Source organism: Schistocerca piceifrons, chromosome 10 (assembly GCF_021461385.2).
Source record: "Schistocerca piceifrons isolate TAMUIC-IGC-003096 chromosome 10, iqSchPice1.1, whole genome shotgun sequence".
Lineage (NCBI taxonomy): Eukaryota > Metazoa > Arthropoda > Insecta > Orthoptera > Acrididae > Schistocerca > Schistocerca piceifrons.
The window spans coordinates 5,086,022-5,352,143 of NC_060147.1; the positions used below are offsets into that span (position 1 = coordinate 5,086,022).

General features: G+C 44.2%; 1 protein-coding gene and 2 non-coding genes across 3 annotated transcripts; 1 reads left to right on the plus strand and 2 right to left on the minus strand.

Annotated features, from left to right (window-relative positions):
• The first annotated feature begins 53,397 nt into the window (after positions 1–53,397).
• LOC124719017 (transcriptional activator cubitus interruptus) lies at positions 53,398–243,450 on the plus strand. Its single transcript, XM_047244683.1, has 17 exons — positions 53,398–53,643; positions 106,138–106,288; positions 165,453–165,551; positions 170,309–170,503; positions 175,221–175,513; positions 187,672–188,007; positions 194,967–195,116; positions 203,846–204,010; positions 207,683–207,937; positions 208,047–208,223; positions 214,248–214,413; positions 215,127–215,374; positions 217,538–217,732; positions 222,608–222,949; positions 235,906–236,433; positions 237,861–238,328; positions 241,379–243,450. Exons 1-17 carry the CDS (start codon positions 53,398–53,400, stop codon positions 241,850–241,852), a joined length of 4,488 nt encoding a protein of 1,495 aa, XP_047100639.1. The 3' UTR covers positions 241,853–243,450.
• Trnat-ugu lies at positions 152,874–152,947 on the minus strand. Its single transcript has one exon. It is a non-coding gene; the product is annotated as a tRNA-Thr (tRNA).
• Positions 161,302–161,376, minus strand: Trnas-cga. Its single transcript has one exon. It is a non-coding gene; the product is annotated as a tRNA-Ser (tRNA).
• Positions 243,451–266,122: the final 22,672 nt, after the last annotated feature.

Below are 266,122 nucleotides of genomic sequence, written 5' to 3' on the forward strand. Positions count from 1 at the left end.
CGACCACAGTCGCTTTTTGATGAGAAGTACGTTGGGAAAAATACCATACTTCTACAAGGTTAACTAGCGGGAAAAACTTTGGTGTTGCAATTTGTGAGCAACATAAAAATTTGATTAAAGAAAAACAAGAAATGTGCAGAACACGCAGAATATGCGATGGAAGCAGCGGACGGTGAGGTAATTTTCTTTTATATTTACGGTATGTGAAGTTCACAACTCTAATATCAATATGAAAACCAGTTGAATGATGCCGTCAAAAATTCTCGAAATTATGTGGAACGAGACAGTTTTCAGGATATGTATACATGATTCGAGAACATTAATGAACACACTGCATTTTTTTTAGTCCTACACGTGTATCTGCAGTTAAAAACAGGCTGGTTTTTCCCCCCTAAGCATAAGCATAAATTCGTCAATGGAATAGCAGCTGTCTAGGAGAAATGATTTCAACATATATTTAAAACTTGCTTCGTTACCTGGCAGACATTTTATGTTACTGGACAAACGAATAAACTTTTTCTCCCATCTTGAACTCTTTTCTGAGCCACTCGCAGATTTAACAGTGGGTAGAAAATGTCATTTTTCTCTCAAGTGTTGTAGGCATAGACATCATAGTTCTCCTCAAATTTTAATGAGCTTCTTATGACGAATTTCATTAACGAAAATATACCGGGTGATCAAAATGTCAGTATAGATTTGAAAACTGAATAAATCACGGAATAATGTAGATAGAGAGGTACAAGTTGACACGCATGCTTGGAATGACGGGCTTTATTAGAACCAAAAAAAAAAAAAAAATACAAAATTTCTAAAAACGTCCGACAGATGGCGCTTCATCTGATCAGAATAGCAATAATTAGCATAACAAAGTAAGACAAAGCAAAGGTGATGTTCATTACAGGAAGTGCTCAATATGTCCACCATCATTCCTCAACAATAGCTGTAACCGAGGAATAATGTTGTGAACAGCACTGTAAAGCATGTCCGGAGTTATGGTGAGGCATTGGCGTCGGATGCTGTCTTTCAGCATCCCCAGAGATGTCGGTCGATCACAATACACTTGCGACTTCAGGTAACCCCAAAGCCAATAATCGCACGGACTTTTACGCGTCTAGCAATATGGGGTGTTTTTTTTTTTTTTTTTTTTTTTTTGTTCTAATAAAACCCCATGTCATTCCAAGCATGTGTGTCAACTTTTACCTCTCTATCTATATTATTCCGTGGTTTATTAAGTTTTCAAATTTATACTGACTTTTTGATCAACCGGTATATTTTTACGGCACAGTTAAAGTGCCTAGCTACTTGGACAAGTATCTACATGGCGCCCATGCGCGAATACCACACCGTATTCTCATTGCTCGCTTTTGTGCAATGAATACTTTGTAAGTGATGAGCTACCCCAGAAAATTATTCCGTGCGACCGTATTGGGAGGAAATTTGCAAATGTGTCGGGAGGTTGATATGTCTGTTTCCAATATTAGTAATTGTACGAAGAGAAGAAGGAGCTCAACTTAAATGTTTGAGAAGCTAGGGTAATACGGTTCACCGAGTTCAAGTTTTCGTCAGTATGTACACTTGAAAAATCTGGAGCATTCTACCCTACACCTTGACTCCTGCTCAACTGCTATAACAGTTGTTGGTATGACTCTGTTTGTGCTACAGAACTGAATGTAGTGTCTTTCTTTCTTTCTTTCTTTCTTTTTTCAGAAATTAGGGTAAGTCTATTTTCAGTGAACCGCTAAATAATTATTGGGAAAATATCGTTTACCGGCTCTTCTGTTGCTTTCTCTCTAATGGAATGTGCACCTGTTAAAAATGGTTCAAATGGCTCTGACCACTATGCGACTTAACTTCTGAAGTCATCAGTCGCCTAGAACTTATAACTAATTAAACCTAAGGACATCACTCACATCCATGCCCGAGGCAGGATTCGAACCTGCGACCGTAGCGGTCGCTCGGCTCCAGACTGTAGCGCCTAGAACCGCACGGCCACTCCGGCCGGCTGCACATGTTATAACGTGCTGCCAGCGAACACAATCCTTGAGAGTGGTGCATTTTTTTTTCCCCCGACACTTTATGTGCTTGTATTGGAAATACCTTGAAAGGCTTCTGAAGTACTGTCGCTCACCTTGTGGGTGATGTGTATCAGCGCGCAGGAGAACCCTAGCTGTTTTAAGGCGGGGGGTAGCACATGAAACGGGCCGACTTGGAGCAGGAGAGGCACCAAAGGACATTTTAATTTCCACTGTCTATACTTTTACAAGTAAATTCATAAAACTTTGTCAACATGACCAGAAGGAATACACACTCGTAGCAGCGGAAGTTCAAAAACGTAACAAAATAACTTTTTTTCTTTACATGTGAAATTTCATCATTTTTTCACTTACTATTGGCTGCATTTGTTACTATAGGTACACTTTTCTTCGTAAGTAAGAGAAACTGTTCGATGAATTTTGCACAGCATACCAACCATACTCGCAGGTGTCTCAAACTCTAGAATCTATTTAATTTATGAAAAAATGAATGAGCTCTTACGTTTTAAACTTTAGGTTTCGAAAAAAAAATTTTTGTAGCTAATTATCTCAATTTTTACCACAGTTTTTAATAGATTTTGAAAATTCTAGTGTCATATTGTGGTGTGCGTACTGTAAGACCTTCGGTACACACACCATCAGATTATTTGACTTGTCGCTCTAACGAAGTAGGCGAGTGTCAGCAATATGTGTCGTGGTCTTATCGTGGCGTGTTTATCTTCTGCCGTTAGGTCAGACGATAGAAATGCCACTTGCACGCTTAGAGTAGCAGATTGACGGTGACGAACTTTAAACAAAACTTGATTAATTTTCACACACATTTATTAAAATAATAACAAGCATATAAATAACTTAACTTGGTTCTGGATGCTATTTGCAATTGGCAATCTCAAGTTCCTTTGGTCTTGGTACGTTAATCTTATTCTCACATATCTCTGATACTTGACAAAGTGTCTATACATTTCTCTCCATGGCTATGTACAGAATATGATAATTTTATTAGGCGTAAACTCAAACTTGACTATAGACTAATTCAGACTAATCGGAGGTCTATACACTCATTATAATACCTCGCTCATTCAGGTATCACTGCGCGAGTGTGATCCGCGAGGAGAAAAGGTTCTACGTTAGTAGCAATCTCATTGGCTACGTTACATATTAATACGCGGATCGGCCGAAGCAGAATTTGGCCCGTCTCTAAGGCAGCGCCATCTCGTAGTGTGGAGACGGACGAGCGCTGCGCCTGCACTGTTGTGCTTAGCGGGGCGCGCTCTAGTGGGAAAGTTGTGTACGCGCTGACTACGTGGAACTATCTACACAACACATACACCTGTAATTATGGTTTGTATGCTGTGCAAAATTCATCAAAGAATCTCTCTTACTTGTGAACAAAAATGTACCTATAGCAATAAATGCAGCCAACAGCAAGTGAAGAAAATAATGAAATTTCATATCTAAAAAAAAAGTATTTTGTTATGTTTTTGCACTTCCACTACTATGAGTGTGAATCATGAAACCTTCCTGGTCATGGCGACAAAGTTTTATGACTTTATTTGTAAAAGTATAGACAGTAGACAATAGAATGTCCTGTGGTGCCTCTCCTGGTCCAAGTCGGCCCGTTTGACGTTCTACCCCCCCCCCCCCCCCCCAAAAAAACAGCTAGGGTCCTCTTGCGCGCTGATATACATCATCCACAAGGTGGGCGACAGTACTTCAGAAGCCTTTCAAGGTATTTCCAATACAAGCACATAAAGTGCCGGGGGAAAAAAAAAAATGCACCACTCTCAAGGATTGTGTTCGCTGGCAAGATGGTATAACATGTGCATATTCCATTACGGAGAAAGCATCAGAAAAGGCGGTAAACGATATTTTCCCGATAATTATTTGGCGGTTCACTGAAAATGGACTTATCCTCATTTATGAAAAAAGAAAAAAAGAAAGAAAGACACTACATTCAGTTCCGTACCACAAACAGGGTCATACCTACAACTGTTATAGCAGTTGAGCAGGAGTCAAGGTGTGGGGTAGAGTGCCCCAGATTTTTCAAGTGTACATACTGACGAAAACTTGAACTTGGTGAACCGTATTACCCTAGCTTCTCAAACAATTAAGTTGAGCTCCTTCTTCTCTTCGTACAATTGCTAATCTTGGAATCAGACGTATCAACCTCCTGACACATTTGCAAATTTCCTCCCAATACGGTTGCACGGAATAATTTTCTGGGGTAGCTCATCACTTACAAAGTATTCATTGCACAAAAGCGAGCAATGAGAAATCCCATGGACGCCATGTAGATACCTGTCCAAGGAGCTAGGCACCTTAACTGTGCCGTCACAATATACTGGGTGATCAAAAAGCCAGTATAAATTTGAAAACTTAATAAACCACGGAATAATATAGATAGAGAGGTAAAAGTTGACGCACATGCTTGGAATGACATGGGGTTTTATTAGAACAAAAAAAAAAAATACCCTATATTGCTAGACGCGTAAAAGTACAGACAGTGGAAATTAAAATGTCCTGTGGTGCCTCTCCTGCTCCAAGTCGGCCCGTCTGATGCCCTACCCCTCTTAATGGCGGTGGACCCCGTCGCGGCATCTGCTGCTGGTTGAGCGCGGTGAGGTGAGGTGAGGTGCTGAGTCCTCTGAGGGGCCCGTGGCGGCTGCCGCTGCCGGCTGTTAAATATTTATGGCCCAGGTCTCGCCCCAGATCCCGCACTCTGCCGCCGCCTGCCTCCATGACAGCTCTGTCCGCCGTCATCCCGCGCGCCTGCTACAGACCTGAACCCGGGGCTGCTAGGTGGCAGGCGCACCCCCCTCCTGTACGACCAACACTTTCCACAATACGGCCTAAAACAGGGAATAGATGACCGGGACTTTTTCAAATGCCACTGTTGTTGTTGTGGTGGTCTTCAGTCCTGAGACTGGTTTGATGCAGCTCTCCATGCTACTCTATCCTGTGCAAGCTTCTTCATCTCCCAGTACCTACTGCAGCCTACATCCTTCTGAATCTGCTGAGTGTATTCATCTCTTGGTCTCCCTCTACGATTTTTACCCTCCACGCTGCCCTCCAATACTAAATTGGTGATCTCTTGATGCGTCCACACATGTCCTACCAACCGATCCCTTCTTCTAGTCAAGTTGTGCCACAAACTCCTCCCCAGTCCTATTCAACACCTCCTCATTAGTTATGTGATCAACCCACCCAATCTTCAGCATTCTTCTGTAGCACCACATTTCGAAAGCTTCTATTCTCTTCTTGTCCAAACTATTTATCGTCCACATTTCACTTCTATACATGGCTACACTCCATACAAATACTTTCAGAAACGACTTCCTGACACTTAAATCTATACTCGATGTTAACAAATTCCTCTTCTTCAGAAACGCTTTCCTCATCATCATTTAACCAAACAGTAAAGCTGCATGCCATCGGGAAAAATTACGGCCGTAGTTTCCCCTTGCTTTCAGCCGTTCGCAGTACCAGCACAGCAAGGCCGTTTTGGTTATTGTTACAAGGCCAGATCAGTCAATCATCCAGACTGTTGCCCTTGCAACTACTGAAAAGGCGGCTGCCCCTCTTCAGGAACCACACGTTTGTCTGGCCTCTCAACAGATACCCCTCCGTTGTGGTTGCACCTACTGTACGGCCATCTGTATCGCTGAGGCACGCAAGCCTCCCCACCAACGGCAAGGTCCATGGTTCACGGGGGGCAAATGCCACTATCAGTTCCTAATTCAGACATTGCTTTATACGCTGAAGCGCCAAAAAAACTGGTATTGCGAGAGTGTGGGTGCTATTCTGTCATTCTGCACAACGGATTAATCTGAGATGTACCCTTTACCCTGTGGCTCCTGCAAGATGCAATTTCCAACCCCACACTACTACAGAAGTCAGACAGACGCTCCTAACGTTCTAAAGAAAAATGCCTGAAAAACTTTCAGCAATAAATATCTTCTGGAGTCGTCCGATGTAACGAGAAGACACAAAAATTCACAAAATTTCTTACGTAACCAGTGCGACACTTGCATACTGGAGTAGTGCTAGTTAGTGTAAGAAAAATGTGAAACTAACGAAAATTATTTCTTTTTTTTTACAAAAATTCTGAGAAATCACAATGGCACTTTAAGTTATGAACTGAACAAGTTATTTTCAGGTTCTTTCCGAAATGTGAAGTTACCTCTCAAGGATAGGATTCGCTAATGAAATTTCTAAACAAAGTTTAAGATTGTTATTGACCTGGCAGAATGGTTGAGAGCCGCGCCTACTTGACTCGAATGCCCTTCCAATCCTAAAATGAGGGCACGTGTTATTCGGGTGTTGCCGGACATAAAGATCAAAGTGGGCTGGTTAACTGTCTTGTTGAAACGACACTCTTTCGCGGACAACGAAGCGTACAGTCTCCAAGGACTGCGGCAGCTCGTCTCGCAGGGACCCGGGTAACATGGACCAGTCAAACGGGCAAGCACGAAACGAGGTCCTACCAGCTGGTCTTAGGTCAGTGCACGCCCGTACGTTGACTGAGAACCGATGTCAGTGACGAGGGGATTAGCTTCACTCCAGACGTGGGTGTTTCCGCAGCTGAAAACATCGCCGAGGGTGAATGGGGCCTAGACACTGACTGTACGAAGATCGGCAGCCAAACACTGCGGTGGATGATCCACCCACAGAAGTGGACTGGGGGCTCAAAATGCTTCAGAGGAAGACTGCACTGTAGTTCCTTCTCTAGATTGTCGAACAGATGACACAATGGTAGATATCGAAATAGACGACAGAGGGATAGAGAAAAAATTAAAATCGCTCAAAAGAGGAAAGGCCGCTGCACCTGATGGGATACCAGTTCGATTTTACACAGAGTACGCGAAGGAAATTGCCCCCCTTCTTGCAGCGGTGTACCGTAGGTCTCTAGAAGAGCGTAGCGTTCCAAAGGGTTGGAAAAGGGCACAGGTCATCCCCGTTTTCAAGAACGGACGTCGAACAGATGTGCAGAACTATACACCTATATCTCTAACGTCGATCAATTGTAGAATTTTGGAACACGTATTATGTTCGAGTATAACGACTTTTCTGGAAACTAGATTTCTACTCTGTGGAAATCAGCATGGGATTCGAAAAAGACGGTCGTGTGAAACCCAGCGCGCGCTATTCGTCCACGAGACTCAGAGGGCCATAGACACGGGTTCCCAGGTAGATGCCGTGTTTCTTGATTTCCGCAAGGCGTTCGATACAGTTCCCCACAGTCGTTTAATCAACAAAGTAAGAGCATATGGAATATCAGACCAATTGTCTGATTGGATTGAAGAGTGCCTAGATAACAGAACGCAGCATGTCATTCTCAATGGAGAGAAGTCTTCCGAAGTAAGAGTGATTTCAGGTGTGCCGCAGGGGAGTGTCATAGGACCGTTGCTATTCACAATATACATAAATGACCTTGTGGATTACATCGGAAGTTCACTGACACTTTTTGCCGATGATGCTGTGGTGTATGGAGAGGTTGTAACAATGGAAAATTGTACTGAAATGCAGGAGGATCTGCAGCGAATTGACGCACGGTGCAGGGAATGGCAATTGAATCTCAATGTAGACAAGTGTAATGCGCTGCGAATACATAGAAAGAAAGATCCCTTATGATTTAGCAACAATATAGCAGGTCAGCAACCGGAAGCAGTTAATTCCATAAATTATCTGGGAGTACTCATTAGGAGTGATTTAAAATGGAATGATGATATAAAGTTGATCGTCGGTAAAGCAGATGCCAGACTGAGATTCATTGGAAGAATCCTAAGGAAATGCAATCCGAAAACAATGGAAGTAGGTTACAGTACGCTTGTTCGCCCACTGCTTGAATACTACTCAGCAGTGTGGGGTCCGTTCCAGATAGGGTTGATAGAAGAGATAGAGAAGATCCAACGGACAGCAGCGTTCTTCGTTACAGGATCATTTAGTAATCGCGAAAGCGTTACGGAGATGATAGATAAACTCCAGTTGAAGACTCTGCAGGAGAGACGCTCAGTAGCTCGGTACGGGCTTTTGTTAAAGTTTCGAGAACATACCTTCACCGAGGAGTCAAGCAGTATATTGCTCCCTCCTACGTATATCTCGCGAAGAGACCGTGAGGATAAAATCAGAGAGATTAGAGCCCACACAGAGGCATACCGACAATCCTTCTTTCCGCGAACAATACGAGACTGGAATAGAAGGGAGAACTGATAGAGGTAGTCATGGTACCCTCGGCCACACACCGTCAGGTGGCTTGCAGAGTATGGATGTAGATGTAGATGTAGATGTAGATCGTCGCAAAACGTGCACTCAGACTGGCGGTCGTCGCTTTCAACAGTTGTTGCGATTACGTTGTTGTTGTGCAGAGTGCGCTGTGCATATCGACAACGCAATACGTGTTCATTTCCGATCATTTATGATTCTCCGTCTCCGTATAATCGGTTGTGAGCCCTGTATCACCTGTCTCAGTTTGACATAAAAGGCTTTGGGACACCTCGTATAGCCACACTGACCTCGTAACAACACTGAACACCAACAACAATGCTTTTCTACCTCTTACAGAGAACCGCAACCCTAATCATTTATGTACCGGGCGAATTAGTGCAAGTGTGTGAAGTTGCTTTGACATCCCACCGTGTCTGGTGGGCGCCACAACACGCAGAGGGCGCACACGGAGCTGAGCTGGTAATGAAGGCGGCCAGCACCGTGTCACGTGTCTCTGCATATGCCGCCCCCCCCCCCCCCCCCCTTCTCACACACACACGCACGCATTGCTCTATTGCCGTAATCCGCTTTGCCGCCTTTTTGGACACAAACCCGCAAGTTGAATCTTCGCCCGTGATATAGCCTTCTGCTTTTCGCCCCCAAACCACTGCCCCCCTCCGCCCCCCTCCCCCCCCCCCCCCACACACACCCAACCACAGAGGGGAGAGGATAAAAAGAAGCTCGGTCAGAGACGCGCGGGGGACGAACGAAAAGAATGAAAGCGAAAAAAAAAAACAGAAGGAATTGTAGTCGGGCGGCAGAGCCGGTGTCTGCTTAGCATCGCCGCCCACACACACACACACACACACACACACACACACACACACACATGCGCGGGGGCCAGAACCTGAGCACTAAATTTCCCTGGCGTGACTTGGGCGGCAGGGACATTTCTGGCGGCTAAGTTGGCACCGGCGGGCATTGTGTTTTATCGGAGTGCGCTGCGCCCGTGTGTGTCCTTGTTTCTGCCCCCCTGCCTCCCTCCCTCCCTCCCTCCCTCCCTCCCCCCTGGGACCCCTGACTAAGCCTGGGCGGGGAATTAATTTCTCAAAGTCAGCGCAGCCTGCCCTTCCCTGGGCTGTTGGTCCCCGTTATATTTATGTGATGTTTTTATCCCCCTGACACCCTTCCGCCCCTTTCTGTCCTTGCCGCAGGCGGGTTGCCGTCCCACCACCTGTACTTAAAAAGTATGATATACTTAGAAGCAGCCACACACACACACACACACACACACACACTCACTCACTCACTCACTCAGCTGCCTCTCCCGTAGCGGGTCCACTGTCGGCCTTGCGTCCACAGGCTTAACAAGTCAGAAAGTGGAGTTAGGCGCGGGTGTGCAATCGCGTTGTCTTGAGGAACACCCACTTCCATAACTTTCTCCAACAAACTTTACAAGTTTCGAAGAATGGCTCTAAGTTCTGCCTGCCCTTTTCTATTCGTTTACAAATAATTCATTTGAGTAGACAATGAGACAGTGTAGTGCACAAGTTTTGCTATTTGGGGAGCAAAACGACTGACGATGGTCGAAGTAGAGAGGATATCAAATGTAGACTGGCAGTGGCAAGGAAAGCCTTTCTGAAGAACACAAATTTGTTAACATCGAGTATAGGAAGTCCCTCCTGGAAGTATTTGTGCGGAGTGTAACCATGAATGGAAGTGAAACATGTACGATAAATAGTTTCGCCAAAAAGAGAATAGAAGCTTTCGAAATTTGGTGCTACAGAAGAATGCTGAAAATTAGACGGATAGATCACATAACTAATGAGGAGGTACTCAATAGGACTGGGGAGAAGAGGAATTTGTGGCGCAACTTGACTAGAAGAAGCGATCACAAATTTAGTACTGGAGGGAAGCGTGGGCGGTAGAAATCGTAGAGGCAGAGGAAGAGATGAATACATTAAGGAGATTCAGAAGGATGTAGGTTGCAGCAGTTACTCGGACATGAAGAACTGGAGAGCTGCATGAAACCAGTCTCTGGACTGAAGACCACAACAACAGCAATACAAAGAACACTTTCAGTTTCAGCTATAAATTTATGGCCATTTTTAGCGGTTTCGTACGAAAGGAACTCTTGCAGGATCACTTCGATGCTTCGTTGTCTGCCCGTGCGTCTCTTAAGACCCCTTTTTTTCTTTTTTTTCAGGAGTGGTTAGAGGTATCAACTAGCTCATATTCAAGGGCTTACGATCCCTTGGCGGTGTAAAAAATTTAAGTTCAGTCCTAGTGTCCGATTCCACGTGTCAGCTTTGAGCAATGACTACATGTCTAAGGTAAACGTAGACGCAATGTTTTAAAATAACTGATCATATTCGTAAACGAATCTAGCGTACCATAAAATTAGAATCACAAGTCACGTGATTAATTAATTAGCCGAGAATTATGTCGAAAAGAATTGCAGGTAACGAAAATAAACAAGAGCAAAAGAAATATACATGTCTAACATAAATTAATTCCGTAATTTATGTGAGTTAGAAGAGCACACATAAGCTTCAAACGTATTGCGTGGTGAAATCTTGATAAAATAGCGTTAATATATACTAATAATTATTATTATTCAATCTAAAGGGGATTTTGGACAGCGAGAAACTAAAATGTAACACAGCAACGGGAAAATTAAATAAATGGCAACATATATGAAACATAACAAGAACAGTCGCATGAAACGCGTAGAAACCGCCACAGAAATCCTGAAAGAGGAGCCAGTATACAAGCAACGAAAATTCACGTAAAGTAACAAAAAGTGCAATCGGTCACTAGCGTTAAGCTAATCAGATCATTTTTAGTTACGGACTCCACTCATTTCATGGTTCGTTATTTAGATCATTTTTCCAGCAGGTTTGTACACTGAAATGTAACAGGGCTCCACCATTAGTAATGACTCTCTGAACTACTGCGAAAAAGTAACAAATATTGGAATCTGTAACTAGAGTCGACCTGTGTAGGTTAATCTTAGTTACCGTTTCTATTCATCCCGCGGTTCGTTATTTGGACCGTTTTTGCAGCACGTGAATGCACTACAATGCTACAGGATTTTTACATTTGGTATTACTTTCTTCACTACTTTGAAAAAAAACTTGGAATCGATAAGTACAATATTTGTCAATTTCTCGGAGTAATTCATAGATCTACAAGAACTCTAGAAATCCTACGAAAACAGGGTCCACACACTTACAGCAAACATGTCCAACATTATGAACTATCGAATGGTTGGAATCGCTAGCTAGAACTGATTACCTGCATAGATAAATTGTCGTTTACGATTCCAACTAATACACTGCATGGCTCATTATTTAGACCGGTTTCCCGACAGGTGTGATTACTGCAGAGTAATGCAAGGTCTGCACTAGTAACTGCTCTATTTTTGTTGTTGTGGTCTTCAGTCCTGAGACTGGTTTGATGCAGCTCTCCATGCTACTCTATCCTGTGCAATCTCCTTCATCTCCCAGTACCTACTGCAACCTACAGCCTTCTGAATCTGCTTAATGTATTCATCTCTTGGCCTCCCTCTATGATTTTTACCCTCCACGCTGCCCTCCCATGCTAAATTTGTCATCCCTCGATGCCTCAGGACATGTCCTACCAACCGATCCCTTCTTCTTGTCAAGTTGTGCCACAAAATCCTTTCCAATTCTATTCCATACCTCCTCATTAGTTATGTGATCTACCCACCTAATCTTCAACATTCTTCTGTAGCACCACATTTCGAAAGCTTCTATTCTCTTCTTGTCCAAACTATTTATTGTCCATGTTTCACTTCCATAGATGGCTACACTCCATACAAATACTTGCAGAAACGACTTCCAGACACTTAAATCTATACTCGATGTTAACAAATTTCTCTTCTTCAGAAACGCTTGCCAGTCTACATTTTATATCCTCTCTACTTCGACCATCATCAGTTATTTTGCTCCCCAAATAGCAAAACTCCTTTACTACTTTAAGTGTCTCATTTCCTAACCTAATTCCCTCAGCATCACCAGACTTCATTCGATTACATTCCATTATTCTCGTTTTGCTTTCGTTGATTTTCATCTTATATCCTCCTTTCAAGACACTGTCCATTCCGTTCAACTGCTCTTCGAAGTCCTTTGCTGTCTCTGACAGAATTACAATGTCATCGGCGAACCTCAAAGTTTTTATTTCTTCTCCCTGGATTTTAATACCTACTCCAAATTCTTCTTTTCTTTCTTTTACTGCTTGCTCAATATACATATTGAATAACATCGGGGAGAGGCTACAACCCTGTCTCACTCCCTTCCCAACCACTGCTTCCGTTTCATGTCCCTCGACTCTTATAACTGCCATCTGGTTTCTGTACAAACTGTAAATAGCCTTTCGCTCTCTGTGTTTTACCACTGCCACCTTCAGAATTTGAAAGAGAGTATTCCAGTCAACATTGTCAAAAGCTTTCTCTAAGTCTACAAATGCTAGAAACGTAGGTTTGCCTTTCGTTAATCTTTCTTCTAAGATAAGTCGTAAGGTCAGTATTGCCTCAGGTCTTCCAACATTTCTACGGAATCCAAACTGATCTTCCGCGAGGTCAGCTTCTACCAGTTTTTCCATTCGTCTGTAAAGAATTCCCGTTAGTATTTTCCAGCTCTGACTTATTAAATTCATAGTTCGGTAATTTTCACATCTTTCACCACCTGCTTTCTTTGGGACTGGAATTATTATATTTATTAGGTATAGCTAAAAAGTAACTAATATTGGAATCGGTAGCTAGGTCAATTCTAGTTATTGATTCCGATATTTGTTATTTTTGTGAATTTTCTTTTTCTGGGTACTATTTTTTTATTATTATTAGAATTTCTATGTCGTTTTTCCTACACTTCCTGCCACTGTTTGTGATAAATAGTTGTTTATCTCATTTTCCCGTCGCTGTGCTACATTTCAGTTTCTCCTCGCCCAAAACCCCCACTTTTCCGCGGTAGTCCCATTACGTTCAGTAATTTCTCGTATAATTGCTCATTAACGCTATTTCGTAACATTACTTCACCACTCGCTGTACTGTAGTGGAATTTAAACGTTCGCTATGCTTATCTTACTCGCATAAATTACGGCATTAATTTATTTCACATGCACACACACACACACACACACACACACACACACACACATATATATATATATATATATATATATATATATATATATATATATATATATACTTATCGCGAATGGACCCAGAAGGATCACGCAAAGCTTTCTGACGTCGTTTCTTCCATACTTCTTTCATTCGTTCTCCATGTTTTCTTTTTCTTTCTTCTGTCCATTTTGTTCCTGGTCTCTTTAGTGCTTCCTTCTCCGACAATACAATCCACTTTTCCACCTTATTTCTAAAAGTTTTTCTATCTTTGACATCTTTAAGTTCAATATTTGCTTTTTGTAAATCTAATTTTACTTGGCTAATCCATGGTGTTGTTGATTTGACTTTTTCTATGTAAGTGAGAATTCTGTTGGTGAATCGTGTGGGGGGATGTCTAGTGATATGTCCATAAAATTTTAATCTTCGCCTTCTTATGTCTGCTGCCAGGTTTGATATAGTTTCTGTGGTTCTTCTTGATTGTATCCGGTATCCTTCTTCTGTTAATTTTGGACCTAAAATCTTTCTCGTAATTTTGCGTTCTTCTTTTAGTATTTTTTCTAAATCACATTTTGTGTGGAGTGTGAGCGTTTCACTAGCATATAGTGCTGCTGGCTTAATTACTGCGCAGTAGTGTCTGATTTTTGTGTTCGAGGAGATGCATTTTTATTGTATATTTCATGTGTCATACCATATGCTCTCTTCATTTTCTGTTGTCTGATCTTATGTGCAACTTTCTCTCCTCCGGTTGGCTCCAAAATTTCACCTAGGTATTTAAAATGTTTTACTCTATTTATTTTTCCATATTTTGTGTTCAAACTGTGTATATGGAATTTCGTACAGAAAAATTCTGTCTTTTGAAACGAAATTTGTAAACCTACTTTATCCGCGCATTCCTTAAGGATCTCTATTTGTTTGGTGGCGATTTCTTCATCATCTGCAAGTATGTATATATATTGTTTTGTTATTATTTATTTCCTTTGTGTTCAGTTCGTTTCGATATAATTCGTAGCTAAATAAATAATCGCGCGAATTGTGATTGTAATTTTATTGTAAACTACATTCGCTTGTTTGCGAATATCATCCGGTGTTTGCAACGATTACTCTATGTACTGTCCTTGCCTCTGGTGTGAACTCATGGCTCAGAGCCGAGTGGAATCGGACTCTAGAATTTATCCAAAATTTGAGCTTCTAAGTCAGTGCAATAAAAATAACGGCCATTTTTTCATTCTCGCAAACTCACTCATCAAATCCTGTACGATATTGCCGTTGACCTAGAATTATGAAATTTGACAAGAGGCAAGCTGTCATGCTACGAGTAAAGGAAAAAAAGTCGAAAGCTGTTAATGTGTAATTATATCATGTGAAAAAATATTTTTTTTTTTGCGATTACGAACTTACATTTCACTCGTAATCTGTCGAAAGTCTTGGGATATACCGCAGGGATTTTGATCTGCTTTTCGGTAACAGGTAGAGTGACTCACGAGGAGGCTTTGTGTATATAATCTACAGATTTTTCGTGCTAACTGTCTGAGCTATGATGAAGCGAAGTCCTGCGCCGCTTTGAAAACACCGTCGCCTTGGCCATCTAACGATGACAGCCCAGGCCGGCGCATTCTGCTTTTGCAGCATTCCCTGACAGTCTGTCCGTGCTTACGACACGTACAGCATCTGAAATGGTTCAGAGCAAAGTAATACTCGTAACTGATCTACGATAGCACTTCCAACGTTTGTAATGCGGTTCCAATATCCCGCAGAATATTCATTGAAGCGTTCCACAGAACAATTCCACACTTGCCTAAAACAAAAGCACCACGGCAACCTGTACCGTTTCCCTGTCCGGATGCCCCAGTCAAATTTTGTCAGTAATCACAATAGGGACGAGAGCGGACGAAGTCAACTCATCTGCAATTGTCAATTAGCAGAGTATGTTAATATAACTCTAAAATTACTAAAACAAATTAAAAGAATTCCTCTTAGATCATGTTGCGATAAAGCGGGAATTTCATAAGGAAATCCATAATGTTCTCAGAGGGGCCAACCTCGACTCTGACCACTAACTATCTAAAGTGAAACTGAAGATGATCCCCAAGAGTAACTTTCATAGGAAAAACCTTGCACAAAGGAGATATGATCCAGAGAAAATAAAGGAGAAGAAGGAATGGGGCAAGTTCACCAGCTACCTAGAAGGCCAGGACTGGAAGCGAGTGGATAAGTCTTAGGCAGAGCAGCTTGGTCTTGTTGCCAGGATGAAGAAGCGCAGGTGATGGAACGATGAAGAAGGCGTGGCACATCTGGCAAACCAGAAGAGGACGAGAGAGCCCGGCAGCACTTTGTGGAAACTATACAGGTGGTGTCCAAGGAGATCAAGAAAGTTAAGCAGTCGCAAGAAGCCCAACTGCTCAGGAAGATAAATGACGACTTTGCTAAGAACAACATGAGAAACTATTATCGGTTCTTCAGGGAGAAGCTAAACAGATATGACTCCCAACTTTCCAACTTCAGGACGAAAAAAGGAACACGACGTATAGTAATAGTGGCAATTGTAAGATTCTAGCGGAATACGTCAAGGAACTTCTAAACTGCGAGCAACCACACCAAAAGATGGCGTTCGATGGTGGACAGAAGTCATCCCCCAACCCAGACTCCAAATTCCCATCTGTAAGTGAGATCCAGGCAATACTAAATCATATGGGAAATTTCAAGGCATCAGGGGAAAGTTAGATATTAGATAGCCGAATTATGGAAGTATGCTAGCAAAAGTGCAATTGTCTTACTCCAGAAACGTTTTGGGGGGATATGGAAGAAAGGAAGCATTCCAGAGGAATGGAAACTGGCCCTGATACACCCTCTTCACAGAAAAGGTCCTAAGTCTTATCCCAACAACTATAGAGGGATTTCCCTAGTGGTTGTGCCCTACAAGATATTAGCCACAGCTTTACTAGAAAGAGCAGAATATCAATTGGATTGCCAAATTGGGGAGTATCAAGCAGGGTTTAGGAAAGGAAGGTGTTACCCTGAACAGATCTTAAACCTCAGAAAAATTTTAGCATATCAGAAGCAGAGGGCGAAACCGTATACAGCGACTTTTGCAGACTTCCAAAAAGCTTACGATTCCATTGACAGAGAGTCGTTGTGCAATTTTTTGGAGGAGTTTAGCTTGGACCGGAAAACTCTAAGCATCATCAAGGAGACGCTCACGAATACGTTCTCTAAAAGTCAGATTCATGGGTGTACTTTTGAGATCAGAACAGGGGTCGGATAAGGGGATGGTCTCTCTCCCCTGCTGTTTAACTGTGCACTCGAGAAAGTTGTGAGGGAATGGAATGCAAGATCGAGAGGGGGAATGAGACTTGGAACAAAAAACAAAGGAGTCACGATTAAGTGTTTGGCATTTGCTGACGACATGGCGCTGCTTGCGGAGGCATGGGAGGAGCCTAAAGAACAAATCACCGAGTTACAAGAGCAGACAGGGAAGATAAGAGTTCTTATCAAGAAACGAAGATTATGTCGAATATACTCGATACTGCTAATAGAATTAAAGTAGAAGCTCAAAAAATAGAGGTAGTTAGGAGTTTCAAGCACCTAGGGGAATGGATTGAGTGGAACAACCTTGAAAGGAAAGCAATGGAAACAAGAAGGACCAAAATGGAACTAGCTTTCTAGAAAACCAAAAGCACACCCAATAAGAATGCCCTCTCTTGAAATACCAAAATAAGGCATTAGAACACATTAATTAAGCCGGAAGCTCTCTATGCAGCAGAGACACTAGTCATGGGGAGGAAAGGGCAAATGGAGAAATTGGAAACCAAGGAGAGGAAAATTTTGAGAAAGATTATGGGTGCCAAATTCCAAAATAACAAGTTTTCTATAAAAGCGAAGCACTCTATGCAAAGTCGGAATGAGCCTCCGAAACCGTGAGGAAAAGGAGGATTGATTTCTATGGACACATACTCCGAATGAATGCCGACAGACTAACTAAACAAATTTTTCTCTTCCTTTACAAAAAAAGGAATAACACAATTGGGTTAAGGAAGTGGAAAAGTATTTGAGAGAACTGTAGATTACTGAAGTCATGTTAAAGAATGGTACAATCAAGACCGTGACCAAAGACAAAACTGGGATGTTCCAGGAAACTGATTCAGGTATCAGAGGAGAAAAGAAAGAAGAGAGCAGATAGAATGAAGAACTATTGGAAGAAAAACAGAGCACAAACATCTAAGAAGTGATTGATCTGACGTACCCCAAAGATGATTCATTCGAAGTGAAAAAAAAATGAAAAGTTACAAAAGCGAATGCGAAAGGAAAGAAAAAATTTAAACTTAGATCTCTCTAAAGTCGTGGAATTTCCCACAGCGTTATCTTGCCTGTGTCGAAATCGACAACTGGCAAAAATCGTCGAGGACGAGCTTCGAGTTGAAGGTCAACATCGAGATCGCGGCTCTCGCTGTCGCCGCAAACCCAAGGTGATGGGAGAGCGTGACTGGAGGAGGCGTTTGCGCGAACCACACCGTCAAACCAGCGTGTTTGAAAGAGGGCGCATTTCCCCATCAGGGAAATTCCTGCTCGCGTGCGACCGAGTCCTTCGGCACAGCGCCGGCCTAAGTGGCCGAGCGGTTCTAGGCGCTACAGTCTGGAACCGAGCGACCGCTCCGATCGCAGGTTCGAATCCTATCTCGGGCATCGATGTGTGTGATGTCCTTAGGGTAGTTAGGTTTAATTAGTTCTAGGCGACTAATGACCTCAGAAGTTAAGTCGCGTAGTGCTCAGAGCCATTGAACCATTTGAACCTCATTTCCTCGTGTTTTGTGAGCTTTCCCCACAGACTACATTACATCTGTGTGGTGAAAAACTGACTCATGTTGGGAGTCCTGCCAGGAACGGCAGAAGCAAGCAGTGCTGGAGTGTGGGAAACGTGTTAGCTGTACAAAAGGTCTGATTACGGCCGAATTCCAGAAATCTGATGACTCAAATACTAGGAGGGGAGAACACAAAAATTCACTCGGCTCGAAGTGAACACGCTCTGCTCGCAATGGCGCCGAGGAAGCGAAATGGAGATTACGGCTCGCTCCAGCTCCAGCTCCAGGCAGGGTCGGCAACGCTGAGGCTGGCCGCGGTCCTGTTGCTGCAGCTGGAGCGCCTAATTCCAGGCGAGCCTACCTGGCCGCTGTCTGGAGGACGGTCGCTCGTAAATTTTCCAGCGCCGGTCGGGCTCCAGCAGCGCTGCGCTGGAGAGGGTCTGCCTTCCCCGGCACACTGAGACCTAACCTCACCTCTCACTGTGCGAGTGGTTCCAGGTACCACGCACGTCCACACACGCCCCCCCCCCCCCCCCCCCACACACACACACACTAATGGCTGTACAGCGTTTTGCACGGAGACCTAGGGCGCCCACATCTATTTCAGAATGCCGGCGCTATGAAGCATACCGCTTTTCACTACAGCTATAGGACGTTAAGCCACGCATTATGGATATATTTACTGACACAAAGGTATGGATGACCTTTTTAGAAAATAAAAGCATCTGCTTGAATAACCAGAGTTCAGATGGCACGAATATGTACAGGGTGTTACAAAAAGGTACGGCCAAACTTTCAGCAAACATTCCTCACACACAAATAAAGAGAAGATGTTATGTGGACATGTGCCCGGAAACGCTTAATTGCCATGTTAGAGCTCATTTTAGGTTTCGTCAGTATGTACTGTACTTCCTCGATTCACCGCCAGTTGGCCCAATTGAAGGAAGGTAATGTTGACTTCGGTGCTTGTGTTGACACGCGACTCATTGCTCTACAGTACTAGCATCTAGCACATCAGTACGTAGCATCGACAGGTTAGTGTTCATCACGAACGTGGTTTTGCAGTCAGTGCAATGTTTACAAATGCGGAGTTGGCAGATGCCCATTTGATGTATGGATTAGCACGGGGCAATAGCCGTGGCGCGGTACGTTTGTATCGACACAGATTTCCAGAAAGAAGGTGTCCCGACAGGAAGACGTTCGAAGCAATTGATCGGCGTCTTAGGGAGCACGGAACATTCCAGCCTATGACTCGCGACTGGGGAAGACCTAGAACGACTAGGACACCTGCAATGGACGAGGCAATTCTTCGTGCAGTTGACGATAATCCTAATGTCAGCGTCAGAGAAGTTGCTGCTGTACAAGGTAACGTTGACCACGTCACTGTATGGAGAGTGCTACGGGAGAACCAGTTGTTTCCGTACCATGTACAGCGTGTGCAGGCACTATCATCAGCTGATTGGCCTCCACGGGTACACTTCTGAGAATGGTTCATCCAACAATGTGTCGATCGTCATGTTGTGTGTTCGATTCCATGATTAATATGATTTGAAGAGATGTAATAAAATGAGCTCTAACATGGAAAGTAAGCGTTTCCGGACATATGTCCACATAACATATTTTCTTTCTTTGTGTGTGAGGAATGTTTCCTGAAAGTTTGGCCGTACCTTTTTGTAACACCCTGTATATGCTCTTTAAATACACCTTGTAATTTATGTTACATTGGGCCTGCAGGATAGAAGATATTATGTAATAAAATACACACCGGCGGTATAGTAGTTCAATGATGGATTTACATGGCGGTATCGGGCGAGTGAATTCTGCCCGAGGAACAGGAGCGGCGCCCAGCGAGACGTCTAATTATCCTCCGCCTCCCTCCCTGCTGGTCTCGCCGTGCTCCTCGCACCCGCAGACACGGGGTTACGCGTCCGCCGACAGCTCTCCGGCGCTCCTTTCTGTCTCCTTGTCCTGCTGTCCCGACGTGTTGCTCTGCCGCGGCATTCCACTGCCAGCCAGAGCCGCGCAGCGCGCCAGCCTGTCGCATTGTCATGCAAATGCGACCGGACCCGCAGCCGGCGGGGCGCGCTTCGACGCCCGACGCCTGTTCCCCCGCGTCTTACTTAGCGCCTTCTCACCCACTGTCCTCTCGCACCTCCTGTCCTCCCTGCTAGCATAGGCTAGGCTGGGCTAGCTTGGACTAGAACTGACTAGCCTAGGCGAGGCGGCTGCTGCTGCTGCTACGTTCCACAGGGCTCCGTTCTCTGCTTGCTCCTGTTTCAGGGCAGCTCCTACATCTACATACATACTCCGCAATCCACCATACGCTGCGTGGTGGAGGGTACCTCGTACCACAACTAGCATCTTCTCTCCCTGTTCCACTCCCACTCCCACACAACCAGGGGAAAATGACTGCCTATATGTCTCTGTACGACCCCGAATCTCTCTTATCTTTGTGGTCTTTCCGCGAAATATAAGTTGGCGGCAGTAAAGTTGTACTGCAGTCAGCCTCAAATGCTGGTTCTCTACATTTCCTCAGTAGCGATTCACGAAAAGAACGCCTTCTTTCCTCTAGAGACTCCCACCCGAATTCCTGAAGCATTTCCGTAACACTCGCGTGATGATCCAACCTTGATGTTGTTGTTGTTGTTGTGGTCTTCAGTCCTGAGACTGGTTTGATGCAGCTTTCCATGCTACTCTATCCTGTGCAAGCTTCTTCATCTCCCAGTCCTTACTGCAGCCTACATCTTTCTGAATCTGCTTAGTGTATTCATCTCTTGGTCTCCCTCTACGATTTTTACCCTCCACGCTGCCCTCCAATACTAAATTGGTGATCCCTCGATGTCTCAGAACATGTTCTACCAACCGGTCCCTTCTTCAGGTCAAGTTGTGCCACAAGCTCCTCTTCTCCCCAATTCTATTCAATACCTCCTCATTCGTTATGCCATCTACCCATCTAGTCTTCAGCATTCTTCTGTAGCACCAAATTTCGAAAGCTTCTATTCTTGTCTAAACTATTTATTGTCCACGTTTCACTTCCATACATGGCTACACTCCATACAAATACTTTCAGAAATGACTTCCTGACACTTAAATCTATACTCGATGTTAACAAATTTTTCTTCTTCAGAAACCCTTTCCCTGCCATTGCCAGTCTACATTTTATATCCTCTCCGACCAGCATCAGTTATTTTGCTCCCCAAATAGCAAAACTCGTTTACTACTTTAAGTGGCTCATTTCCTAATCTAATTCCCCCAGCATCACGCGACTTAATTCGACTATATTCCATTATCCTCGTTTTGCTTTTGTTGATGTTCATCTTATACCCTCCTATCAAGACACTGTCCATTCCGTTCAACTGCTCTTCCAAGTCCTTTGCTGTCTCTGACAGAATTACAATGTCATCAGCGAACCTCAAAGTTTTTATTTCTTCTCCATGGATTTTAATACCTATTTCGAACTTTTCTATTGTTTCCTTTATTGCTTGCTCAATATACAGATTGAATAACATCGGGGAGAGGCTACAACCCTGTCTCACTCCCTTCCCAATCCCTGCTTCCCTTTCATGTCCCTCGACTCTTATAACTGCCATCTCCTTTCTGTACAAATTATAAATAGCCTTTCGCTCCCTGTATTTTACCCCTGCCACCTTCAGAATTTGAAAGAGAGTATTCCAATCAACATTGTCAAAAGCTTTCTCCAAGTCTACAAATGCTAGAAACGTAGGTTTGCCTTTCCTTAATCTTTCTTCTAAGATAAGTCGTAGGGTCAGTATTGCCTCGCGTGTTCCAACATTTCTACGAAATCGAAACTGATCCTCCCCGAGGTCGGCTTCTATCAGTTTTTCCATTCGTCTGTAAAGAATTCGCGTTAGTATTTTGCAGCTGTGACTTATTAAACTGATCGTTCGGTAATTTTCACATCTGTCAACACCTGCTTTCTTTGGGATTGGAATTATTATATTCTTCTTGAAGTCTGAGGGTATTTCGCCTTTCTCATACATCTTGCTCACCAGATGGTAGAGTTTTGTCAGGACTGGCTCTCCCAAGGTTGTCAGTAGTTCTAATGGAATGTTGTCTACTCCGGGGGCCTTGTTTCGACTCAGGTCTTTCAGTGCTCTGTCAAACTCTTTACGCAGTATCATATCTCCCATTTCATCTTCATCTACCTCCTCTTCCATTTCCATAATATTGTCCTCAAGTACGTCGCCCTTGTGTAGACCCTCTATATACTCCTTCCACCTTTGTGCTTTCCCTTCTTTGCTTAGAACTGGGTTTCCATCAAAGCTGTTGATATTCGTGCAAGTGGTTCTCCTTTTTCCAAAGGTCTCTAATTTTCCTGTAAGCAGTATCTGTCTTACCACTAGTGAGATAAGCCTCTACATCCTTACATTTGTCCTCTAGCCATCGCTGCTTAGCCATTTTGCACTTCCTGTCGATCTCATTTTTGAGACGTTTGTATTACTTTTTGCTGCTTCATTTACTGCATTTTTATATTTTCTCCTTTCATCAATTAAATTCAATATTTCTTCTGTTACCCAAGGGTTTCTACTAGCCCTCGTCTTTTTACCTATTTGATCCTCTGCTGCCTTCACTATTTCATCCCTCAAAGCTACACATTCTTCTTCTACTGTATTTCTTTCCCCCATTCCTGTCAGTTGTTCCCTTATGCTCTCCCTGAAACTCTGTACAACGTCTGGTTCTTTCAGTTTATCTAGGTCCCATCTCCTTAAATTCCCACCTTTTTGCAGTTTCTTCAGTTTTAATCTACAGTTGATAACCAATACATTGTGGTCAGAGTCCACATCTGCCCCTGGAAATGACTTACAATTTAAAATCTGGTTCCTAAATCTCTGTCTTACCATTATATAATCTATCTGATACCTTTTAGTATGTCCAGGGTTCTTCGATGTATACAGCCTTCTTTCATGATTCTTGAACGAAGTGTTGGCTATGATTAAATTATGGTCTGCGCAAAATTCAACCAGGCGGCTTACTCTTTCATTTCTTAGCCCCAATCCATATTCACCTATTATGTTTCCTTCTCTCTCTTTTCCTACTGACGAATTCCAGTCACCCATGACTATTAAATTTTCGTCTCCCTTCTGTACCTGAATAATTTATTTTATCTCATCATACATTTCATCAATTTCTTCGTCATCTGCAGAGCTAGTTGGCATATAAACTTGTACTACTGTAGTAGGCGTGGGCTTCGTGTCTATCTTGGCGACAATAATGCGTTCACTATGCTTTTTGTAGTAGCTTACCCGTACTCCTATTTTTTATTCATTATTAAACCTACTCCTGCATTACCCCTACTTGATTTTGTATTTATAACCCTGTATTCGCCTGACCAAAAAAGTCTTGTTCCTCCTGCCACCGAACTTCACTAATTGCCACTATATCTAACTTTAACCTATCCATTTCCCTTTTTAAATTTTCTAACCTACCTGCCTGATTAAGGGAACTTTACATTCCACGCTCCGATCCGTAGAACGCCAGTTTTCTTTCTCATGATAACGACGTCCTCTTGAGTAGTCCCCGCCCGGAGATCCGAATGGGGGACTATTTTAGCTCTGGAATATTTTACCCAAGAGGACGCCATCATCATTTAATCATACAGTAAAGCTGCATGCCCCCGGGAAAAATTACGGCCGTAGTTTCACCTTGCTTTCAGCCGTTCGCAGTACCAGCACAGCAAGGCCGTTTTGGTTATTGTTACAAGGCCAGATCAGTCAATCATCCAGACTGTTGCCCCTGCAACTACTGAAAAGGCTGCTGCCCCTCTTCAGGAACCACACGTTTGTCTGGCCTCTTAACAGATACCGCTCCGTTGTGGTTGCACCTACGGTACGGCCATCTGTATGACTGAGGCATACAAGCCTCCCCACCAACGGAAAGGTCCATGGTTCATGGTTACCTACCAGTAACCAATAACCATGGTTACCTACCAGTAACAAACCTAGCAGCCCGCCTCTGAATTGCTTCTATGTCCTCCCTCAATCCGAGCTGATAGGGATCCCAAACGCTGGAGCAGTACTCAAGAATAGGTCGTATTGGTGTTTTATAAGCGGTCTCCTTTACAAATGAACCACATCTTCCCAAAAGTCTACCAATGAAGCGAAGACGACACTCCGCCTTCCCCACAACTGCCATTACATGCTTGTCCCACTTCATATCGCTCTGCAATGTTACGCCCAAATATTTGATCGACGTGAGTGTGTCGAGCGCTACACTACTAATGGAGTATTCAAACATTAGGGGCTTCTTTTTTCCTATTCATCTGCATTAGTTTTCATTTATCTATATTTAGAGTTAGCTGCCATTCTTTACACACAAGTAAATCCTGTCCAAGTCATCTTGTATCCTCCTACAGTCACTCAACGACGACACCTTCCCGTACACCACAGCATCATCAGCAAACAGACGTACACTGCTATCCACCCTATCCAAAAGATCATTTATGTAGATAGAAAACAACAGCGGACCTACCACACTTCCCTGGGGCACTCCAGATGATACCCTCACCTCCGATGAACACTCACCATCGAGGACAACGTACTGGGTTCTCGGTCGCTAGGTGAAGTCCTTCTGTGATGGGAGGTAAAGTCTGAAATGAGGTATTATCGCCACACTCTTGACACTTTGGATCTCGGATTACTGGATTCCCTCACGATTTCCGGAATGCGATGTCGTGTGGGTCTAGCTGCAACTATCATTCTGCGTCCAAACTCTGTTAATTACCGCCGTACGGCCAGGAAATTTTCGGAAAGCTGTGCAGAGGAAGCGTATCAGTGCAAATGACACCTCCGCAAACATGCTGCCTTTCTGTACGTTGTGTACGCGACATTACAGACATCTGTGTACGTGTGCACGTCGCTATCCCGTGACTTCTGTCGACCCAGTGCGTACTGTAAGACCTTCGGTACACACACCATCAGATTATTTGAGATGTCGCTCTAACGAAGTAGGCGAGTGTTGTAAGTAGGCTGTTTATGTTTTCTTATTGACAACGTTACGTAGCGCTCTGTATGAAAATCACTGGCTGTGCTGTGTGCAGTCTGTGGCTAGTTTGCATTGTTGTCTGCCATTGTAGTGTTGGGCAGCTGGATGTGAACAGCGGGTAGCGTTGCGCAGTTGGAGGTGAGCCGCCAGCAGTGGTGGATGTGGGGAGAGAGATGGCGGAGTTTTGATATTTGCAAGAATGGATGCTATGAACTCCCATATATATATTATGACTTTTGATGATATTAAGGTAAATATATTGTTTGTTCTCTATTAATATCTTTCATTTGCTAACTATGCCTAGTTAGTGCCTTCAGTAGTTTGAATCTTTTATTTAGCTGGCAGTAGTGGCGCTCGCTGTACTATAGTAGTTCGTGTAACCAAGATTTTTGTGAGGTAAGTGATTTGTGAAACGTATAGGTTAATGTTAGTCAGGGCCATTCTTTTGTAGGGATTTTTGAAAGTCAGATTGCGTTGCGCTAAAAATATCGTGTGTCAGTTAAAGCACAGTCATGTATAATTGTTCAAAAGGGGACGTTTCAGTGTCAGCAATATGTGTCGTGGTCTTATCGTGGCGTGTTTATCTTCTGCCGTTAGGTCAGACGATAGAAATGCCACTTGCACGCTTAGAGTAACAGATTGAAGGTGACCAACTTTAAACAGAACTTGATTAATTTTCACACACATTTATTAAAATAATAACAAGCACACAAATTACTTAACTTCATTCTGGATGCTATTTACAACTGACAATCTGAAGTTCCTTAGGTCTTGGTACGTTAATCTTATTCTCACATATCTCTGATACTTGACAAAGTGTCTATACATTTCTCTTCATGGCTATGTACAGGAATATGATAATCTTATTATGCGCAGACTGAAACTTGACTACAGACAAATGCTGACTAGTACAGACAAATGCAGACTGACTAATCAGAGGTCTGCACACTCGTTACAATACCTCGCGTGTTCAGGTATCACTGCGCGAGTGTGATCCGCGAGGAGAAAAGGTTCTACGTTAGCAGCGATCTCATTGGCTGCGTTACACATTAACACACGGATCGGCGGAAGCAGAATATGTCCGTCTCTTATTTTTTATTTATTCGTTCGGCATATACAAGGCAAATATTACAGTGTCATTACAATGCACCAGGAAATTACAACACTACACAATGCTACTTATAGTTTTGAGCCAATCTATGGCTAGGTCAGGCAGGTAATGCATGTCCTTCAGTTCGCCACTATATCTTACCACTTCACACACCGGTAGGTCTACCATTGTCTGGATTTCACCACATTCACACACGGGACTCTCCGCAAGTCCCCACTTACTCATTAGATGTTTTCATCTTCCCACGCTGGTTCTAAGGCGATTTAAGGCAACCCAGAGCTTCCGAGGGAGATCAAAACCATTTATCTTCTTGCTAGGGTCATCGATAAGCTTTTGGTTCTTGTGTGTCCCTTTGCGCCATGATTCCCCCCAGGCTAGCTTTGGGTCGAAGTCCTGTAATTCCCTGCCAATCTTCCAAAAGGGGGACCTAGATTTTAGCCTGTTGATGGGTGATAAGTCTCGGTGTATAGGGAGTTCTGGATTGTGTACGATCTTCCTATATATTCTTGAGGTCGCATGGAGCGCCTTATATCAGGGGGTTCTATGTTGGCAAGGACTGGGAGCCAGTCACATGCGGTAGCCCTAAGTGAGCCTGAGATAATTCTCATCGTCTCTTTCAATTGGGTGTCTACTCTATTTACATGCGCACTTTTCGCCCAGACTGGTGAACAATATTCAGCCACGCTGTACACGAGGGCTACTGCTGATGTCCTTAGTGTATTAGCTCCGCACCCCCATGATGTTCCCGGCCAGTTTAGACATAATGGCATTTCGAGATTTTAATTTCTGTTTGGTGTCTTCCAGATGGGAGCTAAACGTTAGTGTGCGGTCTAATTTTACTCCCAGATATTTGGGCTTATCTTCATGTCTGATATGCCGGTTATTCAGGGAAAGCTGTAGTTTCCTGCTTGAAGCTCTGTTATTAAGGTGCATTTACTGGTCGTTTTATTGGGGTTGCGATGCAAATGCCACTTAAGGTAGTGGGTGTTCAGCGCTTCAAGGTCCGCATTCAATGTTTTTTCAAGATCTTCGAAATTTTTGCTTTGGTATGCGATGGCCAGATCATCCGCATACGCAAATTTACGCGACCTGCTCGGCATATCAGATATGTATAAATTAAAAAGGGTCTGCCCCAGGGCTGACCCCTGCGGCAGGCCATTGTTTATGACCATGCTTTTGCTGCTCTTTCCATGGAGATAGACCTTGATCTTCCTGCCTGTCAGCATATTTTTTAGTAATGCGTACGTCTGATTGCATTTGATAATTCGAGTAAGCTTGAGCAGTAGTCCTTTGGTCCAGACAGTGTCATAGGCTGATGTAAGATCTATTAATACCAGGCCCGTTTTCAGCTTGTTCTGATAGCCTTTCTCTATATATGTTGTAAGGGACAAAACTTGTTCACAGCAGTTCCTTCCCACACAGAACCCTGCTTGATAGTCCGGGAGGTTCGCCTCAATGTATGGTGCTAGTGTGGCCAGTAATATTCTCTCAAATAGTTTGTAAGAGGTACAGAGCAGTGAGATCGGTCTATAGTTCTTTGGATTATGTCCATCTTTCCCTGGTTTCAGTACCGCTATTACCTTAGCTTCTTTCCATAACTTTGGGAGTGCACCTGATTTAATGCATTCCGTGCAGAGGTTGGCCATCCATTTCCTCTCCATGGGTCGCAGCTCCCTCAGAAATTCTGGGAGGATTTCGTCAGGTCCAGCTGCTTTCCCTGTTTCCATTAGTGGGCCTGGGTAATCTCGTCGACGTCTACTGTTTTGACAATATCTAGATTGTCCGTCTCTAAGGCAGCGCCATCTCGTAGTGCGGAGACGGACGAGCGCTGCGCCTGCGCTGTTGTGCTTAGCGGGGCGCGCTCTAGTGGGAAAGTTGTGTACGCGCTGAGTACGTGGAACTATGTTCGCAACACCATCACTGCACAGTTTTTCCACTGCCGGTTCAGCCACTGCTATTTGCTGACGGCTGCGCCGGCGCCGTTCTGCCCATGTGGGCAATTGCTGACGGTCCGCCACATTTTAACGTCCTGTCCGAATTTTAATACACTGCGCATTGATCTCGGCCTGCCGTGTTCTGTGGATGACATTTCAGCGGATGACCCAGGAGCAGCTGCTCGCGTTCTTCGTTTTGTCAAGTGGATAAACCTGTCTAAGGACATTTGATTATAAAAGGCAAAGTACACTCCTGGAAATTGAAATAAGAACACCGTGAATTCATTGTCCCAGGAAGGGGAAACTTTATTGACACATTCCTGGGGTCAGATACATCACATGATCACACTGACAGAACCACAGGCACATAGACACAGGCAACAGAGCATGCACAATGTCGGCACAAGTACAGTGTATATCCACCTTTCGCAGCAATGCAGGCTGCTATTCTCCCATGGAGACGATCGTAGAGATGCTGGATGTAGTCCTGTGGAACGGCTTGCCATGCCATTTCCACCTGGCGCCTCAGTTGGACCAGCGTTCGTGCTGGGCGTGCAGACCGCGTGAGACGACGCTTCATCCAGTCCCAAACATGCTCAATGGGGGACAGATCCGGAGATCTTGCTGGTCAGGGTAGTTGACTTACACCTTCTAGAGCACGTTGGGTGGCACGGGATACATGCGGACGTGCATTGTCCTGTTGGAACAGCAAGTTCCCTTGCCGGTCTAGGAATGGTAGAACGATGGGTTCGATGACGGTTTGGATGTACCGTGCACTATTCAGTGTCCCCTCGACGATCACCAGTGGTGTACGGCCAGTGTAGGAGATCGCTCCCCACACCATGATGCCGGGTGTTGGCCCTGTGTGCCTCGGTCGTATGCAGTCCTGATTGTGGCGCTCACCTGCACGGCGCCAAACACGCATACGACCATCATTGGCACCAAGGCAGAAGCGACTCTCATCGCTGAAGACGACACGTCTCCATTCGTCCCTCAATTCACGCCTGTCGCGACACCACTGGAGGCGGGCTGCACGATGCTGGGGCGTGAGCGGAAGACGGCCTAACGGTGTGCGGGACCGTAGCCCAGCTTCATGGAGACGGTTGCGAATGGTCCTCGCCGATACCCCAGGAGCAACAGTGTCCCTAATTTGCTGGGAAGTGGCGGTGCGGTCCCCTACGGCACTGCGTAGGATCCTACGGTCTTGGCGTGCATCCGTGCGTCGCTGCGGTCCGGTCCCAGGTCGACGGGCACGTGCACCTTCCGCCGACCACTGGCGACAACATCGATGTACTGTGGAGACCTCACGCCCCACGTGTTGAGCAATTCGGCGGTACGTCCACCCGGCCTCCCGCATGCCCACTATATGCCCTCGCTCAAAGTCCGTCAACTGCACATACGGTTCACGTCCACGCTGTCGCGGCATGCTACCAGTGTTAAAGACTGCGATGGAGCTCCGTATGCCACGGCAAACTGGCTGACACTGACGGCGGCGGTGCACAAATGCTGCGCAGCTAGCGCCATTCGACGGCCAACACCGCGGTTCCTGGTGTGTCCGCTGTGCCGTGCGTGTGATCATTGCTTGTACAGCCCTCTCGCAGTGTCCGGAGCAAGTATGGTGGGTCTGACACACCGGTGTCAATGTGTTCTTTTTTCCATTTCCAGGAGTGTATTAAAAGAAAACAGTATAGTGTTGTGATTTTTAGTTGCTGTTTTAACCTTGTGCCTCGCAGTGCATTCATAATTTAGTCTGGGCGCTAATGACCACTGTAGTTGTGCGCCCTAAAACCACAAAAAAGCGGAGTCTTTCCGCTTTTCGAGGGAGTCGTGGGTTGTCGCCGGACGGTGTCAGAGGTGACGCGTCTGTTCCTGCTGGTCCGCGCGCCGTTCCGACCAGCCTGTGTGGCGACGCGCGGTGCGAATGAATCGGGCGCTTGGCTGTGCACGCAGTCAGGCTGTGAGGTGGGAGAAGGGAGGGAGGGAGGACAAGGCCGCGCCGCGCGCTTTGGCGAGCTGACGCCAGCCGGGGCCGTGACGGATGGCCGGAAGCGGCCGCCGACAGCACAAAGCGGCCGTAAACGCGGCCGGCGCCGCCGCATCGCAAGCAGCGGGCAGAGGCAGCCTCCTGTCCCCCACCTGCTGCGGCTGCCAGCGCCTCCGTCCCGTGCCCAATCTTCCTCGCCCTGCTGCTTCATCGTAGCAGCGGCCTCGCCACGGTATTAGGTACACTGGCTCCCCACCGACCGACCAAGTCAAACGCCGTCGGCTGCGGTCCGTACCTGGATGGGTGACCGCCTCGAAGGCTGACACAGACGCAAGTCGCCGAAGCAGCGTCCAGTTGTCAGATCGGTTACTGCTGCTACAATAGCAGGTTAGGCCGGTATTACACTACCAAATGTCTTTGTGAAAGATTTGATCAAACGTGTGATAAAAAATTCCGTCAAATATATTTGACAAAGATCTTTGACGTAGCGCTAGAAGGAGTATTACTCTGTCGTCATATTTTTTGTCAAAGCTCAAGATGGCAGACAACAACAACTTCTTATTAACCGCAACAGTTGCATGTACCACAATTGCACTGTGTGCAGATGCGGTAGAGAAGGGGGCGGTGGGGGTGTGGGGCGGGGAGGGGGCAAGGAAACATACCTGGGTGAAGCTGCGGGTTTTACGACGACACGATAAAATCATTCAACAAAACTTGTCACGTGAGCTTATAGTGAAGGTCGTCTATTACTTAAAAATGGATGATCTTTGACGCAGAAATTTGACTTATAAAACTACTGACAGCCTTGGGAGAGCCAGTCCTGACAAAACTCTACCATCTGGTGAGCAAGATGTATGAGACAGGCGAAATTCCCTCAGACTTCAAGAAGAACATAACAATTCCAGTCACATAGAAAACAGGTATTGACAGATGTCAAAATTAAGGTACTATCATTTTAATAAGTCACACCTGGAAAATACTAACGCGAATTCTTTACAGACGAATGGAAAAACTAGTAGAAGCCGACCTCGGGGAAGATCAGTTTGGATTCCGTAGAATTGTTGGAACACGTGAGGCAATACTGACCCTACAGCTTATCTTAGAAGAAAGATTACGCAAAGGCAAACCTACGTTTCTAGCATTTGTAGACTTAGAGAAAGCTTTTGACAATGTTGACTGGAATACTCTCTTTCAAATTTTGAAGGCGGCAGGGGTAAAATACAGGGAGCGAAAGGTTATTTACAATTTGTACAGAAACCAGATGACAGTTATAAGAGTCGAGGGACATCAAAGGGAAGCAGTGGTTGGGAAGGGAGTGAGACAGGGTTGTAGCCTATCGGCGATGTTACTCAATCTCTATATTGAGCGAGCAGTAAAGTAAACAAAAGAAAACTTCAGAGTAGGTATTAAAATCCATGGAGAAGAAATAAAAACTTTGAGGTTCTCCGATGACATTGTAATTCTGTCAGAGACAGCAAAGGACTTGGAAGAGCAGTTGAACGGAATGCACAGTGTAATGAAAGGAGGGTATAAGATGAACATCAACAAAAGCAAAACGAGGATAATGGAATGTAGTCGAATTAAGTCGGGTGATGGTGATGGAATTAGATTAGGAAATGTGACACTTAAAGTAGTAAAGGAGTTTTGCTATTTGGGGAGCAAAATAACTGATGATGGTCGAAGTACAGACGATATAAAATGTAGACTGGCAATGCCAAGGAAAGCATTTCGAAACAAGAAAATCGGGTATAGATTTAAGTCACAGGAAGTCGTTTCTGAAAGTATTTGTATGTAAGGAAGTGAAACATGGACGATAACTAGTTTGGACAAGAAGAGAATGGAAGCTTTCGAAATGTGGTGCTACAGGAGAATGCTGAAGATTAGATGGGTAGATCACATAACTAATGAGGAGGTATTGAATAGACTTGGGGAGAAGAGAAGTTTGTGGCACAACTTGACCAGAAGAAGGGACCGGTTGGTAGGACATGTTCTCAGGCATCAAGGGATCACAAATTTAGCATTGGAGGGCAGCGTGGAGGGTAAAAATGGTAGAGGGAGACGAAGAGATGCATACACTGAGCAGATTCAGAAGGATGTAGGTTGCAGTAGGTACTGGGAGATGAAGAAGCTTGCACAGGATAGAGTAGCATGGAGAGCTGCATCAAACCAGTCTCAGGACTGAAGACCACGACAACATTTGATCATATTTGTTTGTTAAAAAATATGATAGTGTAATAGCGGGCTAAGGGGCAATGCCACGAGCCCGTTTCCTCGGTAACGCAAACCTGTGGTCAGCGCGTAGCGACGTAGCCGTCAGAGCGCAGACGGCGTCCTACCTGTTGGGAGCGCGACGCGACGGCATACATATGTATGGCGGAGACGCCGTCCTGCGGTTGGCAGCTTGCGTCACGTCACGCGCCGGTCGTAAAGCGCGTGTGTCATCATTGTGTCATCGTGGTCAGTATGCGGGCGGGCGAAATGTCACACAGATGAGCCTTTGCCGGCAGCCCGCTGTGCCCGTCAGCCTGCCCCCAGGGGTCCTCTACACCTCTCACTCGGGCCGGTCGCCTTGACCACGTCACAGCTGGAGCAGCGCAGCCCTTCCTGCTCGCGGCTCTATCCTGCTGCTCACCCAGCTGGCACAAGTCACGGGATAGCGATATGCACATACCGGGTGATCAAAAAGACAGTATAAATTTGAAAACCGAATAAATCACGGAATAATGTAGATAGAGAGGTACAAATTGACACTCATGCTTGGAATGACATGGGGTTTTATTACAACAACAAAAAACAACAAAAAAATACAAAAGTTCAAAAAATCTTCTACAATTGGCGCTTCATCTGATCAGAATAGCAATAACGAAGTAAGACAAAGCAAACGTTATGCAGGAAATGCTCAGCATGTCAACGGGAAGGCGCCTATAGGTTTTGATGAGTGAGTTTTCAAGCAACACGATGTTGTTGTGGTCTTCTGTCCAGAGACTGGTTTGATGCAGCTCTCCCCACAGTACTCTATCATCTGAGGGCCTCTTTATCTCCGAATAACTACTGCAACTTACATCCTTCCGAATCTGCTTACTGTATTCAATCTCTATATGATTTTTACCGCCACGCTTCCCTCCAATGCTAAATTGGTGATCCCTCGGTGGCTCAGAATGTGTCCTGCCAACCGATTCCTTCTTCTAGTCAAGTTCTACCAAAAATTCCTCTTCTTTCCAGTTCTATTCAGTACCTGTTCATTAGTTACGTGATCTATCCATCGAACCTTCGCCATTCTTGTGTAGCACCAAATTTCAAATGCATCTATTCACTTCTTATGGACTGTTTGTTTTTCATCCACGTATCACTTCCATACATGGCTTAATTTCATACAAATACTTTCAGAAAGGACTTCCTGAGACTAAAATCTCTACTCGATGTTAACAAATTTGTCTTTCTCAGAAACGCTTTCCTTGCCATAGCCAGTCTACATTTTGTATCATCCCTAAATCGACCGTCATTAGTTACTTTACTTTCCAAAACAAAAATCATCTACTACTTTAAGTGTGTCATTTCCCAATCTAATTCCCTCGGCATTACCTCATTTAATTCGACTACACTTCCTAACCATCGTTTTGCTTTTGTTGATGTTATCTCAGGTGTGACGTAAGTGGCCGTATCTTTTTGTCACATTCACTTAGGAACTTACGTTCTTTATGCCCCAAGGGAGGGTTGACAGTATGTGACATACCGGATGATCAAAAATTGAATAAATCACGGAATGATGTAGATAGAGAGGTACAAATTGACACACATGCTTGGAATGACATGGGGTTTATTAGAAGCAAAAAAAAAATTACAAAAGTTCAAAAAATGTCCGACAGGTGGCGCTTCATGTGATCACAATAGCAATAATTAGCATAACAAAGTAAGACAAAGCAAAGATGATGTTCTTTAAAGGAAATGCTCAATATGTCCACCATCATTCCTCAGCAATAGCTGGAGTCGAGGAATAATGTTGTAGAACAGCACTGTAAAGCATGTCCGGAGTTATGGTGGGGCATTGGCGTCGGATGTTGTCTTTCAGCATCCCTAGAGATGTCGGTCGATCACGATACACTTGCGACTTCAGGTAACCCCAAAGGCAATAATCGCACGGACTGAGGTCTGGGGACCTGGGAGACCAAGCGTGACGAAAGTGGCGGCTGAGCACACGATCATCACCAAACGACGCGCGCAACAGATCTTTCACGCGTCTAGCAATATGGGGTGGAGCGCCATCCTGCATAAACATCGTACGTTCCAGCAGGTGTTTATCAGCCAGGCTGGGGATGATGCGATTCTGTAACACATCGGCGTACCTCTCACCCGTCACGGTAGCAGTTACAAAACCAGAATCATGCATTTCCACGAAGAAAAAAGGCCTGATAACTTCTTTTTTTTTTGTAATAAAACCCTATGTCATTCCAAGCATGTGTGTCAATTTTCACCTCTCTAACTACATTATTCCGTGGTTTATTAAGTTTTCAAATTTATACTGACTATTTGATCACCCGGTATATAAATGGCTGTGATATCGCGCATACAAGGTATGAAAGGGCAGTGCTTTGGTGGAGCTGTTACTTGTAGTCGGGTGGTGCACGTGAAAAGGTTTCCGACATCATTATGGTCGCACGAGGGGAAGTAACAGGCTTTAAACGCGGAATATTAGTCAGAGCTTGGCGCAAGAAACATTACATTTCGGAGATCGTGAGGGAATTCGGTTTTCCTAGATCCACAGTGTCTAGAGAGTGCCGAGACATTACCTGACACCATGGCTCTCGCACTGGCCGACAGTCTTCACATAACGACCGAGAGCAGCTTCGTTTTCCTAGCGTTGTCAGTGCTAACAGACAGGCAACACAATAACCGCAGAAATCAATGTGGGGCGTACTACGTATGCATCCGTTAGGTTAGTGCGGTGCATTTTGGCAGTAATGGGCTGTGGCAGCAGAAGACCAACGCGATTGCCCTTGCTAACAGCCGGATGAAGTGCCCGAGTGGTTCTAGGCGCTACAGTCTGGAACCGCGCGACTGCTACGGTCGCAGGTTCGATTCCTGCCCCGGTCATGGATGTGTGTGATGTCCTTAGGTTAGTTAGGTTTAAGTAGTTGTAAGTTCTACGGGACAGATGACCTGAGATGTTAATTCCCATAGTGCTCAGAGCCACTTCAACCGTTCAAAAGTATCCGGACACACCCAAAAACATACGGTTTTCATATTAGGTGCATTGTGCTGCCACCTACTGCCAGGTACCACACATCAGCAAACTCAGTAGTCATCAGACATCGTAAGAGAGCAGAATGGGGCTCTCGTTCATTATGGATCTTGTAGAATACGTGATAGTGTAATAACTGAAGAATATCCCTTCCATGAAGATATTTCGACCCAACTTGCAACACAATCGACGTTAAAGGCAATGCACTTAAGTGTGTGCTATCTGCTTCAAACATATCTCATACATCGTAAGTTCTTCTCGATCGGAACGATACTCCACGAATGCTGAGTAGGTCACGTCCGCGGCAGGTGAATAAATGACTTTAATATTACGCGTTTCGGGATAATTCATCAACAGATGCCGAATACGTCGAATTGTACAGATGAACTGAAGTTATATGTTACATACGTGACTGTCAAAGGCAGACACATTGCCATATCTCCAATTTTCTGCATGACCCAATCCGAAGATGCGTCCCAGTAAGTAATCGGTGGAGGTAATCGAATATCAACCAGTCCAAGATGTCTGTATTAATATTGAAATGTGTGTCTAACAGTTATCTTACGTTACAGTCAAGTGGCGTGTGGGCTGCAGCAAGAATGCTCGTTTACGGTTTGTAAAGTTCGCAGGGAGAAAATCGCAAATGCATTCTGACTTGTATATAATAGACTGTCTGGTATAGGTCTTAAAACTACCGACTGTCACACCGGGTATAATTTCGTAATTGCGAAGTGTTCACAGCGAAACGTTCATTTTAATTTGCGAGGAAACAGCATCTCGCTGAACTGCACGCTCTCCTCGCCATCTGCCTGCCTCGTCGAGGCGCGCTGGTTTCGCATTCCGGCCGCGGGCGGCGCTGCGGGCGGCGCATGCGCGATGGCTTATCTGACAGTTGACAAGCGACACAGCGCCGCGCGCGCCTATCGCCAGCGCCATCTGGCCGCCGCCGCGCGCGCTCCTAGCGGCGGGCCGCTTCATTAGCACTGCGCAGGCGCAGGGGCAGTCGCAGGCGCGATGCATCAGAGGCGGTGGTCGGCAATAAAGACTTCGGCCTAACTAGCCGGCCGGGCCGACCGCTCATTACGGCGGGAATTCCCCCCGTCCGGAGCGCTTATCGCGTCGAGAGGGTCGCGAAGTGCTGCCGCAGGCGGCGGCGTGCGGCTTTGCGGTTTTCGGCTGTCTTCGAGCACAGGGTTGCCAACGAGCGAAACGCTATCTCTATACCGCAGGTGCTGCTCAGGGGCTAACGACATCGCAAAGAATGTGGTAGGCAGAACCACTCTACAAATTTATCCCAGTCACAAAGATTAAAAAATAAAATAAAAATAAAATGTTGCGCGACTATGAAACGACGTATATAAGAAATAAGTTACACAATTATTACAGGAAAGTTACTATATTACAGTTTTTGGTCATTCTCTTATTGATAGGTAGGAAACAAGTTTTTGGAGCGCAATTCTCGTCTGGTTAAATTGACATTTCGTTCTGCTTACGGAGGTGTGATGTTCGCCGGGGCCAAACCGTTAAGTTTCGAAACTTAAAATACGGCGATGAATCGTTCGAGAATTAATTTTTCGAAATTCCACGCCTAAAAAAAGGTGCTGGAATAGACGATGACAGGTTTTTTCGAAAATAAGCCGCTGTTAAAGCAATTCTGAAGCTAGAAATACTGAAATTGGTATTTAGTTTTCCGATCATAAAAAAAGACTTGCTTCACCTTTTTCAAAATTTAACCCCTAAGGCACGAAATAGTGCTATTTCTGAAAATCATTTACTGCTCGGTTAGAATGTTTGGGGATGAAAGTTTCTACTCAGGAGCGAGCGAAAGAAGTTAAAAGGCAGCAAGCATTAACACAAACCTCCGACTCCACATACAAGAATCGCATTTTGTCGCGTCCCAGCACAGTTTTGTAGAGCAATTGGAACGTTGACGACAACCTGAGGGTTGTTCGGGTGTCGGAGATGAGAGGGAGAAAGCTGTCCGAGGTAGAACTGTGGTTATTGGTTGCAGTGGTAATCTTTTAGGATTAGTGGCAGGATGGGTATGCTGAAGAGTTCAGTATTTATTTAAGTATTTCATTTATTATCTCTTTGGCAAATTATAAAAGAGGTGACAGTTCCTAACCTCTTCTTTAATAAATATCAGATTCAGTTTATTCTTATCGACAGGTCACTCGCCCAGGCTTACAAGAGACAATTACTACTCCGTCAAATGTTCTTGTTAATTGCGAAACTACAAATGCTATCTATTCCTCGAGGCAAAGGCAGATCGTCTACGTTCAGAGCTATTCCCCAGAATAGATAATGATTACTTATCTTGCAGTTGATGTGCATGTCACCAGATCTGATCACCGACTTCTCGCTCAGAATACTACTTCTGCATACTTCTGCTGCCGCTCAAAGCGGACGCTACTGCCCTCGTTGAATCCTCTCTCAGAATCTCTCGCTTATATACCGTTCTCAGTCGAGGCTGACCTTCTATAGCAGCCGTTCGGGATATCTCCACCCGCTGGCACCTTCGAAAGAAAAACACTGTAATGTTCGATTTCTCTTACAGGTTTCCACTCGATGCCACCACTTTACGTATACTGGAAAGCTTCCTTTCGCGTCAAGGCTAAGACAAGTATTCCTTCATAAATTTTTTTCTTGGTATTGGACCATTTTGGCCTCTAGTACATTCGGGAAAGAAACTTCCTGGCAGATTAAAACTGTGTGCCGGACCGAGACTCGAACTCGGGACCATTGCCCCTAGTTCTGCAAGGTTCGCAGGAGAACTTCTGTAAAGTTTGGAAGGTAGGAGACGAGTTACTGGCAGAAGTGAAGCTGTGAGGACGGTGCGTGAGTCGTGCTTCGGTAGCTCAGTCGGTAGAGCACTTGTCCGCGAAAGGCAAAGGTCCCGAGTTCGAGTCTCGGTCCGGCACACAGTTTTAATCGGCCAGGAAGTCTCATATCAGCGCACACTCCGCTGTAGAGTGAAACTTTCATTCTAGAATTCGGGAAATACTATGTTACTATGGTCTTAATCAGCACGAAAAATTTAGAATGTGTTGCAATTTGTGGACTAAATCGAAGGAAGCTATTTAAAAGGCACCACGACAAATCGGCTTATTGGAGTTACGGAGAAATAGAAGCAGATCTTTTTGTCTTCAATATATTAATGTTTTCAATTGGCAAATACATGTTTATAAAATTATTTTTGTTGTAATTACTACGCAAACGCGAGTAGTGAGTTATTTATTCCGAGGTGTCGTCCTGGAGTTCTACATAGTTGGGCTGCGGACACCGGGAAAAAATTCCTTGTTACAAAAAAATGTTTTAATGTGGATGTAGGCTTTTCATCCTCGAAAGACGCTGTTTATGGACTTTTTGTTGTAACTCGCTAAAATATTTATGGTTTTATCTCGGTTCGCAATATAATAATTTGAAATTTTTGGAAGGGGACCAGAAAATACCCTACGTATACAGTATGTGATTTAATATTGTATTTCAACTTTATTACGAAAATAAACTCATTGCTACAAAACACCTTCTAAACGGACATTTATATGACCATTGTTGTTAACAATTCGGGGAAAATACATACAGGTGATGTAATTCACAGTTAGGAACTGCGATTTTTTGACGTTAAGACGTGGTGTTACGTATTCAAAATGGTTCAAATGGTTCTGAGCACTATGAGACTTAACTGCTGAGGTCATCGGTCCCCTAGAACTGCTTAAACCTAACTAACCTAAGGACATCAGACACATCCGTGCCCGAGGCAGGATTCGAACCTGCGACCGTAGCGGTCGCGCGGTTCCAGACTGTGGCGCCTAGAACCGCTCGGTCACTTCGGCCGGCCAAAACGTGTAGACTTGTGTAATTTCGTTCTTGGCAATATGGAGGATGACAATTTTTTTCCACACCTAGTGTTTAGTGACGAGGCAACATTCCATTTAAATGGAAAGGTGGACCGTCATAATATGAGAATATGGGGTACGGAACAACCACACGAAGTTGTACAACATGTGGGGGACCAGCTGGGGGCTGGACGGTGTAGGAACGCATTTTGCCTGCAGGGCTGAGCGAGCGAGCCTGGCCAGGCTTTTACGTTCGTGACGTACGGTACGGGCCGCCGCCTGTCTTTCTCGTGGGACTCCGGACGCTAGGACGTGGCGTAAGAGGAAACCATGCATACGGCTGCATTTCCGGACACAAATTCATTAGACCTCTTTTGACCCGTATCCTCTCATCGATCAAACCCTAGAGTTTGTACACGGCGGAAAAAATCTCCCTGGGTGGCTCACACATCCTACGATTCGACAATTCCGACGATTTTTGGCTGTAATCGATATCGATACCAGCAACATAATCGATATATGAGCCATAAATAGTCGACTTGATTGCATGGATGTAGAAGCTAAAACTCCTTACATCGGCAACGGAATTGATACGTCAGTTGCTGAGAAAAAGGGGTCTTAATAGATGGACAGACACTCATGTAAGAAATGACAAAAATATTTTTTTCCGTGTGCTGTAATTACATATTAACAGTCTTCGGATTTTTTTCCTTTACGTGTACCGTAGGAGCTTGCTTCTAGCCAAATTGTATGATTCTAGGCCAACGGGAAGTGCCGTATAGCTTTTGATGAGTATAATAAATGTCCGCATCTTTTGACTGCGTTGACTTAGAAGCTTCAGTTTTTTACACTGCCAAAGAACCGTAGACCCTAGCCGTGAGATGAATTTCATCTTGGGATATCTACCCGCTCCTCAGAAAAAGGATTTTTAACAATCTGCCAGACGAACATACTGACAGACATTCAGCCAGACAATAAAGTGATCGCGTAATGGTTCCGTGTTTACCGATTGAGGTGTACAACCATAAAAATCAGGCGGCTGATCTCTGTAAGAATGGATTTCAGAAGCTAGTCATACCATACGATAATTGCCCTACTATAGGTGGAAATTATGTTGAAAGTGATAGAGGTTCAGGCTTCCACGGAAAAAATAAATCTTTCGTAATTTTTGTGTTGTTTCTTATTTTATTATAAAATTTTTCTACTACACTACTGACCATTAAAATTGCTACACCACGAAGATGACGTGCGACAGACGCGAAATTTAACCGACAGGAAGAAGATGCTGTGATATTATATTTTCAGAGCATTCACATAAGGTTGGCGCCGGTGGCGACACCTACAACGTGTTGACACGAGGAATGTTTCCAACCGTTGCCTGGTGAAACGTTGTTGTGATGCCTCGTGTGAGGAGGAGAAATGCGTACCATCACGTTTCCGACTTCGATAAAAATCGGATTGCAGCCTATCGCTATTGCGTTTTGTCGTATCGCGACATTGCTGCTCGCGTTGGTCGAGATCCAATGACTGTTAGCAGAATATGGAATCGGTGGGTTCAGGAGGGTAATACGCAACGCCGTGCTGGATCCCAACGGCCTCGTATCACTAGCAGTCGAGGTGACAGGCATCTTATCCGCATGGCTGTAACGGATCGTACAGCCACGTCTCGATCCCTGAGTCAACAGATGGGGCCGTTTGCAAGACAACAACCATCTGCACGAACAGTTCGACAACGTTTGCAGCAGCATGGTCTATCAGCTCGGAGACCATGGCCTGCGGTTACCCTTGGCGCTGCATCACAGACAGGAGTGCCTGCGATGGTGTACTCAACGACGAACATGGGTGCACGAATGGCAAAACGTTGTGTTTACAGCATCATGATGGTCGCATCCGTATTTGGCGACATCACGGTGGACGAACATTGGAAGCATGTATTCGTCATCGCCATACTGGCGTATCACCCGGCGTGATCGTATGGGGTGCCATTGGTTGCACGTCTCGGTCACCTCTTGTTCGCATTGACGGCACTTTGAACAGTGGACGTTACATTTCAGATTTGTTACGAACCGTGGCTCTACCCTTAATTCGATCCCTGCAAAACCCTACATTTCAGCAGGATAATGCAAGACCGCATGTTGCAGGTCCTGTACGGGCCTTTCTGGATACAGAACATGTTCCATTGCTGCCCTGGCCAGCACATTCTCCATATCTCTCACCAATTGAAAAATTCTGGTCAATGGTGGCTGAGCAACTGGCTCGTCACAATACTGAACTGTGGTATCGTGTTGAAGCTGCATGGGCAGCTGTACCTGTACAGGCCATCCAAGCTCTGTTTGACTGAATGCCCAGGCGTATCAAGGCCGTTATTACGGCCAGAGTTGGTTGTTCTGGGTACTGATTTCTCAGGATCTACGCAACCAAATTGCGTGAAAATGTAATCACATGTGAGTTATAGTATAATATATTTGTCCAATGAATACCCGTTTATCGTCTGCATTTCATCTTGGTGTAGCAATTTTAATGGTCAGTAGAGTAACTTTAAGGGCGCGTCCCGTACATATCAGCAACCGAAAAGTTCCGTTTTCCGTTATTGGCGAGCAATCGTATGCCATTCCGCCTTCCCTGGTCTACAACAGCGGACGTGAATTTGATCCCGTGCAAAACTTCACGGTGCTGCAGCGGAGCGTAGTTGTGGGTAATGAGGGAAGACGTTAGTTAAGCTAACGGCCTCGCGGTGAGCTACCGGTAGCTCGCTCACGACGCACACCGCAGCAGGGATAATGAGACGATGGGACGCGCGGCGCAGCCAACCCTCCGCCCTTTCCCACCGCGCCCGACATGCAGAGGCGGCGTGGGCGTTGGCAGCACTGCGCGGCTGACTGAGCGGCCATTAGGGACACCCTGGGCGGGGAACCCCGCACCTCTGCACAGCAGTTCAGCGGCCAGTGCCCTGTACGTCCCCCCCCCCCCCCCCCCCCTCAACAACTCGAACATTCTGTCGTACACAAAGCGGACGGACCTGGCCTGGCAACTTTATAACAATAAGAAAGGACTTACAGATAAACCTCTGCTGTTAAATTATTATTTGCTTGGCCACATTCTGCACAGCACCCGTAAATATCAGTTATTGTTTTTCCACTCTTAAGCTTACAGCAATTTGATTTTTATTTATTTGTTTTTTGCCACATGCGTTTCGCTTTTATTTCTATTTTTAAAATACGGTGTGCACAATGTGTTCTGAGATTTTGCTATGTGTTGTTGTTCTGCTCTTCAGTCCAGAGACTGGTTTGATGCAGCTCTCCATGCTACTCTATCCTGTGCAAGCTTCTTCATCTCCCAGTACCTACTGCAACCTACATCCTTCTTAATCTGCTTAGTGTATTCATCTCTTAGTCTCCCTCTACGATTTTTACCCTCCACGCTGCCCTCCAATACTAAATTTGTGATCCCTTGATGCCTCAGAACATATCCTACCAACCTATCCCTCCTTCCAGTCAACTTGTGCCACAAACTCCTCTTCTCCCCAGTTATATTCAATATCTACTCATTAGTTACGTGATCTATCCACCTTATCTTCAGCATTCTTCTGTAGCACCACATTTCGAAAGCTTCTATTCCCTTCTTATCCAAACTATTTGACGTCCACGTTTCATTTCCATACATGGCTACACTCCAAACAAATACTTTCAGAACCGACTTCCTGACACTTAAACCTATACTCGATGTTAACAAATTTCTCTTCTTCAGAAACTCTTTCCTTGCCATTGCCAGTCTACATTTTATATCCTCTCTACTTCGACCATCATCAGTTATTTTGCTCCACAAATAGCAAAACTCCTTTACTACTTTAACTGTCCCATTTCCTAATCTAGTTCCTGCAGCATCACCGGATTTAATTCGACTACATTCCATTATCCTCGTTTTGCTTTTGTTGATGTTCATCTTATATCCTCCTTTCAAGACACTGTCCATTGCGTTCAACTGCTCTTCAAGGTCTTTTGCTGTCTCTGACAGAATTACAATGTCATCGGCCAACCTCGAAGTTTTTATTTCTTCTCCATGGATTTTAATACCTACTCCGAACTTTTCTTTTGTTTCCTTCACTGCTTGCTCAATATACAGATTGAATTACAACTGGAACAGGCCTCAACCGTGTTTCACTCCCTTCGCAAACACGGCTTCCCTTTCATGCCCCTCGACTCTTATAACTACCATCTGGTTTCTGTACATATTGTAAATAGCCTTTCGCTCCCTGTATTGTACCCCTGCAAGCTTCAGAATTTGAAAGACATTATTTCAGTCAACATTGTCAAATGCTTTCTCTAAGTGTACAAATGCTAGAAACGTAGGTTTGCCTTTCCTAAATCTATTTTCTAAGATAAGTCGTAGGCTCAGTATTGCCTCACGTGTTCCAACATTTCTACGGAATCCAAACTATTTATAGATTATAAAAAGTATTTCTTTATAAAATTGGTGGCAACTTCCCAATGTCAGAGGAGGCAGAGGTGCTTGAAAGTCTTGGTTGTACACTCACCTTTCACCATTTTTCAAGTGTTACGAACCTGCTACATCTACACTTCCCATCACCTTTTAAACTTCACAATGCTGTTTTCGTAAAAAGGTACTGCAGTTTCAACCATTACCGACTCGAGACAAATGTGCAACAAGAGTACTGTTATAATACTTTCTTCGATCGCAATGTTATGTGCAAAAGATCTTATTAGATACATCAATTCTATAAACCATTTATTGTATATTTGATAGGTTTTCTTACTCTGATCAAATCTTTTGCATATTACATTGTGATCAGATAAATTATTATATATACTATAAGGTTATCTTTGACATATCGGCCATTCAGTGGAATATCACATTTGCGTTTATTCTACGTAATATAAATTTTTTGCGCCCGTGAAATGCGTTGGTGTCGTGGTGTCATGGCTGGTTCAAATGGCTCTGAGCACCATGCGACTTAACTTCTGAGGTCATCAGTCCCCTAGAACTACTTAAACCTGACTAACCTAAGGACATCACACACATCCATGCCCGAGGCAGGATTCGAACCTGCGACCGTAGCGGTCGCTCGGCTCCAGACTGTAGCGCTTACAAGGGAACCTCCCCATCGCCCCCCCCTCAGATTTAGTTATAAGTTGGCACAGTGGATAGGCCTAGAAAAACTGCGCACAGATCAATTGAGAAAACAGGAAGAAGTTATGTGGAACTGTGAAAAAATAAGCAAAATATACAAACTGAGTAGTTCATGGGAACATATGCAACATCAAGGACAATAGGATCGCAGGAGCGCCATGGTCTCGTGGTAACGTGAGCAGCTGCGGAACGAAAGGTTCTTGGTTCAAATCTTCCATTGAATGAAAATTTTTATTTTCAGTTTATGTGACAAACTCTTATGTTTTCATCACTTTTTTGGGAATGATTATCACATCCACAAGAAAACCTAAATCGGGCAAGGTAGAAGAATCGTCAAGTGTACAAGTTAGGTGGGTCGACAACATATTCCTGTCACGTGACGCACATGCCGTCACCAGTGTCGTACAGAATATGTCAGACGTGTTTTCCTGTGGAGGAATCGGTCGACCTATGACCTTGCGATCAAATGTTTTCGGTTCCCATTGGAGAGGCACGTCCTTTCGTTTACTAATCGCACGGTTTTGCGATGCGGTCGCAAAACACAGACACTAAACTTATTACAGTGAACAGACACGTCAATGAACGAACGGTCAGATAATAACTATGCAAAAATAAATAAAGTGAAATTTTCACTCCAGGGAAGACTTGAACCAAGGACCTCTCGTTCCGCAGCTGCTCACGCTACCACGGGATCACGGCGCTCCGAAGTTCACATTGTACATGATGTTGCCTATGTTGCCCAAGGACTACTCAGTTTGTATATTTTGCTTATTTTTTCACAGTTCCACACAACTTCTTCCTGTTTTCTCGATTGATCTGTGTTCAGTTTTTCAAGGCCTATCCACTGTGCCAACTTATAACTAAATCTGAGGGGGGTGCGATGGGGAGGTTCCCTTGTTAGAACCGCACGGTCACAGCGGCCGGTCTGGTGTCATGGGCCGAACACTAAAACTACTGCAGTAATTTTGAAATTTCCTGACAGATTAAAACTGTGTGGCGGATCGGGACTCGAACCCGGGACCTTGACCGTTTGCACGGAAGTGCTCCACCCTCTGAGCCACCTGAGCACGACTCACTACCCGTCATCGCAGCTTTACCGCTGCCAGTACCTCTTCTCCAACCTTCCAAACTTCCAAACTTCTCAGTTGGCAGAGGACTTGCGCGCCAATGGCAGAGGTCCCTAGTTCGAGTGTGGGTCCGGCCGACAGTTTTAATCCGCCAGCGAGATTCCGCACACTGCGCTGCAGAGTGAAAATTACTTTCTACATACAATAATATTGTTTTAGAATCTGCTGCCAAGATTTATCCTGGATTCGGATAAAAAAAAGTAGGTAGAGATTCGGTAATAGGTTTGAATGCCGGACATTTGCCATCTTGCCCCTTCGCCAGGTAGCGATCCCTCAGGTAAGGGACGCCCTTCCTCGTACTTCTTCTGTCCGCTTTCAAACCGCCGTCTCCACATCTTACTCGATACAAGCAGTACGTAAGGGACCTTCTTCTTCGACATCTTCGCCAAATACAGAGCTTCTTTTCCGAACTCGAAATATTTATAACTTCTGGGAAACGAAAGCAATACCGACGATTATGTCAGTATGTAATTAGTTCTGCCAAATATAAATATAGATCCCTCTGTCTGTACGGTAGCTTCCTTTCACGCTTGCTGATTCCGATAGGAACTGTCCATCTCCATGGGAGCAACAAGAAAGGAAGGAAAGATATTAAGAGAGTGCGAATGTACGCTAATCATATCATTTTGATCACTGCATTTGTGCCTACTATAATTACTACAACTGCATGCCCAAAATACAGCAAGGAAAGAAGAAATGGGTACGTGAATGTTTGAAAAGAAGAACGGTATACTCCATATTAATTTACTCTCTAAAATCCGATATCCCTTGCCGCGAAACATTAGTTAATAAAGTGTAGCAGGACAATGTTCAAAACGTGACTGAAAATACGTTCACTAAATACAGATAAGAACATCTATGATTGACATGTCATCTGAATTCGACGTACAGTTTTAAAATGTTAGAAATAAGAAAATGAAGTAATACAGAATGCTATGCTTGTAACGTACGTTGTTGATCTACATTGTTTAGCTCTGGTATTTACAGGGTCACAGAGAAAGCATCTTAGGTTTTGGAGGAAAAGCCGTAATTATAATGATCTCCACAACAAGAAGCACAACTTAAGAAAAAATGATGTAATGTGTGTTCCAGCTCACACGTGACATTGAAGCAGGTAGTTCCTGTGACTTAGTATGGACAGAGGGTATATTCGACAACCGGAATAAATTAATAACTGGCTCCTTTTACCGACCCCCGATCTCAGATGAAACAGCTGCTGAACAGTTCCAAGAAAACTTGAGTCTCATCACAAATAGGTACCCTACTCATACAATTATAGTTGGCAGTGACTTCAATCTACCTTCCGTATGTTGACAAAAATACATTTTCAGACCCTGTTGTAGATAGAAAGCAACTTCCGTAATCGTTCTAAATGCTTTTTTTAAAAAAATATTTTGAACAATTAGTTCACGAGGTCATTCAAATTGTGAATGGTTGCGAAAACACACTTGACCTCTTAGCCACAAATAATCCTGAGCATCACGACGGATACAGGGATTAGTGAACACGTGGTCGTAGTGAGGCTCAATTCCGTAACAAAGAAATTCACCAAAACTAAACGCGAAATATATCTATTTATAAAAGCAACTAAAAATTCGGTTGACGTCTTTCTAAGGGCTGTTCTCCAATCCTTCCAAACTATGTAAGTGAAGACTGTATGTGACTTAAGTTCAAAGAAATAGTATCAACAGCACTCGAGAGATTCGTACCAAATAAATTAATAACAGAGACGGATCTGATCCCCCACGGTACACAAAACACGACAGAAAGCTGCAGCAGGAGCACCGAAAAAGGCACGTATAATTTAGACGAACGCAATATCTCCAAGATTGGTGAAGTTTTACTGAGGCTCGAAATTTGGTGCGGATTTCAGTGCGAGATGCATTTAATTGTTTCCACAACGAAACTCGCTCTAGAAATGTGGCGGAAAATCGATAGAGATTCTGGTCCTATGTTAAGTAAACCAGCGGAAAGGCTCAGTAAGCATTGAAGAGGAGGGGGAGGGGGAGACAAGGGACCCAACCCTTCGGAGCAGGGAAAATAGTCGCAAATAGACTTGGCCACTGTTTCTAAGTTTCGTTACAGTGTATCGATACCTGGAACTGTTTCAGTGTTTCGGAACGGCTGTGGTTCACTGTTTCGAAACAGTGGTGTTTCATGCCGCCCCTGCCTCGGATAACCGGACCAAATTCGACCGCCGGCCGTTTTGGCCGTGCGGTTCTAGGCGCTTCAGTCTGGAACCGCGTGACCGCTACGGTCGCAGGTTCGAATCCTGCCTCGGACATGGATGTGTGTGATGTCCTTAGGTTAGTTAGGTTTAAGTAGTTCTAAGTTCTAGGGGACTGATGACCACAGATGTTAAGTCCCATAGTGCTCAGAGCCATTTGAACCAGATTCGACCTCGAGGGAGACACAGAAACTGTATCGTTGTTTCAAAATAATGCTGTTTCAGTCCACTTGCGCTTGGAACGGACTAATTGTATCGAAACAGTGATGTCTCATTCCTCTCTGTGTCGGACGAGATTCGGGCTCGGCACAGGTACTGAAACACAACATACCACTTCATAAAACACTTTCAAGAGTGTCGAAGTCTTTTTGACAGGCTATAGCAGGAAGCTTAAGATATCCGAAAATAAAGCTTCGTTTCTAGCTGACTGTCCTATTGCGAAATGGCGTAACATCTGTATTATAAACACTAACCAAATAATAAAACAACGCATACTATTCACACTGAAAATAATAAATATGTGAAAATCATTCAGTTAAATTACACTTTTTTTATAACATACGCTTCTCTGTTCATGTACAGTAATCATATTAAGAAACGCAAGTAAGCTTACAACATTTTGAAAAAAGAAAAGGCGTAGAGTGACAGTTATAAATTTGATGTAGGTATAATTGCAAGCAATCTGTTTGACATATCACTGATAGTGTAATGGTGAACGGGAAGAGCTGGGGAGCATGGTGAATTTATAATAACGGTTCGAAACACCTTGAAAGACAAAATTTTTTTCTGTTATATTTTGTTATTTATTCGAATTATTTGGCGTTATTTGTGAGTCTATAGTCACTGTGCCTATTATGCAGAATGATTCCCTTTGTGTAAATGGAAATTAGCAGGCTGGGTATATTACCCATACTAACGGAATGTGGGAATCCCAGTAGCATATCCGTTGTTTCTGCAGTTTGCTCCCACCTCCAGTGGTTCTTCTGTCTTCAGCTACGGCTGTCCTCAACCAACTGAAAAGTATGAAAACCACACGACACGAAAGCAGCGCATTTGCTGCAGGAAATACGAAACTGCCGAGATAGTTTAATGCTTTCTGCGATATGATTAGCGCTCTCGCACCTCATTTGTGTTTATATGGACATACTTATACAGTAGACATTCAAGATGATAAAATGTGTAGGTTTATTAGATTACAAAACACAAACTGTTTCACTGTTTCGAAACAGCGTATCGAAACATTACATTGTACCGTTTCATTTGTATCGAAACAGTTTCGTGTTTCAGTTTGCCCATCTCTAGTGGCAAATGTCCGCACACCAATAGGTTTTGTTTTCCTCGTACGGTGTTAAGGGCATGAAGTGGTTGCAGGGAAACGGAAATGCAGCCGCAGAGGGGCGGCAAAGATCGGCTCTCAGCTCAGCCCTCCCCCCCCCCTCCCCCCGCACACACACGCAAAACGAAAGCCCCCCAGACCACCCCCCCCCCCCTTCCCCTTCACCCCCCACCGGCGTTGCGGTGCTGGCGGCTTTTGACAAAGCAGCCCCTTAGCTCACGTTGCAGTACACACACACACACACACACATGGTCAGCGCCAGTGCGAGTCGTTCAGAACTGTATTTCATGCCAAGGCGTTCGGAAGGAGAGGAAATTAATTTAATTTCGGCCGGCGCGTTAACGAATGAATGGGACGCGCGGCGCTGCTCTGCGCTATGCTTTCGCAATCTCCGTGGGCAGAGTGGCGGAACGGTTCCTCTCCCGTAAAGCAAAAGCAGCCCGGCTAGCACGTGAGTATGTGTGTGTGTGTGTGTGTGTGTGTGTGAAATGGGGGGGAGATAGGGGGGAGGCTAAGTAGCATCTGTGGCTGGTCCTAGTTTACTGATACATCGCCAGGGTGTCCGGGGAGCGAGGGCAATTCTAAAAGTACGCGTCGTTTCCTTCTGACGGGCCACAAAGTTCTGCCCCCACCCCGGACCTTCCTAGTGGCTGGCTCCAGTTTGACGTCAACAGTGAGCAGAAACGGTCGCTTACAGTGTATTAACGTGCGTGACGAAATTAAGAGGGGTCGGACGTGTAACAACCCTACCACAACAAAAGTCAAAATTTAATTATGATTGTGGTGTTGCTCACGCTGCTAAATACTGCATTTTCGGGCAACAACAAAGTTATTATGTGGCACGTGTCATTAGAGGACAGTTAATAAAGTCATTTCATCTAATAACGAAGAAACTAGGTACTCATCTTTTCGTGTTTCCCACGCTCGTCTCGTTGTAAAATCGTGGCTCAATCGTCGAAAATCTAGGTGGTGATGATTTCAAGCTTGGATGCAAAGAGGCCCAGGTTTTATTCTGCTATATTCAAAAGTTTTATGGATGCGCTTCACAAACCATTCTTGAAGATTACACTTTTGCAGGACAATGGTGATGTAAAAAAGTAATCAGCACTCCGAATTTAAGTTACACTTCCTTTTTATTACTTTTGCTGCAATATCACGTAACACACAAAACAGCACTTCACAATACAAAACCTACTTGAAAACATCTCCCTCACTGTTAAAGTTCACAATTTTATAAGCTGACTACAATATGCGTCTTTCCAACATGACCTCCAAGACTTGACTTTTTCAAGGTCCGACTCTCTAAGTGCTAACCACTTACGCGCCCAAAAATCAGAGTACAAGTGCGACAAAGATCATAGTGACAAAAGAAAGAATACACATAAGAATAATATCATTGCAACATAAACATATCGATGTATCAAAGTACCTCTACAGTAATGAAATCAAATCTGAATGTCGTCTCAGAAATATGTCAACTACTTTGCAGAAACACAGTAGAATATTGCTGGTATCGAGAGGTTCAGGTGAGGTGCCGTAATGGTTGCGTAATTCAAGTACCATTACAGACGTGAAACGTGCCGACTTGGAACAGGACAAGCACCACAGGACATTTTTATTTCCACTGTCTATACTTTTACAAGTAAATTCATGAGTCTTTGTCAACATGACCAGGAAGGATTCGGGATTCACACTCATAGCAGTGGAAGTGCAAAAACATAACAAAATAAATTTTTTTAGACATGAAATTTCATCATTTTTTCACTTACTGTTGGCTCCATTTGTTGCTATAGGTACATTTTTCTTCACAAGTAAGAGAGATTGTTTGATAAATTTTGCACAGCATAAAAACCATATTTACGGGTGTATGAAATTCTAGAATTTTCCAAATCTATTGAAAACTCTGCTAAAAATTGAGATAACTACAAAATTTGATTTTTTTCTAAACATGAAGTTTAAAACGTAACAGCTCATTCATTTTTTCATAAATTAAATAGATCGAGAGTTTCCTCTGGGGTGCAGCGAAAGCAACTGTCTATAAAGACCGTCCAAAATCAATGGATGAACTGAAAACTGAAATATCCACTTTCACTGTTTCTGTTACAGAAGAAATGTTACAGCTTGTGTTTGGAAACATGATTACACGATTTGAATTGGGTATTCAACAACAAGGAGGACACTTTCAACATTTAATGTGGAAATTTGTAAGTAAAAATGAATATTCAATAAATTAATAACTTTACTTCAAAAACGGTTTAAATGGCCCTGAGCACTAGGGGACTTTTCTGAGGTCATCAGTCTCCTAGAACTTAGAACTAATTAAACCTAACTAACCGAAGGACATCACACACATCCATGCCCGAGGCAGGATTCGAACCTGCGACCGTAGCGGTCGCGCAGCTCCAGACTGTAGCGCCTAGAACCACTCGGCCCCTCCAGCCGGCGGTGGATAGTCGTCTTCGGTTCATTGGTAGAATTTTGGGAAGATGTGGTTCATCTGTAAAGGAGACCGCTTATAAAACACTAATACGACCTATTCTTGATTACTGCTCGAGCGTTTGGGATCCCTATCAGGTCGGATTGAGGGAGGACATATAAGCAGTTCAGAGACGGGCTGCTAGATTTGTTACTGGTAGGTTTGATCATCACGCGAGTGTTACGGAAATGCTTCAGGAACTAGGGTGGGAGTCTCTGGAGGAAACGAGGCGTTCTTTTCGTGAATCGCTACTGAGGAAGTTTAGAGAACCAGCATTTGAGGCTGACTGCAGTACAATTTTACTGCCGCCAACTTACATTTCGCAGAAAGGCCACAAATATAAGATAAGAGAGATCAGGGCTCGTACAGAGGCATATAGGCAGTCATTTTTCCCTCGTTCTGTTTGGGAGTGCAACAGGGAGAGAAGGTGGTAGTTGTGGTACGAGGTACCCTCCGCCACGCACCGTATGGTGGATTGCGGAGTTTGTATGTAGATGTAGAAATAACAGTGCATAACTGCATCGACTGCCTTCCAGACAAGAAGGGGCGTTGTGTCAGCCCGTCTGCCGGTGTCTACAGCGCTAGGCGCAAGAGGTGGGGACCCTCCACGCCCGCACCAACTTGGTGGCCAAACCAAAAGTTCTGCTGTCACCTCCGTAAACATGTTAGTTGTCTAGTAAGTGGATCACAGGATGCTGGGCTGTGATGTTATCCGTGCGTCTGGGTAAGGCTACGCATTAACACGGTCCGTCAGGTGATAGATAGTGGACGAAACGCGAGTGAGGGTAGCGATTTGAAGAGCAGAGGGAAAAAAGTGCCAAGGCTCGTGCCGTGGGAAAAAAAACCTCTGCGACAGTGGGATGGGTAGCAAGAGCAGTAGTGGCTTACTAGCTGCGATAGTTCGTGCGAGGTTGGGTTTGTTAGTATGGGTATCGGGCATCATTACCGTGGCAAGCGACGGCGATGTGTCCCAGTTGCTGCAGCCGCTACATTCCTGGAACAATCGAGATCGTTATACAGTAGTGGGAGATCGGCCATAGATCATCTCACTGTGTGGGGGATGTGTGGAGCTTGTCTGCATGCAGTGTACGGTACGGCTTCCCTGTGTGGTGCCAGTTATTCGGCAGTGTATTTCAGCTGGATATCCAGTAAATGCGTCTGATTAACAGGGGCTCGCCTGTGCCGTTATGTTTGCGTATGCTTGGCCATAGATGTTATGTCCTTGCAAGTATGTCTTTTGGTCTTTTATGTTTCCATCTATGGTTGTGGTCGTAGTTCCCCAGATTCAGAATAAACGGGTTCTGCGAATGTCTGGAGTTTCTGTATAGTCTTGTGGTGAGTTTGTGGATTTCCTCCGTGAGAGTCTCAAGTCGGTATTCCCGGTGAAGGTCCGCGATGCGTGTGCATCGTGGAGCATTGCTTATGATTCTGAGTACTTTGTTTTGTATGAGCTGCAGACGGCGCAGGCGTGTGGGCGCAGCGTATGCCCAGACAGGAGCTGCGCACGTCATCAGGGGTCGGATAAGTGTCGTGTACATGGACCCCGACACCCTTCTGTTCAGTGTGCTACGCCTGTTGAGCATAGGATAGAGCTGTCTGAGCCTCGCGCTAGCTCGGTTGGCCACGTGTTGTATGTCGTCCCCCCAGAGTAATGCAGGAACTGAGTGAGCCGAGTTTCGCAATATCTCTGTTTGCGGAATCCACGATGACTGCTATATAGACGATTTTCGGTCTGCCAGAAATGTTACAGCACGCGGTCGTAAACCATATTTCATAACTGTACAAGAGACTGATGTCAGCGAAGAGAGTTACTGTGAGATTCGAGTACAGAGAGTCCGGCCCGTTAAGGCGGGTCCCTCTGGCTGCCAGCGGCGCCGCCACGGACCTCCCCCAGGGTCCGGCGGCTCATTGGCGGTGCGTGGCGGGGCGACGCCTTCTGTCTCCTCGCCTCGGCGTCCGAGGAATGCGCCGCAGTGACCAGCCGGCGTCCGGTAGCCCGCCCTGCCCCGGGCTCGTCTGCATTACGGCTGCTGGCCGAGTAACGATGTACCCACACTTTCTCCCAGACATCGGTGTATATCGCCAACGTAACTGCGCCGGTTTAATCGATATCTGAACGGGAATGCCCGCATCTCGTGGTCGTGTGGTAGCGTTCTCGCTTCCCACGCGTGGGTTCCCGGGTTCGATTCCCGGCGGGGTCAGGGATTTTCTCTGCCTCGTGATGGCTGGGTGTTGTGTGCTGTCCTTAGGTTAGTTAGGTTTAAGTAGTTCTAAGTTCTAGGGGACTGATGACCATAGATGTTAAGTCCCATAGTGCTCAGAGCCATTTGAACCAGACTGAACGGGAATATCGAATGCCAACATTTTCCTTTCGTATCATACACTACTGACCATTAAAATTGCTGCACCAAGAAGAAATGCAGATGATAAACGGGTATTCACTGGAAAAATATATTATACCAGAACTGACATGTGATTGCATTTTCACGCAATTTGGGTGCATACATCCTGAGAAATCAGTACCCAGAACAACCACCTCTGGCCGTAATAACGGACTCGATACCCCTGGGCATTGACTCAAACAGAGCTTGGATGGCGTGTACAGTTACAGCTGCCCATGCAGTTTGAAGACGACACCACAGTTCATCGAGAGTAGTGACTGGCGTATTGTGACAAGCCAGTTGTTCGGGCCACCATCGACCAGACGTTTTCAACTGGTGTGACATCTGGAGAATGTGCTGGCCAGGGCAGCAGTCGAACATTTTCTGTATACAGAAAGCCCGGTACAGGACCTGCAAACATGCGGTCGTGCATTATCCTGCTGAAATGTAGGGTTTCGCAAAGATCGAATTAAGGGTAGAGCCACGTGTCGTAACACATCTGATATGTAACTTCCACTGTTCAAAGTGCCGTCAACGCAAACAACAGATGACCGAGACGTGTAACCAATGCCACCCCATACGATCACGCCGGGTGATACGCCAGTATGGCGATGACGAATACACGCTTCCAATGTGCGTTCACCGCGATGTCGCCAAACACGGATGTGACCATCGTGATGCTGTAAACAGAACCTGGATTCATCCGAAAAAATGACGTTTTGCCATTCGTCCATCCAGGTTCGTCGTACACCATCGCAGGCGCTCCTGTCTGTGACGCAGCGTCAAGGATAACCGCAGCCACGGTCTCCAAGCTGATAGTCCATGCCGCTGCAAATGTCATCGAAGTGTTCGTGCGGATGGTTGCTGTCTTGCAAACGTTTCCATCTGTTGACTCAGGGATCGAGACGTGGCTACGCGATCCGTTACAGCCGTGCAGATAAGATGCCTGTCATCTCGACTGCTAGTGATACGAGGCCGTTGGAATCCAGCACTGCGTTCCGTATTACCCTCCTGAACCCGCCGATTCCATATTCTGCTAACAGTCATTGGATCTCTACCAACGCGAGCAGCAATGTCGCGATACGATAAAACGCAATCGCGATAGGCTGCAATCCGACCTTTATCAAAGTCGGAAACCTGATGGTGCGCATTTGTCATCCTTACACGAGGCATCACAACGACGTTTCACCAGGCAACACCCGGCAGCTGCTGTTTGTGTATGAGAAATCGATTGGAAACTTTCCTCATGTCAGCACGTTGTAAGTGTCGCCACCGGCGCCAACCTTGTGTGAATGCTCTGAAAAGCTAACAATTTGCATATCACACCATCTTCTTCCTGTGGGTTAAATTTCGCGTCTGTAGCGCGTCATCTTCGTGGTGTAGCAATTTTAATGGCCAGTAGTGTATTTTTTCACAATTTTCGGTAAATATATGAAATTGTTTTTTTGAAACTGTAGTAGAATTTAATTTTAGTTTCACTGTGTGAAGGAGTCTTACTCCAGTAGTCTTTCTCTTTGGCTGTGTGAAGCAAAAAGTGCAGGTGGGACAACAGCTGAAGTCGGATTTCACTTCGGTGAGGGTGGGGGGGGGTGAGGGGGGAGAGGTCTGCTTGCTGTATTCATCTCTTGGTCTCCCTCTACGATTTTTACCCTCCACGCTGTCCTCCAATACTAAATTGGTGATCCTCGGAACGTGTCGTAGCAACTGATTCCTCCTTATAGGCAAGTTCTGACACAAGTTCCTCTTCTCCCCAATTCTATTCAGTACCTCCTCATTAGTTACGTGATCCACCCATCGAACCTTCGCCATTCTTCTGTTGCACCACACTTCAAAGGCTTCTATCCACGTATCGTCTAAACTATATATCGTCCATATGTCACTTCCATACATGGCTTCACTCCATAAAAATACTTTCAGAAAAGACTTCCTGACACTTAAATCTATACTCGATGTTAACAAATTTGTCTTCTTCAGAAATGGCTTCCTTGTTACGTTTTATGTCCTCCCTACTTCGACGATCATCAGTTACTTTGCTTCTCAAATAGCAAAACTCATCTGCTACTCTAAGTGTCTCGTTTCCTATCTAATTCCGTCAGCATTACCTGATTTAATTCGACTACATTCCATTATCCTCGATTTGCTTTTGTTAATGGTCATCCTGTATCCTCTTTTTCAAAACGCTGTCCATTCCGTTCAACTGCTCTTCCAAGTCCTTTGCTGTCTCTGACAGAATTACAGTGTCATCGGCGAACCTCAACGTTTTTATTTCTTCTCCGTGGATTTTAATACCTACTCCGAATTTTTCTTTTGTTTCCTTTACTGCTTGCTCAATATACAGATTGAATAACATCGGAGAGAGGCTACTATGGGAGCGATTTTCCATCTGAGTTCTTGATATTTTCTGTAGGGAGGATCTATCTTACCCCTAGTGATACATGCTTCTACATCCCTACATCTACATCTACATCCATATTCCGCAAGCCACCTGACGGTGTGTGGCGGAGGGTACCTTGAGTACCTCTATCGGTTCTCCCTTCTATTCCAGTCTCGTATTGTTCATGGAAAGAAGGATTGTCGGTATGCTTCTGTGTGGGCTCTAATCTCTCTGATTTTATCCTCACGGTCTCTTCGCGAGATATACGTAGGAGGGAGCAATATACTGCTTGACTCCTCGGTGAAGGTATGTTCTCGAAACTTCGACAAAAGCCTGTACCGAGCTACTGAGCGTCTCTCCTGCAGAGTCTTCCACTGGAGTTTATCTATCATCTCCGCAACGCTTTCGCGATTACTAAATGATCCTGTAACGAAGCGCGCTGCTCTCCGTTGGATCTTCCCTATCTGGTACGGATCCCACACTGCTGAGCAGTATTCGAGCAGTGGGCGAACAAGCGTACTGTAACCTACTTCCTTTGTTTTCGGATTGCATTTCCTTAGGATTCTTCCAATGAATCTCAGTGTAGCATATGCTTTACCGACGATCTACCTCCTATGGTCATTCCATTTTAAATCACTCCTAATGCGTACTCCCAGATAATTTATGACATTAACTGCTTCCAGTTGCGGACCTGCTATTTTGTAGCTAAATGAAAAGGGATCTATCTATCTATGAATTCGCAGTACATTACACTTGTCTACATTCACATTCAATTGCCATTTCCTGCATCGTGCGTCAATTCGCTGCAGATCCTCCTGCATTTCAGTGCAATTTTCAATTGTTACAACCTCTCGATATACCAGAGCATCGTCCGCCTCATTGAACTTCCGATGTCATCCACAAGGTCATTTATGTATATTGTGAATAGCAACGGTCCTACGACACTCGCCTGCGGCACACCTGAAATCACTCTTACTTCGGAAGACTTCTCTCCATTGAGAATGACATGCTGCGTTCTGTTATCTAGGAACTCTTCAATCCAATAACACAATTGGTCTGATAGTCCATATGCTCTTACTTTGTTCATTAAACGACTGTGTGGAACTGTATCGAACGCCTTGCGGAAGTCAAGAAACACGGCATCTACCTGGGAACCCGTGTCTATGGCCCTCTGAGTCTCGTGGACGAATAGCGCGAGCTGGGTTTCACACGACCGTCATTTTCGAAACCCATGCTGACTCCTACAGAGTAGATTTCTAGTCTCCAGAAAAGTCATTATACTCGACCAAAATACGTGTTCCAGAATTCTTCAACTGATCGACGTTAGAGATATAGGTCTATAGTTCTGCACATCCGTTCGACGTCCCTTCTTGAAAACGGGGATGACCTGTGCCCTTTTCCAATCCTTTGGAATGTTACGCTCTTCTAGAGACGTACACTTACACTTGTCCTGAAGGCATTCCTGCGTGCCCATTTTGCACTTCCTGTCGACCTCACTCTTCTATCGCTCTTTCGTATGACGGCAGATGCAGTGGTGGGTGATCTAACTCTAGGGAGGGCAGTGACGGATAGGGTCGGGTCGACAGTTATTTGTGCCGCTTGGGTTCGGCTGCCCGGACACCACCAACGGACGCTTCGACGTCGGGCAGGGCAGATGAAAGGCAAGCATTGCGCGGATAACGGATAAGCGGGCAGATGGCGAGGCGTGTCCCCGAGGCATTGTCTCAGCGGAGCCAGCGGCCCGTGAGAAATGAGGCCGCGGGCGGTTTCCACAACACGCATTAGGCCCGAGGCCCGCCACAAAGGGCCAAGACAAACGCCGGAGGTGGAGCCCTGCGGAGCGCAAAGGGTTGCCCTGTCGAAGCTCGTGTCCGCGATCAGCGCGCACAGGGCACGCCAGCCTGCCAATTCCTGCGCAGCCGCTGGCCGGTGGGGGTCCGACGCGCTTCGACAGCCCAAAGGGCTGAAGGGCTGAAGGGCCAGCACAATGCGCCCGCCGGCCGGAAGTCGCCCGGCAGCGAGCACACATTAATTTTTCTCTCTAATTGTGCCGCACCGTCATAGGCGGTGGCGGCTCTTTAGAACATCAGCGGCATTGTCAGCCCCGGTTTTGGAATTTCGTTCTGTTGTGGCGCAGATTAGTTGCATTTGTCAGATTTCCTGCTTATTACTTGGGGCTTCAAAAGCAAAACGAGAATAACGGAGTGTAGTCTAATTAAATGAGGTGATGCTGATGGAATTAGAGTAGGAAATGAGACAGTTAATGTAGTAGATGAGTTTTTCTGTTTGCTGAATACATTTCATAAATTTAGTACACCTGCAGCATTGTCACCAGTATCTGTTCCTTAAGACATTGTTGAAAATAGAGATGTAATTGTTGTCACATCTTTCGATAGACCACGTCTGTACTTCTATGGACCGTTATGGTTGTCACCAAAACGATTCTCTGATACCCTGAATCGAATATTGTTGAAGCGAATTTAAGCTTTACCCCACGCGTAGTCGAATTAAGTCGGGTGATGGTGAGGAAATTAGATTAGGAAATGAGACAATTAAAGTAGTATTGCTATTTGAGGAGCAAAATAACTGGTGATGGTCGAAGTAGAGAGAATATAAAATGTAGATTGGCAATGGCAAGGAAAGCGTTTCTGAGAAAGAGAAATTTGTTGTCATCGAGTACAGATTTAAGTGTCTGGATGTCGTTTCTGAAAGTATTTGTATGGAGTGTAGCCATGTATGGAAGTGAAACATGGACGATAAATAGTTAGGACAAGAAGAGAATAGAAGCTATCGAAATGTGGTGCTACAGAAGAATGCTGAAGATTAGATGGGTAGATCACATAACTAATGAGGAGGCATTGAGTAGAATTGGGGAGAAGAGGAGTTTGTGGCACAACTTGACTAGAAGAAGGGACCGGTTGGTAGGACATGTTCTGAGGCATCAAGAGAGCACAAATTTAGTATTGGAGGACAGCGTGGAGGGTAAAAATCGTAGAGGGAGACCAAGAGATGAATACACTATGCAGATTCAGAAGGACGTAGGTTGCAGTAAGTACTGGGAGATGAAGAAGCTTGCACAGGATAGAGTAGCATGGAGAGCTGCATCAAACCAGTCTCAGGACTGAAGTTCACAACAACAACAACAACGTCAGAAGGAACTGTGCAAAATCAGACATAATGTTCGATGGCATAGCAGCAGTCAGTGATTGAAGAAGGAACTGTGTTGCCCTACTCTGTGGTACTGTTTGTTACTGGTGCGAGAAATGTGTTTCCCAGTTTCGCCCTGTGTGCTTGGTGTTGCCGCCATTGCACCTCAGAGCGATGCTGAGTTCGGAGTACTGAATAGGGTGTTTATGAAATATCGATATCTAGAAGCTTCCAGGAAATGTCGACACCGTCTTGAAATATCGATTCCTCATTGATATATAGATAGGTCGACCTCAAATCGGCAATATCGAGAGCCGATATTTTTATTTTACATTACATTTTTCTGGCCATTTTGGGTAAGTATATGAAATGGTTTTTTTAAAAATTGTGGAGAACATAATATTACTTAACATGCTTTTTTCATTCCAGTCTCTGATCAGAAAAAATGGCTCTGAGCACTATGGGACTTATCAGCTGTGGTCATCAGTCCGCTAGAACTTAGAACTACTTAAACGTAACTAACCTAAGGACATCACACACATCCATGCCCGAGGCAGGATTCGAACCTGCGACCGTAGGAGTCGCGCGGTTCCGGACTGCGCGCCTAGAACCGCGAGACCACCGCGGCCGGCTCTCTGAACACAAATGAATTCTTTAGACTATGACCGGTTTCAGTCTGTAACGACTATCCTCAGATCTTTTTTGCACCATGTCCTAAAGTGATACGGCCATAATGGCATCGTCAAAACATATACTTTCACTGTAGCGAGGAAACTTAGTACTTTTCTAGCTTTCATCACGTCCAGTATATCTTGTTGACTGTGGGAAGCAAGTATATCATGAGAATAAATGAAGAAATCCGGATGAATGGGGGGAGGGGGGCGGCAGTGTGAGTGGAATAACAAGATTCGCAATGTGAAGGAATATCACACCTGAAGCAAAAAAAAAAAAAAAAAAAAAAAACCTCATCTAGTGCGCTATTTCTTCTCATCAGCATACATCAAAAACAGTTGCTGAAACTGATGAGGAAAAATCTTAATGACAAGATTGGTCGGCCGGTCGAGGTGGCCGAGCGGTTCTAGGCGCTTCAGTCTGGAACCACGTGATCGCAACGGTCGCAGGTTCGACTCCTGCCTCGGACATGGATGGTGTGTGATGTCCTTAGGTTAGTTAGGTTTAAGTAGTTCTAAGTTCTAGGGGACTGATGACCATAGATGTAAGTCCCATAGTGCTCAGAGCCATTTGAACCATTTTTGAGTAAATGAAAAGAGTTCTAAAACTGGCATATTTAATATGTGTTGCCGATATTTTTATACGGTATTACATGCCAGTGTCATTCTGATTATGACGCAAGGTTGCTTTCAACGCGCATGCATGTCTGACCTGTATGGGAGTACACATGATGGATGCACGAGTACAGGTCGTAGACGCACGGTAGACGACATATGGAAGTTTGGGTGTGGCCGCGAGTCGTGCTCGGATAGCCAACTGGTAAGTCGGCTCGCGGCAAGCGGGAAATCATTCTCGTCATTGCATTCTACAGCTGATAGCTGTCCTTATTCGCAACTGCGAATACATTTAATGATCTTTCTATAGACCGGTTCTTCGATATACATTTGCTTGATGTATCGATACTTTATCGATATATCAGTTGCCGATAGTAATATTTTTTCAAATATCGGTGTATTTGAGACCCGATATTTTTAAAAATATCGTCAGTCCTAGTACTCGAAGGGAACGATCTATTGATACGTAATCAGCATGGGTTCAGAAAACATCGTTGTGAAAAGCAGCTAGCTCTTTATTCGCACGAAGTAATGGCCGCTAACGACAAGGGATCTCAAGTTGATTCCGTATTTCTAGATTTCCGGAAAGCTTTTGACACCGTTCCTCACAAGCGACTTCTAATCGAGCTGCGGGCCTATGGGGTATCGTCTCAGTTGTGCGACTGGATTCGTGATTTCCTGTCAGGAAGGTCGCAGTTCGTAGTAATAGACGGCAAATCGTCGAGTAAAACTGAAGTGATATCAGGTGTTCCCCAGGGAAGCGTCTTCTGAGCTCTGCTGTTCCTGATCTATAGAAATGACCTGGGTGACAATCTGAACAGTTCTCTTAGGTTGTTCGCAGATGATGCTGTAATTTACCGTCTGGTAAGGTCATCCAAAGACCAGTATCAGTTGCAAAGCGATTTAGAAAAGATTGCTGTATGGTGTGGCAGGTGGCAGTTGACGCTGAATAACGAAAAGTGTGAGGTGATCCACACGAGTTCCAAGAGAAATCCGTTGGAATTCGATTACTCGATAAATAGTACAATTGTCGAGGCTGTCAATTCGACTTAAGTACCTGGGTGTTAAAATTACGAACAACTTCAGTTGGAAAGACCACATAGATAATATTGTGGGGAAGGCGAGCCAAAGGTTGCGTTTCATTGGCAGGGCACTTAGAAGATGCAACAAGTCCACTAAAGAGACAGCTTACACTGCACTCGTTCGTCCTCTGCTAGAATATTGCTGCGCGGTGTGGGATCCTTACTAAGTGGGATTGACGGAGGACATCGAAAGGGTGCAAAAAAGGGCAGCTCGTTTTGTATTATCACGTAATAGGGGAGAGAGTGAGGCAGATACAATACGCGAATTGGGATGGAAGTCATTACAGCAAGACGTTTTTCGTCGCGGCGAGATCTATTTACGAAATTTCAGTCACCAACTTTCTCTTCCGAATGCGAAAATATTTTGTTGAGCCCAACCTACATAGGTAGGAATGATCATCAAAATAAAATAAGAGAAATCAGAGCTCGAACAGAAAGGTGTAAGTGTTCGTTTTTCGCGCGCGCTGTTCGGGAGTGGAATGGTAGGGAGATGGTATGATTGTGGTTCGATGAACCCTCTGCCAAGCACTTAAATGTGAATTGCAGAGTAATCATGTAGATGTAGATGGGCAGAGGTGTGGCGGTGGCTGGCTGCGCGCTGTTTCTGTGGCTAGTGGGCACACACACACACACACACACACACACACACACACACACACACACACACACACGTGTGGTGGTAACGCACGCACGCGACGACCGGGCGTGGTCCGTGCCTCGCACATGGCTGCACACGCCGACCGCGTCGCCGCCTATAAACGTCCGGCCGCGGACACGCGTGTCAATGCGCCCAGCCGTGCGTGAGACGTCCACCAAATGGCGGCCTCCGGCATTGTTCTGGTCCAGCGCCGCGTCGGCAAACACACTGGGCGCGCAATGAAAGCCGCGCGGGACGCGCGCCCGGACGCCTCGCTAATGCCGTGCTCACACGGGACGCGAAGGCCAACGTGGGCGACGAGCTCCTACAATTTTGCGTCGTAACAGCGCGGAATGTCACATCGCGGAGCCGATTTGAATCGCGTTAATGTTTGGTGGCCAGTAAGTACTGTAGGCGTGACAGCAGTTTTAGTTTGCTGTAGGCTGGAGCAATTAGTAAACACGGGGGAATGTTGTCAGGAATAACTCCTGTCACGGTCGCCAGTTTCACACTGCACTGGCCGGCTTTTGTGGCCGTGCGGTTCTAGGTGCTTCAGTCTGGAAACACGCGACCGCTACGGTCGCAGGTTCGAATCCTGCCTCGGGCATGGATGTGTGTGATGTCCTTAGGTTAGCTAGGTTTAAGTGCTTCTATGGGACTGATGACCTCAGCTGTTAAGTCCCATAGTGCTCAGAGCCATTTGAGCCATCACACTGCACTCGTCCCGGAGAACAAACTTGTTGTGTACATAGTCCCGCGTAGTCAGCACGTACACAACTTTCCCACTAGAGCGCGCCCCGCTAAGCACAACAGCGCAGGCGCAGCGCTCGTCCGTCTCTGCACTACGAGATGGCGCTGCATTAGAGACGGACCAAATTCTGCTTCCGCCGATCCGCGTATTAATATGTGACGCAGCCAATGAGATTGGTGGTGGTAGTGGGTAGTGTTTAACGTCTCGTCGACGACGAGGTCATTAGGGACGGAGCGCAAGCTCGGGTGAGGGAAGGATTGGGAAGGAAATCGGCCGTGCCCTTTCAAAGGAACCATCCCGTCATTTGCCTGAATCGATTTAGGGAAATCACTGAAAACCTAAATCAGGATGGCCGGAGACGGGATTGAACCGTCGTCCTCCCGAATGCGAGTCCAGTGTGCTAACCACTGCGCCACCTCGCTCGGTCAATGAGATTGCTGGTAACGTAGAGCATTTTATTTTCTCCTCGTGGATCACACTCGCGCAGTGATACCTGAACGCTCGCCGTATTATAACGAGTGTACAGACCTCCGATTAGTCAGTCTGCATTAGTCTGTAGTCAAGTTTCAGTCTGCACCTATATTCCTGTACATAGCCATGAAGATAAGTGTATAGACACTTTGTAAAGTATCAGAGATATGTGAATGTCAGAGTAAGATTAACGTACCCAGACCAAAGGAAGTTCAACCGTCATACGAATTGAAGCGTTGTTCAGCGAGAGAATGTCCCAGTGACGCAAATAGATAATAATCGGGACGGAGACAAGTCTGCAGAATAAGCCGCATGCCCTAGTATTCCCCAACTGAATGCCTCAATCGTTTCCCTGACCCGTTTTGCTCTGTGTGACGGGCCGTTATCATGGAGCAGTATGACTGTGTTGCCTTTTCTCATACTCCAGTCATTTCCCACGTAATGCTCGATTTATATCGATCATTTTCTGTTGGTAGCGATCATTGTTAACGGTTTCACCAGGTTATAGCAGTTCATAACAGATGACACGCTTCTGATCCCACCAACCACAGAGCATTGTCTTCTTTTGATGTTGCACTGGATGTCGATGGTTTGCCTGGATTCACTCACAATATACGAGTCTTAGGATTCTCAGAATACCGGTTGACCAAAAAGTCAGTATAAATTTGAAAACTTAATAAACCACGGAATAATGTAGATAGAGAGGAAAAATTGACACACATGCTTGGAATGACATGGGGTTTTATTAGAACCAAAAAAAAATACAAACGTTCCAAACGGAAATGTCCCGATTTTCCGAGTTGACACTCCATTTTCTAGCGTCCGCAGGTCTACTCACCAATCACTATCTCCACATGACAAAAAGACAATACGTAAACTCAAATAACAACAGTGAAGCAGGCCGTAGTGGCCGACCGGTTCTAGGCGCTACAGTCTGGAACCGCCTGACCACTACGGTCGCAGGTTAGAATCCTGCCTCGGGCATGGGTGTGTGTGATGTACTTAGGTTAGTTAGGTTTCAGTAGTTCTAAGTTTTAGGGCACTGATGACGTCAGAAGTTAAGTACCATAGTGCTCAGAGCCATTTCAACAGTGAACTAAGAATAAAAAATGATAGCCGATTAAAGAACCCGTAACAATCGGAATGCCAACATCCAAACCAAAAACGCTACGAACTTATCGATCAGCGTCATAATTTAAAAAATATGATACGTTCACGACCAGTGTTTATGGGACCTGAAAAGTAATGTTTAGATACAATGTAATAAATAAAAAATGGCGGCGACACGCTGTGCGTGATGAGGCTTCAGAAACCTTAGATGTGTTGAGCACCTATGTAGAGTCGAATTATGGTTCACTGCTGCAGGTCTTCTACTAAGACGTCAGCAGTGACCGTGACGTCATCCAGATCTCGGTCCCTGTACGTATCATCACCTTCCGCGTGCCATAGCTCTCTGGTCGTTGATGTGCGCATCACGTTCACGGAATTCATCGTTGTCTCGTTTTCCCGTCTTCTGCATTCGTGTGGACAGCAACGAGTGTGATACGATAATGGAGTGCGTGTACAAAGCAGCTTTGCGTCGTAATTAAAGTAACACAGGCATCCGCAGTATCGTATTTATCTGCCGATACCGGCCAAGCGGCTTCCGAGTACAGCGTCTGAGCTGTACGGGAACATACGTAACTGGTGGACGGGTACGGGGCGCAGACGCACGGTTTTCACACGATATCTTGCGAACAGTGGATGAAGGGTATCAGACGGATGCCATATTCCTTGACATCCGGAAAGCGTTTGACTCGGTGCCCTACTGCAGACTCCTAACTAAGGTACGAGCGAATGGGATTGGTTCCCAGGTATGTGACTGGCTCGAAGACTCCTCAAGTACTAGAACCCAGTACGTTGTCCTCGATGGTGAGTGTTCATCGGAGGTGAGGGTATCATCTGGAGTGCCCCAGGGAAGTGTGGTAGGTCCGCTGTTGTTTTCTATCTACATAAATGATCTTTTGGATAGGCTGGATAGCAATGTGCGGCTGTTTGCTGATGATGCTGTGGTATAAAGGGAAGGTGTCGTCGTTGAATGACTGTAGGAGGGGACAAGATGACTTGGACAGGATTTGTGATTTGTGTAAAGAATGGCAGCTAACTCTAAATATAGATAAATGTAAATTAATGCAGATGAATAGGAAAAAGAATCCCGTAATGTTTCAATACTCCATTAGTAGTGTAGCGCTTGACACAGTCACGTCGATTAAATATTTGGGCGTAACAGAGCGATATGAAGTGGGACAAGCATGTAATGGCACTTGTGGGGAAGGCGGATAGCCGTCTTCGGTTCATTGGTAGAATTTTGGGAAGATGTGGTTCATCTGTGGAGACCGCTGATAAAACACTAATACGACCTATTCTTGAGTACTGCTCGAGCGTTTGGGATCCCTATCACGTGGGATTGAGGGAGGACTAGAAGCAATTCAGAGGCGGGCTGCTAGATTTGTTACTGGTAGGTTTGATCATCACGCGAGTGTTACGGAAATGCTTCAGGAACTCGGGTGGGAGTCTCTAGAGGAAAGGAGGCGTTCTTTTCGTGAATCGCTACTGAGGAATTTTAGAGAACCAGCATTTGAGGCTGACTGCAGTACAATTTATAATGTTACTTTAAATCCGTCTTGATTGCAAATTTTTTTTTTATTATTCATGTAACCGGTTTCGGTTCATTCAGAACCATCTTCAGATCTGTAAAAATAATTATACTAATTTACTATTTCACAAAAGCAAATCTTTTTCATCCTATCTTATCAACATCAAATGCACCAGAACGTACCTGATATTTAAGTTACAGGAGTAACCCGTCCAATTCAGCAACTTTCACATGCTACGTCACATAAAATTGGTTGGCAGAGTGCACGTCATTTATATTAATTATGACACTATTACCGACAGGTGGCGTCTGGTACATTTGTTACATTCCATTTGCACATACTGTATTCAGTAGATCTTTTTTATATTAAAAATATGTAATTAAAATATGTAGATGTCAAAGCTAAAATCTGTACTTGTCAGGATTAAAAAACAGTAAAATTATCATTTTTATACGATCTAACAGGCATAGGGCGATTTATATATCTATGGTGCTAGTGGGAACTTGTTTTCTTCTACGGTCTGCTTCCGTGGTTCCCGCCACTTTGGTGTTGTGCCGCGGTCCGCTCAGTCGTCTGCTGTCCATCGCCGCGGGCAAGAGGGCCGCACAGGAGGGCCCCGTCAACGACGCCAGGCGCTGCACGCGTCTTCCGGCTTCTCCACCGCGCACCATCTCTCATCCCTCGGACTGGATCTCCATACGCAACAGTTGTCATCTTAGTAGGTCGTCATAAATGCTAAAATAGGTGGACAGCAGACGACTGAGCGGACCGCGGCACAACACCAAAGTGGCGGGAACCACGGAAGCAGACCGTAGAAGAAAACAAGTTCACACCAGCACCATAGATATATAAATCGCCCTATGCCTGTTAGATCGTATAAAAATGATAATTTTACTGTTTTTTAATCCTGACAAGTACAGATTTTAGCTTTGACATCTACATATTTTAATTACATATTTTTAATATAAAAAAGATCTACTGAATACAGTATGTGCAAATGGAATGTAACAAATGTACCAGACGCCACCTGTCGGTAATAGTGTCATAATTAATATAAATGACATGCACTCTGCCAACCAATTTTATGTGACGTAGCATGTGAAAGTTGCTGAATTGGACGGGTTACTCCTGTAACTTAAATATCAGGTACGTTCTGGTGCATTTGATGTTGATAAGATAGGATGAAAAAGATTTGCTTTCGTGAAATAGTAAATTAGTATAATTATTTTTACAGATCTGAAGATGGTTCTGAATGAACCGAACCCGGTTATATGAATAATAAAAAAAAAAAATAAAAAAAAAATTTGCAATCAAGACGGATTTAAAGTAACATTATAAAATCACTGATTGCTGTTATCCCATAAGACATTATGTCTGTTTTTGCAGTACAATTTCACTGCCGCCAACTTACATTTCGCGGAAAGACCACAAAGACAAGATAAGAGAGATTAGGGCTCGTACAGAGGCATATAGGCAGTCATTCTTCCCTCGTTCTGTTCGGCAGTGGAACAGGGAGAGAAGATGCTAGTTGTGGTACGAGGCACCCTCCGCCACGCACCGTATCGTGTATTGCGGAGTGTGTATGTAGATGTAGACGGCGTACGGAGGTTTGGGTGTGGTCGTGAGTCGTGCACGGATAGCCAGAGTGGCGACAAGTGGGAAAGCCGGGTTCGAGTCCGGTCCGGCACAAATTTTATGCTCAGCATTCCGTTCTACAGGTGATGGTAGTTCTTATTTGCAATTGCAAATACGTGAAATGTAGAACTACGAGTGCCTCTTGGTAGGAGCGCCATCTCTGGAACTGAAGCGATTCCGTGCGGTTTCGCGTGAGTTGGCACTGCCGTGCCGACGGCGTGCGGAAGAGGGAGTCGTTTTACGGGAGAAGTAGAGGGGTGAACTTGTTGGGGAAACACCTCTCCATTACGTCGGCAAGTACCTGCAACGGTCTGATACGTCAGAAATATTGGTCAGAAATTCCGCAATAAGGCAGCCGTATTGCAGCAACGTTGACGGCAACTATTCATTGACCCGTGTAAGCGCAACTTTAGCAGCAACGACTGTTAAGCGATCCGAGGTCAGGTCTTGGGCGGTACTGACAGTCGGGCGGGAGCGCAGACATTCGAGTACGGTTGTGACTTGGGTTGCGGATGACCCCCTCCCTCACCTCCCCCCCCCCCCCCCCCCCACCACATACACGCCATAGCCTGCCGGCACATTATTTACTGTCTCCGTCGGCAGTGCTCGGGATTGTTCGCGGCCGCTCGACCGTGAAACTGGAGCCCACGACGTCGGGGGTCACGGGTCGGCGCAACACGACCACGGCGCCAGCAGTGGCCGAGCATTTGCCCGCATTCCGTAGCGCTGCCTCTGCTTCCCAGTGGACTGATGATCTACATCGACACAGATACTCCGCAAGCCACCTTATGGTGCGTGGCGGAGGGTAACCTCCCCTGTTCCACTCCCTAATACATCTCTATACAGGGTGTTACAAAAAGGTACGGCCAAACTTTCAGGAATCATTCCTCACACACAAATAAAGGAAAGATGTTATGTGGACATGTGTCCGGAAACGCTTAATTTCCATGTTAGAGCTCATTTTAGTTTCGTCAGTATGTACCGTACTTCCTCGATTCACCGCCAGTTGGCCCAATTGAAGGAAGGTAATGTTGACTTCGGTGCTTGTGTTGACATGCGACTCATTGCTCTCCAGTACTAGCATCAAGCACATCAGTACGTAGCATCAACAGGTTAGTGTTCATCACGAACGTGGTTTTGCAGTCAGTGCAATCTTTACAAATGTGGAGTCAGCAGGCCCATTTAGCACGGGGCAACAGCCGTGGCGCGGTACGTTTGTATCGAGACAGAAATCCAGAACGAAGGTGTCCCGACAGGAAGACGTTCGAAGCAATTGATCGGCGTCTTAGGGAGCACGGAACATTCCAGCCTATGACTCGCGACTGGGGAAGACCTAGAACGACGAGGACACCTGCAATGGACGAGGCAATTCTTCGTGCAGTTGACGATAACCCTAATGTCGGCGTCAGAGAAGTTGCTGCTGTACAAGGTAACGTTGACTACGTCACTCTATGGAGAGTGCTACGGGAGAACCAGTTGTTTCCATACCGTGTACAGCGTGTGCAGGCACTATCAGCAGCTGATTGGCCTCCACGGGTACACTTCTGCGAATGGTTCATCCGACAATGTGTGAATCCTCATTTCAGTGCAAATGTTCTCTTTACGGATGATGCTTCATTCCAATGTGATCAAATTGTAACTTTTTAACAATCAACGTGTGTGGGCTGACGAGAATCCGCACGCAATTGTGGAATCACGTCATCGACACATATTTTCTGTGAACGTTTGGGCCGGCATTGTTGGTGATGTCTTGATTGGGCCCCATGTTCTTCCACCTACGCTCAATGGAGCACGTTATCACGGTTTCATACCGGATACTCTACCTGTGCTGCTAGAACATGTGCCTTTACAAGTACGACACAACATGTGGTTTGTGCACGATGGAGCTCCTGCACATTTCAGTCGAAGTGTTCGTAAGCTTCTCAACAACAGATCCGGTGACCGAAGGATTGGTAGAGGCGGACCAATTCCATGGCCTCCACGCTCTGCTGACCTCAACCCTTTTGACTTTCATTTATGGGGGCATTTGAAAGCTCTTGTCTACGCAACCCCGGTACCAAATGTAGAGACTCTTCGTGTTCGTATTGTGGACGGCTGTGATACAATACGCCATTCTCCAGGGCTGCATCAGCGCATCAGGGATTCCGTGCGACGGAGGGTGGAAGCATGTATCCTCGCTAACGGAGGACATTTTGAACATTTGCTGTAACAAAGTGTTTGAAATCACGCTGGTACGTTCTGTTGCTGTGTGTTTCCATTCCGCCTGCATCTCGTGGTCGTGCGGTAGCGTTCTCGCTTCCCACGCCCGGGTTCCCAGGTTCGATTCCCGGCGGGGTCAGGGATTTTCTCTGCCTCGTGATGGCTGGGTGTTGTGTGCTGTCCTTAGGTTAGTTAGGTTTAAGTAGTTCTAAGTTCTAGGGGACTGATGACCTCAGAAGTTAAGTCCCATAGTGCTCAGAGCCATTTGTTTGCATTCCATGATTAATGTGATTTGAAGAGAAGTAATAAAATGAGCTCTAACATGGAAAGTAAGCGTTTGCGGACACATGTCCTCATAACATATTTTCTTGCTTTGTGTGTGAGGAATGTTTCCTGAAAGTTTGGCCGTACCTTTTTTGTAACACCCTGTATGTCTCCGTATGAGTCCTGATTTCTCGTATCTTCGTGCTTACGTGCTTGGCGGCAGTAGAATCGTTCAGTCCTCGCTTTCAGATGCCGGTTTTCTTTTTTCAATAGCGTCCCTCGGAAAGAACGTCGTCCTCCCTTGAGGTATTCCAATTCCAGTTCCCGAAGCATCTCCGTAACACACAGGTGTTGTTCGAACTTACCGGCAACAAATCTAGCAGCCCGCCTCTGAATTGCTTCGACGTCTTCCTTCAATCCGAGCTGGTGCGGATCCCAAACATTCGACCAGTATAGACCACACCAGCGTCCCAATCGAGGTCTGCTTTACATACAGGTGAACCACTCTTCCCTCAAATTCTCCCAATAAACCGAAATCGAGCATCCGCCTTCCCTACCACAGTTCTCACGCGATTGTTCCACCTCATATCGCTTTGCAACCTTACGCGCAGATATTTAAACGACTTGACTACCAAACAAGACACTACCAATACTGTATCCGAACACTACATGTTTGTTCTTCTTACTCATCCGCATTAACTTAGATTTGTACACATTTAGGTGTATCTGCCATTCATCACACCAACCTCAAATTTTGTCTAACTCGTCTTTTATCTTCCTACAGTCACTCAACTTCGGCGCCTTACCGTACACCGTGGCATCATCAGCAAACAGCCACAGACGTGAGGCAAGCGAGACAGTACACATTTCATCAATCCTTAGGTCCCAGCATTTTTCTCTCTCTAATCTTGCTACAGCTTTACACGGCGTGCTTTCCTTTCTGCGAAAGAGTCTATTACGTCATCGAAGGTCGACAAACATTCCATTACATGAAAAATCAAATTGTCGTGCCTAATACTGAAAAAGCTGTTGATGCGAATAGTACCCAAGACGGATGTTGTTACTCTATCTGATTACGTATATTTTGCCAGTGTGTGCTAGATAAAACGAAATAGGCCTTTTTGATATTCCATCAGTTACAGCACACGCCAAATAAAACAGATTGTTTTGGCACAAATGATCATTTTTATGTACCTCATTTATATAAACAACACGACAGAATATAATATACGAAATAACAATACCAAATGTCTATTATGCCTATTACAAGCAAAAAATCTTACGTTAGGAAATAGTTTCACATTTAATTTATATGCTCCAGTTTGTCAAGGCCGAGATCGAAAAGTAGTGGGGTTCTCCCCGTCGGAGGTTCGAGTCCTCCGTGGGGCGTGTGTGTGTGTGTGTGTGTGTGTGTGTGTGTGTGTGTGTGTGTGTTGTCCTTAGTGTAAGCTAGTATAAGTAGAGTGTAAGCTTAGGGATCGGCGACCTTAGCAGTTTGGTCTCATAAGATCTTACCACAAATTTCCAAATTTTTTTTGTGAAAAGTCGTAGTAAGAAATTATTATACAAATTTGGAGTCATAGTCTTCCATGTAATCTGTGTGATTTCACGGTTTCTTCTGCTACTTCCTTGCAACAAACGATCTTGTCATCACTAATTCTGTAACTATTCCTGCCGTTGTCGAAACTTATTCTCCAATTAACTTCGCTAACTCTGCCAGAATCACCGGTTCAGTTATCCCACGTTTATTCTCCGGTTAGGCGTTATTACGTGTTCGTACGACGCGTTGTGCGCGCTATTTCCAGAGCAGGACTTAAACGGGTGACTGTACAACTGGGCCTTAGTGGTGTAGCGATCTGGCACAAACTTTCTGTCAAAATTTCATTTTTTTTTGGGGGGGGGGGGGTACCACAGCAGATAATTCCTGTTAGTCGTTTATTTCCACTCCGGTAGTCTCAATCCATGGATTTCGCTGAGAATTATAACAATACTGGTCATTCGCGCACTCTGTCAACCACAAAAACAATCGGCGATTGGCGTTCACTCGTTCGGTTTTATTCGGCTCAGCGCTTATAGCCCCGCCACCTTTTGTCTGCGCCAAAGTTTTTTTTATTTCTGGATGGGACGGCGATTCCAGTAGCAGAGACATCACATATACTGAAACCTCCTGGCAGATTAAAACTGTGTGCCGGACCGAGACTCGAACTCGGGACCTTGACTTTCGCGGGCAACTGCTCTACCAACTGAACTAGCCAAGCACGACTCAGGTCCCGTCCTCACAGCTTTACTTCTTCCAGTACCTCGTCTCCTACCTTCCGAGCTTTACAGAAGCTGTCCTGCGAACCTTGCAGAACTAGCACTCGTGAAAGAAAGGATATTGCGGAGACATGGCTTAGCCACAGCCTGGGGGATGTTTCCAGAATGAAATTTACGCTCTACAGCGGTGTGTGCGCTGATATGAAACTTCCTGGCAGATTAAAAGTGTGCCGGACCGAGACTTGAACTCGGGACCTAGTGGCAGAAGTAAAGCTGTGAGGACGGGGCGTGAGTCGTGCTTCGGTAGCTCAGTTGCCGCTGGCACGGTAGCTCAGCGTCTTCGGTCAGTGTTAGCTGCCCTCTGTACTAAAAAAAAAACTGAGTTAATGGATCAACGACGAACTGAAACGGGTGTCTTGCGACGTCCGCTCCGAGCAGATACAACGAACGAAAACGAACAAAATAAGATTAAAAAAAAGAAGTTGGTAGAGCACTTGCCGGCGAAATGCAAAGGTCCCGAGTTCGAGTCTCGGTCCGGCACACAGTTTTAATCTGCCAGGAAGTTTCATATCAGCGCACACTCCGCTGCAGAGTGAAAATTTCATTCTATCACGTATACTGTGTAAGCATTCAAAAATTAATTTATGATGCGTTCTGAAATTAACTTAGCATGTGTAATATGTCATATGAGTAAATCGATAGACGAACGTACGCTGGATGCTAGGCGCTGCGTGAAATATATATATATATTTTTTTTCTTGAAGATCATGGATTTGTCGAACGGTGAAATTGGGGGCAGACACCCCGGTTTCCCTGCCAAACCCCCTCCCCCCCCCCTTACGCTGCCTAGATACGGGCTTTGTGGTCACGTGACTGGACCGTGTAATACAAAACCCACTGTATTAAAAGGTCCATAAACCGCGAACAGCCTGGTGCGTTGCGACGTCCCCTGATGTCGGCTAGTGGTACAAATGCGATCCCACAGCTCATTGGCCACGTTCGCCTCCGTGTATCAGGAATCTGCCGCGCCGTGTTTTGCGTTTATTGTTGTGCCCTGCGTGTACACACACACGCACACAGTGCTCGCGGCTGTCGTCGCGTTTGGTTTCCCTCTGGCCCTGCGTTGCCCGCAATTGGCCCAAAACGCGTTTAACAATTAAGATGCTTGTCTAAACGGGCGGACCGTTCAATTAGCGGTAAGTGCCCGCCGCCGTCGTGTGCGTGCCGCTGCTGCTCGGAGCTCTGATACTTGCGACTGCTGCGCCGGAGTGGAGGGCAGTGATCCCGCCGTGCACTCACAACACGCACTCGGGACCTCACAGCTGTGTCGCCTGATTACGTACTGCCGGCTGCGGCACAACAAGGGCCACGTCACCACTATGACATTTTCACTCGGCAGCGGAGTGTGCGCTGATATGAAACTTCCTGGCAGATTAAAACTGTGTGCCGGACCGAGACTCCAACTCGGGACCTTTGCATTTCGCCGGCAAGTGCTCTACCAACTGAGCTACCCAAGCACGACTGCCGGCCGGTGTGGCCAAGCGGTTCTATGCGCAGGTTCGAATCCTGCCTCGGGCATGGATGTGTGTGCTGTCCTTAGGTTAGTTAGGTCTAAGTAGTTGTAAGTTCTAGGGGACTGATGACCATAGATGTGAAGTCCCATAGTGCTCAGAGCCATTTGAACCATTTTTTTTTTTTTTTGGTCCTGCCGCCTTCTGACGCCCACTGAGCGAAGACACCGCAGGCCGGTCAGATCAGAGTGTTGGCTCGGCAAACAATGGCGGCAAACACGGTGCGCTGCGGCACACGCCCAGCGAGCCGCTTGGTTGGGGGCGATGTTTTGTTTAGCGCCCTCCGCGTGTACACACAGCTGCCGCGGTTACTGTCACACACTGGCGTCAACGAGCGGTGGAGGACGCGAGAGAGAGAGAGAGATCTGTTGTCAGAAGAGGCGGAAGACACTGACCGTCCCAAAAACACGTAGACCGTCTCCTCCACGACGTGTCGTTGTACAGCACCGATTCCTGGATTCGACGAGTCCTCGCCAAGTTTCCGGTAGTGTGTGGCACGTGAGGTGTACGCACAGGCCGCTCAGTTCCCGTAAGTACTGGACCTGTTGTGGTCTGTGGGGGCGCCGCTCGAGCCCATTGTCATCCAACGTGGCTTCAAAATGGTTCAAATGGCTCTGAGCACTATGGGACTTAACTGCTGTGGTCATCAGTCCCCTAGAACTTAGACCTACTTAAACCTAACTAACCTAAGGACAGCACACACATCCATGCCCGAGGCAGGATTCGAACCTGCGACCGTAGCGATCTCGCGGTTCCAGACTGTAGCGCCTAGAACCGCTCGGCCACTCCAGCCGGCTATCCAAGGTGGATTCCGTCGGGTTCAGACCGGGCCAACTTGCTGGTCGAGACATCAGTGTGACTCCATCTTCATCCTCCTCGAACCCTCGAACCACTGTAGAAAGATACTGGCCTGTACTCCGTCCATCATGAGAATGAACCCCGCGCGTCTTTCACTACCAAGGAGGAAGCAGTGCCATCCATTTTTGCGGTACACGTGGACGGCGGGACGGTGAGAGCACAAGCAGCGCCTACAGACACTGTGACCGTGCACGATTTTTGAAATAAACATGACGTAGCTGAAGTATGATTAAAAGAAACGTCGATGGTTGTTAGTACATCAGAAGGTTTTATTTATTTAACCTGGCAAGATTAGGGCCATCAGGCCCTCTCTTACATGTAACCAGGCATTCTACTTATTTTACATTCATATGTTTTAGTAGGCATGTTAAACTACGTCTAGTTCAAAAAGTGAAATAAACAAAGGCACACCTGGAAAAATACATATATATAGAGTTTATGTTCGTAGATCATAAGTACTGTTATAGTTAGGCATTATTGAAGAGACAGATTTTAGATAGGAGTGCTGGCAGCAGGGAACACGAGGGAGACTGATGGTGAAGGGAGGAGAAGAATAGAGAGACATGATGAAACATAATTAAGGAAATATAAAGGAAAAGAAGATTGCGTGCCTAATAGAGATAGATGAAGAGGAAGGCATCTCAGAAGAGTGTTCCTGGAGCCACTCTGCAGCAATTCTGGACGTGTGGGGTGTCGCATTGTCCTGCTCGAATTGCCCAACTCCGTCGCAATGCACAATGGATACGTCTCGATGCAGGTGATTACGTACGTGTCACGTGTCAGAGTCGTATCTAGACGTATCAGGGGTCCCATACCACTCCAACTGCACACGCCCCACACCAGTAACAGAGGCTCCAACAGCTCGAACAGTCCGCTGCTGACATACAGGGTCCACAGATTCATGAGGTTGTCTCCATACACGTACACGTCCATCCTCTCGATGCAATTTGAAGTGAGATTCCTCCGACCAGGCAACATGTTTCCAGTCACGAACAGTCCACTGTCGGTGTTGATGGGCCGTGCGGTAATCAAGGCTACACGAGTGGGCCTTCGCCTCCGACGGCCCATATCGATGATGTTTCGTTGAATGATTCGCACGCTGACACTTGTTGATGGCCCATCACTGAAATCTACTGCAATTTGCTGAAGGGCTGCACTTCTGTCACGCTGAACGATTATTTTGAAACATCGTCGGTCCCGTTCTTGCAGGATGTTTTTCCGGCAATAGCGATGTCGGAGATTGATGTTATACCGGATTTCTGATATTCATGGTACACTCGTGAAATGGTAGTACGCGAAAATCCCTAGCCGGCCGTGGCGGCCGAGCAGTTCTAGGCGCTTGAGGCCAGAACCGCGCGACTGCTACGGTCGCAAGTTCGAATCCTGCCTCGGGTATGGATGTGTGTGATGTCCTTAGGTTAGTTAGGTTTAATTAGTTCCAAGTTCTAGGGGACTGATGACCTCAGATGTTAAGTCCCGTAGTGCTCAGAGCCATTTGAACCATTTTGAAAATCCCTACTTCATCGCTACGTCGGAGACGCTGTGTCCCATCGCTCGTGCTCCGACTGCAACACTGTGTTCAAACTGATTCAAATCTTGATAATGTCATTGCAGCATCACTTACCGATCTAACAACTACTCCAGACACTTATTGTCTTCTATAGGCGTTGCGCCGTATTTTGCCTGTTTACGTATCTCTGTATGTGAATACTCATGCCTATACCAGTTACGCTTCATTGTATTACAAATCGCCAAAAAATCGTTACTAGTAGAAAAAGCGATGGCAGTACACATAGCACAAAATCTCCTTCGTCAACGAAACGCGATATCGAAATAAATCATGGGTAGTACAAGTTAACATCTCTCTAATATACAAACTCTGCCTCGACCTCACAAAGCACGCCACGCAAGACATGCATTCGAAGGAAATTATAGTGTTGCATTACACCGAGCTCAGGTAAATTGCAATTAGTGTTTTCGCTCCTTACAAAGACAACCAAACGTAATGATTAATCTTTGACTGACGAACGCCAACCACCACGCACCCGGGACTACCCCACGGCACAAAAGATGACGGTATCGACCGCAAGGACTATTTCCTCATCCACTTCGACGAGATGCTAAAACCTAAACCAACTTCCCGATGTACCGTGTTCTTGGTTGTGCCCGGCACATGTCTTCATCTCGTCTGCAGGTAAGCGCTGTCTGGTACGAAATTGTCGTGTTCCCGCCGAGTCGTTAAGTGTGTCGGCCGGAGTCTTAGTTGCACAGTAAATTACCTGTTAAGTGCGTGGCGGACGTCTGGATTTTATGGAGACATAAATGGAAACAAATTGCGGGTGTAATTGCGGGTGCGGAGAACTGCGCCGGCGATAAATATGGAGGTGCTTTGTTCACAGCGAGTCAGCTTCCGCAGGGGGACTAGTACAAGTATAAATATAGAGAGGGAGAGACACGGCTAATTGCTGGTGGAGGACAGAGAGAGAAAGAGAGAGAGAGAAAAGATTAGCCGCGGCGCGACAGCTAAGTAGCTAATTACTCGGCGATAACCGTCTCGCGACGGGGAGGTGTTTTAGGGAGACAGTAGCTTAGCTACAGCAGCCACTAGCCACTAGCCAGTAGCCAGTGAGCTGCTAACGCCCGCCTGCCTGCTGTCGCTGTATCTCTGCAGGCGAGAGGGACTGTCCCTTAGGCCGGTATTACACTATCAAATGTCTTTGTCAAAGATTTGATCAAAGATGTGATCAAATATTCCGTCAACTATATTTGAAAAAGATCTTTGACGTAGCGCTGGAAGGGATATTACACTGTCATCAAATTTTTCGTCAAAGTTCAAGATGGCTGACAACAACCTGATATTAACCGCAGCAGTTGCACGTACCGCAATTGCATTGTGTGCACATGCGGAAAAGAAGTGGGGGGAAAAAAGGAACCATACATACGAGGTTGACAGTTCTAAATTCCTGGGATTACAACTTGATAGTAAATTCAGTTGGGAGGAGCACACTACAGAACTGCAGAAACGCCTTAACAAATCTATAATTCCAATTCGAGTGTTAGCAGACATAGGCAACATAAAAATGAAAAAGCTTGCATGCTTTGCCTACTTTCACTCCATAATGTCATATGGTATAATATTTTGGGGTAACTCTTCAAGTCAAACAAAAGTTTTGAGAGTCCAAAAGCGTGTAATACGTACTATTTGTGGAGTTAATTCACGGACGTCCTGCTGAAACCTCTTCAAAGAACTGGGTATACTAACTACTGCCTCTCAGTATATTTACTCCTTAATTAAATTTGTCGTAAATAATATATCTCTTTTTCCAACAAACAGCTCAGTTCATACATACAATACCAGGAACAAAAATGATCTGCACAAGGACTTAAAAGCACTTACTTCAGTTCAAAAAGGAGTCCACTTCTCAGGAACACTCATCTTCAATAATTTGCCAGCAAACATAAATTTAGTTACAAATAAAGATCAGTTTAAAAGGAGCCTGAAAGACATACTAGTGGCCAACTCCTCCTACTCCATTGACGAAATTTTTAATAGAAATAAATGATGTATTGTATTTATTCATACTATTAGTATTGTTATTTCAGCTTAAAAAAATGACATGTTCAACATCCACGAGGATCTCCTCAGCACGGATCTATGGAACGAAAAACTAATCTAACCTGGGTGAAGTTGTGGGTTTTACGACGACACGATAAAAGCATCCAACAAAACTTGTTACGTGAGCTTACAGTGCAGGACGTCAAGTCGTACAACAATTACTTAAGAATGGATGAGCAGACATTTCTGTATGTGCTCAGTGAAGTGTATCCTCATATCACAAAGCACAATATTCACTTAACAACTGCTACATCTTCAGAAGACAGGCTCACTGTAACACTCCGATTCCTTGCTACGGGAGAGGGTTGGGTTAGGTTAGTCCAGGTCAGGTCTCTAATCTTCTTAATCTATTTTTGTATTCAGCGTGCCTCACGTTGTAAAGCGCCTCATCAGCTTCATACATCTCTATTAATTTTGTAGTTGTCGGCACACACCAATTGTATTTACCCGCAATGCTTATAAAAACACTACATACGGCAGAACGCTGTAGCGAAGCTGGCGCTCCACGTGGTAACATGTCACACTGCAGTGAACAGAAGACAAGCGATTTCTTTGATCAAATCTACAGCGAGGCCCTAGTTTTGATCAAATATTGGACGACATTTGACAAAGTTCCTATTACACCATCAAATATCTTTGACATATTTTTGACAAAGATATTTGACAAAGAAATTTGATAGTGTAATACCGGCCTTAGATCAGCTGCACACTTGGCTAACAGACGACCCTGTAGCTTGTTGATCATGATCGAGAACCTAATGCAGTCCCAGATAGAGATAGTGTAGTCTTTATCGTCATTTTTGCGGTTCTGTCGCTCCTTACTTTCTTCTACATTACTGTCGTTATGATCAGTAATAATATATTGTTATAGATGTGGTCCGACTGTGGGGCTAAATAAGAGGCTGTTAGTTTTTAGGCCATACGCTTTTCGCTTCGTTTTATTTACAAAGCATTTTGTTCTTGTATGCCGCGCGGGATTAGCCGAGCGGTCTCAGGAGCTGCAGTCATGGACTGTGCGGCTGGTCCCGGCGGAGGTTGGAGTCCTCCCTCGGGCATGGGTGTGTGTGTTTGTCCTTAGGATAATTTAGGTTAAGTAGTGTGTAAGCTTAGGGACTGATGACCTTAGCAGGTAAGTCCCATAAGATTTTACACACATTTGAACATTTTCATTTGTTCTTGTAGGCAACCAATAACTGTATTATATAAATTTGTCACACGTTTCTGTATTACATCTTTATTGCTTATTCTCTTAGTGTCACGTAACACACAGAATACATAACAAGAAACGTGTTACCGTCACATTTACACACACCAGTAGGAATGGCAGACAAATACCAAGGGGCTGGAATACACCAGCTAAAACCTCAAGGCTGCAAGAGATTATACGTGCGGGTGACATGTAGAAAGTTCAAAACTAGACACAAAGATCACATAAAAAGTGGAAAGTATGGAAACAGCCATTCTACCTTTGCTGAATACAGAACGCATGGGGCATGTAGCATCTAACATTGATCACGATTCCGAAATTGTTAGAATTAACAATAGCAAACAAAATCTGACCGACATCTGTATCCTACATCTGAATCTGAATGGATACTCTGAAAAACCACACTTGAGTGCCTGGCAGAGTGTGCATCGAACCACGTTCGCAGTAATTCTCTGTTATTCAAATCTTGAACAGGGCGCGAGCTCTGATTGGCCTCATTTTATTACTATGATCGTTTCTCCCGATGTAGGTCGGTGTCAACAAAATAATTTCGCATTCGGAGGAGAAAGTTGGCGAATGGAATTTCGTGAGAAGATTCCACCGCAACGAAAAACGCCTTTGTTTTAATGATGTCCACACAAATCCTGTATCATTTCAGTGGCACACGCTCCCATATTTCGCGATAATACAAAACGTGCTGGCCTTCTCTGAACTTTTTCGATGTATTCCGTCAATCGTATCTGATAAGGATCCCAGACCGCGCAACAGTATTCTAAAAGAGGACGGATAAGCGTAGTATAGGCAGTCTCCATAGTAGGTCTGTTACATTTTCTATTGTTTTCTGCCAATAAAACGCATTCTCTGATTAGGCTTCCCCACAACATTTTCTGTGTGTTTCTTCCAATTTAAGTTGTTCGTAATTGTAATTCCTAGGTATTTAGTTGAATTTACGGCCTTTAGATTTGATTGATTTATCGTGCAACCGAGCTTTAACGGATTCCTTTTAGCACTAATGTGGATGACCTCACACCTTTCGTTATTTAAGGTCAATTGCCAATTTTCGCACCATGCATATATCGTTTGTAAATCGTTTTGCAATTTGTTTTGAACTTCTGTTGACTGTTGATAAAGGACATCGTCATCTGCAAACAACCTAAGACGGCTGCTCAGATTGTTTCCTAATCGTTTATATAGATAAGGGACAGCAAAGGACCTATAGCACTACCTAGGTGAACGCCACAAATCACTTCTATTTTACTCGATGACTTATCGTCAGTTACTACGAACTGTGATCTCTCTGAAAGGAAATAACGAATCCAGACGATATTACATAACCACGCACTTTCACTACAGTGTCGAAAGCATTCAAAAATCTGGAAATATGTAATCAATTTGAAATCCCTTGTCAGTAGCACTTAACCCTTCGTGTGAGTAAAGAGCTAGGTGTGTTTCACAAGAACGATGTTTTCTAAATCCGTGTTAACATTACTGGAAAATTTTCCCGTGCAAAGAGCCGTTGCAATGAACAAGAAAATGATAAATGACCAAATTAATATAAGTAGCAACCCACGGATGATGTTAGGCACTAAAAGAATAACAAAAAATGATGTGTAACATAGCGAGACTAAAGAATAAGTACTCGATCTCTCAACCACAAACACTTAAAGTAAAAGCAATTCCCTCGACTACAATAGGATATGTTTCGACGTCTATTTCCCTCTACAGTCTTTACCCTCTGTTGTTTCGTGATGCCTTAACAGGTGTTCCGCCGTCCTGACAGAGTTGTCCACAGGTTCCTGTGTTCGCCGATCCTGCGGACCACCTCATCTTACCTTACCGTATGCCCGTGGTGGTAGGTCTGTTATGACAAAAGAAAATTTGCCTCAAAGGCAGCATAATGCCTCCAGTTCGTTATGTTAAGTTTATCGATAATCTTAGTTCTGCTTTTCTCCATCACTTTCGTCTTTCTTGGGTTGCCCCTCAATCCGTAAGGTGTGCTTATTGGAATGTTCATTCAATCCAACATGTTCTGATACACTTTTTCATTTTCAGTGAGGATTAAAATCTCATCAGCGAGTCCTAACACAGTTATTCTTTCACAATGAATTTTAATCCCACTCTTGAACCTCCCCTTAACATCCGTTATTGCTTTTCCGATGCGTAGATTGAAATTGGTGGGTAACGTTACGCAGAAATAAAATTTATATTTTTTATTTTGGTAATGGACACCTGCTAGATTCGTTGATGAGATCTGAGCCGCTGTTATATGAAACCAATTCGCTAGTTTGCATGCAGTGTACAATCGAAAGAAAAATGTGGTACATGTCTCCAACTATTACTCCATCACAGTCACAATAAGAATTACCTCGAACGTATATTCGGTGAAGATTGTTCGGGATGGTGCACGATTAAATCTCATGCGTTCTGCGGAACTTGTAAACTTTTTATTTGCTTCAGTAGTCTGGAACCAGGAATTGGAAGGAATGTTCGGCTGTGTCTGTCCGTATCATTTTCCTTTACTGGATGTGAAAGATCGTTATTTATTCATATAAAATATGCTGTATATATTAAATAACCGATTAAGGCCAATAACAGAGCCGCTCTTGCAATTGGATTAAGAAATGAGACACTTAAAGTAGTAAAGAAGTTTTGCTATTTGGGGAGCGAAATAACTGACGATGGTCGAAGTAGAGAGGATATAAAATGTAGACTGGCAATGGCAAGGAAAGCGTTTCTGAAGAAGAGAAATTTGTTAACATCGAGTATAGATTTAAGTGTCAGGAAGTCATTTCTGAAAGTATTTGTATGGAGTGTAGCCATGTATGGAAGTGAAACGTGGACGATAAATAGTTTGGACAAGAAGAGAATAGAAGCTTTCGAAATGTGGTGCTACAGAAGAATGCTGAAGATTAGATGGGTAGATCACATAACTAATGAGGAGGTATCGAACCGAACTGGGGAGAAGAGGACTTTGTGGCACAACTTGACTAGAAGAAGAGATCGGTTGGCAGGACATGTTTTGAGGCATCAAGGGATCACAAATTTAGCACTGGAGGGCAGCGTGGAGGGTAAAAATCGTAGAGGGAGACCAAGAGATGAATACACTAAGCAGATTCAGAAGGATTTAGGCTGCAGTAGGTACTGGGAGATGAAGAAGCTTGCACAGGATAGAGTAGCATGGAGAGCTGCATCAAACCAGTCTCAGGACTGAAGACCACAACAACAACAACAACACTCCAGAATGAGATTTTCACTCTGCAGCAGAGCGTGCGTTGATACGAAATTTCCTGGCAGATTAAAACTGTGTGCCGGACCGAGACTCGAACTCGGGACCTTTGCCTTTCGCGGGCAAGTGCTCCACCAACTGAGCTACCCAAGCACGACTCACGCCCCGTCCTCACAGCTTTACTTCTGCCAGTACCTCGCTGTGAGGACGGGGCGTGAGTCGTGCTTGGGTAGCTCAGATGGTAGAGCACTGGCCCGCGAAAGGCAAAGGTCCCGAGTTCGAGTCTCGGTCCGGCACGCAGTTTTAATCTGCCAGGAAGTTTCGACAACAACGCTATCTCGTGTTCAGGACAGCTACAGGTATGTTGGGCGAAGGACCCAGAAGTAGCGAGGCGTAGATGGACTGAGGCCGGATCAGGGCGAAGAGCCCAACGATGACGATGTTCGTGGCGCCTGGGTTCCTGGTCTGTGTCTCGGGCGCCACAAACAGGCCGGCGTGATGACGCAGTGATGGCTACCCCAGCGTCTGCTCGCCGTGGCGTGACGTGACGTGGCCGACCTGCCGACGAGTTCATTAGCCGGCCGGCGGAGCGGAAGAGGCCCTGTTCTGTTCTGTGGCCGGCCGCGACATTAGCACGGAGTGTATGGAGCTCGGCCGCCTGTGTCTGCGTGTGCCTCGTTAGGAGCCGGCAGCGGCGGCGGGTGTGAAACGGCCCCCACTGCCGCTAATTACGCACACTGCCGCGCCGACAAATGTCCGCGATTAACGGCCGCGGAGCAAATTGCCCGGAGATGAAGCCAGTTCTCCTCCACCTGCTGCTCGCCGCGACTGGTCGCCCTTCAGAACGCCTCTCTGGCCGCTGTAGGCAGGCTGGGCTGGGCTGGGCTACCGGTAGCACTGTTGATATTTTTTAAAATATCGGCAGTCCCACATATCCATATATAGAAAAAGTCGTTGTTGGCGCTAGAAATATCGAAAATATTGTCGATACATCGACGGAAAATGTATCGACGCACGGGCCTTTAAAAATATCGGCTCCACCCTGTAAACATACTGCCAGTTTTAGAGTTGTACACTTAAGTAGTGATTTATTATTAGAAAATGTGCACGTCGTGAAGCTAGGAACCTGCCTTTTCCCCTTCGAGCAAGAATTGAAAGGAAAACCGTGCACGGTGACATACTTGGCGACAACCACTTTGCTAACAATGGTAACTGGATGTAAGTGGCACAACAGAAAGGTGCCCGATTGGTCCGTCGTTCGGTTTCGTCACATATCGGGTTTGTCCGGAACTCTTCGTGTCGACTTCCCCACCTGTTCGCCTCTGGAAACGCCAGCGACCTAGCAGCTGTAGTGTCGAATTTGCGTGGTGAGGCTAAACGTTGCAGCTTGTGTTGGTAGCGCCGAGCACCCATTACGTCAGCATTTCCTCCTCACAATCTCGTCATTTAGATTTTTTTCATTGTTTTCAGCAACTATTTTTGAAGAATACCTTTGTGGAGAAGTAGAACATTTACTGAATTAAAAATTGTTTTTTAACGTAAGTAGATTCGTTGCACTGTTTTCGACTAAATTGGCGTTGAAGATAGCCAGTCAGGCCGTCGCGTGCGCAGATCCAATCGGCAGATTTAGATGTTGGGCTGCCATCGGAAGCAGGAAGTCACATCTCCAGTTCAATATCGGGACACTTTAGCCCACAAACTGTGAAATTAAATTGGGTTCCCGGTTCTAGCAACACCACCTAGACTACAGGCCTGCGCGCACACTTGTGACGTCACATAGTGATGGCCGGGTCTGTATCGTAACCTTCCTGTTAAGCACTCTGCAAAAAAATGGTTCAAATGGCTCTGAGCACTATGGGACTTAACATCTGAGGTCATCAGTCCCCTAGAACTTAGAACTAATTAAACCTAACTAACCTAAGGACATCACACACATCCATGCCCGAGGCAAGATTCGAACCTGCGACCGTAGCAAGCACTCTGCAGCTATACGAACTTAACGAGTTTTAGAACTGAGACCGCGTACGGATTCTCGTGCTTTCCTCTTCTACATGGCCTCGTAATGAAAGTATGGAAATTTATGTCATTGCGTAAAGTAACTGAACAAAGTTTCCCTATGTTATTTCAAGATGTAGAATTATTTTGACGATTTGCCTTAAATACGCGTTTCTAGGCTCGAATACAAACTGTAATTTTAAATTCTGTCTTTTATCTCAGGAGCTACGTTTTCTTGCAATAAAAAATCGGCAATATGCAACACCAAGCAGTCGTTTTCGTTTTAAATAAAGCAAGTGGTGCTCCTTCAGAATTTAAGAATTTGTTTCCCGGGTTATTTTCGTAAATTTTCCTATCCACTTCAAAATTTGCTGACCTCACACCAAACTCAAATCATTCGATGAAATTGAGCCCCTCCTGACGTAATGTTTAATAAATCAAAAACCCGAAAAAATATTTTATTTCTCTTTTACTCCAGAACTTTAGAACCTTAAACATGAAAAGATTGTTTCTCCTACATCCTTGACTGAAATTCGTGTCACCGAGTGCTGTTAATTTAATCACAAAGTAGTTTACATTGGTAGTTTACTGAAATTGAAATTATTTCCGAATAGCTGCAAACGTAAAACTGAACAAAATCATTCTGTAGCTCTTCCAAATAAAAGTACTGGAAACTCAATAATCTGATAGGAATGATAAGAATACTACACATTTTCGAACGACACTAATTAATATAACTATTCTGTGTGACAATAGTTGCAAATATGAGACATTTCACAGCCAGCTTCGTATTAACCTCGCAGCAATGGTCCAGAATTAAGAAAGAGATTATATTGGTACATGATACGCAACTACTTTTGAAAACAATGTGGTGCAATGGAAACAAATAACACGCTATAAATTTTTTGTCATTTCCTTACCCTTGAATGATGCGTAGACAGAAATTCATGGCCGGCCGAAGTGGCCGCGCGGTTCTGGCGCTGCAGTCTGGAACCGCGAGACCGCTACGGTCGCAGGTTCGAATCCTGCCTCGGGCATGGATGTGTGTGATGTCCTTAGGTTAGTTAGGTTTAACTAGTTCTAAGTTCTAGGGGACTAATGACCTCAGCAGTTGAGTCCCATAGTGCTCAGAGCCATTTGAACCATTTGAACAGAAATTCATGTCTGTGAATAGCTGCAATCCAGCGATTTCTCAACTTCACACATTTGGGAAATCGAAACATGTGCACTTTCATGCCTTTTTGGGATTTATAATTTCCCTGGCAAGAAGGAACGCACGCAACAAATGTATCCCATACTTCGAAGAACTGTAGGCGAATACTGTGTCAAATATATATCAGTTTCACGTGGCACACACTTTCAACTCAACATACACGCCAACAGGACTTCCGACCAAAGATAAGATGGCCAACAGTTTGTGACGTCACGTACCAATATGGCCGCTGTGCGTAGGCCTTATATGTAGAAGGCTTTGGTACTAGTCGGATTCTAATATACGGTTTTAACCTGGCAGTAAGTTTCAACTACACCACCCTCCAAATTTGAGTACATTTTGCACGTATGCGGAATTGAACTGAGTAGGCTTTTGACATGGCGATCGGGTGTGGAGGGCCACGTCCTGGTTCTTAACATGGCCACGTTGCAGTGTGAATGAGACACAGTGATCTTGGCGCGGTGAAAACTCCGCGTGCGGGTGGATCCTCCGTGCGGAGAGAAAGTGGCCGGACTGCGAGGCATTTGCATGGTAACTGCCGCCACCGCATTACGTCGTCACGTTAGGCAGCCGAGCGTAACGCCGGCGTCGGTTACGCTACTGTGCAGAGTAGGCAGTGGACTACGGGGTCAACCCTGTAAGTGACAGAGTGTTCTGTCCGGACTAACAATTACCAGGTGTACCGGTATGAAATGAGCGTTAAGATACAAATGTGTCCATAGGGAACATTTGCTGTGAACGAGCCTTAATTTTTTTTGTTTGGTTGGTATGACATCTGCCAAAGATATTTAGTATACATGAAGTCATGGAACAAATATCATCATACGTTTTCATAGTGTTAACAATGTCGAATTTTGTACCAGAAAGTGATGATTTTCGGTAAAGCATTAATTTTTTGCTTTCATTTGAAAAAAAAAGTGGTGCAGAGTCGCATCGAATGCTTGTTGAGGAATATGGTGGTCATGCTCTATCAGAAGCAACATGCAAAAGATGGTTTCAACGGTTCGGAAATAATGATTTTGATGAAAGAAATGAAGAACGTGGAAGACCACCAAAAAAAGTTCGAAGACACCGAATTGCAAGCAATATTGGATGAAGATGATACTTTGAGTCAGAAGCAAATGGCAGCAATGCTAAATGTTGCACAACAAACAATTTCTGACCGTTTGAAAGCTAGGGGAAAGCTCCAAAAATGTCGAAAATGGGTGCCACATGAATTGAATGAAAGACAGATCGAAAACCAAAAAACCATTTGTCAAATTTTGCTTCAAAGACATCAAAGACAATCAATTTTGCATCGAATTGTTACTAGTGATGAAAAATGGACTTATTTTAAGAATCCTAAACGGGAAAAATCACGGGTTAATCCCGCATAACCATCAACATCGACTGCAAAACCAGATCGATTCGGCAAGAAGACAATGCTCTGTGTTTGGTGGGATCAGAAAGGTGTGGTGTATCACGAGCTTCTAAAACCCGGTGAAACTGTGAATACTAATCGCTACACACAACAAATCATCAAATGGTTCAAATGGCTCTGAGCACTATGCAACTTTCGGTTTCAGACTGTAGTGCCTAGAACCGTGCGGCCACTCCGGACGGCAACAAATGATCAATTTGAACTATGCATTGATCGAAGAAAGCCCAGAAAGGGCGAGAAGACATGGCAAAGTAATTTTTTGTACACGACAATGCACCTGCACACGAAGCAAAACAATCAAAACACTTGGCTGGGAGCTGCTACCCCACCCGCGGTATTCACCAGACTTGGCCCCTTCCGGCTACCATTTGTTTTCATCAATGGGACACGCATTGGCTGAGGAACACTTCGATACCTATGAAGAAGTCGAAATTTGGGTGTCTGATTGGTTAGCTTCAAAAGACGAACATTTCTATTGGCGTGGAAGGCGGTCAAAATGTATAGAAAGCAATGGTCAGTACTTTGAATAAAATGTTTTTACTTTTCAATTCAAAATTAGTGTTTCCTTTCCACAAAAAAAACGCTCTTGTCATACCGGTACACCGGGTATTCTGAGATCCACAGTGTGAAGAGAGTGCCGAGATGTAGGCTGCAGTAGGTACTGGGAGGTGAAGAAGCTTGCACAGGATAGAGTAGCATGGAGAGCTGCATCAAACCAGTCTGTGGACCGAAGACCACAACAAGAACAACAATTGCAAAAGGGAACTAATAGTAACAGATTACGGCCCTGTACCCGAATCCTGCCTTCCTTGACTACAAGTTCCACTACGAGTCCTTTGCCAGCACATAATGCAATGAGGAAAGAAGCGAGGTATGCTATCGTATCCTGGCATGTCAACAAAGTGAACGATTATTCAAATGTCAATTTTTTTACGAAACAATGTCTACGCATAGTCAAAGCGCCAGATTTTATTTGAGATACGGCCACGAAAATCGATAGTTACGGGCACATCAGAGTGACATCACAGGGATATAATGACAACTCCCGTCTTGAAACTTCCTGGCAGAGACTCGAACTCGGGACCTTTGTCTTTCGTGGGCAAGTGCTCCACCATCTGAGCTACCCCAGCACGACTCACGCCCCGTCCTCACAGCTTTACTTCTGCCAGTACCTCGTCTCCTACCTTCCAAACTTTACAGAAGCCCTCCCGCGAACCTTGCAGAACTAGCACTCCTGAAAGAAAGGATATAGCAGAGACATGGCTTAGCCACAGCCTGGGGTAGAGCACTTTCCCGCGCACGTCAAAGGTCCCGAGTTCGAGTCTCGGTCCTGCACACAGTTTTAATCTGCCAGGAAGTTTCATATCAGCGCACACTCCGCTGCAGAGTGAAAATCTCATTCTGAACTCCCTTCTTTTTATACGTTCACGGTGCGTTTCACGCCCCGTGGGAGGACGCCTTGCGTATCGCCTGCGTGTCTTGGGCCCCCCGCCGGTGCTGTTAGCGCCTCTGCTCCCCCGTTACTTTCCGTCATAAATCGGCGCGGCGGAACGGCCTCTCCGACGCCATTGTTGGCCCCAGACTGCGTTCACGTTCACGTTCGCGCTAGCCGCTCACGTTCACAAATTATGCCGACGCGCCTCGACTCGCCACAATGGATTCGTTGTTAAACGGAGCGCGGATGTTCGCAGCACGCCCCGCGGACAGATAAATCCTGCCTAACGGCCTGCCCTGTCCGCTGGGACAGTGGCCGCTCCACAAACAAATTAAATCACGCTTTGCGGCTCCTGAATGCGCCGCCGTGCTCCCAGAAGTAGCCACCGGCCCTCGCTCTTAATTTATTTTGTCTCTTCTGCCAGATCTTTGAACCCGGCTGCGAAAATTTTAATTTCAGCACCGGCGAGTGTCATTGGGCTGTTCGTGCGAAGTGATACGCAGTTCCTTCTCTAAATCCTCTCACGAACGAAAAAATGGCTGACATCGAAATAAGTGTCCAAGGAATAGAAAAGGAACTGAAATCACTCAACAGAGGAAAGTCCACTGGACCTGACGGGATACCAATTCGATTCTACACAGAGTACGCGAAAGAACTTGCCCCCCTTCTAACAGCCGTGTACCGCAAGTCCCTAGAGGAACGGATGGTTCCAAATGATTGGAAAAGAACACAGGTAGTCCCGGTCTTCAAGAAGGGTCGTCGAGCAGATGCGCAAAACTATAGACCTGTATCTCTGTCATCGATCTGTTGTAGAATTTTAGAACATGTTTTTTACTCGCGTATCATGTCATTTCTGGAAACCCAGAATCTACTCCGTAGGAATCAACACGGATGCCGGAAACAGCGATCGTGTGAGACCCAACTCGCTTTATTTGTTCATGAGACCCAGAAAATATTAGATACAGGCTCCCAGGTAGATGCCATTTTTCCTTGACTTCCGGAAGGCGTTCGATACAGTTCCGCACTGTCGCCTGATAAACAAAGTAAGAGCCTACGGAATATCAGACCAGCTGTGTGGCTGTATTGAAGAGTTTTTAGCAAACAGAACACAGCATGTTGTTCTCAGTGGACAGACGTCCACAGACGTTAAAGTAACCTCTGTCGTACCACAGGGGACTGTTATGGGACCATTGCTTTTCACAATATATATAAATGACCTAGTAGGTAGTGTCGGAAGTTCCATGCGGATGATGCTGTAGTATACAGAGAAGTTGCAGCATTAGAAAATTGCAGCGAAATGCAGGAAGATCTGCAGCGGATAGGCACTTGGTGCAGGGAGTGGCAACTGACACGTAACACAGACAAATGTAATGTATTGCGAGTGCATAGAAAGAAGGATCCTTTATTGTATGATTATGTGATAGCGGAACAAACCCTGGTAGCAGTTACTTCTGTAAAATATCGGGGAGTATGCGTACGGAACGATTTGAAGTGGAATGATCATATAAAATTAATTTTTGGTAAGGCGGGTGCCACGTTGAGATTCATTGGGAGAGTCCTTAGAAAATGTAGCCCATCAACAAAGGAGGTGGCTTAAAAAACGCTCGTTCGACCAATACTCGAGTGTTTCTGATCAGTGTGGGATCCGTACCAGGTCCGGTTGACAGAGGAGATAGAGAAGATCCAAACAAGAGCGGCGCGTTTCGTCACAGTGTTATTTGGTAAGCCTGACAGCGTTACGGAGATGTTTGGCAAACTCAAGTGGCAGACTCTGCAAGAGAGGCGCTCTGCATCGCGGTGTAGCTTGCTGTCCAGAGGGTGCGTTTCTGGATGAGGTATGGAATATATTGCTTCCCCCTACTTATACCTCCCGAGGAGATCACGAATGTAAAATCAGAGAGATTCGAGCGCGCACGGAGGCTTTCCGGCAGTCGTTCTTCCCGCGAACCATACGCGAGTGGAACAGGAAAGGGAGGTGATGACAGTGGCACGTAAAGTGCCCTCCGCCACACACCGTTGGGTGGCTAGCGGAGTATAAATGTAGATGTAGAAATAATGTCGTAGTTGTTTTCAACAACATTCTCTGCACACTTCCCTTCTTACTCACCTTCCTCAAGTATTCGTTTTACCAAATGGCAAACGTGGCCAACAGTGCTCGATGCACACATCCAGTTAGCGACTTCCATCAGCAACAAAAATTTGAGTTTCAACACTACGTATACAGTGGAGGGCGAACGAAACTGATACACCTGCCTAATGTCGTGTAGGTTCCCCGCAAGCACGCAGAAATGCCGCAACAAGACGTGGCATGGACTCGGCTAATGTCTGAAGTAGTGCTGGAGGGAATTGACACCATGGATCCTGCTGGGCTGTCCGTAAATCTGTAAGAGTACGAGGGGTGGAGGTCTCTTCTCAACAGCACGTTGCAAGGCATCCCAGACATGATCAATAGGGAGTGAGGTGGCAAGCGGAAGCGTTTAAACTCAGAAGAGTGTTCCTGAAGCCACTCTGCAGCAATTCTAGACTAGTGGGGTGTCGTGTTGTTCTGTTGGAATTGGCCAAGTCCGTCGCAACGCACAGTGGACATGAAGAGATGTAGGTGATCAGAGAGGATGCTTACGTACGTGTCACCGGTCAGAGTCGTATCTAGACGTCCAACTGCACACTCCTTACACTATTAAGGAGCCTCCACCAGCTTGAACAGTCCTCTACTGACATGCAAGGTCAGTGGATTCATGAGGCTGTCTCTATTCCCGTACACGTCCATCCGCTCCATACAATTTGAAACCAGTCTGACCAGGCAACGTGTTTTCAGAAGCCCATATCGATGACGTTCCGTTGAATGGTTCTCACGATAACACTTGTTTATGGCCGAGTACTGAAACCTGCAGCAACTTGCGGTAAGGTCGCACTTGTGTCACGCTGAACGGTTCTCTCCAGTCGTCGTTGATCCCGTTCTTGCAGGATCTTTTTCCAGCCGCAGCGATGTCGGAAATTTGGTGTTTCACCGCATTCCTGGTACAGTACAATGGTGAAACGGTCGTAAGGGAAAATCCCCACTTCATCGCTACCTCGGAGATGCTGTGTCCCATCGCTCGTGCACCGACTATTACACCACGTTCAAACTCAGTTAAATCTTGATAACCTGCCACTGTAGCAGCAGTAACCCATCTAACAACTGCGCCACACACTCTTGTTGTCTTATATAGGCGTTGCCGACCGCTGCGCCGTATTCTGCCTGTTTACACGTCTCTGTAGTTGAATGCCCATGCGTATACCACTTTCTTTGGCGCTCAGTGTAAATTTGGACTGAATTTAAAAAGTTAAAATGCTCTAATAATCTACTCAGTAACAGGTAGAATCTTCAGTCAAAGACTTAACACAAGTATTTCTGGTGGGAAGTTTGTGTATATCTTAAGGCAGGGTAGCTTATGGCGCGCAGATACCCGGACTATATTCATACAATATTTGAGAATCAGATAACTTAGCCGATTCCGATAAACTTTACAAGTAATTTCAAACGATCACGAAAGTCTTTTCTCGCTGACGCTTCCTACAAGATGATGAGAGGAAAAAGCTGTATCGCTTACCGTATTTCACTGTTCACGCAGGCATGGTGTTTTAATTTATTAACTCTTTATTGTAAGCTCTATTTGCAACACGGTTTGCAGACACTATCCACACACAGCACTGAATACACCTGGAAAATGATATCATCGCACGGCATATCGTTCAAAATCACTGAGTTGTATCAAAAAGTAGATTTAGTTTGTCCATACTACAGGTTGTTCGAAAAGTCTTTCCCTGATTACAGAAATTGATTACATAAATTGATAACTCTGGCTAGAAGTAAGATACAAATATGAAACTGGTGTCTAATTGTTTACAAACTATCAAAGTTTTTTTCACACATCAGTAAACTTCCACGTGAGCACCCGTGGTAGCACTAGCACATCTAGGCGATATTCAATTTCCGTCGACACATTAGCCAACATGATGGGCCAACGGTTTGGCCTCCACGCTCTCCTGACATAACCCCATTAGACTTCTTTTTATGGGGTTATGTCAAGCACGAGGTCTACCGAACACGTGTACCAAATCTTGAAACACTACGGCAACGGATAACCACAGTCGTTGAATCGATCCCTCCAGTGATGTTGGCTAATGTGTGGACGGAAACTGAATATCGCCTAGATGTGCTACGTGCTACCAAGGGTGCTCACGTGGAGGTTTACTGATGTGTGAAAAAAACTTTGATAGTTTGTAAACAATTAGACACCAGTTTCATATTTCTATCTTACTTCTAGCCTGAGTTATCAATTTATGTAATCAGGGAAACACTTTTCGGACACGCTGTACATTCAAGCAGTATTTGATAATCAGAGTACGTTTCAACTCCCAACAAACTTGGTACATAATTTCAAAGCCTTTCTCAACTGTCTCACCAATACACACTTAACATCAAATGTATAACACGTTAACTCATTTTTGAAGTAATAAGACACTTAAAGCTGGGAGTTTGACTGTTTAAAGAGTCGGGGCTTTCCTGGTACGTCTACAAGTGCAACAGAGATAACTGAATCAACAACATTGTAACGTGTAAGCACAGGCTCCCGCGTTCATTGTCACACTCAACAAAATTCTTCTGGGTATGCGACTTCATTGTTGACGTGTAGAATTCCCCACATTTCGGTCACTGTTGCAAAAAGCAAAAACTACCTGAGGAAGGCCATGTGCAACAGTGGCCGAAACGTCGGAGAAATTTACACATTGAGAGTACTGTCACATGCCCGGAAGAACTTTGTTAACAGTGTCATGTGTCGGCCAATGTGAAATTTTTAAAGTGAAATGATATTCAAGGAGAAGAAACAAAGACTTTGAGATTTGCCGATAACATTGTAATTGCGGCACAGTAAAGGTAACGACTTGGAAGATCAGCTGAATGGGATGGGTAGATTCGATGGAATTATATTTTTCATGATACGTACTCAACTTTTACTTCGATGACGACATAAGCTGAAGAAATGAGCTCTTTCTGCCACAGCCTGGACTTGAACCCAGTTCTCGTGGTTACTAGGCGGATGTGCTAACCACTACAGCACTTGTAGAGGTATGGCTAACATAGCTAGACGGACTGCTCCGGTCCAATGCCCTCCCTTACACAAACTTCAATTCACGCCATTTTCCCCTTCTTAAATCGTCAGTAACGGGGCTTTCCGGTATTAGAATAACACCCAACTTTTGTAAGTAATGGAGACATCCTACCTACCAGGTTATTGACCTGATAGAATTATATTTTCCTTGAGACATAAGAGTGTCAACTTTATCTTCGATCGTAATAAGGCTGATGGAGTGTATTCGAATTAAATCAGGTGATGCTGAATCAGTTACATTATGAAATGGGAGACTAAAAATAGTAGACGATTTTTAGCACTGGAGTAGAGAAGTTTGTGGGCTATACTTCTACAGTATTGCAGTGGTCAGCATACCTGTCTAATGAGCAGCAGACCATTGTTCAAGTCCTGGCTGTGGCATAAATTTTGAGCAGTGGATGATGATGATGGCTGAAGTAGAGAGAATGTGAAATTCATTTTGGCTATAGCAAGAAAAGCATATCTGAAAAAGACAAATTTTGTCAACAAATGTTAGCATATGGTTACCAAAGTTATTTGTCTGGATGTGAAACGTAGACCATAAGCGGTTCAAATAAGAGGAGAAAACAATATTTTTGAAATGTAGAGCTATAGAAGTATTCGTAAGATTGGATGGGTAGATGAAATAACAAAAGAGCAGGTGCTGAATCGACTGAGGAGGAAAATAAATTTTTGGCACAAGTTGACCAAAAGAAAGGATCGGTTGATGGGACACATCCTGAGACATAACGGATTTACAGTTCGGAACTGAAGGACGTGTGTATGTGTGTGTGGCGGGGGGGGGGGGGGGGGGGGAGGGGGAGGAAATTGTAGTGGGAGACCACGAGACGAATACAGTAAATAGATTCAAATGGACGTAGGCTGCGGTAGTTAATGTGGAGGTGAAGAGACTTGCCCTGGGTAATGCAGCGTGGACGGCTGCTCCATACCAGTCTTCGGTGTGAAGACGACATCGACAACACAACTTACACGTGTCGGTTAATCTAGTTCTAAATGTAATATTGGATATGGGTAACCCTCAAAAACAATTTGTACTCGTCCACCCATGTGTTTCGCGTCTGTTCCGCCATGCATTAATCTTTCTCTTCGTCCTGTGATCGTGTTCTGCATTGCGCCACGACTGCCAACAAGTGAAAATTCCGCTGGCGAGTCACGGAGCCCGTTCAGCTCTTTAAATTCAATCCGTCCCCCGTTCGGCGATTTACGAGACACCTGGCGGCGCTGCGTGAATTAACTAATGGCGACGGGATTAATAACGCCGGTCGCCGCATCATTCCGCTCCAGTTATTCTATCTATAATAATTCCCGCCTCTTCCAGGTCACAAGAAGACAGAGAGAGACGAGGAAAAAAAAAGAGATAGAAAAAGAAAAGTGGAACGGGAAATATGAAGCGAGGAAAGTCGTAAAGCGCGCGGCGAGGCCGGCCGCCGGAGGCGCTGCCGTCGCGGACAGCTGACTGTCGCCGGCAGGCTCGGTGATTTAGCGGCGCTAATGTTTACAGGTCTTCGCTCGCAGCCTATTTGTTTCGTCCCGGCACTGCCTTCCCACTTTCTTTAGAGGCGTTTTTCTTTTTGTGTTTGTTTGTTACTCCGGCGCGGAGGTGTGGACTCTTCGCGCGCGTATTTCAGCGCCGCAACGAGCGCTGCCAGGAATATTCGGTGCGGCGCGCCTTGCCGGATGGAGCCGTAAATTACCCGTGACGCAGACGCAGACGTCGACGGCGCCGGTAGCGGCCTGAATTATATAACGGCCGCGGCGCACGCATCCCCAATAAATCCTGCGGCGCGCGCGCCCGACACGGCACGTCCGACATTGCCAGCGCTTTCTGTCACCATGTCTGCCATTACTCATTAATTATGCGAGGGCCTCCGCTGAAAGACGGACAAATGTGAAACACCTATCATTCCGGAAAAAAAAATCAAAACGGTAGAATACAGAAGAGCTGAGGTAAAATTCATCGTGGCGTCCGAACGAAGGTGTAATTTCAAGTTATACTATCTAGAGCTGTGTCCGTCAGAAATAGGCGGGTGGGTGCTAATGTGTTGTCTTTAAGTTGTACAATCTGACTGGCGACTTCCTTCGTGTTATTACTTTTTTTATCTTCGTATTGTTGAGCTACGATCACAAGGAAACGTTAGCGACAGCCCCGGACATTTGCACAAGCCCCGCCCATTTACCCCCCTCCACACCTACCCCTCGCCACACCAACCAAGAGCGCATCAATATGATCTTTGGTAGTCCTCGTCGCTGTCGTGTTTTTGTTCGTCGTTTTTTGTTTTACCGCGGTTGTTCATACTAGCTGTGTTGTGCTGTTAGTACTTCTTAGCAGTTTGTGTAAACTGTCAAAATGAAACATAGATATGCAATCTCAATAAAGTTATCATATACAGGGTACCTAATCTTAACTGTTGTGGCCAACTGCTGTCAAAACTGATATCTAACAGACATTAAAGTACGATAAGATCTGTTGGAATGACACTGACGAAGTTGTGTACATATGTTTAACAATAGGCAGCTCTAAAGCTCTGAAACACTGAAGAAGAACTCAAAGTAATCTCGTGTCTGCTATAAGCAGGCAGTCATAAGAGTTCACAAGTAAAAATTCACCCATTACACAGGCAAATATTAATGAGGAATGTCACTGTATAAATATCTGACTGCCTGCATTACGCATTTCTACATTATCCCACTCTTATATTCTTTAGTCTTAATGAGGTAATCAGAAACAAACCAAGACATCGACTTTGCCTTGTTTATGCACAACATTGACTTTAGGCAATCGAGATAATGGACAGCATCCTTGGTGATACTACCAATTAACATTGCCCAACAGAGTTTCTTAGACTACGCGAGATGACGGAAATTTGCGCTCACTGCAGTTAACAAATATCAGTTTTTTTGGTATAGTGCAGATGAAAGCTCATGAAATAAAAAAGACAGTGTGGATGCGATTTTTATTTTTCATTCTTATTGATGATTTTTCAACTCGCATATTCAGTGAACATATTTCCAATTCTTTTCACAATGGTACCGGAAAAACTGTATTTCGTACTAACTCCCTTGTTATGACTGGCATATCTGTGATACGAACAACTTTGATGTTGGGATATGGATTGGTGTGGAGGGGGGTGACTGGGCGTGCATCGTCCGGGGCTGCCGCTAACGTTACGTCGATCACAAAACAACAAGATTAAGTATTATATTTTGACTAAAGTTCAGTCTTGATCACATCATGTATGTTTTAATGATATATCAGTTGACTGCGTAGCAGCGAGGAGAGCTCCGCCTACCATCCTAAGGGAGCCATCGGTCTGATGATGGTTTTGTAGAAAGAACCGAAACCGGTTACCTGTATCATTAAAACATACATGACGTGATCAAGACTGAACTTTAGTCAAAATATAACAATTAATTGATCACTGTTTTCCAAAAATGTTTACCAAAATTGTACAAGATTAAGAACGTATAAATCGTGGTACTTGCAGTGATCGTGCAATAAGGGGCGATCAAAAAATGTGCGTTCGGAGGCTGTATAGTCCAGAGTCGATATGCCGATGAGGCAAAATCGCCGTGAGCATTTAGGCAATCGTGGCAGTGACGCAGCAGGCTGAAGCTGCCGTGTCGTCTTGCGCCTGCTGCACAAGGTCCTCCTTCAGGAACCGTCCACTCTTCGAGGCCCTTTTTTAACACTAGAACGGCGGAGTTTCTGACATTCCTAAAACGGCGGAAAGGGGTCGCTTAAACAAGTACTTTTTTAGTGTTTGTTAATCCATACTTTATTTCCAGTAATCACAACAATTATTTACAATTATAAATAATAATTGCTGGCCGGGGTGGCCGAGCGGTTCTAGGCGCTACATCAGGAACCGCGCGACCGCTACGGTCGCAGGTTCGAATCCTGCCCCGGGCATGTGTGACGTCCTCAGGTTAGTTAGGTTTAAGTAGTTCTCACTTCTAGGGGACTGATGACCTCAGCAGTTAAGTCCTATAGTGCGTATTACTAATTTATTTAAACAACGATGTATCATACAATAGATTTTAATTTGCTAACTATTCGTGCAACGTTCTAGACACATTCAGTATATTTGGTCCATTTCACTTTCATATGCGGTTTACAAACAGCTCTACATTACTTTTCGCTCAAGTCATTTGAAGCTGCAAGACGCACTTAGCGCAGGTGATTTCTGTTTCACGCGCACATTTGCCGCGCACAACTTTGTGGCACTTTACTCAGTTTTCGCTGTTCTCGTTGCCTTCTCAGAAGCTGATTTGGCACTTCCTCCGCTTTCTAGCTGATTTCAGTTCCATATACTCTTCCATTGCCTGATGTTCTTGCTGTTTCGTTCCCTCGAGTTCATTTGCCAGTCGAAGTATGAACTTCTTCCGTTACATTTTCTTGTTCATTACTATATTATAGATGACCCGTGCATTTATTGCCGCCATGTCCAGCATGTTGTAGAAAACATGCATTGCCCATCGCGTACATGCAACTTTCGTAGTACATTTGCTGGTCATTTGGTGAACCACGTCCACCCCATACTTTGTTGCTTTGCACAACATTCAGGATTTCTCTCTCCTTCCTTGCTTATTGCTATTTCAGCATGCAGCTTACTCAGAAGGATGACATTTTTGTTCTTCTCTCCTTGGTATAGAGTCAAGGTGCAGTCTGTGTTGCCCCTAATGTGGCTTCTTAAGTACTAGAACCCAGTACGTTGTCCTCGATGCTGACTGTTCATCGGAGGTGAGGGTATCATCTGGAGTGCCCCAGGGAAGTGTGGTAGGTCCGCTGTTGTTTTCTATCTACATAAATGATCTTTTGGATAGGGTGGATAGCAATGTGCGGCTGTTTGCTGATGATGCTGTGGTGTACGGGAAGGTGTCGTCGTTGAGTGACTGTAGGAGGATACAAGATGATTTGGACAGGATTTGTGATTGGTGTAAAGAATGGTACCTAACTCTAGATATCGATAAATGTAAATTAATGCAGATGAATAGGAAAAAGAATCCCGTAATGTTTGAATACTCCATTAGTAGTGTAGCCCTTGACACAGTCACGCCGATTAAATATTTGGGCGTAACATTGCAGAGCGATATGAAGTGGGACAAGCATGTAATGGCAGTTGTGGGGAAGGCGGATAGTCGTCTTCGGTTCATTGGTAGAATTTTGGGAAGATGTGGTTCATCTGTAAAAATGACCGCTTATAAAACACTAATACGACCTATTCTTGAGTACTGCTCGAGCGTTTGGGATCCCTATCAGGTGGGATTGAGGGAGGACATAGAAGCAATTCAGAGGTGGGCTGCTAGATTTGTTACTGGTCGGTTTTATCATCCTTCGAGTGTTACGGAAATGCTTCGGGAACTCGGGTGGGAGTCTCTAGAGGAAAGGAGGCGTTGTTTTCGTGAATCGCTGCCGAGGAAATTTAGAGAACCAGCATTTGAGGCTGACTGCAGTTCAATTTTACTGCCGCCAACTTACATTTCGCGGGAAGACCCAAAGATAAGAGAAGAGAGATTATGGCTCGTACAGAGGCATATAGGCAGTCATTTTTCCCTCGTTCTGTTTGGGAGTGGAACAGGGAGAGAAGATGCTAGTTATTGTAGGAGGTACCCTCCGCCACGCACCGTGTGGTGGATTGTGGATTATGTATGTAAATGTAGAATGTGCAGTATTGTCGTGGAGTATATTTCAGAAATCCTTACTTCATCGGAGATTTCACGGCGGATCATGTTCATTTTACCAATTAATAAAGTTTTCTTTTCTTCGAGTTTTTTTAGCAACTTGAGACGTAAAGAAGTTGCCTGTGGCCGCATTTCATCCTCGACTTACAAATGGCTCCATGAGGCGCAGAACGACGTACTCTCCAAGTGGTTGTTCCTCTCTATGCATGTCCTCTTCGCCGAGGGCTGGGAAAGCAGTCGAATCTGAGAACATATTTGTCTGGTGTGCTGGACATGAACTGAGTAAACGTGCATCTTGGTTTGCTTGGTAACAGCTGCTCGTCAGTGGTTGTATTTTGTCCAGGGCGGTAAGCACGAATACTGTTTCCAATAAACTTCCCCAAATTTAAATTTGTTGGCTGCCAGGCGTTCAGTCCTGGTTGATTTTTCATCAAAAGGCAGAAATGTGAGAAGCTCCAGAAATCTGTCCCTGATCAAAGCAGGCCCCCAAGAGTGCGACCAGAGACACACCTTTTGTGCACAGTACACCCCGAACATACGTGATGGCTATCAGTTTCTCCATTTCCTCAAGTGACACAGCCCGGTCATTGTTTTTAGTATTTTTCGAGCATTTGATTCTGTGTCTTTCTTCGTCAGACGTAGCACTGCTTCGTCAGAAATCATTACAGGCCCTCAATGTAATCGGAAAAAAGTGATATATCGGTGAAAAAGATATTGACGTACAAGCCTATAAAAATATCGGCTGCTCATTGAAAATGTACTGCCAGTTTTAGAGCTGTATGTTTACCAGGTTTACCGGTATGAATTGAGCGTTAAGATACAAATGTGTCGATGGGGAACATTTGTTGTGAACGAGCGTTAACTTTTTTTTTTTGTTTGGTTGGTATGACATGTATCGAAGACAATTAGTATACTGTGTTTGGTGGGATCAGAAAGATGTGGTGTATCATGAGCTTCTAAAACCCGGTCAAACTGTGAATACTAATCATTACAGGACAACAAATGATTAATTTTAACTGTGCATTGACAGACGAAAGACCAGAATGGGCCAGAAGGCATGGCAAAGTAATTTTTTTACACGACAATGCACCTGCACACAAAGCAAAACTGGTTCAGGATACAATCAAGACACTTGGCCGGGAACTGCTACCCCAACCGTCGTATTCACCAGACTTGGCCGCTTCCGACTACGATTTGTTTTCATCAATGGGACACGCATTGGCTGAGGATCACTTCGATTCCTATGAAGAAGTCGAAAATTGGGTGTCTGATTGGTTTTCTTAAAAACACGAACATTTCTATTGGCGTGGTATCCACAAATTGCCAGAAGGTGGTAAAAATGGATAGAAAGCAATGGTCAGTACTTTGAATAAAATGTTTTTACTTTTAAATTCAAAATTAGTGTTTCATTTTCACAAAAAAACGCTCATTTCATACCGGTACACCTGGTAAGCATTGATTTATTCAAATGTTCAAATGAGTGTGAAATACTCAGGGACCAAGCTGCAGCGGTCATCGGTCCCTAGACTTACACACCCACGCCCGAGGGAGGACTCGAACTTCCGGCGGGAGGGGCCGCGCAATCCGTTACATGACGCCTCAAACCGTGCGGCCACTCCGCGCGGCTATATTGATTTATTACTAGATATTCTGCACATCAACAAACTTTCTGCCTGCCTGTCCACCTTAGAGCAAGAATTGAAAGGAAAACGATGCACCTTTATGCTTGGCGATAACCACTTTGCTAACAACACAATAAAAGGTATCCGTTTCGTCACATATCGGATTTGTGCGGAACACTTCATGTGGACTTGTCTGTTTTTCTGCAGCGAGCTAGCAGTCGTAGTGTCAAAGTTGCGTGCTGAAGTTAAACGTCGCAGTTTTTGTTGGTAGTTCCGAGCGCCGATTACGTCAGCATTTCCTCTCACACGTCTCTGCCCACAGGGAAGAGCAATCTTGTCATTCCGACTTTTGTTCATCAGTTTCACCAACTGTTTGCGAAGAATGCCGATCTAAACAAGTAGCACACCAGTTGCGTTAAAAGTTGTGTTTTAAAGCAGCTGGCGTGCTATTTCTTCTCGTCGGAAATCTTGTTATTCCATTACCACCGGCAACCCTCCAGTGCAGTGGACTTCTTCTTTGGGCCACCTATACTTGCTTTACACAGTGACAGAGAGAGACTGGACGCAATGAAGTATGAGACTACTTCACACAGTGAAGGTAAAATTATGTTCTACACAATTACAAAACAACGACTTCAAAAATTTACCGAAAATTGTCAAAAAAATTATAGTATAAAAGAAAAATATCGGCTCTCGATATTGCCATTTCGGTACCGATCTTACGGGTAAAGAAGTATCACCGGCGTATATCGATTGTTATTGGAAAAAAATTCGATTTATCGCTATTTTTTCAACAGCAGTAGTGTAAGTCTTCGAACGTCCCCTTAGAAAAATTAATGAATTACTGTGCTGGTGAACCCCTTATTCATACAGATGAGCAAAACTTAACGTACTCAGACATTTCGCTCTTTACTTATTCTGATCAACACTATACTAACACACAATGTTTTTAGCGCAACGCAATCTGACTTTCAATAATCCCTACAAAAGAATGGCCCTGACTAACAATAACCTATACCTTTCATGAATCACTTACCTCACAAAAATCTTCGTTACTCGAACTACTGCAATACAGCGAGCGCCAATACTGCCAGCTAAATAAAAGATTCTAACTACTGAAGGCACGAACAACTGATAGGCATAGTTAGTAAATGAAAGATTTTAATAGAGAACAAACTATGTATTTACCATAATAGTGTTCAAAAGTCATAATATATATATATCAGTTCATGACATCCAGTCTTACAAATTTACTCTCTCTGATGGGCACACGTCCAGATCATCCGCTCTGAAAACTCCATCTCTCTCCCCACATCCACCACTGCTGGCGACTCACCTCCAACTGCCCAACATTACAATAGCAAATTCCAACAATGCCACACACCACAGCCAGTGATTTTCATACAGAGCGCTACGTGGCGTTACCAATATAAAGACCTAAACAGCCTACTTACAGTCTGTTGTTTGGATACCATCTGCATAGGAAGACAGTGTGCTGTGGGGAAGCTCCTTCTCCTTCTCCACATGTGCACATAGTTGTCTGTCTCAGACTCATGTGGATTTAGTGCGTGGGATGAGGCCTGTGTGCAGTTAAGAAATGTACCGTACTGCGACTGGGATCGATACGTGTCACACCCGACCGCTCCCTTATGTCGGGGAGGAATTCGTGCCGTCTACGCCCATACCACTTATGTCCCGTACATCTTCACGTGCATCCAAATGCGAGGAAGCCAGTGTAGAACTGATGTAACAGCAGTGCCTCGTCGTGTACCGTGCCTCTTGCTCCACCTGTATAGTGGGGACAGTGGCCGATTTGGCTGCGCACGAAATGTACACTGCACGCTGCCCCCTCCCTTACTGTAGCTGCCCTCCGCGTCCTACATCTACATCTACATCTACATCCATACTCCGCAGTCCACCGTACGGTGCGTGGCGGAGGGTACCTCGTACCACAACTAGCATCTTCTCTCCCTGTTCCACTCCATCTCTCTTATCTTATCTTTGTGGTCTTTCCGCGAAATGTAAGTTGGCGGCAGTAGAACTGTACTGCAGTCAGCCTCAAATGTTGGTTCTCTAAATTTCCTCTGTAGCGATTCACGAAAAGAACGCCTCGTTTCCTCCAGAGACTCCCACCCGAGTCCCTGAAGCATTTCCGTAACGCTCGCGTGATGATCAAACCTACCAGTAACAAATCTAGCAGCCCGCCTCTGAACTGCTTCTATGTCCTCCCTCAATCCGACCTGATAGGGATCCCAAACGCTCGAGTACTCAAGAATAGGTCGTATTAGTGTTTTATAAGAGGTCTCCTTTACAGATGAACCACATCTTCCCAAAATTCTACCAATGAACCGAAGACGACTATCCGCCTTCCCCACAACTGCCATTGCATGCTTGTCCCACTTCATATCGCTCTGCAATGTTACGCCCAAATATTTAATCGACGTGACTGTGTCGAGCGCTACACTACTAATGGAGTATTCAAACATTACGGGATTCTTTTTCCTATTCATCTGCATTAATTTACATTTATCTATATTTACAGTTAGCTGCCATTCTTTACACCAATCACAAATCCTTTCCAAGTCATCTTGTATCCTCCTACAGTGACTCGACGACGACACCTTCCCGTACACCACAGCATCATCAGCAAACAGACGCACACTGCTATCCACCCTATCCAAAAGATCATTTATGTAGATAGAAAACAACAGCGGACCTACCACACTTCCCTGGGGCACTCCAGATGATACCCTCACCTCCGATGAACACTCACCATCGAGGACAACGTACTGGGTTCTATTACTTAAGAAGTCTTCGAGCCACTCACATGTCTGGAAACCAATCCCATACAGTCGTACCTTAGTTAGGAGTCTGCAGTGGGGCACCGAGTCAAACGCTTTCCGGTTCAGAATGGTTCAAATGGCTCTGAGCACTATGGGAGTTATCTGCTGTGGTCATCAGGTCCCTAAAACTTAGAACTACTTAAACCTGACTGACGTAAGGACATCACACACATCCATGCCCGAGGCAGGATTCGAACCTGCGACCGTAGCGGTCACGCGGTTCCAGACTGAAGCGCCTAGAACCGCTTTCCGGAAGTCAAGGAATATGGCATCCGTCTGATACCCTTCATCCATGGTTCGCAAGATGTGAAAAAAGGGCGAGTTGCGTTTCGCAGGAGCGATGCTTTCTAAAGCCGTACTGATGCATGGACATCAACTTCTCTGTCTCAAGGAAATTCATTATATTCCAACTGAGAATATGTTCGAGAATCCTGCAACAAACCGATGTTAAGGATATTGGTCTGTAATTTTGAGGATCCGTCCTTCTACCCTTCTTATATACGGGCGTCACCTGCGCTTTTTTCCAGTCGCTCGGGACTTTACGTTGGGCAAGAGATTCGCGATAAATGCAAGCTAAGTAAGGAGACAATGCAGTAGAGTACTCTCTTTAATACCAAATTGGAATCCCATCAGGTCCTGGCGATTTATTTATTTTCAACCCATTTAGCTGCTTCACAACCCCAGGGATGTGTATCACTATGTCCTCCATACGGGAATGTTTACGAGACTCAAACGGCGGTATGTTTGTACGATACTCCTGCGTGAAAGATTTCTCAAATGCTAAATTAAACATTTCAGCTTTCGCTTTGCTGTCTTCCGTTGCCAGGCCAGACTGATCAGTGAGTGGATGGATGGAAGCCTTCGACCCGCTTACCGATTTTACGTAAGACCAGAGTTTCCTTGGGTTTTGAGCAAGATATTTTGCTAGCGTATGACGGTGGTAGTGGTTGTTGTACGCTTCGCGCATCGCTCTTTTTACAGCATCACGATTTTCTACTAAGTTTTGCCTGTCCTCATTCTCTTGATCTTTCTTGTACCGCATGTGCAACTGTCTTTGCTTCCTGAACATTCTCCGAAATGTGCTGTTAAACCACGGTGGGTCTTCTCCATCTGTAACCCACTTTTTCGGCACATACTTGTCCAATGCGTGATTTACAATGTGTTTAAAATTTGCCCACAATTCTTCCACGTCCATGGTACCAGAAGTAAATGAAGTCGATTCATTTACTAATTGGGATGCTAACAACTGCTTATGGAGCAGTACTGGAACAGTTTCGCAGTTCCTGGCAGGGTTGCCAGTTTCCTGACAGGCGGGTAATAAACTATTAATGAATGGAAATGTATTTAATAATAACAGTTCAAATTAGGCTTCACGAAACTTTTCAAGTATGAGTCAGTATAATTTTTGCATCTTTCACGCACGCAGTTGGTGCCATACGAGTCTTGTTACCCGTTACTGCCGTTTGTGTCCGCAGGCTGGGCGCGGGGTCCGGCGGAACGGGCGCGCTCTCCGAGCTGCAGCTGCTGGCGGCGTCGCGGCGCTGCGCCGTGCTGCCCCCGGGGGCGCCGGGCGCGGGGGCGGCGGCGGGGGCGGGCGGCGGCAACGCGGGCCCCCAGCCGCCCCCCGTCTCCTCCGCCGCCGACTTGCATCCCGCCTACCGCCTCAACCCCTACGTGGAGCATCTCTACTCCTCGCTGCAGCACTCTAGTCCCTCCCTGCACGGTGAGTACCCAACCCAGGCTGACACAAAACATTGTTATACCGCAGAGAGTCGATGCTTATGCAGTGAGTACATGCTTTAAGGGGTGATAGTGATTCTGAACAAAAAGACTTCATTTGGACGTATGTCCTATTCGCAGTGGTTCTGAGATGGAAAAGGTCTCGCAGTACAAAATTATGGGGGGGTAGGACGTGAAACGGGCCGACTTCGAGAAGGAGAGGCACCACAGGACATTTTAATTTGCACTATCTATACTTTTACAAATAAATTCACAAAACTTTGTCAGCATGACCAGAAAGTCTTCAGGATTCACACTCATAGCAGTGGAAGTTCAAAAACACGAAAAAATATTATTTTTTCAATGTGAAATTTCATGATTTTTTTCTCTTACTATTGGCTGCATTTGTTGCTATAGGTACACTTTTTCTTCATAAGTAAGAGAGATTCTTCGATGAATTTTCACAGCTTACAAACGATACGTACAGGGGTATGAAACTCTAGAATTTATTTAATCTGTGCAAAATGAATGGGCTGTTACGTTTTAAACTTCGTGTTTAGAGAAAACTCGAAATTTATAGTTAATTATCTCAATTTTTGCCACAGTTTTGAACAGGTTTGGGAAATTCTAGAGTTTCATACACCTGTAAGTATGGTTTGTATGGTGTGCAAAATTCATCGAAGAATCTCTCTTACTTATGAAAAAAAGTGTTCCTACAGCAACAAATGTGGCTAGTACCAAGTGAAAAAATGATGAAATTTCACATGTAAAAAAAATTGTTTTCTTGTGTTTTTGAACTTCCTCTGTTACGAGTGTGAATCCTGAATCCTTCCTGGTCATGCTAACAAAGTTTTATGAATTTATTTGTAAAAGTATAGACAGTGTAAATTAAAATGTCCTGTGGTGCCTCTCCTGCTCCAAGTCGGCCCGTTTCACGTCCTACCCCCCTTAAACTATATCAAATTTCCTACAAAAAAAGGTCCTATTCATTTCTTTTGTCTAGAACTAGTGGTTTGTGTGGAGAGAGCGCGAGAATGTTGAAACACTCGCTCGGCGCTCATGCGCTGTAGCTCACGTAACTTTTGTAGGCCAATTTGAGGCAGCATACTGAGGTAGCAAGTTGAGAGGAACAGTGTGGTGCGGCACACTTGTGGTCTATCGAGTCGAGAAAGTACCTCAAAATGCGCGTCGGGCGTGTTTTTCGACATTCTCGTGGTCTCTTCGTACAAACCATTAGTTCTACAGAGAAAAATGAATTGGACACTTCTTGTTGGAAATTTGATATAGTTTAATTTTGTACTGCGACAATTTTTCGCCGGAGGTTGCGGTTTTCGAGTTATTCGAGAAAAACGTACAAAAGTGATATTGAATGTGTTCTATCTCTGAATAGGGCATACGTCCGTATGAAGCTTTTTTTTTCGGAATCGCTAATACTATCACCCTTCAAAGCATGTACCTTTCCTCATGACTCACCCTGTACGTATGCTGTTTTCCTAAGAGCGTTCAAAAATGTAACAGGCGATGGAGAATGCTCCAGTGAAGAATTTGGGGCAGGGAAACTGGGGTCGCAGAAGCCAGCTCAGTGAGATATGGAAGAGAACTCGTCTACCGCTTTGTCTAGCATTACTGTTTTCCAGCTAATTTAGAACTAACGTGCAAACAAGTTTACACGCACTGTGCTGTTTGCCTACGTGTACATTCCTTATTTCGTGCAAGGAAACAAAGAGGACGAGCCTGATTACCAAGACGTCATGACGCAGGTGTTTACTTTACTTTTCCATAAGGTGACTGTGTTGTATAGCATTTACGTTGTCCCATGATAGTATGTGCTATGAATCAACAACAGGCCCATCCATTACTCAGTGCTGTTCGGAGACGTACAGTACAGTACGATGCAGCAGTACCGGAACAGTTTCGCAGAACTCGCACCTCGTGTGCGTGGAAGTACGTTGCAATGCTCAGCCGGCTGGAGTGGCCGAGCGGTTCTAGGCGCTACAGTCTGGAACCGCGCGACCGCTACGGTCGCAGCTTCGAATCCTGCCTCGGGCACAGATGTGTGTGATGTCCTTGGGTTAATTAGGTTTAAGTAGTTCTAAGTTCCAGGGGACTGATGGCCTCAGCAGTTAAGTCCCATAGTGCTCAGAGCCATTTGAATTTGAATTTTTGTACATAGCCGCCAGTCCGAGTTGGACATCTGCCGTACCGTCGTACCAACTTTCCGACATCCTCGTCATACAAGGCAGCCTCCTGTAGTTTCCGACAATTTGCTGCTGGATTGCAGCTCGTCGTGTGTTCCGAAATGTTGTTTTCATAGTCAGCGGTTCATTTGAGTTCAGACGAAAGTTAGAGGGACGCAGGTCCGGGCTGTACGATGGGCGATCAGACTCTTCCTATCGGAAACGCTGCAGGGACGCCCTGAGTCTCTCCTGCAGTGGGCGGCCGAGAACCGTTAAGAAGAAGGAAACGCGCGATAGTTTACGTTAGGCGGGATTGCACCAAATCAGGCGAAACTCTCGGCAAGTGTTCGTACATGGCGGGAGACACTAATGTTCTAGGCATTTCTACGCGCTCAGAACTGAGAAGAGCATACTAGAGAGACTTCCCAACTTGTCTACGCAAAGCTACATACACTCCTGGAAATTGAAATAAGAACACCGTGAATTCATTGTCCCAGGAAGGGGAAACTTTATTGACACATTCCTGGGGTCAGATACATCACATGATCACACTGACAGAACCACAGGCACATAGACACAGGCAACAGAGCATGCACAATGTCGGCACTAGTACAGTGTATATCCATCTTTCGCAGCAATGCAGGCTGCTATTCTCCGATGGAGACGATCGTAGAGATGCTGGATGTAGTCCTGTGGAACGGCTTGCCATGCCATTTCCACCTGGCGCCTCAGTTGGACCAGCGTTCGTGCTGGACGTGCAGACCGCGTGAGACGACGCTTCATCCAGTCCCAAACATGCTCAATGGGGGACAGATCCGGAGATCTTGCTGGCCAGGGTAGTTGACTTACACCTTCTAGAGCACGTTGGGTGGCACGGGATACATGCGGACGTGCATTGTCCTGTTGGAACAGCAAGTTCCCTTGCCGGTCTAGGAATAGTAGAACGATGGGTTCGATGACGGTTTGGATGTACCGTGCACTATTCAGTGTCCCCTCGACGATCACCAGTGGTGTACGGCCAGTGTAGGAGATCGCTCCCCACAGCATGATGCCGGGTGTTGGCCCTGTGTGCCTCGGTCGTATGCAGTCCTGATTGTGGCGCTCACCTGCACGGGCCAAACACGCATACGACCACCATTGGCACCAAGGCAGAAGCGACTCTCATCGCTGAAGACGACACGTCTCCATTCGTCCCTCCATTCACGCCTGTCGCGACACCACTGGAGGCGGGCTGCACGATGTTGGGGCGTGAGCGGAAGACGGCCTAACGGTGTGCGGGACCGTAGCCCAGCTTCATGGAGACGGTTGCGAATGGTCCTCGCCGATACCCCAGGAGCAACAGTGTCCCTAATTTGCTGGGAAGTGGCGGTGCGGTCCCCTACGGCACTGCGTAGGATCCTACGGTCTTGGCGTGCATCCGTGCGTCGCTGCGGTCCGGTCCCAGGTCGATGGGCACGTGCACCTTCCGCCGACCACTGGCGACAACATCGATGTACTGTGGAGACCTCACGCCCCACGTGTAGAGCAATTCGGCGGTAGGTCGACCCGGCCTCCCGCATGCCCACTATACGCCCTCGCTCAAAGTCCGTCAATTGCACATACGGTTCACGTCCACGCTGTCGCGGCATGCTACCAGTGTTAAAGACTGCGATGGAGCTCCGTATGCCACGGCAAACTGGCTGACACAGACGGCGGCGGTGCACAAATGCTGCGCAGCTAGCGCCATTCGACGGCCAACACCGCGGTTCCTGGTGTGTCCGCTGTGCCGTGCGTGTGATCATTGCTTGTACAGCCCTCTCGCAGTGTCCGGAGCAAGTATGGTGGGTCTGACACACCGGTGCCAATGTGTTCTTTTTTCCATTTCCAGGAGTGTAGCATGACCCACCGATCGTTCTTTACTCTCGGAATAGCGTCGTCCAAAAAATGGTCCAAATGGGTCTGTGCACAATGGGACTTAACGTCTGAGGTCATCAGTCCCCTAGAACTTGTTGTTGTTGTTGTTGTTGTTGTTGTGGTCTTCAGCCCTGAGACTGGTTTGATGCACCTCTCCATGCTACTCTATCCTGTGGAAGCTTCTTCATCTCCCAGTACCTACTGCAACCTACATCTTTCTGAATCTGCTTAGTGTATTCATCTCTTGGTCTCCCTCTACGCTTTTTACCCTCCACGCTGCCCTCCAGTGCTAAATTTGTGATCTCTTGATGCCTCAGAACATGTCCATCAACCGATCCCTTCTTCTAGTTAAGTTGTGCCAGAAACTTCTCTTCAATACCTCTTCCCTAGAACTTAGAACTACTTAAACCTAACTAACCTAAGGACATCACACACATCCATGCCCGAGGCAGGATTCGAACCTGTGACTGTAGCAGTCGCGTGGTTCAGGACTGAGCACCTAGAACCGCTCGGCCACCTCGGTCGGCAATAGCCTCGTACTTACCCGGCGAATGCGGAGTACACAGTTACGAAGAAAATGAAATAAATGTCGGGTACGGTTTTCACATTGTACGTCCCAACAGCTGTTATCTTTCTCGTCTCAGTCCCCGTTTATCGATGTTTATTTTTTTATTTTAGTTTTTAATATTTGTGTTTCTAAGAGTCCTGTTCCGTCCGAGAAGAAGACAAGACTATTTAAATAAAAATTGGTCGATCCTCTCGTCGTTCTCCGTACAATGTGAAGAGGCGCGCCTGAGGTCTATTCTGCGCGTTTCCGCTGCTGCTCTCTAGTCGTACTGTCGCATTTATTGGCGCGTCCTGTCTGCTTCACATCACTCAAACACGTTATCCAGAAAGCGTCGCTCCATCGTCTAATGCTAGCTAGCATCGTCTGACAGTCCACGCTTCAGCCGTCGCCTATAAAAGAAAAAAATGTGTGACTCTAGAATATTTTTTTAAAAAAAGAATTCTTTATTAACACAATACAATCAAAACAATATGAAGATACAAAAGAACCAACCACCTTAATGATTAGTGGGTCTACGTATTATACTACATTTTACTGCATTGTTACATTTCATTTTTCTATAACTGGCATAACTATGAGCAAGCTTAATCTGTTAAGCTATCCTACTTCTACTATCCTATTCTGCAGAATAGAATAGAATAGAACAGAATATTATGGAATTTTAGGTTATTCATTAAATGATTCCTATAAAGTTCGAAAATACGCAGGATAAGAGATAAAGAAACACATTGCGTCACGTCTCGTTATGTCAAGGCAAAGCGTGCCCTGGTAGCAGGTGGATACGACAGCAGGAAATTATAATTACTGGTGCAATGGCATCCACCCTCCGCCATCACTTCGCAATGGTTTGTAGGGTACGGGCGTAGACGTAAGAATAAACCGTCAATGATGTCGGAAGGTTTCCAAATGCAAAGTTGCACCTAGTGGTGCGGGAGTTGGCTCGTGCGACGAGCGTGCAGGCAGCGAGGGGACCCGCCCAGCATTCGGAGCAGGGCGACGCAGGAGTCGGCGTCGGTCTGCGGTCCGCGACCATTCCGGTCAGGCGTGCGCGACGGGAGCGGCCCGGCTGCGGAAGCGGATGCACCGGAGTGGCTCAGGAAGCGGGAACGTGAGCGTCGGCGTGAACGTGCGCGTGACAAAGGGGCGACGGGAGCACAGGGTGTAAGAGTAACCGAGCGCACACGTGCGCGTCCCGCGTCCCGCATGCCGGACGGCGCTCGGCGTGTCGCAGGCACGCACCGCCACGCACCGCCCATACCGCCTGCGCCGCCGCACCTGCGCCGGGCTCACCGCGTGTGACGGGAATGTAGCCGCTGCCGACCCGGCGGGGCGTGCAGCGCTACACTCTAATCAGTGTAATGTGACCCCCGTGACAACCCTGCGGACCGCAGCAAGAGCGCCAGTGACGTTCTGGAAGCCGCGCCGTGCCCAGCCGCGGTACGATTCATTTCATCTACACTCCTGGAAATTGAAATAAGAACACCGTGAATTCATTGTCCCAGGAAGGGGAAACTTTATTGACACATTCCTGGGGTCAGATACATCACATGATCACACTGACAGAACCACAGGCACATAGACACAGGCAACAGAGCATGCACAATGTCGGCACTAGTACAGTGTATATCCACCTTTCGCAGCAATGCAGGCTGCTATTCTCCCATGGAGACGATCGTAGAGATGCTGGATGTAGTCCTGTGGAACGGCTTGCCATGCCATTTCCACCTGGCGCCTCAGTTGGACCAGCGTTCGTCCTGGACGTGCAGACCGCGTGAGACGACGCTTCATCCAGTCCCAAACATGTTCAATGGGGGACAGATCCGGAGATCTTGCTGGCCAGGGTAGTTGACTTACACCTTCTAGAGAACGTTGGGTGGCACGGGATACATGCGGACGTGCATTGTCCTGTTGGAACAGCAAGTTCCCTTGCCGGTCTAGGAATGGTAGAACGATGGGTTCGATGACGGTTTGGATGTACCGTGCACTATTCAGTGTCCCCTCGACGATCACCAGTGGTGTACGGCCAGGTAGGAGATCGCTCCCCACAGCATGATGCCGGGTGTTGGCCCTGTGTGCCTCGGTCGTATGCAGTCCTGATTGTGGCGCTCACCTGCACGGCGCCAAACACGCATACGACCATCATTGGCACCAAGGCAGAAGCGACTCTCATCGCTGAAGACGACACGTCTCCATTCGTCCCTCCATTCACGCCTGTCGCGACACCACTGGAGGCGGGCTGCACGATGTTGGGGCGTGAGCGGAAGACGGCCTAACGGTGTGCGGGACCGTAGCCCAGCTTCATGGAGACGGTTGCGAATGGTCCTCGCCGATACCCCAGGAGCAACAGTGTCCCTAATTTGCTGGGAAGTGGCGGTGCGGTCCCCTACGGCACTGCGTAGGATCCTACGGTCTTGGCGTGCATCCGTGCGTCGCTGCGGTCCGGTCCCAGGTATACGGGCACGTGCACCTTCCGCCGACCACTGGCGACAACATCGATGTACTGTGGAGACCTCACGCCCCACGTGTTGAGCAATTCGGCGGTACGTCCACCCGGCCTCCCGCATGCCCACTACACGCCCTCGCTCAAAGTCCGTCAACTGCACATACGGTTCACGTCCACGCTGTCGCGGCATGCTACCAGTGTTAAAGACTGCGATGGAGCTCCGTATGCCACGGCAAACTGGCTGACACTGTCGGCGGCGGTGCACAAATGCTGCGCAGCTAGCGCCATTCGACGGCCAACACCGCGGTTCCTGGTGTGTCCGCTGCGCCGTGCGTGTGATCATTGCTTGTACAGCCCTTTCGCAGTGTCCGGAGCAAGTATGGTGGGTCTGACACACCGGTGTCAATGTGTTCTTTTTTCCATTTCCAGGAGTGTATATAAATAAGTCACAGCTGCAAAATACTAACGCGAATTCTTTACAGACGAATGGAAAAACTAGTAGAAGCCGACCTCGGCGAAGATCAGTTTGGATTCCGCAGTAATGTTGGAACACGTGAGACAATCCTGACCCTACGACTTATGTTAGAAAATAGATTAAAGAAAGGCAAACCTACATTTCTAACATTTGTAGACTTAGAGAAAGCTTTTGACAATGTTGACTGGAATACTCGTTTCAAATTCTAAACGTGGCAGGGGTAAAATAACAGGGAGCGAAACGCTATTTACAATTTGTACAGAAACCAGATGGCAGTTATAAGAGTCGAGGGGCATGAGAGGGAAGCAGTGATTGGGAAGGGAGTGAGACAGGGTTGTAGCCTGTCCCCGATGTTGTTCAATCTGTATACTGAGGAAGCAGTAAAGGAAACAAAAGAAAAATTCGGAGTAGGTATTAAAGTCCATGGAGAAGAAATAAAAATGTTAAGGTTCGCCAATGACATTGCAATTCTGTCAGAGACAGCAAAGGACTTGGAAGAGCAGTTGAACGGAGGATATAAGATGAACATCAAAAAAAGCAAAACGAGGATAATGGAACGTAGTCGAATTAAGTTGGGTGATGCTGAGATGATTAGATTATGAAATGAGTCACTTAACCCTGCTGTTCTGTTCACTTTTACTTGACATATATACTGTTCGGGTCAATATGACCCGACATATCAAAATGCTTTAGAAACATAAATTTTGGTACAGTTTTAGCTATCGACATTGTTGTTCTATTCCAGTACCTTGTTAGTAATAATAATAATAATAATAATAATAATAATAATGGTAATAATAATAATAATAACAATGCATACAACTTTATTGAGGGATATTTTTCATTTAAATATGCACATAAATTTGAAACAACAGACAGTTTCCATTACAGGCATTCAACTTAGAAAGCACTACAGTTTTTCCATACTTCTATTCTTATTGTTGACAGTTTAGACGTAAGTATTGACATTTTCTAACAACAGACAGTTGTCATTACAGATATTCATCTTAGAGCACACTACAGTACAGAACACACTACAGTTTTTTTATTACATTCCAACATAGAAAGCACTACAACTTTAGAATCCTCTCTTCTTACTGATTGTAGTTTAGGCACAAGTATTCACATAAATTTGAAACAACAGAATTTTCAATACAATCATCTTATAAAATACTACAGTTCTTTTCTTACTGCTTGCACTGTGGACACAAGTAGGTTACATGTTTCTTGCAAATATGTTTACTACATTTTCCACACACCATGTTTGTTTTATTGTCATTACTTGATGGACAGAACTTACAGCGTGCACGTTTTGTAGATTTTCTTGTTGTTACCGATTCTGACACACCACCCACATCATTCGGGTTTTGGATGCTTGTGACCATTCTCAAAGAATCTTCTGTTCTTGGGAAATGCGTTCTTGATGCAATATGTTCTTTTATCAGTGACTTTCCAAGTTCCTCCAAGAATATTCTCCTTCTAGTCAATTTGCTTGCATTCCAATTAGGGTCAACCGAAATCCACAAAACGTATGCATTATAAGCAGAAACATCAAGAATATTGTAGAAAACTATCATTGGCCACCTATTACTTTTTCGTTTGCATGTATATGTACCTAATAACTGATCAAGCGTGTCTACAGCACCTTTGGTTGAATTATAGTCCAAAATCATTTTTGGCTTCTTATCAGCCCTGTCACTGATTTCCGCATCATGGTGGAGAGTGCTCATAAGTACAACATTCTTGTGTCTCTTAGGAATATAATTAACCACAGTAGTGTCATTTGTGAAGTAAAATGAAGAGCTGTGTACCTCCTTGTTGGTCATTTTGTGTGGAAGCTCCGGCTTATTTTTCCGTATAGTTCCCAACATAGTCAATTTCCTTTTCAGAAGCAGCTGCCCCAAATTGTACGACGTAAAAAAGTTGTCACACGTGATATTCTGACCACGTAACTCAGAAGTGAGATCAGATACCACCCTCATTCCCTGATTTCTTTCTGGTGCCGCTCCACTCACCTTTCCTGTATAAATTTGGGCTTTCAGTACGTATGAAGTTTTGCTGTCACACATGGTCCATATTTTGATCCCATATTTTGCCGGTTTACTTGGGATATACTGCTTGAATGGACAGCGACCTCTAAATGCTACTAACTGCTCGTCAACAGTAACATTTTCTCCTGGATTATACAGTTTAGGAAGGACCTCTACCCACTTCTCCCAAATACTACGAATTGCGGCAAGTTTGTCAGTACGTCGTCTTTCCTCTCTAGTAGATTTCTTGTCAAATCGCAGGACACGTGATATCTTACAGAATGTTTCATGAGACATGGTTGCTCGAAATATGTTTCGCCCAGTATCTTTATCCCACAAACTTTTTGTAGACTCCCCATGAGATCGATATACACCCGCTAGGAGTAAGAGTCCTAAGTATGCATGGAAAACAGAACCATCAATATCTGTCCACTGTTCACCATAAACTCGCTGCCCTTCAATATTTGTCATCTCTATTATTTCATTTTGAAGCGCTGTGTGAAATACTGCTTCAAATGAACATTTTACATCAGATATTCTGCTGACTGCATACCTGGTAACTCCTGGGGTACTCTTGATGATGTTCGAAGCTGGTAGGCGACCATGTTGTGCTGGTGGATGCAACTGCCATTCTATATTCCCATTTTTAGAAAGAAAAGTCTCTACACTATTTTGTATGGGCTGTGGACTGTCGTAACTGTCATCGGAACACTCGCTTTCAGATGCATTGCTGATGTGATCTTCAAACTCAGAAAGTGATCCTTCATCTGGTGAGGCATTTACTATTTCTTCCAACTCACGATCATTCAATGGTCTCATCGCCATGGTGTCACAAGTCAAACTGGGCAGAAACAAAGCATTCCAATTATTGAGAACTGCCAATTATTATTTCCTGGGGAAAGCAACAAACAAGCCCATTGTTGTGAACGCATGGAGCTTTAGGTGATTGTTGAGAGTAAGTTGGAATGATGCAGTCACTATTCCCACACAACACAACAAAAATAATTTTCGCCATTTCCAGATTTTAGAAATAAATACGAGTTACACTAAACATATTTGTGTCGGGTCATTATGACCCGAACATTACATATGCAACTATTACAGTTGAAGCCCAAACTTCTTAAACTTTTTTAAAACCTTTTAAAACACATGCTGCTCATCCATTTTCAGACAAAGTCACAAAGTTTCATAAATATATATTGGTATTTACATAATGTAAAATAACGTTCATATTCGTTTCGGGTCATATAGACCCGAACAGAACAGCAGGGTTAAAGTAGTAAAGGAGTTTTGCTATTTGGGGAGCAAAATAACTGATGATGGTCGAAGTAGAGAGGATATAAAATGTAGACTGGCAATGGCAAGGAAAGCGTTTCTGAAGAAGAGAAATTTGTTAACATCGGGAATAGATTTAAGTGTGAGGACGTCGTTTCTGGAAGTATTTGTATGGAGTGTAGCCATGTATGGAAGTGAAACATGGACGATAAATAGTTTGGACAAGAAGAGAATAGAAGCTTTCGAAATGTGGTGCTACTGAAGAATGAAGATTAGATGGGTAGATCACATAACTAATGAGGACGTATTGAATAGGATTGGGGAAAAGAGGAGTTTGTGGCACAACTTGACTAGAAGAAGGGATCGGTTGGTAGGACATGTTCTGAGGCATCAAGGGATCACAAATTTAGCATTGGAGGGCAGCGTGGAGGGTAAAAATCGTAGAGGGAGACCAAGAGACGAATACACTAAGCAGATTCAGAAGGATGTAAGTTGCAGTAGGTACTGGGAGATGAAGATGCTGAGCCGAGTGCAGTGGCAGACGCTGCAAGAGAGTCGTGGCTACAGGCGCCACTTTGAGGGCTGGGCTGTGTATAGCGCCGCCGCCTATCGGACCTTCATTAAACTACAGCGCCAGAAGCGAGGGAATTCCTCTATGTTGCTCAAGATATTGCGCCTTTATTTTAACCGAAAGCGGCCGAAAAAAAAGTGTGGCATCACGTCTCGAACGCCGCGTCGGACGAGAAACTGCCGTGCCAGAAGTTTACATCTACATCTACATCTACATGACTACTCTGCAATTCACATTTAAGTGCTTGGAAGAGGGTTCATCGAACCACAATCATACTATCTCCCTGCCATTCCACTTCCGAACAGCGCGGGAAAAACGAACACCTAAAAAAGCTCTGATTTCTCCCAGGACGCTTCCCTGGGGAACACGTGATATCACTTCATCTTCATCTACATCCATACTCCGCAACCCACCTGACGGTGTGTGGCGGAGGGTACCTTGACACCTCTATCGGTTCTCCCCTCTATTCCAGTCAATGCCACTTCAGTTGTACTCGACGATTTGCCGTCTGTTACTACAGTGGGATAAGAAGTGTCCCCCCGCCCCCGCGGCGATAAACGAGCGGAGTGAAGGCCTCGAGTCGGCTGGCGGCAGGAAGCGGCGCCGCCTCCGGGAATAGCGGCGGCTGCGGCGGCGGCGTCGGCGTCGCGGCGCCGGCCCTCTACACCCAGAAATAGACGCCGCAAACGAGCGGCTCGCCTCTAGTCGGCCCGCGACCTAACACCGACGCCTGCCGTCCCTCCTGGCCAGTGAACTTCTCTCTGGTCTGGTGGGGAAGAGGCCACGTGTGGGGACTAGGACTTTCGGTATTTTTTGAACGTATCTGGAGTCCCATATATCGATTTTTAAATAGTATGTTGGTCGGTTCTCGATAAATCGGAAAAAAGTATCGACATATCGGCGGAAAGAATATAGTACCTGCCTATAAAAATATCCGCTGCACGTTATACGGGGTGAAAAGCATTTAAATCGACAAACTCTGGGAGGTTGCAGGGGACATCAAACAAATATTTATCCCTAATGTCATTTTTTTCCTATGAGGATTATTTAAACCGGTGGAAGCCGTATTACGCTCTTCAGTTGTTAGAGACCGTATTACGCTCTTCAGCTGTAGGCAACTGCTGTCCACCAGTGTAGTAGTGCATTGTCTCTGTTTACTAATGGAGCGATACACTTGGAGTGAGTACACTGATATGGTTGGTGCGTACTACGTAGCGCACCACAACGGACGAGCTGCACAGCGGGTTTATCAACAGCAATATCCTAATCTCCGTACCCCGCATCATACGACCTTTGCTGCTGTGTACCAACGTCTGCGTGAGACCGGGTCATTTAGCACATTACCTGGACAGGGACGCCGTCGCACGGTAAGAACGCTGCAATTTTAGGAAGTTGTCTTGCAGCATGTGGAGCGGGATCCTTCAATCAGCACTCGTGCAATTGCACGTAACATGGGGACGAATCAGACGAATGTAAGAACAGTCCTTCGAGAGCAACTGTTACGTCCATTTCACATACAGCGTGTCCACAACCTGGAACCAGTTGATTACCCACCCAGAGCACAGTTTTCGCAGTGGTACCTGGAACAGTGTGAAATGCATCCTACATTTCCATCCTGTGTGTTGTCTACCGATGAAGCAACGTTCGGGCGTGATGGAGTCTTCAACGTGCACAATTCGCATGTTTGGAGTGAGGATAATCCACATGCCACAGTTACCAGCGCTCATCAAGTGCGGTTCTTCGTTAATGTGTGGGTCGGTGTTGTTGGGGACTGTTTAATTGGGCCGTATCTGCTACCTAGGCCATTAAATGGCAGGCACTATTACAATTTACTCGCCAGAACATTGCCAGAATTGCTGCAAGACGTCGCGCTCCCTACAAGACAACGCATGTGGTTCCAACATGACGGAGCGCCGGCACATTTCAGTAGTCGTGTGCGTCGATTCCTGGACCGACGGTTCCCAGAAATGTGGATTGGCAGAGGCAGAGTGTTTGTTCAAATGGTTCAAATGGCTCTGAGCACTATGGGACTCAACTGCTGAGGTCATTAGCCCCTAGAACTTAGAACTAGTTAAACCTAACGAACCTAAGGACATCACACACATCCATGCCCGACGCAGGATTCGAACCTGCGACCGTAGCGGTCTCACGGTTCCAGACTGCAGCGCCAGAACCGCGCGGCCACTTCGGCCGGCAGAGTGTTTGTTGGTTTAATTAATTTGCCGCCAGAGAAATCTTCCTCTGCCGGTTTAAGTACTCCTCATAGGAGTTTTTGAGTCAAAAATACCCTTTTTGAATCAGAAGAATTATCCCAAAATGGGTGAACTTAGAACTACTTAAACCTAACTAACCTAAGGACAGCACACACATCCATGCCCGACGCAGGATTCGAACCTGCGACTGTAGCAGTCACACGGTTCCTGACTGCGCGCCTAGAACCGCGAGACCACCGCGGCCGGCCCCAAAAAGTAATACCATACGACATAAGCGTATGAAAATATGCGAAGTAGACTACTTTTCGTGTTGAACTGTCACTTATTTCAGATACAGTTCTAATGGTAAATAAAACAGCATTTAGTTTCTGAACAAAATCCCGAACATGGGCTTTCCACAACAGCTTACTGTCTATCCGAACGCGTAGAAACTTGAACTGATCCGTCTCGCTTATAATATTCCCATTCTGTGTGATCGAAATATCGGTTCTTGTTGAATTGTGAGTTAGAAACTGTAAAAACTGAGTCTTACTGTGTTTTAGCATCAAATTATTTTCCACAAGCCACGAACTTATTTCATGAACCACATTATTTGATACTGTTTCAGTATTACACACAAGATACTTCACTACTAACCTGGTGTCATTAGCAAACAGAAATATTTTTGAATCACCTGTAATACTAGAAGGCGTATCATTTATATAAATAAGAAACAGCAGTGGCCCCAGCACCGACCCTTGGGGAACGCCCCACTTAACACTGCCCCACTGGGACTGAACATCACTACCACTCTCAATATTGCGGAGAATTACCTTCTGCTTTCTGTTCTTAAAGTAAGAGGCGAACCAATTGTAAGCTACTCCCCTTGCTCCATAATGGTCCAACTTCTGCAGTAATATTTTGTTGTCAACACAGTCAAAAGCCTTCGTTAAATCAAAGAAAACACCTAGCGTTCGCAACCTTTTATTTAATCCGTCCAAAACCTAATATAGCATTTTCAGTTGTTAACCCATTTCTAAAACCAAACTCTACATGTGATAGCAAATTATGGGAATTTAAATGCTCCAGTAACCTTGTATAAACAACCTTCTCGATAACTTTAGCATACCCCGATGGCATAGCGCCCACAGCGCTGGCCTAAAGCCGTCGCCACACGGACCGTGCATCCGAACGTTGAGTGTTGAGCGTGCCGAGTTTATAACGTCATAGCGTGGAATGGCACGTTAGGGAGTCTTTCCGAACGTGCAGAACAATATCTGGCATGTCAGATATTCTGAGCGTGCGTCTGAGCTTTGACCAATGAGATATCACAACGCCACCTACGTCACACGTACGCCATCTCCCTTCAGCACAAAGTTGTGAGGCGCCAAATTGGCATTCATTTCAATCCTACACGTATATGTATATGCCGTTTCTGAGCACGAACAAATTGAGAATCACTGGAAAACCCGTCGCTAACTGTGTGATCCGTCGCAAGAAAATAATGAGAAACATCATATTCGTGGCAAAAGAATTACTGTAACTTGCGTACTATGAGAGTAGGCTATTTGAAGGCAGCAATAAATTGAGGATGCACCCAAAACGCATTGTTCTTGGTACAATTTGTTATAATTAAATTTCAGTTAGTAACATAGTTACGATTAAAGCTGTCAGCAAGTGCTGACGTTGGTAACGTTCTAGGAATGGCAATCAATTTCCGAATGTTCGTTTAGCGTGGTGAGGAGCGTCACTAATTAGTGAAACTTTTATGTTTGGATGGTGATTCTCGACTCACCATTATGTAATTTTTTTTTCCTAACATGTGCGTTTTTATAAGGTTCTGTTACTTTATTATTAGTTTAATATAAGTATATACCATAATTTTTGATGTTACGGAAATAGTTCTCTTTTCTTTGGGTGTTCGATTGGCTTGATCTACAGGACACCTTGCGCTACTTGTGTAAAGCTATTTTGCTCCTTTTTCTTTTACGCTTCGTAATTCACGTGTTCAAAAGATTCTGCTATTGGGTAAGAACAGTGATCAAGTAAGACTGACCTTGGCGTTTTACTAAAATGTGGGAATGATGAAATAATGTGTGTCTTATATGAAGAAGTATTCCAAATTTGTACCGCACTCTTTGTAATGGAACTTTTATAAGCCTGTGTTGATTGGACATGGCACTTCCCTTTTTGTGGACGATGGAGGAAATGTGCGTTTTAATAGATCTAACATGGGAATTTTACGCGCGCCCGTTTAGTAAACAGTGTGATTTACGAACTAGAAACTTCCCGCAACAGCCGCCGGAGTGCGTTGCGATCGCGTATACCCTGTTGGGGCCCACGTACCGTACGCACAAGTCGCATCGCTCCTGAGCGTTCAGCAGCATGTTGAACTTGGCACGATCAGCGTTGACGTTCGACAGCACGGTCAGCGTGCCGACGGCTTTAGGCGGAAGGCGACGGCTTAACGCGTGGACCGTAGGCGTGGGCAGGTTTTTTCGGCGGGACGTAACAATGGCAGGGGGTGTCTTCCCTCCCACCCCCCCCCCCCCCCACTCCCCCGCGGCGTGGTGTGCCAGCCACCCCCTGTGACAGAGGCGCTCCATCACTCGCCCAGAGACAAAGGGATGCGCAGCACAATAAAAGCAGCAGGCGCAGCCACAGGCCCTAAGGGCTGCGGTACCGGCTGGCCGAGCCAGCCCTGTAGAAGTCGCCCTGTCCTCCACTATGTGAATGACTCAGTTTATCTGAAAGTAGTTCCTTCTCCAGTTCGCGACTGTTCCCTAAAAACTAAAATTATGAACAACTTTGAACATGGCTGACGTTTGCAGCAACCGTACGCACAAATTTGAAAAATATGTAAAAAATCAGCCAACCGGTTGCATAGGTTTTCTATACTCCTTGACCAGGTTTCGTCACCTCTAAGAGTGACTTCATCAGAAGGCAAGTGTAATTACTTCAAGAAAATATCGTCAAAGATGATCAGTGATTTAAGAGCTGAGTTGCTCAAGTCATACATTAAAATATAAAACATAATGTTCTTCAAAAGGTCAAACATTAAAACATAAGTAACACCGGTGTGGTGTGAGGAGAAAATATATGCAACCGGTTGGCTGACTTTTTTGGATATTTTTCAAATTTAAAATTATGAATCAGAAAACGCACACCACACGTGTAATAGCCTGCAGTATCCATCATTTTAGAAACACGTTTTCCGCTGTTAAGCCTATTCGAGGAACAAGGATAAATATGCTGACGGAAAAAAATCTCAATACCGAGAACGAATTCTACGACGTAGACAGTTGGTAGGCGTGTTTCTACGATTGAAAGATAATGTCTGTTCACATTTCACGCCAGTCGCTTAACAATGGCACTAATAGCGTCACTATAAGGATACTGACAGGTTTCAGATAGATTATATAATGGTAAGAGAGAGATTCAGGAACCAGGTTTCAAATTGTAAGACATTTCCAGGGGCGGATGTGGACTCTGACCGCAATCTATTGGTTATGAACTAGATTAAAACTGAGAAACTGCAAAATAGTGGGAATTTAAGGAGATGGAACCTGCATAAACCAGAGGTTGTTTAGAGTTTCAGGGAGAGCATGAGGGAACAATTGACAGGAATGGGGGAAAGAAATACAGTAGAAGAACAATGGGTAGCTTTGAGTGATGAAGTAGTGAAGGCAGCAGAGGATCAAGTAGGTAAAAAGACGAGCGCTACTAGGAATCCTTGGTAACAGAAGAAATACTGAACCTAATTCATGAAAGGTGAAAATATAAAAATGCAGTAAATGAAGCAGACAAAAAGGAAAACAAACGTCTCAAAAATGAGATCGACAGGAAGTGCAAAATGGCTAAGCAGGGATGACTAAAGGACAAATGTAAGGATGTAGAGGCTTATCTCACCAGGGGTAACATAGATACTGTCTACAGGAAAATTAAAGAGACCTTTGGAGATAAGAGAACCACTTGTATGAACATCAAGAGCTCAGATGGAAACCCAGTTCAAAGCAAAGAAGGGAAAGCAGAAAGGTGGAGGGAGTATATAGAGGGTCTATACAAGGGCGATGTACTTGAGGACAATATTATGGAAATGGAAGAGGATGTAGATGAAGATGAAATGGGGGATACGATACTTCGTGAAGAGTTTGACACAGCACCGAAAGACCTGAGTCGAAACAAGGCCCCGGGAGTAGACAACATTCCATTAGAACTACTGACAGCCTTGTGAGAGCCAGTCCTGACAAAACTCTACAATCTGGTGAGCAAGATGTATGAAACAGGCGAAATACCCTCAGACTTCAAGAAGAATATAATAATTCCAATCCCAAAGAAAGCAGGTGTTGACAGATGTGAAAATTACCGAACTATCAGTTTAATAAGTCACAGCTGCAAAATACTAACGCGAATTCTTTACAGACAAATGGAAAAACTAGTAGAAGCCGACCTGGGGGAAACCGACCTGGGGGAAGATCAGTTTGGATTCCGTGGAAATGTTGGAACACGTGAGGCAATACTGACCCTACGGCTTATCTTAGAAGCTAAATTAAGAAAGGCAAAATTACGTTTCTAGCATTTGTAGACTTAGGGAAAGCTTTTGACAATGTTTCTGTAAAACGCAGCCAACAAAACCTTTTACTAATTTGTTGGACATTGTGTAATACCAGATTGTTGGATTTCTCGGAGAAGTTATGAGTTCCGAACAGGCCGGCCTACAGTACATTGTAGTGCACAGATGAATTGGAATGCGTACCATCATCAATCCGTAAAAAGTTACGTAACACAAAAATTGCGTGATCCGTCGCCTTCATTTTATTCGCCTTACGATTTGCTGAGGTGTCCAGCACCCGGAATTTGGACACCAACGTATGAAAACAACATTCTTCGCACCTTCTTCCCACAGTTAATGTCTAATTATGCACGTTTCGTTAATTAAATGTCTACGAAAATGTTGTCTCCTTATGTGTTTTGCGAGGAGAAAAGCAACGTATACAGCAGTATACTAAAGAAATTTTTTGCCTTATTGCGACAGAGGTATGGATTCCGCAAGGGGGAGCGCGCATGGAAACGATGATGCGATGAGAGTTGACTCGGCCATCATTGTTGCGACCATACTGCCCGACTGATAGAAATAATCCACCTGCATCTAGTAACAAACAGTTGACATGTGTGTGGAAGGAAAAGTCGTGTGGTTATAAAACGCTGATCCACATTTAGCAGGAGCCTAAGACCCAGCGTGAGTGCATTTCGCCGGTCCCAACGTGTAACGTGACCGCTTGTCTGCTTCTCGCTCTCTGAGTGAACCTTCCCCAAACTGCACACCAGAACTTCTCAAAAAAGATTACCGAACGAACCGATACCTACCTTAAACTCGTGTGCTGTACACAGCTCTTACTTTACCGAATTATACAAAGACTTAATGTGGTTTGCTCAACACCGTCTACAAACTGACGCTAACTGTTTCTAGAAAAAATGCAATGCTATCTTCAGTACTCAGTAACCTGGCTGCGGAAATAAATGCTTAATTGTTCTTACAAAAAACTTCCTGGTCCTAAACTGTATTTTCGCTTTCCACGTGTCTCGACAAACGTCTTTGCAGATTTCTCTAAAGCTGAGCACAGGATACAGTAGCAAAGCAACAATAAAAAAAAGTGCGAAAATTCCGTACCAGAGACTACAATGTGCGTGCGTACAAAGTAAATTGAATGATGGGTGGTAATTTTGACTGGTAGCAAACGACTTCTGACAAAATTCACTGAAAAAATTCAAATCAACTTCTGTACTCAAACGTAATGCTTTAAAAATCAACTGAATGTTCACACTAGTAGTTGCAGAAGATGACTTCAAGAAATAACTTTAAGGAGGGAGAATCTCATCTTCCTATCAGATCAATCATTTCATTTAATAGTTCTACCATCTGAGCTTGTTGTTGTTCTTGTGGTCTTCAGTCCTGAGACTGGTTTGATGCAGCTCTCCATGCTACTCTATCCTGTGCAAGCTTCTTCATCTCCCAGTACCTACTGCATCCTACATCCTTCTGAATCTGCTTAGTGTATTCATTTTTTGGTCTCCTCCTACGATTTTTACCCTCCACGCTGCCCTCCAGTACTAAATTAGTGATCCCTCGACGTCTCAGAACATGTCCTACCAACCGATCCCTTCTCCTTGTCAAGTTGTGCCACAAACTCCTCTTCTCCCCAATTCTATTCAATACCTCCTCATTAGTTACGTGATCTACCCATCTAATCTTCAGCATTCTTCTGTAGCACCACATTTCGAAAGCTTCTATGCTCTTCTTGTCTAAATTATTTATCGTCCACGTTTGACTTCCATACATGGCTACGCTCCATACAAATGCTTTCAGAAACGACTTCCTGACACTAAAATCTATACTCGATGTTAACAAATGTTTCTTCTTCAGAAACGCTCTCCTTGCCATTGCCAGTCTACATTTTATATTCTCTCAACCTCGACCATCATCAGTTATTTTTCTCCCCAAATAGCAAAACTCCTTTACTACTTTAAGCGTCTCATTTCCTAATCTGATTCCGTCAGCATCACACGACTTAATTCGAATGCATTCCATTATCCTCGTTTTGGTTTTGTTGATGTTCATCTTATGTCCTCCTTTCAAGACACTGTCCATTCCGTTCAACTGCTCTTCCAAGTCCCTTGCTGTCTCTGAGAGAATTACAATGTCATCAACGAACCTCAAAGTTTTTATTTCTTCTCCATGGAGCTTAGTTACTACAATCTCAATAACACAAACCAATGTAATGGACTTGTGTGCTTATCTCAATCTCTCAACATTTCAGAAAAACATATAATCTCCTTAGCTTGTCTCTGCACGATTGCATTAAAAATTCATACTGCAGTTCCATCAATCTCGTCTAATAATATTATAAAGGAAATTTCCTGGCCATTCTTCAAAATACATGTGGTATTCAACACTGCTCAATTTAGAATGCGTGTAGCTTTGCTAATGTCCTGAGCCAAGAGGCGGAGGCGGTGTAGCAACACGAAGATATCGCAGCAATAGTCAGAGATAACTACACGGTTTTGCTTTGTGCGACCTTTGCATTTCGATATTTATTGTTGTGACTTGGCAAGACAGCCAAGTCACAATGAGAGGAAGCCGAAAGGCACGCGTTAAGCTCACGCAGATTGGCGTGAGGTCTGGAACAGTTAAAGGAATTAATAGTCGCAAATGAAATACGTAGTTGATATAATACTTCACTTTAATCCACAATTGTAGAACATCTCTCTTGACTGTACAGGCATTAATATAAATATCAAATGAATACGGCGCCTTGCTAGGTCGTAGCAAATGACGTAGCTGAAGGTTATGCTAACTATCGTCTCGGTAAATGAGAGCGTATGTGTCAGTGTAGCCTCGCTAGCAAAGTCGACTGTACAACTGGGGCGCGTGCTAGGAAGTCTCTCTAGACCTGCCGTGTGGTGGCGCTCGGTCTGCAATCACTGACAGTGGCGACACGCGGGTCCGACGTATACTAATGGACCTCGGCCGATTTAAAGGCTACCACCTAGCAAGTGTGGTGTCTGGCGGTGACACCACATTTATGTAAAAACAGAATTTAAAATGTGAAAAAAATAATGTGCATACCTCACTCGTAGCACCCAGTTTATTGCTGATACAGTTGACGTTGGTGAATACTCAGGATGCGGGTGTCCTCATATTGCCTGTGACGTTTGAACCACAGTTTTTCGAATGGCAGCGTATTCTCGGAACAAATTCTGTACATATACATATTTTAACAGTAAAACACCCGCAACACACCACGTCAGTGTACCAGTAAGGCTGTCAGCATCATTGTCTGTTAGACTTTTGTTGGTACACATTGATTAGGTTGACTAAGGACAGATTGCGATGCCACGTCACTAACGCCAAATCACTCTCGTGGCACACCACTGGCATCTAACTGATTGCCTCGTTAGCTGGCTGGCCGCCCTGCCTGACATTTACGAAAGTTTCACGTTGCCGCAGCAGGCGCGGCTTTCGTTGTGTATGTGTTTGTGTGGGAGCCGGCGGCGGCGGCGTGAGTGAGCCGTCGCCATACGTCTGCTGTAGTGGCGCGCCGTGCTGTATCGTGCTGTGCTGTGCTGTGCTGTGTCTGTGTGGACTGCCCTGCCCTAACTCTCGGGCGGACGGGTTAGTTATTATTTTGGCCCGGCGCGCGCCGTTAAAACAAACCCGTCATTACGGTCGCGATGGGCCGCCAGATACAGACGACTGGCACAACGGGCGGGGGATGTCGCCTGCCGGGTAGGCAGCACTCAACGCACCAACGCGCAGCCGACAGGCTAAGCGACAGGCGCTGTACATCGCTCTAATTGCGGGCTCCCATCCTGGGTATACTTGGTGTTATAAACTTCTAGTACTCGTAGAGAAGAGAGAGTACATAATATATTTCGAATAGGAATGCATGTTCGGAAACGTACCGTTTTCGTTCAGACTTTTAACTTATCCAATTCTCCTTGCAGAACTGAATTAGGCGTGACGCAGTACGGTTATCTGGTGACAATTCGAAAGGAAACATGACGAATCATTCATTTATCGCTTGTTTGTATGAACACGTAAAAACATGACGTGTTTACACTGTTCCAAAACAAAAAAAAGAACCCAGCATACTGCTCGTACAGTATGTAAATGGATGTTTCCTTTCCAATTGTTATCTAATTATTATATTGAATCATGTCTAATTCGATTACTCAAGCTGAAGTGGATGAATTAAACATCTGAACTGAAACCGTGGTAGAACTGAAACGCTACGTTTCCGGGCTTTTGGGTTTCTATCTATTATGTACTCAGTCGCCTCTACAAATCCTAAAAGTTTGTAGCGGAAATTTCTGAACGCCCTTTATACCAACTAGCTATCACGAAACGGTCTTCCAAACTACTCAAAACTGATATGTTGGTCATTGAAACGTGGTGCAATGTGATAAAGTTGTCATCTCCCTCACAGAACACATTTATAATCTTTCATTCCACTCAGCTCGCTCAAACTTGCGAAGTACTCCATGTACAAACATGGAACTGTCTTCTAGAAGAGCTCCACTACCTTTTTCACTCATATTTTATATGCAACAACGATTTACGGAAAATTTGCGAAAATGCGTTTCGTGACGATGTTACCAAATTTTAGACGTGCGGGAAACTGCTTTGTAATTGAATTCAGAGGGGGCACATTATGCGAAGAGAATCCTGAGAATATTTTCATTTGCTCGAAACCGGAACCCAGAAAGACGTCGCTATAATGAGATATTTATAAGCAAACGTGACGCTTCAAGTTGCGATTGCGTGTCAGATCCTCACTTGTCGCCAGTTTGGTTTTGTTGCGAGAAGCAAAGCACTATATTTATAACATAGCTCTTACAAAACTTTGTGATTAAAAATTTCTACATATTTCTAAGATAACAAAAAATTGTGAATATTAAACAAGATGAGGAAACGTATCGGTGTGGAAGAACGAAGAAACGTGATGACAAAATACACTAACTCGGCAGTGGATCAGTTACATTGCGAACACTGAGAGGGATACCTTTTGTGCAATTACGATTGAGTCCGTGAGAGTGTCTTCATTCAGACTCAGCTGCTGATGACAGCGTTGTTAGTAGTGAGTAGTCAGAACTACGCAGGAGCTTAGAATGCACGCAGCAAACATTCAGCCGAATCTTCGCGTGCCGCTTCCTTTAGTGACGTTACTTTCGCCGCTACCGCACACGCTTAAAGGAACCTACACTGTCGTTATTTAACGTCGTGATCATTTCCCGTAACTTCCTACAACGAAGGTTTTTGTAAACAGCTCCATGCCACGCTTATTCCATGATCCGCTGCCTAAGACTGATGGCTTTGTCCTACACTGCAGAGGACACATAAAGGTCAGTATTGCGTCACGTGGTCCTACATATTTCCTCAACCCCAAGTGGTCTTCCTCGGAGCTCTCCTCTGCTAGTTTTTGCATTCTTAAGTAAGCAGTTCGTGTCAGTATTTTGGAACTACGACGTATTAAGCAGATAGTTCGGGAGTATTCACACCTATCTGCACCCGCGTTCTTAGAAATAGGAATTCTTACATTCTTCTTCAAGTCTCGCGGTATTTCTTAACATTACCGAACGAGTTCATCCCAAGCACTATTTGCAAGCTTCGCTGCTGCCAGGTTAGGAAATGGATGGGAGAGTGACATTTTGATGTTAAGTTGATCGCTAATCTCAGTTCTGCTACTCCGGAGTACTTACACGTTTCTTGAGTTTACTGTCAGTTCATTCAGTGCGCCGTTCATTCCATTCGCCACGTCCTCTTAACTTTCACTGAGGACAGCAATGTAATCATCGAAACCTGTAATTCATATCTCACACGTTTGAATTGCAATCGCTCTTCGGAACCTTCCCTTTCTCTCCGTCATTGCTTCTTCAATACACAGATTTAATAGTAGAAATGAAACAATGCATCTTTATATTAAACCCTCCCTAATCGGACGACGTCGCTGTTGCTCTCCCATTCTTATTTCTTGTTCTTCAAAATGTTTCCCACGAGTTAACATCTATTTCCCTGACAATGTTCAACATCTTCCACCATGCTTTATTGTTCATAAACTTCATCCAGTTTAACCCTTACGTGGTTAAGACATATTTTACACATATTTCAAAAATTAATGGTCAAAAATTGTCTTCCACCATGTCAGTATTATACGGGGTGTATTAAAAGGATACATTCGATTTGACACGTCTATATTTCTGAAACTAATAAACATATACAATGAATCTCGTTTTTTGATGAACGGGAAACTCAAAAAGTTTTTTTCACACATTTTGATGGGTGTTCAATATGCCCTCTTGAGATGCACGTCATATGTCAATGAGGTATTCAAATTGTTCCCACACTGCAGCGAGCGTGTCTCGAGTTACAGCTTCCACAGCTGCTGTTATGCGGTGTCTCAGTTCATTAATTGTTGTTGGTAATGGAGACATATAAACAGAGTCTTTTACAAACCCCCACAAGAAATAGTCACATACAGTCGGGTCCGGTGACCTTGAAGGCCAGTAACGTAAGGCTGAATCATTTGGTCCAGCGTGACCGATCTCTCGTTCAGTACGCCTGTGATTCAAAAATCCCCGCAGTTCCAGATGCCAGTGTGGCGATGCCCCATTCTGGTAAGTGACTCTCCAACTGTTCTGAAGCATATCGAGGTATGTAGTTCCCATAACAATGTTCTCGGCAAGAAGCACTGGACCGTTCACCTTTTCCGGTGAAACTGCACAAAACACATTAAATTTTGGAGAGTCCCTCTCATGTTGCATAACTTCATGTGGTTGTGTTGTACGCCATATTCTCACATTGTGGAATGTTGCCTCGTCACTAAACACTAAGCTTCGAAGATCAGCTACATGGCACATAAAACGGCCAATAAGTGAGTTTTCGATAGCCGGAACATGAGCCGTAATATGGCGTACTTGTCGATTGCATTAACTTAGAAACTTCTATTTTGTACCGAACAAAGAGACCAGATAGCTTAGTAGCAAAGAGCTTGGAGTACAAGAGATTTGTTTCACGGTATCGAGGATGAAAAAGTGCTCATTGCTCTTAAGGTATGCATTGTAGAGCCTATGTTAACTAGATTTTTTTTCTTCTTGTTGTATGAGAAATCCATTCCCGAAGTAGCACCAGAAATATTGTACATGGACACCCAGACCCTTAGAGCAGCTTTCTGGGACGTACACTGTCTCATCAAAGGTATCCGAACATCTATTAATAGGCTTATATGGGGGAGGGGGGGATGGGTCTCCATCCTTCGCCTTGATGACGGCTGGACTCTTTGATGACGCCTTCAACTCCATGTGTGGGGGAGTGGCTGCAGCCATCCTTCCCAAGGGCCAAACCACAGAACGTAGCGATGGCCTGAAGCTGCGTTCCAACTCATCCCAAAGACTTTCCATTGGGTTCTGGTCAGCACTCTGGACAGGTCAGTCCATTTCATCACGAATGTTACTGACAACAAACCATAGCCTCAGAGCGGTCATCGTCTCCGAAGTGTCCCTCTACTTTGCTCAGTACACAGTGTTGTAAAATGTGCTCCTATTCCTCGTTCACAGTAGAGACCTGTGGGTGTTCCACCATTGTACCCCATTCCCTTTAAGTCCATACGAACAGTCACTGTGCTAGCTGCACTACTGCTAGCGCGTTTGGAACTCAGGTGTGACTCCTTCCGCTGATCTCGTGGGTCTTTTTTCAACCTCCCACCACAATGCTTGACGACCTCTCTCTGTACATGAAACCCGCCTCGTCTCGGTTCGGCTATGGCTCTTCCTTCGCGTTTCCATTTCACAGTCGCATCACCGACAGTCCACCCGGGCTCCTTCAGAAGGGCTGACATGTTCACGATGGATTTGTTACTCGGGTGACATCCAGTGACTGGTCCACGTTTCGAAGTCACTCAGCTCTCTTGATCGAACGGTTCTGCTATTACTGCTCCTCTTCTGACATCTCAACAGTCTCCGCCTCCTCTTCTCCTGGCGGCTCCACACCCAGTTCCGCGTTACACGGGGGTGTCCAGATTAGATCTGCCGACAAGATGTCGATGTACAGATATGATGTTGTTGTTGTTGTGGTCTTCAGTCCAGAGACCGGTTTGATGCAGCTCTCCATGCTACTCTATCCTGTGCAAGCTTCTCCATCTCACAGTACCTACTGCAACCTACATCCTTCTGAATCTGCTTAGTGTATTCATCTCTTGGTCTCCCTATACCATTTTTACCCTCCACGCTGCCCTCCAGTGCTAAATTTGTGATCCCTTGATACCTCAGAACATGTCCTACCAACCGATCCCTTCTTCTAGTCAGGTTGTGCCTCAAAATCCTCTTCTCCCTAATTCTATTCAATACCTCCTCATTAGTTATGTGATCTACTCATCTAATCTTCAGCATTCTTCTGTAGCACCACATTTCGATAGCTTCTATTCTCTTCTTGTCCAAACTATTTATCTTCCATGTTTCACTTCCATACATGGCTACACTCCATACCAATACTTTCAGAAACAACTTCCTGACACTTAAACGTATACTCGATGTTAACAGATTTCTCTTCTTCAGAAACGCTTTCCTTGTCATTGCCAGTCTACATTTTATACCCCTCTCTACTTCGACCATCATCAGTAATTTTGCTCCCCCAATAGCAAAACTCCTTTACTACTTTAAGTGTCTCATTTCCTAATCTAATTCCCTCAGCATCACCCGACTTAATTCGACTACATTCCATTATCCTCGGTTTGCTTTTGTTGATGTTCATCTTATGTCCTCCTTTCAAAACACTGTCCATTCCGTTCAACTGCTCTTCCAAATCCTTTGCTGTCTCTGACAGAATTACAATGTCATCGGCGAACCTCAAAGTTTTTATTTCTTCTCCGTGGATTTTAATACCTACTCCTAATTTTTCTTTTATTTCCTTTACTTCTTGTTCAATATACAGATTGAATAACATCGGGGAGAGGCTACAACCCTGTCTCACTCCCTTCCCAACCACTGCTTCCCTTTCATGTCCCTCGACTCTTATAACTGCCATCTGCTTTCCGTACAAATTGTAAATAGCCTTTCGCTCCCTGTATTTAACCCCTGCCACCTTTAGAATTTGAAAGAGAGTATTCCAGTCAACATTGTCAAAAGCTTTCTCTAAGTCTATAAGTGCTAGAAACGTAGGTTTGCCTTCCCTTAAGCTATTTTCGTGGTAGCTTGGCACAATAATTGCTACGTGTTCTGTCGCTGCTGACAAACAACGTCATCTGCGCCAACTTATTCTCGGTGTTGGTGCATTTGGTAGCAAGAATGAGTCATTTCTAGCAGTTATTGATAAACTTTATAAATAACCGCTACTGATATCTGAAAGTAACTTAGTTTGTGCTGTGAGGCCCTCGCGCGTTCCATCGCACTTCACCTCACCTCACCTCCCTTCCCCTCGCCTAGTATAGAGAGAGAGAGAGAGAGAGAGAGAGAGAGAGAGAGACGGCGAGGTTTTTTGTGGCGGGCAGTGACGATGCGCGATGCAGCCGCAGCAGCCGCCGGCAGGAATGCGTCTGTGTTTCCCCGTGGCGCTGTTCTTCCCCGTTTTTATTATTTATATTGTTATTTCCGTCCCCTACCTCCTCCCTCTGCCTTTTTTTCCCCCTCCCTACGCTGTTCCGTCCATTAGTCTCGCTGTCCTCTCCCCCTTTTTTTTTCTCTCGTTCTCACACTCTGCATTTTCATTTTCCTCATCAAAGCCCCCCACTTGTGCGTCGTCGCCTTGTCCGACATTATTGTCAAGTGTGTGCGTGTGTGTGTGTGTGTGTGTGTGTGTGTGCGTGTGTGTGTGTCGAAGCTCGCGCGCTCGTCCCTCGGGCCGCGCTTGCTCACACCCACAAACACAGAGGGCGCTGTGGTAAGAAAGCCCGCGTGCTCTGTTACCCCCCCCCCCCCTCCCCTCCCAGAAGAGAGCAGCGCCTCTAATGATAGTCCCTCGCATCGGGCCGACGTTATTAATGCTAACGTCTTCAGTCCACCGGGCCCGCTCTTAATCTCGAAGACGTCCGGATCGACCGATCGGAACCTCCGCCGTCGATTTTCGTAGCGGGGGGCCATAAAGAGGAAGGAGAGGGGAGGAGGAACGCGATAGAGAGAGAGAGAGAGAGAGAGAGAGAGAGACGTGAAACCGGATAGCACTGCGTAGCGACCGCCTAATTGCGCCCCTAAACGCCGCCCGTGATGGACACGTGTGATTTCCTCCAGATACGTACCTACCAGGCAGCGCTTAAACTCTACATACACTGTTCTCCGAACGGCTGCCCCAGTCGGCACTCCACACACAAACACACACACACACACACACACACACACACACACACACACACACACAGACATACACATCCCCAGGGATCAGTATTGGGGCCGCTCCTGTTCCTTATTTATATAAATGATATACCCTCTAGTATTATGGGTAATTCTAAAATATTTCTGTTTGCTGATGACACTAGCTTGGTAGTAAAGGATGTTGTGTGCAAGCCTGCATCTCCTGGTCGTGCGGTAGCGTTCTCGGATCCCACGCCCGGGTTCCCGGGTTCGATTCCCGACGGGGTCAGGGATTTTCTCTGCCTCGTGATGGCTGGGTGTTGTGTGCTGTCCTTAGGTTAGTTAGGTTTAAGTAGTTCTAAGTTCTAGGGGATTGATGACCACAGCAGTTGAGTCCCATAGTGCTCAGAGCCATTTGAACCAATTTTTTTTTTTTTTTTTTGTTTTTGTTGTGTGCAACATTGACTCGGTTTCAAGTGAAAGTGTTGTTGATAAAAACTTCTCTATTTAAACTAGACTGAACTGCATGTGACTGCTTTAGTCTTTAGTAAAACTTGCATCTGACTGCGTATTTAACTGAAATGAACCTTATCTGACTGCATGAAAATATTGTTGGAAAACTAATACTCAAAACACACATCTGACTGCATGAAAGTTTAGTGGTAAAAATAAATGAAAGTCACCAACCTGCATCTGACTGCGTCTGTGGACTTAGCTCGTGCCCTCCTTCCCGTTTAGCCGATAATAAAACATATATTCAACTCAGCCGTAGTGCAATGGCATAAAATTCTCATTCTAGATAACTTTACTCATTTTGGCCCTGTTTGTTACTTAATAAAAATTCTGTCCTGATCTGAATAATTTGCCAACCGTGCAATGGCATATAGATTGTTTTACTCTGATAAATGAAATTATTAGCTTTACTCATGGGAACTTTAGTTTAATGCGCCTTTTGGTTCAATGCAAGCACAGGATGCGGAGAACGACATAAGGTGTGAGATGAAACCCTAATTTTATCTAAAAAATATTGTTCAAACTTTTAAGGCACATCTGAAAAACTAATAAAAACTTCTTTAGCATGGATTTACGAGAAAGTTTCACAAAACGCTTATTGCATCAACATTGGGATTTCTATCTAGCTTTTAGACATTGTTCAAACTTTTAAGGCACATGTGAGAAACTAAAAAAAAACTTCTATAGCATGGATTTAAGAGAAAGTTTCACAAAACGCTTATTGCATCAACAATGGGATTTCTACCTAGCTTTTAGGCATTATTTAACCAACGAAAACCTATTTTATTAATTATTCTTTCTAGTTTCCCCAGGTATGTGCCGAGTTTCACTCAATATATAGCTCATTATGTGCGTAGCTCCAATTCTTACTTTGATGCTGTCACGACCCGGCTCGAAACACGTCTGCTGTCTCTGCGCATCTCCTCACCACTATTCAAACTTTTACCGCGTGCACCTAGCTCTGTTAGCTGTCAAAGATCTTACTACTCGAAGATGTACTACTCGTCCAACCTTGTGGTTGGGAACTATCGACATTTTTCACTGGCTCTATCCTGATCGAATCTCAGCACATACCTTTCACAAGTAGTGCAGTACATGACCTCAGCTCATGGATTGTAGAAAATAAACTAACGTTAAATCACAGTAAGACTCAGTTTTTACAGTTTCTAACACACAATTCAACAAAACCTGACGTTTTAATCTCACAGAATGGGCATATGATTAGTGAAACTGAACAGTTCAATTTCCTAGGTGTTCAGATAGATAGTAAGCTGTGGAAAGCCCACGTTCAGGATCTTGTTCAAAGACTTAATACTGCCATTTTCACTATTCGAACGGTATCGAAAGTGAGTGATACTTCGACACGTAAATTAGTCTACTTTGCTTATTTTCATTCCCTTATGTCGTATGGTATTATGTTTTGGGGTAGCTCTTCCCATTCTAGAAGAATATTTTTGGCTCAGAAACGGGCGGTTCGGGCAATAAGTGGTGTGAGTTCACGAACCTCTTGTCGACCTCTGTTCATGAGTCTGGGTATTTTGACATTGGCCTCTCAATATGTATATTCCTTATTGTCGTTTCTTGTTACCAATATTAGTTTATTTCCAACAATAAGCAGCTTTCACTCGGTTAATACTCGGCAGAAATCAAATCTCCATTTGGATCGGACTTCATTAACTCTTGTGCAAAAAGGTGTGCAGTATACTGCTGCATCCATTTTCAATAAGCTGCCACTCGAATTCAAAAATCTTAGCAGAAATCCACGCGCTTTCAAATCGAAACTGAAGAGTTTCCTCATGGGTCACTCCTTCTATTCTGTCGAGAAGTTCCTTGAAAAATTAAGCTGATTCTCATTGTATTGCTGATAGCGTTTGCTTAAACTTATGGACTGATTTTCTTTCAGGTTCATGAACATTTATTTTTATCTGTTATTACTTTTATGTTGTAAGTTCATGTACTGACACGTTCCATGACCTTGGGAGATTTGCTCCTCAATTTGGTCCTACGGAACTTGACACGTAAATAAAATAAAATAAACACACACACACACACACACACACACACACACACACACACACACACCAAGCCCCTCCGTGCTCTATGTGGAACCCTTAAAGGTCTCCCTCAAAATCCACGACACTATGGAAAACGACCTTTTCGTGCTCCCGCACACACTTCACATCGCCCTTAAACTACAGAATGGTGATGGCCGTTATCGCTGAAAAACTGGTTTTCGGTTATGACGGGTTTTTTTTTCCACGCCAGTTTAACCTCATTGTCAAAAACTGCTCAAACTAATCTCTTTCTGAAATAACCGATTTTCGATTTATTGTTCGTATTAGTTCCTGTAATAAACGTAGAAATCGAACAAAGATTTAAAAAAATTGACTCTTCAGTTTCAACACACACAGAATTTTTTTAAAAAAAAAATAGGCGGATGAAAGAAAACTTCGTCCGTCCATGATTTGTTGCTATTCTCGAAAAGCCGGCCAGTGTGGCCGTGTGGTTCTGGGCGCTTCAGTCTGGAACCACGTGACCGCTACGGTCGCAGGTTCGAATCCTGCCTCGGGCATGGATGTGTGTGATGTCCTTAGGTAAGTTAGGTTTAAGTGGTTCTAAGTTCTATGGGACTGATGACCTCAGATGTTAAATCCCATAGTGCTCAGAGCCATATTCTCGAAAAGTGGTAATTGGTTGAATACTACAAAAAAGTCGCTAGTATTCTCGTGTTGATTCAAATTGTTTTGGAAGCCTGTTCACAAATCATGTTGTAATTAGCTGTCGTATCAGTATTTTGGTGTTACGAATAGTCACTGATGAAGCGTGGAAACTGTGACTGAAGGAGTCTGTTTTTCGTGTAAATTTGTTTCTTATCAAGGACTACAAGCAGACAAAGGCATATTATCTAGATACCGCAAACAAATCGGCTACTTTCTGTTTTTTCGGTGTACTGAAAAACGCGCCCCGTGAGATTTGCGCCCAGAAAGGGTCTAGGACGGGTCCCGATAATTTCCTTCTCCGGCAGACAAAAGAGTTGAGGGACGCTACCTGGAGGTTTCCGAGATGGAGTTTTCAGCCGTCAGACAGACAGAGAGAGAGAGAGGAGAGAGAGAGAGAGAGAGAGAGAAAATTAAGTTTCTACCACACACCACTTCAAACTGCGGTAAATACAAGAGATTACATTCTCTTGCTTCACTAGCAGTACCATTCAGCAGTCATTATCCATATCATTTTCATTATAACAACTACACTTCTTGAATACTCAGAAATATCAAGTGACTCTATACTTGGCGATAAGTAATCTCAATTTTAACTCTCAATTTCCGGATGAGAAGTATAATTGTAAAGAGTTGACTCCGAAAAGGGTTCACTTTTCTTTTGGCGTATTGTAAAGTACATATACGGTATTTTAAAAATAATCTGGTTTCCATCAGACTTTATCCTGGCTTTGGACTGGCTAAAGAGCAAACGTCATTTAGGCGTGTTTAAAATCAGCTTATAAGCATCGTCAATATTTTTTTACATTTTTATTATTTTTATATAAGTTGCTATTTTGTTTTGGCGTATTGTAAAACACATATACTGTATTTTAAAAATAATCTGATTTCCATTACACTTTATCCTAGCTTTGGACTGGCTAAAGAGCAAAAGTCATTTAGGCGTTTTTAAAATCAGCTTATAAGCATCGTCAATCTTTTTTTTAATTTTTATTACTTTTTATATAAGTTGCGATTTACATTTGAACACAATAGTGTCTATATACATCTTCTGATAAATTCAGTCAAGTTTCTGTGGGTAGGATATGGCTTTCAAGCAATCCTTGATCTCACCATCCTCTTCGTATTATTTTACTATTTTTCCCAACCTTTCATCACGTTTCGTGTAGACTGTTTTTTCCCGTTTACCTTCCATACTCAGTTCTGCCCTCATTGAGGCGCACGCTGAATTTTCTGCTTCTCTTTTCAAACACCCAATAACGTCATTAATTTTCGGAGTAAGTCTTAGCTCTTGAACTTTTCTCCAGAGACACTTCTTCATATGGAAATAACATCCGTGCACTTCAGCTGTCGGAAATACAACTTTAATTGCTGAAATCGCAGCTGATTCGAAGTCTACGGTCACGTTTGCAGGTTTCCATCCTGGAATTTTTTCCATCAAATTTCGGAAAAGACGGACGAACGTCTCTTTTCTTTTGTTTGGCAGTACTGCAAAGGCAACTGGATAGATGTTTGTCTCATTATTTGTACTCCCAAAGTCGGCGTGAATGGTGTATATTTGCGATAACTGTTTGCTGCAGGACTTGAACTTCCATAGAAAAGTCTCGTTTACTCCTTAGAGCCTCTCTTCCTGCCCTTCCGCTTGAAACTATTATCCCCTCTCCTAGTTTGTCGTCGCTCAACAGAAAACTGCTGCCATCGTTCATAGCTAGTAAATCTGCCTTTAGGTCAATTTCTTCTCTTGTCGGTGGATCTCTCTCATTTCCCTGTGATTTTGCCGCTGGTAGTACAAAGCTCTCTTCGTCGTTTGCTGCTGTGGCATTTCAGTGACAAAATCATAGCCTCGATTATCCAGGCAGCCCAGCTCCTCCGAATGTATTTTTGAAATAGACGTCTCTTTGTTTCTCACCCCATTCTTTGCGTGGTTCAAAGTCTTCCTTACTTCCAACCGAGCGACATCCGGAGATCCACATTGATGCTCGAATGAAAAAAGCACTGTCGAATCCTTCGTTTTCAGCATTCCCCGGCAGTGGTTTGCTCTCTGTTTTGAAGAGCGCCACGTTACAGTTCCATCTTCTTCAGTTCTCTTCGTAGTGGCAACATGGCTTACCGTGATTTGTGTTTGAAAATTCCACAACTGAACTACTGTGTCAAAAGTCGCGCGATGTGAACTGTTGGACAGCCACAGGCAGAGCGGCACTGAAGCTGTGTTTGTGTATCAGACAGTCGGCGGCTGTGCCCAGTACCGGGGGAGGGGGCAGGTCCCTGTGTCCGAGGAGCAGGTGAGCAGGTAGTTTAGTGTGATTAGGACGGCCCGGTAAGCCCGACACAAAGGGAGCTGGTGTTGGGCGCGAATCTCACACATTTCTGGTTGGGAGCGAATCTCACTGGGCGCGATTTTCATAGATTCGTTTTTGTCGTGTATTATGAATGAATTATTGTTCAGTTTTTATCTTACGACAGTATAATATGCTTCATCTTCTATTATTTCACAGAAAAGCCAGACAAATCTTTACGGCATTTCGTAATAATATTTCGAGACTAGGCTCCATGCCATTCTACCGCACAACGGGTATCAGAAGAGGACAGCGAGAAAAGTAGCTGACGGACCAGGTGTGGGCAGGCCTTGCACGGCAGCAGGATCACCACTGTACGGGAATACCGTACCAGTAGATCTTACGCTATGTCGGCATTGTTATTAAAGTAGTGCTGATTGGTATCCTAATTTTCTATAAAAACCTAATAACGCAAATTTTATGTGCGAAAATTACTCCTTTTTTTTTTAAGAAAGTTTTATTTAAAAACGAGAAATCTTAGCGCTGTCGCTATGGGAAATTGATATTTCGGGTTTTCTTTGCTGGGTTATTAGCAAAACATTAAAAAAAACATTTGTTACAACCGAGATCAAACAAATACTGAAAAATACAGGCCGTTCCGAACTGAAATACCGGTATTATTTTTAACCAGTCAGTTTTTCCCGTCTCTACCTCGAAGGTATGGTACAACTGTAATGCGTTACAGCATGCAAACTCATTAAAATTTCCGCACCACGTTTTGCTTATGTGAGAGAGATTCACAAAGCATTTATGCGATTCAATTACGGGGCAATATCTTTAATTTCCATTTGCTCTAGAATTCTTCAATATTTCTGGAGTTCGAATAGAGTAACTTTCCACGAATCAGCACGGTTTTATAAAGCATCGCTCGTGCGAAACTCAGCTTGCAACGTTCTCACACGATGTACTGCGAACTGTGTACGAAGGGCAACTATGGATGAAGGGCAATTCCATATTCTTGGGTTTCCGAAAACTGTTTGGCACGGTGCCCCATTGCAGGCTGTTAAGGAAGGTACGACCACATGGAATAGGTTTCCGGATATGTGAGTGGCTCGAAATGGTCTTAAGTAACAGAACCCAGTACGTTGTCCTCGGCGGCGAGGGTAATGTCAGGAGTTCCCCAGGAAAGTGTGATAGGACAGCTGCTGATCTCTGTACAGGTGGACGGGCTAGCGGACAGGGAGCGGACCAACACGCGGTTGTTTGCTGGTCAAGCAGCGGTGTGCGGAGGGGTGTCCGAGGCGACTGGGACATAAATTCCAGTTGGTGTGATCGATGGCAGCTGGCTGTGAATGTTGGAAAAACAAACACGTAACGTTGGGCTGCAGCATTAGTAGTGTTCTGCTTGACACAGTCACACAGATTTAATATGCGAGTGTACCGTTGCAGAGCAATATGAAGCGGCTCAAATGGCTGTGAGCACTGAGGTCATCAGTCCCGTAGAACTTAGAACTACTTAAACCTAACTAACCTAAGGACAGCACACACATCCATGCCCGAGGCAGGATTGGAACCTGCGACCGTAGCGGCCGCGCGGTTCCAGACTGTAGCGCCTAGAACCGCTCGGCCACCCCGGCCGGCTAATACGAACGAGCATTTGAAAGATTGTGGTGGGGAAGGCGAATCATAGACTCGGTTTTATTGGCCGAATTTTAGGAGAGTGTGGTTCATCCGTAAAGGAGACAGTAGTTTGGAATCCGCAGCAGGTCGGAGTGAAGGAGGACATCGCAGCGATTCAGAGGGTGCCAGATTTCTATGGTAGGTTCGAACAACACGTTAAGTGTTACGGAGATGCTGCACGAAGTCATATGGGACGCCGTGGAAGGAAGGCGATGTTCTTTTGGAAGAACACTACTGATCAATAGTATTGGTTAAAAACAGTCTCGGTTGCGATTTTTTGCGCGCATGGCGTCCTGTGCTACAGCCATCCGTGCTGCACTCACCTGGCTCCAAATTCTTCGGTGATGGTCGGCGTTCCGTCACAGCACTGTACCCGTCGTTTCACCGCATCCCACACGTCTTCGATTGGCGGCAATTGCGGTGATCTGGCTGGCGAGGAAAAACGGTTGACACCGAGTAGGCACGTGTTAGTGCATTGGCCTGCTGAAAAATGACGTCTCTGATGATCTGCAGAAAGGGTCGCAGGATGTTATTCAGGTCGGTCGCCCTGGCCGCTGACCCCTGGACACGCACCGAGTCCGATTTGTGGTTGTACCATGTGCGAATGGAGCCACTGCGACGGAACTGCCCCTGTCTGCGGGGAACGAAAATGCGGCCATCATTTTCAAACAAACAGAACCTCGATTCGTCCGAAAACTGTCTCGTGCCATTCCTGTCCCAAGTGACGTCGTTCCATTCACTATTGCCGTAAAGCGTGTTTCTGCTCATTCCTTAAAGGTAGGCGGGGAAGTGGACCCGTGCCGTAATAAACGGTGACGGACTGTCACCCCTGGTAGTGTACGCCGGCCAGGGTTGACGAGCGGTTCAAGGCGCTACAGTCTGGAACCGCGCGACCGCTACGGACGCAGGTTCGAATCCTGCCTCGAGCATGGATGTGTGTGACGTCCTTAGGTTAGTTAGGTTTAAGTAGTTCTAAGTTCTAGGGGACTGATGACCTCAGATGGTAAGTCCCATAGTGCTCAGAGCCATTTGAACCGTTTGTTTTGTAGTGTACGATGTCTTGCACTGTAGCGGCAGAGCCGTGGAGGTCGCCCATCTGTCCTGCAGTGCCATTCGGAAGAGATGCCGACATTCTGCGCGGGTGCGTTTGGGGGGGGGGGGGGGGGCGGGGGGATGGGGCGATGGTCTGGGTGTTGCGACCTGACCCATGTCGTCGTGTTCTACGCCTTCCGTGAACCATTCTACACACACAATTTGCAATGCTGAAACACTTCGTCCCACACGAGCAGCAGCTTCCCAGCTGCATGCGTCACATCATCTCGTGCCAATAGCGCGCCCTCTCTAAAACTCTCTGATCTGACTGTGCGGTTGGCGCCTACTTCTGCGAGGCACCCCGCACGCCTGCTCAGGTCGCACCGGTCCACTCACTGCCTTCGGTTTACGGCGACAACGAGAGCCGCAAATGGTTCAAATGGCTCTGGGCACTATGGGACTTAACTTCTGAGGTCATCAGTCCCCCAGAACTTAGAACTACTTAAACCTAACTAACCTAAGGACATCACACGCATCCATGCCCGAAGCAGGATTCGAACCTGCGACCGTAGCGGTCGCGCAGTTCCAGACTGTAGCACCTAGAACCGCTCGGCCACACTGGCCGGCGCTAGAGGATAGGAGTGGTCGGCGTGATGACAATTGATGACGACCGAGCAGAGATAAAAGGTGGCCACCCGCTGATTTTTGTGATTTTGGCCTTACAGGGTGCGGTACCAGGACTACCGCACCTCAGGTTTTTAGACCTTCCCATTGCACTGGAATGTCGCAAGATGTTACAATGGTCGCAGTTCATTACATATGCGGTTCTCGATTACACAGACGTGGATCAGTGTGGATTACTTCTTTTAAACGATCTTTATCGAGCCCGTTTTGTTTTTGTGAACGTGGAGAGTGACTAACGTGAAAACGACCCTCCTTAAAACGAGGAAACCTTTTTCTTGTCGTGCTCTGCCCAGTGGCGTTATCCCCACACACGACGCAAATGCTTCTGACTGCAGTGTATCCAGCTGAAACAGAAGAATTTGTCGGAAATGTTTCGACTTGTCCACTTTGCACTCCATTCTCTAGCGTCTACAGCTCTACTCACTATTACCAGATGACAAAAAAATGGTTCAAATGGCTCTAAGCACTATGGGACTTTTGACGTCATCAGTCCCCTAGAACTTAGCACTAATGAAAGGACATCACACACATCCATACCCGAGGCAGGATTCGAACCTGTAGCGCCTAGAACCGCTCTGCCACTCTGGCCGGCGCTCAGAAATCGCCGACGTAGTGTAATTGACGCGGAATAAGGGGAACCAGCCGGCATTCGCCGAGGCACATGGAAAACCCCTAAAGCCCATCCACAAACTGGCCGGTTCACCGGACCTCCACAGCCGGGCGGATTCGTGCCGGGGACCAGGCGCTCCTACCCGCCGGGAAAGCAGTGCGTTCAAGCCGCCGGCACACGGACCGTGCATCCGAACGTTGAGCGTTGAGCGTGCCGACTTTCTGACATCATAGCGTGGAATAGCACGTTCGTGACATTTTCCGACCGTGCAGAGCAATATCTGGCATGTCAGATATTCTGAGCGTGCGTCTGAGCGTTGACCAATGAGATGGCACAACGCCACCTACGTCACACGCACGCCGTCTCCCTTCAGCGCAAAGTTGTGAGGCGCCATATTGGCATTCATTTCAAGCCTATATGTCTATAAGCAGTTTCTGAGCACCAGCAAATTGAGAATCACTTGAAAACCCGTTGTTAGTTGTGTGATTCGATCCAATAAAATAATGAGAATCGTCATATTCAAAGTCAAAGAATTATTGTAACTTGCGTATTATGATAGTAGGCTATTTGTAGGCAGCGACACACTGAAGATCCACCCAAAACGGATTGTTATTGATACAACTTGTTATAATTAAATTTCAGTTAGAACATAATTCTCTACGATTACCGTTTTTAGCAAAGAATATGATTAAATGCAAAGAGCTTGTTGGTTTAGCGTATTGAGTAGCGTCTCTGTCGAATAATAAGATTTTGATGGGGCGGTGGTTCGCGTCGTAAAACTACCAATGTTTTTTTCCTAACATTCCCGTTTTTATCAGGTTCTGATACTTTATTATTAGTTTAGTTTAATATAAGTATATACTATAATTTTTCATGTTATGTAAATATAAGTTCACCTTTTTTTGAGGGGTGACTGTGCGATTGCCTTAATCTACAGGACAGATTGCGCTACTTATATAAAGATATTTTGCTCCTTTTTTCCTTTAAGCTTCGTAATTCACATGCTGCAAAGATTCTGCTATTGGGTAAGAACAGTGATCAATAAGACTGACCTTGGGGTTTTAGTAAAATGTGGGAATTATGAAATAACGATTATCTTATGTGGAGAAGTGTTGCAAATTTGTACCGCACTGTTTGTAATGGAACCTTTATAAGCCTGTGTCCTCATTGATTGGACATGGTACTTTCCTTTTCGTGGACGATGGAGGAAACGTGCGTTTTAATAGCGCTAACGTGGGAATTTTACGTGCGCCAGTTGAGTAAACAGTGTGATTTACGAACTAGAAGCATCCCTCAACTGCCGTTGGAGCGCGTTGCGATCGCGTGTACCACTTCGGGGCCCACGTACCGTATGCACAAGTCGCATCGTTCCTGAGCGTTCAGCAGCACGTTGAACTTGGCACGCTCAACGTTAACGTTCGACAGCACGGCCCGTGTGCCGACGGCTTTAGACCGCACGGCCAACCGGGCGGGCCAGCGAAAATGAAGGTACACGAGGTTGCCTGGACCACCGCCACTCGCAAGGCACTCTGATGGGCAGAATAGGAATGACCACGTGGTCCACCTAGGGGGAACAAAACAGCGGCGATTCTGCACGGCATGCATTCGACAAGGGCAGGGGGAAAGTGATTTGCGGTGGAAGTGGCGGTGAACAGCGGCTGCCCCAGCCACGCCACGGCCGCTGTGTGTGTGATGTGCGGGGCGCGGCCGGCTGCGTGTGCTGCTCGCTCAGTAGCGCGCCGGGAATCCGCCTTTCAATTTCACGGCCGCGTTGACGCCGGCCGGGCCGCCTATATTTATTCCGTCTTTCAGAGGCGCCGCCGCCGTCGCCGTCGAACGAGGCGGGGGAAAAATAAAAAGGTCACCATGGAGCAGCAGCAGCAGCAGTGCTCCATTCGAATCGACGTGACTTCCTACCATCACATGTGGCGGCGACGTCAACCCGGCCCCAGACCACTGCCACGACACAAAAAAATAATTTACCGTCAACTTCACTTTTAACGAGCCGCAGACGTGTACCGTTTTAATACTACATGGCTGGTCCAAAAGCTCGTAGCGTTATTGTTTTACGTGCTGGTATTCCGGTTGCTATGTGTTTTTAAGGAAAGGCAAACCTACGTTTCTAGCATTTGTAGACTTAGAGATAGCTTTTGACAATGTCGACCGTAATACTCTCAAATTCTGAAGGTGGAAGGGGTAAAATACGGGGAGCGAAAGGCTATTTACAATTTGTACAGAAACCAGATGGCAGTTATAAGAGTCGAGGGACATGAAAGGGAAGCAGTGGTTGGGAAGGGAGGGAGACAGCGTTGTAGCCTCTCCCCGATGTTATTCAATCTGTATATTGAGCAAGCAGTAAAGGAAACAAAAGAAAAATTCAGAGTAGGTATTAAAATCCATGGAGAAGAAATAAAAACTTTGAGGTTCGCCGATGACATTCTAATTCTGTCAGAGACAGCAAAGGACTTGGAAGAGCAGTAAACGGAATGGAAAGTATCTTGAAAGGAGGATATAAGATGAACATCAACAAAACCAAAACGAGGATAATGGAATGTAGTCGAATTAAGTCGGGTGATGCTGAGGGAGTTAGATTAGGAAATGAGACACTTAAAGTAGTAAAGGAGTTTTGCTATTTGGGCAACAAAATAACTGATGATGGTCGAAGTAGAGAGGATATAAAATGTAGACTGGCAATGGCAAAGAAAGCTTTTCTGAAGAAGAGAAATTTGTTACCATCGAGTATAGATTTAAGTGTCAGGAAGTCGTTTCTGAAAGTGTATGGAGTGTAGCCATGTATGGAACTGAAACATGCACGATAAATAGTTTAGATTAGAAGAGAATACAAGCTTTCGAAATGTGGTGCTACAGAAGAATGCTGAAGATTAGATGGGTAGATCACATAACTAATGAGGAGGTACTGAATAGAATTGGGGAGAAGAGAAGTTTGTGGCACAACTTGACTAGAAGAAGGGATCGGTTGGTAGGACATGTTCTGAGGCATCAAGGGATCACCAATTTAGTATTGGAGTGCAGCGTGGAGGGTAAAAATCGCATAGGGAGACCAGGAGATGAATACACTAAGCAGATTCAGAAGGATGTAGGTTGCAGTAGGTACTGGGAGATGAAGAAGCTTGCACAGCATAGAGTAGCATGGAGAGCTGCATCAAACCGGTCTCAGGACTGCAGACCACAACAACAACAACATGTGTTTACTATAGATTGTCATTTTGTGTTTGTAATTCCCTGTTGCTCTTTGAGTCTACAGACATCGTCAATTTGTCATCTGGAAATAGTGACTAGAGCTCTAGACGCTAGAGAACGGAGTGCAAAGTGGAGAAGTCGGAAATATTTCCGACAAATTCTTCCGTTTCAGCTCGATACACTACAGCCGTGTGTGGGATAACGCCACTGGACAGAGCACGGCAAGAAAAAGGTTTTCACGTTTTAAAGGGGTAGGGCGTCAAACGGGCCGACTTGGAGCAGGAGAGGCACCACAGGACATTTTAATTTCCACTGACCATACTTTAACAAATAAATTCATAAAACTTTGAAAGCATGATCAGGAAGGATTCAGGATTCATACCATAGCAGTGGAAGCTCAAAAACGTAACAAAATGCATTTTTTTACATAATTTCATCATTTTTTTCACTTACCACTGGCTGCATTTGTTGCTATAGGTACACTTTTCTTTGTAAGTAAGAGAGATTCTTCGTTGAATTTTGCACAGCGTACAAACTATAGTTACGTGTGTATGAAACTCTAGAGTTTATTTAATTTATGAAAAAATGAATAAACTGTTACATTTTAAACTTCATGTTTAGAAAAAAAACTGAAATTTTATACTTAATTATCTCAATTTTTACCACAGTTTTTAATAAATTTGGAAAATTCTAGAGTTTCATACGCCTGTATGTACTGCTTTTTTGAACTTCCACTGCGATAAGTATGAGTCTTCAATCCTTCCTGGTCATGCTGACAACGTTTTGTGAATTTACTTGTAAAAGTATAGTCAGTGGAAATTAAAATGTCCTGTGGTGCCTCTCCTGCTCCAAGTCGGCCCGTTTGACGTTTTCACGTTAGTCACTCTCCACGTTCACAAAAACAAAACGGGCTCGATAAAGATCGTATAAACGAAGTAATCCACACTGATGCACGTCAGTGTAATCGAGAGCCGGCATATGTGATGAACTGCGACCATTGTACCATCTTGCGAAATTTGCAGTGCAGTGGGGAAGGTCTAAAAACCAGGTGTACTGGTAACGCATCCTCTAAAGCCGTCGGCACACGGGCCGTGCTGTCGAACGTTAACGTTGAGCGTGCCAAGTTCAACGTGCTGCTGAACGCTCAGGAACGATGCGACTTGTGCATACGGTACGTGCGCCCCAACGTGGTACACGCGATCGCAACGCACTCCAGCGGCAGTTGCGGGATGTTTCTAGTTCGTAAATCACACTGTTTACTCAACGGGCGCGCGTAAAATTCCCACGTTAGGTCTTTTAAAACGCACATTTCGTCCATCGTCCACGAAAAAGAAAGTACCATGTCCAATCAATAAGGACACAGGGTTATAAAAGTTCCAGTACAAACAGTGCATTACAAATTTGGAATACTTCTCTCACATTTTAGTAAAACCCCAAGGTCAGTCTTACTTTATCAGTGTTCGTATGCAGTAGCAGAATCTTTGCAGCATATGTGAATTACTAGGCGTAAAAGAAAAAGGAGCAAAATATCTTTGTACAAGTAGCGCAAGCTGTCCTGTAGATTAAGCCAGTCCAACAAAGTCACCCCTCAAAAAAAGGGTGACCTTATATTTACATAACATCAAATATTATAGTATATGCTTATATTAAACAAATAATAAAGTATCAGAACCTAATAAAAACGCGAATGTTAGGAAAAAAATTTGGAAGCGTCAAGACGCGAACCACTGCCTCATCATAAAACACTGCTCAGTGACTCTACTCATTCCGCTAAACCAACATCACAACCAAAACATATAATTATGTTCTCATATGCCATGCTGAAAAGCTTAGATATGTTACTAATTGCAATTTAATTATAACAAATTGTACCAAGAACAATGCGTTTTGGGTGGATCTTCAGTGTGTCGCTGCCCTCAAATAGCCTACTCTCATAATACGCAAGTTACAATAATTCTTTTGCCACAAAATATTATGTTTTTCATTATTTTATTGGAACGAATCACACAGTTAACAACTGGTTTTCCAGTGATTCTGAATTTTCTGGTGCTCAGAAACGGCATATACACGTATAGGCTTGAAATGAATACCAATATGGCGCACCACAACTCTGTACTGAAGGGAGACGGCGTGCGTGTGACGTAGGTGGCGTTGTACCGTCTCATTGGTCAACGCTCAGACGCACGCTCAGAATATCTGACATGACAGATATTGCTATGCACGTTCGGAAAGACCCCCGAACGTGCTGTTCCACGCTACGACGTGATAAACTCGGCACGCTCAACGCTCAACGTTCGGATGCACGGTCCGTGTGCCGACGGCTTCAGGCCAAAATCACAACAATCAGCGGGTGGTGCAGGAGTTCGATTGGGAAGTCAATACGCATTTAGCTGCGGCCTCAGGTTTTCACCTTTTCCGCTCTCCGTCGAACAACCTTCAACGAATTTCCTTTCCGGATGAAAATGCGCTCCCAACACGGTTCGACGAGTTCTTCACCTCAAAAATTACGTGATTTCTACAGCGGAAAGTTACGCCACACGTGGCAGACTGTTGTAAATAATGGAGGAGAATATGCTGTATTATTGGCGACGAAAGTCTCTGTTGCGCTTGTCTTTTGTGTTCATTAAACGCTACGAAGTTATGCAACGACTCAACAATAACAATAAAACTATAAAATGTGCGAATGCAATAACAAATTGTTTAATTCCTGCAACACAAATTTAATGTAATATTAACAACAGCAAACCTGGACTTTGTTAAAGAATTCAAGTCTCGTGTCTAAAACAGCTTCAAACGTATGATTACTTCACACATGCGTTAAAGTTTCAAATATCTGACGTTAAGCAAGTAAGCGAGACGTAGGTTCCTGAAAGCTTGAAATTATGTTTAAAGTTTGATGGAAGTTGCTAAGGGCCCTCACGCTCAAATACTGGGTGCATTTATTATGGGTAATTCGCGCGCTGCCTCAAAAATATACACAGTAAGGGCAAACTGGATGAAAAGTGGAAAGAAGAAAGTTCGCAACAGAAATAAAAACATGCCTATGTTTCGTAAGTAGAGCGGTAGTGCGACCATGTGAGTGGAAACGCAGATGCCAACAAAAAACGCAAATTGTAAGTAATAACTTATTTACATAAAAAACGAGACGTGAACTGTTTTATAATCCACCACTAACTCGAATCAAAACAAAATTGTGTCGTACAGTTTTGAACATGGCTGTTATTCAGCAACCGTATATTAATTTCAGTATGAGATTGAACAGCCATCAGGTCGCACATAAACGTTAGGTACATTGACCTAGCTTTTCACACCTACTAGTGGTGTCTTCATCAGAATGAACAGTTGCTAAATCGTAAAATTACGCTGCTAAAAAGCAGTAGTCAGAATTTGGAGCAAGTATGCTCAAGTCAAAAGTAAAACAAAACGTTGCAACCTTTGCCACGTGAACCCAGCTGGGAACATCAGAGTAAAGAGTAAGAAACGGTCATTCGAAACAAATAATTCCAGTAAACATGGGCTGTAAAACGCATTCGTTAACAGCTATCTTCGACGCTTTGAAACAATTATATTCTAGTAGAAGCTCTTCGGTTTCCATATTTTGAGAAAAGTTAGCATGGACCAAAACAAAGAAATTTATCTGGAAAACATGGGCTCTAAAATGCATACTTTTAGAGGTATGAGCACTATTGTCTTCTGCTGAACAAGTGTTGATAGCTCTTACGGTATTCATTTTAGTGCCCATGTTTACTAGACGTTTTGCTTCTAGTACCGTGACTTTCAACTGTGTGTACCTTAATTACTGCCATAAAAGCATAGTCTGTAGATAGGCTACACAAGAGAAATGAAATTCAAGGCAATGTTATGGAAATGGGAGAGAAATTACGAGAAAAAAAATGGCTCAGAGCACTATGGGACTTAACTTTTGAGGTCATCAGTCGCCTAGAACTTAGACCTAATTAAACCTAACTAAACTAAGGACATCACACACATCCATGCCCGAGGCAGGATTCGAACGTACGACCGTAGCGGTCGCTCGGCTCCAGACTGTAGCGCCTAGAACCGCACGGCCACTGAGGCCGGCAATTACGAGATGATGATGGCAATGTAGGACATATGATACTGCGAGAAGAATCTGAAAAAGCACTGAAAGACTTGAGTGGCAACAAGGCCCCTGGAGAAGAGAGTTTCCCTCAGAATTACAGAGGCCTTTGTAAGAGTCAGGCACGACAAAACTATTCCATCTGGTGTGCAAGATAAATGACACAGGCAAAATACACCAAGACTTTTAGAACACTTCAATAATTCCAATTCCAAACAAGGCAGAAGCTGAGAGGCGTGAATATAAAAGAGCTGTCAATTTAACAAGTCCTGTTTGCAAAATACTGGCATTAATCATTTGCAGAAGACGTCAAAATCTGGTAGATACCGACCTCAGGGAAGGTCAGTTTGGATTCCGGAGAGGTATCGGAACACACTGATCCTAAGTTCTCCAGCAGATAATATAAGGAAAGGCAGGCCCACGTTCATAGCATTTGTAGACTCAGAGACAGCCTTAGACAATTTCGACTGAAATGCATTGTTTGAAGTTTTGAAGGTATAGAGGTAACGTGCAGGGGGCCAAATGCTATTCACTACTCGTGCAGAAACCAGACTGCAGTTATATGAGTCAAGGGGAATGAAAGAAAGCAGTGGTTGAACAGGGAGTGAGACAGGTTTCTAGTCGCCCCTATTATTCAGTCTGCACACTCAGCAAACAATAAAGGAAGTAAAGGAGAAATTTGTAAGGGAATTAAAATTCAGAGAGAAGATATAAAAACTTTACGGTTATGATATTGCAATTCTGTCAGAGACGGCAAAGGACTGGCAACAGTAGTTGAAGGGAATGGTCAGCAAATTGAAAAGGAGTTATAAAACGTCAAGTTAAAGAAGGGAAATGGAATGTAGTGGAATTAAATCGTGGGATGCTGAGGGAATTAGAAGCAAAATAACTGATTGATTGTTGGAGTAGATAGCACGCGAAGAGCAGACTGTCAATAGATGGAAAGCATTTTTGGAAACAGAGGAATATGTTGTAAGCATAGGCTTCTGCAGCCGTTGTCACTGTGAATAAAATTCTTCTGGACTGTTGACCGCATTGTCAGTACATCAAATGGTTCGGCGTTTCGGCCTCTATTGCAATCGACCTTCCTTAAGACTTTGTGCTGAGCTAGACTGCTGAATGAGAGACATTTTAGATCTCACATACAATGCGGTCAACAGCCCAGAAGAATTTTATTACACAGTAATCTTTTATCATCAAGTATAAATTAAAGTGTTAGGAAGACTTTTCTGAAGGTATAAATGATGACTAACTGAAACCCTGAGCTGTCGACAGGTGTTGTTGATATACCTCGATGTGGACCGCTGAAAATGTGTGCCCCGACCGGGACTCGAACCCGGGATCTCCTGCTTACATGGCAGACGCTCTATCCATCTGAGCCACCGAGGACACAGGTGAATAGCGCGACTGCAGGGACTTATTCCTTGCACGCTTCCCGTGAGACTCACATTCCCAACTGTCCACAATTCTACATATGTAATGAACCTTATAGACATTTGCCGATTCACTCATTACTCGCGCACGCTTTGACGATTCCCGTAAGAGTTTGGGCAACCAACCTATGCGCATTCGCACAGACGAAGGTCAATGGCTGGGTAGCCCTTTAGCTGTATATATGAGGACAGTAACTGTTCTCGAAAGAACAGAATACTGTTGATGACCGTGCAGTTTTTCCCTGGAATAAATGATGACTAACTGAAACCATCAGCTGCCGACAGGTGTTGTTGATATACCTCGATGTGGACACGGGAAGCGTGCAAGGGATAAGTCCCTGCAGTCGCGCTATTCATCTATGTGCTCGGTGGGTCAGATGGATAGAGCGTCTGCCATGTAAGCAGGAGATCCTGGGTTCGAGTCCCAGTCGGGGCACACATTTTCAGCTGTCCACATCGAGGTATATCAACAACGCCTGTCGGCAGCTGAGGGTTTCAGTTAGTCATCATTTATTCCAGGGAAAAGCTGCACAGTCATCAACAGTATTCTGTTCTTTCGAGAACAGTTACTGTCTTCATATATATTTTCTGAAGGTGTTTGTGTGGAGTGAGGATAGGCATGTCAGACAAGAAGAGAAAGTGTGGTGCTGCAGAAGAATACTGGAGATCAGACAGGTAGATTGAGTAACTAATAAGGGGGTAGTGAGTCAGATTGGGGAAACAAGAAATTTATGACACGACTCGAGTGAAGGGAGGCATCGGTTAGTAGGAGTCGCTTGAGGCATCAGCATTCTCCTGCGTTTCGTTTTTCGTTTTGTTACACAACATTAGTGGGAAGCTTAAATTTTTGACAGTAGAGCAGTGAGCGAGCTGCGTTTTGTTTATTTTTATTTTTTTTCTTCCCCGGTGACGCGACGCGACGCGCGTGTGCGCTGTGGCCGCATGCGGCGCGCATCCGGCCGTACGTCACACGCCCACGCCTCCCGAGCCGGCGGCCATTGTTTTAATTGCAGTGGCCGCCGTGATTGGCGAGTGGCGCTGCGATCTGTAATTGCGGGCCGGGGCAGGTTGGGGGGCCCCGGATTATTAAATTAACAGCGGGGAGCTGCTAGCAGCTGCTCCGACAGGCGAAGTACAGCCGTCTCTCCCACACACACACACACACACAGACAGACAGTTGGATCGCCAACCACGCAATACTTGTGTTACGGCTCGGCAGAAAGAGGCCGGGTAAGTGCGAGTAGTGTAGATAGTTGACCGATTCCTGTTAGCTGCTTAGCTACTGAAAAGATAACAAAATACGCTGAGTAGCTAAAGAAACTGGCCCACCTACCTAATATCGTGTAGGGCTCTCGCTTGCCGCAACACGACGTGGTATGCATTGAATTAATGTCTGAAGTAGCAATGGAGTCAACTGATACCATGAATCATGCAGGGTTGTCTGTAAATCTGTAACAGTACGAGGGGGTGGAGATCTCTTCTGAACGGCACGTTGCAAGGCATCCCAGATATCTCAATAATTTTCATGACTGGGGAGCTTGGTGGCCAGCGGAAGTGTTTAAGCTCAGAAGAGTGTTCCTCCAGCCACTCTGTAGCAATTCTGGATTTGTGAGACGTAGCAATGTCCTGGCCAAGTCCGTCGGAATGCACAATGGGCATGAATGGATGCAGGTGATCAGACAGGGTGCTTACGTACGTGTCACCTGTCAAGAGTCGTATCTAGACATGTCAGGGGTCCCACATCACTCCAACTGCACCCGGCCCACACCATTACAGAGCATCCACCACAGGCCCTTGCAGACGTGCAGGGGACATGGATTCGTAAGGTTGTCTCCATACCCGTACACGTGCATCCGCTCGGTATAGTTTCAGACAAGACTCCTCCGACCAGGTAACGTGTTTCCAGTCATCAACAGTCCACACAGTCCACTGTCGGTGTTGACGGGCCCAGGCGAGGCGTATAGCTCTGTGTCCTGCTGTCATCAAGGATAGGCGAGTGGGCCTTCGGCTCCAAAAGCCCATACCGATGACACTTGTTGATGGCCGATCACTGGAATCTGCAGCATTCTGCGGAAGGGTTGCACTTCTGGCACGTTACCGATTCTCTCCTCCCGTCGTCGGCCCCGTTCTTGCAGGATTTGATGTTCAACAGAATCGCTGAAATGGTCATACTGGAAAATCCCTTCATAGCTACCTCGGAGTAGCTCGTGCGCCGACCATAACACCACGTTCAAACTCACTTAAATCTTGATAACCTGCCACTGTAGCAGCAGTGACCGATCTAAGAACTTGTTGTCTTACGAGGTGCATTCAAGTTCTAAGGTCTCCGATTTTTTTTCTCCAAACTGGAAAGAGATAGAAACATGCGCATTGTTTTAAAATGAGGCCGCATTCATTGTCAATACGTCCCAGAGATGGCACCACCGTACGGCAGATGGAATTTTACCGCCAGCGGCGAGAATGAGAACTGTTTTAAATACTTAAAATGGCGACGTTTTCCTTACTTGAACAGCGTGCAATCATTCGTTTCCTGAATTTGCGTGGTGTGAAACCAATTGAAATTCATCGTCAGTTGAAGGAGACATGGAAGAAAGTGCATTCGTGGGTGTGACAGTTTAATGAAGGCAGAACATCGTGTGACAACAAACCGAAACAACCTCGGGCTCGCACAAGCCAGTCTGACGACATGATCGAGAAAGTGAAGAGAATTGTTTTGGGGGATCGCCGAATGACTGTTGAACAGATCGCCTCCAGAGTTGGCATTTCTGTGGGTTCTGTGTACACAATCCTGCATGACGACCTGAAAATGCGAAAAGTGTCATCCAGGTGGGTGCCACGAATACTGACGGACGACCACACGGCTGCCCGTGTGGCATGTTGCCGAGCAGTGTTGACGCGCAACGACAGCACGAATGGGACTTTCTTTTCGCCGGTTGTGACAATGGATGAGACGTGGATGCCATTTTTCAATCCAGAAACAAAGCACCGGTCAGCTCAGTGGAAGCACACAGATTCAGCGCCACCAAAAAAATTTCGGGTAACCGCCAGTGCTGAAAAAATGATGGAGTCCATGTTCTGGGGCAGCGAGGGCGTAATCCTTACCCATTGCGTTCCAAAGGGCACTACGGTAACAGGTGCAACCTACGAAAATGTTTTGAAGAACAAATTCCTTCCTGCACTGCAACAAAAATGTCCGGGAAGGGCTGCGCGTGTGTTGTTTCACCGAGACAACGCACCCGCACATCGAGCTAACGTTACGCAACAGTTTCTTCGTGATAACAACTTTGAAGTGATTCCTCATGCTCCCTACTCACCTGACCTGGCTCCTAGTGACTTTTGGCTCTTTCCAACAATGAAAGACACTCTCCGTGGCCGCACATTCACCAGCTGTGCTGCTATTGCCTCAGCGATTTTCCAGTGGTCAAAACAGACTCCTAAAGAAGCCTTCGCCGCTGCCATGGAATCGTGGCGTCAGCGTTGTGAGAAATGTGTACGTCTGCGGGGCCAGTTTCATCGATTTCGGGTGAGTAGTTAATTAGAAAAAAAATCGGAGGCCTTAGAACTTGAATGCACCTAGTATATACGCGTTGCCGACTGCAGCGCCATATTCTGCCTGTTTACATATTTCTGTATTTGAATATACATGCCTATACCAGTTTCTTTGGCGCTTCAGTGCACATCGATATTTTTTTGGAAACAAGGTCGATATATCGCTATTTTATCAACTGCCCTAATTCAGGCCCCCACGAGCGGACCATTAGGCAGGTTACAGAGGCGCCTAAGCAGCGGGTGATGTGTGTAAGGGACAAGGAGTTCCTGAGTGGCTGCCGGGGAAAGACGTGGAATTAGGGAGCAGCGGCGACTTCCGGGAAGTCGGGTATTAGGCGCGCCTCTGACGGCACCAGAGGATCCCAGACCGTGCACCACGCGCCGACTCTAGTGTGGCGGACACGGAAGCAGCTGGCGTTTCGACAGCAGCCGCCGTCATATCACCATCATCATCATCATCATCATCATCATCATCAATGCCACCCGTTCGTCTACCATTTCCCTGGCGTAGCTATGAAGTCTTAAGTATCAGTACGAAAAAATCAACATCAGCACCGTTCAGTAAATAACATCCCGAACAAATTTCGCCCGTGCTGCCGGTCGTCGCCACGGACGGGAGGAGAGGTCTGGATACCCAAAGAACAACATTTTGGTCGTCTACCATGGTTAAAATTTTCTCGCATGTTGCTCGTCTGGTGTTCAACGATAGAAACACTGGAAGAATGGGGAGCCTTTTGAGACTAGGATTTGACGCAAGTTGCTTCACCTGAAAACCTGCTGAAGAAGATTGACTATTTTGTATTGCTAGTTCTGAAATTACAGTGAAATATATTGCCAAAAGAGCACGCCAGAGGAAAAGACTACAAAAAAGGAACCCTAAGGAAGACTAATAGGACAAATATGGCCAATATTAATGTCCTCGTTTCTGGCGTAAATACTAATAAAATCTTTTCTTCTGCACTTCACAAAACTTTCATTTTTCAGTGTACAAGGAACAGTCTCTGCTGAATTACTGCTGGTAAGAAAGTGAAATTTGCTATAGAGTTTGTATATACTATAATACAATTTTCTGTGGTATAGAATTTTTCAAAGTGCTTTACTGTGAAGTAAAATATCATAAATATTAAATGAAAAGAATGTTGCCAGAGTTCTAAGACTGATATTGAGAAACAGGTACATAGGTTTGTTTATCTAATAACTAACAATAGCCTACCACATTCTGAAAGTGGTGAGTAACCTTCGGGAAAATGTTCCTCATATGGTACTGTGTACCTAGAGAAGTGCGTGGTACACACTGTCCTGTCTTACAATGTATTTATTCACAACCCGCACGATCATCGATGACCTTCACAGTGTAAAAGTATTGTGACAACTTGACGCGTCATACATGCTGTTTAACCAGAAAAGACGCTGTAGCTGACTTACAAACGTTAGAAAAAGGTACTCCACGCCATAAAACCTTCTGTGTTAACCTAGGTTTCCTAGCGCTGTTCTGTCACTGTCAACTATCCGCTGTGTCCCCTCTCTTAAATTTCACATTGTCTCCTTTACCGTTTCTATAATGCAACCCATGCCTACCGTCTTGCAGTAATTATTATCATCCCGTCTCTTCCCACTGTTACGGTCTCCATCTCTCGCAGGATAAAAAAAACTCGAGTATATTCGCGTGCAAAAATTTTTGGAAGCTTTTTAAAGGTGCTGAGGAAGGTACCGCTAACCCATTTTTCAGTCAGTCTTATAAACAGGAGCAAATTCGTTTTTTTTCCGCTGGTTCCCCTTCTCTCCTCTGCCACAGAAGAGCACGTCAGTCATATGTAAAGAACTTTATGGGTCAGTAAAATTTTGATAGGTTACTTACGTGAAAATGAAATTACGCCAAACTAATTTTACAGCTCAAACGTATTTTACGAGCACGAAAATTTCGCACATGCTTCACTATTAACACGTAGTTGGCTCAAATGGCCCTGAGCACTATGGGACTTAACTGCTGAGGTCATCAGTCCCCTAGAACTTAGAACTACTTAAACCTAACTAACCTAAGGACATCACACACATCCACGCCCGAGGCAGGATTCGAACCTGCGACCGTAGCGGTCTCGCGGTTCCAGACTGAAGCGCCTAGAACCGCTCGGCCACTCCGGCCGGCAACACGTCCAGTGTTCCTCTTTTGCTGTCTGTGTGATGCAAGTATAGGTGTCAGGCAGAAGAGCTCCGAATGAACTGTGTGGGTTGGGGTGGCGGGTGAATGGAATAATAAGATACCCGACGTGAAATAATAGCATACCAGTTGCGTTAAAAAACAATTTTTAACGTACCTAGTGTGTTATTTCTTGACGTCGGCGTTCTTCAAAAACAGCTGTTGGGACTGATTAACAATGAAACGACGTCTTTGCGATGATGAGCAGAAATGCTATCGTAATCGGCTCTCGGCGCTACCAACAGAAACTGCAACGTTTAATTTCGCCACGCAATTTCGACACTATGGTTGGTAGGTCGCTGGTGTTGGCAGAAATGAAAGTAACAGGGAAGGCGACATGAAGTGTTCAGGAAAAACACGATATGTAGCGAATCCGAACGACGGACCCATCTGCCACCTTCTATTGTGGCACTTACTTACAGTTACTATTGGTCATCGCCAAGCATGAACGTTGCCAGCTTTTTCCCTTCAGTTTTTGTTCTACGAGCTATAGGCAGGCTGCACAGAATATATGTTGTTGTTGTTGTGGTCTTCAGTCCTGAGACTGGTTTGCTGCAGCTCTCCATGCTACTCTATCCTGTGCAAGCTTCTTCATCTCCCAGTACCTACTGCAGCCTACATCCTTCTGAATCTGCTTAGTGTATTCATCTCTTGGTCTCCCTCTACGATGTTTTCCTCCACGCTGCCCTCCAGTACTAAATTGGTGATCCCTTGATGCCTCAGAACATGTCCTACCAACCGATCCCTTCTTCTAGTCAAGTTGTGCCACAAACTTCTCTTCTCCCCAATCCTATTCAATACCTCCTCATTAGTTATGTGATCTACCCATCTAATCTTCAGCATTCTTCTGTAGCACCACATTTTGAAAGCTTCTATTCTCTTCTTTACCAAACTATTTATCGTCCATGTTTCATTTCCATACATGGCTACACTCCAGACAGATACTTTCAGAAACGACTTCCTGACACTTAAATCAATACTCGATGCTAACAAATTTCTCTTCTTCAGAAACGCTTTCCTAACAAGCCGATACTTAAGTCTACAGCTCTAAAACCGCCAGTATATTACGATGTGGAGCCGATATTTTTATACGCCATACGCCGATATTTTACCCATCGACATATCAATATATTTTTTTTAATATATCGAGAGCTGATAATGATATTATCTTACGAGGGCTATAAAATAATGAATGATCATAATTTTCTTTTGACGACATACCTTTACTCCTCCTCATAATTTTGGTGGTTGTTCTCAGTCTCCCATGAGTGCGATGCACTTGTCCCAGCGTTTCTGCCAGTCTTCAAATAAGTGCTGGAAACCATTTTTTGAGAGGTCCTTCAAAATCGCCTCCCCAGTCCTCAGCACTACTTCTGATGACTGATAATGCCTCCCACGAAGGCGTTTCTTCATATTAGGCAGTAGTACAAAGTCAGACAGGGGTAAATCCGGACTGTAGGGTGGGTGAGGGATGCACTTCACGTTGATTTTTGCAAGATACTCAGCAACAACATTGGCAATATGCGGCCGCGCGTTATCGTGGTGCAGTATCCAGGATGCTTCCCGGAAATGTGGTCTTTTGCGCCTGATATGGACTTGCGCAACGTTTTCAGGAGAACCATATATTATTGTCCAGTTACTGACGTGTGCGCAGGTGCAACATGCTGATGAACCATTCCACGAATATCAAAGAATGAGATGATCATAACTTTCCCAGGAGAAGCAACCACTTTTGCTTTTTACTGGGTTGCTGATGAAGGAGATTTCCACACTGAGCTTTGCTGTTTGCTCTCAGGATCAAAATCATGTAGCCAAGCTCCATCAGCAGAGATTACATTTGAAAGAAACTGCAGATCTTCCTCCAACATCAACTTTAAGTGCATGCAGACCTGCACGCGAATGTCCTTTTGTTCGGGAATCGACAGTCTTGGAAGCCATCGCGCACAAACACGTGCCATGTGTAATTTTTCTGTCACCAACGTGCGGGTGGCACCCAGTGAAATGTTCAGTATTTCAGAAAGTGATCATCTGTCAGAATGACAGCAGCAGTGTTGATGTTTTCTCCCGCAGGAGTAATAACTGGTTCAAATAGTTCAAATGGCTCTGAGCACTATGGGACTCAACTGCTGAGGTCATTAGTCCCCTAGAACATAGAACTAGTTAAACCTAACTAACCTAAGGACATCACAAACATCCATGCCCGAGGCAGGATTCGAACCGGCGACCGTAGCGGTCCTGCGGTTCCAGACTGCAGCGCCTTTAACCGGACGGCCACTTCGGCCGGCGCAATAACTGGAGCACCGGGTCCACCTGCCTTCGAAATTGACTGTCTCCCCTCTTTAAACATTTCAAACCACCTTCGAACCGTGCTGTAGGGAAGAACAGACTCATCGTATCGGCCTCGGTTGATGATTTATTGGGATGAAAGCAGAATTTCAAAGCTGCATATTGTTCCTCGCGTCTTACCTCAACTGCAGCGTAGACGATACTGAACACTAGAATGAAATTTTCACTCTACAGCGGAGAGTGCGCTGATATGAAACTTCCTCGCGGATTAAAACTATATGCCGGACCGAGACTCGAACTCGGGACCTTTGCCTTTCGCGGGCAAGTGCTCTACCGACTGAGCTACCCAAGCACGATAAAGGCTCCGTCCTCACAGCTTTAATTCTGCCAGTACCTCGTCTCCTACCTTCCAAACTTCACAGAAGCTTCTGTGTAGAGTGAAAATTTCATTCTAGAAACATCCCCAAGGCTGTGGCTAAGCCATGTCTCTGCATTTTCCTTTCTTCCAGGAGTGCTAGTTCTCCAGGCTCGCAGGAGAGCTTCTGTGAAGTTTGGAAGGTAGGAGACGACGTACGGGCAGAATTAAAGCTGTGAGGACGGGGCGTGAGTCGTGCTTGGTTAGCTCAGACGGTAGAGGACTTGCCCGCGAAAGGCAAAGGTCCCGAGTTCGAGTCTCGGTCCGGCACACAGTTTTAATCTGCCAGGAAGTTTGACACTGAACACGTCGGACCTTGCCTGCCTCTCGCAGGCGGGAACCAGGAGTCCCAATAATGAAACTACTACGGCGTGTTTGTTGCTCATTAAGCTAACAGAATATCATAAGATTAAATTTTAGCGCGAGAAATTATGACCACAAAACAAATTATGATCATTCTTTACTGAACCGCCCAAACATTGATGGACCGTAGACGCAACGCTGTTGTTAGCTTTTCTCCCGTACAGCGAAAGTGGAGAGACCGCCGTGACACTTCTGTTACGTGTCTTCAGTGCAGTGGTTTCCATTGCCTTCTGCATCCTCATGTCGTCGATTAGTGCCGATTCTTCCGCATTTAGTGGCAGTTTCCCACCCCTAGGACAAGAGAGCGCCCTGAACCTCTATCCGCTCCTCCGCCGTCTTTGACGAGGCCGTTGGCAGAATGAGAGCGACTTCTTGCGCTCGAAGTCTTTGGCCACCAACGCAGATTACTAATCAGCCACTCACAGCCGGGAGCCAGGAGTCCCGACAATGAAACTACTAAGCTAACAGAATGTCATAATATTAAATTTCAGCGCGAGAAATTATGACCGTAAAAAAAAAGATCATTCTTTATTAATTAGGCCTCGTAAAATGTCGATGTATCGGACCAGCAGTCCTAGCGTGGGCACTGCGAGACCAGCGCGTGCACATGTGCGCGGTAAGTTGCGGGCCTGGTGGGCGAGCGGCTGGAGCCTGGAGAACTGGAGCCTGGAGGCCGTAAGTCTGTGCTGGGCGGGACCGGGCAGCGCCTAATGCGACCGATTAGCGTCTCCTGTGATGGACGCCGTCGCAGGGGCATCTGTCAGGCGCCGCACCGCCGTAATGCCCGGCCGCGTCCAGTGCAGCATCCAGACCCCTCGCGTACACCACCAGCCAGCAGACCGGCCACACGGGCAACACAATACACAAGGGACGACACAGTCTCGTAATACACTGTGTGATCAAAACTATCCGGACATCCCCAAAAACATACGTTCTTCATATTAGGTGCATTGTGCTACCACCTACTGCCAGGTACTCCACATCAGCCACCTCAGACAGCAGAATGGGGCGCTCCTTGGAACTCACTGACTTCGAACGTGAAGATAGACGTAAACTGTCCCGATAAAGCCTAAGAACCGGCTTTAAATGACGGCTCTAGCACTATATTACAACCTCCGACGTATCGCTCACACGGTTGAAATGGCTCTGAGCACTATGGGACTCAACATCTGAGGTCATCAGTCCCCTAGAACTTAGAACTACTCAGACCTAACTAAACCAAGGACATCACACACATCAATGCCAGAGGCAGACTGTAGCGCCTAGAACCGCTCGGCCCTTCCGGCCGGGTTCGTTTGCAGACAATGGATGTACAGAGTGTAAGGGGTAACTGTTTACAACCTACCACAGTGGCGTAGGTCAAGTCCAAACGAAGAAACTGGTATACGACAGTCGGTGTCTTTCGGGCAGGAAAGCGACCTCAAATCGGCCTGCAAAAGAAGTTACAGCACATGCACGCTGCGCCACGTTTTGGAATATCGTTTTGTCTCTGGTTTAGTCGTACACTCACAGGTTGTAAAACTGACATTTGTGTATATTTTACTTTACACTTAAAATTAACAAAAGGTGTGGTTTGTCTGGAATTCTTAATAAGAGGCGACTCTGACTGTAACGGGTAGTTAGTACCCAATTGGGAATGTAATTAGTTTCTCGACAACATGTTCAAAAGTCTTTTTTCGTTCATTTCCGTCTCAGGAATGGTTAACTTACTGATGTTAATAAGGGATGCTGGCGTAAGACGAGGAGAGGAGATTCGACATCATCTGCAGAATAGGTACCTTTTGTACGCGAATCTGAGGTTGCTTCCCGGTTCGATAGTGTCCCTGGATCAAACTGTTCGTCTCAGTGTCCTGAGATACACTTTCCGTACAGAGAACTTAGATGGGGGTGCTGTGGTGATTGAAATGAGCGACAGTTCGATGAGTGTGATGTTTCTTGACAGTGTTGGCAGGCCTGGCGCTGAGTCCGGACTACTGTTCATTATGATGGTAGTGACATGTTCCTTGACGATGTGGGCAGGCCTGGCGCTGAGTCCGGACTACTGTTCATTATGATGGTAGTGACATGTTCCTTGACGATGTGGGCAGGCCTGGCGCTGAGTCCGGACTACTGTTCATTATGATGGTAGTGACATGTTCCTTGACGATGTGGGCAGGCCTGGCGCTGAGTCCGGACTACTGTTCATTATGATGGTAGTGACATGTTCCTTGACGATGTGGGCAGGCCTAGCGCTGAGTCCGGACTACTGTTCATTATGATGGTAGTGACATGTTCCTTGACGATGGGGGCAGGCCTGGCGCTGAGTCCGGACTACTGTTCATTATGATGGTAGTGACATGTTCCTTGACGATGTGGGCAGGCCTGGCGCTGAGTCCGGACTAGTGTTCATTATGATGGTAGTGACATGTTCCTTGACGATGTGGGCAGGCCTGGCGCTGAGTCCGGACTAGTGTTCATTATGATGGTAGTGACATGTTCCTTGACGATGTGGGCAGGCCTGGCGCTGAGTCCGGACTACTGTTCATTATGATGGTAGTGACATGTTCCTTGACGATGTGGGCAGGCCTGGCGCTGAGTCCGGACTACTGTTCATTATGATGGTAGTGACATGTTCCTTGACGATGTGGGCAGGCCTGGCGCTGAGTCCGGACTACTGTTCATTATGATGGTAGTGACATGTTCCTTGACGATGTGGGCAGGCCTGGCGCTGAGTCCGGACTACTGTTCATTATGATGGTAGTGACATGTTCCTTGACGATGTGGGCAGGCCTGGCGCTGAGTCCGGACTACTGTTCATTATGATGGTAGTGACATGTTCCTTGACGATGTGGGCAGGCCTGGCGCTGAGTCCGGACTACTGTTCATTATGATGGTAGTGACATGTTCCTTGACGATGTGGGCAGGCCTGGCGCTGAGTCCGGACTACTGTTCATTATGATGGTAGTGACATGTTCCTTGACGATGTGGGCAGGCCTGGCGCTGAGTCCGGACTACTGTTCATTATGATGGTAGTGACATGTTCCTTGACGATGTGGGCAGGCCTGGCGCTGAGTCCGGACTACTGTTCATTATGATGGTAGTGACATGTTCCTTGACGATGTGGGCAGGCCTGGCGCTGAGTCCGGACTACTGTTCATTATGATGGTAGTGACATGTTCCTTGACGATGTGGGCAGGCCTGGCGCTGAGTCCGGACTACTGTTCATTATGATGGTAGTGACATGTTCCTTGACGATGGGGGCAGGCCTGGCGCTGAGTCCGGACTACTGTTCATTATGATGGTAGTGACATGTTCCTTGACGATGTGGGCAGGCCTAGCGCTGAGTCCGGACTACTGTTCATTATGATGGTAGTGACATGTTCCTTGACGATGTGGGCAGGCCTGGCGCTGAGTCCGGACTACTGTTGATTATGATGGTAGTGACATGTTCCTTGACGATGTGGGCAGGCCTAGCGCTGAGTCCGGACTACTGTTCATTATGATGGTAGTGACATGTTCCTTGACGATGTGGGCAGGCCTGGCGCTGAGTCCAGACTACTGTTCATTATGATGGTAGTGACATGTTCCTTGACGATGTGGGCAGGCCTAGCGCTGAGTCCGGACTACTGTTCATTATGATGGTAGTGACATGTTTCTCGACGATGTTGGCAGGCCTGGCGCTGAGCCCCGACTACCTGGCGCCGCGGTCGCTCACCGAGCTGCCAGCCGCCTCCACCGTGGCTAGCGCCGAGTTCGCCTTCTCGCTGGACGGTGAGTAGAGCCACTGACCTGCCTACCTTACCTTATACTCTGGTGCGCGGAACTTAAGGACTGAAGAAAAAAGCAGTCTCGGTTGCCGTGTTAAAATTTTTTATTATTTGCCACTGACGTGTTTAACCCTTATTTAGGCATGTCCAAATTGGCTGATTTTTGATAGCAATGGGTGCACGAGATACTGCGCATAAAATATCTCAGCAGGTAAATGTCCCTTGTCAGAGCTTTAAATAAACACTTTGCAGTGTCCTTTTTATGGCAATGAGGCCTACAGTAAAGCTTTGCGTGGTAAACTTACCGAACGAGTAATGCGTAATCTGGTTGGACACGTCACACTGGATATGAAGCTTTCCTGTACGCCTCATCTCGTTTGGTTTACTGTGGACTGCGCCACACGCCGTAATAAGGACACTGCGGTGTGCTGTTTAAAGCTTTGACAAGGGGGATGTGCAGGGTGCAGCAGGACTACTCCGCTCAGTTCAACTGTAAGTCTTGTATAATATGACATGAAACTTTTTAAAAATCTGTCAGTGTGGTACGATTGTGTTATTTTCATTGTGAATACCATACAATGGTTCAAATGGCTGTAAGCACTATGGGACTTAACATCTGAGGTCATCAGTCCCCTAGAACTCAGAACCACTTAAACCTAACTAACCTGAGGACATCACACACACCTATGCCCGAGGCAGGATTCGAATCTGCGACCGTAGCTGCAGCGCGGTTCCGGAATGAAGCGCCTAGAACCGCTCGGTCACAGCGGCCGGCTAAACACATAAAGAAAGGAGAAATCACAGTATATAAAAATGATGGGTCTGTTGCACGCAGTCAACGTGCTATTCCGCCCAGTGTATTACAGTGTCAAAATCACAAGTATTTACCACAACTAAACGTTTTTCGTCCTTCAGCACCCACAGACACTATGTGAAAACAAGTAGAACATTGCTGGCACTTTATCCAGAGGAGCTGCCTGTAACAGTTGTTGCTACTTGTTTCATATCTCCCTGGGACTATGAAGCTCCTGGCATTTTCCTTTTTCATGTGCGGACCGTCTGAAAAGAAACCAAGAAAACGCGTTCTCAAGAATTTCGCAGTAAAACATCAGCCGCACGTGTACTGGGCGGTACAGCCCCGTGTGCAGACGTTGCAATGATGATGCGGCAAATCAGACGTTTGTGGAAAAAGTGGGCAATATTTGTTGATACCCACACTGTATAACCTCTGTCCTTATACAGGTAACAAGAACAGTTTAAAATTTCACTTTATTGAGCGTGGTACACGTAAATTTTTAAGGTTATATTCTTAACCTATGGCAATAATCCGTCACAATTCGCTTACCTCCTGAGTTCGTTCTTCTGTTCTGTCAATAATGTAACAGAAAACACCCTTACAACACGCACAGAGGCAGTGGTACACACTGAAGCCAAAACGACCCTGACTCTGTGACGAGTTGGACAGTTGCAAGGTACTAAATATCAGCCAATCCGAAGATGCCTAAATATGGGTGAAACGCGTCGTTGGGTAGTAATAAAAATTTTAAACACTACAACCAAGACTGCTCGTTTCTTCGAATCATACATACTGGTTGCTGTCCTTCATGAACTGGAAAAAGTTAAGGACGGTAGTAACTTTGAGATGGTGTTTCGCTGCCGTGTAATATTGCTCGATGAATCATGGAGTGCATACAGAAAGAAATCATGTATTACAGTAAAGAATGTACCTGAAAGCAACGCACAATGAGATTCAAAGACAATAATTATGCCGAAGTCACGATTATCTGCCTTGGTCCGTGGACATTACAGTAAACGGGTCTCGGTTGCGACCACCACGGACAACAACGTTCTCCCATGCGGGCGACGAGATTGGTGGGGACTTATCGTGGTACGGCGCTCCATTCGAGCACCAGTGCAGTGGACAGTAGACAGCTGGACGCACTGTCGGTCCACTACCCTCTCGTTCCACGGGCTGCACCACAGCCCTGTTCAACTTCATAGTAGACCACATCACTGAAGATGTAAGAAAGAAACAGGGCTATTAAATGGGGAAGACAGTGATAAGTATTATATCTTATGTTGACGATGCTGTACTCATAGCAAATAACGAGATTAATGTAGAAAAGTTACTTCACAAATCTTATAGAATTGCTAAGCAATATAACACAGAACTCTCATCTAAAAGACCTAACGCTACGGTAATATCAAAAGCACTTGTACGATGCAAATTACAAGTAGATAGTGTGTCCAATGAACGTGTTACGAGTTATAATTATCTAGAGACTCTCATCACCAGCTACGTAAAGATTCGACCACAGATGTGAACAATCAAGTCACAAAGTTGGTAAGGGTAGCGAGATGCCTGCGAAATACTATATTGAGAAAGAAATTTATGCCGACTAAGGAGAAAATGGCACTCCGTCTTCGGGCTACAAGTGGCCCATCGGGAACATCCGACCGCCATGTCATCCTCAGTAGAGGATGCGGATAGGAGGGGCGTGTGGTCAGCACACCACTCTCCCAGTCGTTATGGTGGTTTTCTTTGACCGGAGCCGCTACCATTCGGTCGAGTAGCTCCTCAGTTGGCACCACGAGGCTGAGTGCACCCCGAAAAATGGCAACAGCGCATGGCGGCCTGGATGGTCACCCATTGATCTGACGGGAACCGGTGTATCCACTGCGGCAAGGCCGTTTCCAAGGAGAAAATAGAGATATACAGGGTGTTACACAAAAGGTACGGCCAAACGTTCAGGAAACATTCCTCACACACAAATAAAGAAAAGATGTTATGTGGACATGTGTCCGGAAACGCTTAATTTCCATGTTAGAGCTCATTTTAGTTTCGTCAGTATGTACTGTACTTCCTCGATTCACCGCCTGTTGGCCCAATTGAAGGAAGGTAATGTCGACTTCGGTGCTTGTGTCGACATGCGACTCATTGCTCTACAGTACTAGCATCAAGCACATCAGTACGTAGCACCAACAGGTTAGTGTTCATGACGAACGTGGTTTTGCAGTCAGTGCAATGTTTACAAATGCGGAGTTGGCAGATGCCCATTTGATGTACGGATTAGCACGGGGCAATAGCCGTGGCGCGGTACGTTTGTATCGAGACAGATTTCCAGAACGAAGGTGCCTCGACAGGAAGACGTTCGAAGCAATTGATCGGCGTCTTATGGAGCACGGAACATTCCAGCCTATGACTCGCGACTGGGGAAGACCTAGAACGACGAGGACACCTGCAATGGACGAGGCAATTCTTCGTGCAGTTGACGATAACCCTAATGTCGGCGTCAGAGAAGTTGCTGCTGTACAAGGTAACGTTGACCACGTCACTGTATGGAGAGGGCTACGGGAGAACCAGTTGTTTCCGTACCATGTACAGCGTGTGCAGGCACTATCAGCAGCTGATTGGCCTCCACGGGTACACTTCTGCGAATGGTTCATCCGACAATGTGTGAATCCTCATTTCCGTGCAAATGTTCTCTTTACGGATGAGGCTTCATTCCAACGTGATCAAATTGTAAATTTTCACAATCAACATGTGTGGGCTGACGAGAATCCGCACGCAATTGTGCAATCACGTCATCGACACAGATTTTCTGTGAACGTTTGGGCAGGCATTGTTGGTGATGTCTCGATTGGGTCCGATGTTCTTCCACCTACGCTCAATGGAGCACGCTATCATGATTTCATACGGGATACTCTACCTGTGCTGCTAGAACATGTGCCTTTAGAAGTACGACACAACATGTAGTTCATGCACGATGGAGCTCCTGCACATTTCAGTCGAAGTGTTCGTACGCTTCTCAACAACAGATTCGGTGACCGATGGATTGGTAGAGGCGGACCAATTCCGTGGCCTCCACGCTCTCCTGACCTCAGCCCTCTTGACTTTCATTTATGGGGGCATATGAAAGCTCTTGTCTACGCAACCCCGGTACCAAATGTAGAGACTCTTCGTGCTCGTATTGTGGACGGCTGTGATACAATACGCCATTCTCCAAGGCTGCATCAGCGCATCAGGGATCCCATGCGACGGAGGGTGGATGCACGTATCCTCGCTAACGGAGGACATTTTGAACATTTCCTGTAACAAAGTGTTTGAAGTCACGCTGGTACGTTCTGTTGCTGCGTGTTTCCATTCCATGATTAATGTGATTCGAAGAGAACTAATAAAATGAGCTCTAACACGGAAAGTAAGCGTTTCCGGACACATGTCCAGATAACATATTTTCTTTCGTTGTGTGTGAGGAATGTTTCCTGCAAGTTTGGCCGTACCTTTTTGTAACACCCTGTATAAAACAATGGTGCGTCCAGGTTTGACATCTGCAGCAGAAACGAAAAAGATAAAGGTTAACTAGAGTGAAAACGAAGGTACTGAAAGTGACCCGAGCAGTAACTGTGTGGGACAAAAGAAGAAATGTGTCGATAACAGATCAGTGTGGAATACGAGATTAACGAATGAAGACAAGGAAAAGAAATTGGAAGGTTTGTGTGGAAAGGATGGGATTCCCAAGACGAGGTGAAATGTGTAAATGTGGACGACCACAAGGGGTATGACTACCCAGACGGCTGCCCAAAGATGGGACAGCAGTTGGTCCAGTACTCCGCAGAATGTGGTAGACAAACAAATTGTGTGTGTGTGTGTGTGTGTGTGTTTCTGCGGGAGCAGTGTGCCCGGAACACACTGCCACCGCCGCCCCCCGTCTTCGGTGGCTGAAGCGGCTGGCTGGAGGGAGGTGCTTTGCGCTGCTGCAGGTTCGCGGCTGACGAGCCCGCGGCCGGGCAGCCTGCGCCAGAGCAGGAAGCGCGCGCTGTCCTCGTCGCCGTACTCGGACTCCTTCGACATCAACTCGATGATCCGCTTTTCGCCCAACTCGCTGGCCTCCATCGTCAACGGCGCCGGCAGCCGCTCATCCAGCGCCAGCGGCAGCTACGGTCATCTCTCCGCCGGTGAGTAACACTAACATCATGACCACATCCTTAATAACTTGTTTGCCCATCTTTGGAACGAAATACCGGGCGATCAAAAAGTCAGTATAAATTTGAAAACTGTGGTATTTCGATATCTACTGTTTCATATACCGATATATCGATATTTTCCAACGGTCCTAATTGACCTACAGGAAGGTGCGTTAAGGGGAAATCCCCAGACACTGTGCACAGGTGCGGGTGAGAGACAGATAACGTGACAGGCAGCAGGGTTCGTCGAGGTGCGGGGGAGGAGGTGTACGTGTGAACCAGTCCGTCCGTGGTGGCCCCGAGGGCTGAGGCAGCCGGGAGTGGGCTACAGGCCACCAGCCTCTGGCCCCAGCTGAGGACAACAGGTCCGTCACCGTGGAACGATGGGCTGGTGGGTGGCTCGAGGAAGGAGCGTCTTGTGTTCCTGCAGCGGAGCCGTGGAAACTGCGGCTGATTACCTCTAGTCTGACAGCTTCGTTCCCCACCCTTGGAACATTCCGACCTCGTGCTCCATCTCTAATGGCCTCAATGTGGATGCGATGTACAGCCCCAAGGTCCAGTCCTCCCTTTCCATGTTGGACACTCGTAACTCTCTCTGGCACCAGATCGTGTCATACTCAAACAGTTTCATAAAACACTGAAAAACATACGCAGTATAAAACTGTATTACTAATTTCTGGTGGGGCCCGGTCTCTCTGCCCAGGGGGGGCGCAGAAAGCAACGTGTTTTCTCAGTTGTGCGCATGACGTCACGGTGGAAGCAGCTGTGCCAAACAGTACACAGTTCGAATTGTGTGCGATTGTTTTTCTTGTTTTGTGTTTGAAGGAGTATTTTGATTGAGTTCTTTCTTCTGAGGTACTCAGTCAACAGCGGAAACATTCGGAATTCGGGAGTGTTCCGGTTTTTGCTGTAATTGATATTTGATTCGGAATTGAAATGGTTAGCGATAGTGGACAGCGGGATCAACATTGTGTTCGCCAGCTCTATAGTTTATGGTTCGTCCTGTGAAATTCTTATTGGAGAATCTACAAGTGAGTGAGAAAATTAATTTTCACAATGCCAGGCTGTGCTGTTACGGGCTGTTTCTCCTACAACTGGACCACAAAGGGAACTGACGTAATGTATCACAGTTTCCCGCGTAATGAAACTTTACAAAAACTATGGTTGTCGAAATGTTAAGGCAGTGTAAATGTTGCGCATGCACGAATATGTTCTCGCCATTTCGCAGAAACAGATTACTTAAGGTATTTACAGTCCGAATTGCTTAATTTGCCCCGAAAAAGAATGCTCAAGCCAGATGGAGTTCCTTCGTGCAATTTGCCGTGCAGTAGTTCGACTGTCAATGTGTCACCCGCAACAAGAAGACAGAACCAAACGGTATAAGAAACGAGAACTACATAAGAAATCTCTGGAAAAGCTGTCACCAAATAAGAAACATCATAATAAGAGCACATGTACAGATGACAGTTTTCTTTTCAGACACAGATAAAGTTACTTTGATGAATACTACAGCGGCTTTAGAACGCTGTTCTTACAAACAAGTGTGTGCAACTTCGAGCTCTTAATTAAATTTATTTCAATGCGATTAAATGAATAGTTTCTGATTTATCTGAGCCGAGGTTTCGAATTTCAAGTGTGTGTCAGTGTGGTTGCGATCTGATATTTTACCGATGTGTGAGGCGTAAGCTGCGAAAGAATATAACTCATCAGTTTTAACTGTAATATTTTAGCAGTAGAAAAGCAGTTTAGACATCTCAATTCTGGTATAAACAAAACCTTCCGCCAAAAACTTGACGTAAACACGCATGCCGTGTCGTCTGCTTCTGAGCGCTTGCTTCCACGCTGACGTCACTAGGCCAGCCAATAGCAGAGCAGAGCGCTTACTGCCCAACCTTATTATTTAGTAACCTTGCCTCTGCCCCTTACGAACTGAGTCATGTTGGTATCGTAAGCCCGAATAATCAACTTTCGCAATGTGGACACATAGGAAAGAATTAGTGAGGTTCTGGAAGGTACGAACAGGGATGTGGAATGGCACCGACTCCGATGCGATGAGTTTGTCTGTTTAGGACCCGTGGTGCGAACAGCCGAATCGAGATGGTCCCACAAATTCAGGACTGGGTTTAAATACGGATAGTCTGGTGGCCAGATGAGTACAATAAACTTATCCAGGTGCCCTTCAAACCACACACATTCGCTGAGAGTTGTGTCACACGTTGCATTGTCCTGACAGTAGATACCATCGTGCTGAGGAAAATACAAAGTTCGTGTAGGGGTGGACGTGATTCCCAAATGTAGATGCATACTTATGTTGATCCATTGCGCCTTCCAGAATGACGAAATCACCCAGACATTGCCACGAAAACACTATACTGGGGGCTGGACCCTCCTGACGATTGTTGCACGGACGTACACGCCAATGGCCATCCGTCCAAACGAGCATAAAGCATTATTCATCTGAAACAGCCACCTGTCACCCACCACTCTCTGAACGGTCGTCGATGAGACACTGCCCCTAGCCCTTCTATTCATCTGGACAGTCATTCGCTCGATAGTTGCACATCTGTTCGACCGTACGTACACATCTCCTCCACCATCATTCAACCCGGTGTCCGCCCCCGGTAGCTGAGTGGTCAGCGCTACAGACTGTCAATCCTAAGGGCCCGGGTTCGATTCTTGGCTGGGTCGGAGATTTTCTCCGCTCAGGGACTGGGTGTTGTGCTGTCCTAATCACCATCATTTCATCCCCATCGACGCGCAAGTCGCCGAAGTGGCGTCAAATCGAAAGACTTGCACCCGGCGAACGGTCCACCCGACGGGAGGCTCTAGTCACACGACATCATCATCATTCACCCCAGTCATCTCTGACCTGTGGTGCACTACAGTTTCCTCGGCTCTTGTTTTGGACAGCTCATTTCCCACTCACAGTATCCTTCAACCGTAGTGCCACGTGAAGACTTTCCAGACTTAACTATTTTGAAACTTCTTCCATCCTCGGCCCGATAGCTGACGTACCCTTTTGGACGTCAGATAAGTTGCTCCGTTTCCACATTACAACAACTGCACTGCTGACCAATCCCACCCCGACATATACCCTCCACTGCTATAGTTCAATTCTTTTAGCTTGGCGGTTCGCGCATGCCCACCCAGACGCGGGAGATTGGTGCGTTGCCAGTTGTACGCGCCAAGAGAAGCAGCGCCATAGTATAGTTCGCAAACTTACGTTTAGGGGGGAGCGCGCAGTTTATGAAGTAAAGCCACCACGGCCGCATTAACCCTTTCGCTGCTACAAGAGATGTGCTCCCCGCATTCCGCGATGTGCGCGATTTTGTCATCACTGCACTGCTCGCCTGTGCAGACACATGGTGTTTAGACTGCTTTGACACACTTTATCATTCGATTTCATAAAAACTATTTGGCCCAAAAATTTGATTATTACACATCTTCTTGACTGATACCTTCCCCCTATAAATGACTTAATTTTGTTTCGATGTTCAACGCAGTTGTTGTGCAGCATTATAGATGTAGTAAACCATTGCACGAAATTTTAAAGAGTTTGCAGAGGTAAAAGTCCACAGCGTATACTTTCCCTATGGTCGATTTTAGTTGCCACTAGAAATTTCAAAAAATTACATTCAAACGAATAAAATTCATGAAGTAAGACACTTCGATATTGTTTTTAAAAACAGAAAATATTAAGCACTGAAGGAGGTTTGAACTCAGAACCTTTCACGATTACGCTAACGCAGCTCGTTATTCGATGCATCACGCGGAGGTCTTGAAAATATCACGCAAAATACCGATAAACTCTGTTTCCTATTAATTATTCACGTTTCGTCGAAGTACAATAGGAAATAAACAATTACCGCTGCTCTTTATTGCGAAAAAGCGGTTAGTGAGAATGATACAAACACCTTTCCTTGCTATCACCTGATTTAGGAGGCTTATTGCTTGTTTGGTTTAATTAATTAATAGAATATGAAGCAATTGGTATGAAGAATGCTTCTTCCAAATTTTCTTTTATAGAAAGTGTGCTATCAAGTCATTGCTGTTGTTCAATTGCTTTATTTATGACTGAACGTTTCTAAAACTGAAGATACTCGTCCGTGCTCTGTACTGCAGTCGAGCTCTGGCAACGTCGTACTCTGTTCATTGGCTGACTGTGTTTTGTGACGTCAGATGCGCAGAACGAACCTAAACTCGGCCGCCAACATAAATGACGCGCACTTTAGTGCTGGTTCAAATGGCTCTGAGCACCATGGGACTTAACTTCTAAGGTCGTCAGTCCCCTAGAACTTAGATCTACTTAAACTTAACTAACCTGAGGACACCACACACATCCGTGCCTGAGGCAGGATTCGAACCTGCGACCGTAGCTGTCGCACGGTTCCAGACTGTAGCGCCTAGAACCGCTCGGTGCCTAGAACTTAGAACTACTTAAACCTAACTAACCTTAGGACAACACACACATCCGTGCCCGAGGCAGGATTCGAACCTGCGACTGTAGCTGTCACACGATTCCAGAGTGTAGCGCCTAGAACCGCTCGGCCACACCGGCCGGCTGCTAGCGCTGCCACCTGCCATGTGAGAGTTGTTGTTGCTGGCTGAAGTCGAACATAGGAGGTGGTCACATTAATGTAGATAGAACAAGTAGTGGCGAAAGAGTGAAAATGGACGGGTCCCACATCGGACTGCTACTCTCTCGCAGGCGCCATGAGCCCTGCGGTGGGGCTGCACCCGTCGGCGAGCGCGCAGCTGCAGCAGCTGCAGGCGCACCTGCTGCGCTCGGGCGCGCTGCTGCCGCCGCCCGTGCTGCCGCCCCCGCACCCGCACGCGCACGCCCACGCCCACGCGCACGCGCAGGCGCTCTTCGGGCTGCACGCGGCCGCGGCCGCCCAGCACCACCACCAGCAGCACCAGCACCACCAGCACCAGCAGCACCACCAGAACCACTCGGCACCCAGCACGCCCACGCCGCCCGCCGCCGTCGCCAAAGTCGAGGTACGTACGCCCGCGCCAGCAGCTCTGCAGCGAGCACCGCTAACGCTGTGCACTGGTCGCTCCAACACGGCGAGGCACGACGCCACTCCGATATTAAACAGGATTTTTTTTTAAACTTCTCGCTCACTTACGGCCCTATAGTTTAGAAAGTAACAGGCATTTGTAGTGCAGTGGGCGAATCAGCAGTTGTTGTTGTTGTTGTTGTTGTTGTTGTGGTCCTCAGTCCAGAGGCTGGTTTGATGCAGCTCTCCATGCTACTCTATCCTGTGCAAGTTTCTTCATCTCCCAGTACCTACTGCAACCTACATCCTTCTGAATCTGCTTAGTGTATTCATCTCTTGGTCTCCCTCTATACGATTTTTACCCTCCGCGCTGCCCTCCAATGCTAAATTTGTGATCCCCTGATGCTTCAGAACAAGTCCTACCAACCGGTCCCTTCTTCTCGTCAAGCTGTGCCACAAACTCCTCTTCTCCCCAATTTTATTCAATGCCTCCTCATTAGTTAGATAATCTACCCATCTAATCTTCAGCATTATTCTGTAGCACCACATTTCGAAAGCTTCTATTCTCTTCTTGTCCAAACTATTTATCATCCATGTTTCACTTCCATACATGGCCACACTCCATACAAATACTTTCAGAAACGACTTCCTGACACTTAAATCTATACTCCATGTTAACAAAATTCTCTTCTTCAGAAACGATTTCCTTGCTATTGCCAGTGTACATTTTATATCCTCTCTACTTCGACCATCATCAGTTATTTTGCTCCCCAAATAGCAAAACTCCTTTACTACTTTAAGTGTCTCATTTCCTAATCTAATTCCCTCAGCATCACCCGACTTAATTCCACTACATTCCGTTATCCTCGTTTTGCTTTTGTTGATGTTTAACTTTCAAGACACTGTCCATTCCGTTCAACTGCTCTTCCAAGTCCTTTGCTGTCTCTGACGGAATTACAATGTCATCGGCGAACCTCAACGTTTTTATTTCTTCTCCATGGACTTTAATACCTACCCCGAATTTTTCAGCAATTAACAACTTACTAATATGGCGACCCTGTCGGAGCTGCCATATGTCAATGAGAGTCCTGGTATGGTCGCCAGATTCGCCCGTTGATTCATCCACTGCAATAAAAAACCTGTTATGAAATTGGTCGTAAAACGACAGTATCTTAATTCAGACCAGGCACGTAAGCTTCATTTCTTTTTTTTAAATCGGTCTTCGGACTGGTTTGATGCAGCAACCACAACTTCATCTCCTATGTGAACCTCTTCATCTCAGAGTACCCAGCGTCCTCAATTATTTGTCGGTTGTACTCCAACCTCCTGTCTCCCCCCGCCCCCCTCCTTCCCTCCTCCAGCTTTTACCCTGGTCAGCCCTCCTAGTACTACGCAAGTTGTTGCCTGATGTTTCAACACATGTCCTGTCATTCCGTCCCTTCTCCTTGTTAGCGTTCTCTATGCAGAGTACTTCCTTTTTCCAAATGTTCAAAAATGGCTCTGAGCACTATGGGACTTAACTTCTGAGGTCATCAGTCCCCTAGAACTTAGAACTACTTAAACCTAACTAAACTAAGGACATCACACACATCCATGCCCGAGGCAGGAATTGAACCTGCGACCGTAGCGGTTTCCAAATGTCATCAGCCCACGTAGCTTTCAACATCTTTCTGTAACACCGCATCTCAAACGCTTCGGTTCTCTTCTTTTCCGGTTGTTGTGATTCTTCTCCATACAATGCTGCTCCTCTGTACGTAAATTTCTGCCTGAAATAGTCGGTATTTGACAGTGGTAGATTTCTGTTGGACAGGAATGCCCTCTTCGTCTATTCTAATCTGCTTTTTATGTCCTCGCTTCATTCTTTATAAGTCATTGTGCTTCCTAGGTGGATGAATGCTTTCACTTCATCTACCTTGGAGTCATTGATTTTGATGTTAAATTTATCGTTAGTTTCATATGTGCTACATTACTTTCATTTTTCTTCTGTTTATTCAAGATCATTATTCCACACTCATTAAACTGTTCATTCCACTCAACAAGGCTAAATGCACCCGTGGACAGATGCACATAGGGAAGGAGTACAGTACCACAGTATTGTTGACCAGATTTAGAGATCACTATCCTCTAGTAACATTATTCCTTCCCACACCGTAACACTTGGAGCACCAAAACGATCATGTCCGACCCTCACGTGATGAAATGCAGGAGCACGTAATGCATCCCAGGAACAACTGCGAACATGGACATTTTGATGGTGCAGGTGCAACGTTGCGTGGGCCTTCTGATCTGGACATCTTTGAACACGCCATACCCAGGAGTCGACGTTATTGCAGCACTATTCCTTCATGTGCGTCTTTTTGAGGGTACATTTCTCTCTGACGTCATTTTTACAGATGACATTGCGCGACAGCATCGAATAGCACAGATGAAGGAGCTCCTGGGGCGAGAGGATATTTGCCGAATGGACTGGCCTGACTGCTCACCCGACTTAAATCCCATCGGGAATGTGTGGGATGCGTTGGGTTCAAATGGCTCTGGGCACTATGGGACTTAACATCTGAGGTCATCAGTCCCCTAGAACTTAGAACTACTTAAACCTAACTAACCTACGGACATCACACACATCCATGCCCGAGGCAGGATTCGAACCTGCGAACATAGCGGTCGCGCGGTTCCAGACTGTAGCGCCTAGAACCGCTCGGCCACACCGGCCGGCAAGATGCGTTGGGAAGACGCCCACATGCACCATCTACCATCCAGCAGTTGTCACCCACGCAAGTGAAGGAATAGAATGCCGCGTCACATGATCTCCGTAAAGACCTCCTGTCCAGCATGGAAGCACGTTGCAGAGCATGCATTACCGTTCGTGGTAATCAAACACCCTATTAAGAAACACTTCCCACCAATCGTAATGTCTTGGGGACCGCCATAAATCGCAATGGCTTCAGCGCCATTATTGTCTTTGAATGAAAGTGCCACTTCTGTTGGTCACATTGCGTTTTTGTTTCAGTTAGCTTCTGTACTACAATGTAGCAGTTCTTTCTCTGTATGGTCCAATATTTATGGAGCTGTGTTACCTGGCCACGACCCATCAAGTGGAAGCGACATTCGTCCTTAAGTATTTTGCACCAGCCTATATGCAACGATATGTATCGATTATTAATTATTTGGGCTTTCTTATTTGTTGGTGACCTCTCCACTAGCGCACACGTACGCCTCCCAGTACGTGAATAGCCCGAACAGAGTTGTCGCATTGGAGCCCGGACTCACAATCGCGAGGATGACAGTTCAGATCCACGCCTGGCCATCCAGATTAAGGTTTTCTGTGATTTCCCTACATTTCTTCAGGCAAATGCCAGGGTGCTTCCTTCCAAAGGTCATCGCCAGTTTCCTTCCCCATCCTCGGAACATTCGCAGCTCATGCTCCGTCTCTAATGACCTTGATGTGAACGGGTTGCAGAACCCCAATCTCCATTTCTCCATTTTCGCGTCGGCATCTCTCGACCTGCCCATCCACATCCAGCTCCGCATCCATCTGCAATACTCACCAGTACCTCTCTCTCTGATCTGCATCTCCCGACCTCCCAAACCGCACCCGGCTCCCCGTCCACCTACAATACTCACCAATACCTCTCTCTGATCTGCATCTCCCAAATCGCACCCAGTTCCTCGTCCACCTATAATACCCACCAGTACCTCTCTCTGATCTGCATCTCCTGACCTCCCAAACCAGATCCGGCTCCCCATCCACCTACAATACTCACCAGTACCTCTCTCTGATCTGCATCTCCTGACCTCCCAAACCTCACCTGGCTCCCCGTCCACCCACAATGCTCACCAATACCTCTCTCTGATCTGCATCTCCCAAACCGCACCCAGTTCCTCGTCCACCTATAATACCCACCAGTACTTCTCTCTGATCTGCATCTCCTGACCTCCCAAACCACATCCGGCTCCCCATCCACCTACAATATTCACCAGTACCTCTCTCTCTGATCTGCATCTCCCGACCTCCCAAACCGCACCTGGCTCCCCGTCCACCCACAATACTCACCAATACCTCTCTCTGATCTGCATCTCCCAAACCGCACCCAGTTCCTCGTCCACCTATAATACCCACCAGTACCTCTCTCTCTGATCTGCATCTCCTGACCTCCCAAACCTCACCTGGCTCCCCGTCCACCCACAATACTTACCAATACCTCTCTCTGATCTGCATCTCCCAAACCGCACCCAGTTCCTCGTCCACCTATAATACCCACCAGTACCTCTCTCTGATCTGCATCTCCTGACCTCCCAAACCACATCCGGCTCCCCATCCACCTACAATATTCACCAGTACCTCTCTCTCTGATCTGCATCTCCCGACCTCCCAAACCGCACCTGGCTCCCCGTCCACCCACAATACTCACCAATACCTCTCTCTGATCTGCATCTCCCAAACCGCACCCAGTTCCTCGTCCACCTATAATACCCACCAGTACCTCTCTCTCTGATCTGCATCTCCTGACCTCCCAAACCTCACCTGGCTCCCCGTCCACCCACAATACTCACCAATACCTCTCTCTGATCTGTATCTCCCAAACCGCACCTAGTTCCTCGTCCACCTATAATACCCACCAGTACCTCTCTCTGATCTGCATCTCCTGACCTCCCAAACCACATCCGGCTCCCCATCCACCTACAATATTCACCAGTACCTCTCTCTCTCTGATCTGCATCTCCCGACCTCCCAAACCGCACCTGGCTCCCCGTCCACCCACAATACTTACCAATACCTCTCTCTGATCTGCATCTCCCAAACCGCACCCAGTTCCTCGTCCACCTATAATACCCACCAGTACCTCTCTCTGATCTGCATCTCCTGACCTCCCAAACCACATCCGGCTCCCCATCCACCTACAATATTCACCAGTACCTCTCTCTCTGATCTGCATCTCCCGACCTCCCAAACCGCACCTGGCTCCCCGTCCACCCACAATACTCACCAATACCTCTCTCTGATCTGCATCTCCCAAACCGCACCCAGTTCCTCGTCCACCTATAATACCCACCAGTACCTCTCTCTCTGATCTGCATCTCCTGACCTCCCAAACCTCACCTGGCTCCCCGTCCACCCACAATACTCACCAATACCTCTCTCTGATCTGTATCTCCCAAACCGCACCTAGTTCCTCGTCCACCTATAATACCCACCAGTACCTCTCTCTGATCTGCATCTCCTGACCTCCCAAACCACATCCGGCTCCCCATCCACCTACAATATTCACCAGTACCTCTCTCTCTCTGATCTGCATCTCCCGACCTCCCAAACCGCACCTGGCTCCCCGTCCACCCACAATACTTACCAATACCTCTCTCTGATCTGCATCTCCCAAACCGCACCCAGTTCCTCGTCCACCTATAATACCCACCAGTACCTCTCTCTGATCTGCATCTCCTGACCTCCCAAACCACATCCGGCTCCCCATCCACCTACAATATTCACCAGTACCTCTCTCTCTGATCTGCATCTCCCGACCTCCCAAACCGCACCTGGCTCCCCGTCCACCCACAATACTCACCAATACCTCTCTCTGATCTGCATCTCCCAAACCGCACCCAGTTCCTCGTCCACCTATAATACCCACCAGTACCTCTCTCTCTGATCTGCATCTCCTGACCTCCCAAACCTCACCTGGCTCCCCGTCCACCCACAATACTCACCAATACCTCTCTCTGATCTGTATCTCCCAAACCGCACCTAGTTCCTCATCCACCTATAATACCCACCAGTACCTCTCTCTGATCTGCATCTCCTGACCTCCCAAACCACATCCGGCTCCCCATCCACCTACAATATTCACCAGTACCTCTCTCTCTCTGATTTGCATCTCCCGACCTCCCAAACCGCACCTGGCTCCCCGTCCACCCACAATACTTACCAATACCTCTCTCTGATCTGCATCTCCCAAACCGCACCCAGTTCCTCGTCCACCTATAATACCCACCAGTACTTCTCTCTGATCTGCATCTCCTGACCTCCCAAACCACATCCGGCTCCCCATCCACCTACAATATTCACCAGTACCTCTCTCTCTGATCTGCATCTCCCGACCTCCCAAACCGCACCTGGCTCCCCGTCCACCCACAATACTCACCAATACCTCTCTCTGATCTGCATCTCCCAAACCGCACCCAGTTCCTCGTCCACCTATAATACCCACCAGTACCTCTCTCTCTGATCTGCATCTCCTGACCTCCCAAACCTCACCTGGCTCCCCGTCCACCCACAATACTCACCAATACCTCTCTCTGATCTGTATCTCCCAAACCGCACCTAGTTCCTCGTCCACCTATAATACCCACCAGTACCTCTCTCTGATCTGCATCTCCTGACCTCCCAAACCACATCCGGCTCCCCATCCACCTACAATATTCACCAGTACCTCTCTCTCTGATCTGCATCTCCCGACCTCCCAAACCGCACCTGGCTCCCCGTCCACCCACAATACTTACCAATACCTCTCTCTGATCTGCATCTCCCAAACCGCACCCAGTTCCTCGTCCACCTATAATACCCACCAGTACCTCTCTCTGATCTGCATCTCCTGACCTCCCAAACCACATCCGGCTCCCCATCCACCTACAATATTCACCAGTACCTCTCTCTCTGATCTGCATCTCCCGACCTCCCAAACCGCACCTGGCTCCCCGTCCACCCACAATACTCACCAATACCTCTCTCTGATCTGCATCTCCCAAACCGCACCCAGCTCCCTGTCCACCTACAATACTCACCAGTACCTCTCTCTGATCTGCATCTCCTGACCTCCCAAACCACATCCGGCTCCCCATCCACCTACAATATTCACCAGTACCTCTCTCTCTGATCTGCATCTCCCGACCTCCCAAACCGCACCTGGCTCCCCGTCCACCCACAATACTCACCAATACCTCTCTCTGATCTGCATCTCCCAAACCGCACCCAGTTCCTCGTCCACCTATAATACCCACCAGTACCTCTCTCTCTGATCTGCATCTCCTGACCTCCCAAACCTCACCTGGCTCCCCGTCCACCCACAATACTCACCAATACCTCTCTCTGATCTGTATCTCCCAAACCGCACCTAGTTCCTCGTCCACCTATAATACCCACCAGTACCTCTCTCTGATCTGCATCTCCTGACCTCCCAAACCACATCCGGCTCCCCATCCACCTACAATATTCACCAGTACCTCTCTCTCTGATCTGCATCTCCCGACGTCCCAAACCGCACCTGGCTCCCCGTCCACCCACAATACTTACCAATACCTCTCTCTGATCTGCATCTCCCAAACCGCACCCAGTTCCTCGTCCACCTATAATACCCACCAGTACCTCTCTCTGATCTGCATCTCCTGACCTCCCAAACCACATCCGGCTCCCCATCCACCTACAATATTCACCAGTACCTCTCTCTCTGATCTGCATCTCCCGACCTCCCAAACCGCACCTGGCTCCCCGTCCACCCACAATACTCACCAATACCTCTCTCTGATCTGCATCTCCCAAACCGCACCCAGTTCCTCGTCCACCTATAATACCCACCAGTACCTCTCTCTCTGATCTGCATCTCCTGACCTCCCAAACCTCACCTGGCTCCCCGTCCACCCACAATACTCACCAATACCTCTCTCTGATCTGTATCTCCCAAACCGCACCTAGTTCCTCGTCCACCTATAATACCCACCAGTACCTCTCTCTGATCTGCATCTCCTGACCTCCCAAACCACATCCGGCTCCCCATCCACCTACAATATTCACCAGTACCTCTCTCTCTCTGATCTGCATCTCCCGACCTCCCAAACCGCACCTGGCTCCCCGTCCACCCACAATACTCACCAATACCTCTCTCTGATCTGCATCTCCCAAACCGCACCCAGCTCCCTGTCCGCCTACAATACTCACCAGTACCTCTCTCTGATCTGCATCTCCTGACCTCCCAAACCACATCCGGCTCCCCATCCACCTACAATATTCACCAGTACCTCTCTCTCTGATCTGCATCTCCCGACCTCCCAAACCGCACCTGGCTCCCCGTCCACCCACAATACTCACCAATACCTCTCTCTGATCTGCATCTCCCAAACCGCACCCAGCTCCCTGTCCACCTACAATACTCACCAGTACCTCTCTCTGATCTGCATCTCCTGACCTCCCAAACCACATCCGGCTCCCCATCCACCTACAATATTCACCAGTACCTCTCTCTCTCTGATCTGCATCTCCCGACCTCCCAAACCGCACCTGGCTCCCCGTCCACCCACAATACTCACCAATACCTCTCTCTGATCTGCATCTCCCAAACCGCACCCAGCTCCCTGTCCACCTACAATACTCACCAGTACCTCTCTCTGATCTGCATCTCCTGACCTCCCAAACCACATCCGGCTCCCCATCCACCTACAATATTCACCAGTACCTCTCTCTCTGATCTGCATCTCCCGACCTCCCAAACCGCACCTGGCTCCCCGTCCACCCACAATACTCACCAATACCTCTCTCTGATCTGCATCTCCCAAACCGCACCCAGTTCCTCGTCCACCTATAATACCCACCAGTACCTCTCTCTCTGATCTGCATCTCCTGACCTCCCAAACCTCACCTGGCTCCCCGTCCACCCACAATACTCACCAATACCTCTCTCTGATCTGTATCTCCCAAACCGCACCTAGTTCCTCGTCCACCTATAATACCCACCAGTACCTCTCTCTGATCTGCATCTCCTGACCTCCCAAACCACATCCGGCTCCCCATCCACCTACAATATTCACCAGTACCTCTCTCTCTGATCTGCATCTCCCGACCTCCCAAACCGCACCTGGCTCCCCGTCCACCCACAATACTTACCAATACCTCTCTCTGATCTGCATCTCCCAAACCGCACCCAGTTCCTCGTCCACCTATAATACCCAGCAGTACCTCTCTCTGATCTGCATCTCCTGACCTCCCAAACCACATCCGGCTCCCCATCCACCTACAATATTCACCAGTACCTCTCTCTCTGATCTGCATCTCCCGACGTCCCAAACCGCACCTGGCTCCCCGTCCACCCACAATACTTACCAATACCTCTCTCTGATCTGCATCTCCCAAACCGCACCCAGTTCCTCGTCCACCTATAATACCCACCAGTACCTCTCTCTGATCTGCATCTCCTGACCTCCCAAACCACATCCGGCTCCCCATCCACCTACAATATTCACCAGTACCTCTCTCTCTGATCTGCATCTCCCGACCTCCCAAACCGCACCTGGCTCCCCGTCCACCCACAATACTCACCAATACCTCTCTCTGATCTGCATCTCCCAAACCGCACCCAGTTCCTCGTCCACCTATAATACCCACCAGTACCTCTCTCTCTGATCTGCATCTCCTGACCTCCCAAACCTCACCTGGCTCCCCGTCCACCCACAATACTCACCAATACCTCTCTCTGATCTGTATCTCCCAAACCGCACCTAGTTCCTCGTCCACCTATAATACCCACCAGTACCTCTCTCTGATCTGCATCTCCTGACCTCCCAAACCACATCCGGCTCCCCATCCACCTACAATATTCACCAGTACCTCTCTCTCTCTGATCTGCATCTCCCGACCTCCCAAACCGCACCTGGCTCCCCGTCCACCCACAATACTCACCAATACCTCTCTCTGATCTGCATCTCCCAAACCGCACCCAGCTCCCTGTCCGCCTACAATACTCACCAGTACCTCTCTCTGATCTGCATCTCCTGACCTCCCAAACCACATCCGGCTCCCCATCCACCTACAATATTCACCAGTACCTCTCTCTCTGATCTGCATCTCCCGACCTCCCAAACCGCACCTGGCTCCCCGTCCACCCACAATACTCACCAATACCTCTCTCTGATCTGCATCTCCCAAACCGCACCCAGCTCCCTGTCCACCTACAATACTCACCAGTACCTCTCTCTGATCTGCATCTCCTGACCTCCCAAACCACATCCGGCTCCCCATCCACCTACAATATTCATCAGTACCTCTCTCTCTCTGATCTGCATCTCCCGACCTCCCAAACCGCACCTGGCTCCCCGTCCACCCACAATACTCACCAATACCTCTCTCTGATCTGCATCTCCCAAACCGCACCCAGCTCCCTGTCCACCTACAATACTCACCAGTACCTCTCTCTGATCTGCATCTCCTGACCTCCCAAACCACATCCGGCTCCCCATCCACCTACAATATTCACCAGTACCTCTCTCTCTGATCTGCATCTCCCGACCTCCCAAACCGCACCTGGCTCCCCGTCCACCCACAATACTCACCAATACCTCTCTCTGATCTGCATCTCCCAAACCGCACCCAGTTCCTCGTCCACCTATAATACCCACCAGTACCTCTCTCTCTGATCTGCATCTCCTGACCTCCCAAACCTCACCTGGCTCCCCGTCCACCCACAATACTCACCAATACCTCTCTCTGATCTGTATCTCCCAAACCGCACCTAGTTCCTCGTCCACCTATAATACCCACCAGTACCTCTCTCTGATCTGCATCTCCTGACCTCCCAAACCACATCCGGCTCCCCATCCACCTACAATATTCACCAGTACCTCTCTCTCTGATCTGCATCTCCCGACCTCCCAAACCGCACCTGGCTCCCCGTCCACCCACAATACTTACCAATACCTCTCTCTGATCTGCATCTCCCAAACCGCACCCAGTTCCTCGTCCACCTATAATACCCACCAGTACCTCTCTCTGATCTGCATCTCCTGACCTCCCAAACCACATCCGGCTCCCCATCCACCTACAATATTCACCAGTACCTCTCTCTCTGATCTGCATCTCCCGACCTCCCAAACCGCACCTGGCTCCCCGTCCACCCACAATACTCACCAATACCTCTCTCTGATCTGCATCTCCCAAACCGCACCCAGCTCCCTGTCCACCTACAATACTCACCAGTACCTCTCTCTGATCTGCATCTCCTGACCTCCCAAACCACATCCGGCTCCCCATCCACCTACAATATTCACCAGTACCTCTCTCTCTGATCTGCATCTCCCGACCTCCCAAACCGCACCTGGCTCCCCGTCCACCCACAATACTCACCAATACCTCTCTCTGATCTGCATCTCCCAAACCGCACCCAGTTCCTCGTCCACCTATAATACCCACCAGTACCTCTCTCTCTGATCTGCATCTCCTGACCTCCCAAACCCCACCTGGCTCCCCGTCCACCCACAATACTCACCAATACCTCTCTCTGATCTGTATCTCCCAAACCGCACCTAGTTCCTCGTCCACCTATAATACCCACCAGTACCTGTCTCTGATCTGCATCTCCTGACCTCCCAAACCACATCCGGCTCCCCATCCACCTACAATATTCACCAGTACCTCTCTCTCTGATCTGCATCTCCCGACCTCCCAAACCGCACCTGGCTCCCCGTCCACCCACAATACTTACCAATACCTCTCTCTGATCTGCATCTCCCAAACCGCACCCAGTTCCTCGTCCACCTATAATACCCACCAGTACCTCTCTCTGATCTGCATCTCCTGACCTCCCAAACCACATCCGGCTCCCCATCCACCTACAATATTCACCAGTACCTCTCTCTCTGATCTGCATCTCCCGACCTCCCAAACCGCACCTGGCTCCCCGTCCACCCACAATACTCACCAATACCTCTCTCTGATCTGCATCTCCCAAACCGCACCCAGCTCCCTGTCCACCTACAATACTCACCAGTACCTCTCTCTGATCTGCATCTCCTGACCTCCCAAACCACATCCGGCTCCCCATCCACCTACAATATTCACCAGTACCTCTCTCTCTGATCTGCATCTCCCGACCTCCCAAACCGCACCTGGCTCCCCGTCCACCCACAATACTCACCAATACCTCTCTCTGATCTGCATCTCCCAAACCGCACCCAGCTCCCTGTCCACCTACAATACTCACCAATACCTCTCTCTGATCTGCATCTCCCAAACCGCACCCAGCTCCCTGTCCACCTACAATACTCACCAGTACCTCTCTCTGATCTGCATCTCTCGACCTGCCCATCCACATCCAACTCCCGCGACACTCACCAGTACCTCCCTCTGACCTGCATCTCCCGACCTACCCGCCAGTGACCCCACCCGGTGTCCCGCAGGCCCCCAGCGAGAAGCTGCGCTGCGAGGCCTCCGGCGCGTCGTGCGGCGTCAGCGTGGTGGAGGCGGACACCAGCTCGTCGTCGACGCCTCTCCAGCACCAGCAGCACCAGGCGCGCCACGCCCGGCCCGCGGCGCGCATCAAGCGGGAGCCCGCCTCCTCCGCCCCCGCATCCGCCGCCCCCGCCGTCTCGACCAGCCAGCAGGCGCTGTCGGTGGCGGCGCTGGCGGCGGCCGACGCCGACCTGGGCGTCGACGAGCCGGCGGACTTCATCGAGACGCACTGCCACTGGCGCGACTGCGGCACGGAGTTCCCCACGCAGGACGACCTCGTCAAGGTGAGCCGGACCACCCGCGCGAGTCGCTGTGAGGAGTGCTGTAAAGCCGTCGGCACACGGGCCGTGCTGTCGGACGTTAACGTTGAGCGTGCCAAGTTCAACGTGCTGCTGAACGCTCAGGAACGTTGCCACTTGTGCGTATGTGGGCCCCAACGTGGTATACGCGATCGCAACGCACTCCAGTGGCAGTTGAGGGATGTTTCTAGTTCGTAAATCACAGTTCACTCAATGGGCGCGCCTAAAATTCCCACGTTAACTCTATTAAAATGCACATTTCCTGCATCGTCCACGAAAAGGAAAGTACCACGTCCAATCAATAAGGACACAGGCTTATAAAAGTTCCATTACAAACAGTGCGGTACAAATTTGGAATACTTCTCCGCATAAGATAAACATTATTTCATCATTCCCACATTTTAGTAAAAACCTCAAGGTCAGTCTTACTCGATCACTGTTCCTACCCAGTAGCAGAATCTTTGCAACATGTGAATTACGAAGCGTAAAAGAAAAAGGAGCAAAACATCTTTATACAACTAGCGCAAGCTGTCCTGTAGATAAAGCCAATAGAACAAACTCACCCCCCCCCCCACCCCAAAAAGGTGAACTTATATTTACATAACATCAAATATTGTAGTATATACTTACATTAAACTAATAATGAAGTATCAGAACCTAATAAAAACGCGAGTGTCAGGAAAAAAATTTAGAACTGGCAAGATGCGAACCCTCACCCCCAACAATCAATTCCATATGGGACAATGATGCTACTCATTACGCTATACCAACACGCCTTTGGCTGATAAACATTGTATTTTACCTTATGCTGAAAACCTTAATCGTAAATATGTTCCTAAATGAAATTTAATTATAACAAGTTGTATCAACAACAATGCGTTTTTGGTGGATCTTCAGTGTGTCGCTGCCTTCAAATAGCCTACTCTCGTAATACGCAAGTTACAATAATTCTTTTGCCACGATAATGATGTTCCTCATTATTTTATTGGAACGAATCACACAACTAACAACGGGTTTTCCAGTGATTCTCAATTTGCTGGTGCTCAGAAACGGCATATATACATATAGGCGTAGGTGGCGTTGTGCCATCTCATTGGTCAACGCTCAGACGCACTCTGAATATCTGAAATGCCAGATATTGCTCTGCACGTTCGGTAAGACTCCCGGACGTGCTATTCCACGCTATGACGTCAGAAACTCGGCACGCTCAACGTTTGGATTCACGGTCCGTGTGCCGACGGCTTTACGGTCTGGGGTGTTCTCGTTCGCCTCTGTTGGGGACGCTAACCAGCACGCGGTACGTGCATAATGCTTTTAGACCCGTCTCTTCGTTGTTCTTGCAACAGGAAGGAGATATATTGCTCCAACAGGATAACGCTCAGCCACACACTGCCCGCTAAACTTAACATGCCCAGCAAGATGTGCACAGGTTCTCTGGCCAGCACGATCTTCGGACTTGACTTCAGTTGGGCACATGTAGGATGTCACGGAACGAGAAGTGAGCTGTGCGTGTCGTCAACCGACAACTCCTACAGAGCCACGCGAACAGGTCGTAGCAAACCTACCCCAGGACAGTATTCGCCATCTGTACCATCGACTGGATGCCTGAGTCAGCGCCTGCATCGGCGCGCGTGGAGGACACACCATGTACCAATATGGGTGTTTCAGCACGGGTCGATGCCTCGAACCTCAGAACTGCTTCTGCTGTTGATCTGTAAATGTAATAATTCCGTGTACCACATATGCACTGTTGCAACAGTAAATCTTGACTGAATTGGAAACGTCTTAAAAGGCTGTACTCATTTTTTTCTGGCACTATATTTTGAAAAGCAGTTTCAATTTTCTGAGTGTCGGTTGACAAAAGATGACGCCGCTGAATGTATAAATCCCAGCATAAGTAATTACACCCACTAAAAAGCTTTCGTGCAGTAACAATTAATGGTTTGCAGGATTTACTAGCGTGCCAGTAAAGTCCAGTTATGTTAGTCCTCGAAAAGACAATATTCCAGGTTTTAGTGAACTGTTTTGGTATGACAACAAATGAATGAAGGCTCAGGGTAGATAGACACGAATCTGCACGATTTTGCTACAATATTTATATCCAATCTTGGCCACAGGAGAAATATATTTGGATCACCATAGGATGAACTTCGTAAGATTATTTTACCGTATGCTCTTAATGCCGTATTTAGTTATCCTCTCCCAATTCTTAAATACTTACATTTTTATTCCTAGTTTTCCGTTTTTGTTTTTAAATATATTTTTTATGTTTGAAAAATAAATTAAATAAAATCGTGGACGTAATAAGCTAATTATTTACAGTTATATAGCTTTTGTATTCTCGGTAATCCCAAAACACGTTTTAATCCAGAGTTAAATTGGCATGTCTTAAGAGTTTTAAGAGCCATTGAAATATGTGGTCTGGGGAATCCAAAATGGACCAAAAAGTGTTTAAGGCACTAATTTTTTCAACTTTTTTCAAGAGGATCTCCCCTTAAGTTCCCCTTGTGGTCTATATCCTATCCTATAATCTAAATGAACAGACTGATCTATGAAACAAGAATTTTATGAAAAATGTTACAAATTTTCTGCTGCACACAGAACTCATAAAAAGATTAAATAAGCTCCTAAACAACTCACTTTAGCATTTATACTAGTTATATTTCTTAGTTTACTTTTGTACTAATTATGCAAAGTAATTATATATATCGATTTTACACATCACCAAACTGAAATGTAACACTCCCAAAAGAAATGGAGAAAATTTAAAACGAAATTCCGTGAACACATGAATAATCGTGGACGGGAATAATAATGAAAATTACATATCAGCGTTCAGTACATATTTCAAATCGTTAAGTGACAGACAATACACATGAACCAACAATGCCGAGATCTTTGACAACAAAATATATCGCTGGCATTGTTGAGAATGCTGTGTTACCTGCAGAGCGACGAAGATGTGGTACTGCGCGGTCATCAGAGTGCGTACAAAGTCCCAATTTGTACACAGTCACATTGTTTTTACACAGTCCAATCTAGCCACCGCCACGAATGATGATGATGATGAAAACGAAATGATGAGGACAACACAAACACCCAAGGATAAATTCTAGTGTCCGATACCACCCGTCGGCTTTGACCAACGACGTCATAGGTAAGGCAAAGATGCTGCAATGAAGTATCTATGAATGGAACGGATCGTAGTCATAAACAAACGAATGTAGCGTGCCATAAAATAATACATTTAACGCGACTATTATTTGCGAGCGAATGTCAGTTAAACGAGTGGAAGATGACTGAAATAACTAAGAACACGAGAGCAATTACGAGTGCATATATTATATTATCCACACGTACTGCAAGAACGGTGTAAATAATGAACCGTCGAATATTTGGAATCGGTAACCGGAAGCAACCTATGCAGGAAGCCGTTTCTAGTTATCGATTCCAATACTGCTGTTTGTTGCGCAAAAATCTTAAGACATATCCGAAACGTGCTTAAAAAATGATCTTGTTAGTGAACTACAGAATACGACTAGACTTTCAAGAAATGAAAATCTTTACGCACATTATTGCGCACGCAAGGAAATAAAACGCAAAAATGACCAAGCCTTGTAACCGATAACTATACTACACGAAAGTCACACCAAGTACAGTAGTTCCAAATAACACTCAATAAAATCGATACAGCAGGAGTGACAGTAAAAATATGAATAGTGTAGCGGAAACATCGCCAAGGAAAACATAAAAGTGGCTACATAAAAAGAAACTTACCGCAGGAGTCAAAGATCGAGGCTGACAAGAACGAAATAAGGACATAACAGAAAATAATAATGTTACAAGGTGAAACTGTAACGAAAGAAGCAAAATCCAGAAAACAAATGAAGAAAATAATAAAAAACTCAAACTGTCTCGCACGAATGAGGTACCACCCAACTCAGTTCTTATCTACCACCCGCCCTCAATCAGAAACAAAATTTTAAAATAGCAAAAAAAATGAAACCACGAGTCAATTACATAAACCCTCCGGCAAAGAAACAGCAATACCCCTCGGCCCAACCATTGTAACCAGAAAATATTAAAAGGACAGAAAAACTTCCCTCCAGAAAAACTAATATAAGTAGAACTCGCAAAATACAGTAACATAAAAAACGCAACGCAAAACAAGAGGAAAGTATGAGACCCACTAACACCTAACTAACAAAACGAGGCTTGTACATTTTACTGACAACTTTCATAAATGCAAGAAATAAACAATAACCTTTAGGAACACTCTTCCTTCAGCAGTATTCATCTAAATGGCCTTGCGAAACTGAAATCCTTCTCTTTTCCCGTCCGACAACAGATTTCACTGCCCCCTAATACACCTCGATAGTATTAGTACATGCCCCCGTCTTGTAATCTTTAAACTGAATATTGTGATTCACGACCAAATGATGATAACCCCTTTCACCCAACCCCTTGTACGAAGCAAACCCATCCGACATGACTACAGAACCTTCTTCCACATATTCTTCTATCAAAGATGTCAAAACTTCCTTTAAACTACTACTCCAAAAACCTAAAGCCCAACAACCTCGTGCCCCCTTTCGTACTTTCTCTTTCCAAAATGTGACTCATCTACTTCAATTATAACCCCTGCCCCCCCCGCCCCCCACCCCCCAATGACCCCCTATACTTTATAAATTCCCCGCAGACTTCTCTACAAAATGAAAACCAGTCGACTACAATGCTACAAGAAACCCCTGCTTCGTGCATGACAGATTTGCAGGAATATTCATAGAAAAAATAGTAGGTTATCATGATAATTACTTCTAAATTCAGCCTCGATCTTTCGAACCACGTCCCCCTGCGTATGGATCTCCATATGTTATTTTTCCTGCACCTCCACATGTATTCGTCGGAAGTTCGTGATGGCGCAACCTTCATCAAAACCATATAATTTCCACAGACACTGAACTTGCAAAATTCAACAATAACGCCCAATGATTGTAAAAATTTTATAGTTAATGTACGGTCACTTATTTTCTGAAGCAGAATTTTCGCAGTAAAAACAACCGACTCATCCATAACGAACAGTGTGCGAAATCAAGCCCTTATAAATTACTACTACTTATAAATGACGACTACTTTCATTAATAAAAGATGCTGAAAACAAATTACGAAATCAAAACAAAACAATCTACATCGAAGTTTTAATATACGCGCGTTACGAGGAAATCCAGAGAAATCGTTTAACTTTCATTGACAGCAATCTGTGGCACAAACAAAATAACATAGTACATTACGTCATAGGTCAAAGCCAACGGGTGGTATCGGACACTAGAATTGACCCCATTCTCCAAAGATGTGCTGAAAACTAGTTACACACTATAGTAAATTTTCCGAAAGTAAAAAGTTAAACGTAAGTACTGGACAAAACTACACAAAACTGCAAATGCGAACGATGGTATTATGTATTTATTATTGTTTATCTCCTGTAGGACTATTGAAGATGGGCATGTAATGCTTGCACAAACAAAGTTGACACTCGGTGCGGTGGCTGTAAATGCCTTTACGGTCGCTCCCATCAGCCATCGCGCCCAGTGATGAATTCTTCTGGCGAAATGATGGGTACGAAATTCACTGAAACGTCGCGACAATACGACGCCACGACTCGGCTGATAACTCGAGAATTCATCAGTGGAACACGCCGAGAAAGACTGCAATCGCATATATCGCGTCGAGTGTCAACTTTATTTGCGCGCGTTAATACCGCACAGGTCGTAAATTCTTTTTTTTTTAAAAAAAAAAAAGGTTGCCGTATTACAACAGCTTCATTGTGAGCACCTTATCCCTAAACTTTAAAAAATCATATTACGCAATTCTAAACAAACGAAAATGACCTACAGGTACCTCAAGTACTCTGATGAGGCTCTGAAGTCCCTGGGCATCAATGGCTTCTCCAAGGAAGAAACATACTTCTAAAATGTAGAATGTTGGAAGGCATTGATGTAAAAAAAAGAGAGGACTATGCATTTTGAAATGAAGTTATATGAAACCATTATGTTTCAGATTTGATTTGCAGAAAGTGTAATGATGTCAGATACCATAATGAGGTAGATACAAGAGGGAAACATGTATTGTGACTGTGGTACATGACAGCTAGTAAGTATTTAAAAAAATCTCATAGTTCAACTGTTCAAGCTCTGCAGACAAACACTTCTTCTCAACAGGTTTCATTCTCGAGAACACCATCAGGCGTCTTAGGGTAATTCAAAACGGTGTGTACGGCAATATTAAAAAATGTGGCATAAGAACATAAAATCCATCATAAATCACTGTTGTCGAGTAGTAAAATATATTACTTTGTCAATTATGAAATGTAGCAAATCTTAATTCTAAATATATAGTTCAGGCCAAACGTCATGTTCGGAAGCACTCTACGTATTTTCTTCTTGCATGTGGAGTGCCTCCACAAATAACACTGGAACTAGACAGCATATGTAGGAGGAAGGCTAATTGTGTTCGGTACGGTTGACCGTGTAATACATTTTACTGCTTTACAACAGTAATTTGATAGATTTTATGCTGTTTGAAGTCACAGATTTTATGTCACCCTGTGAGTTTTCTTAAATGTATTCTTATGATACCTAATAATGGGGTCTGGAGACCAAAACCATATATAATAGAGAAGTATATATAATCAAATCTGGGTCCCCGACTGTAAGGTTTTTTAAGAAGAAGGAAATCCGATTGATTGAAAAGTTAGTAAGTTGAGACAAAATTCTGAAAAATTACTTAACAAAGAGATGCACAGAGAAATGAACGTGTACGAGTCACCGATTCCGTCACATTTCAAATGTTTAGCTTACGAAACTAATAAACTAAGTGTAATTGTGCTACAGAAGTATCGCATGCAACTACGCCCCACGTCTGTAATGCCGGCCATTTGTTCGCAGCACATCAACAACGATCACATCCACACGAACAAGAAGTCGTTCGTCTGTCGCTGGGAGGGCTGCTCGCGGGCCGAGAAGCCGTTCAAGGCGCAGTACATGCTGGTCGTCCACATGCGCCGGCACACCGGGGAGAAGCCGCACAAGTGTACGGTGAGTAGTGACCGACACGTCAAGTCGGCCACACCTTTCAAGTTGACACTTGTCAAATGCAGACGTACTTGTTAAGAGCACGTGCTTTCTGTATCTGCATCTGTACTTGGCAAACACAGTGAAGTGTGTGGTATATTTCATTGTACCAGTGATGACTTCATGTTTTATTCTGAATGCAGTGGGTATTAACAGTTGCTTAAATACCTCTGTGTCTGCTGCAACTATGTGAGTGATTGTAGCAGTTTTTAGAATTATCCTAGAGTCATCACTTAGTGTAGTCCATGAAACACACTACGGAGGGTGACGTAGATGCTGTGAAGGCGACAGCAAGCTGGTGTTACACATTTTTTTGTAAATACCACGATAGTCACAGATTGCAAATATCTGTTTATTCAGTTATTGATTTTCATCGTCTTCAGATTGGTCTAAATACAGAAATGTGCATATTTTACAAAAAAAGTATATAATATTATTCTCTCAGCTGTAACAAGCAGTTTTGTGATATGTGTGGATTGGGTAATTAGTAAAATACATCTGTCTTCATAAATTTAAAAGAGGAAGCAGTTAAAATATGTTACCATAAGTGGCACTGTCACACGGATTAAAATCGTGATAAAATAGTAACCGTGTATATCCTGGAATGTGGTGTCATCACTTCTGTATTGTGCTACTGGCACCAGTGTTGTAACCACAGTACGCAAGCAACTACCTGGCATTACGGAATGTGTGTTGTTACTGTTCTGTCACGATTTTAATCCGTGTGACAATGCTTTTTAGGGACTGAGACTGCCTTGATCCGTGACTTTCAGGATGTCATGTGAGAAAAATTATAGTTGGGTTTTGCATGATTGATATTTTTGGAATCCGTGCCAGTTGGCCATTGTCAGCGATGTTAAAACTTATCGGTTTTCAGTTTAGGTTCAATATCGTGGTTGTCAGAATCTTGCAATCCGACCCTTCTTGCTGAGGCATTCTGGGAAATTTCCTCTCCACCCTGTCTTTTTCTTATGATGGCCATCTGCTGCTATTCCTCCTTCCAAGTCTCTAATGATCTTGAATTCTCACATTGTCTCAAGTGAGGTAAGTTTGCCACAAACTAGTGCCTTGGCATTCTAATGAGCCCATAAGAATTTCAAAATTTGTTCTACAAGAAAATGTTGGCATGTTGTCTAAGGTTGGTGAGAGGTCCAGACTATAGTTCAAACTACTTAGTGTATCATCATTTCTCATGTCATTTAGTCATGTATTGTGTCATCACTTAAGAGTTAAATTTTTACATAAACTATTGAAAAATCATACATTTTTGTTTCAAATAAACCAATAAAAATTGACAACTTCTCAACAACCAGTGAGTAACTGACAGACGCTGCCCTCCATCGATGCTTATATGAATGAATAATTTGGATAAGGTTCCCACAAGTACAATTTTAACACATCCTTGTTTACAAGAAAGAAATAAAACTTCATAATGTTTTAAGTGCGATGTCTATTCTCCGTAAACAACACCTATCTGAAATAATAATTTTGTTAAACAGAAAACATTCCTGAATAAAATGTGTGATTTTGACACTCACTTGCAACCACATGCAAGTTGCAGTTACGTAATTAACTATTTCAGTTTCCTACATTTCCTGATGTTTCGTTGCTAAAAGTTTTTATTTCAAACAAAGAAATGTCTTTAAAGTTATGTTAAATAGTGTTAATGTCCAAATTGTTTACATTGTGAATGGCTGACTTTGACATTTTTCAATGTTTTCTAGAAACTTCTGTTTTAAAATAGTATGTATTTTATACAAAAATGAATTTCTGTCTTCCTAGATTCGAATTTACTGCATTGTCCGAAGAAAAACATACACACAAAGTTTCAGTTTGTGCAGAATCATAACTGTGCATAAGAAATGAGTTGATGAATTGTTGCAGATCATTAAATTACTTCAGATGATGTTAAATAATGATTAATCTGTTCTCAAGTAGCAAAATTCATTTGCTTGTATTATTTGTGTTGGTACAAGGGTGAATTTTTTATTTTATAAGTTCATTTAAGCTTTAGAAAAACTCATGCACTTGGACTTACCATTCTACTTACTCTTTTGAAGAGGAAACACAATTTTCCCCAGTTGATAGGCAGTTTCTTGACCCCACGTTAGTAAAATGAATGTGGCTGTGACAGCAGCCAGTTGCACACAAATGCTTTGACAGCGGCATCGTTGTCAAATCTGTGTCATCTGACAGCTTCTTTTAAGGGTCAAAACAAATCAGAATGACAGGGTGAAAAGTCCGGACAGTATCAGGATGTTCTAGTACGGTCCAGAATATTTTTGATTTTTTGTCGATTTTGGACAACAGTGTGGCCTCAAGCATTGTCGTGAAGCACGTTCATATCTCAGACTTTTCTGACAATATGCACACTTTCTTTGCTCCAAAAGTTGGCAGTGGTACACAGCATTCACTGTGTGACATTCATAGTGATAACTGATGGGAACAATTCCTTTAAAATCAAACAAGGCTGTTGCAAAAACCTACTCCGTGTAGAGACCGTTTTCCACTTTGACAGGCGAAGATTTCTAATTTTTGTGCCATTCCGTGTAGCTTTTTTTTTTCGATTGCAGGTCATAATGGCGCTCCCACATTTCATCACAGCTCACAATTTGGTGCAAGAAATGTTCCCCTTCAGATTGGTGGCATGTCTTAGCATTTTGCACACCTTAAAAAAGCGAGATTTATGATCTGCACCGAGAAGATGAGAGGCATCCACCTTGCGGACACACTCCAAAATTGAAGTTTGTCAATAATGACCACCTGAGCACTATTGTAGCTTATGCTAACCTCATAGCAATGTCACCGACTCTTATTTGGTGATCGCCTTCAGTAAGCTGACGAACAGTGCAAATATCCTCCTCAGTCGTGCTGATCCTCTAGCGACTTCGGTCCACTGCATTCTCAACTGTTTCTCGTCCTCGTAAAAACAGTTTGTGCCGTGCAAACACTCGGGTCTATCTCGGGGCACTGTCCTCGAGGTGTGCCGCAAGTCTTTTCAAAATTTCAGACTGTTGTACACCCTCTGTTGTGAGAAACTGGATTATAATGTGTTTTGGAACAGATGACGGCATATCTTGTTCGGACATTGTGATTCCGCCTAAAGACGATGTCGTAGTTGCTGAGAACGACTGGCGGAAACAAAAGTGACGAGCAGAGATCGCACCACTCTCTGTTTACAGAAAGGCACGTCAAACAAGAACTCGTAGTTTACATTTCATTCACCATCGTACGATACTTCGTGTTATGATTTTTGGTCTTCCCTGTGTGTTCTACTTACCTATCACTACACTGGGTCTGGCTGTCTAGTGCCTGCGATCACAAGTGGTCGTGGGATTGAATTACAATTGGACTGTGGAAGTTTTCATTCTGCCTTTAATCCGGTCCTCACTTCTTGATGAGGTTAGGAGTCAGTAGGAATGACACGTGGTTCCAATTCCATGTTAAACTGTTTGTCCCTGTGCCCTTTTGGATAATTGGGGTAGACTCGGGACACACGAGTTGCCGAAGTAATGTGCAACTGAAAGACTCGCACCCAGCTCATCCTTCCTCTCTCTCGTGTCGTGTGTTCGACTCGTTTGTCTTATATCTATCTCTGCTCGTCTCGCCCTGTCCGCATTGCTAATCTTTCCTAGGCAGTTTCTGAGTCTGGCACCTCTGGTAAGTGGCAGGGGATGGGGATGTACGTTCCTCATCACATTCTGCTTTCGGGGGCTTCCAGCCAATCCTAGATATGTCGCCTTGCCTGCCTTTCTTCCTATATCCCCCTTTCTTCTTTTTTGTCCATTACCTAGCCTCTGTTGACCTTCGGTAGACCTCGGGCTCTTCTTCCCCCGGGTTTTCCACGGTAGGCCATCTCTAATGTGCAATCGTGTAGATCTATCTGTTTGAGGAAAAAGGGACTGATGACACAGTAGTTTGCTCCCTGTATCCAACCAACCAACCAACTTGCACCCAGCCATTGACCCACACACAGTTATTATTATCCATAACCGTTATTTTAGCCCTGGTTCTTTTTTTTCCAGTTTGTGGTCATTCAAGGCATCAAACTTTTTTCGGACTGTGCTACATATAAAAGTGTTCTGGAAGGTACATCAGTGTAATAAAAATTGCAGAGTGTCGCATATGTTACTAGAAGGTGTGTCGGCTATTCCTGAGCGAATCTGGTGTCAGACAGTTCATTAACCAGCTATCTGAATAAGCCACTTACATCTCGAGGTCAATAACTACCGACTTTGCCCGTCACAGCAGTGCAACAGGATGCAGATCCCCATTAAGAGGCAGCCAACTGTTTTCACGACCGGCCCGAACGGCCGAGGTCGGACACGCACGTCTTCACAGAAATGAGGGCCGTCTGCATGCGGCGAGGCCGCGGCTGCGAAGGTCGCCACGTGCCGCCCGCTACCGCTTGCCGGTCATGCGGGGTCCATTATGCTGAGGACGCTTTTACGACTGCTGCCTTCTGTTCGTAGAATCTCACTGCTGGCAGTGTGATCGCTGCTTCAGTGTCGTATACCCAGCTCATTCAAATTCTCCTGTCAGTGTGCTGATGCAACGGCACGACACGCCGCACTCTGTGTACATACGAATGACCATTTCTCCCTGGTGTTAATGGAACATTCTGAGACAGAAATAAAATAGTAATATGTCTGCCAAAGTCTGATGTAACCTCTTGATTAGCCCACACCAGTATTAGGAGGTGAATTATTAATCTTTTCTGCATATTTGCAATTACTAACAGTTTCTCAACTAAATAGCTTAACAGAGAGAGAGAGAGAGAGAGAGAGAGAGAGAGAGAGAGAGAGAGTGTGTGTGTGTGTGTGTGTGTGTGTGTGTGTGTGTGGAAAAAAACTTATCACTAATTAAAAACGAAATGAAAATAAGTAATGAAACAAAGAATAAAAATGAATGTGTTACATTGCTACTAATATGGATTTCTCGTGCTGCCCTGCAGTTTGCAGCCACCTCAGTATTTCTTAAAGTTTTGCCTGTACCAATTGGGAAAATAACTTGTACTTAACAGTCACATGGGCATTTCCTGCAAATATTACACATCTGTACACGGACAGTAAAAATCAGAGGTTCACATTAGTAACTCTTGCAATAGAAATGAAATGAAATTCACAGCTGGGAAACTTTAAATATTGTTTGCTACAAGGTATAGTGTTTTTCACATTCCTGTTGTTTGCTGCATAAATGATTTACATAGGACATTAGAGGGCCTTTCAAAATTGTAAGGTTTCATGATGTTGTTGTTGTTGTGGTCTTCAGTCCTGAGACTGGTTTGATGCAGCTCTCCATGCTACTCTATCCTGTGCAAGCTTTTTCATCTCCCAGTACCTACTGCAACCTACATCCTTCTGAATCTGCTTAGTGTATTCATCTCTTGGTCTCCCTCTACGATTTTTACCCTCCACGCTGCCCTCCAATACTAAATTGGTGATCCCTTGATGCCTCAGAACATGTCCTACCAACCGATCCCTTCTTCTGGTCAAGTTGTGCCACAAACTTCTCTTCTTCCCAATCCTATTCAATACTTCCTCATTCGTTATGTGATCTACCCATCTAATCTTCAGCATTCTTCTGTAGCACCACATTTCGAAAGCTTCTATTCTCTTCTTGTCCAAACTATTTATCGTCCATGTTTCACTTCCATACATGGCTACACTCCATACGAATACTTTCAGAAATGACTTCCTGACACTTAAATCAATACTGGATGTTATCAAATTTATCTTCTTCAGAAACGCTTTCCTTGCCATTGCCAGCCTACATTTTATATCCTCTCTACTTCGACCATCATCAGTTATTTTGCTCCCCAAATAGCAAAACTCCTTTACTACTTTAAGTGTCTCATTTCCTAATCTAATTCCCTCAGCATCACCCGACTTAATTAGACTACATTCTATTATCCTTGTTTTGCTTTTGTTGATGTTCATCTTATATCCTGCTTTCAAGACACTGTCCATTCCATTCAACTGCTCTTCCAAGTCCTTTGCTGTCTCTGACAGAATTACAATGTCATCGGCGAACCTCAAAGTTTTTATTTCTTCTCCATGAATTTTAATACCTACTCCTAATTTTTCTTTTGTTTCCTTTACTGCTTGCTCAATATACAGATTGAACAACATCGGGGAGAGGCTACAACCCTGTCTTACTCCCTTCCCAACCACTGCTTCCCTTTCATGTCCCTCGACTCTTATAACTGCCATCTGGTTTCTGTACAAATTGTAAATAGCCTTTCGCTCCCTGTATTTTACCCCTGCCACCTTTAGAATTTGAAAGAGAGTATTCCAGTCAACATTGTCAAAAGCTTTCTCTAAGTCTACAAATGCTAGAAACGTAGATTTGCCTTTCCTTAATCTTTCTTCTAAGATAAGTCGTAAGGTCAGTATTGCCTCACGTGTTCCAGTGTTTCTACGGAATCCAAACTGATCATCCCTGAGGTTGGCTTCTACTAGTTTTTCCATTCGTCTGTAAAGAATTCGTGTTAGTATTTTGCAGCTGTGACTTATTAAGCTGATAGTTCAAGGTTTCATGATAGCATAAGAATATTGATAAAAGGCCCAAATACATCCGTACAAATTGCAACCACGAAAATAAACAGGTGTACAACTGGTTCAAAGCCAGTACCTTAAACCTTGAACTTGAAAAAGCCCGTCTTACGCAATTCCAAAGAAATATCATTTACAGGTCTTGCGAGCGGAGTTCAGTGAACGTTTGATGTACGAGGTTCCACGCTATAAATAGAATTAATTTCCATATGGACTATGCTTCCCTTTCTAGTGTTCAGAAGGAGTTTTATGCTCTGGAACACAAGGTTTCTGACAAGTTGCCAGCAGACATAAGATAAAAAATTGAAAATTCCCAAATATGTGAACATGAAATAAAATGACACCTCATTAGCCACAACTGCAATTTGTGAGAGCACTTCACTCGAGAATGAACATTTTGAAGAACTAACTTTTGTATTATGCATTCTGAGTTTGCCATAGAACTGATAGCATTCTGTGTAACATTAAAATGATTTCCTTAAAGTACCACATAAAAAGAACTGAGTACTGTAGCTGTTTTTGAATGGATTAGAACCAGTGATAAGTTGTTGTTTGTATACTGTAGAGAAGTAGCTGGCAGTGCTAGCTTCTGGCTGTTAATGTAGAACTTCGAACAGTGTAAAGACCTGAATGGAATAACAGCAGTACTACGAAGAGGATAAATTACTACTCACCGTGTAGAGCAAATGTTGAGCCGCAGACTGACACAGTGAAAAGAGTGCTATACATTTAAGGTTTTTACCCGAAAGGCCTTCTTCCAAAATAAAAAACAATCGTACAACCCTCGTACACGTGACCACAGTCTCTGGCCGCTGAGATATAGCAATCTTTTTGTCGTGCCTGTCTACGACTCGACGTCTGCTCCGTATTGTGTGCATCAGTCTATTTTTTCATAATATAAAACTTCACTCGTTCCATGTTCTGGGGGACTCTGTATCTTGTTCGGATTTACAGAACTTGATGTGTGAATGAGTGAATGAAGAATGTATTATGTAACATGACTAGCCATCTGCTTGGTGTGTGGCTCAAAGCAAAATAGTCCTGTATGGCTTTCATTCGTATGAAACATTTAATATTGTAATTACGGTTACTTGTCCAGTTATCGAGTGACTCTGCAGAATATCAAGTCGTCACAACTTATTGCAGGTGAACGTAGTACCCTGTTACTAGCTACTTGTGTATTTATGTAAACAAAAATTGCAATGACATATGCTACTGTGCAACAGACACAACATTTTGCTGATCACACTGTGTTTCTACACTACTTGTTCACTTAGACTGACACATTTACTTATTGTGGTCATTGTCACTAGCATACCACAGCACACATTTCCCTCTAGAGTGATATGTGGAATATGCTTCCAGTAATGTACTGAAATTCATTCTAGCCATTGTACGTCATAAACAGTCAAACATCTGATACGGATATTGTATTGTTTGAATGCAGCTGCAACCTGCAGCGTATAAAATGCTCCTCTTAAATTGTTTTCGACTGTAGTTCATTTTTAACTATCCCATTCATCGTGCTAGAGTGTTTCCATCTTCAAAGATGATAAATATGTAATTTTTCTGTGCCTAGATAATTTACTCATCTTATGAAAACTTGAACGTGACTGTATAAAGTGTAAATACAGTCCCAGCTCAACTCCACCATTTGTAAAGCTCGTTCTCAACTACTGAATTTAGTCTGGTTTCAACTGTAGTTACAGTTTACTCCAAAATACCAAGCTCGGTGCAATATATTTAAAATTGTTCAAGAGCAGTAAACACAACATAAATTTTATGTACTTTTTTGGATCAGTGCTCTCAATATTGTTGATTCTAGTCATTCAGTTAGGTGCCTGGATTTTTTAGAATTAACTTCAACATCCAATTTTAATACTATTACCATTTATTCACATTTTCATTAGAAACTGTATTATTGCATTCTAGCAAATCTTTCCACTCGTAATTGCTCAGCCACACCATACGCCTTACACCAAAGAAATTACACCAAAGGCACAACTGCGATCTCAGTATTAACAAAGTAGTTCATTCCTATGTAGTGTGTTGTTTCTAGAACAGTGTATTGTGTTGTCTATTAATCAGTGAGGCCATAAAACTGACAAGTTTCATTACAAATGGGATGCTTTTGTGCAGTTCGAAGGTTGCATCAAGGCGTACTCGCGGTTGGAGAACCTCAAGACGCACTTACGCTCACACACGGGGGAGAAGCCGTACACGTGTGAGTACCCCGGCTGCAGCAAGGCTTTCAGCAATGCCTCGGACCGTGCAAAGCACCAGAACCGCACACACTCCACCGAGGTAAGCAGTGCTACGTGCTGGGTCCGCTTTCTAGCTCGTTTGCTGTGGCTCACGAGTAACTCTGAATTATATCTTTGTGTTTTTCCAAACATTTACTAGTTTCATTGATACAAATTTCTCTTCCTAGAGTAACGAATCCATTCTCAAATGCTTTTATCAGGGAATAGAGGTAATCGTTTTATCTGCCAGTGTCAAATTTCCCAATAGTTTTGATAACTGATCGCATCACAAACAGTGTATTTTGGAAAAATCTTTATTGCAGCTAATTGTTTAAAGTTAAATTTTTTGCAATACGCAGTTACAGATATAAAACCCACCAAAACAGCCCTTTAGCTTTGCAAACTTGTAAATTGACACAGTGTCCGCTCGCTTCCCTACTGCCAGCCGATCGCCGAACAGAATACGTAACATTATGCAAATGTATTTCTCATGGTATGACAGAACACTCGGAGGATCTTTACGCTGATATTTCCTCTGTAATATTTTTACTATTTTGTCGAACGAAGTGTACGGCGAAAACTCAATCTGTAGTGTATACTAGGACAGTGTCGGCTGAGAAAACCGAGCAGGGAAGGTGGCCTGTTTTGCACGTTTGTGAAGCTAAGCTAAAATGCTGTATTTGTACTTACTAGTAAACCCCCGAGTATTTGAAAAATCGAACACTTGCATATAAAACAGCTTCAGATTTCTGATTACTTTAGAAACGAGTTAATGTTTTAAATACTCGACTGTAATGACGCAGGTGACAGAAAGTTTAGGAAAGTGTCGAAATCGTGCGTAAAGCATTTTGGAAGTTGCCGAGTGCTCACATTATGAAATACTGAACGAATATAGTCTGGGTAATCGGCACTCCATTTTAATCAAAAACTAGTTTCTCACGCTTCTTAGTGTCTGTGCCACAATATCTCCTGAAGTACTTGTCATACAATGATACAATTTTGCAGGTATATTCTGTGGTATATGTGGATACTGTCTGCAAACTATGTTGCAAATACAGTTAGTAGTAAAGAAATTATAAATTAAAATGTCATGCCTGTTGTTGAAGATGTATTAAATGAACAGCAAAAACTACAAACTTCATTCCTTTCACCACTGTTTTAGGTATGGCAGTGAGGAAAATGTTTCATAACGGTTTCGCATTATGTGTAAAATTTGTTGTAAGATGTAAGTGCTTTCACTCTTAATCAGTGGATGAATATAGTCCAAATATTTGCCTGCTGTCAGCCATGCTGCCTCAGACAAACACACAGCTTCCAGTTGTAATACCTGGTAAAGAATAAATTAGAGATGACCTGTTGAGTTGCAGACAGGCACAATGAAAGGGCTGTTACATATTAAAGCTTTTGGCCAAAGCCTTATTCCGCAAAGGAAACACACACACACACACACACAGTCACACAAGCAAGCGTATTCCGTGCATGTGTGACCGCTACCACCGGGACTCCTTACTTTAAAGCAGTGAATGCACTCACAGAAAACATTTCTTTTATGATGCAGTGACTTCAGTTAACCATTTTTCCCACCTTGTTCATGTAAACATTTATTGAAAGTTTCCATTAAGAAATTAGTTTGGCCAATACAGAGCACAGCCTTATGTTTAAATGTTCAATAATGCTTTCAAACAAAAGGTGTTAAAGTTTTACGTAATTCCAAATATATCATCTCGTGTAAACAAGTCTAATTAGCACTCATTTTCTTTTCATGCATTAAGGGGCATGACAGGTGGTAAGTACTGCTCGCTCTCACTAATTAATATCATTATTATCTCTTGTGTTTTGGACACAGTAGGAAGTATAGAAAAAATTGAATTCTCCCTCTCTCTCTCTCTGTCTTTCTCTCCCGATGCACCCTCCCCCCCCCCCTCCCTTCTCTGCATTTATAATGAGTCTTTATTTGTGAAGTATTGTGACTAAATTAAGTCAACATTCTATAATATAATTTTAATTTACTCCATATCCAAGCAAAATTATGTGTTTTTCCCTGTGGTGTCCATGTAAAGAACACTTAATAAATTTTAAAAAAATAGCACTATTTTTGTAACTTCATAACCGCATTGTGTGGAGAGACAAAAACACTGTTGTCTTAAGATTCTGGTCTCGAATTCAAACGTAATCGAGTGAGATGCTTAAAATTGATTTTTTCCAGGGCCTCATAACATTAGCTACAAATAGTTAGGTCTCAGTTAAATGTTCCTTTTCAGTTCATTTTAAAACGCTTGACCCCCTTATTGGCAGTAGCGTTAACACGTACATGTTTCTTTTTGACATCTGTTCTTTAGTAATTTCTTTTATAAACTACAAGTAGTCATTTTTTGTGCTGGTAGTGATAAATATTAGGTGTTTTGTGGTCATTCTGAAATGCTAGCGTAGAAAACTGACTACCCAAAATATATCTAGGAAAGACCTGAGCAGAGTTCTGCAATGCATAGTAAATAAAAAAATTCATTTCTGTGTTTTAATGTAATTACCCATTGTTTCATCCTCTAATTACTGAATTCTAAAATATTGTGAAAAAGTTAATGTGGCAGGTGGTTTTGTTGGCAAAACATCCCAATACGTTGCGATAAAAAGGATATCGTCACAATAATAATTAAAATATATACTTAACTTGCTTGATGAATAAATGAGGCCAGGGATCTTTATTGAAAGAAGTTACTTGACTCATAATTTACAAAATCTTTACATTTATTTAATCCACGTTTGTCAAGTCAATGATGTTTAGTTCTTTTTAAAACTTGCGATTACAATTTAATAAACAACTAATTTAACTACAAAATTCACATTAAAATTCACTTGAGACTTCAAACTAATATAATTACAATGCTGAATTATTGTCAGTCTCTCTCTCTCTCTCTCTCTCTCTCTCTCTCTCTCTCTCTCTCTCCTCAATTTAACACAATTTAACATTTCTTACTTACATAATTTTGCGTTCTTGGTGATTTTTGTTTTACAGTCTAATGCATATTTCTGTGGCTTCGAAAGCATTTCTGAACTTAAAAAACTCACATCAAATCAAACTATTTATTCAAAACTACAAAATACTGTCACAGAAAAGGCAGAGGATTGAAATTAGACAGTTTTTGGGCCTTAGCACTAAAGAAAGCAAATAATACAACATTTCACCACTGCAACCCTCCTAACACACATCAGCACGGATCCGCGAATTCCCATAAAACCGAAACCACCGAGGACAGTAAGTAGTATGTTCAACTTTTCAGTTAACACAACTTTCATGAAACTGACTTATGTATAGGAAAGTATCACAAATTACATGACATTAACAAAGTGCTGCTTTGCATTTGCTTAACTGAACTGAATCGTGTGTATAATCAACCACGACCACCGAAAAATAATCAGAATTGAAGAATACCACTGCAAAACTAAAAAGACAGTGTAGAAATTAAAAGGCAAATTACAGCTATGAAATATACAAGTACATTGTACTCTGTGGATCTTGTGTGTATTGTATTCTGTATTTGTTGTAGTTATCTTATTCTCCAATAGTGCACAATGTTGGCATTACATTACAGTGCACTTTAAAACGTTATCTCTGTAGTTCATACCACAGATTTGCCAATGAAAATAAGTTTTTTGTGTAGGCTGTAGTACACTTTTTCCAGTAAAATGTACCGAATGGAACTCCTGACAACAGAACTCTCTCACGACTTTGCAGAAGCCGTACGTGTGCAAAGCCCCAGGTTGTTCCAAGAGGTACACCGACCCCAGCTCGCTGCGCAAGCACGTCAAGACGGTGCACGGCGCCGAGTTCTACGCCAACAAAAAGCACAAGGGCTCGGACGGGGGCGGCAGCGCCGACGACGGGGGCGGCCCGGGGGGCGCAGACTTGGCAGGCGGCAGTCCTCGCAGCGAGGGGATGCTCAGCAGCGGCAAGACGCCCAGCCTGTCCAGCCCCAGCGTCAAGTCCGAGGTGAGTGCGAGAGGCAGTATACGGAGTGCGGCACGGCACTCTCTCCCTTGCTCCGATTTGAATCTGCTCGTCGTGCAGGCGGAGGAGTAAGCTTTCTGATTTCTATTAGGAGGCGAGTTCACCTGTGGGCCAGCACGGCAGCCCACCGAGTGTGACACAGCACGCGATCTGCGGGGGCGGGGAAGGCGGCGGCGGGGTCCAGGATGACGCCCTCGTGGCGGACTCTGGCCACGCTCTGCTCACCGCCGCCGAGGAGTGGGCGGAGGAGGCTGTCGATGAAATTGATGTGAGTCTAAATTCTACCATTATAAGGAGCAAAATGGTTTTTATATATATATATATATATATATATAAAGCTTACTGCATTCTGTGATAGGCTGATTGGTACAGCAACCAGTTTCCCTTTAGATGGTTGTTACCATCATTCTGACTAACAGCATTGCTTTGATAGCCTTTCAAGGATCTGAGGAAACCATAACCAGGTAAAATACATTATTTGTAATAAAAATAACTTTTCAGTCATGACTATCTCTTTATATAAAAATGTCCTTTGTTTCATGAAATTGAGGCAAATAAAGCATTAAAAAACTGTAAACAATTTTCAATAGAGAGTTAATCCTCATCCACCCAGCAGAGGTGAAAAATTTATATGTGGAGCGCCATTGAATTGTGTTGTACAAAGATGATGTAACTTACCAAACGAAAGCATTGGTTTGTTGATAGACACACAAATAAACACACAAACACACACACAAAATTCAAGCTTTCGCAACCAACGGTTGCTTCATCAGGAAAGAGGGAAGGAGAGGGTAAGACGAAAGGTTGTGGGTTTTAAGGGAGACGGTAAGGAGTCATCCCAATCCCGGGAGCAGAAAGACTTACCTGTCCCTTCTTCCCCCCAAGGTAAGTCTTTCCGCTCCCGGGATTGGAGTGATTCCTTACCCTCTCCCTTAAAACCCACATCCTTTCGTCTTACCCTCTCCTTCCCTCTTTCCTGATGAAGCAACCATTGGTTGCGAAAGCTTGAATTTTGTGTGTGTGTTTGTGTTTGTTAGTGTCTCTATCAACAAACCAATGCTTTCGTTTGGTAAGTTACATCATCTTTGTTTTTAGATATATTTTTCCCACGTGGAATGTTTCCCTCTACTATTTATTTATTTATTTATTTATTTTTACTAAATAGTGGCAGTGCACACGGATGAGATTCACTACAACTTGTTTCTGATGGTGACATAGGGCATCACCAACTTGCTGTTAACATCTCATTATGAACTCTAGAAAATTATCTAACTACAATACATGTGAAATGCCTGATTGTATCTTTTTAATAGATGCTTTTACATGCTACCCCATCAAAACATATCCAAAATTAATGTCTTTAAGAAAATTGTATATGAGGTGAATTTAATGTAATTTTTTACATTCTTGGTTAACAGTCATCTCTGGTGCAGGATCAACAGATCTTGCATTTAGTAATTCCAGATAACTGAACATTATCCGCTTTGCACTTTTTGTTTTATTGTTTGCAGATGTAAGACACACTTAATCGATAATAAAAATCAGTCAGATAACAAGTGCCAATTATTTGGCAATGTTTTTTTCATAATTCTTCAATTCTTAAGTAGTTCAATCTCAAAGACATTGAATTCAACTAGCACGCCAAAATTAGTTTGATGCATGTTGGTAAAAAAAATTCATTAAACCTCGATTAATGTAATAGGAGATTTAGTAATTCATGATTCTGTGAAACTGCAACCTTTACTTATTCTTTTAGATCATCAGTTACACATGTACACCATCTTCGATGGCACCTTCTCCCCTTATTCCTTCAACAACAATACCTATTGGTAATTACCTTTGGGATTCTGCACCAGTAAAGAAACACTAATTACTTTTACTGTATTGTTATCCTCGGAAGCAGTATTTCGGTTAATTTCTTGACGCTAATTTATGAAATACAGGGTGTACATAAAGTCCGGGAACACATTCAATTATTGATTGCACAAGAACTGAACATTGTACAGATGTCATACATATTGCATTTTGAAGAGAAACTCCGAAAGTTATTATTTACAAACATTCGATATCCGAACCACGAGTGACCCGGCAGACGTCAGTACGGTAATCGAATTCTTGCCGTACCCGTCCCAGTACGGCATCGTCGACTGTGGCAGTCGCTTGCCATATTCTCTCCCGGAGCTCTGCTACATCGTGTGGTAGAGGCGGGACATACACCAGATCCTTAATGTTTACCCACAGAAAAGAGTCACAAGGAGTGAGATCTGGTGATGAGGGAGGCCATTTCACTAAACAGCTGTTCCCTTCTGTAGCACGGCCAGGTTTACGACCGGCGCTGACTGTCGGAAAATTACCAAACTACGCTGTGGCAGTATACGTGAAAAAAAAACTTTCAGGGTTTCTCTTCAAAATGCCATATGTATATTTGTACAGTATTTGGTTCTTGTGTGATAAATAATGGAAAGTGTTCCCGGATTTTATGTACACCGTGTATAAATACAAAACAAAATACTATTTTGTAGTAATAATAACTAACAGTACTTAGATCAGTGAGACACTTAGGTGTACTTAGGTCAGTGAGACACTTAGGTATTCATTACTATAAGTACTAAATCTTATGTATCAATGTTTTTACATGAATTCCTGCTTGCCCTATGTCAAGTGTCAACAGTGCCTATTAAATTTTTTTGTATGCTACCTGTAAATTTCAGGAACACACACACACACACACACACACACACACACACACAAATTACAAGAAAACGTACAGAATGGAACTTATAAAAGTCATCGACAAATTTGCATGACACTCATTAGCCTTGTAACCACCCCACTACCAATATATCTGAATGAATTTATAGTTTTTATTTCTATTTGCCTGTTGTTTCTTTACAGCCCTGTGTGGCTTAGTGGTAAAGTGCCAGACTACAAATCAAAGGTCTCAAGTTCGGTCCTCGGTCAATTGTAGGAGGTTTTTCTTTCATTCATCGCTTCTCTCTCCTGCGGCAATGTTTGTCACGTGAAAAGTGCCAAGTTGCTCTGAGGCTCAGAATCCCTGTTAAAGCGTAGACTGGCTGGGAATGCCTATTCAAAGTCAGAAGAAGGCAGCAGCCTACCACCTCTGACGAGATCACACCTACCGAAGCGCTGTTTAACTTTTTACCTTACTGCATCACTAGTGAAAATCAGACCACAGCATAAATTAAGTAAAAACGGTAGAAAAAAGGCAACAAATTTGTGGAATTTAACTTAGCAGCTTGTAACATACCCTGTCATGTTATTATGACCACCTGTTAGAATCCTGAAAACCACCTTTCGCAGAGCGGACCACTGCGAGACGTGCACGAAGAGAGTGAATTGGTTTAAATCTGGGGAGTTAGGTGGCCAGGGGAGTACAGAAGTACGCTAGGAGCTGTGTGCCACATTGCACTGTCCTGCACGTAGGATACGCATACTTGTGTCGATCCCTTGTGCCTTTCAGGATGACGAGATTACCAGGGAACACCATGAACACATTCCTCAGCGTGTAATGCTTCCTCTTGCGGCGGTGCGCTTCTTTCCGTCCCTTTACGACATACCTGCACCTACCTGTGAACATTGTCTCAGCATATCATCAGTAGGGAAGCCGAGTAAAACCTACTGTACTTTCCACGTGAACCATGCTGCAATTAAAGTCACTGATCTACGTTTCGAGAGAAAGTTTTCACACGAAATGAAAGGTTGGAAGTTTCGTCCTCAAATAATATATTTTGAAACTTAGGTGAACAAGTATCACTGCTAAGCCCGTGCTAGTCTTAACACACTCACTCACAATCCCTTTCACTCACGTTAGCAAGTTTATGGTATTGCATTTCCCGAAAACGTAATAGCTACGAAAATATGGATCATTTTTGATTGAGAATGCTCACCAAATATTAAGTCTGTCGGTACCTAATGCAGTCACACTTTTTAGACACCAACCTGCTCAATATGCCACGTGGAATATATGTCTTTTCTCATCACAAAATTCCCTTAAAAATTCCGAAATTTCTACACGCCCATCAGAAGAATTATGCCGTCACTTTACCACACGTTTGATGTATGAAACACTGCTAGACCGGCAACTTATCGGTTCCATCGGAACTACTACTACACAACTCCTCTCTATAATACTCCAAGTCTTCTCTACCAGCAGAGAAAGGCACGCAAGAATATCACTTTACCATTGGTCAGTTTACTCAAGAGCCAATAGCAAAACAACGTTCTCCCGCGTCAATCTGCGCTTTTCATCAATAACCAATCGCAAAATAGTAAATATAATGATTGCACTTTTTACCGATGTAATTATCTAATATCATGAAGTTTTGTTTATGCATAAAGTTATTTACTATTGTTATTTATACCTGAATTAACTTTCCCTTTACGATAAACTTATTTTACAAATCTATTCTACAAAAATCACCTTTCTCCATATCCACACTTCTTCGAAATGTTCCCACACTAAATCCCATTACACAACTCGTTAAAGAATTATCTTCATATTAACCTTAAACCACACTCGCGCATCATTCATACTGCTAAACACATTTATAACATTTTACCTACACAAAAAGACATAATAACACTTTATGAAAATACTAGAACAGTTTATGAAAAACATTCTATTACTTTAGTGCACTCTAGTGGGCACAATCGAAACTAAAATCACAGTCCCCCTATCCAATATTGTCCTCAATCGGCTGATGCATAAACTACATGCACGTCCAGTCTCGCGTCACCATCTGTCACTATCCAGCTCTGAGACACATCTCCCACCTAATCACATCCAAGGGAGGATCGTTATAAGGCACTACGCCTCACTCTTCTCACCGAACCGTTTTCATGATTGTTACACGGCCGTACACACTGACAGCCGTCTGTCCGACGGAGCATAAAATGTGATTCATCTGAGAAGGCCACCTGTCGGTTCTCAGTGGACATCCCGTTGCGGTATTGGCGCGCAAATTCCAGCCTTCACCGTCAATGAACAGCAGTCGTCACGGGTGCACAAAACGGGCGCCAGCTGCGGAGGCCCGTATGCGGCAACATTCACCGAACGGGTGCCGAGCAGACGCTGTCGGTAGTTCCTCGGTTCATCTCGGTGGTCAGTTACTCGACAGTTGCACGACTGTTCACCAGTACTTATCTCTGCGGCTGCTGTTCGCCCCTGTCATCTGTAGCCCGTGTTGCCTCTGTGCTGCCATTCTGCCATACGTGGTATACTTCAACTGTGGTGGCATGCAGACAGTTTGCAAACTTAGCCGTTTCAGAAATCCTTCCACCCTCGGTACGAAAGCCGATGATCGTGCCCTTTGGGACATCAGATAGATCCCTCCGTTTGCGCATCGTGACTACGACTGCATTGTTTTCCGTGTTCCCCCACCCTTAATACCCTCCCCTCACATATGTGAGTGGTTATTGCCCACCGATGTCAAACGCAGGTGGCGGTCTCATTAAGGACTGTGTAGATCCACTATCACACCGACAATGTGCGAGTCCAAATCTGTTTGCTGCATCTACCGTTGCCCTGTATGTAAATCGGTGGGACATAAAATTGGCACTCTAATAAAAGTGATGTGTCTCGTACTTCCAATTTTGATTATAGTTTAATGAGATCCTAATATATTTTCACAAAACCTTTACATAAAGATATGAAATTGATTTCTGTGCTAAAGCATAAAGAATCGAACTATGACTGTTTGTTTAACTCTTAATGGCTGACTTGTTGGACACGGCTCTCATGGTGTACATAAAAATCTCTGTGTGTGAGATATATAAAACATAATGAAAATTACACACATTAACTTATAATTAAAAATAATGCTGATATATTGTTGTGTATTGTTCCTGATTATTGCTTATTGTTCCTAATGTTTTGTCAAGAGCTGTGTCGGGCATTTTTAGAGGTGCTCCCGGTACTGCAGAGTCGTGCCGAGTTGGCGATACTGCGAGTGCCTCTGAAAGTGTCCGAGGCAGCTGCGAGTGAAATGCCGGCGACAGTAAAGTTTAATGGACCGTGACCGTACGACCCGTAAGCTTCACTAGCGACTAAAACATTCTACATCTTTGTGTGTTCCCCATTTAGTGATGAGGAAAGGTGCTATCGACTCTCCATTTGTGGCTAATGTTGTAGTTTATAAGGTCTTTATTAAATGTAGTTGTACGGAAGATAATTAGCTCTCAACTTAACGGACTGAAGATTAATACTAGTAAATAAAGATTACTCTGAAATGAGATTGCCAGCCCACTGGAAATGGCGTATATATTTTTCCAGCTCCCACCGGTATCGGTGGGCCTGCAGGTGACGGTAGGAGGAGACGGAGTCGGTGGCGGCGGCGGCGGGGGTCTCGGCTCGGCGGTGCATTCCGCCCGCAGCAGACTCGAGTCCCGCATGCACGCCAAGGGCGTTCCTGCACTCCCCACACTGGCTGGGGTCGGCAGTAAGTTTCTTGCCTCATTTACACTTCCTTTCTGCATCTTGCAAGTAACTAATTTTGTGCGCAAATTTTTAATTTTCCGGTAAAAGGGTTCCGATTAATTTCGTACGCATTACTGGATGAAATGTGACAGGCTGCCGGTGCCGTTCTGAAATATTTTATTTGTAGTCCGTTCACATTACTAAAAGCATTGCTAATGTGTGGGCCAACTGTCATGTCTTACATGCTAGTCTAGACAGAACAGTTGTTAATAAATTTCACCAAAAATGTCACATTAAAGTTATTCGGGTATCTCAACATTAATGTTTACATAGAATTAAAAAACTGACTTAAGTTAGTTACGTTTTTTTGTTATTCTACAAATGCTGTACTGATTAATGATGATGATGATGATGATGATGATGATGATGATGATGATGATGAAGATGAAGAAAATGAAGATGTTAATGATAATTCCAAATGTATTTTGGTAATGAAAAATCCCAATAGCACAAACTACATAAAGAAATGATCAAATCTGTGCAATACTCTTGAATTAAGATGATTTTGGTCTAGGCTGAGTTCAGAAATGCATTTCATTTTCGTAGATATGTATACTTTTTATAAATGACACCCGAGTAATGAGTTGCAGTAAGTCGTACGTGTCGTAATAATGTGTCGTGTCGGGTACTGAAAATGTGCTGCCAGTCGTTTACTACTTCCACTACACCGTGCAGGTCCGCGCAAGTGCAGCATCGGCAGCAGCCCGCTGCTGGGCGACCTCAGCCGGCGCATCGTCGATCTCAAGGTGGAGGGCGGCAGCGGCGGTGGGGGGCGGTCCGGCAGCACCGCCCTGCTGCAGACGCAGCTCGCAGATGCGGTGCAGGCCGGCTGCTCGCGCCGCGACAGCAACTCCACCGTCAGCACCTACTACGGCAGCATGAAGTCCGGCGACGTCAGCCGTAGGAGCAGCCGAGCTTCTCAGGTGAGTGCCAAAGGTGTCTTACTCGGTCAGACGTGATGTACTGTGCCAGTAGCGGCTCTTCCGTATTGGTACAAAAATAAACAAGTAAAAGTCGGACCAGATTCGGTCTCTTATATACCAAAACCTGAAAGTTTTTAATATAATGCACACGGACTTCTGCCATAAACGAATATTTCGTATTTCGTAACTCTTACATCTGAGCCCCCTTTAGCAGAGTTAACTGCATACCTGGTGCATTGACGTAGTTTCCACAGTGACACCTTACGAGCTCAAAACAAATATTAACTTAGCTCATTCGGGGGCGACTTTTGATCCCGTGATACCGGTGCAAGAGTAAAGACGCTAATAAAATAGTTCTGCTCAATGTGACTTAAACTTTTATTAGAATAGCACATCAGATCGCCAACGTGGTACTCTACCTGCAAAATACATAAATGAATGGAGTCCGGGACAAATGGTCACAGATGCGCACTCGTTTGCAATATTTCGACAGTTTGTGTAACTCTTACTTTCTTAATCGTAGTGTAACAATTTGAAACAGACTTCTGTGGCAAGTTATTTAGTATTCTTTTTTAAAGTTATTAATATCATTTTTGTTTACAAACTGATATAAACCTCTCATCTTTCACAAACTGATATAAACATCTCATCTTTCATACAATTTACACAAAGCAAGCACACCTCACGCACACACAACCGCCAACTCCAGCATCTTGGCTCAAGATTTTGTGTGTGTGTGTGTGTGTGTGTGTGTGTGTGTGTGTGTATGTGTCTCTCTCTCTCTCTCCCTCTCTCTCTCTCTCTTTACTGATGAAGGCTGTCGCCGAAATCTAAATGTCAGAGTCCTTCTGTCGCGCCTGTCTGCAACTTGACATGTCTTCTTTACAGTAAGTAGCAATCTATATTTTCCTACATTGCAAATAACAGCTGAAGAAGGGAAGAGGTAAACAGAGAATTAGCTAGCTGTTCTGTGCTTGTTTAATTATTTATCACGTTCTGTGGGACCATCTGGGGCGAAGTTACTCTGTTATAGAATGAGCCAGTACATAGTTTACAGAATGCTGATTAGAAAATTTATAAACAAAAAAATTACTAAAATGTGCTAAAAATTGAGAGAAAAGTTCTGCTCTGCAGCAAGATAATTTCTTGCTAAAGCAAAAGCAAGATAAGAAATTCGGTGAAAGGAACAGTAGTGGTCGCTCGTTACCTTGTCGACGCTGTTGTTTTCAGTAGAGAGTATTCTCATTGAGAACTTTACCTTCTAATGTAATGCAATTTCATGTATGCGTAGCACTAATTTGCAGGTGATTTTTCTTGGCTAGACCACCCAGATATATCACCAAACTGATGGGAATGATATTGGGATTGTTAAACAATAATAAAATACAATTTACTTAACTTGAATTTAGGATAAACTGTTGCAAGGTTACTGTCATAATTTAGTAACCTGGCACACTTTTTTGATTAGATCTCTTTTATCCATTTCCAGGTGTAAAACTTTGTTACAAATATCTTTACAGTTAACTTCTTCCACTCACATGTCAGCTTGTGAAAAATCCAGTGCCATGTTTACACAATACAGTGCTCATAAAATGTCATAAAATGTTTTTTTACAAAGGCTTGTTAACTTTTTGTGATGTTTATGAGTGATTAAATCTCAGTGAAAGAACAGCTGTTTGTCAATATCAAAAAATGATCTATGAAATACATTAAAGTTGTCAATCACAAATTTTTTTTTTAATGGTAATTTTACATCTAAATTATTCCAAAATTGATGTTAATGATTTTACGTCATTCTTTACAATTTTGTGTAGATGAATTTTCTAAATAACATTATTGCTGTTTCTGAAAGTTTATTTAAAAGTTACTGAAATGAATGCCTTCATTTACCTGTACCTATTAATGAAAGGTAAAAATGTTATATAGCAATGTAGGAAAAGATAGATTGCTACTTAAATATAAAACATACAGAAATTTAATTATAGCTCAGCATCTCAAAATGAAGTATATTTTGTTAGTAAATTAACATCAGTATGAAAATATACACACCGTATCAAGTTATTCACCGATTGGATATTGTGTTCTTCACTACCAGCCAGTATTGTCAGCTACATTACTACCTACACGTGACTCTTACAAGTACGGTCCACTCCACTCTCGCAGATGTCTGCTGCATCCTGCCTGAGGCCGGCGGGTACCGGGGGTGGCGGTGGGGGCGGGGGCGGGGGCGGCTCGCTGTACGATCCCATCTCGCCTGGCAGTTCGCGCCGCTCCTCGCAGCTGAGCACCAACAGCTGCAGCCACAGCCACCAACATCGGCTGCACGGCTCTTACTGCACCTCCAATCTCGTCGTGCAGGTGAGTGGAAGAACTGTACTGAGGGCATTACTAAAGTAGTATTTTGTCACCACAAAAGTATGTGGAACACTATATGCACGGTGTGTCTGAGAAGTCACTTACATCGAAACAGTATATTGTGTATTCGGGGTGTATACGACCCGGGACAACTGGGAGATCAGGGAAAAACCCTGGAATTTTTTCATTCGGGAGAAAACTGGGAAAAACCCAGGAATGTTTCAGAATTCTGGAAGAAAACTGGTGTTCTACGGATCAGAGCGTGGAATGTCAGATCCTTTAACCTATCCATTTTCCTTTTTAAATTTTCTAACCTACCTGCCCGATTAAAGTTAGATATAGTGTGAATTAGTGAAGTTCGGTGGCAGGAGGAACAAGACTTTTGGTCAGGTGAATACAGGGGTATAAATACAAAATCAAATAGGGATAATGCAGCAGTAGGTTTAATAATGAATAAAAAATAGGAGTGCGGGTAAGCTACTACAAACAGCATAGTGAACGCATTATTGTGGCCAAGATAGACACGAAGTCCATGCCTACTACAGCAGTACAAGTTTATATGCCAACTAGCTCTGCAGATTATGAAGAAATTGATGAAATGTGTGATAAGATAAAAGAAATTATTCAGGTAGTGAAGGGAGACAAAAATTTAATAGTCATGTGTGACTGGAATTCGAGAGTAGGAAAAGGGAGAGCAGGAAACATAGTAGGTGAATATGGATTGGGGGTAAGAAATGAAAGAGGAAGCCGTCTGGTAGAATTTTGCACAGAGCATAACTTAATCATTGCTAACACTTGGTTCAAGAATCATGAAAAAAGGTTGTATACATGGAAGAATCCTGGAGATACTAGAAGGTATCAGATAGATTATAATTATAATGGTAAAACAGAGATTCAGGAACCAGGTTTTAAATTGTAAGACATTTCCAGGGGCAGATGTGGACTCTGACCACAATCTATTGGTTATGAACTGTAGATTAAAACTGAAGAAACTGAAAAAAGGTGGGAATTTAAGGAGATGGGACCTGGATAAATTGACTAAACCAGAGGTTGTACAGAGTTTCAAGGAGAGCATAAGGGAACAATTGACAGGAAAGGGCGAAAGAAACACAGTAGAAGAAGAATGGGTAGCTCTGAGGGATGAAGTAGTGAAGGCAGCAGAGGATCAAGTAGGTAAAAAGACGAGGGCTAGTAGAAATCCTTGAGTAACAGAAGAAATACTGAATTTAATTGATGAAAGGAGAAAATATAAAAATGATTAAATGAAGCAGGCAAAAAAGAATACAAATGTCTTAAAAATGAGATCGGCAGGAGGTGCAAAATGGCTAAGCAGGCATGGCTACAGAACAAATGTAAGGATGTAGAGGCTTATCTCACTAGGGGCAAGATAGATACTGCCTACAGGAAAATTAAAGAGATCTTTGGAGAAAAGATAACTACTTGTATGAATATCAAGAGCTAAGATGGAAACCCAGTTCAAAGCAGAAAGGTGGAAGGAGTATATAGAGCGTCTATACAAGGGCGCTGTACTTGAGGACAATACTATGGAAATGGAAGAGGATGTAGATGAATATGAAATGGGAGATACGATACTGTGTGAAGAGTTTGACAGAGCACTGAAAGACCTGAGTCGAAACAAGTCCCCCGGAGTAGACAACATTGCATTAGAACTACTGACGGCCTTGGGAGAGCAAGTCTTGACAAAACTCTACGATCTGGTGAGCAAGATGTATGAGACAGGCGAAATACCCTCAAACTTCAAGAAGAATGTAATAATTCCAATCTCAAAAAAAGCAGGTGTTGGCAGATGTGAAAATTACCGAACTGTCAGTTTAATAAGTCACAGCTGCAAAATACTAACGCAAATTCTTTACAGATGAATGGAAAAACTGGTAGAAGCTGACCTCGGGGATGATCAATTTGGATTTCGAAGAAATGTTGGAACACGTGAGGCGATACTGACCTTACAACTTATCTTAGAAGAAAGATTAAGGAAAGGCAAACCTACATTTCTAGCATTTGTAGACTTAGAGAAAGCTTTTGACAATGTTGACTGGAATACTCTCTTTCAAATTCTAAAGGTGGTAGGGGTAAAATACAGGGAGCGAAAGGTTATTTACAATTTGTACAGAAACCAGATGGCAGTTATAAGAGTCGAGGGGCATGAAAGGGAAGAAGTGGTGGGGAAGGGAGTGAGACAGGGTTGTTGCCTCTCCCAGATGGTATTCAATCTGTATATTGAGCAAGCAGTAAAGGAAACAAAAGAAAAATTCGGAGTAGGTATTAAAATCCATGGAGAAGAAGTAAAAATTTTGAGGTTCGCCGATGACATTGTAATTCTGTCAGAAACAGCAAAGGACTTGGAAGAGCAGTTGAACGGAATGCACAGTGTAATGAAAGGAGGGTATAAGATGAACTTCAACTAAAGCAAAACGAGGATAATGGAATGCTGAGGAAATGAGACACTTAAAATAGTAAAGGAGTTTTGCTATTTGGGGAGCAAAATATCTGATGATGGTCGAAGTAGAGAGGATATAAAATGTAGACTGGCAATGGCAAGGAAAGCGTTTCTGAAGAAGAGAAATTTGTTAACATCGAGTATTGATTTAAGTGTCAGGAAGTCGTTTCTGAAAGTATTTGTGTGGAGTGTAGCCATGTATGGAAGTGAAACATGGACAATAAATAGTTGGGATGAGAAGAGAAGAGAAGCATTCGAAATGTGGTGCTACAGAAGAATGGTGAAGATTCGATGGGTAGATCACATAACTAATGAGGAGGTACTGAATAGAATTGGGGAGAAGAGGAGTTTGTGACACAACTTGACTAGAAGAAGGGATCGGTTGGTAGGACTCAGAGGGATGTAGGCTGCAGTAGGTACTGGGAGATGAAGAAGCTTGCACAGGATAGAGTAGCATGGAGAGCTGAATCAAATCAGTCTCTGGACTGAAGATCACAACAACAACAACAAAATAAGTTTCAGATTTTGGTTTATTTCCACCTTTCTGACAGTTGAGCATAAATTGCCTTGCAGAACAATGAAGCTATTTTTGTCGGTCTGCTAAAGAAATTTGGTTTTTATTAATCTTTTCCACTGAGGCAGTTCATTTATTTGGCTAGTTTCAACTGTTCACTACATTTCAAGTGCACATTTTTATTTTCTAGCATGTATGTCATTATGCCATGATAAAGAACCAAACATGAGATACCACATACAGTACTGGTACTCCAAGAAAATTTACATCCGAATCTAGACATACAAATGTGCACTTGAAGCCAAATTATGCTTTTTAGTATGGTTCACAAAATTCTGATGCTCTTGAAGAATGATCTGATGCCTCGTTTCTTTTATGACGTAATGCGAGATCTTTACGTGTACGAACGTACGGGCTTCCTGCGTCATCGTAGCTGGGCGAGCTCAGTGATGCCTGCTTTCTGGTGCTCTCTGCCAGCTACTGAAATAAACCCAGTTCTAACAGGTCATGGGAAAATATTGTGTATGGTGATTTGGAAAGTGTTACTTTCAAAGCAACTTTTCTTTTACGCAAGATGAGCTATGTGTGATGAATTTCTTATACCACAGAGCATTTGACCGATTTAAAATCAACTCTTTGAGGACGACTATTAGAAGAATTTCTAGCTGGCACATTTGTGTGCTGTATCTTAATGTGTAACACGCGCAAAAAAGATCAACCTTATATGTGAAAGCTTAGATTGTCTTGCAGCTTATTAATCGTAGAGACCAATATTATATGTGAAAGCTCTAATGTTCTTGTAGCAATACTATGTATATAAATTTAAAACCGTTAACTTTTCCTATTTGTGTGGTCGCGCTACTAATCGAGTGTCCTGCGCTCTGAATATCCGTGGTCATCAACTGGTGAGATCACGTAACGTGAGATATGACTGGCTTACAAAAGCCCATCGCAATCTCGATTTAAGTGCTTCGGAAAGTAACATGTGGTGTTTGGTGGAATTCGAATTTACATTTTCGTAATACAAAAATATGCAGCTTACACATTGCTGCAAATCACAGATCTTTCCAAAACATGTTTTTTCCCCCTTTTTTTGTTAGGTGCCGGGAAATTCTACGCCGTTGTATAAAACCGTAATGATTCAATGGATTGATAAGTTTTACAGTTATGAAGAAAGGTATATTGTAACTTAACACGGAAAAAGTGTATTTTCATCCAGGAGGAAGTGCATTTTTAACTGTGAAATCCAGGAAAAATCTGGGATTTTTTCTCCTCGTCCACTTATACACCCTGGTATTGAAGCACTTACCTGTAAAAGTTATGTATCTGGTAGGAGATGTCCTTCAAAAAGCTCCCTTAACATGTTACTGAAGTGTGGCATCAAAATTGTTCATCGAGGAACTCTTATGTGTGAATAAACTGTGTTGGAGCTCCATCCTGGTGATGACGATTTCCTTGTCCTTGAGCTAGGTGCCAGCTGTGTTAAGACGTGTCCAAATACGAATTTCAGTTCACGTACCTTTAAAAAAAAATGTGTTGCAAAGAATCAGAATGACATTCTGGCCTATGTCCAGGGTGTATACACTCCGGAACAACCGTGAATATTTTTATCCGAGAGAAAACTGGGAAAAACACACAAATATTTTGTAATTCTGGGAATTTTAAATTTTTTTAGTCTTTTCAACTATTTCACACATATTTTCTGCATTTGCCTCAAGAAATTCAAAAGAAACAGTTGTTTCATACATTGACATAGTACATAATATGATGTATCACAAATTTCCCTAGAGACACGTATTGTGTACCTCTCTATAAATTTGGAATTGCTTATTTCACCAAATCACTATCCCGATAAGCCAGTTACGAGTCGTGTCTCACTCGAACACCACTACCCGCCCCATTGCAGACGCAGAACATGTCACTGCAGCAGCAGCAGCAGTTCCTGGCACACGCGGGTGGTGGGTGTGCACAGCCACCCACTGCGACTGCATCCGCAGTCCCCGCCGCTCGGCCGCCCGGCTGTGGTACGGGGGCGCCACCCCAGTCCTGCACGCCCGTCGGTCCGCCCCCCGAGCAGCTCCAGCGGCCACCGCCACCCCCTTCGCGCCCGGCTTCCGCCATACTGCCGCCCATCCCTCCACGGGAGCTGCACCCCAACCAGGAGGTGGTGCTCGACGAGGTGGCCGAGGGCGAGATGGTCGAGAACAAGCTCGTCATCCCGGACGACATGCTGCAGTACCTCAGCGAGGTAGGTGGCACGACCTCTTGATGTATCTTCCCGTGTTTTGTCTTCTCGTCACTAAACTTCAAAATTTTGTACAAAATTTAATTCGACAGATTATTTTGTCGATAACATGTCCCAATATGTATCACCATGTACAAGCGATGAAACAGATACTGTCAGAATTGTTATGAAAACCATACTTACTTGCATGTTGAATAAACAAGTTAGGATACTGATTTCAAAGAAATAACCTGGCTCAGAAGAAGAAGAAGAAGAAGAAGACCTGCTATAAATTAATGGCGAGATTTATAAATTCTTCTTCTTCTTCTGTAGTGGTCAATGCAAGGATTGGTTTGCAGCAGCTACAATGGCAGCTTGTCTCCATTCTGTGCGTCTTTCAGCTTTTCTCTTCATTTCTTTGTAGGTGCTACATCCCACATCTTTCACGATTTGATCCATGTACCTCAGTCGTGGCTTCCTCTTGGTCTTTTTCCCTCGACATATCCCTCTGTGATTGTGTTCAGGAGCCCTCTATGTCTTAATAGGTGGCCTGTAAATTGCACTCTTCTTTTAACAATGAAACTCCAGAAACTTCTCTTTCCAGAACCACTTCGTTTGCGACCTTGTCGATACATTTTATTTTGAGCATGCGTCTATAGCACCACATTTCAAAAGAATTTAGCTTCTGGTCTTCCTCTGTTCTGAGAGTCCCTGTTTCACACCCATAGCATGCCACACATACGATTTCAAAAATCTTTTCCCGATTTCAAGGCTGATGTTCTTAGATGTTAATATGTTTTTCTTCTTGTTAAAAGCAGCCTTTGCTTGAGCAATTCTACTTCTCACTTCTGCCTTGCTCCTTCCATCCCTGGTAATATTACTGCCCAGATAAGTAAATTTATCAACTTGTTCAAGCAGTTCATTGCCTACATGAACTTGAACTTTCACCCAATCTTTTTTGTTGCATGCCGTTACTTTTGTTTTTGCTTTATTAATTCTCATATTATATTCTTCCCCCATAACTTTATCCATTCTATTCACTAGGACTACAAGATCTTCTTCACTTTCAGCCAGGACAGCTATGCCATCGGCATATCTTATCGTATCTATTCGTTGGCCATGAGTTACTACACCTGTCTGTGAATTTTCCCTTACTTTTTTCAGCACCTCTTGAATGTATACATTAAAGATAACAGGGGATAGTGCACAACCTTGTCGGAGACCTTATTGCAGGTAGAACATATAAATTCACAGTCTTCCACAATCATAAATTCCAATTTACTTATAAATTCGAGTACAGTCTCACCATCATAATACGGTATGCAATACAAGAAGTATTACCGACCAGAAACTATTCCAAACTGACTCCCGCTGTCAGACTCGTGTTAACATTTATAGAGTTTTGATATTGAACCTGTACTTTTCTCTTCATTATAACTTGTGATATTATTAAATTTTTACAATCCAAGTAATTTCACAACAGGAGTCTTATTGCAGATTATTTGATATTTTAAAGCAATATAATTACAAACACATAAAATAAGGAAAGACAACAAGTTACCTATAGAGGACTGGTGTATGGGTCACACAAACATGTAACAGGAAACAGTTAACACCAGCTTTTGTGCTCTTGGTCTTTTTCTAGTAGGGCTGCTGTCACGTCTTTCAATTTAATGAGTTTCGTACTTACTAAAAGCTACAACACTCATCTACAAGAACTTCAGCATTAATGATTGTGTTCACTTCTTCTGTAAATTCGACTTTCACAAGACTGATGTCTTTTTAGGAAAGTCCATATCCTAAATTGTGAGCATAAACAACAGAAAAATTGTAAAGAAATAACTAAAATTGAGGAACACCAATTCATAACTAAAATTCAGTGTAACAATTAAAAGATAAATTATGGATATCAAAATATGCATGTATCGTATTCTATATTAGTTCTGTGTGTTGTGTTCCACAACACAACACAACACATGAGGCTGGATGCTAAACGATTCCAAATCCAAACTGAGTTGGGGTGTTCTGGTATGATAGCTGTTCGAAGTGTGGAATTGTAGTGGTACTTCTGTCCAGTGTTCTGTTTGTTGATGCCATGTTGTTTGAGAATTTATCACTTTCTTGAAATAGTTTGAGCTTACCATTATCATAAAATGTGATGACTGTTATCTTGTTAAATGAAAAATATATTTTTCCACAAAGTCTTTATAGAAAATAAAATCCATTTTCACCACATAAATCTCTTCCCATATTTCAAGTCATTTACTTATTGAAACCTGCAAAATTTTATGGTTTATCTATAAAATTTATGGAAATTGTGGCATTTTACAGTTTTACAGACTGACTTTGTGGACAAAAATTTGGAACATTAACATTCGATAATCACCTTACTTCCATACTGTCGATTATTTGCATGGATTGAAGACATGTCTAAGATAGTCTATAACTCATTCTTTGATATGATTGGTACTTCTAACCATGCGATGTTTGAGTTGGTATTGGAACAGAATTTAAAGCTGGGGTGACAGTTCTTTCATGTGAACCTTAGGTGTTGACAGACTTAGCTCTACAAATTCTTTGTTCCACTCCATTCGCTTATTGTGATTTAACCTATATTTTTTGACCACATGTGGACTAACTACATTCGTTTCACATGTGTGTGTTTGTGTGTGTATGTTTTTTTCACCATGTGTATATTCTTGTATGAGGTTGGTATTGTGTTCATTTAATGGTTTAAGACTTTGCGTGGAATTGTTTCAATGAAGTGTTTGACTGGCTTGAGTGTTTATGTTATAGTTTTATATGACGTTCAGTGATCCAGGTTCCTTTCAGTGTTTCAGTATGTATCGAGACATTTGTTCTTGGACATTTTATACACTATATTCCTATTGTAGGATTCATGAATAAATCCAGCAAGAAACAGTACTTCCCGACATTCAAAGAATCATATTATGTTGACTTTCTATGCGGGTGTGATATTAATATTGCACATGGTAATCATGTGAAGTGTGGTAAACAAGTAAGCTATGTTAAATTGAAGGAGGGTAACAAGAAAATCAACACTTCTTTTGCCAAGTCTGGAAACATAGATAGTGACATAATTAGGGCCGAGAGTCTGTTTACTTCCTTTCTGGTAGAACACAATATGTCCTTAAGTGTGGTTGATCATGCTTGTGCTTTATGTAGGAAGATGTTTCCCACATCAGAATTTGCAAAGAAATATAGCTGTGACCTCACGAAAATGACATGCATTGTATTAAAAAAAAAGCGTCATCTAAACTTGTTAAGTGCCTTCAGAATGGATCATTTTCTTTGGCAATGATATGACTGCTAGTTTGTATCCTCTTGTTGTTACATTCTGTGATATTCCATGACAGAAAGTAGTGAGCACTGTGCTTTCCATACCAGCATTAGACGGGGACTCGACAGGGGAAGCATAGGTGGCCTGATGTTATTACAGCTGAATTATCGTAACGTACCAAGTGAAAACTGTGTGGCTTCCTTCTCTGACAATGCTCCTGTCATGATAGAGCACAAAAATGGGGTTTCAGCAGTTCTGAAGCCAGTTCAACCAGGTATTGCCATCATAGGTTGTTTTTGCCACCTGATTAATTTAGTGGCTGAAAAAGGTTAAAGTGGATGAGATCCTTGTTGGTATATTTTATTCTTTAGAGAATAGTGTCAAAATAAAAGAACATCTTCAGAAATTTCAGAACTTGCACAATAAAGAGGCAAAGAAAATTCTGACACATGCAGATGTTTGGGTAGACTATAGGACCAATGGGATGTGCTTCTTTCTTTCTTTTCTTTTTTCTTCAAGGAGGCAGTAATATTATGTACCCAAAACATCTGCACAAGATTGACATCTTTCAGAATACCTAGTGTTGAACAAAGTGGATCCAGAGAGTACCAGAAGAGTAGAATTCTTGATTCTGCTACTACATGTGCCCCTAGAAGAATACAATATTCTTTCAGATGTGACAGACCCATCCTAAAAAGTAAGACTTCTGCTACAACATGTGAGGGAAGATTGGTTATGTTAATGTCATCAAACTTGAACAAGGCCTTTTGCACTTTCCTTCATGTGACTATTCCTGTATTTGACAAATTGAATGTTGCCCTTCAGACTTCTTCCCCAGTAGTTCACTATTTATTAGATTTCTGATGTATTTACGTAAGTTTAAGTCCAAAATTGTCAAAAGCTCCTCATTGCTTGAAGTTGAGTACAACTTGATTCAAAATCAAAGAAGTGATGACAAGTTAGTTATTGGCATTCAGACTTTGAACATAGCGAATTGTTTCCAGTATACAGATAAATACCCTTCCTTTTCATCAGTGAGAAACTACTTTTGTGCTGCCTGTGACTACGTCATCGACAAGTTTCGACTCGAGGATGATGTGTTAAAGCGTGCTTGACTTGCTGCGCTAGACAAAATTGAAAGTGCACAATGTTTTTCCATTTGTTTTTTCTTGGAAAAGTTTCCCGTCACGTTATGCAAAGAAGTGAATGCAACTACATATGAGGTGGTGAATGAGATTCAGAGGCAGTTCACAGCTCTTTGCGTAGATGACACTTTAGTTGCAAATCAAGATACTGCAAGTGATCCCTGTTGGGCACAAATATCAAGAATTCATGGAGCTGAAGGATTTCTTAAGTTGTTGTTGTTGTGGTCTTCAGTCCTGAGACCGGTTTGATGCAACTCTCCATGCTACTCTATCCTGTGGAAGCTTCTTCATCTCCCAGTACCTACTGCAACCTACATCCTTCTGAATCTGCTTAGTGTATTCATCTCTTGGTCTCCTTCTACGATTTTTACCCTCCACGCTGCCCTCCAACACTAAATTGGTGATCCCTTGATGCCTCAGAACATGTCCTACCAACCGGTCCCTTCTTCTTGTCAGGTTGTGCCACAAACTCCCCTTCTGCCCAATTCTATTCAATACCTTCTCATTAGTTATGTGATCTACACATCTAATCTTCAGCATTCTTCAGTAGCACCACATTTCGAAAGCTTTTATTCTCTTCTTGTCAAAACTATTTATCGTCCATGTTTCACTTCCATACATCACAACACTCCACACAAATACTGTCAGAAACGACTTCCTGACACTTAAATCTATACTCGATGTTAACAAATTTCTCTTCTTCAGAAAAGCTTTCCTTGCCATTGCCACTCTACATTTTTATATCCTCTCTACTTCGACCATCATCAGTTATTTTGCTCCCCAAATAGCAAAACTCCTTTACTACTTTAAGTGTCTCATTTGCTAATCTAATTCCCTCAGCATCATCCGACTTAATTCGACTACATTCCATTATCCTCGTTTTGCTTGGGTTGATGTTCATCTTATACCCTCCTTTCAAGACACTGTCCATTCCGTTCAACTGCTCTTCCAAGTCCTTTGCTGTCTCTGTTATCAGCGAACCTTAAAGTTTTTATTCCTCCTCCATGGATTTTAATTCCTACTCCGAATTTTTCTTTTGTTTCCTTTACTGCTTGCTCAATATACAGATTGAATAACATCAAGGAGAGGCTCTAACCCTGTCTGACTCCCTTCCCAACCGCTGCTTCCCTTTCATGTCTTTCGACTCTTATAACTACCATCTGGTTTCTGTACAAATTGTAAATAGCCTTTCGCTCCCTGTATTTTACCCCTACCACCTTCAGAATTTAAAAGAGAGTATTCCAGCCAACATTGTCAAAAGCTTTCTCTAAGTCTAAAAATGCTAGAAACGTAGGTTTGCCTTTCCTTAATCTTTCTTCTAAGATAAGTCGTAGGGTCAGTATTGCCTCACGTGTTACAACATTTCTACGGAATCCATACTGATCTTCCCTGAGGTCGGCTTCTACCAGTTTTACCATTCGTCTGGAAAGAATTCGCATTTGTATTTTGCAGCTGTGACTTATTAAACTGATAGTTCGGTAATTTTCACATCTGTCAACACCTACTTTCTTTGGGATTGGAATTATTATATTCTTCTTGAAGTCTGAGGGAATTTTGCCTGTCTCATACATCTTGCTCACCAGATGGTAGAGTTTTGTCAGGACTGGCTCTCCCAAGGCTGTCAGTAGTCCTAATGGAATGTTGTCTTCTCCTGGGGCCTTGTTTGGACTTAGGTCTTTCAGTGCTCTGTCAAACTCTTCACGCAGTATCATATCTCCCATTTCATCTTCATCTACATCCTCTTCCATTTCCATAATATTGTCCTCAAGAATAGTGCCCCTGTATAAACCCTCTATATAGCCCTTCCACCTTTCTGCTTTCCCTTCTTTGCTTAGAAATGGGTTTCCATCTGAGCACTTGATTTTCATGCAAGTAATTCTCTTTTCTCCAAAGGTCTCTTTAATTTTCCTGTAGGCAGTATGTATCTTACACCTGGTGAGATAAGCCTCTACATCCTTACATTTGTCCTTTAGTCATCCCTGCTTAGCCATTTAGCACTTCCTGTCGATCTCATTTTTGAGACGTTTGTTTTCCTTTTTATCTGCTTCTTCTTCTTCTTCTTCGTTTCACCCAACTTTGGGGTACGTTGAATCAATCACTTCTGTGTGTTCTGTGCCTTTCTTTTCGCCCAGTACTGTTTCATTCTTTCTGATCTTGCTTTTCTTTCCTCATCAGAAATGACAATCGTTCTTTTCTTTCTATTTTGGAGCTGGAATCCCTCTTTTCTGTCTTTGCTTATCATTTTTGTGGTCCTGTCTGTGAGCATTTTTTCTGTGATGTGTAGTTCTCTTAAGTCTTTCTCTGTTTGGATAAACCAATTTGGTTTGGATTTTTTATTCCTGAAGTAGTCAAACATTCTTTTTGTAAGTCTATTTGGGTTCATTCTGAGAATGTGCCCATAAAACTCAATTCTTCTTTTCCTCATTGTATCCAAAAGTTTTTCTGTGGTTTTGTAGAGTGTTTCATTTTTGGTATGAATTAGTTTGTCGTTATGAAATTTGGGGCCTAAAATTTTTCTCAATATTTTTCTTTCTTTGATCTCTAGCCTTTCAATTGGGCCATGGTTAGTGATAGATAATGTCTCAGCTGCATATAGTGCTTCTGGTTTAATGACAGTGTTGTAATGTTTTATTTTTGAATTCCATGAGAGGGACTTTTTATTATAAGTATTTTTAGTAAGCTGAAAGGCTAGTTCAACTTTGTTTCTTCTTAATTCTATTGCTTTTTTCTCAAGGGCGTTCCAGCTAATCCATTCACCAAGATATTTGAATTCTTTAACAATTTCGATCTTTTGGTCTCTTACTTTAAGATATTTCATTGGCTTTTTTATATTTGTGATTATTTTGGTTTTTTCAAAAGAAATTTTAAGGCCTATTTTCTCTGCTTGTTTCTGTAATTCGAGGATCTGTTCTTTGGCTTCTTCCCATGTTTCAGCTAGTAGGGCCATATCATCTGCAAATGCTAGGCAATTAACCTTGATGCCTTTGTTTTTTGTTCCTAGTCGGATTCCACTATTGATTTTCTTGTTCCATTCTCTTACTATTTTTTCTAGGGCACAGTTAAATAACAATGGAGAGAGTCCATCACCTTGTCGTACTCCAGTTTTTATCTCAAATAGGTCTGAGAGTTCTCCCATAAATTTAATTTTGGAGTATGTGTTGGTGATGGTTTCTCTAATTAGGTTTGTAGTTTTATTGTCTAGGTTCAATTCTTTTAATATGGAGATTAGAGATTCCCTGTCTATGGAGTCGTACGCCTTTTGAAAGTCAATGAATGTGATGACATACGCTTTTGCTCTCGATTTTTGGTAGGCCATAAGATTTTTGAGGTTTAGAATTTGTTCTGGGCAGGATCTTCCCTTTCTGAAGCCTGCCTGGTATTCTCCAAGTTGACAATCTAGCTGGGGTTCTGCTCTGTTCAAAAGGACTTTAGACAGTATTTTGTATGTTACGTCAAGGAGCGAAATCCCTCTGTAATTGTTGGGGTCTGTTCTGGATCCCCTCTTATGAATTGGGTGAATGAGGGGCCATCTTCCATTCATCCGGAATTCTTTCTGTTTTCCATATTTCTTCAAATATGTTTGGGAGAGATTCTATGGCATTTCTATTGACATTTTTCCACAGTTCAGCTGTAATTTGGTTCTCTCCCGAAGCCTTATAGTTTTTGAGATTCAAAATGATTGATTGTAGTTCCTCGACGGTGGGTGGTTCTGAGTTAGGACTTGTTGAAGTTGAGTTGCTGAAATCCATTTTTTCAATTGGTTCTTTACAGTTGAGAAGGTTTCTGAAATATTCCCTCAAAATTTTGCAATTATCCCTGTTGTTGTGTGCAATATTACCATTTTTATCTTGTAATTGGAGTGTCGGTGGGCTGTACTTGGTTATTTTTTGTTTAAAAGTTCTGTAAAAGCTCCTAGTCTTGTTTTTGTTGAAGTCTTCGTTGATCTGCAAAAGGAGTTGATCTTCTTGTGCTTTTTTAATTCTTTTGAGGTTTTTACTCACTAGTTTTCTTACACTCAGGAAATTTTGCCTATTATATTCATTTTTCTGAGATTGCATCTGTTGCCATGCTTTCTTTCTTTGCTCAATAAGTTTGTCACATTCCTCTGTCCACCATGCGTGTTTTTTGATTTTGGTTATAGGTGCTATTTGTTCAGCTTTGGTTAGTAGGCTTTCCTTCATTTGATCCCAATTTTGGTTCCTTATATCTTGAGTCGCGAGGGGAAACTCCTTCGAATTCATTATCTTTTCTGGATCGTATCTTCTGCTTTTGGGTTTACTGTTTCTATCTTTCCTTTTGGGGATAATTTTGAGATAGTGATCAGAATCCAAGTTTCCTCCTCTGAGTACTTTGACATTTTGTATTTCTGTATGGTGTTTCCATTTTATCGCCACATGATCAAGTTGAAATTCACCCAAGTGTGGGTTTGGTGAGGTCCATGTCTTCTGTTTTCTGGGTAGTCTCTTAAAGGCTGTGGATTTCAGGATCAAGCCATGCGCTTGGCAGAGTTCTACTAATCTGACTCCATTTTGGTTAGTTCTATTGTGCGCTGGGTAGTTTCCAACAATATTTTTGTATTTCTTCTCTTTTCCTACTTGAGCATTGAAGTCCCCAGTAAGTATGATGTTGTGTTTGTCTGGGATCTTTTGCACCGCGTCATCTAGTTGTTCCCAAAAACGTTCCACCTTTTCCTTATTTTTCCTATTGTCTTCATTTATGGGGGCATGTGCATTCACAATTGTGTATACTCTATTAGCAGATTTAAAAGTGAGTGTGGAGAGTCTTTCCGATTGTGATTGAAAGCTGATAATGGAGTCTAAAATACTTTTATCTATTATAAAGCCCGTTCCGAGGTGGGGTGTGTTTTTCATTATTCTTTTGCCTACCTTTCCTTTGTATATTCTGAAACCTCCGGAATCAAAATTGTTTTCATCTATGTATCGAGTTTCTTGTAGTGATGTTATGAGTATTCTATGATGTTTGAGGGTATCTGTAAGATGTTTTAATTTTCTGTTTTTAAAAGAGAGTTTACATTGAAAGTAGCTATGTAACTTGTTTTTTTACATTTCAATTTGCTTTATGTCTTATCATGTCCCGATTCATCTCTGTGCAATGCTGCAGACTCCCCAGAATCCGATAGTCTGCTTGCACACCTTGGTGCGGTGGATTGTCCACCTGGGGTAATTTGTTTCACATTACACTCTTCCATGATTGATAGTATTATGTAAGGGGTGACTCTTCGAGCCACAAATTTACAACCACGGTTGTTAGCCCTGGAGGTTTTTCCCAGCCGCCCCTAACCTGGGGAACAGATGCTGACCAAAGACCGCCCAATGTGAGACAGTCGCCTTTGGATTTCTGGTCCTGTGTTGGTCCACGGGTGGTATTTTATTTCCCACCTACCCTACATATCTGTAGAGCTTTCCCCTATCCGCCACCTGGGGACGCGCCCGGTAGGGGAACAGGTTTACTGCATTTTTATATTTTCTCCTTTTATCAATTAAATTCATTATTTCTTCTGTTACCCAAGGATTTCTTCCAGCCTCCTCAGCTGCCTTCACTACTTCATCCCTCAGAGCTACCCATTCTTCTTCTACTGTATTTCTTTCCCCCATTCCTGTCAATTGTTCCCTTACGCCCTCCCTGAAACTGTGTACAACCTCTGGTTTAGTCAGTTTATCCAGGTCCCATCTCCTTAAATTCCCACCTTTTTGCAGTTTCTTCAGTTTTAATCTACGGTTCATAACCAATAGATTGTGGTCAGAGTCCACATCTGCCCCTGGAAAAGTCTTATAATTATAATAGTAAGACAGAGATTTAGGAACCAGGTTTTAAATTGTAATCTATATGATACCTTGTAGTTTCTCCTGGATTCTTCCATGTATACAACCTTCTTTCGTGATTCTTGAACCAAGTGTTAGCTATGATTAAGATATGCTCTGTGCAGAATTCTACCAGATGGCTTCCTCTTTCATTTCTTACCCCCAATCCGTATTCACCTGCTACGCTTCTTTCTCTTCTTTTCCCTACTGTCGAATTCCAGTCACCCATGACTTAAATTTTCATCTCCCTTCACTACCTGAGTAATTTCTTTTATCTCATCATACATTTCATCAATTTCTTCATCATCTGCAGAGCTAGTTGACATATAAACTTGTACTACTGTACTAGGCATGGGCTTCATGTCTATCTTGGCCACAATAATGCATTCACTACGCTGTTTGTAGTAGCTTACCCATACTCCTATTTTTTTATTCATTATTAAACCTACTCCTGCATTACCCCTATTTGATTTTGTATTTATGACCTTGTATTCACCTGACCAAAAGTCTTGTTCCACCTGCCACCGAACTTCACTAATTCCCATTATATATAACATTAACCTATCCATTTCCCTTTTTAAATTTTTAACCTACCTGCCTGATTACGGGATCTGACATTTCACGCTCCGATCCGTAGAACGCCAGTTTTCTTTCTCCTGATAACGATGTCCTCCTGAGTAGTTCTCACCCAGAGATCCGAATGGGGGACTATTTTTCCTCCGGAATATTTTACCCAAGAGGACGCCATCATCATTTAGCCATACAGTAAAGCTGCATGCCCTCGGGAAAAATTACGGCTGTAGTTTTCCCTTGCTTTCAGCCGTTCGCAGTACCACAACAGCAAGGCCGTTTTGGTTATTGTTACAGGGCCGGATCAGTCAATCATCCAGACTGTTGCCCCTGCAACTATTGAAAAGGCTGCTGCCCCTCTTCAGGAACCACACGTTTGTCTGGCCTCTCAACAGATACCCCTCCGTTGTGGTTGCACCTACGGTACGGCTATCTGTATCGCTGAGGCACGCAAGCCTCCCCACCAACGGCAAAACCCATGGTTCATGGAGGGGGAATTTCTTAAGTATAGCCAAATTTCTAGAGCAATGCTATGTATTCTAACCATACCCCATAGCAATGCAGAATGTGAATGTGTTTTCAGCCTTGTGAAGAAAAATAGAACAGAGTTCAGATCATCCGTTTCCAGTGAATCACTATTTCTTTTTTGAAGACCAGGAGTTCTGGTCCCTGTTGTGACAAAACATTTTCTCAAGACTTTTTGCAGGAAGCCAAAAAGGCCACAACTACGACTTTAAAAGTCGAACTAGCATGTGAGCAATGTTCACCGTGCCTGCTACTGTTTAACATTGATTTCTTCTTGATTGTTATGTTCATCTACAAACCATTGGCCTATGATGTAAGTAGATGTGATTTCATTGAAGTATTCTGTTTAAAGCAGAAGTGTTATTATTTTTGTCAAGCTGGTGTGCGCCAAAAATCATTAGATTTTTGGTCGCACAGAAATTTTACTGATAGCCCTTTTCAAATGTTGCCAAGTATAACTAATTAAATAAATAAATAAGTAAATATGCTCGATGTAGTTCATAAATAAGCTAATGGTTCCTTATAAATAACAACACTCCTATCAAAGGTAAAGATTTTCTGCATTTTTATATTTAAATGTAAGGAACACAATATCCAGTCTCGTCTTAATAATTCAGCTTGGTCTAGAGATGACAGTGGCCACAATGGACTTCGTCCAACAACTAAACTAATAATGAAATTTTCACTCTACAGTGGAGTGTGCGCTGATATGAAACTTCTGGCACATTAAAACGGTGTGCCGGACTGAGACTCGAACTCGGGACCTTTGCCTTTTGGGGGCAAGTGCTCTACCAACTGAGCTACCGAAGCACGACTCACGCCCGGTCCTCACAGCTTTACTTCTGCCAGTACCTCGTCTCCTACCTTCCAAACTTTACAGAAGCCCTCCCGCGAACCTTGCAGAACTAGCACTCCTGAAAGAAAGGATATAGCAGAGACATGGCTTAGCCACAGCCTGGGGGATGTTTCCAGAATGAGATTTTGACTCTGCAGCAGTGAGGGCGGGTCGCGAGTCGTGCTAAGGTAGCTCAGTTGGTAGAGCACTTGCCCGCGAAAGGCAAAGGTCCCGAGTTTGAGTCTAGGTCCGGCACACAGTTTTAATCTGCCAGGAAGTTTCAACTAAACTAATGTTGAACAGTCTTCCTCTAAATATACTTTTTACTGTGCACTGCCATATGTATGTGGTGGGTTGCAACGTAACCTAATTCACATTGTTGTTATTCCGTCCTGGAATTCCCGTTGTTTAATTTACTCAGTTAAATTTATCCAATTTAAGTGTGATTAGCATTAAGCAGCAGAGTGATAGCTTATTGTCGATGCAGTACATGTAATACATTTATTTAACGTCTCTGTCTTATCGTTAAATTACACCTTGACTTATTCCACATCACAGAAGGTTCTTCTTCGTGACGGGGTTCACAGAACACACCGAACGGATAACTGAGTGTGTTGAAAGAGTTCGAGGGGCTGACAGGTGTCACCTCTATTTTCTTCAGAAAGTAAACTTGTCGGCTACCGGACAGTCAATAGATTTAACTTTTGAAGACGGTGACGACGGTGGCCAGAAAGGTCGCGAGTGTCAACTGCACCGCAACTTCAACCGCCGACACCTTCCAGGTGGCGGACAACTCGAAGGACGCTCAGAGCCCCCGGCTCCCTGCGGCGGCGCCGGCACCGACCGCCGCCGACACCGCCAGCTACCGGCAGCAGCAGGACCCGCCGCCGCAGCTCCCGCCCCCCGCGCAGCCCTGCGGTGGCTACGTCCCGCCGTCGCCGCAGCAGGCGGGAGCCGCAGCACCCCCGCACCACTACGGCACCTGCGGCGGACCCGCGCACCAACTCCCTGCGGTGCAGCCGCAGCAGCACCAGCACCGAGGCTGCTCCGCTGCCGCGGCAGGCGTACCGTGCCACCACGCGCCCGTGTCGCCGCACCGGCAGCAGGCGCACGACTATGCCGGCGGCGGTGCCGGCTACGGCTGTTACCGTCAGCACCACCAGCACAAGGTGTACGGCGGGAACGGCAACTACTGCCACGGCGGCGGGGCCTACCACTGCCACGGCAGCCCGTCTCCGGCTGTCCAGGGGTACCAACAGCAGCACCAGCAACACGTGTTCCCACACCAACAGCAGCAACACCTCTACCAGGTACGTCACGGCCCACTTTCGCGTACACTATAAATTGTACCGTGAGCGAATTAAAATTTCAGTTATGTACTGTAACGATTCGTTTCGTACGCTTGTGGAACTACTACTGTAGAACTTTGCCTAAACAAATTATTCATTTTAACACTTCCATTTCATTAATCAAACTTCCTCACAAAAATTAACACCCTCAAAATTTACAAAGACTGTGCCAAACTAACACTCCTCTGCTATTCCCCCCATATTGACTCCGTACCGTGCCTCGTGCCTCGGGTGCTCGATTATTTTTAACACGATGCCAAAATTTGACAGTTGTTGTTGAAATTACAATTCTAGGAGATTTACAGTTAAAAATTAATCATTTTAATTCAATTGCTCTGTGGTGTACATGGTAATTTATTGCTCAAAGCAGAAAGACATCCAAATTTATATTTTAAATTTGTAAAATAGACAGTGTTAACAATGCATAGTCCTTAGGTTTTGGTTAATGAAATATTGCTTATAGTATTATAACATTATGTGATTTTGTCTGGTATATGACATCCTCACAGGTTATGTGTAAATGGAAAAAAACACTAGTATTTACATGACTGATTACTTAAATTCTTCCATATCAGATAAATAAGTATGTTGGAGACATTGGCTTCAAATTTATGAGTAAAAAACATAAATAAATAAACAAATCATTGAATATAATAGAGGGAAACATTCCACGTGGGAAAAATATATCTAAAAACAAAGATGATGTAACTTACCAAACAAAAGCATTGGTATGTTGATAGACACACAAACAAACACACACACACACAAAATTCAAGCTTTCGCAACCAATGGTTGCTTCATCAGGAAAGAGGGAAGGAGAGGGAAAGACGAAAGGATGTGGGTTTTAAGGGAGAGGGTAAGGAGTCATTCCAATCCTGGGAGCAGAAAGACTTACCTTAGGGGGAAAAAAGGACAGGTATACACTCGCACACACACACATATCCATCTGCACGTATACAGACACAAGCAGACATATGTAAAGGCAAAGAGTTTGGGCAGAGATGTCAGTCGAGGCATCTTTGTTTTTAGATATAAACAAATCATTGTATTAATATATGCATTGTGTGACAAAATGTGGATCAGGTCATTTAGTATATGGGTCACTTCAGTACAATGTCTCTCGTTCTGTGCCTAAGGATTCACACAGTGTCACTCGCAAGTCACACTGCGCACGTATCGTAGAGGTATCTTTGTAACAAAATGTTTAGATTACAGGTTTTGGCTTGTAATTGCCCTCATTAGAAGCACGTTTTGTTGTCATAAGCGGTCTATACAAAGGCAAAAATTCTTCCTCTTACCGTTTCTAGTCTCAAAAGACCTGACACGGCAAAAAATAGTTGCGAGCACCGGAACGATTCCTCTCCTTAATACGACGACACTTTCTGCAGTCACAGGTGAATCAGAGTGGGGGCGGACTCGACCAGCAGCCGCTGGCCAGCCCGGCCGCAGGCGCGGCCGCCCCCGCGGGTCCGGGACCTGGCGCGTGGCAGCAGGGGGCGGCGCAGCCCCTGCGGGTGCCGCCGACCGCCGCGGCCCCGCCCGCCTCCGGCCCCGCCCCCTGCGGCAGCTACGGAGCCGCGGGTTCCGCCTCCCAGTACCACCCCCACTCTCAGTACGGGGGAACCCACGTGCCTTGTTCGTACCGGCAGCAGTACAGTGCGCCGCCACCACCACAGCACCAGCCGCACTCCCACCAACCACCACAGCCGCAGCCGCCGTGCTGCGGCAGCTGCAGGCAGGCCCACCACCCGCCACCGCAGCTGCTGCCGCAGGTGCAGCAGTCGTCTGACAGCTGGTCCGGCTACTCGCAGCAGGGCGCGGCCCCACTCCAGTTCCAACAGAGGAGCCTCGGCCAGGTACGCTACGCTCTCCCTCCTGCTCGCAGTGTCTCCTACGGCCGTGCTGTAGGGGAGCTGAGGAATCACTGGTTTGACTTTTTAATTATTAGAACTCTGACGGTGACTGTTTGGCAAAGGAGAAGGCACCGTCAGGGAAATGCAATAGGACCATTCTCGTTCTCAGTACGGGGTGTCAGAAGGAGAGGTAGGTGATGTGAGGGATGACTGTATTAAAGATCCTGCACAACGAAGGGAATGGTATGGACGTATGCCCTATTCTGAACGGTTTCTGAGATATGACAAATAATGTCACTTTTGTGTGTTTTTCTCGAATAACACAAAATGTACACCCTGCAGGGAAAACGTATAACAGTGAAAAATTAAACTACATTAAGTACGTACAAAAAAGTCTTATTCATTTTTTCTCTAGAGCCAATAGTTTTCACGATGAGAACGAGAGAATATCGAAAATCTCACACTCTGCGCTCAGGCAGTTTTCGTAGGCCAGTTTGAAGTAGATTTCCGATTTGGTAGACTACTTGTGTCCTGTATCAATTGTTCTTCTCAATTTCCTCTATACTACTGTGGTACGTTGCAAATAATGACAATGTTAGAATAAGAGATAAAGTAAGTAACAGTGTACATTAAATGTCCTCTATCTTGCAAACTGTTCGGAATGGCTGTATGCCCGTATGAAATTTTTTGTTCAGAATCACTAATACTATTATCTCTCAAAGCCTGTGCCTTTCCTCCTGACTCACTCTGAATACATAAAGAAAGTGGCAGATAGGATGAGCAACAATCTGTGACTGTTTGCCGATGTTGCTGTAATGCACTGAAAACCGTTGTCATTAAGTGGATGCAGGATAATACACATTAGCGTGCCTAGAATTTCGGTTGGGTGTGATGGAAGGTGAGTTGTTCTAAATAATTTAAGTTAATGCAGACGAGTAAAAAAGGCCAACCTGTAGTGTTTAAATATAATATTAGTCGTGCATTAGTGGTCTGTTAAATATCTAGTCGTAACGTTGCAAAGCGGTGTGACGTGGAATGAGGATGTACAGCCAGTTGTAGGAAAGGCGAATTGTTGACTTCGGTTTATTGGGAGAATTTAAGGAAAGTGAAGCTCATCTGTAATGGAGGTCACATATAGAACACTTGGAGAACCCACTGTTCAGTGTCGCTCTAGTGTTTGGGATCTCCAGTAGTCCAGATTAAAGTAAGCCATCGAATCAATTCGGAGACGTGCTTGCTAGATTTATTAGATTCAGTCGACACACAAATAGTTGGGAAGCGAGCATGACGACTGTGGCCAGGGGATGGCCTGAGGGTGGTACTGTCTATTGAAACCCATGGCCGGTAGGCAAAACAAATAAACTGCGACTGTACTGTTCCACCAGCATTATGTTAGGAATATGTTAAATAATCAAACAGGCAGAACTGTGCTCACATCTGAAATGGATGTGATTTTAGATGATTTAGTTATGGTGCTGAGCATGTGTGTACATGAGTGTGTGTATTTGCACGCATTTCTAAATCTGAAGAAGGACCCTGTCTCACAGTTTAGTCTACTTTTAAATGTGAGCCTGCTGCTCGCTGTCTCCTGTAGTTGGTGTGTGACTTATAGTTAGTATTGGCAATAATATACGAATTCTAAGTACAATAAAACCCGCATTTTACACTTTTCAGCTGACTGACCGAGATATGTGTAAAAAACTGGAAAGTGTAAAATATTATAGGAAACATGACAAGCAGTAGATGTCGTGGCTATTGTTCTCTGTTATGAAGACTGCCAACTTAAGTGTTTTAACAAATATTGTATTAAAAGTTGTAATTACCTTTATTTTATAATGAATATCAATCATAAATTGTGCATTTGATCACGAACATCTTTTTAATGTGGTTTCACGAAGTACTTTTCCCTCTGTGTTTCATTTACACCGTCGGACAAGATCGGAATGAAAAAGTAAATGCGCTTTTGTGTGTGTCGGCACTCACTCGGCCACTGCCTTCGTGATAATCACAAAGCCAGTGGTTGGGTGAGAGCTGACACACCCAAACATTTGCACCGGCTTCCCTCTTCATCCCAGTTATGTCCAATGGTGTAAATAAAACACATTAAAAATATATCTGTGTTCTAATGTGAGACTTATTGTTGAGAATCATTATAAAATCGCAATAGATAAAACTTGCAACAAATGTGGGTTCAAATATTAAAGTTGGCAGTCTTTGTAAACAGAGAGCAATAGACACAAAATCTACAGCTTGTTGCTGACAAGGAGGTGATTCACTTCAGAAGGTAGAAATTGCCATCACGTTACAGAGCATTGGGTTGTACTGACCTAAGACTGCATGCCTCGCACGGATTCGTGTATTTCACTCAGAAGTAACAATTTGTGAAAACCCATTATAGAGACAGATGTCTTTAAAAGTGATATTTATTTGTATAAATGACTGTCAAATTAAATTAAATCTGTTATAATACAATACAGTGAGCAGAAAGATGCTGATTACTAGAGTCTCTTGTCACCAGATTGTCACTGAGGCAGTGACTCAGAATTCTTTCCCACCATTCGAAACACTGTGGACCTGGAATACAGGCGGCCGTGAACCGACATTCCGTCAGTGAAAATCTTACTTACTGCGCTAACTCTGTGTTATACGCTCAATAACTTTGCGTGTAGCTCGCGTTTTCCGCTTTGTCTGAAGGCAGACTTTGAGTGGGAATATGATCCACTTTTTGCAGAAATCTGTGTGAAAATCAATCTTAAAGGTTGTGATAACATCAAAGGAAACTCAAAATGCGGGAAGTGTTATAACACATAATTGCAAGTGATGAGAAAACATTGTATTGAGAAAATAGGGACTTCTGTCAGCACTGACAAAAACACACGTGAAATGCTGGAATGTAAAAACAGGGTTATACTGTGGAGTGTATCAGGTTCTTCATTAAAAGTGGAGATCTAAGAGGGTAATATTTCAACTCCGTGGCTCGAGGTGGTGACCTCGAGGTAATGTTTTTTGTATTTTCTCACCATCGATTTGGTTCTCACGAGCTGTTTCTCCTCCTGCAGCAGCAGCAGCAGCAGCAGCAGCATCATCGGAGTCCGGCATTCCCACCTGCTCCGAGCTCTGTCCGGTCGGCCGGCTGTGCGCCGTCCTCCTACGCTTCACCCGCACCCCAGCCTCCGGCACCCCCCTGCGAGATCCAGTGCCGCGACATCAGCCAGTCGTCGCCGGGGGCACCCAGCCCCGGGTACCGCGGTATGCGCCACGAGGCGTACCAGCGTACACTCGAGTACGTGCAGCAGTGCCAGACGTGGGGCGGGGGTGGCCGGGGTGGGGGCGGTGGAGACGCCGGGGTCGTCTCCAGTACGACGCAGCTCGTCCCGTCCCCTGCCGCGCCACCCCAGGGTGGCCCCGTAGTGCCGGAGGAAACGGCCAAGCCTGCACCACCCACCTCCAACATGGTCGTCAATGACCTCACTTCGTCACTCACTTCGTTGCTGGAAGAGAACAGGTTTTTGCAGATGATACAGTGACGCAGCTCCGTTTGTCCCGTGTAACCTGTTGATACGAGGACATAGTGTGACCGAGTTTGTAGCAACGTGAGGTGCTGAAAATATGCCTCGAATATTATGAGAGATAATGAGTGAATTGTGCTGAAACATTGCTTTTGACACACATCTTTTGCTTTTGATCGCAGTGCTCTTATGACTGCACAGAGTGAGAACAAATACGAAATGTATATTTACTAAAGACATGACCGATGCACCTGTATTTGTGCTGGTAGGAAAAGTTACATCGCGATCAATGATCGGAAACATTTGTACTTACACGTATCGGTGTTAAAATTTGACATCCACTCCTAAACCGTAAGATTGATACAATGTGCTTTGTGCATCTCCTTCTGTTGTTTATAAATTGATGTGAACATGAACTATTTAATATAGAACATTATAAACATTTCATTGACAGTGAAATAGGGCTTGTACTGTGAGAACAATAACCTGTAGCCAAAATACTAGGCTATTGCAAATGCTCCTCACTGAATTGTGGTTATTAATTCTTGGTACAAAGTATGTTGCAGCCAAATAAACTTTGAAGCATATGCTCAAATTTTGCATTAAAAATTGCTGCCACTAGCACTAATGAGACAATACGGTTGATGTAATTTAAAATTGCAATATATTTTTCCTAACTGGTAAACGATTATAAAAATAATTCTGAAATGCATGCAGCATTGCAGTTTGTTTACTTTAGATTTAATGTTTCAAGAGATTGTTATACCTGATTAGTGACCTAAGTGTAATTTTATTTCAGCATAAAGCCAGAAATCCTTAAGCTAAACGTGTATGTCAAATTAGTTAAAAATACTATATGTGCTTTTCAATTTGGTTTTGATATTCCTCATTCAGTTTATTATTATTATTATTATTATAATTATTTAATGACACACCTGGGAGTAAAATACAAGTTATTCATACAGCAAACTGATGCAAAATTAGTTTATCAGAACTATTTTCCTCCGAAGGTAAGTCCTTGGCAATTTAAAAATAGAGAGATATTGACAAAATATTCAGTGTTCTTCTATGATTTAGTTAATTACATTAATACCTTTTAATGTGGATAACTGTGAATTTATATGTGTTTTGAAAATGAATATTATATTAAATTCGTAAGAAACTACTTGGTAACAAATAAAGTGGAAAGGCCAGGGTTGTATATGTTATCCTGTTACATAGATGCCTTAAGATTTTATTCCCACCATTCTTTCATGTAAGCAGGGTCTACTATTGCAATGAAACTATATAACCTGGTTGGCTTTTAAATTTGTTTCTGCTCCTGCTGTTACGCAAGCAAGAGAGTGTGTGTGTGTATGTGTGTGTGTGTGTGTGTCGTGTGTGTGTGTGTGTGAGTGTGTGTGTGTGTTATCTAAAGATGTCAGTGTTATCAAGAGAACAGAAACGGCACACTATTCACACTGAGATACTCAAGTGTTGTATATTTTTTTAAAAATAAAGTTGAAGTTTAAAGGTGTTGACCACAGAGTAACTTAAATATGTACAGTTTTCTAAGTAAATTTTAATACAATGTGCCAGTTTTTTTATGAAAGCAAATAAAGATATGCATTTTACAATATTACTGATTCATTATTTGGTGATTTTGGGCACTCAAGAAATTAGGTTATTAGCACCCACATTAAAACAGAGACAATTTTCATCAAACTCTCTGAAATGTAGCCATTGATAACATGAAATTTTGGTTAAAGGACCGTTGATTTGTTACCTCTCTTTCTCTCTCGTGCACACCCACCCACGCTCTCTCTCTCTCTCTCTCTCTCTCTCTCTCTCTCTCTCTCTCTATTTCCTCCTTTATATAGTCACTTATGTAACAGAAACAGTGTACTGAATTAAAGAATGTAATCCTGTTTTGCACCTTATTTATGACAAGAGGAGTACAAAAATACTGATAAACACTTATGTGATAAAATTGGCTTGTTAACTATCATTGTTGACAGGTCCAGATTGTATTGAAACTGGAATAGAACACCAACTTTCGGCTCAAGTAGGTATTCGCTCAACTTTGAATATGGCATCCAAATTTTGTATAAACTGGTTGAAGAATGGTACATTTTTGTTTCAAACTCTGTCAAACCAACAATTTCTCAACGGAAAAACAAGTATCTACCGCTGTCCATTCACAATTTCTATCCTACTAACTTCCTTGCCCTTGCACCAGCCTCTGCATAAAAAGAATTACAATCAGCAAATTGTCTTACATTATTATTAATATTAACACTTTTGTAAAATTGTAATCAAAAAATTACATATTCACAAGTGAGTTTAAGTGTAATGAGGAAAATCATTGAAACAGTTTGTTTTATTGGATATTAGCTTGTTAGAAACTGCAAAAAGGTGGGAATTTAAGGAGATGAGACCTGGATAAACTGAAAGAACCAGACATTGTACAGAGTTTCAGGGAGAGCGTAAGGGAACAATTGACAGGAATGGGGGAAAGAAATACAGTAGAAGAAAAATGGATAGCATTGAGGGATGAAATGGTGAAGGCAGCAGAGGATCAAGTAGGTAAAAAGACGAGGGCTAGTAGAAATTCTTGGGCAACAGAAGAGATACTGAATTTAATTGATGAAAGGAGAAAATACAAAAATGCAGTAAATGAAGTAGGCAAAAAGGAATACAAACGTCTCAAAAATGAGATCGACAGGAAGTGCAAAATGGCTAAGCAGGGATGGCTGGGAGGACAAATGTAAGGAGGTAGAGGCTTATCTGATGAGGGGTAAGATAGATACTGCCAACAGGAAAATTAAAGAGACCTTTGGAGAAAAGAGAGCCACTTGCATGAATATCAAGAGCTCAGATGGAAACCCAGTTCTAAGCAAAAAGGGGAAAGCAGAAAGGTGGAAGGAGTATATAGAGGGTCTATACAAGGGCGATGTACTCAAGGACAATATAATGGAAATGGAAAAGGATGTAGATGAAGATGAAATAGGAGATATGATACTGCGTGAAGAGTTTGACAGAGCACTGAAAGACCTGAGTCGAAACAAGGCCCCAGGAATAGACAATATTCCATCAGAACTACTGACGGCCTTCAAAGAGCCACTCCTGACAAAACTCTACCATCTGGTGAGCAAGATGTATGAGACAGGCGAAATTCCCTCAGACTTCAAGAAGAATATAATAATTCCAATCCCAAAGAAAGCAGGTGTTGACAGATGTGAAATGTACCAGACTATCAGTTTAATAAGTCACAGCTGCAAAATACTAACGCGAATTCTTTACAGACGAATGGAAAAACTGGTAGAAGCCGACCTCGGGGAAGATCAGTTTGGATTCCGTAGAAATGTTGGAACACGTGAGGCAATACTGACCTTACGACTTATCTTAGAAGAAAGATTAAGGAAAGGCAAACCTACGTTTCTAGCATTTTTAGACATAGAGAAAACTTTAAATTCTGAAGGTGGCAGGGGTAAAATACAGGTAGCGAAAGGCTATTTACAATTTGTACAGAAAGCAGATGGCAGTTATAAGAGTCGAAGGACATGTAAGGGAAGCAGTGGTTGGGAAGGGAGTGAGACAGGGTTGTAGCCTCTCCCCGATGCTATTCAATCTGTATATTGAGCAGGCAGTAAAGGAAACAAAAGAAATGTTCAGAGTAGGCATTAAAATCCATGGAGAAGAAATAAAAACTTTGACAGAATTACAATGTCATCGGCGAACCTCAGAGACAGCAAAGGACTTGGAAGAGCAGTTGAACGGAATGGACAGTGTCTTGAAAGGAGGGTATAAGATGAACATCAACAAAAGCAAAACGAGGATAATGGAATGTCGAATTAAGTCTGGTGATGCTGAGGGAATTAGATTAGCAAATGAGACACCTAAAGTAGTGAAGGAGTTTTGCTATTTGGGGAGCAAAATAACTGATGATGGTCGAAGTAAAGAGGATATAAAATGTAGACTGGCAATGGCAAGGAAAGCATTTCTGAAGAAGAGAAATTTGTTAACATCGTGTCAGGAAGTCGTTTCTGAAAGTATTTGTATGGAGTGAAGCCATGTATAGAAGTGAAACATGGCCGATAAATAGTTTAGACAAGAAGAGAATAGAAGCTTTCGAAATGTGGTACTACAGAAGAATGCTGAAGATTAGATGGGTAGATAACATAACAAATGAGGAGGTATTGAATGGAATTGGGGAGAAAAGGAGTTTGTGGCACAACTCGACAAGAAGAAGGGATCACTTGGTAGGACATGTTCTGAGGCATCAAGGGATCACCAATTTAGTACTGGAGGGCAGCGTGGAGGGTAAAACTCGTAGAAGGAGACCAAGAGATGAATACACCAAGCAGATTCAGAAGGATGTAGGCTGCAGTAGTTACTGGGAGATGAAGAAACTTGCACAGGATAGGGTAGCATGGAGAGCTGCATCAAACCAGTCTCAGAACTGAAGACAACAACAACAACAGCTTGTTGGAAAAAGTGTTGTAAGATATTAGTTTTGCACAATTATTTTAGAAATCTGCAAATTCCAGCTATAGTACTGAACTATTGAATTGATGCACAACTGCATAGCACATTTCATAAGTTTAGTAAACATAACAGGAACACTCAACGGATAATTCAGTCATCAGTAATATCAGGGTCCTTGCCGAATCCTGTTGAAGAAATGCAAATCTTCATTCTCTTTCACTCAGTTCATTAAAAACGGTTGTAAAATGTTTTGCATATATCTTTCACTTGTAACTGTGCATTAAAAACAATTGGGCCTATTATTCTGTCACCAATAACTGCGCACCAAACCCCTATTTTCTGATCACGAATGGGTTCCTTGTGAAGCACAACAGGTCTGCCTGCACTCCAATGTCGACAGTTTTGGGAATTACATCCCCGCGTAAATGGAATCGATCCTCGTTTGGAAACAGAATGAGGTAAGGATCCATTTCACTATCACACACTCGTTTTACAACCCTTTCACAAAACCTAACTGTGTGCGCAGGATCACTGATACTTTATAGACTGTTAGCCCGAGCAGCTTAGTACAGAAGCGCACGATATTTGTCTGTGTTGCGAAAGTCGTCTTAAAGAGACTTTTTAGAGGAATTTTTCAGGCGGTATGAAATATCATCGAGACGAGCTTCTGTGAGAACTGTATCTCGTCGTTTACACTTCTCGTATTGAACACTTCCGATTTCACAAAATTTATTCACTAACTTGTGAACTGCATAACAATTGGGAACTCAGACACCTGGAAACTTCTGTTCGAATAATATCCGAACAGTACGAACCGACTCTGTACACACGTACAAACCGTAAATAAACACTTATTGCAGAACTGAAAAATTCGCTCTTGCCATTATTGCATTTGCACACTTCACTGTTACACTCGTGATGCCCGTTTAACTGCTCGAATGACACTGGCTGACAAGGCGCATATGTCAGTCTGGACCTTCAGGCAACCCCCCCCCCCCCCCCCCCCCCCCAAAAAAAAAAAAACAGCAGGCGCGGCTTCTGTGGCCAGCCTCCATTATCATGGGCAGGTCGTCATCAGATAAATGGGGGGGGGGGGAACACCCTGTATATTTTTCTTCACTATTTACAACAGTCTGGTAACGCTGGGGTAACTTTTCAATTCCACAGCTGTAGAAATCTACACGGTTTAGACACAACGAACTCAATGAGACATGTTTAGAGTGCATTTTCATCCAGAAAGGAAGTTCCTCGAAAGTCGTTTGACGGAGAGCGGGAAAGTGAAAATCTGAGGATGCGTGATCAGGTGGATAAGATGGGTGTTCGTCGGTCTAGCAGAACACAGGGGGTATTTTTGTCGAATAGCGTCACTTCACGCAGTCTTCCTGGTCATTGTTCTGGAATTGCATCTGCAAGATGTCTGGGTTGTGGACGCTAAATGTCAGCAGTGGTGATTACACCTCACAGAGATGCATACGTGGCCAGCTGCTGATTTCTGTGATTTTGGGTTAGAGCACGCAGTACCCCTACACTACCCGTACACCCATCGTTTGTTCCTACCCGTTGGATGCAAATTTCGTGTGATGGTGGAATGATCACAGTTCATCAAATATGCCAGTTCTCGAGTACACAAATGTGAATCATTGCGGATTAATGTGTTTAAACAATCTTCGTCAAACTCTGAAGGTCTTGCTGAATGTGGAAATTACAAATGTTAAAACAATCCTCCTTAAACAAGAAAGCCATTTTCTTGCCGTGCTCTGTCCAATGGTATTATCCCAGCTGCCTCCATTGCTGTCACCCCACTACTGAACTCAAACAAAAGAATATATTGGAAATGTTCCGACTTTTCCACTCGGCACTCTATTTTCTAGTGTCCACAGCTCCACTCACTGTGTCCAAATGGCGATATGTAAATTGAAATATCAACAGTGAACTACAAATAAAAAATAACAATCGATAAATAAACCCGTAGTGATCGGAATATGAATGTGCAAAATGTGTGCACTAACCTAATATTTTGATTGCCATCACTCACAGAAGGTTCCGTGCTAAAGCTTTATACACTTCGCACAAAGAATTCTCTTTAAAATCATGCTATAAGTTACTAATAACCCGCATATTTACATTTTGACTAATTGACATATTTTACTGTGTTTGCCAGACACTTTTATAATTCTATATATATTTTATACAAAAATTGCATTACATGAGGGAATTTTGTGTTCCTGAATTTGAAATTATTGATCTGAGTGAACAGAAATATTTATACAAGCAATTTCAGATTCTACAGTTTTGTGATCTTGCATCTGTATGTCATTAGATTACTTCAAATGGTGTTATGTATTGATTAAAATGTTAAGGAATATTCTCAAAATAGCTAACCATCTCTGCTGCAATTGATTAATAGTGACACATTTTGCACAGTTAGTGCATCTTCAGGTGATACTCTGAGCAGAGGAAATTGCATATACAATCTGAAAAATGTGCTAACTCTGTGAAATTTGTAGTTACTAATAAACATTCACAGCAGAGACTGTTTTCTGTTTCTGGAACAGCGAACCCTTGTTGCTGCATCAGGTCAAAATGGAGTGAAGCAATGAGATGAAGGATTAAATGCAACCAACCTAAATATACAAGATTATAAAAATTAGAATGGTATCAAAAACTTCCTGAACTGAAAGTATACCATCACTGGTGATGGTGCTCCTTCACTGGCCCATTTTGTAAACAAAAAAAAAAAAAAAAAAATCATACTTCGAAAATTGTGTTTATCACCTGTAGTTTGAAAACGTAGTCTTATTATTGCAGCAAGGACGTGCACCACGGCACTTTGAGTTGCACAACACAACATCTCAGAGTCTGACAGTTTTGCTGGTTTCCAGAATGAGATTTTCACTCTGCAGCGGAGTGTGCGCTGATATGAAACTTCCTGGCAGATTAAAACTGTGTGCCCGACCGAGACTCGAACTCGGGACCTTTGCCTTTCGCGGGCAAGTGCTCTACCAACTGAGCTACCGAAGCACGACTCACGCCCGGTACTCACAGCTTTACTTCTGCCAGTACCTCGTCTCCTACCTTCCAAACTTTACAGAAGCTCTTCTGCGAACCTTGCAGAACTAGCACTCCTGAAAGAAAGGATATTGCGGAGACATGGCTTAGCTTCTGTAAAGTTTGGAAGGTAGGAGACGAGGTACTGGCAGAAGTAAAGCTGTGAGTACCGGGCGTGAGTCGTGCTTCGGTAGCTCAGTTGGTAGAGCACTTGCCCACGAAAGGCAAAGGTCCCGAGTTCGAGTCTCGGTCGGGCACACAGTTTTAATCTGCCAGGAAGTTTCAGTTTTGCTGGTAGTTGCATTTGAAGAATCTACGGCTGCTTTCCATCAACTGAGATGTCGCAACTGTTCTCAGGGCAAGAGTTTTTCAGCTGGGACTTCCTCCTCTGAGATTATTCTCAGTGGGCAAATACTGACCAGGGACACGAAACAAAATTTTGTAGTTGTAGCTGCAGTGGCATATCGTATCATCCCTTTCATAATTATTTAGAAACAAACAATTTATTACTTTTTGTAAAATTGTCTCAGCACACCATCTCTCATCCCAACTTGGTAGAAGTCATTGGCTGTTCTCTCGAAGATGACACCCGAGGTCGACCTATCTCCTCTTCCTCTATCGAAGTCGGGAACTGGGACTCTCACGCTACAGCCCTTTTCCACTGTTGGAAAGCAGCAATCTGAACATTGCCGCATTCTTTGCACTTGTTCTTCTAAGCACTTGTACACTTCAGTTCTGTCTTTTTAACAGACGAGGTGACTCATCTAAATCAGTCGTGCAGTAGTCATTATTGTCAGGAATACTTCCTTTGTCTCTGTTCTCAACCTCTGTTCCTGTTGCTATGTTATCCTCTTGCAGTGGAGATCTACCGTGACTAGTATCCTGCAACGTTTCAGTCCCTGTCTCACAGCTAACACACACTCGATTAACTATATTTTTACGGTATCCTCAGAAGTAACATGCATCGATGCTTCAGGAAGTAAACTTCTTCGAGACAAACCGTGTTTAGGAGGGCAGCTAAACATCGCTTCGTACAGAGATCAAATTAACAATTATGTAACTTTCAGTTTTGGTTGTAGTTTAATGAAAACTAAATACTTTTTGCAGACAATCATGCTGTGTCCAAACTGTCATGAACATGGACTGAACAATAGCTGTTGCATACTACCATGAACTGTTGAGCTCAAGAACTTATACGAGCTGGTGAATTGCTGACATTTAGTGATAATCCACTGATCTATTATTATAGTTTCACAATCAGAACCAATCCACTTATAACTGATATCTCAATTTTAATTAATTACAGCATGACAGAGGTGCACTATGACATAAATAATAAGATGTAAAAACAGATTGGATACTCACTAAAACATTTTATGAGTAATATTTTAGTATTAAGTTTTTTTATTTTTATTATTTTTTTAAATATACTCTTTAACTACCCATGACTAACAGCTCTTAATTAAACATTTATAGCATAATTCAGAAAATGTACACTCATGCTCATATATTTAGGATAATGTTGATACATGATGAAACAACGCTCTGGTGGGCAGTTTGCAGTTTTAAATCACCTCGGGGTATGACCGTGCGGTGCATTTGACCTGCGGTCATCACACAGTGGTGCTGGCAGCAGTCCACGTATGCAGAGGTGTGTCGGTACATGTCAGAGTACCGTGCAGCGAGTAAGTGTGCAGACATTTCCAGATGTGCTAATGGTGTCTGTGTGCTGAAAATGGTTCAAAGAACACAGATTGATGACGTTATGAGGGGTAGAATACTAGGACGACAGGAGACTGGTCAAACCCAGCAGGTCATAGCATGGGCCCTCTGTGTGCCACAAAGTGTGAACTCAAGATTATGGCAACGAGTCCAGCAGACAGAAAACCTGTCCAGGCGCTTCAGTACGGAACGTCCAGGGCATGCAACACCACAAGAAGACCGATATCTCACCATCAGTGCCCGCAGATGGCCACGGAGTACTGCAGGTAGCCTTGCTTGGGACCTTACCACAGCCACTGGAACAGTTGTCTCCAGACACACAGTGTACAGACGACTGAACAGACACGGTTTATTCGCATTCCACTGAACCCTGGTCACAGGAGAACCCATAAAGCCTGGTGTCAAGAACACAGTACGTGGTCATTGGAACAGTGGTCCCAGGTTATCTTCATGGACGAGTCCAGGTATAGTCTGTGAACAGTGATTCTCATCATGTTATCATCTGGCACGAAGCAGGAACCAGATACCAACCCCTAGAAGGGACCTGTATGGAGATCGTGGTTTGACGGTGTGGGGTGGGATTATGATTGGTGAACGTACGCCCCTGCATGTCTTTGACAGAGTAACTGTAGCAATTTAGGTGTATCAGGACGTCATTTGGCGCCAGTATGTCCGCCTGTTCAGGGGTGCAGTGGGTCCCAGTTTCCTCCTGATGTACGATAATGCATGGTGGATGGAGTGTTCTCCAGACATGACCCCATTGAGCACGACAGGGACGGTCTCGGTCAACGTATCGCTGCACATCTTCACACCCCTAGGACATTTCAGGAGCTCCAACAGGCACTGTGTTAGAAGCTCTTTAATGTAGGCGTTGAGATGTAATGTAACCCTGTGCAGAAGTGAAATATTGATGATGAACTGTCCAAATATGAGGAGAATGTGGTGCTGCAGTAGAATATTGAAAGTAGCAGTGGCAGGTCTTGTCATGGGTTAAACCTCTTCCACTTTTGTCTGTCCATAGCCAGTCTTTTCATTCGTCTCATTTGATATTGTCCAGCATTTGATATCGTCTTTTTGCTCTTCCCCTTTATCCCTCCACCTCCCTTTAATAAACAGTCCCTCCTCAAACAATGTCCAATACAGTTCCGTTTTCTCATTCTGACGACTTTCAGCATGTTTCTTTCTTCTCCAACTCTTCTTAATACTTCTTCATTCCCTACTCGGTCTTCCCATTTCACTTTTTCCATTCTTCTCCATATCCACATCTCTAGTGCCTCCAATCTCCTTTCATCTTCCTTCCTCAATTACAGGTCTCCACACCATATAGTGCAACGCTCCAGATGTAACATTAGGCAAGTCTTTTCCTCAGATATTTGTTTAGTGCCCCACAAAGTAATTTCTGTTTCCTCTTGAATCCTTCTTTTGCAATTGAAATTCTTTTTCTAATTTCTGTTGAGCAATACATATCATTCATTATTACACTTCCCAAGTAATTGAAGTTACTTGCTGTATTTCCTCTTCCCCTGTTTTCTCCCCTTTCCTCGAATTGTTTTCTTCTTACTAATATTCATTTCATATTCTTCTAACCTTGTGTTTAGACCATCTAACATTTGTTCCATCTCTCTTGCACTCTCTGCCATCACAACCATATCGTCTGCAAATCTTATACACTCTGCTCTCCGACCCCCTATACAAACTCCTCTCCTTCCTTCAAAACTTTCATTAATAATAGATGAATAAATTGAGTAATGAAAGAGGAAGTAGTGAACTGACGTGGGAGAGAATGAAATGCAACTTGAGTAAAAGAAGGGATTGATTGACAGGACATATTCTCAGGTGCCAAGGAATTGTCAATTTGATAATGAAGGAAAGTGTGGGTCAGTACAAATTGTAGAGTAAAACTGTGGGATGCATACAGTTAGGACATTCAAATGGATGTAGGTTGCAGCAGTTGTTCAGAGGTGAAGAGGCTGTCACAGGCTGGAGTTGTGTGGAGAGCTGCATCAATCCTGCCTTTAGGCTGAAGACTACAACAACAGTGCACAGGTTTAGTTATTTACTGCAAAGTAACAATTATTTTGGATTTGGAATGCTGTAGGTCTGTTTGTGATTAACATCATTTACTGTCTTGCAGCTGAGATGAATCTAGATAGTCAAATAAATTATAGGACGAGTAGTTAACAGAAAGCGTTTTAACAATTTTCTTTTAAGTTTTTAGGTACTGATATTCCTGTTGACTTTCCTTATTTGCTAGAAACTTGCTGTAGAGCTTTCAGTAAGAATATTAAATTGGTTCTTATCGTATGGTTGTGTTAATTACAATCCAGATAGGTTTGATCTTTCATTAATACCAACAAATGCCATTAGGGGTGACGTATTTCAATGTTTAAGTGCTGGAATTCCAAGATCTTTGAAGAGGTCACACAAAAATGTATGTGTATTTAATATTCTTACTTTTTTCTTCTACCGAATGAATACTTTGTTAGCTTTAGCTGCACTGTTCTGGAAGGCAATTCAGTAAGAAAAGATGGAGATAACGTATGCAAAATAAGTTTTCACGTTACCACAAAGGAAGAAACTGCTAAGGCTTCAACTATGATTTCACAAAACTTCTGTAAAGTCAAGGAACACTTTCTAAAAGGTATTAAGGTAGCGTAATACTTTATCAAAGTCATGGTAAAACATCTTTTAATGAAAGGTCTTTGACAAAAATGTTCTCTAATAGAGTATGGGCCTTAGTCCAGAAAATGCTACACTATTGTTGTTGTGGTCTTCAGTCCAGAGACTGGTTTGATGCAGCTCTCCATGCTACTCTATCCTGTGCAAGCTTCTTCATCTCCCAGTACCTACTGCAGCCTACATCCTTCTGAATCTGCTTAGTGGATTCATCTCTTGGTCTCCCTCTATGATTTTTACCCTCCACACTGCCCTCCAATGCTAAATTTGTGATCCCTTGATGCCTCAGAATATGCCCTACCAACCGATCCCTTCTTCTAGTCAAGTTGTGCCACAAATTCCTCTTCTCTCCGATTCTATTCAATACTTCCTCATTAGTTATGTGATCTACTCATATAATCTTCAGCATTCTTCTGTAGCAGCACATTTCGAAAGCTTCTATTCTCTTCTTGTCTAAACTATTTATCGTCCATGTTTCACTTCCACAAATGGCTACACTCCATACAAATACTTTAAGAAACGACTTCCTGACACTTAAATCTATACTTGATGTTAACAAATTCCTCTTCTTCAAAAGCACTTTCCTTGCCATTGCCAGTATACATTTTATATCCTCTCTACTTCGATCATCATCAGCTATTTTGCTCACCAAATAGCAACACTCCTTCACTACTTTAAGTGTCTCATTCCTAATCTAATTCCAGCAGCATCACCTGATTTAATTTGACTACATTCCATTATCCTCGTTTTGCTTTTGTTGATGTTCATTTTATGTCCTCCTTTCAAGACACTGTCCATTCCGTTCAGCTGCTCTTCCAAGTCCATTGCTGTCTCTGAGGTTCACTGATGACATTGTAATTCTGTCAAAGTTTTTATTTCTTTTCCATGGGTTTTAATTCCAACTCTGAATTTTTCTTTTGTTTCCTTTACTGCTTACTCAATATACAGATTGAGTAACATCGGGGAGAGGCTACAACCCTGTCTCACTCCCTTCCCAACCACTGCTACCCTTACATGACCCTGGACTCTTATAACTGCCATCTGGTTTCTGTACAATTTGTAAATAGCCTTTCCCTCCCTGTATTTTACTTCTGCCACTTTCAGAATTTGAAAGAGAATATTCCAGTCAACACTGTCAAAAGCTTTCTCTAAGTCTACAAATGCTAGAAACGTAGGTTTGCCTTTCCTTAATCTATTTTCTAAGATAAGTCTTAGGGTCAGTATTGTCTCACGTGTTCCAACATTTCTATGGAATCCAAACTGATCTTCCCTGAGGTCGGCTTCTAACAGTTTTTCCATTTGTCTGTAAAGAATTCGTATTAGTATTTTGCAGCCGTGGCCTATTACACTGATAGATCGATAATTTTCACATCTGTGCAACAACTGCTTTCTTTCAGCTTTCCTTTCTTTGCTTAGAACTGGGTTTCCATCTGAGCTCTTGCTATTCTTCTTGAAGTCTGAGGGTATTTCGCCTGTCTCATACATCTTGCTCACCAGATGGTAGAGTTTTGTTAGGCCTGGCTTTCCCAAGGCCGTCAGTAGTTCTAATGGAATGTTGTCTATTCCCAGGGCCTTGTTTCTACTTAAATCTTTCAGTACTCTGTCAAACTCTTCATGCAGTATCATATCTCCCATTTCATCTTCATCTACATTCCCTTCCATTTCTATAATATTGTCCTCAAGAACATCGCCCTTGTATAGACCGTCTATATACTCCTTTCGTCTTTCTGCTTTCCTTTCTTTGCTTAGAACTGGGTTTCCATCTTAGCTCTTGATATTCATGCAAGTGGTTCTCTTTTTCTCCAAAGGACTATTTAATTTTCCTGTAGGCAGTATCTATCTTACCCCTAGTGATATGTGCCTCTACATCCTTACATTTGTCCTCCATCCATCCCTACTTAGCCATTTTGCACTTCCTGTCGATCTCATTTTTGAGACGTTTGTATTCCTTTTTGCCCTCTTCATTTACTGCATTTTGAAATTTTCTCCTTTCATCAATTAAATTTAATATCTCTTCTGTTACCCAAGGATTTCTATTAGCCCTTGTCTTTGTCTAGTTGATCCTCTACTACCTTCACTATTTCATCCCTCAGAGCTACCCATTCTTCTTCTACTGTATTTATTTCCCCCATTCCTGTCAATTGTTCCCTTATGCTCTCCCTGAAGCTCTCTACAACCTCTGGTTTAGTCGGTTTATCCAGGTCCCATCTCCTTAAATTCCCACCTTTTTGCAGTTTCTTCAGTTTTAATCTACAGGTCATAACCAATAGTTTGTGGTCAGAGTCCACATCTGGCCCTGGAAATGTCTTACAATTTAAAACCTGGTTCCTGAATCTCTGCCTTACCATTATATAATCTATCTGATACCTTCTAGTATTTCCAGGCTTCTTCCATGTATACAACCTTCTTTCATGATTCTTGAACTGAGTGTTAGCTATGATTAAGTTATGCTCTGTGCAAAATTCTACCAGGCGGCTTCCTCTTTCATTTCTTCTCTCCAATCCATATTCACCTACTACATTTCCTTCTCTTCCTTTTCCTACTACTGAATTCCAGTCACCCATGACTATTAAATTTTTGCCTCCCTTCACTATCTGACCAATTTCTTTTATCCCATCATACATTTCATCAATCTCTTCATTATCTGCGGTGTTAGTTGGCATATAAACTTGTACTACTGTGGTAGGTGTGGGCTTCGTGTCTTCTATCTTGGCTACAATAATGCGTTCACTATGCTGTTGGTAGTAGCTTACCCGCACTCCTATTTTTTTATTCATTATTAAACGTACTCCTGCATTACCCCTATTTGATTTTGTATTTATAACCCTGTATTCACCTGACCAGAAGTCTTGTTCCTCCTGCCACTGAACTTCACTAATTCCCACTATATCTAACTTTAACGTATCCATTTCCGTTTTTAAATTTTCTAACCTATCTGCCCAATTAAGGGATCTGACAGTCCATGCTATGATCTGTAGAATGCCAGTTTTCTTTCTCCTGATAACAGCTAATTAATCTTCTAGGCTGTGTGGTTGTGGTTCATGAGACATTTTTGTTTCTGATGTATCACGGGACAGCTGCATTGGTCATCTTCAGAGGTGACGAGTCTTGCCAACTGATGGATTGGACATCAGGGAGCGACATAAATGCCATGAAAATGGGACATGATCAGCAGAGATTATCCTTCTTGAAGGTAAAACAATAACGAAAGTTTATCTGTGAAAGGTAAAAATTGTCCATCGATTATGTAGACTTACTGTTCATTCATAAAATGTTTTATGGATCATTTTTGGTTAAAATTATTCTTGTATTTATATATTTGAATGAATTTTCTGTATAACTGTGGGTAATAATTCGCCATTGTAAATAAAATTTTAGTTTCAGAAACCTTGTTTTATTCGGTTTGTGGTGATAGATGGTTTGTGAGGCACTCAAACACGCTGTTATCAACACCTGTACAGATTACCAATCTTTTCAGAGCCCAGTCACACCACTTTTCCGAAATGATGATGAAATTATGAGGACAAAACAAACACCCAGCCTCCTACCCAGTCAGGAATCAAACCCGGGACCCCCGTGATTCAGAGACAGCAACACTAGCCACTAGACCAAAAGCTAAGGGCGTGCTTTATCATTTCTGGACTGAAGAGCACACTTTGCTGCAGCTGCTTGCCCTAGATGACAAAAACTTTAGTGTCCCTCAAGACTTCTGCTTACAGTCCTCTTTGTAGTTTGAATGTAGACCTTAACACTCATATATGAAGTCTCATACACCCCCATGCTAACATATGCACTGACACCAGGACAGTGTAAAAACTTCAGGAAAACTCTACGGCCGTCGAGTCTATTACTATAAAGTCCTTTACTTCATTTTGAGAAGAAGATAAAAAAAAAGTCTAGCTGAAGAGAGAAGTACAGCCTACGCAGAATTTGTAAAATTGGTATTCCTCTGGGACCTGTCGGTGGTGCAATCAGTTCCCCCATGTATTGGAAGATTGAGATATTTCACAACTGGGAAAATAGACGCATGTGTAAAAGTCTCGTGTCACTTCACCGAGAAAGGTGAACAGTTAATTTAGTCTCCTGAAGATATTCTTTGACATAGTGTCTTTATTTATTATGCTTCCAGTTAATGATGTATACAGCCTATGTTTTTCCATAGAATGTGGTTGCTCTTTCTAGGCACTACGTCACATCCAGTCAGTTCCAATGGGACTATGGACTCTATGAACAAGTTGATGGTGTTGCAATAGGTAGATCGTTGGGTCCTACGGTTACAAATTTCATATGAAAAAGTTTGAACAATCAGTGCTACAAAAAGCAATCTAAAAACAACTTTGATAGTATTGTTTTGGGTTTCTTGTTGTCTAAATAATATAGGTGAAACAAAAAATACAGTTTACCAAGGAAATTGAAGACAACACCAGAATATGCTTTTTCGATGTTTAATAATGAGAAAGCTTGGTGGGAAGTTGAAACGTTAAGTTTTTTCGTAGGGCACATGCACAGACAGATATTTACACAGGAATTCCAGCAACTACTCACAGCGAAAAGGAGGGGGGAGGAGTCATTAAAAGTCTTGTCAAAGAACCTTAATCATTTGCACATTGCAAAATTTAAACCTTGAATTAAAACAGCTGAAGCATGTTTTAAAAAATTCAGGAAAAGCATTAAAATAGAATTTTGCGATAAAATAACAGTAGACTGAAGGACAAGAATGTTAAACAATGAAGGAGACACAATTTCTTTCCCTTTTATTTAAAGCGTAACTGCTCAGATCAGTAGTGAAAGATTTTATTAAGGTCAGATGGACCTTTTGACTAACAAAGAAAATAAGTCAAGCCAAAAGATCTTTAAAGGAGAAATGCCATTCTCTGTTGGTATGTGGCATAGGTAAGATTCGATGTATGTGTGGTAAAGTCTACATTGGAAATGGAAAGAGAAGTGTGACTGCACATCTCAAGGAACACTTTGTTACAACTGATTTTGCTACTTCCCCTAGTTGACAGAGAGTGCTCTTCAGACAGAAAATCATAAAGTAAAGTTTTCTGAAACCAAAATGTTATGTACAAAAGATAACCCACAATTATGTAGAGAGATCATTGAAATACTAAACATGGGAACAGTTTTAATGGAAAAGGAGAATCAGTAAGTCAGTTTTATCTTTGATAGACGACAGTGTAATAGTTTATTTTCATCTTTGACAAGGATTTTTGCTGCCAATTGTACCACTTTTCAGTTTATTTATTTCACTCCCTGGCGTATGGCCCACCAGACGGCAAGATTCAATAGGATGAAAAGCACCTTCGAAGATGTTCAATTCAGATCTGGGCAAAATATCAGGAACAAAAAAGATTCATGGAATACAACAGTACATCCCCCAAGATACAACACCGAGACGACAGGTCACGAAAGCCTTCATTGTAACTAACACTAAGCAAGTGCCGACTCCAAATCGACTGGTCGGCCACAAGAGAGCTCCCATTTTGCATACGATTATTAATGTCAATTTTGGTACCAGGAGGTCATTTTTATTTGTTTGAAATTACACCATAAGACCGTTAGTAAAATTACATTGTTTGTTGTGAATCAGCCGTAGATATATTTAGCTGTAACCTGTGCTGTGTATAGGTAGCCGAGTTTGCTTTCATTAGAAAGCGTGTGTCATAAAAACTCAACAGAACCCTCCTTACTGCCTGACAAAGCAACTAGTACTCCCAAAACATTTTACACATTTCAGAATGTGTTTGTCAAGGGTACTGATATATTGCCTCTGGATGTAAAGCACTTGCCAATTCTGGCTCTTTGTCATTTTAAAATCGTCTACACCAAATAACTCCCTCTCACCTCATCCTCCTCTTCATTTCCATCCTACCACCTCTCTACACCAAGTAGTCCAGTCTCACCAGGTCTGTCTTCTGAACCAGTTAATCCACCCTCATCCCATCTCGCCTCTACATCAGGCAACTTACTCTCTCCCCATCTATATCAGACAATCCCCTCTCCTCTGCACCAGATAATCCAATCTCACCCTATTCTCTTGTACACCAGGTAATCCCCTCCTACCTGATCTTAGGTATGGTAGATATTAGGGTATGCAGATGATCTAAACACCATTAGCGATAGGAAAGAATCTGTAACAGCAAATGCAAATGCGTTAATCGAGGCTAGTGAAGATGTAGGTCTAAGGATAAATGAAGGCATTCTAGTAGTAACCAGGTATTTAGTTTTGTCAACAGCAGATCAGGAAATATTAAGAGTTGGAGACATGCAGTTTGAAAAAGTGAACACATTTAAGTATCTAGGTGTGGACATCACTTCGAGAAATGAGATCGAATGCGAACTGAAGAAGAAATTACGGGCGGGAAATGCGTGCTACTTCTCACTGTCATCCTATCTCTTCTTTACGGGCATTATCGTGCAACAACACAACACCTTTTGACAGCAATTCTTGGCGTTTGCTAGAATTGCAGGCTCTAGCCTGGCAATAAGCATCTCACTGTCTAGGAATTTAAAAATTAAAATATACAAAACTATTATTCTACCACTTATGCTGTATGGGTGTGAGACTTGGTCTCTCACTGTGCAAAATGAAAAGCCGTTTCGAGTATTTGAAAACAAAATTTTGAGTAAAATTTTCGGAGTAAAAAGGGATGACATTAGCAGAGAGTGGCGAAAACTGCATAACGAAGAGCTTCATGAACTCTATTCGAGCCCTGACATAATCAGTATTATTAAATCACGTAGGCTGCGATGGACGGGCCACATAGCTCGAATGGATGAGGGCAGGGCAGCGCGCAGGGTACTGGCAGGGCACCTAGAGGGAAAACGTCCTGTGGGGAGACCGAGGCGTAGGTGGGAGGACAATGTGAAGGCTGATTTGAGGAGCCAAGGTATTGAAGGGGACAGATGGAGAAAATACGTTGCTGCGGTAATGGACTCTCGAGTCTGGTGTGACCAGTGAGTGAGTAAGTAAGTAAGTGCCTGATCTCTCCTCTACAATGTATAATCTCCTCTCATCATACATCTCCTCTACACACACTGTCATCCTATCTCTCTTCTTTACGGGCATTATCGTGCAACAACACAACACCTTTTGACAGCAATTCTTGGCGTTTGCTAGAATTGCAGGCTCTAGCCTGGCAATAAGCATCTCACTGTAACGTACACTGTTTGTTGTTGGGCCCCCTTCCCCATAATGTTTTATGTTCCAGTACTGTTGTGCCTATCTGCGACTCAGCATCTTCACTGTATGGCGAGTAGCAGTTTTTCTTTCATAGTATTGTTACAGTCCATCCTGGATTTTCCATTGTTTAAATATTGGTATACCGAGCGAGGTGGCACTGGACTCGCATTCGAGAGGACGACGGTTCAATCCCACGACCGGCCATCCTGATTTAGGTTTTCCGTGATTTCCCTAAATCGCTCCAGGCAAATACCGAGATGGTTCCTTTCAAAGGGCACGGCCGACTTCCTTCCCCGTCCTTTCCTAATCCGATGAGCCCGTGACCTCGCTGTCTCCTTCCCCAAAACCAACCAACCAAATATTGGTATGAGGGCTGTTCAATAAAGAATTATCATAATTTTTTGACAGCATACCGTTACTCATCCTCATAATTTTGATGGTCCTTCTCAAAATAGTCTCCCACGAATGCGATGCACTTGACCCAGTGTTTCTGCCGGTCTTCAAATACATGCTGGAAACAATTTTTTGAGAAGTCCTTCAAAATCGCCTTCGCAGCTTTCACCACTGCTTCTGGGAACTGATGGTGCCTCCCATGAAAGGGAAGCTGAGGGATGCATTCACGTTGATTTTTGCAAGATATTCAGCAACAACACTTGCAATATGTGGCCGCACATTATCGTGGTGCAGCATCCAGCGCGCTCTCTGGAAATGTTGTCCTTTGCACCTGATATGGACTTGCAATGTATTCAGGACATCCCTGTAGTACCTGCACACACATTAGTAACTGCAGAATACAACATGTTGTAAACTAGTACCAAATAATAAGATGATCATGACACTAAAAGGTTTCAGATAGATTATATAATGGTAAGACAGAGATTTAGGAACCAGATTTTAAATTGTAAATCATTTCCAGGGGCAGATGCGGACTCTGACCACAATCTATTGGATATGAACTGTAGATTAAAACTGAAGAAACTTCAAAAAGGTGGGAATTTAAGGAGATGGGACCTGGATAAACTGAAAGAACCAGAGGTTGTACAGAGTTTCAGGGAGAGCATAAGGGAACAATTGACAGGAACTGGGGAAAGAAATACAGTAGAAGAAGAATGGGTAGCTCTGAGGGATGAAGTAGTGAAGGCAGCAGAGGATCAGGTAGGTAAAAAGATAAGGGCTAGTAGAAATCCTTGGGTAACAGAAGAGATACTGAATTTAATTGATGAAAGGAGAAAATACAAAAATGCGGTAAGTGAAGCAGGCAAAAAGGAATACAAATGTCTCAAAAATGAGATCAGCAGGAAGTGCAAAATGGCTAAGCAGGGATGGATAGAGAACAAATGTAAGGTTGTAGAGGCACATATCACTAGGGGTAAGATAGATACTGCATACAGGAAAATTAAAGAGACCTTTGGAGAAAAGAGAACCACTTACATGAATATCAAGAGTTCAGATGCAAACCCAGTTCTAAGCAAAGAAGGGAAGGCAGAAAGGTGGAAGGAGTATATAGAGGTTCTATACAAGGGCGATGTTCTTGAGGACAATATTATAGAAATGGAAGAGGAGGTAGATGAAGATGAAATGGGAGATACGATACTGCGTGAAGAGTTTGATAGAGCACTGAAAGACCTGAGTCGAAACAAGGCCCCGGGAGTAGACAACATTCCATTGGAACTACTGACAGCCTTGGTAGAGCCAGTCCTGACAAAACTCTACCATCTGGTGAGCAAGATGTATGAGACAGGCGACATTCCCTCAGACTTCAAGAAGAATATAATAATTCCAATCCCAAAGAAAGCAGGTTTTGACAGATATGAAAATTACCGAACTATCGGTTTAATAAGTCACAGCTGCAAAATACTAACGCGTATTCTTTACAGAGAAATGGAAAAACTGGTAGAAGCTGACCTCGGGGAAGATCAGTTTGGATTCCACATAAATGTTGGAACACGTGACTTATCTTAGAAGAAAGATTAAGGAAAGGCAAACCTATGTTTCTAGCATTTGTAGACTTAGAGAAAGCTTTTGACAATGTTGACTGGAATACTCTCTTTCAAATTCTGAAGGTGGCAGGGTAAAATACAGGGAGCGAAAGGCTATTTAAAATTTGTACAGAAACCAGATGGCAGTTATAAGAGTCGAGGGACATGAAAGGGAAGCAGTGGTTGGGAATGGAGTGAGACAGGGTTGTAGCCTCTCCCCAAGCAAGCAGTAAACGAAACAAAAGAAAAGTTTGGAGTAGGTATTAAAATCCATGGAGAAGAAATAAAATCTTTGAGGTTTGCCGATGACATTGTAATTCTGTCAGAGACAGCAAAGGACTTGGAAGAGCAGTTGAACGGAATGGACAGTGTCTTGAAAGGAGGATATAAGATGAACATCAACAAAAGCAAAACGAGGATAATGGAATGTAGTCGAATTAAGTCTGGTGATGCTGAAGGAATTAGATTAAGAAATGAGACACTTAAAGTAGTAAAGGAGTTTTGCTATTTGGGGAGCAAAATAACTGATGATGGTCGAAGTAGAGAGGATATAAAATGTAGACTGGCAACGGCAAGGAAAGTGTTTGTGAAGAAGAGGAATTTGTTAACATCGAGAATAGATTTAAGTGTCAAGAAGTCGTTTCTCAAAGTATTTGTTTGGAGTGTAGCCATGCATGGAAGTGAAACATGGACGATAACTAGTTTAGACAAGAAGAGAATAGAAGCTTTCGAAATGTGGTGCTACAGAAGAATGCTGAAGATTAGATGGGTAGATCACATAAGTAATAAGGAGGTATTGAATAGAGTTGGGGAGAAGAGGAGTTTGTGGCACAGCTTGACTAGAAGAAGGGATCGGTTGGTAGGACATGTTCTGAGGCATCAAGGGAACACCAATTTAGTATTGGATGGCAGCGTGGAGGGTAAAAATCGTAGAGGGAGACCAAGAGAGGAATAGACTAAGCAGATTCAGAAGGATGTAGGCTGCAGTAGGTACTGGGAGATGAAGAAGCTTGCACAGGATGGAGTAGCATGGAGAACTGCATCAAACCAGTCTCTGGACTGAAGACCACAACAACAACAACATGCCTTTCCCAGCAGATGCAACCAGTTTTGCTTTTTTAGGGGTTGCTGATGAAGGAGATTTTCACACTGAGCTTCGGTGTTCACTTTCAGGATCAAAATGATGTAGCCACGTTTCATCAGCAGTGATTACATTTGAAAGAAACTGCAGATCTTCCTCCAACACCAACTTTAACTGCATGCAGGCTTGCACGCTAATGTCCATTTGTTCGGGAATCTTGGAACCCATCTTGCACAAAAAGGTGTCGTGTGTCTGCCCCTGTTAACTGAGTGGTCAGCGCGGCGGAATGTCTCGCCAGGGGCCCCGGGTTCGATTCCCAGTTGGGGCAGGAGATTTTCTCCGCTCAGGGCTGGGTGTTGTGTTGTCCTGATCATCATATCATCCCCACCTCCGACGCATAATTAGCCCGGTGTACCGTCGAATGCAGACTTTCAAAGCCGCATATTGTTCCTCGCGTGTTATTTCCATTGCAGCGGTAGACGATACTGAACATGCCTGACCTTGCCCGCGTCTCACAGGCGGGAATCACGAGCCCCAGCTATGAAACTAGTACGACGTGTTTGTTGCACATTAACCTAACAGAATATCATAATACTGAATTTTAGCGCGAGAAATTATGATCATAAAAAAATATGATCATTCTTTATTGAACAGCACTTGTATTTGAATTCTCTGTCAGAAATTAATGTACGCGTTTCAGCATTTTAAATTAAACCAAGTGGAACAATAAAGCATTTTTAAGAGTACATCTATGAAAATTGATCTTTTCTTCTTGGTTAGGAATAAAAAAATAAAAAAAACGTGTTTCAGTGTTTTGGGAAGTTCCACCTCAGGAGATGGTGAAATAGGAGATGGAAATTTTTATGAAAACGTTTCGTTATATTGCAACAAAGCTACACCTAGGAAAATCTGTATTTGACTTCTAAATGAATAAGAGTTGGGCGATGAAAGTTTCCTTGGAACTCGAAAGCCAGGATTAACAGAGATGTCCTACGCGACTCTCCAGCGACAAGCAGCAGCATCTTTGCTTAGGAAAATAAAGCGAAACGGAACGCTGTGCATGAAATTTACAAAGGGAGGAATCACCATGGAGAATTTCATAAATATCATCAACTACGAAGATCACTGGGCAAATTCTTCGAATACACGTGAATATATAAATTAAATCGAATGTTTTTGACATGACCAAGAACTTTTAGCGGCCAATAAATGCGGAAGAATGACTGACTACATGACAAACTGTCCTAAATACAGACGTAAATACATAGATCACTTACCGTAAATAATATCCAGCTGTAGTGGTAGCGTTACAGTTCGTCCGTGGTTTGTAAAGGTCCTGCGTTCGATTTCGGGATCTCCTTATATTTCAACTGACTCAGTTACAATTCTGTATACTAAGTTTTATGTATATTGTTTAGACTGCATCGCTAAGTATATTTTTAAGGTCTTGACAAAGAACTTGGTCTTTAAGTGTGTACACACTTATCCCAGTATATCACACACATTACATTCCTAATAAATTACAATGAACCATGAAATTTTACAAATATTTGATGTTGCGAACGTAATTCATCAGCAGTCAGTGTTAGGCCCAACCGTTTCAATTAATCTAAATAGTCTGTAAAAGTAAAGGATACAAAATTTTTGAAAAGAAACTTAAACGTTCTCTGTAATGATTTGTCTAAAAGTATGAAATAAAAATATTAGGGAAACGTTTGAATAATGCTCGAAATCGTGAACAGAAAATGAGATGCTCCAAAGGCACGTAGAACATTTCTCTGATCTACTTATTTCTTTTACAGAAATCATTTCATAAAATATTTGACTGATTACTTTCATTTTTCATTTTCAAGTTCTATTCAGAATTGACTCCTCATTTGCCGTCCTAACGTACTTGACTCGAAGGCAGCCTTTTGGCATTTAAATACCGCACCAGTGGATCTTTTTGTGTGCAAATTAGCTAGGCCTTGAACAGATGAAATTTTTGACACTTGATTTACATAGCTTGGCAGCAGCTTTTCGTGAAATATTTCAACTTTTCCTCAACTCATTAATGGCGATTTCGTTAATTACCGTGATTACTTTCAAGCAGTTAAATATTTTCATGCAGAACTAGAACTCACGCTGGT

What these genes read in the sequence shown, in the direction of transcription:
- LOC124719017 (XM_047244683.1), top strand. Translation starts at nt 53,398, where the DNA reads ATGTCAGCGAAGAGAGTTACTGTGAGATTCGAGTACAGAGAGTCCGGC. An exon ending in AGAAGCCGCACAAGTGTACG is followed by an intron (nt 195,117 to 203,845) that starts GTGAGTAGTGAC and finishes GCTTTTGTGCAG; the next exon opens with TTCGAAGGTTGCATCAAGGC. An exon ending in AGCAGCAACACCTCTACCAG is followed by an intron (nt 236,434 to 237,860) that starts GTACGTCACGGC and finishes CACTTTCTGCAG; the next exon opens with TCACAGGTGAATCAGAGTGG.